This window comes from Phyllostomus hastatus, unplaced genomic scaffold (assembly GCF_019186645.2).
Source record: "Phyllostomus hastatus isolate PE091 unplaced genomic scaffold, TTU_PhHast_1.1 phas_scaffold_182, whole genome shotgun sequence".
In the NCBI taxonomy this organism is placed as follows: Eukaryota; Metazoa; Chordata; class Mammalia; order Chiroptera; family Phyllostomidae; genus Phyllostomus; species Phyllostomus hastatus.
Window position 1 is genome coordinate 23,515,461 of NW_025334013.1, and position 280,883 is coordinate 23,796,343.

The 280,883-nt window shown below is 49.5% G+C and overlaps 9 protein-coding genes, 1 non-coding gene and 1 pseudogene across 19 annotated transcripts; 4 read left to right on the forward strand and 7 right to left on the reverse strand.

Moving 5' to 3' along the window:
• Nucleotides 1–18,046: 18,046 nt before the first annotated feature.
• On the forward strand, nt 18,047–80,039 carry THRAP3 (thyroid hormone receptor associated protein 3). 3 transcript variants are annotated; one of them, XM_045858834.1, is made up of 12 exons: nt 18,047–18,152; nt 34,424–34,531; nt 59,686–59,857; nt 64,883–65,788; nt 67,230–67,940; nt 68,793–68,965; nt 70,152–70,263; nt 71,360–71,444; nt 73,328–73,515; nt 75,916–76,111; nt 76,568–76,711; nt 78,492–80,039. In XM_045858834.1, the coding sequence occupies exons 3-12, from the start codon at nt 59,721–59,723 to the stop codon at nt 78,711–78,713; spliced, it is 2,874 nt and encodes a 957-aa protein (XP_045714790.1). In that variant the 5' UTR covers nt 18,047–18,152; nt 34,424–34,531; nt 59,686–59,720; the 3' UTR covers nt 78,714–80,039. The 3 variants fall into 3 exon arrangements, with proteins under 3 accessions (XP_045714790.1, XP_045714792.1, XP_045714791.1); XM_045858836.1 differs by having other exon boundaries at nt 76,571–76,711; XM_045858835.1 differs by lacking the exon at nt 18,047–18,152 and adding an exon at nt 18,368–18,427.
• A 668-nt stretch (nt 80,040–80,707) lies between these two features.
• SH3D21 (SH3 domain containing 21) lies at nt 80,708–96,996 on the forward strand. The gene is made up of 17 exons (XM_045859875.1): nt 80,708–80,746; nt 81,084–81,176; nt 81,344–81,501; nt 81,718–81,781; nt 82,026–82,144; nt 82,384–82,474; nt 82,652–82,707; nt 82,816–82,861; nt 83,011–83,111; nt 83,230–83,316; nt 83,484–83,526; nt 94,625–94,718; nt 94,814–94,866; nt 94,975–95,069; nt 95,202–96,004; nt 96,103–96,166; nt 96,238–96,996. The coding sequence occupies exons 2-17, from the start codon at nt 81,173–81,175 to the stop codon at nt 96,301–96,303; spliced, it is 1,944 nt and encodes a 647-aa protein (XP_045715831.1). The 5' UTR covers nt 80,708–80,746; nt 81,084–81,172; the 3' UTR covers nt 96,304–96,996.
• A 136-nt stretch (nt 96,997–97,132) lies between these two features.
• Nucleotides 97,133–98,736, reverse strand: EVA1B (eva-1 homolog B). Of its 2 annotated transcripts, none has more exons than XM_045859876.1 (3): nt 98,592–98,736; nt 98,098–98,195; nt 97,133–97,813 (listed from the first exon to the last, which is right to left on the reverse strand). In XM_045859876.1, the coding sequence occupies exons 2-3, from the start codon at nt 98,162–98,164 to the stop codon at nt 97,386–97,388; spliced, it is 495 nt and encodes a 164-aa protein (XP_045715832.1). In that variant the 5' UTR covers nt 98,165–98,195; nt 98,592–98,736; the 3' UTR covers nt 97,133–97,385. The 2 variants fall into 2 exon arrangements, with proteins under 2 accessions (XP_045715832.1, XP_045715834.1); XM_045859878.1 differs by having other exon boundaries at nt 98,098–98,303.
• Nucleotides 98,737–101,321: 2,585 nt separating this feature from the next.
• LOC123832068 (60S acidic ribosomal protein P1-like) lies at nt 101,322–101,720 on the forward strand. Its single transcript, XM_045859582.1, has one exon. The coding sequence runs from the start codon at nt 101,322–101,324 to the stop codon at nt 101,718–101,720; it is 399 nt and encodes a 132-aa protein (XP_045715538.1).
• Nucleotides 101,721–106,047: 4,327 nt separating this feature from the next.
• Nucleotides 106,048–142,284, reverse strand: STK40 (serine/threonine kinase 40). Of its 3 annotated transcripts, XM_045859429.1 has the most exons (11): nt 142,101–142,284; nt 123,368–123,487; nt 121,659–121,744; nt 121,156–121,299; nt 118,926–119,153; nt 118,040–118,092; nt 112,810–112,925; nt 110,541–110,685; nt 110,272–110,391; nt 109,749–109,833; nt 106,048–108,368 (listed from the first exon to the last, which is right to left on the reverse strand). In XM_045859429.1, the coding sequence occupies exons 2-11, from the start codon at nt 123,477–123,479 to the stop codon at nt 108,150–108,152; spliced, it is 1,308 nt and encodes a 435-aa protein (XP_045715385.1). In that variant the 5' UTR covers nt 123,480–123,487; nt 142,101–142,284; the 3' UTR covers nt 106,048–108,149. The 3 variants fall into 3 exon arrangements, with proteins under 3 accessions (XP_045715385.1, XP_045715384.1, XP_045715386.1); XM_045859428.1 differs by lacking the exon at nt 142,101–142,284 and having other exon boundaries at nt 121,156–121,188; XM_045859430.1 differs by lacking the exons at nt 121,659–121,744; nt 123,368–123,487; nt 142,101–142,284 and adding an exon at nt 121,350–121,420 and having other exon boundaries at nt 121,156–121,188.
• A 7,083-nt stretch (nt 142,285–149,367) lies between these two features.
• On the reverse strand, nt 149,368–151,845 carry LSM10 (LSM10, U7 small nuclear RNA associated). Of its 2 annotated transcripts, none has more exons than XM_045859654.1 (2): nt 151,693–151,845; nt 149,368–150,163 (listed from the first exon to the last, which is right to left on the reverse strand). In XM_045859654.1, exon 2 carries the CDS (start codon nt 150,141–150,143, stop codon nt 149,772–149,774), a length of 372 nt encoding a protein of 123 aa, XP_045715610.1. In that variant the 5' UTR covers nt 150,144–150,163; nt 151,693–151,845; the 3' UTR covers nt 149,368–149,771. The 2 variants fall into 2 exon arrangements, with proteins under 2 accessions (XP_045715610.1, XP_045715611.1); XM_045859655.1 differs by having other exon boundaries at nt 151,568–151,697.
• Nucleotides 151,846–153,313: 1,468 nt separating this feature from the next.
• Nucleotides 153,314–154,093, forward strand: LOC123832069 (annotated as a pseudogene).
• A 6,923-nt stretch (nt 154,094–161,016) lies between these two features.
• On the reverse strand, nt 161,017–184,576 carry OSCP1 (organic solute carrier partner 1). 2 transcript variants are annotated; one of them, XM_045859651.1, is made up of 11 exons: nt 184,397–184,576; nt 179,619–179,648; nt 175,460–175,614; nt 171,525–171,692; nt 170,929–171,009; nt 167,135–167,238; nt 166,555–166,683; nt 165,948–166,017; nt 164,258–164,397; nt 163,245–163,308; nt 161,017–162,821 (listed from the first exon to the last, which is right to left on the reverse strand). In XM_045859651.1, exons 1-11 carry the CDS (start codon nt 184,506–184,508, stop codon nt 162,705–162,707), a joined length of 1,170 nt encoding a protein of 389 aa, XP_045715607.1. In that variant the 5' UTR covers nt 184,509–184,576; the 3' UTR covers nt 161,017–162,704. The 2 variants fall into 2 exon arrangements, with proteins under 2 accessions (XP_045715607.1, XP_045715608.1); XM_045859652.1 differs by lacking the exon at nt 179,619–179,648.
• On the reverse strand, nt 166,114–166,176 carry LOC123832414. Its single transcript, XR_006788066.1, has one exon. It is a non-coding gene; the product is annotated as a U7 small nuclear RNA (small nuclear RNA).
• Nucleotides 184,577–186,271: 1,695 nt separating the features above from the next.
• On the reverse strand, nt 186,272–192,166 carry MRPS15 (mitochondrial ribosomal protein S15). The gene is made up of 8 exons (XM_045859235.1): nt 191,963–192,166; nt 191,634–191,678; nt 190,475–190,550; nt 189,584–189,632; nt 189,049–189,133; nt 188,072–188,130; nt 186,671–186,862; nt 186,272–186,423 (listed from the first exon to the last, which is right to left on the reverse strand). The coding sequence occupies exons 1-8, from the start codon at nt 192,084–192,086 to the stop codon at nt 186,289–186,291; spliced, it is 765 nt and encodes a 254-aa protein (XP_045715191.1). The 5' UTR covers nt 192,087–192,166; the 3' UTR covers nt 186,272–186,288.
• Nucleotides 192,167–194,077: 1,911 nt separating this feature from the next.
• CSF3R (colony stimulating factor 3 receptor) lies at nt 194,078–211,141 on the reverse strand. Of its 3 annotated transcripts, none has more exons than XM_045859281.1 (17): nt 210,896–211,141; nt 209,565–209,612; nt 204,320–204,538; nt 201,720–202,016; nt 200,668–200,791; nt 200,326–200,513; nt 199,390–199,559; nt 199,129–199,282; nt 198,946–199,025; nt 198,329–198,539; nt 197,228–197,416; nt 196,738–196,839; nt 195,964–196,110; nt 195,719–195,859; nt 195,421–195,514; nt 195,100–195,181; nt 194,078–194,682 (listed from the first exon to the last, which is right to left on the reverse strand). In XM_045859281.1, exons 3-17 carry the CDS (start codon nt 204,381–204,383, stop codon nt 194,203–194,205), a joined length of 2,523 nt encoding a protein of 840 aa, XP_045715237.1. In that variant the 5' UTR covers nt 204,384–204,538; nt 209,565–209,612; nt 210,896–211,141; the 3' UTR covers nt 194,078–194,202. The 3 variants fall into 3 exon arrangements, with proteins under 3 accessions (XP_045715237.1, XP_045715236.1, XP_045715238.1); XM_045859280.1 differs by having other exon boundaries at nt 210,672–211,141; XM_045859282.1 differs by lacking the exon at nt 210,896–211,141 and adding an exon at nt 209,900–209,962.
• Nucleotides 211,142–280,883: the final 69,742 nt, after the last annotated feature.

Genomic DNA, 280,883 nt, shown 5'->3' on the forward strand with positions numbered 1-280,883 from the left:
GGCCGAGAGAACACAGCAGAGGCGGCGGTGGTGTCCCATCCAAGGTTCGGTCATCGAAAGACGCCGCAGCTTCTGCCTTGGTTGCTCTCATTCTCGGATCGCTCCCTCTGGAGGAGGGCGGCTGCTAGTCTCAGATGCCTTGGGGGGAGACCGGACCGAGGAGCCGAAGCCCCCTGTCAGCGGTCGTGGGAATAAGCTTGGAAGTGGATTCTCCGACCCAGTCAAGCCTCCGCTCGACTTCGGGCCCTTGGTCCACAGCTTGACAATAACCTCATGGGAGACCCTCTGCCAGAACCAGCCAGCTACGCCACACCTGGGTTTCTAACCCTCGTTAACTGTGAGGTAATAAAGGTTGTTTTAAACTGCCAAGTTTTGTGATAATTTCTTACACAGCGAGAGTTACCTAAGACGCGTAATGATGGAAAAGCCCTGCCCATGGGACCCAAGGTCCAACTGGTGCCTGGAGTTGCTACATCTATCCTGCTCACCGACCAGAGGACAGAGCCGACCTTGAGGGTGGCAGAGCAGCAAGAGGGGGAGAACCTAGATCCTCGAGAACATCACTGAAGTAACCAGCCTCAAAAGCCATCCTACCACTAGACAACTTTCCTTCTTCTTTAAGCCAGTGCAGTTGGATGTTGTTCTGTGGGGCTAAAAGCTTCTAACTCATCTAGGGGACACAGACGATGAATATATTTCCACTGTGAGCTACAATGAAGGTGTCCTCTAAAGGTGCGGAAATTAAACTTGACCTGAAGGATGTGCAGGAGCCAGCCATGTGAACGAGCAGGCAGGAGAGTGGCAGGTGGAGGGGGTGGGTATGTGGGAGGCCCTGGAGGAGTGGGGGCAGGACCAGTGTGGCTGGGGAATGGGAATGGGGCGAGCTGGGTGGGGAAGAGGTAAGTGGAGCCAATCACAGGTGTTGGGGACGAGGAGGGGCAGGTAAACAACTAACAGCAGCTTCTAGGCCTTCCTCAGTGAGAGGTCCCGTGTACACACCTCATTCGCAGCCAGGCAGAGGCACCGACATTTCCCTGAAGGCAGCACTCTCTGAATACTCCGCTGGGGAGTCATTTATTCAATAAATTGTGGGAGCGCCAGCTAAGCACCAGAGGGATATGATGGTAACAAAAACTAGACGTGGAAGCTCCTGGAGCTTGCTGGTGGGGGAAGAAGGGCATCAGCCAAATAACCACACAAACACTTAAAAATAAAAGTGTGGTCAGTGCTATGAAGGTGGCCTATTGGGAGCAATAAAGGCATCTACTCAGGGACCTAAGTTGGGGGTCAGATAGGCTATCCCTGAATAAAGGGTGTTTGAGCTGAGAGCTAATGGGGGAGTAGGCGTTGAGTGGGCAAAGTCAGGCATGTGGAGAAAGGAGAGAGAAGCACTTTCCAGACGAGGGGGAAGCATGTGCAAAGGCCCTGCGTGGGAAAGAGTTGTGCTCAAGTACCCGCAGGATTGTAAGCAGGTCTGAAGGAGTCTGTTTTTACTCACCTTTGATCCTCAGTGCTTGTTCAGCAGGCGCTCAGTTTTTGTTGAATTAAGAAAGGTCCGTTGAGGGGGTGGAGCTTGGCATGAGGTGAGCCAGACCATACAAAGCCTTGTAGGGCTGTGTCAGAAGTTTGGATTTTATTCCCAGAGCCATGGGAAGCCACAGAAGGCTATTAAAAAGGGGGTGGGGAGGGTGACATAGTGAGACTGGTGTTTTTATTAGACCATTCGGGCTGTTTGGTAGGAAACCGGTAGGGGCTTGATCGTAAACTGGGAGATCAGTGAAGAAGTGATTGCTGAGGTCCAGGACGGAGATGATGGAGGCTCGGGCTCAGGAAATAAAAGGGAAAATAGACGGAAGAGTGGAGAGAAGTGTGCAACAGGAATTCACTTATTTATTCAAGGACTACTGAGCGCTACTATGTGCCAGGCACATAGCTGCTGGAGATTTTGAAGTGAGCAAAAATTGATGTGGTCCTTGCCCTCATGAAGCTTACAATCTGGTGGAAGAAACAGGCATTAAGTAATATTACAAACAAGTGGACAATTACAATTAGAGCAGACCCCCTTATCTTCAGGGGATGCATTCCAAGACCCCAGTGGATGCCTGAAAGAAACCACTATGGTACTGAACTCTATATATACTATGGCTTTTTTCCTGTATCTATATACCTATGATGAAGTATAAATTAGGCACAGTAAGAGATTAACAACAATAACCAATAATAAAAGAATAATTATAACAATATACTGTAAGTTATGTGAATGCGGTCTCAGGAAACTAGCACAGTTTTTTTTTTAAGATTTTATTTGTACTTTTTGGAGAGAGGGGAAGGGAGGGAAAAAGAGAGGGAGAGAAACATCAAAGTGCAAGAGATACATCGATTGGTTGCTTCTCACACACCCCAACTGGGGAACTGGCCTGCAACCTAAACATGTGCCCTGACTGGGAATCGAACCACCGACCTTTTGGTTCACAGGCTGGCACTCAATCCACGGAACCACAGCAGCCAGGACACAAATTTCTTTTCCCTTCGTAAGTTCCCAGGCAGATTCATTCTTAATGTAGACCTTAGCAACCTCAGCATGATTTTTAAAAATCTATTAAGTCAAAAGCCTTTTCACTTAAAGGAGGCACTTTACGGCTTCTCTTTGGCGTATCCGAATTGCCAGTATCACGACTCTTGGGCTTTTGGGCCATTAAGTAAAATAAAGGTGACTTGAACACAAGCACTGAGATACTGTGACAGAAGGTCTAACCAAGACACCTACTGAGAGGCTAGTGAACAGGTGGCACACACAGCAAGGGTGTGCTGGGCAAAGGGAGGATTCATATCCCAGGCGGGACAGAGCAGGGCGGTGAGAGACGGCATCACGCTGCTAAGAATGGCATGCATTTAAAAACTTAAGAATTGTTTATTTCTGGAATTTTCCACTTAATATTCTTGGCCCATGGTTGACCACAGGTAACTGAAACTGTGGAAAGGAAAACTGTAGATGGTGGGGTGGGAGGGGTAACTGCATGACAAATATAGGAAGGAGAAGTATGGGGTGCTAGGAGAGTAAACAATAAGATCTGGCTTGGTTGGGAGGGGACAGGGCGGATGTTCCTGAGAAAGCAGTGCTAGAGCCAGGATCTGGGGGAGCAGGAGTTAGTCGACCAGGCAGAACAGTAACAGCATGTGCAAAGGCCCTGTGATCCACTGTAGTTGGAACATGAAGAGTGAGAAGGAGGATGGTGCCAGAAAGGCAGGAAGGACCGCATCATTCAGGACCCTGTGGACCATGCTAAGAGTTTGGTCTGGAAAGTTGTTGAAAGATGTCAGCAGGTGGATAACAACTGATGGTTTGAAAAGATCATCGGGCTGCCACCTGGAGAAGGGTTAGGAGGAGATGGGGAGAAGTGTGGCAGTAGGGAGTCCAGACAAGAGCATCAATTCTGGCAAGAGATGATGGACACATGGTCTGTGGTCCAGTGAGTTGTGGGTAGAGACCAACAGGCAGAAAGAAGAGGTGAAAAAAATGGACTGGATGTGGGAAATGAAAAAGAAACGTGTCAAGGATAATTCCCAGCTTTCAGAGTCAAATAACGATATGGATACTGAGAGAGGGAGCTCTGGAAGGCAGCCAGGTTTAGGGGGACAGATCATGACTTTGACTTAGACGTGAGTGGATAAAGGCCTACAGCTCAGGGTAGGGATCGATCCCCAAGGCTGGGAGCGAGGAGCCCGAGGAACGGGCACAGGGGAAGTTCTGGGAGGGAACACTGTTCAGGGGCCTGGGGCCTGAGGCTTCGGGCACTGCAGGGGTCTTCCGGGAAGTCCTGGGCAGGGCAGGCTTTGGAAGAACTGGCCCAGGCTGCAGGAGGCTGGCCTCGGGGTCTATTTCCAGGTTTTCCGCCGGAGACTTAGGAATGTCCGGTTTGTTCCTGAGCGAGACTGAGGAGAATGGAGGCGGAGGCAGAGCCCTGTGCTCTGGAGAGTCCTCCCTCGCTACATCTCTGCCCTTTCCCCAACAGGGCCAGACAAGGCAGGGCCAGAGGCGGCAACAACTGCCTTTCCCTCCCCAACCCCCATCCCGCCGCCAACGCTCCTCAGCTGCAGCTCTCTTACAACACTCCGCCTCCCGCCCCAGCACACACCCTTTCTTTACCAGGACACCCCAGCTCCACCAGCCGGAGCGAGTCTGGTGGGACTCGCTCAAAGGAGCAGTCACTAGGCACTCCACCCACCCTTAAGCATGGGCCCCGCTTCCCCAGGAACGAGCATCTGGCGGCCCCTGGCGGTTAAGTGAGCACATGGCATGATCGGCGACTTCGGAGGTACTGGGACCTGACGCGGGGCTACGCTTGGCCTGGCTGAGAGGTCAGGGAGAGCCTGTCCAGGTTTGACTCACTCTATGGCTATGGGCAATTCCCCTACCTCTCTGAGCTAGTGAAAACTAGAGCTAGTGATACGGGTGATCCATTTCTTAAGCTGACACATAGAATAAAAGAGTTTTGTTAGTTGCAAGGCCCTCTATCCACCTCAAGGGGCATTGACTTCCCGGCGCAGCTCAACTCCTATGTACTATCAGCCCCTTCCCCCAAACCACTTCACTTCCGGACAGCCGCCTTGGACATATCCTGATGAGGCCACAACAGTGAGCATTAATTGATCCATACGGCCAGGTCCTTACTTTGAGGGTGCTCAGCCTGGAAGTGAAAGGATACAATTACAATACAATGTAAGAGTTCACTGACAGAACCAGGCATGGGGAGCTATGGAGATATAAAGAAGTATTTGATCTAGATTCAAGGAGGAAGAGAATGTCAAGGGAGGCTTCCTAAAGGAGGCAACGCCTGAGAAGTTCCTTTAAATTAAGGGCTCAGAACTCATGACTGCAAAGGGCAGCCCCTGGCACTCAGCTCTGGTCCACAGGTGGAACTGGATTCGAGTACTGTGGGGAGTAGAGTAGTCTACAAGGTCAGATGGTGGTAGGGGTCTGCCCCAGGTGTGGGGCAGTACAGGTGCATTGTCTGTAGGGAATTAAAGCACCATAATAAAAATGACTACAAATTGGCTCTTTTTATTACCACCATCCATTGGTTGGCAATTTTAAACAATGTCAGTCAAAAAATACTTCACCTTGAAGAAATGTTTCATAGGTCTAAGTTCTAAATTGCTGCTACAGATTCTATTGGGTTTTAGCAATACGTATGTAAGTTTCAAATTAGCACAAACTTATTACTTAGCTTTTATTAAACACTGTGTGCCCCGTGAAAGTTAATAAGGAGAAGTCTTACTTGGTTGTCGCTTTACATGTACAGACTCAGATACATATATTCATTTTGAAAGTAAGTTCTTTTTTAAAAATTATTTATTTTTAGAGAGAGAGGAAGAGAGGGAGAAAGAGACAGATCGAAGTGTGGTTGCCTCTTGCATGCTCCCAACCAGGGACCTGGCCTGCAACCCAGCCATGTGCCCCAACTGGGAATCAAACCAGCAACCCCTTGGTTCTCAGGCTGACATTCAATCCATTGAGCCACACCGACCAGGGCTGAAAGTGAATTCTTAATAGTTTGGAATCGCTCCAGCTTGCATCAGGCTCAGCTGGTGACTCCAACTCTGTGACACTGCATATCCCTGAGTTTGAGCAGTAGTTTCAGAATAAACAACAATGACATGAGGACTGTAAAGGCTAAGAAACAGAACTTGAGTTACTTCAATTCCATCATTCTGTGATCACTTGTGCTAATTTAAAACTTACATACATTACCCTGACTGGTGTGGCTTACTTGGCTCAGTGTTGTCCCGCAGAGCGAAAAGTTGCTGGTGTGATTCCGGGTCAGGGCCCATGCCTAGGCTGTGGGTTTGGTCCCTGGTCGGGGTGTGTTCAAGAGGCAACTGATCAATGTTTCTGTCTCACACTGATATTTCTCTCCCTCTCGCTCTCTCCCTTGCTCCCCTTCTCTCTATATAAAATAAAACAAATAAAATCTTTAAAAAAAAACAAATACTATCAAAACTCAATAATCAAAATTTGTGTTTAAAATTAGAACAGTGGGAACTGTAAGGTATAATATTTTTGTCTCGAAAGTGCAAATTTAATTTGAACATAAAATGTTTTACCAAATTTAACAATCTTTAAAAGTTAAAGTTATCCAAAAATTTTAAATTAATTTTAAAAAGTAAAAGTTATCTTTTTCATTTTTGTCCATTTTTATTATGGTAAAATGTACAATTACAGCCCTGGCTGTTGTGGCTCAGTGGGTTGAATGCCGATCTGTGAACCAAAAGGTCACCAGTTTGATTTCCAGCACATGCCTGGGTTGTGGGCCAGATGCACAGTTGGGGGTGCACGAGAGACAACCACACAATGATGTTTCTCTACCCTCTCTTTCTCCCTCCCTTCCCTTCTCTCTAAAATTAAATAGAAATTTTTAAACATCTTAAAAAAAAAAAAGAGTCTCCAGTCCAGACCTCTTTCCTGAGATTGGCATCCTTCATATCTGTGTGATTAACACCCTGGCCTGGACATCTTGCAAGCACCACGAACTCTTCAAGTCCAAACTGGACTCAGAAACTCCATCCCAAAGAACATCATCAGGATCCACCAGTCTCCCACACCAGATAGATCCCTGGGAAGTCACTCCTCATGCTGCCTCACCTCTGAAATATCTCTGACCCTGTCTCCAGACCTCATACCAACCCAGGCTGCTGTCGTTTCTTCCATCCTAGGAAGAGCAGCAAGGTGCTCTCCCCCAACCTCATCTCTGCCCAGTAGCCACAAACCTGCCCCACACTCTCCTGCTAAGTGATGCCCCCACCCCCGCCAGGCCTTCCCATGGCCCTCAGGATTCATGCACACTCCGCAGAGTGGCTTCCCAGGCCTTCTCACATTTGTGACTCTTCTCCAGTCTCCAGGGCTCTGCATCCTCCACCTGGACACCCTCCCCTGCCTGCCCCCATACCCAGCCATGTGGTGGGGTGATGACTCTTCCCATCTTAAATACTACTTCTTCCAGAAGGCCTTTTTTGACCCAGAGCTCTGTGCCTACCCTAATACAACAAAGGCTTTATTGTAACCATTTGCCCATTAAATGTTCCTTGGCCGGAACCTGAGTCACGAGAGCAGGAACGTTTGGGTTTGTTCACTGTGTCCTTCCTAGCCCCCATTGCCTGGCACCCAGTAGATGCTGTCTGTGTGCAAGAAATGTCTGACAGAGAGAAACACGCGAGACAGCATGGAAGCCAGGACAGGTTGGCGGGGTGAGGGAGACTAATGGGCAGGTCGTGTTTCTGCGGTGCCATGCGAGACAGGCTGGGGCATCGCCAAGTGTCCTGGAAGCTGGACAGGAATCAGGCACTGAGCGCCTTGTATCCTGGTTAGCTGGGATGCTTGCTCTTTCTCCCAGGGCATGGAAAACCACAGATGCGTTTTCAGTCAGGAGGTAAAACACCAGCCGGAGGCAGGTGGGCGAGATCGGGGGGCCGGAAGACAGTTACGAGACCGTGGCAATAAAATGCCTCTGGAAGGAGACACAGAGAAGTGGGGAAGGGAGCTAGGTGGACGAGGGACAGGGGCAGGAGAGGGATTTCATGGCATGCTCACTTATACCTATGGCACGCTCACTTATACCTATGGAATTTTGAATCATGAGACTGGGCTACTTAGTCAAAAAATCATTTTTAAAAATCATTTTAAAGAGTGGACAAAGGGGATATGTTGCAATAATCTAGGCAAGATGTAGAGTCTGTGTTATTGGATTTTTAATGGCACACGAATGCTGACTCCTTGAAGAAAATGAGAAGATAGGAAAAAAAGTAGAAATAATAACCCCGGACGGGTAGCTCAGTTGGCTAGAGCATTGTCCTGCTACGCCAAGGTTGCGGGGGCTTGATTTCTGGTCAGGGCACATGCAAGAATCAACCAACAAATGCGTGGACAGGTAGAACAACAGATTCATCTCTCTCTCTCCTTTTCTTTCTCTTTCTCTAAAATCAGTAAATGTAAAAAAAAATTTAAAGTAGAAATAATGAAAAATAGAATTCCCTGAAGTTCCTTCTACCCCCAAGCGAACTGTGCTAGCAATACTGTCTCCTCGCCTGAGGCTATCGGAAGATAACCGGGGTGAAGGCTGGCGGGGAGGCTCATCTCCAGGTGGGGCTGCTAGATTTTATGCATCAAAATACAGGACCCATGTTAAAGCAGGTGGATATTTTTTTTAGTAGATGTATGTTTGAAATATGGCATGGTATTTCTAATACCCTATTGTGGTATGGTATGTTCAAAATATGTTATATTCAAAATACTTACATTTAAGAACCCTATAAATAAAAAATAATAAAAAGAAAAGTAAAAGCAAATCTTTGTTTTTCCCTGAAAATTCAGATGTGAGTGGGCAGCCTGTATTTTATCTGGCCACCCCATACCCTGGTCTTTCTACTCCCTCTGTGCATATTGCTGGCCCTTGCCCTAATTTTTATTTTAAATCCTCATTTAAAGATTTTTACTTTAAAAGTTCCTCAAATTTGTTTTAAGAATCCCGCCCTGGCTGGTGTAGTTCAGTGGATTGAGTTGTCGGTTCGATTCCCAGTCAGGGCACATGCCTGGGTTGTGACCTGGTCCCCAGTTGGGAATGCGTGAGAGCAACCACACATTGATGTTTCTCTACCTCTCTTTTTCCTTCCCTTCCCCTCTCTCTCTCTCTCAAAAAAAAAAAAAAAAGAATCCCCATCAGGCTTTTCTACAGGGTCCCTGGCCTCACACAGGGCCCACCGTGGGTGCTGCTGGCCTTGCACTCAGCAGCCCAGGCCCCCTGGGGCATCTGCCAGGTGAGGTGAGTGGGAGGGGCAGAGCGGGCAGCTCTGGCGGCAGGCACTGAGGGCTGGGTCCTGGGTCCGGGTGATGGGTGCCAGTAATTTGGCTTGATGCTGAGTATTGGGTTCCAAGCACAGGGGACCATGTCCTGGCTCTGAGCTCTGGGCTCTTGGTCTTGGAAACCAGGGCTGGGGCAGAGGCCACTGGTCACTAGGCAGAGGGTTCTGGGCTCACTGGCCATCATGAGCCTGGTGTCATTGACTGCCCGGGGCAGGGCTGGGGATGAGGAGCTGCCCAGCCCCCAGTTGTTGTGTAACAGCTGCTGGACTAGGCTGGAGAAGGAATTTAAGGAGGTGGCGTGGGGAGGAATGTGTCCCGTGGGCAGGGCAAGGCCACTTGGGCAGGCAGCCTTTGGTCCTGGGCCATGGGGGCAAGAGGAGAGCAGGCTGGAGCTCCAGGCCCCTAGGAGGCAGGCAGGAGGGCCCTAGGGTCAGGGCAGGATGGGTGGTGGGGAGAATGGGGACTTTTAGGCCATCCTGGCCTGTCTTCCTACCCTCCCCCTTCACCAACCTCCTGGCCCAGCTCCCAGGCCAAGGCAGCTGGAGCGATCAGTGTGGGCCGAGGGAGGACGGATGCCAAAGGCTTGTCTCATGTCTCGGAACACAGGGATCCAGCCAGAGTAGATGGCATGACTGAGAGTGAGGGAAAGAGACCGAGAGATAAACAGATAAACGGGGACACCAGAGACAGACTGGGAAGGCAGGACAAGACCCAGAAAAGGGGACTGAATGACCCACACAGAGAAATGGGTGTCCCAGGGGAGAAGAGGATCAGTGGCAACCAGGCAAACACACCTTTTTTTTATGTTTTCCAAGACCCCAGCCTGCCTGACTGTCTCCCCACTGTGTCTCTTATCCCAGGACTTCCCAGCCTCAGCGTTACTGATGTTTGGGACGGGATAATTTTTGATGTCGGGTCGGGGGTTGTCCTGGGCATTGATTGTAGGGTGTTTATTTAGCAGCGTCCCTAGCTTCTGCCCGCCAGATGCCACTACCACCTTCTCCCCAAGTCGTGACAACCAAAAATGTCCCTAGACATCGCCAACTGTTAGCTGGGGAGGAACTGCCGCCCACGGCCAACCTTCCCTGCTCCCAAGGAGAACCCTGTGCTTGAGAAGAGGCAGCTCCTGTTTCTCCCATTAGCCTTTGTGCATCCTCTTGCCCCCCATCATGGCTCAACTGCCCTGACTCAGAAGCCAGAGAAACTGGGAGAGCCACGGAGGCTGAGAAGGGGTCCGAGGGCCTGCTGGAGCGGCAGCGAGCAAAGCCCCTGCCCTCGCGGTGTTCCTGGCCTTATTCCACCCAGAAGGCACCACGGGTGTGTTTGGGGGCACACTAGGGGGTACTTGGCGAGTGAGCATGCACTCTTGTCTCTCATGGAGGGAAAGAGATGAGCTCCCAAGTATTTCTGGACTAGGTATTTGTAGCAACTGTGCATTTTATCCACAATACCCACATGTAAGATGCGTCACATGTATTTATTTTTCTTAGTCATATTATCTGCTCCAAACCACCCCCTCTAAATACAATCACAGTCATATTTTGGGAATCCTCTACCCAGTGGTGTAAATGTTTATAAACAGCTTAGGAGAGGGAGGTTGCTAGGGAGAGACTTGATTTGTAGCATTTGCCAATTTCCATGGTGTCAATGCTCCCGGGGCCACTTTCAAGCTGCCCACCTGACGTCACTGAGGATGTTGCTGGAAGCGGTGGGCAGCAGTGCACCATTGGGCAGTCCTTCCTTCCGCCACACAGATGTGATAACCCCAAGAGCACAGAGAACAGCCAAATATAGTAAAATAATTAGGAAGTGATGAACTAGGACTGCTATTACCTCTGAATGCACTTCATGTAATGTTAAGTTTACTTAATTTTTTATGATGCCCCACCCCTCTGAAGCTCTGTGTGTGATTCCTGAGGGTTTCTCCAGTCTATAAGGCTCAGGGGAAGGCTCTGATCATCAGTCAACTTTGACCTTTCCTCACGGTTCTGGGTGGCTGGCTTAGCCACAGGAGTTTTTTGCTGTGACTCTCAGACCACCACCCTTAGCACTCACACAGCCACCCCCTCCCCGCAAACAGCAGCTTCCCGTGTCCATCCGAAGCCCCGGGAGACCTGTGTGGGAGTGGCGAGAAGCTGCTACTACTCAAGCAGAGACAGCAGCAGCAGCAAAGATCCCCAGACCCCGCTCACTTTCTCAGGCTTGGGAAAGCTGACGGGCCTGCTTCCACCCCTCCCAAGCCTGGGAGCCCTGCGCTCTGGAATAACCCAGGCTCGTTGCCTAGAGCCCAGACCTTGGTAAACAAAAGCCCTGGCGAGGGGAGAGGGGATGTCTTTTGGTGCCTGGCAACCTCTGCTTTTGGCCTGGCAATCCCAAAGCCTTCAACAGCCTCAGTCCTCACCCCAGGCAAAAAAGAGGAGACATGTCCACAGCAAGGAGACCAAATTGCAAATTAAACCTCAATCTGTTTCTGCAGCACAGTCTCACCATTGTGGTGGCAACAACTTGCTGAGGCACTGAACTAAACAAGAGCAAAAGGAGAGATTCCAGCTAGACTTCAAGAAGGACTTTTGGACCTGCCTGGAGGGAATTAAACACAGACACTGAGGGTAAGCAGTCTCCCCTCCAGGCTGCCCCAGAAACCACTCAAAGCTGACACTCTTGGCGCTCTCTGGGGGCTCCCTAACTCTGGTGCCTAAGGATGAAGTCATATTAATAGCGCAGTGCCTAGTCCTGGGAAAGTAGGAGCTGCTTCTTTCACTGATAAGAAATAGGCTCAGACAGAGTAAGTCACTTGCCTGAAAGCACACAGCTAACCCCTAGTCAGGGCTGGAGTGTGAACTCAGATGTGACTCCAAAGCTTGTGATCTCACTGCGCGACCCCCATCTCTCATCCCCATCTGCCCCTAATCTACCTCCGCAGCGCCGGTCCACCACCACCGCCTGGATCTCCCCCGTCCCCACACAGGAGCTGGGGACAGGAGAACAAGGATGAATTTATTGATGAATTGCAAAACAACAACCTGGTGTTAGCTACTGCTGGCCACATGAAGCGTACTTTGAAGCTCAGTGTTATTGAACTTTTTCTCTTTAAGCAAGATAAAGAGTTTCTAAACCTCAGCACTATTCCTATTTTGGGCCAGATCCTTCTTTGCTGTGGGGGCCGTCCAGTGCATTGTGGGATATTTGGCAGCACCCCTGGCCTCTGGCCACCAGATGTCAGTAGCAACTCCTCACATACCCCCTACCCCCCTCTCCACTTGTGACAACCAAAGGTGTCTCCCGATATTGCCCAGTGTCCTCTGGGATATAAAATTGCGCCTAGTTGAGAACCACTGAGTTAAACCAGAGATTAAAAAAGCAGCTGTTTCAAAGAAGCAGGTTCGAGGAGTAAATACACTGTGCCAACGAGGAATAAGTCCCTTGTTCTGAAGTAGCTTGGGGGAGTAAGATCAGAGGGTTCCAGGCTCCTGCTTCTGACCAGAGAGGGGGCGGGGGAGACGGGGTCGGGGCCTGACTTCCAGCCTGGAGCAGGGCCTACGGTGATCCTCTGAGGCCGGACTCTGACTTTCCTGGGAATAACTGGCGTTGCAGGGACCCAGCACTATCAAATCAGAGTCCAAGAGGGGTCAGTGATGTTATACTTACTGACACCCCAAAGGGGGACACCCCAACTGCAAGAGGAACTTGCTCAGAGCAAGGGTGGGGAAGCATTGCGACTGGCAGTTAATGCTTTTCCACCAGACGTTTTCCGGGGCCTCTTTTCCTTCTGTGAGGGTCTGGCATTGAGTGCTCAGTCACAATCGCTCTGCCCACATGAGTGGATCAAAGCCCCACCCTCTGGTTTACTCAGAGACTGTGGAGATGTGGGGGTGTCACACAGAACAGTCCTTACCAGTGTCCTTGCACAAGCACAGCATTCCCTGGAATGACCCTGTCATATATCCGCACCTTTGCCCTTTTCCTACCGCGCCCCTCCCGTCCTTCCAGAACTAGCTCACGTGCTTCCTCTTTGGGAAGCCTTCCCTGCCCTCTGAGGCTGTTGGTCACCCGAGCTCTCTGAGAGCAAGGGTTAGACTGCATCTCATCTGTGTATCTTGTATCCCTTCCTATCTCATAAATGGTACAGGGATTCGATCAAACCTGAGTAATGTACATTATTTATGTTGAGAACTTTCTATTATTTATGTTGAGAACTGTGGTGGCCTCTGTGCCAGGGGAATACAAAGGACACAGGACACCATATACAGTCCAGTTCAGTGAGAAGAACCTATGAACAGAAGTTGGTACAAAGGCTAGTGTTAGGGTTTGAGAGTGATGTCTGCATCTCACCCCTACCCCACCAGCTCCTGCCTTGGACCAGCTGTTGCCCTGACCAGAATGTTTGGTTTGGTTCTCCTGCAAAGCAGAGATGGAAGTAAGGGCATTTTGGATGGTTGGAGCAATAGCAAAGGTTACTGCTCCTCTTTTCCACAGGTGGCCCTTCGAATTTACAGGGTCACACACGGTGCTGGTCTCAGTCTGTTCTGGTTCCCCATCTTCCTTCCTCCCCTGAAGGCGTCTTGTGTACAACAGATAGCTCCAACAACTTCTCTCTGTCAGTCGTGACTTTAGCTTAGAAGTAACAGAAACTCAACTCAAATTAATTCATTTATTGGCTCTTGCATGCCAAAGTCCAGAGGTACTGCTAATTTCAAGCATGGCTGAACCCAAGGGCTCAACGGTGTGTCTTTCTCAGTTGATGGCTCTGCTTTCCAACCATGTTAGGCTTCATTCCCCAGAGGGCTCTCTCCGATCGTGGCCAAGATGGCTATTGACAAGTCCAGGCTGCTACTCTTCTGGTTTAGCAATCCCAAAAGAAAGACAGGGTCCTTTTCTCAGTGTTTCAGCATAGGTCTAAGGCCAATGCTCAGCCCCTCTGCTTGCCTGCTTTGCCCATCACTGAGGTCAAAGGAATGAAATGTGCTGGTCAGCCAGAGTCACCCGTTCACCCTGGAGCCAGGGTGGGGAGGGAAGCCTTCTCAAAGGATTATCAGAGGGCTGTTACCAGAGGAGGAGGAATGGAAGGATGCTGAGTAGGCACAGCAACAGATGGCCGCTCTATTTGTTCCCATGTTAGTGGAGGAATGCATGTGCAGAAATCACAACAAAGGCAGAAGAGAGGCTGGGGTACTCCTCAGGGAGGGGGACCTTGAAATGATGAGATAAAGCGTTGTTAGGTGGGGCCACTGGGGAGGAAGGCATGTGCTGGCAGGAGGAGGCAGGAAGTCCGGAGTTTGGTCAAGAATAGCACACAGGATTGGACCATTGCGTACGAGGGAGCTGAGGTTGATGAGGTCATGGAGGCCAGAGGGTGGAAGGCCTTGAACTTACGCTTCATCCTGATGGCAATGGAGAACCTTTGAAGATAAAGGTAGAGCTGGAGAGTTAGTCAGAGGTTAGACCACGAGGAACTTGTAGGCCGCATTGGGGACTTAGGGTTTGGTCCTGAGGGCCCTGGAGTCAGGGAGCAACATGATCAGAGATGTACTTGAGTGACAGTGCTCTGTCTTTCGAAGACGGCCTGGCTGGAAAGAGCCATGAGGCAGGGAGGCCGGGGAAGAACTGTTAATCATAGCCACACTTGTATACCACTAACTGTGGCTCGGGCACTGTTCTGACCACTTTACGGTGCTAGGACATGACAGAGCCTGAAATAGGGTGGCAGGGGATTCAACAGATGCGCTGGGGGTAGAATACATTGGACTTTGTGACTGATGCCATATGGTAAGGTAGAAAGAGGAAGCCGAGATTCCTCTGAAATTTTGAACCTGGGCAACTGGAAGGATAGGGAAGCCTCTATAGGAAAAAGAGAAAGAAGAACTAAGAAAAGTCCATTTGCGTTTATTGGTGCCAATTCTGTGAAAGCCCACCACTGGGCCCTAGGAAGATGAGAACAAACTAGTTGCTACCATCTTGGACATGGCTCTCGCAGGAGACAAAGGCATGCAATGGATGATTTCAGGACATTGTGACGAGTGTGGGCAGACTTGTACAAGTACAGTGGTGTAGGGAGTCAGTAATAGTACTCCCATCCACATAGCTTCTCAAGCCAGAAATCTGGGCGTTGCCCTTACCCCTCCCCGCTTCATTCATCCAATCACCAAGTCCAGTAGATCTGATGTCCTAAATATCTTCTGAGCATCTTTTGAACCCTCCAACTTTTCTTCATCCCCATTGAGAACACACTAGGTCAAGTCACTGTGTTTTCTCATTTCAACTACTGTAATAAAATTTCCTGAGTGGTCTCCCCACTTTCATTCTGGTTTGCTCCAATCCATTCTCACACTGTGCTAGAATTATCCTTTAAAAAGGGAAATCTGAATCCCTTTCAATGGCTTCCCGTTGCTCTCCGAGTTAGAGCCAATATCCTCAACCTGCACTATCAGACCCAGCAGGATCTGGCTCCTGTGCTTTAGTTGCTATTACGCTCCAGAGTCGATGGCAGGCCTAACAATACCTAGAATGTGCCAGGTTCCGTCAGACCACAGCGCTTTCCCATGTGTTGTTCCTTCTGCCTGGAATGCTCTTCTCCGATTCTCTGCCTGAATAGCTACGTATTTATGGGTCACTTCCTCTGGGAAGCCTCCTCTGACCTTCTAGCCTAAGTTAAAACCTTCAGATTCTATGCCAAGAGTCAGTAAACTTTTCCTGTAAAATGCAGACAGTAAATATTTTAGGCTTTGCAGGTCATAGAGTATACATACTTTTATCATAGAAGCCACAGACAATGCTTAAACAAATTTATGAATGCTGAACCTGGAATTTCATATTACTCTTTACGTGTCATGAAATATTAGCTTTCTTTTGATCTGCTTTCAGCCATTTAAGAATGTAAAAGCAATTCCTAGCGTCTGGCCGTGTAAAAACAGGAGGTGGGTTGGAACTGGCTTGTAGACTGAAGTTTGCAATCCCTGTTCTATGTTGTCATAGTATATAAACCATATACTTTCCTGTGTTCCACCTATCACAGTGGTACTTAAGTATGCATGGAATAGACTTCTTTTTAAAAAGATTTTATTTGTTTTAGAGAGAGGGGAAGGCAGGGAGAAAAAGGAGAGAAACATCAATGTGTGAGAGAAACACCTTACATACGCTCCTCAATCAACCTGGGGCCTGGCCTGGAAACCAGGTGTGTGACCTGACCGGGAATTAAACTGGTGATCTTTCGGTCCATGGGATAATGGTCAACCCACTGAGCTACAACAGTCAGAGCGATGGCAGGTTTAGTTTGAGATGCCCGCAGGAAGTCAGGGTATGGTGATTCCCAAATATCTGGAACTAAGTTGATGCTAAGATGTAGACAGGAAGTAAAATGCACAGGAGAGATTTAAAAGCTACCTGAGTATGCCACATCACTCAAGGACAGGGGTCACTCAGAGAAAGGCTGAATGAGGAGAAAAGAGGGAGGAAGCTGGAACTGTGTGGGGTAAGTTTCTGGGCCAGGAAGGGGCAGAGGTGGGACAGAGGTAAGAAGAGACCAGTATAATTTTAGAAACCAAGCAGAATGACTTGCATTTTTGTAGCCATCTAGTTTACCTCCGTGTTCCTAGTTTTATATTTTGTACTGGGCACGACATATAGTAGACACTCAGAAAATCTGTGAATTGAAAATTAAATTGAATCAGAACGTTTCAAGAAGCACTACATAGCATGTAGCCCACAGGACAGCTCACAGGAAGGGCTCCAAGAAGGAAGAAAGAATAAACTGTGTGAAAGGAATGTTGCTGCCCTGGCTGGTGTGGTTCAGTGGATTGAGTGCTGGCCTGCAAATAAAAGGTCACTGGTTTGATTCCCAGTCAGGGCACATGCCTGGGTTGAAAGGCCAGGTCATCAGTTGGGGGCATGCCAGAGGCAGCCAATTACATATCTCTCACGCACTGATGTTTCTCTCCCTCTCTATGCCCCCCTTCCCCTCTCTAAAAATAAATAAATAAATACAATCTTTAAAAAAAAGGCAATATTGCTGAGGCCAGTGAGGATGAGGCTGGCTGTGGCAGAGTCTGAGACTTGAGACGAACCTGGTGAGCTTTTCCTTTCAGGAAAGAGCAGTAGAGTCCTTCAATGTACTTTGTTTACTTTGCCTAGGGGATGCAGAAATCTACCAAATAGATCTCAGTTCTTAAAGAGCTCACGTCTGGTGGGGAAAACAAACACAGGCCCTGATAACATAGAATAAAGTGTAAAGGTACTGTAGGAGTATAGAGATGGAAGGAGCTAGTCAACTTGGAAGGCTTCACAGAAGACGTGACATCTGAGCTCAGTCTTTACCGATTCGATTTCACTATGTCATGAATTCCAGTGGAAATCAGAATGTGCAAAACCCTGATAAATGCAGTGGCTCACAAACTTTTATGTACTTAAGAATCTCTGGAGAGGTTTGCTTGTAATGTAGAGTTCAAGGCTACACTCCCCAGGAAACTTCTGGTTCAATAGGTGAGTGACACTCATTTTAAGAAGCTTCACAGGCCCCACTTTCAGAAAACCTCTTTTGTCCTCCCATTGTTACTGAAGGTGGGGACGGGGAAGGGGGGGGGTGGCGGGAGTTGAGGCTGCAGAGAGCTTTTCGAGCTGAGGCTCCCGGATCTCCGGAGGTCATTATCACAACTCCATCTTGAGTCGCGCTTCCAGGGTACTAAAGGCTTTCACCCGCCTTACTTTATCGGAGCCTCGGAACAGTCTGTGGGGTAGAAATTACGAGTCTCATTTCATCGGGGAGGAAACTGAGGCTCAGAGAGCAGACCCGATTTGCTCAAGGTCACAAAGTGAGGGTCGACTGAACGCCGGGAGACCGGGTTCTCCGCTCAGAGACTTTTCAACAGCAAAAGCAGGCCGCAAGGGGGTGGGGCTCAGGCCCTCCCTCCAGTCTGGTTCCAACCTCCAGGCTGGCTCCAAAATGGTGGGGGCAGTGGCGTCAGCAACGCCTCCGCCCCTCGCCTCCAACTCCCTCCTTCTTCCCCAGGCCACCCAAGCTGGGGGAGGGGATGGAACGGAACAACCCACGTGACTGCCGACAACCTGGCGCGTGACGCAAAACGACGGGCCCAACGCTTGCTTTGCCTTGTGGGAAAGGTAGTTCAGTACACCGTCAAGTTGCAAGGAAAGACGGCTTTACGACTACATTTCCCAGGAGGGAGCGGGGCGACGCTGCCGCCGTGGGAGAGCGGGGACGCGGGGCGCGCTGTCGGGCGGGGGTGAGGTTTGGGCCGGTTGTGCCGTTGCGAGGCTGCAGCCGCGGTGGCTGTGGTGGGCCTAGGTGAGTGAGGGTCTCTGTTGGGAACTAGGGCCATTGAATCGAGTCTAGTCACTTCGTCTTTTATGTTTTCACCGCGGCAGCTGGGACAGGGTCCCCAGGCTCGCTTGGCGCGGAGCCGCTCCTCGGCGTCTATCTCGGGCCTTTTCTAAGCGGGCCCCGCTCTCTCCGGCTCCTCCCCCTCCCCGCCCTTCTGGGCTTCCCCTCGCCCCGGCCTAGTTCCCGAGGCTCGAGGCCGCCTTTCCTCCGAGCACCTTCTACCCTGCCTTCTTTTTCTTGTAAGTTGTCGGGGACTGGCCTCCACGTTCTCCCTTTCCCTCTTTAGTCCTGTGAGACCAATTGTTTGGATTTCTCCTTTTCCCGGAACTCTTGAGTGTCCTTTCCCCCCCGACATATCCTCCATTGGCCTGACTCTGTCTTCCCTTAGGGCGCATGTGGCTGGCACTCAGTTAATGTTAGTACCTCTTCCGTTCTTTTTGCCGTGTGGCCAGAGGAGGCATGGTCCAAATTTCTCTGCCACGGGAAAATTGGTGCGCCCACTTTTATTTCAGTCTCTTGGACTGGAGGGAGGCCGACTTGCATTCCAGTGATAATCGGCGGGTGTTCTGCGTATACGAGGCAATTTTCTTTGCCTTCCTTAGGACCTAACCAACTTTTACCAGCTGTTCTATTTGCTTTTCTAAATCTTAGGGGAGGAGCATGGCGGCAGAAGCTGGCGAGTAGCGCTGGGGCTCCGAAGGTGGAAACCTTCAATGGTAGTACAGTGTTTACGGGGTGATCGTTAGTTGGGTAGGAAGAAAATCTGAGAGTGTGATAGAACCTGGCCGGAGAGACCAATGAAGCTTCTGGTGGCAGCGTAACCGAGGGATCCTGGACCCCATCTGTCTGGTTTCAAAGTTTGGCCCTGCTAGCTTTGAATTTAGGTCAGGGGCCTTCACTTGAAAGTGCCTCAGTTTCCTTATTTCCAAAGTACTGGTGAGTAAGAAACAGTGGTCATGTTGTAGGATTGTGATAAAGATTAAGTGAAATTAAATTGAAAGCCATTTAACTCATTACCTGACAGGTATTAAACACTGTTACTATTATCACCATCGTTTGTAGGGTTTCTAGAGGGTAGGTCCAGACCAGAAAGACATGTCTCATGCCAGATGGTCCTCCGTTTTTTTGTGTGTGAAAATACTGTCTGTTGTAGCCTGTCCTTAATGTGTGTACCTGTTATATAGAAGTCTGTTAAAGACCCCAAAGACAACCTTATGTGTGTACCCGTTATATAGAAGTCTGTTAAAGACCCCAAAACCGCTGTTTCCGTGAAGAATTTGTGGAGCAAATTCCACAAATTTGTTTTTAACTGGGAAATGTGTTTTGTGAACTAGTGTACACACTTGAGCAATATGAAGAACATTTTTCTGCAGCTATTTAGGCTTGATTGTATTTTGTAGAAGAGGTGAGTTGGAGTTTTTATAAGAAACTGTTTAACAAAAAACCTCTATGTCCAGTACAGTTCCATTTTTAAAAAAAGATTTTATTTGATTTTAGAGGCAGAGAAGGAAAGGAGAAAGGGAGAAAAACATCAGTGTGTAGTTGCCTCTTGCACGCCCCCTACTGGGGAACCTGGCCCACAACCCAGGCGTGTGCCCTGACTGGGAATTGAACTGGAGACCCTTTGGTTCCCAGCCTGTGCTCAATCCACTGAGCTGCAGGAGCCAGGGCCATTTTTTTTGTTTTTTAACCTTTTATATGAGTGAAAGTTCTTCAGTTTTGGAGACATTTGTTTTTAGTGTGCAGACTGGGTACTGTCCAATTTTAGTGGTGGTGGTGGTGGCAGTAATGAAAACAGCAGCAGTAGTTCCTTAGCATATTTAACATCAAGTACAGATGTTTCTTGAATTTGGTTTCAGTGGTGAAATTACAGATTGCAAAAGGAGTGTCCTGTTTTGTACCAAGAAATTGGAAGGAGAAAGCTTGGAGTATTTCTAAGATTAGCACCGAGATGGGAAGAGGTGAGGCTGACTGAGAGAGCATAAAGATTATCCTGGCTGGTGTGGCTCAGGGGATGTAGCACTGGCCTGTGAACTAAAGTGTCTCTGGTTGGATTTGCAGTCAGGGCACATGCCTGGGTTGTGGGCCAGGTCCCCAGTAGAAGGCGCACAAGAGACAACCACACATTGATGTTTCTCTCCCTCTCTTTCTCCCTGTTTTTTCTCTCTAAAAATATGTAAATAAAAACTCTTAGAATAGACATAAGATTTATTTTTTAGAATTGGTGGTCTTTTTCTTTAAATTAATTTTAGAGAGAGACAATGATTTGTTGTTCCTCTTATTTATGCATTCATTAGTTGTTTCTTATAGGTCCCCTGACCAGGGATAGATCCTACAACCTTGGTGTATTGGGACAACGTTCTAATCAATTGAGCTACCTGACCAGGGCTATAATGAAGGGTTTAAACCATTAAAAATCTTAGGGTGCTAGCCTGTTTCTCTTGGGCACAGTGATATCTATGGAAGTGTGGTTAATTGAAAGAATTGTAGTTAATGCTCTTCTTTCAAATACTAGATTTTGATGGATTACTTCACACATTCATTCTGTGAACATCCAAGATTAATTCAGTATTTGACTGACTGAGTGATTGATTAAACAAATAGTGCCTGAGAACCTACCATCTACTGGGTCCTGTGCTAGGCTCTGGGAGTACATAGGGGTGTGAGACAGATGGGTTTTTCCTTTTGAGAATTTACAGTATAGTGGGAGAAGACACAGGAATAAGCAAATAAATTACAAGTTGAGAAAAGTGATGTAGAAGTATCAAGCAGGGGACTCCAGTAGCCAAAAAAGGAGTGACCTAAGAGTAGTCAGAGTTCTTTTTATCGGGAGTAAAGAGACAGTTTCAGTTTTATAGGGTGTCATGAAGAGAATGTTCCAGGTGGAGGGAACATATACCAAAACTTGAGAAGAATTGAGCTTTCTGAATTTTCTAAAAAGAGGCCGAGTGTGCGTGACACACAATAAAGAGAGTGGCTAATGATGAGAGGGAGAGGTAAGCTCAGGGAAGCCTTTGGAGGGGTGGGAGGGGTTGCCGTCTGATTCATATCCATTTATTTATTTATTTATTTATTTATTTTTAGAAAGAGGGGGAGGGAAGGAGAAAGAGAGGGAGAGAAACATCATGTGTGGTTGCCTCTCATGTGGCCCCCACTAGGGACCTGGCCTGCAACCCAGGCATGTGCCCTGACTGGGAATTGAACTGGTGACCCTTTGGTTTGCAGCCCACACTCAATTCTCAAATCAGCCATGGCTGATTTGTATTTTAAAGGCACTTTTGCAGAGGTGTGGAAAATGGATGGTAGGGGTTATTTAAGAGGCCATTGTGCTGGTCCAGGCCAGAGATCTAGTTTCCTGAAGTAGATTAGTGGAGTAGGGATGAATCCATTGGAGGACACTGAGGGTTTGGCAATTATGTGGGTTTAATATTTTTTGGAACAGGATGTCCTTCATCTGTGGTCTGTGGGCTGCACGGATTCCATGAACTCTAAAATTTTTGTGAGGGAGTCCATTTTCTCAAAAAAAAAAAAAAAGTTGTTACCTTCCATCATATTCATTAGCGTGACAAAGTATCAAGAACCAGTGCACTAGACTATCCAGTGTAGGGTTATAACTCATAAAAAAGTAGTTGCCCCCAGCTTACCAGGAGAGTAAAATCATGGGTACCCTTTCTAAAAGTTTTGTCTTTATTTGCTTTCAAGGGAACTCTTTTTCTTTTTTAAATCAAGATTAAGTGCCATGCCATAGAAATCATCTTGTAGTTTGCTTTTGTCTGGAAGTACAGGCTGGTGCACATACTGAGGAAGCTGAACCTTAGTGAACTCAGTTTCACAAAAATATCAGTTGCCTCATGTCTTCTTCATTGGGTTTTTTTTTTCACAGTTCCTAGTTTAGTGGAACAAATGGAGCACCTTAGTGTGTGAAGAATAAGATAATTTCTTCTTTCCTTCAACATGAGGGGTTTCAGATGAGTATTCATAGATATTTTTCATGTACTTTTATTTGGAGGGGTATGTTGATCAAATGTTGATCAGTTGCCTCTTGTACACCCCCAACTGGGGACCCCGCCAACAACCCAGGCTTGTGCCCTGATTTGGAATCAAACCAGGGGACCTTTTGGTTTGGGGTGGGGGGTGCCCAACCTACCCCACACTAGTCAGGGCTTTCGTATATTTTTAGATGATAGTGTGTTATTATTGGAAGCATAGGGTGTGCTTTCTGCCCCAAAGTTAGAGCTCTGCCACTGAGAGAACCTGGTATAATTTTTATAGCCGAGGTTGAAAACTGAAAGCTTGTGGACTGAATTCAGCCTGCAGATGTGTTTTGTTTGGCTCACACAGTGCTGGAAGTTTGAAATAGTTGTCAGCATTAAAAAATGGAGATTTTCATGTAAAAATTTGGATTTAGTCTGCTTTTGAAAAATCAGATCTGGCCCTGGCTCAGTTGGTTGGAGTATTGCCCACCCCCAATCCTCCACCCTGTGCCAAGGTTGTGGTTCAGTCCCTGGCCAGGGCACATACAGGGGGCAGCCTATGAATGCATGAGTAAGTGGAACAACAAATCTATGTTTCTCTTCCTTTTTTCCTTCCTTGTGTCTGTCCGTCCATCCTTCCATCCATCCATCCCTTTTTTATTTTTTTTTAAGATTATTTATTTATTTATTTTTAGAGGGAGAAAGAGAGGGAGAGAAGTATCAATGGTAGTTGCCTCTCACATGCCCCCCACTGGGGACCTGGTCTGCAACCCAGACATATGCCCTGACCAGGAATCGAACTGTGGCGACTCTGGTTCACAGCTTGCGCTCAATCCACTGAGCTATGCCAGCCAGGGCTTCCTTTTTTAAAAAAGATTTTATTTACTTATTTTTAGAGAAAGGGGAAGGGAAGGAGAAAGAGGGAGAGAAACATCAATATGTGGTTGCCTCTTGCATGCCCCCTGCTGGGGACCTGGCCCACAACCCAGGCCTGTGCCCTGACTGGGAGTCAAACTGGTGACCCTTTGGGTTTGCAGGCTGGCACTCAGTCCACTGAGCCACACCAGCCAGGGCTGTTCCTTCCTTTCTGTCTCTAAAATCAATAAAAAAAAAAAATCAGGACTGTCAGTTATGGCCCTCTTTTAGCTTTGCAGCAGCCATCTTTTCGGGGGGTATGTTCTCTGGTTTGTCACAGACCTGACCACAGCCTGACATGTATCCCTGACGTGGAGCAAAATGTTAGTTGATGCTTATCATTTTACATCTTTATATTACTTGTCTTTAGGCGTTTTAATTTGCTGTCCTTGTTCTAGATATATGATACAGGCTGCTAATGCACCCACTTAAAGTCATGTTGCTGTCTTAATAGTACATCACCATTAAACCTTTTTTTATTTTGGTGCCTTATTTCTTCCCTTTGTTTCTTTACCAAAAAAAAAAAAAAAAAGGAAATTTTAGTTAACTTCAGTAGGTGAAGCAGTGAGAGGGGGTGAACCCAAAATAATTGAATTATTTTGTTTCTAAACTGAAGAAACCCAAGGACTTTTAGAAAGCGTGAAGGCATTGATCTGACCCTTGCCCATACCTTTTAGCTGGCATATGTGCAGTGTCCTCATTTTTGTTTTGCCTGATTTGCTTTTTAGCATCTGGAATGTTGTAACTGCATAGCTTGGCATGTTTCGGAAGATGGGAGGCCAAGCAAAGAGAAGTTGCTGAATGTTTATTTAGAAGACTTTTGGTTCCGTCCTGAGGCATAAGGACCAGGTGTTTGTTGTTGTTGTTGTTGTTTTTGCTTTATCTTCACCCAGGACATGCACCCTCCCAACCTAGGTGGGACTGAGCCAGCAACCGAGGCACGTGCCCTGACTGGGAATGGAATCTGCATCTTTCGGGTTACGGGATGATGCTCCAACCTGCTGAGCCACACCAGCCAGGGCTTGTTGGTTTGTTTGAATGACGTGCCTCTGTGAAGTCCATTGCTTTTCTTCAATAATTCTGTGTGTTTTTTGAGGAGTTAATAACTCAATTTCGTTTTTCTTTATTTTAATCAAAACAGCAGTATAAATAAAAGATTGATAGAGGAAGTCATAGAGGTGAGGTTGCTTTCTTTTTTTTTTTTAAGATTTTATTTATTTATTTTTAGAGAGAGAAGGGAGAGAGAAAGAGAGAAACATCAATGTGTGGTTGCTGGGGGTCATGGCCCGCAACCCAGGCATGTACCCTGACTGGGAATTGAACCTGTGACACTTTGGTTCACAGTTCGCGCTCAATCCACTGAGCTACGCCAGCCAGGGCTGAGGTGAGGTTGCTTTCTACATTTACCCGAGAGATTTCTTCACTCCAGGGCTCTCTGTTACTTCACACTTCCCCAGACGATGGTCCCAGTGTATCTAAAGGATGTGTCCTGGAGTCCTGACTCGAATGCCTTTGGCTACCAGACTATGGGCTGTCAGGAAAAAAACTGTAAAAATAAAGGAAATTGAGGACTTTGGTCAGATGTCAGAGTGAGATTGCCCAAAAGAAAAAACGAATTGGGTAAAATTTTTAATATAAGAAATCCTTGCTCTAGATATAACAAAGTGATTCTTCTGATCCTTGCTTTGTATACTCTTCAGGTTCTTTCTGCTTAGCTGTCATGGAGGTGCTGTATCGCATTTTGGCTTTGGCAGTTCTGGTGTCCCTTCATAGGCATGTAGCACATTGGGAAGTGTTCGAGAGAGGCCTTCCTTGACTACCCTATCTATATAGTGCCTCTTTTATCAGCTGATAACTGCCCTACCCTGCGATGTTACTATGGGGTGTTATATTATTTATTTTTAATTTATTGTGTCTTCAACTATTTTAGAAAGTAAAGAGGGGATTTGTTTAATTCCCTGCTGAATCCCCATACCTAGGGTGATCTCTGTCCCACAGAAGAGGCTTAGTAAATACTGAAAGGATGAATTGATATGGGAATGAATAAGTTTCATTCCCAGGCTGTCTGGGCGGTAGTTTCAGAGTGCTCCCACTGTCAAGCCCTGGTTTACTGGGATTACGTTCTGCCAGTTGAAAATTGTATGGTGGTGGGTGAGGAGATTACAGGGGGGGCAACAGGGTACTTCTGGAGTGATGGCAATATTCTGTATTTTGTTGGGGTGGTGTTTACATACTATATTTTGTCAAAACTCACCAATCTCTATTTTTAAAATGTATATACCTATTTCCAGTGAATTATAAAGGTGCTTTTTAAAATTTTGTATTCAAAACCCACCCTCTAGAGTCTGTGCTATAAAACTGAAGTAACTCGATAAGTAGGTTGTGATAATGATTGTTTTCCTTGAATTTTCATTCACTTTAGCCAAGTATAGATTGGACAAGAGATTTTAAACTACTCTATTGGAGTGAAGAGGTGTCTTAGGAGCTATTGAGGGAAAGAGGCTGAGTTGGTAGGGTTCATTTTACAGCAGTTCTGCACTGATATTTTACTTATTTATTTATTTTGTAAAAAGATTTTACTTATATATTTTTAGAGAAAGGGGAAGGGACGGAGAAAGGGAGAGAAACATCAATGTGTGGTTGCCTCTCCTGTACCCCCTACTAGGGACCTGGCCTGTAACCCAGGCATGTACCCCGACTGGCACTCAAACCAGTGACCTTTTGGTTAGCAGGCCTGATGCTCAAGCTGCTAAGCCACACCAGCCAGGCCTGAAAGCTTAATACTCAATGTCTTGCTTCAGGAGGACTTAGTTGCAAAAGTGCATTGTTTGTGATAGTCCTCTTATTTTCCTGAAATATTTAGAAGGTGATAAGTTGATGATTGAGTTGATGGAGAATGCTTTGTCTTTGTTCCTAGCAAAGAACTTAGCTTGTCTATTCTCTTCCTTTATTTCTGTTTCATGCTTGTTTTTGCTGGACATTTTACTTTCAGCATGTATAAATTGTTTCACCATTCAACCAGCCAGGGGTGATTAAAGTGGCCTTGAATGTAGTGCCTTGTTAAATGACAGTACAGAATGAGGAAGAAAATATATTTAATCGATTGTTGGCTTACTGTATTCCATTTTAGCTGTGGAGGCTGCGTAGTGTTGGAGGAAACATATGATGAGAGTAAGTTGATAGGAAATTCTCTTCTAGGTAGGGAGTACTCTTTGTTCTATTTTCAGCAAAATATTTTCAGTTGCAGTTTCAGTTAGAGCATGCTCAAGGAGGTATGTGATCCTTGGTACCTAGAGGTCTTGATTTTCTCAGATGGATATGATGAAAAATGGAAATCTGCTTCCTCTTAAAAGCTTTTTTTTTTCTTTTTAATTGGAACTGTGGTGCAAGTTGTTCAACCTTTTGGAGTATCCAATTTCAAGTGGAGAGAGAAGTCACTGTTTACTGTTAGTGGGGTTATTGTGATGGTTAGATGATTAGCTCAGTGTCAAGGCACATAGTAGGGATTCATCAAATTAATTTTATTATTATATATGGTAGATGGCTGCTTGTTAACTATTTGGAAATGGAAAGTAGTCATGTGACATTGTCTGAAAGGATAATGTAAAACACCCAAGCCCTCAATTGATAGCAGGTAGAAAGTACAGAGTATGTGATAAAGGTGGTATTTCAAGATTGTGAGGGAAGGGTGGCTTAATTATCCACAAACAATTCTGGAACAATTGGCTAACCACTTCAAAAATTAGATTATCTTTTTTTTTTATTTTGCTTTTTTTAATGGTTCTTTTAGCCATTTTTATTTTTAAAGATTTTGTTTATTTTTACAGAGAGGGAAAGGGAGGAAGAAAGAGAGGGAGAGAAACAGCAATGTGTGGTTGCTTCTCATGCGTCCCTCACTGGGGACCTGGCTTGCAACCTAGGCATGTGCCTTGACTGGGAATTGAACCAGCGACCCTTTGGTTCGCAGGCCAGCACTCAATCCACTGGGCCAAAGCAGCCAGGGCCAAAAAAAAAAAATAGATTATCTTGACAAAATACATTTTGTTGAAATGAAAACCAGAGAGGTACAGAGTAAATCAACAATGAGGTAGCATTTTTTCTCTCAGATTTCCATCTAAAACATGACAATTACTGCTGGCAATGATGTGGAGAAATGGGCATTCTCAAATACTGCTGGGGGCAATATAAATTGTTGCAGACTTTCTGGAGAACAACAGTATATATCTTACTTTTAGAATAATTATACAGTGTTATTTATGTTAAGTGATAAATGGAAAGAACCCTAAATGTACAAACTCTAGGGGACTGCTTATATTATAGTACACTTTATACAGTAGGATGCCAGGTAGAAAAGAGATGTAGATTGAAGAATCATATGTATTGACATAACAGTAATGAGTGGAGAAAATGCCCAGAACTGATGGTTTTGTTCGGTTCAAAAATCTTTTTGACTCCATTTCCTCCTTTGTCAGTGTTTATTAAATATGTACTGAGCTTTAGATTTTTTGGAGGGGAGAAAAAGTTACCTGAGTACCTGGTCTAGGTCTGCTCAGGCTAATTCACTAGCCACCACGTGTGGCTAGTTAAATTTAAGTTAATTGAAATTCAATATAATTTTAATAGTTCTCATACACAGCCAATAGGAACACATGACTGGTAGCTACCACAAGAATGTTTACTGTATCTTGAAGTTCTCTTGGACAGCGCTGGCCTAGTTTGCCTTTTCATGTTTTTGTCAGCATCACTTCTGCCTATCGTAGATAGGGCCTTATAGTAGTTGCTGCTTTCTCCACTTAGATTTCACAGAGAAGGATTTATTAAGTTCTCACCCAAGGGGCATGTTTATTGATTTGAGGGAGGGTGGGGCAGAGAGTGAGAGAGAGACAGACATCTATCGATTGCCTCCTCCATGTGCCTGTATCCTGACAGGTGATTGAACCTGCACCTAGGTATGTGCCCTGATCAGGGATCAAACCTCCAACTTTTTGGTGTACATGATGATGCTCCAATCAAGTAAGCACCTGGTCAGGGCAGAGTCAAAATGTTTTGAATTAATTTTTTTTTTAAAGATTTTACTTACTCATTTTCAGAGAGATGGGAAGAAAAGGAGAAAGAGAGGGAGAGAAATACCAATGTGTGGTTTCCTCTCGCCCACCTCCTAGTGGGGACCTGGCTCACAACCCAGGCATGTACCCTGACTGGGAATCAAACTGGCCACCCTTTGGTTTGTAGCCTGCGTTCAGTCCCACTGAGCTACACCAGCCAGGGCTTAAATTCGTTTTTATGGGACTCCAGAGGTTGTAACATGCTTCTTGCCTTAACATGCTGCCTAGCAAAGACATTATTCATAGGGTGCACTCAGTGAATGTTATCTTAATGGAACATTTGTAAAAGTGCTTAAACTTTTTTAATGTACATTGTTTCAGCTCTTCATGTTAGTGTTCTTAGACGAGGAATAGCCAGTCCTGACAGGCCAACTGAATATCTTACTAAGGGGACATTTTCAAAGGCAGAGAACGAGTAGTTGGCAATTGTGTTTCAAAATAAAACATTAAACCAAGGAGAGGGACTGGAAATTAGGGAAAGATGGCAGAAATTAGGAAGGAGACCTCTTTTTTATGTACTCTTGTACAGCTTGAATTTTTCTGTATTACTAAAAAGAGAGAAAACTAGGTGAAAAGAAGAATTAAACATTTTCGTTCAAGTAAAAGTTTATGTTAATATCACAAGTTCTCTGATTCTGTATGCATTTTTTCCATTTTTAAAACTATGCAACAACAGTCTTGACTTTATGTTAAATGACATAAGCGAGATGTAAAAGGACAAATGTATGATTTCGCTTATATGAGGTACCTAGGGTACTCACAGCATGGTGGTTGTGGGGGTGTCACTGTTCAGTGGGTACCCAGTTTCAGTTTGGGAACATGAAAACGTTCTGGAGATAGATGGTGGTGATAGTTGTGTAAGTGTGAATGTCCTTAGTGTCACTGGACTGAACTGTGCACTTAAAAGTGATTTTAAACTTGTGTTACATATATTTTACCACGGTAAAAAGAAACTGTATAGTTAGTATTTGTCATTCAACAAACAGTCCTGGCTGGTGTGGCTCAGTGGCTGAGTGCTGGCCTCACCAGTTCGATTCCTAGTCCAGGGCACGTGCCTGGGTTGCCATCAGGTCCCCATTAGGGGGTGTGCCAAGAGGCAACCACACATCGATGTGTCTCTCCCTCTTTCTCCCTTTCCCCTCTCTAAAAAATAAAATCTTAAAAAAGTAAACAAAAACCCCAAACATGTACCTTAGACACTAGGAATACAAACAGGAATTTGATCTGGTACTTACTGCCAGTATTAGTGATATTGTAGGACTGTTAGTTTTCAAGGAAATAGAGGCTTATGTTATAGGGAAACAGCTTATAAAAAATTTTGTAATGGATAAAATGATAAATGAGAGAAAGTAGCTGTTATGGTTTCAGATAAGACAGTCTTATCCTGTGGATGAATAGGACTCCTCAGATGAGATGTCATTTTGCTCCGAGGCACCTCTGCATTGCATGCACACACGATTTTAAAAATCATCAGTCTAAGTAGAAACTATCATGTACAGATGGCATGTTGATCCCTCTCATGTAAGTTGAGAACCTGGGGCACAGAATGATGGTGTCATTTAGGAGGCATACTCGGATCAGCCTGGAATCAAGTACAGGCTTGGGTTTGTTACCAGAGTGCACTGCTTCTTAAAGAGGCTTTTGAAGATGTAATAAGCAACTTTTATTCTGAATCTGCCATAAAGCCAAATTCTGAATTCTCAAGAGAAAGAAAGTGATTGTTTAATGACCGCATAACTACCCATACTAGGTGGTTGAGGTCTTTTTCTTTTCACTGTCATTTTGGCCTTGACATGATGAAAAATATAATAATGTTTATTAAGTACTTACTACGTGCTAAGCCCTGATTTAAAAACATTACATACATAATAATTGATTCAGTTTTGATAGCAATCTCAGGTAGTAGGAACCAGCTTTACCGATGAGGAAACAAAGATAGATTTAAATAAGTAACCAGCGGGTGGAGGTGGGGATCACACTGAAGCAGTCTGACTTGAGAACATGAACTCTTTCTTATTTATTGGGCCAGTGGTTTGTAAACAGCTTTGGGATGATTGATTACTAATTTTATTTGTCCTATTGTGAGTTGCTGGATGTATTAAAAACATGATAGTTTGTCATTTGTGACTTACAGTTTTGAGAAATACTGCTCTTTAAGGGTTTATCCCTATTTGGTCACATGCACTACATGCCTCTGTTACAAATTATGTAGAACCAGAGTTGGCAAACTTTTTCTTTTGTAAAGGTCCAGGCAAAACTAGACTTTGGGTGCAGAGAGGCAAAACTGAGGCTATTATGTAGGTACATAACGAGAAAACTTCTAATTGGCATAATTAAAAAACAATAATTGGCCCTGGCTGGTGTAGCGTGGTGGATTGAGCATGGCCTGCGAACCAAAGGGTTGCTGGTGTCGCTGGTTCGATTCCCAGTCAGGGCACATGGCTGAGTTGCAGGCCAGGTCCCCAGTAGGGGCCATGTGAGAGGCAACCACACATTGATGTTTCTCTCTTTCTCCTTCCCCTCTTTCTAAAAATAAATAAATAAAATATTTTAAAAATAATCAAATACAACTTTTGTAATAGAGATCTGTTAGTAGAAAGGAATTCTTTGGGAGGTAATATTTAACATGGGTTCGGAGTTAACCTATCAAAATTGATGACAAATACTCACCTATGAATGTTGAAATCTAGTGACAGTTTACATGTGTTATCTTTGAAAATATCTTTTCACAAAGAGAGGTACTGCCAAAAACTAATACTAATTCATGACTGTATGATTTTAATTGAGTATATTCATCACTTGGAAGGCATTTATGGAATTGTTAGTCTTCTCTTGATACTTGCCTTTAGTATGCCATTACCCTGCAGATTAATCATCTCCAATTGAAGATTAGATGGAAGTTTCACAGTTACACAGTCAGATGGACTTTGCAATATGGAGATTTCCTTTGTTCTTGTATTGAGGTTGGAAATGTGCTGGAACTGTTTGAACTAAAAATGTGTTGGCTTAAAATTTGTGTGGAGATGGAGATCTCATTGCTTGTTTTAACATTTGCTAGCACGGGAGTGAATAAAGTAACCTGACTTTACTTGTGATTTAAGCAATGTTTAAACAGCATTCAAATTAATTTGTTGCAGTGTGTTTCCCAAAGAAGTGCTATTTTGCCTTGTAATTTTCTTTTTAAAAAATATTTTATTTATTTATTATTATTATTATTATTATTTTTAGAGGGGGGAGGGAGAAAGAGAGGGAGAGAAACATTAATGTGTGGTTGCCTCTTATGGCCCTGCAACACAGGCATGTGCCCTGGCTGGGAATTGAACCTGTGATCCTTTGGTTCACAGGCTGGCACTCAATCCACTGAGCCACACCAGCCAGGGCTATTTCCTCTTTTTTTGATGTGTATTTATTTTACTGTGTTTTTTCCATTACCATTTATCCTGCCATACCCTCTCCACCATCAATCACCCCCCCCCACGCAATCTGTAATTTTCTATAGAATTTGTTTACAAATGTTATCAACTCTGCAACAAAGCTAATTTCCAAAACCATTCAGTATTCAGTAATAATGTTTAAGGGTGATTCTTGTTCAGAAAATTTCCAGATTTGGCCCTGAGCTTTTTTTAAAAAAGTCAATAAAATTTTACCTCTGCTAAGCCATTGAACTGTTCTTTGGTAGGGCAGGGTAGAATTCACTTTCTATTTCTGATAAAAGTTCACAGAACTGACAGTAGTTAAGTCTACAAAAGTGAATTGAGAGCTAATAAAGGTCTCTCTTGACAATACTGGCTCCGCTTAAAATTTTGCAATAGCTTAAAAATTTTTTTGGAGAGTACCTGCTGACAAAAATAGTACAGAGAATAGCCATATACTTAAAAAAAAAAGATTTTATCTATTTATAGAGAGAAGGGGGGGAGAAAGGGAGAGAAGCATCAATGTGTGGTTGTCTCTCACGTGCAAGAGAGACTGGGAATTGAACCAGCGACTCTGGTTCACAGGCTGGCCCTCAGTCCACTGAGCCACACCAGCCAGGGCAGAATAACCATTTGCCTTAAGTAGTTTACATTTTCACAAGCTTTGTAAGTTTGTCCAACTAATCCCTTTTCCACACATTTTAACCATCACTTGTGACACATTTTAGCAGTTCAGGTTGTATGGAGTTAGTGTTCTCTCAACTTCTTTGAAAAAAAATCTTGCCTGTAATTCCACACAGACTATTCATAAAGGCTGACTCTTCACTCACCTTAAACTCAGCATTGACTACTCCAGTGAACAACTGAGCAGTATCAGTAATATCTGTCAAATGATCAAGAGCCAGGGAACACTACTCAAAGTCACTTGCCTTTTTTCTTTTTAAATGCCTAATTCTGGAACAGTTTCAGATTTACAGAACCAAGAAAATAGATGTATACTGCATATTGCACTTCCCCCATTAACAGCAGGTAGAAGCCGAAAAGTATACCTTTGCCTGTCTGGATAACACAGGCAGGGCAAATCGGGGTGGTGGTGCATAGAAAATGGTGGCAGGGATGACTCGGGGCTTCGGGTGTCTCCTTCCTTCCTCAGAGTAACCGAGGGCCAGAAGCTCTGATTTGCTTCTCCACCATTAGTACAATGGAAGATTGAAGACCTGTTGGGATGATACAATTCTTGCCAACATCTAAGACAAGGTTAATTAATAGGAAAGAAATGTGATGGGAGGGTAAAATGGAAGGTGTGTGTGTGTGTGTGTGCACGCGCGCGCACACACGTGCTCTCTCTGGTTAGAATTTTAAGGATGGAATAGTTTCTTTCCTTAATTCCGTGAGTTGTAGAGTAAGCAGTTCCCTGCCCTGTAGCAGTCGTCTGAATATCCCTCAAACCAATGTGTGCTTCTGCGATTAGAAGCAAAGAAAGAAATTTGGGGTGATACAACAAGGTAGGATGAATTCCAGGAATAACTTACAAGGATATACGCAAAAGTATTTTGAATGAGTTTTTGAAAATGCTATATTTTTACTGTTTGTCAACTAAGTAACTGTAGGCCAACATTATTGTTAATTTTGTTATAGGTCTGTCTGAATGTTAATTTTATCTAGATAAAAGTCTTACCCTGTTAGTTTTAAGGGTAGGTTTTTGTTGCCTGTTTGTAATGTTAATTGCCTAGTTACCTTTAGTATAGGTCAAGAGTTTATTGCTTGGGTAATCGGTTTACTCAGCAGACATATCAGTTAGGGAAATCGGCATGTTCACAGAATGAGATGATGAGTGTAAGGAGATACAGGTCTAGGTTAACACAGAGAAGCAGTACCTAACCCAGCCCAGGCAAGCCAGGGACAGCTCTCTGGGGGAGGAGACCATCATAGGGATGAGTTTGGTGAGGCAGAAGAGGCATTCTAGGCTGAGGATTCCCTGTGTACCAAGAGTTTAAAGAAATACATACCTTTTTTTCCTGGTCACATAGGCAAGGATTCAGCTGTGTGTAAGCCACCATTTTAGAAAAAGCTAAGGTGGATAATCCTTGACTGAGTGCGTGCTGAGTAAGTGAAAAAAAAAAAAAAGGAAAGATTAATGTTGAGCCTACATCTTTAGAGTATTTGAATTATGGTGCCTTCCTACTTTATAGCATTGCGAACGAACGATAAAGCTTTAATAAGCTAAGAGTGAGGACATTAACTACATTACATGAGCTTGTTGGTCTTGGGACTTTGTTTTCTTGTTTTGAATAACACCCTACATAGCGTTGTTGTATATGTCCATATTAGTAATGTTTAGGTCTAGGAATATTCAAACAGCTGGATCAGAAGGGTTTGTGTGTGTGCGCTTTGAGGATGAGGATGGGGAGTTACTTTAACTTGAAATGTATTTATTAAATTTAGTTCAGCATACCTCAGTAAAAAATTTTTATCTCATATCTAATTCTTCTGAAGTAATTTTTCAGGTTGGATTATAGAGTTTGTGAATTTGTCTTGCATAATGCAAACTGTAACACCTGAAATGTTGCCAGTGAAAGTATCAGGTTATAAGAGGAAGGTTTTGGCTTTCCATACTGTATCCTTACTGTAGGAAGTTGGATGGGTTAAAACGTGTGTGAGGGACAAGCAGACAGAGACACTCAGGCTAGTATACTGAGAGAAGCCTGTGTCCATTTGGAGTGAAATTGAGGGCTACAATATATTTTTCACTTACAGATTTCAAGCGTCTCTATTTCAGTTTGCAGTCTGCAAGCTATTTTAACACTGCTTATTTCCTCTCATTCCAGAATTGTATCCCGACTTTGTAAATTGAAGAAGCCAGCAGCATTGCCGGTGTTTCTTTGAGGTAGTGTCTGTTTAGGATCCAGTGCAAGTGGAATCATTGTTCAAATAAGGTAAATGCGTGGTGGTAAAAGGAGCTAATAATAACTTCACTGACTTCTAAACCCAGTCTTATATTTAGAGTTGTTTATTCATAAGATTACTTAATGGAAATTCTGGGTTCTTGAATAAGTGTTTGTCATTTTAACAAACTGAAATAAGATGGTAAGTAGCTTTGCTTTCCTCTTTGATTCCTTTCAAAGTTATAGAATCAGCAGCTACTTTTTCCATTTTAACTGACTTCTGAGTTTTTTAGTAACACATGTATTCACTTGGAAATGTTTAAAAAGGTTATTATGAACTTTACATGTAAGTATTAATATTTTGGTGAATAGTCTCTTCATGTATATGTTACTTGGATATGTGTGTGTTTAATCAAAATTGGGGTTGCACTGTCTTGCCCCTGGTTCTTGTTAACAAGAGCAAATTTGCATTTTTAAATGACTCACAGCATTTCTTCATGGATGTGCCATATAATTTAGTTCCTTTTAGGTAGACATTTAGGCTTTTCTCTCATTTTTCCCCAAGATAACTATGTGATAGACATGAATAACTTCATGTATACAGTGGTGGACAAAAGTAGGTTTATAGTTGTGAGCATGCAGAACACAGGGTTCATTCTTGTATTATTTATTAATTATCGTACTGTTTATTTTTAATACATGAAAGAACCCCTCTGCATGGATAATGTCAGACCCTCGTCAGCTCCACTAGGGTTTGTATGAAAAACACCAGTCTCATCTCACCCCCTTTCCAGGCCCCCAGCAATCATTTCCAACTCTTTGGCGTTTCTTTCCATGTTACCCTAAACAATAAGCTTATTTTGCTACTTACTGATTTTCCAGTTTTTGGTATTATCTGTTAACTTCCCACCTTGAATAGTAGCAGTTTTCTGGAAGAATATCCTGACCACTTTACACATCCACATTTATTGTCACTCTCATTATAACATAATTTTGGTTAGAGCAGCATTTAGTGTTGACAATATGATGGTTGTGTACACCTTATCACAACCAAATAATTCTGGATGCTGTAGTCTATTTTCTTTTTTTTTTTTTCTGTACAACTTTGTGTTTTCTTTGTTAATCTTTTTTGTCTCTCTTTCTTAATTTTCATGTTTTTATTGGTAATTTCTCTTCGAATTCTACCCAGAAGTGTAAATCTTGCTCCATACTGGAAGCATTTAGGATATATTACAAATATTATCTTCTTGGAGATGCCTTCTGATCTGCTCCATCCTGGACGTGTACTCTAGGTCGCTGCCCAGCGGTCACACGGGCCATCCCTTGCATCATTGTCCTGATGGTTTTTCCTACCTCATGCTGGATCCTCTTACCTTTTCCCAGACTGTTCTTGATTTAATCACTTGTTTTAGAGGAGTACCTTTATCCATTAGCTTCCTGAGAACAGGTATTGAAGATGCAAATTTTCAGATATGCATATCTAAGAATGCCTTTATTTTGCCCTTAAATTACTTAACCCCCCCCATGTTTCATGATGATGTTATTGTTGTGGCTCTTCTCATTCAGTGTGCCAGCAGGTCACAGTGAATTGAAACTCATGTCCCTCAGTTCTGGGAAATTTTCTAGAATTATGTTGTTGATTTTTCTCCCCTTTATTTTTTTTTCCCTCTTTTTCTGGAATTTTGTTTGGATGTTGGAGTTTTAGAACTGATCCTGCAGGTTTGTCTCTTTTTATCTTTGTTTTTCCCTTCTCTGTGTTTTTGTTCTACTTTCTGGGAGTTGTCCTTGGCTATGTTTTTTAACCTTTGTTGTAGTTTTTCACTTGGATATATTTATATATTCCACATTCAGCAAGAATTCTGTTTAATCAGTAACTCTTACTTCATGCAACTACTACTTCATGCAACTCTTAACAGCCTCAGTCCCTACAAGATACTCCCTTGATACGCTTACAGAAACTGGTGCTCCCACAGCTGCCAGGACAAAATGACAGTTGGTTCTTTGCGTTTTCCCAAGTGAGTCGGGGATTTCGACTGCAATAAATTACAAGCCATTTTCTCCCCATCTCTCTCAAAGGCTTTTCAATTTGCTACCATCATGGATGATGAGTTATTTATTGTGGTAAGAACCCTTAAGATGAGATCCACCTTTGTAGCAGATTTTTAGTGTACAAATACATTGTTCTCTATAGGTACGGTTTTGTATAAGACTTGTAAAGCTTAACAGCAGTTTGGTGCACATTGATTAGTAACTGCCCATTTTTCCCTCCCCCAGCCCCCTGACAACCAAGCTTCCACTCTTTGAATATGTGAGTTGTGCCTAGTATTTTATTTTATTTTTATTTAAAAAAAGATTTTATTTTTAGAGAAGGAGGGAGAAAGAGGGAATCATCAGTGTACGGTTACCTCTCATGTGCCCCCTACCGGGGACCTGGCCTGCAATCCGGGCAGGTGCCCTGACTGGCAGTCAAACTGGCGGCCCTTTAGTTCATAAGCCAGCACTCAGTCCACTGACCCATACCAGTCAGGGCAAATATTTTGTTTTTTAATGGCTTGCTTTTTTACGTTTCTTTAATGTAACTGGAATTTTATTTTTGTTTGTGTTAAGAAGATAAAATCTTACCTTTTTTTTTATCACATTGTTAATTACTTGCCCCAAACAGTGGTTTATTCTTTTTCTTAGTAATTTAAAAAGCCACCTCTGTAAGGGTATATTGTATTATATTATATGGTATATTTCTAAACTTTGTATTTTGTTCTGTTTAGCTGTCTAATCTTGCATTCATACTCAAATGTTTTTATTATTGTAGCCTTATTTACCTTTAAATATTTAGTGATGCAAGCCTTTCTTCCCTCTTTAGCCTCAGCAAACAAAATATAATTGATTATTTCCATACTTATTTTTATCCATATTGATATACGGCAGTTCAAGAGACTGAAATATGGGGGGGTGGACAAAGTGGGACGAAGTAGGGACATCTGTAACAGTGTCAACAAAATAAATAAATATTATGAATAAGTAAAGAGACTTAAGTATTAGAAATTTAAAAATAAAGACTAGAAGGACATGTATATAGGAAGTCAATTGGCATAATAAACATACTGGATTTTAACCTAAAGATTCTTATTTTTGTCTTTTAAGGCCGCTTTGACTTTTTGATTCAGTCATTAGACACTTGAGTGCTTGTTACTGTGCTTGTTCTCTGTGGTAGGGATACCGGTAGTGAGCAGGACAGACAGGACCCCTGTTCTTGGAAGCTCACTTTCTAGTTTGAGAGGGGGCAGATATGGTTAAGTTCAGATTTTCCTGAGTGCTAGGAGAAAAATAGGACCAAAAGATAACTTGGGGGTAGGGGAGCAGTGAGGTTTCACTAGATACTACACTAAAGGAAGACCTGGTGATGACCTAAGATCTGAAGGATGAGAAAGGAGCCAGCCGTGCTTGAGATTGTAGAAGAGTGTTTATGTGGAGACAATGGCCCATGTGAAGATGCTCACACTCTAAATGCCTGGCTTATTCAAGGAAAAGAAAGAAAGCAGCCATTGTGGCTCAGGGAGAGGGATTGGAAGGGGAAGACAGTGGCTTGAGATGATGTTGGAGACATAGGCAGGGGCCACATCATTTAGAATTTTCAAACTGTGGCAATCCAGAGCTTTCACATATAAATATGATGAATTCAGTTTTGTTCTTTTTTTAAAAAGCAACTGCAAACTGTATAAGATGTCCTAGGAAATAATTAGATTGTAGATAGTTAAGAGGGGGGCGGCACTGATCACATGTCAGAACTAAGTTCTGGCTGAGTGTTTGGATCCACTTGGTTTTGGGGTAGTTGCGTTGTCTCCAGATTTAGATAGCTTTGAGTAGTGCCTTAATTTATTTTAAATGGAAGCAGTGGGTTGGGTTCTTTTTATTCCCTTTGTAAACTCAGGTGACTGGTAAGATTCAAAGTGATAGATCTCGGAATCATTTTTGGTTTCTCATGTAGAGTTGTTTGTGTTTAAGACATCTCTCTTTTTTTCTTTATCTGGTGAAATACAGATGTAAAATGGAAAGATATAAGATAGTTACCTCAACAGGAGAGTCTTAGTGGATAGAGACAAGAAACTTCAAAAATAAATGAAGAATTTAAAAGTGACTAAGTAATTTTGAATTAAGTTCACAACTTGAGCATTTGAAAAGACATAATTATTGTTATCTTTTAGGACTGCATCGTCAAGAGGAGTCTAATGTGTGAGTCACATGTAATTAAGTTTTCTAGCAGCCTCATTTTTTAAAAAGCAGATGAAATTAATTTTTAATGATTTATATAATTTAATATATCAACACATTCTCCTTTCAACATGTAATTAATATAAAAATAGTTAAGGTATTTTACATTTCGATTTTTGTACTGAGTCTTTAAAATGCTGCAGTGTTTATTTTGTGTCTATAGTTCATCTTCAGACTAGCCACATTTCACGTGCTCCACGTGTATGTTGGACCATGCAACTTCAAGAGCTCATTCATACTCCTGAAGGAGCAAATAAATTCATGAGATTTAGTTACTGAATTATACCCTCCTACATTTCAAACATAATTCTGAGCAGTGATAGATGAACATAAAATGATAAACATGCAAATGTTTTTCCCCTCTCTAAATCTGTGTGATAGACTTGTTTGAATAAGATGATTTGATCCTATAAAAGACCAGTGTCTGTAAAACATGTCAAATTAATTTCTCTTAACAGAGTTGTAAACAATCTTTATGTAGAACTCCACATAAACAGTTATGTCTGTGTGTCAATGGTGGGATGATTACTTGGTGAAGAGAGACCATAATCCTGGTTCTTGGAATCTGCAAATAGTGGCCATCAGCCACTGGTTCTGAATCCCTTTCCAGGTGCTCTGGATAAGAAGCTTCATAGGTGGGCTTTTTTAAAAAAACCTCTGTAGGTGATTACAGTATGGACCACTGGTTCAGGCCAAGATGTTACTAATAATAATTTCATTAAAAAATAGATACTTGCCCTGGCTGGTGTGGCTCAGTGGATTGAGTGCTGGCCTGAGAACCAGGGGGTCACTGGTTCGATTCCCAGTCAGGGCACTTGCCTGGGTTGCAGGCCAGGTGCCCAGAAGGGGGGGCAAATGAGAGGGAACCACATATTGATGTTTCTCTCTCTCTAAAAATAAGTAAATAAAATCTTAAAAAAAAATAGATACTTGCTCTAGCTGGTGTAGCTCAGTGGATTGAGTGTCAGCCTGTGAACCAAAGGGTCGCCAGTTTGATTCCTAGTCAGCACAGGCCTGGCCAGGTCCCCAGTGGGGGCATGGGAGAGGCAACCATGCATTGATGTTTCTCTCCCTTTGTTTCTCTCTCCCTTCTCCTCTCTCTAAAAAATAAATAAAATATTTTTTTAAAAATGCATACTTAAGTGTCATGATTGGCAGTTTAATTTAGGTTTTTAAAAGGGTCACCATAATTAGAACTGGAAGGAAGCCATAGGCATTAGTGTCTTTATTAAGTTAGAAAAGCTGAGAGTTCCTTTTAAAAAAAAATGAGAAGAAAATGTTCCCCAATGATAACACACCTATTTAAAACAGGAACTAAAATTGCTGTTACCCTCCCCTGAGGATACAGGAGAGGAGCCTCTGGGATGAATTGAGATTATTTAACCTGCCGACTATGCAGTGCTGTTCATTGTTTCTCTGATGATAAGGTTTTAATTATGTAGATGGTCCTGAGCTTCATGGACGTCCATTGAGCAAATCCTCAGAAGATAAAGTTGCCCACATTGGGGATATTGTGATGAACAACTTCCAGATGAATGGCTCCTCAGGTTGCTGTTGTTTTTCCCTGCTAACATGCAGCAGCAAAGGGGTTTTTTTCTCTAAAGATCATGACCTTAGAATAGGAACTCTTGCTTTTATACACCTCCTCAGCATAGCATTCGCCAATTCAGCCAGTAAAATTATATAAAACTTTATTGTTCTGTGTAGGGAGATCTCATTGCTTATTACTAATAGCAAGAAAATGGAATCAGTGGTCAAATCTATTTGTTGTCAGAGAAGTTCTAGTCTCACTCTGGGGTTACAGCTTAAATGTATCTTATAAAGCTCACCTGCTGTGTTCCAGGCAGTTTACACACACACTTAATTTAATTTCCATGTGGATCTTGTGAGGTATAAGTCACTTTTGGAAGATTGAGAGAGTATCTTATTCATCTAATGAATGGAAGAGCCAAGATATGAACCCATTTCTTTTTGGAGGGTAAAGCTACTACTACTTGTAGAACTTGGTCCAGTATTATAAAATGAGTCTCAATGAGGGTTCTGTCCACCTGGGACAGTGCATTTTAGGTTGAGTATTTGTTTCCGCATATTCCCTCACACCCACTTTTGCGCTCATCTTGAAGTAACGTATTATGGAAAACACTGAATGAAACCAGAATTCTAGTCCTAACTTTGTTGCTTACTGTGTGTTGGTATTATGGGTTCCATTTTCATCGAGCAGGGATTTCCCAGTTATCTCCCTTGGTCTTCATAACTGTCAGTATTGACACCATTACTCCTGTCTTCCCCCCTGCCACCTCCCCCCCAATAAAAATTTTGTTTGAGAATAGTGTCAGGCTTACAGAAAATTGCAAGGGTAGTGTAGAATTCCCATATTAGTTTGCTAGGACTGCTGTAACACAGTACCAAAAATTGGGTGGCTATGTAACAGTAATTTATTACTCCATTGATCTGGAGGCTAGAAATAAACATATTAAAGCATTGGCAGGATTGGTTCCTTCTGAAACCTGTGAGTTCCAGGCTTCTCTTTGTGGCTTTCAGATAGTCATCTTCTCCCTATGTCTATTCACAGTGTCTTCCCTCTGTCTATCTCAGTGTGCAGACTTCCCCCTTTTGTCAAGGTACCAGTTCTGTGTCTGTAAAGATCCTGTCCCCTAATGACATCATACTCCAAGGTACTTGGGGTTAGGACTTCAACATACACATTTTGGGAGTTGGAGGCAACAGATTAACCCATAATAGTTTTTATATTCCCTATGCTGGGTTTCCCCTATTATTCACATCTTACATTTGTATGATACATAATGAGCCAGTATTCATAAATTATTATTGACTAAAGCCTTACCCTATTTTTATCATCACATAAGAAAACTTTAGTTCAAAGACTTGGAAAACTTCTCTCACCACTAGTGACTTCCTTTCTGATTTTACTCTGGTGCAAGCAAAAGAAAATTTCCAAAGTCACATTATGAGCCTGAAGAGATAATAAGAGGTTATTTTCTACCTGTAATTACAACAGGCCCGGGAGCTTGTCTTGCTTGCTGCGTACAGCGTAATGCGTGTCATGAATAAGTGTTCAGTAAATTTTGATAGAACTGCAGAATACTCTTGGTACTTGTTGGATTATGTTACTCTTTGGAGAATATACTCACACCACAATCTTACCAGAGTAACTATAAAGTACAGAGATTGTGAAACTTTTTTTAAAGAGAAAATATTATTTAAAAAATTGAGAAATAATTCTGTATTTACCTTTCCAGTAAGCACCTCTTAGTGCAGTGTCCTGTTTGTGTTTGCAAAGCTCAGCCTACTACCCATCCTGAAATCTTCGAAAGTAAGCTGTATGTCCAGTATTTACCTACATTTCACAAAAGAAGAAAACGGAAATCTACAGAGATTATTACTTAAAGTCCCCCAGAATCCCTCTGTTATTCCAAGTCACCTCCTTTTGCTGTGACATTACTAGATAAACCGTATATTTAACACAGGGTGCTGGCAAGTAAAGTTGAGTTTACCATCTACATACTTTTATTCTTTCAGAGTACCTTTAGGAGGCATATTTTTTAAAAATATATTTTATTTATTTTTAGAGAGAGGGGAAAGGAGGGAGAAAGAGGGAGAGAAATGTTGATTAGTTGCTTTTTGCATGCACCAGTTGGGGACCTGGCCTGCAACCCAGGCATGTGCCCTGATTGGGTATTGAACCGGCAACATTTTGGTCTTCAAGTTGGCACTCAGTCCACTGAGCCATACCAGCCAAGACTAGGAGGCATATTTAATAGTAAAAAAAAATTGGTGTGTGCCCTGGCTGGTGTGGTTCAGTGGATTGAGTGCCAGTCTGTGAACTAAAGGGTTACCAGTTCAATTCCCAGTCAGGGCATATGTCTGGGTTGCAGGCCAGGTCCCCAGTAGGGGACATGTGAGAGGCAACCACACATTAATGTTTCTCTCCCTCCCTTCTCCTTGCACTATAAATAAATAGGTAGATAAATAACTAAATGAATGTGTATAAAAATTTTAATGCATTTTACTAGCTTTTTTCAAGCTGGTGACTTCAGACTTTATTATTTGAATATTTTTAATTTTCAAGCACTGTTTGCTTTCTGTGAGTATTGTATAATATCCCAGATGTTTTAAGACTTCCGTATGCTCTCATTTCCAACTGGGGGAGAAACAGCAGTTCGATTGAAAGAATGAATAAAGGGATTTCCCAGCAAAGGTTGGTCTTCAGTATCTTTAATTTAATATTTTTTCTGGTGTTAAATAATAAATAAAAGTTTATGAAACTGATTCTGGAAATAAGGCCTGAAATAATTAGTTCCCCTCTGCATGCTGTATTCTGTGTCAAATTGAAAATACATATCTCATTGAATTTTTCCTACCTTTATGAGTTACTGAGAAGTAATATGGTCCTGTTCCTTTAAAAAGGGAAACATGGAAGGGGTGGAGTTTGCCATGTCACTGGGACAAGAAAGTAATTTAGTCTCTGAAGAGCAGGAAGGAGATGACACCTGCTGGGCCTGTGGGAAGGAAAGAAGCTAACAGCAGTGTCTGCACCCTGGCAGGAGTCTCTGTAGCAGAGCTCTGAGTTGTGCTGGGAACTCACCTATCCCAAGGGAGGCTGGTGCTGCCTGAGTTTGTTAGTGTAGGTGGATTGCTCCCAATGCAAGTAATTAAAATTTAAGTACAGTCAGAAGGTAAGTGGCCGAGCCCCTGATCAGCTAATATCTATCTACTTTCAGGTAGACTGGCTAGTTTTTGTTGAAGGGGGTAGACTATGATATGAATCATACATTATTTTTTCACAAGTAAATTTCACAGTTGATGGGATTGGGAGTGGAGGGGTAATTCTTTTTGAAAAGCAAAAGCTTAACCCTTATCATTTAATTCCTCTTTTAGGACATGGCTAAAGTAGGGATGAGGAATGTTCTGCTCAGTTTGTGCAAACTTTTTTTTTCAGTGATAGAGCTGTTCCAGATCCTCATTTTATTGATGAAACAATAGGTGCAGAGAGGTAAAAACTTGTTCCCAATAAGGATTTCTTGGTTTATTAGTAGTAGTACTTTGTTTTGGTAAATTTCTCTCATCTAAGCTGCTTGAACATTTGCTTAGTGCCAACTTAAAAAAGAAAACAAACTTTTTAAAAGTTTTCGTTGTTCACCGTTGGCAATGAAAAAGATCAGTTCTGCCCTCCCCCAGGAGTCTTGATTTGTTTGGGTAATGGTGGTGGGAGAGAAGAAGGCACTTTGCAGGAGCCAAACAGAATGCTAGAGAAGCATCTGTTGTTTCAGTTGATGCTTGGTGCTTGGGCTTGAAAGAAGGAAAGTCAAGAAGAGAGAAGGTGGGCTCCCTGCTAGATAGACAGGAGCCCATAGTCTACACCCACAGAATAACTGAGAATATTCAGAGGCAGGGTCTTGGGTGGCTTTTGGAGACGACCTCTGTCAGAACAGATCAGAACAGCCCAAAGCATTCAAAGTAAGTAGCAATAGTGTTAAAAAGGAATTACTCTTTTTCCTCAAGTTTGAAGTGACAGCTGAAAGTCATCATTGGTGTTTTTTGGGGTTTTTTTGCTGTGCAGTTTGGTGTGAATTTTCTAAGAGACAGATAACTCTGTTCCTGTTTCCCATCCAAAGAAATACTAAGGCTAGAAAAGGAAGAACAGAGGTGGACTTTTTGGAGGACTTGAAATTGAAACTTTGTGGATATGAACTGGCTCAGTATTTCCCATACTGGCAATATTGTTGACCTTGGGGAAAAAAACTCTTTATTATTATAAAGTAATCCATGTGGGCTTTTATGCCAGGCTTGCCATTCCTTAATTGCTGTACTTTTAAGTTTCCTCTTAAAGAAACTATTTCCTACTTCTTAAAGAAGGGAAACTGCTTTGTGCTCACTTAGAAAAATTATCCATGTGTCCATGAATAGCTAACGTAAGTTTTTTTTGTTTTTTTTTTTAATGTAGTGAAAACATACACATGGGTTGGGCCTTTTGTTTCTGCAGTTACCCTGACATAAGAATCAATTGCCAGATACTGTTCCTCTGGGGGTGTGGGTTTTATCATTGTCCTTTAACCTCCTGGTTCTGAACACAGAGGTGACCCAGTCAGTGCTGAATTGTTTTGGTGAAGTTTGTGGAGCTGGTTCCTCCTTTGAATTCACTTTCTAGCCTGACAACAACTATTAAGGACAGTTGAGAATTTGCTTGGTAAACAGGTCTATTGTTGACATAAATGAACCAAAATATGTCTTACTGATAAAAATCATTTTCAGGATGGTAAAAAAAATTACAATGTTAAGTACTTCTGTATATGTCAAATAAGCAGTTGGAAGTGAGCTCACAAATTTTAGAGTGGATTTTGAGTCTGTAGACTTAGAGGCTTCAGCTTTTTGGAGTTGTTAATCAAAAACTGTAGTTTAATAGTCCTGGCTGATGTGGCTTAGTGGATTGAGTGGCGGCCTGCAAACCAATGGTTCACCAGTTCATTTCCCAGTCAGGGCACCTGTCTAAGTTGTAGGCCAGGTCCCGGGTGGGGGGTGCGTGTGAGAGACAACCACGCATGGATGTTTCTGTCCCTTTCTTTTCACCCTCCTTTGCCCTCTCAATAAATAAATAAATAAATAAATAAATAAATAAATAAATAAATAAATAAATAAATATTAAAGAATTTCTAGAATCAAACATTTAAAAGATGTAGTTTATTAATGTGTGTTTTCTCCCCTCTCAATAATTTTCTCAGCTGTTATGAAATATTCACACTTCTAAAAACAAGTTGATGAAACAGCCCACGTTGGGACTGGTATTTTGGATTACTTATGTGTTGTAATTAGGAGATAGTTTAATGTTGTACTTGGAATTTACTTAAAATATGTTTGAATTTAAATTGGAGTGATTGTTATTTGCTGGTAAATGATTCTCCCTTCAGATTTAGTTGCAGAGCACAATGGAGAAGCATGTAGAGAGAGGGTGAGCTGTTTGGTCCCTTCATTATGTTTGGGTTTTTAATGTCAGGACTCTGATGTTTTTAGAGAAAAGAAATGAGAAAACAGCTGTGGAGACTGTCAGTATCCACACGAACTTACTAGGATTTTGGCCATAACTAGAGCCCACCTGCATAGAGTTGATGATTTTTGAAGCTGGATGATGGGCACACTTGGGTTTCTCACACTATGCCTTTCTACTGTTGTGTGTTCGAATCAACCCTTCCATAATAAAAGTCACTTTAAAAAAATAGAGCCCAGTTGTCTATAAGGCTAGCTTTTCTTAACCTTCTTTAAAGTTATAAAAGAACAAAACAAGTTCATTGTAGTGAGTTCCCCCAAAATGGACTTTTAGCGATTAAAGTGCAGTTTTATTTAGGGCCATGTGGGAATTACTATTTTAGATTTTTAAATATCTTACAAAAAAGTAGGTAGATGTTTTAATTCTCCATTACAGGTAAAAGAATCAACACCTTTAACTGTGAATGTCACCTACCTTTTTTAGCATAATGTAGGAAGCCACCTGTAATCACTAGCTAAACAATTACACATAAAGTAAGAAGTAAATGCTCTAACCTTTCTGTCCCCTTCCTTTCCATACCTTCCTTCATGCTCCACAGAGGTAACCATTGTTTATAGTTTGCTTTAGTGCTTATATAGATCGGACTTTTATTTACTGATTGATTTTAGAGAGGAGGAGGGATGGAGAAAGAGAGGGAGAGACAATTGTGTGAGAGAAACATCAATCAGTTGACTCTCGCAGAGTCTGGGGACCCTGCTGCAACCCAGGCAGATGCCCTGACTGGGAATTGAAACAGCGACCTTTCGTTTTCTGGGACAACGCCCAAACAACTGAGCCACACTAGTCAGGGAATAGATAGGTCTTATATGTACACCTGTACCTATGTATTACACATTCTTAAAGGAAGTTCTACCAAGTTCCATATAATTCACTAAAGTTTGAGAATTTTAGTAATGATTTTTTTACCCTAGAGATAACCACACCTGCTCTTGATTCTGTTTCTCTTTTCCCCTCCACTTTCCACAGGAGAGCATAATCTCCTGAGAAAAGTGTAAAATAGTAAACATGTCTAATATTTCATCTGAGCTCTGCTTTCCTACCCCTAAAACTACCCAGTGGCATACAGAGCACAAATCAGTCCCACAGCTTTGCCTACAATCCTTTGCAAATTGTGAATTCCTTTTCTTTTTTCTTTAATTTTATTTATTGATCTTAGAAACATCAATTTATTGTTCCACCCACGGATACGTTCATTGGTTGACTCTTTTATGTGCCCTAACCAGGGATTGGACCTGCAACCTTGGCGTATCAGGATGACGCTTTAGTCAACTGAGCTACCAGGCCAGGTTGCCTCTGTCGCGTGCGTGCGGGCGTGTGTGTGTGTGTGTGTGTGTGTTTGTGTCTATGAGGATGTGTTTATTACAGCTGGGGACAGTGAAACAAGAAAGGGCTTAGCATAGAAGAAGCCACAGCGGGGGAGCCTAGGCTAGGCTACCTGAGTGCCCTGGGAAGTCAGAGAAAAGGGAAGCTTTGGGATCAAGGTCAGGGGATCAGCCTGGGACAAACTGCCAGCTGCCCATTGCCTTAGAGTTTAGTAGGAAACATGTGCCTGTGAAGAAGGAAGTGGAGGAAGAAAGAAAAGGGAATGACGTGGGCTGTTCCCCAAAAGGAAAGTGTGCATGTATCTTTTCTTTATCTCCCATCATTTGTGTCTTTTTTACCAGCAGTTTTCTAAGGGAACTAGGATAGCTAAAATGGTTTTGAAAAAGGAAGAAATTGGAGAATGCTTGCTTGGTTGTCATCCCACAAAAGCAGAAGGTTGCCTGTTGGATTCCCAGTCAGGGCACATGTTTGCGTTGTAGGTTCAGTCCTCGGTCAGGGCACACAGAAGAGGCAACCAACCGATCCATGTTTCTCTCTCACGTTGATGTTTCTCTCCCTTTCTCTCTCCCTCCTGTCCCCTCTCTCTAAAAATAAATAAATAAATCTTTTTTAAAAAGTACTACAAAGCTATAGCAGTCAAGACTGTGGTGTTGGCATAAGTGTAAACATGACAGATCAGTGGAATAAAATTGAGAGTATAGAAATAAACCCTCACATATATGATCAGTTGATTTTTTTTTTTTCAAAGATGCCAAAATATTTCAGTAGGGAAAGAATAGTCTTTCAACAAATGGTACTGGGACATTTGGATGCCCACACAAAAGAATGAAGTGTAGACCCTTACCTTACACTGTAACACAAAATTTAAATCAAAATGGGTCATAGACCTAAATGTAAGAGTTAAAAGTATATAAAATTGATACAAGACAACTTAGGAGTAAATCTTTGTGACCTTGTGCAAACCCTTCTTCTTAGACATGAGAGACATCGAAAGCACAAACAGCAAGAGAAAAATAGATAAATTGAACTTCATTAAAAAAACAAATTTAAAAACCCTTGTGCTTCAAAGGTTAGCATTGAGAAAGTGAAAAGACAATCTACAAAAATGGGAGACTGCAAAACGTGCATCTGAAGGACTTGTATCCAGGATTTATGAAGAATTATACAACTAATTAAAAGAACAATCCAATTTGATTTTTAAAATGGACAAAGGATCTGAATAGACATTTCTCCAAAAGAAGGTGTACCAATAGCCAATACACGTATGAAAAGATGCTCAACATCACTAGTCATTAGAGAAATAAAGATCAAAACCTCAGTAAGGTAGCACTTGACACCAAGATGGCTATAATAAAAAAGACAAAATAACAAGTGTTGAAGATGTAGAGAAATGGGAACCCTCATACACATCTGGTGGGAATATAAAATTATATAGCTGCTTTGGAATATAGTCTGTCAGTTCCTCACCAAATTAAGCATAGAAGTATCATATGACTGAGCGATACCACTCCTACTTATGTATCCAAGAGATAAAAACATCTTCACACAAAAACATGTGCCTGAATGTTTATAGTACATTATGCATAATAGCTAAAAAGTGGAAACACCCTCAATGTTCATCAGCTGATGAATGGATAAAATATGATGTATCATGGTGGGAAAAAATGATTGATGTACTACTGGTAACATGCTACAACACTGGTGAGTCTTGAAAACATGCTAAGTGAAAGAAGCCAGTCACAAAACCCCACATGTTGTGGGATTCTGTGTATATGGAATGTACAGCACAGGCAAATATGTAGTGACAGAACATGGGTTAGTGATTGCCTAGGACTGTGAGGGTGGGGGGTGCATGGAAGGAAGTTTTCCGGTTTAAAATTTCACGCTATTTTTCTGCCATGTCCTGATTAATTTTGAGAACAGTGCTGCACTGAAAGGCCTGGTGTAACAGGTACATTTTAGAGCAGGGAATCCCCACAGAAAGAGGCTGGCGTTGAGCTGCCCCTCTGAAGGATGGATCCTTTTCCAAGCAAGGACCGTTTTTTTACCTTTGGTCTTTATGTTCAGGCTTTTTGGTATTAGTCTCTAGTTACACAGAGCTCTTTGTTCTCTATAGCTGGCTGTAGCTTTCCTAGTTTAGGCTCTCTGAAATTATCTGCAGCAGAAACATTCCTGCTGTCTTTGGCAAGGGACTTGTTTTTGCATTGGATGTTCTGAGTCAGGTTTCCGGCAGAGCCTATTTCCATTCTTTGCATATGTCATGAGTTAGAGATAGGGGTAGGGGAAGAGAGCTGTTAGCTGCTTTGGTTAAGCATCTGAGCTCTTGTGGTTCGAGGTAGTTACGCTTCTGAGATTGATTTTTATTTTTAACTGATCAAATTCACAAGAGATTGGTAGGTGAGGTATACCATGGGGATAGCCCATAAGGGTAATGGTGACTCTGTCATAATGTTACCATTTGAATTCTGAACTTAACGAGCTGTATAGAACTATGGGAGAGGGGGGAGCAAGTTGCCGTCTATGCAAGTCCTCACTTCTGCTTCTGTAAAACAGGTATAGAATGTACTTAATGAGGTTTGTGTGTATAAATGAGATAATGCTGACATTTCTAGCTTCTTGTCTGGCACATCTTAGTAAATGTTAGCAGTTGTTACTGATAAAGTGCCAGGGTCTCAATTTCCAGTGGATACAGATCTACCAGGAAAGCCATTATCTACCTAGGGCAGTCTTTTCTGGTAGGCAGGTTCATCCAGAGACTAAATTCAAGCTACAAGAGTATTTGATGAGCATATTCAAGATATAGAGCCGGAGAAGCTAGATGTTCTTACTAAGTCAGTCAAAGCAGAGTAGCTAAATTATCCTGCTGGAGGAAATGATGTCTTCCAGCCTTTCAGGAGAGTCCAATTTAAAGTCTTTTTCCCCTCTGTCAACATAAATATTCTGTTTATAAACTTTATATTGTTAGATACAAATGCACCGCCACCCCCCAGCTTGTCTCAGCCAGAAGCAGGGCAAAAGTCTTTTTGTTTGACTTGGTTAACTTTTAGGTTTATTGATTGTTTGCCTCCTCTATGCGCCCTGACTGGGGATTGAACCTGAAACCTAGGTAACATGCCTTGACCAGAAATTGAACCCACAACCTTTTGGTGTATGAGACAACACTCCAACCAACTGAGCTGCACTGGCAAGGGCTAGGTGGGTATTTTTCTTTAGATAATTATTATGGGTCATGAAACCATAGCCACCTTTTTCTCTGAACTTCTATTTTCTACCTTTAGTATTCAGTATTCCTAAAACTTGTGTGTTTATAAACTCATCATAGGTGATTCACATTTCAGTGTTTTAGTGTATCTTAATGATATTTACATCTTAAATTAGAGATTTTCCCAAAAGGATTCCGTCTCATGTTGAGATTTTTGCATTTCTCTTTGGAGGATTATTTCTTGGGAAGATTTCCATAGGTGATAGTTCTTAACCTTTGTTTTGACCATGAGTTTACTTTTAAAGGGTGATATTTATTAACTGTCCTGAAATTCTTTAGGGTTAGATCTTATTTGGGATCTTTAACACTTCTGCTTCCTTGAATTGATACTTGGCTTTTCTGTCATGGTACCTTGGAGTAAGAGTAATAAAGTTTGATGATAAAGGTACTTCTGTGCTTTTGCTGTAGGGAAGCAGGTGCTGCTAGCAGAAGAGGCTGGTGTTTATCAGAATACGTTGAACATGGTTTGGTCTTACATTGGTTGTAATGCGGACATTGAAGTGATAGTTAACTCCATGAGAATGCTCTGATATGCCCTTTGAGATACATGAGATGTTTTGAAATTGAATATATCCTGTGAGATAATAATTTTGATATTAATGGGAATGAGAAAAGGAAATAAAAACAGTGACTTGCCCAGCAGAGCCCTATATAGACATTAAATAAATTACAGTAGTGAAGCCATTCAAAACACTTAGATGTAGGGAGGTGGAAGAGGGTAGAGGGGGGATAAACAGTGATGGAAAGAGACTTGGGGTGATGAATACACAATACAATATACAAGTGATGTATTATAGAATTGTATACCTGAAACCTATATTTTATTACCCCATGTCACCCCAATAAATTCAATTTTAAAAAATGTGTAAATATCCAGAACTCAAACTGTTTGCCATAGGCATTAATTTGCTAGCCCAACTCAATTTCCATATCCTTCCATGGGTTAAGAGAGCTTTAATTAAGCCCTGGCTGATGTGGCTCAGTGGGTTGAGTGCTGGCTTGTGGCCAGAGGGTCGCTGGTGCAGTTCCCCATCAGGACACATGCCTGGGTTGCTCACGTGCAGAGTTCATGGTTAGAGGCACGCAGGAAGTGACCAATTGATGTGTCTCTGGCACATTGCTGTTTCTCTTCCTCTCTTTCTCCCTCCCCCCCCAAAAGTAAAAAAATAAAATCTTCAGAAAAAAAGCACTTTAAAGGACTTTTCAGGTTATAGTATATTTGCCTTAACATTTTTATTTGCTTTACTGGTAGTGAATCTTCTTTCTATAAAAATAAACAGTTAAGTATTTTCTGATGAGACCTTTTTGAATATAAGCCTAGTATTTACGGGTTGAAGGCTACTAGTGTGGTTTCTGTGTATTCTGGCCAAGTAGTTTGCCAAAGCTGGAACCCCAGGGTGGCCTGTTGAGAGGCTTTACTTGGCACTACTTAATTTTAGAGACCCAATCTCCTGCCAAATGTAACCTCTCAGTAGGCTACCTACAACATTCCAAACATGGGGCAAACTGTAGTCAGTATTCCCAAAGTGTGTGTTCTGGTGAATTCAGCAGATGTCTCTCATGTGCCAAGCACAATGCTGGCGTGGCGTAGCACTGGGGACACTAGGAAGAAATGTAGCCGATGTGAGAGGGCCAGAGGGGTAACTTAAGTCTTTCTTATCTTGCAGGGGTTTTGATTTAGAGAAGCTTGCTTTGGCCTTCTCTGCCAACATTATTCCCTTTTCTTGGAGTTGAAAAATAAGATCTGTGTTTTTAACGCTATAAAAGCCATGTAATTGTATATCTTAAGAACTTTGTTGTATTATGTTTTACGTAAAATGCATCTGTTCTTCGAGAGCTATGTTCTTTCAAGGACCATTGATCTGCTTGGTAATTAGACAAGTGGTTTGGGTGGGGAGGCTTGGGCTTTGAAAAGGGTGATGGGACTAGAAACTACATCCCAACGGGCTCTGCAGAACAGTTTGAAAATGAACCCTTGCTCTAAGTGACAAAATTGTATCTGAAATTATTTCAAAGGACTGTTTGAAGTTCTACATTTGGGTTTTAAATAAAAAGCGGGGGTGAGGGTGGGGGATTAAACAACAGTTGTATAAATATAGGATGGAGAAGGAGGACATCTTGCATCTGAAGAATTATGAAAAAGGACTTCAGTGCTTAGTGACTCAGAGCCAAAACATGAGGTGTGGCTACCAGAAAGAGAAATCTTAGAAACACATTAATAGAGTCTAAATAGTTTTCTATTAGGCCACATTTGGAGAATCACATTAAGTTCTGAGTAGAACAGTGAAGGAGAACAAACAGGAATTGATTCATTGGCAGAGAGGGTGATAATGTGGATAAGAAACCACGTCATCTGAAGAATTACAAAGTTGAGGATATTGGGTTCATACCAGGCTTTTAACTGGCACTTTAGGAACTAGGTCTTATTATTTCTGCATCCTAACATGCCAAACACATAATACTAGGAAGGACTAACCCTCACCCTCCCCACAATTCATTAAAAATTGTGTATTTTTACATGTTTAAACCTCAGTCACCTTCAAAGTACTCTCCATTTGATGCAGTACACCTATTGAGACATTTTTTTCTACTGCTCAAAACAGTTTTTGAAATAATCGATTTTGATACCTTAGTGCTTCTGCTGTTTTTTATTTCACTTCTTCCACGTGGCACAGTGTTTCCATTTGAGGACTTCTTTTCATCCAGGAAACAAACGTCCATGGGGGAAGATCTGGGTGTGTAGGGCGGGATATGTTTTGGGTCAAAAACTGCTCAGTGTGGTGTGGGCAGGTGCACTTGTAAATCACTCTTTGTGAAATGGGCAAATGCATTGAAAGAGTCTTAAAAAAAAAAATCCACTGAAGCCAAATGCAGCCTCTCACAATGCCAGCTGGGATACTGTTACGGATGGGTTCCTAGAACACTCACCTGGGGTGGGGGAAGCCTGTACTACAAGGGCTCTGCCTTCCAGAAGATAATTCTGGTTTTGATCCCTCCTATCAATAAATATTAAGTATTGATCATTGCTATCAAATAGATAGTATTGGTCACTAGGTGTGGATTCTTTTAAAATGCTGGTGTAGAAACCTGGCTACCTATCTTAATTGTAGGAATCTTTTTACCCAAAATAGTTGTTGAGAGGACATATTTTTACCTCATGTCACATGTCATAGCCATGAGCTATCATGCCCACAGTTTTGTAGGGACAGTACTTTTTCATAAAGTTCTTAATGAAATAGTATGTCCAGCCAGGAAGAGTAGTGTGAGGGGGCTTCGCCCGCAGGCCCTCCCCCCATGAGAATAAGTCTACCAAGATGCGATCTACTTGGGGAGGAAAGATGGCTGATCTCTCAAAGGAGAAGGGCCAGGAACCTGTTCCTCAATGGGCTTTTATTGGGTTCAATTTGCATAGGAACACAGTGCATATATGTAAAGCTCATCAGTCTTTGTCAGGCAGAAATGATTAAACAATAGATAACATTCAGAGAACTATGAGGGCTTATTCTGAGTCAGGGTCAGATAGTTAAAGGGCCATAAAACTTTGGGGAACAAACTCACCTCATGCTTAGACCCTTATTTAAATTGAGGGTATTAGCAAAGTAGGTTTCATAGGATTTTATGCATTCTTTCTTAAACCTGATTGCCTCAGGGAACCCACTGTTTCCAGCACAGGGCCGCATTGACCTCCAGCATTGTTTCAGACGTAAGGCATTGTTTCAGGCTTAAGTCAGGCAGGGGAAGTAAGGCAGCCAAGAGATTAGGAGACTTCTTGCAGATAGAATGAAGACTCAGGCTATATCAAAGCCAAGGGGTGAGGGTCCATCATCCCCTTTTTCTATAGCCCCCCAGGTTCTTCCCTGAGGGCCCCTTAGCCACCATGCCTGTCTTAGGTCATCCTTCCTATGAGGAATCTTACCCGTCATTGGCTAACCAGTCACCCTCCAGGGGCCAAGCAGGGTGAGGTGAAAGGGCAGAGGCAATGCCCCTGCAAAGAAGATAAGTTATATCTCTTAAGTGGCTTACGGTCCCAAGGTCTCTTACTCAGCCTTAGCTAGGAGGGGTTACAGTTTCTGAAACCAGGCAGGGCAGTTCCCAGCAGAGTAGGCATTGTTGAAGAAGCAGGACTTCCTTTTGGGGAAATTATAGTTTGAACAGAAACAAAACACTAGGTACTTGTAACATGTAAAAGGTGCTAAGTTGATTTCTGAGATAGTAGTTATCTGTCTCACTTCCTATTATGTTTTTTGAGCATGGACATGGAAGGAATGTCAGAAGTGGGAAAAGCTCTGTTTGTATGAAGTGTGAAGGCCTTCAAAATAGAATTGTGAGTGGTTTTGAGTGAATTTCGATAATTTGATCAGCTGGCTTTAGTTACGATTATCACTACCTTAAATTAAAATATATATTATATATTTGTGTATGCTAGGAGAAGAAACTTCACACCTTTGGGACACTTCCCTTTCTTTTTATGTGACTTGCTCTTTTGTTTCTTTTTTTAAATTAGAAAATTATTTAAATTATTATGAGTAAGGCTTATGGTCCAGAACAGATAAAGACTTCTGCACATATATGGTTAAGACTTGAGTTCTATTTGACAATTTTTCTAAAGATATGAAGATACTGTTTGCATATAAAGTATGACAGATAACATCTTTTATTGGTATTGTCTTTACAATTTATAATGTTGCCATATCACTATAGTGGATAGATTTGCTCTATCAAAGTATCTTTAAAAAAAAAATAGCAAACTGCTATGAAAATATGTTCAGCCTAAATAATAATTAAAGAAATACAGATGAGAACAGCTATGGAATGTCAACATTAAATTACTGAAGATAAATAAGATCAATGAAACCTCTTATATTAGTTTCTGCATGGAAAACCCACACACATGGCTGGCCACTGTGCAATTTGTTCCCATTTTTCTTTATTTTTTTCCAACTTATTCTTTCTTTATCTTCAGGTAGCAGCTTGAATGTCACCGCTTGACCATCCTATCTACATGACTTCCACACTGCATGTGTTTGCCAGCATGTGTTCTTTGTCTTCTTCCTAGTTCTTACTCAGAGTTTGTACCTGCAGTTTTGCTTGCTTGCTTGCTTATTTGTCTGTGTGTACGTAGATTAGAAGCTCCATGAAGGCAAGGATCAAGTCTACTTTTATTTAGCATTGTTTACCCACTGCCTAGATAGAGTCCTCTTGAATGAATTGTTTCACTTATTTGCAGCTGCGGTTTGTATCATCCAAAGTTATTCCACTTAATTCTCAAGGTATAATGACATTTTTAAAATTAGTTTTCAGCCCTGACCAGTATGGCTCATTTGTTTGGGCGTCATCATGCAAAGTGAAAGGTCATCGGTGTGATTCCCAGTCAGGGTAGATGCCAGCGCTGCTGGTTCTGTCACTGGTTGGGCGCATGTGAGAGGCAGCTGATTGATGTTTCTCTCTCACATCGATATTTCCCTCTTTCTCCCTCCCTTCCCTTCTCTCTAAAAGTAGACAAACATTTTTTTTACAGATTTTTATGTATGTATTTTTAGAGGGAGGAGAAGGGAAGGGAGGAAGAGAAACCTCATTGTGCAGTTGCCTCTTGTGTGCCCCCAAATGCGGACCTGGTCCGCACCCCAGGCATGTGCCCTAACTGGGAATTGAACCGGCGACCCTTTGGTTTACAGTCTGCCGCAATCCACTGAGCCATAACAGCCAGGGCTAAAAATAAGTCAGTTTTAATTCACATTAAAGAAGTTCCAGGAGTGTGAGTGGGGGTGGTGTTGCAGTATTGCTACTCTTGAGTGTATGTGTCAATTCTGGTAAGTTTAAAATACGTAGATGTGTTCAGTTCTGTGTCTGTCTAGGTGACAGCTTTTTCTCTTAATAAAAATTAACTTTTTTATTTTTCTAATTTGAGGGTTGGAATGAGTATTTACTTTCCCACTAACTGTTGCCTTTTTTCTTTTAAAGTTTGATATTCTCCACGTGTTGTGTAACTGATCTCAAAGATTTTTATTTCTGACCCAAGCTAAAATTGAAGATGGGACAGAGGTGTTGCTAGGCAAAGATATCCCTAAACTTGTGACAGAAAAAAGCGCTTATTCAGCAAGAATGAACCTGCAGAATCCCAAACTATGCTGAAGGTCAACCAGCAAAACAAAATGTATTTTCAGCATTCAGTTTCTGTAAATTGCTCATTACACTTCAAACTCCTATCTCTGAGTTAGGAGATATCCCCGTACCCTGGCTTTGTACAGTGACACTGCTGCCAAAAAATCTGTTACAAATTAGAGTATCTTTGACCTCAGTAGAGCATACAACACTCTGATCCTTTTGGCAGGATCTAGGCTATAGAGGTCTGTGGTGTCCTCATTATGTGGCCTCTTCCTCATCACCTGTTGTCTCTGGCTCACTAGCAGTTTCTCAGACCTCCCTCAATTGTGTCTCTGAGATTATGGTTATTTCCCCTACAAGCTGGAGTTACAGCAGCTTCCTGGACTTTCTGCCTTTCCAGAAGTTCTTAAAATTCAAACCTAATACTTGAATATAATAATTAGAAACAAATATCACCTTTCAGTTTGTCTCTTGCCTCCTTTACCATGTCCTAAACTTGGTAAGAGTGGGGAAGATTCATATTCATTAGTTCTACGGATCTGTGAATGACTTCTGTGTGGAATAATAGTGGTTAAGAACACTGGCTTGGAGCCAGGTTGGCTGGTTTTAAATCTGTAAAATGGGACATAATAATGCCCTATGTGCTGGCTGGTATGGCTCAGTGGATTGAGTGTCAGCCTACGAACTGAAAATAAGCTGGTTCAATTCCCAGTCAAGGCGCATACCTGGGTTGCCTGCCAGGTCCCCAGTTGGTGGTGTGCAGGAGGCAGCCAATTCGATGTTTTTCTCCCTCCCTCACTTTCTAAAAGTTTATCTTTCTAAAATTTTATCTTTCTAAAAATAGGTAAATAAAATATTTTTTTTTAAATGATGCTGTCTTTGAGGATAAAATTAAGTTCATAAAAATTTTAAAAAGTTCATAAATAACAGAAGTAAAACCAATTAAAGGCTGAAACAGTTATTAGTAGAAGTTTATTGTGCACACACCAAAAAGACAGTTTGCAAACCAGGAGCACTCAAACCAAAACAAGGAATGAGGCTTAGGGGTCTATTGTTACAAAGCAGCTTATATGGTGAGAAAACAGTGATGATTCTTCTCAGTGATTGATTATAACAGAATATTCAGTGGTTGGTTCATACAAACCTTGGGAAACAGTCCAAGTTTTGTTTGATTTTTTTTTCCCCCCTAAAGGCATAAGCAAGAAATGGCACAGGTCAGTGCAGCCTGGCGAAATGAGCTGGATTAAGCTTTAGTTGTATGCCTGACTGATTTTGTCTGCTTAGGGAAGTGTGAAGGCTGGTCTCTATTTGTTATTTATTTTAGTGCTTCTGGGTGTTAAATAAATAAGAAAGATGAGATTTCTGCTGGTAGAAAGCTTACCTTCTCTTCGTAGTTGGGCAAAGATGGAAAAACAAAAAAGTAAACAGGGTAGTTTCCAAGTACTGAATTGGTTTCTCTGAAGAGAAAAAACAAGGTACTGGATTAGACCCTAGAGAAAGACTGGGTAGTTCCTTTTCATTGGGTGGCCAGGGCAAACCTCTGAGCAGATAGCTTTTGAGCTGAGATCTGAATAACCCTCCCTAAAAAAAAAAAAAATCTGTGAGGTAGGAGAGGGTGAAATATTTGTTGGTTATTATTTTCCCTTCACAATCCCTAGAGTTTTGGCCTGGTCTGGCTAATTACTTAACTTTGTAATCCTCTGCTGATCCTTACTGTTCCTGGTCTTAGGTAGACACATGCTTTTAGCACTTTAAATTTTTGCTTCTTGGAGAAGCCCAAAGTCTAGTAGTAAATAAAAAAGGATAAATGAGTCACCTTGACAATGCACCTTGCTGACCAAACCCAGTGGTCACTTGGTAGGGCAACTCTGAGGCTCTGTTCATTCCTGTAGTGGGGGGAAAGCAAAAAAAAAATAACCCTAAAAGAAGGTTGATGCCAGAAGAAAGTAATGTGGTTCACTTTATAAATTACTTTAGTCCTATGTTTATGAATTAATATCCTGTATTTTATAGGATACAATATGTACATGTTGTGGTATTAAAATATTTGAGAATACTCTTACACTTTTAAAACTTTTTCCTTTTTTTTACTCTCAAATCTTTTTTTTAAAGATTTTATTATTTATTTTTAGAAAGGGAAGGGAGGGAGAAAGAGAGAAACATCAGTGTGCAGTTGCTGGGGGTCATGGCCTGCAACCCAGGCATGTACCCTGACTGGGAATCGAACCTGGGACACTTTGGTTCGCAGCCCGAGCTCCATCCACTGAGCTACGCCAGCCAGGGGCACTTTTTCCATTTAAAAAAAATTATTTTAGCCCTGGCTGGCGTAGCTCAGTGGATGGAGCGCGGGCTGGGAACCAAAGTGTCCCAGGTTCGATTCCCAGCCAGGGTACATTGCTGGGTTGCAGGCCATAACCCCCAGCAACCGCACATTGATCTCTCTCTCTCTCTCTCTCTCTCTCTCCCCCTCCCTTCCCTCTCTAAAAATAAATAAATAAAATCTTTTAAAAAAAAATAAATTATTTTATTTACTTTTAGAGAGGGGGGAATGAAGGGGAAAAGTGAGGGAAACACCAATGTAGGAGAGATACCTCCCATTGATTGAGGGGACCTGACCTGTGGGACCCAGGCATGTGTCCTCACTGGGGATCAAACCAGTGACCCTTTCAGTTTACAGGCTGGCTGGCGCTCAATCCACTGAGCCACACCAGCCAGGGCTTAAAACCTTCTCCTTGGAGGTAAGTATTAAGGATATGCCTTATGACTTTAAGGTGCAGGGATTAGAGAAATGATCAGATGTGTGCCATTTCCAAGATAGACCATAACCAAGATACCATTGCATATGGTTTCTTTTGTTAGAACTGGGACAGACTTGTCCCAGGTCATTTCAGGTTATCTAACTTAGTTCACAGAACCTGTTTGCATATTAAGAAAAGACCTTGCACTAAATGTTGCTAGCTCTCCTCATTTTTGCTGGTGTTTTATAGCATTCCCCAGTTTGAGTTACATGCCAAGTTTTCCATTTTACTGGCTTAGGAGTCAAATCCTCCTTGATGAAAGATCAGAGTGTTTTAATCAGTTATTTCATCTTTGTTTGTTTGTTTGTTTGTTTCTAAGTGTCCAGAGAAGTTCAAGTTTACAAAGGAACCCTCTCATTCGTATGAATCTATTTTCTTACATTAGGTGTAATTGAAAAGTGACTGACCCTTTCTTCAGAGATGTCAAAAACAAACAAATCAAAGTCTGGATCTCGTTCTTCTCGCTCAAGATCTGCATCAAGATCTCGTTCTCGTTCATTTTCGAAGTCTCGATCCCGAAGTCGATCTATCTCTCGTTCAAGGAAGCGCAGGCTGAGGTAAGTAGGTGTGATTGTATATTGAGGTTATCTTTTGTTAGACTCTTTCTGTGAATGTGATATGCTTGTGGGCGGGAGGATTGGCTTGAAGTGGAGGTTGGGTTGTAAGATATTCCAGGTTTCTTCAAATGCTACAAATCCAGATCAGCTTTCCTTGCTATACTGTTTGCCTAATTCCTTTTCTCCTCTGCCAGCACATACTATTTCTCATCTACTTCGGAAGAAAGAGCATTTTTTAAAAAAAATTTTATTTATTTATTTTTAGAGAGGGAAGGGAGGGAGAGAGAGAGAGAGAGAGAAACATCAGTGTGCAGTTGCTGGGGGTTATAGCCTGCAACCCAGGCATGTATCCTGGCTGGGAATCAAACCTGTGACACTTTGGTTCGCAGCCCGCGTTCAATCCACTGAGCTACGCCAGCCAGGAGAAAGAGCATTTTTTAAAAAACTTGAGCTGTTTGCTTCAAACCTCTACAGCTGATTATTTTTCAATGTAGGTTTATCTTTTTGAGGCTTGGACCAGTTTATTTTCATCAGGAAAGAGAAGATGGCTGATAGCTAAGAGGATTAATAATATGATCAACGTTACAGGGAAAGGAAGTCTTATCCCACTAAAATAAACCTTAAAACACTTAATCAGGAGTCATTTGTATACGCCTGATATGCCTGTTACTAACAGGCTGCATCTGTTCAGTAAACTCATCTTAAAACTGTAAAACATCTAAAATCACTATTGTAGACATCACTTTGTCTTCTTATTAAATGTGCAAATATGCAAATAATTCTTTTGAATCTTGCTAACATTCTTTAATTCTGTCAGTTTTCACACCTTTAGGTGGTATTTCCTCATTTCAGTTATGTCTTACAATAGGAGGCCGGACCTCCTGCATCTTTTCCTCTTGATATGTATTGAGTTGGGTCTTTCATTCTTTAAGATTTTTATTTTCTTTTGTGAGTAGATGAGAACCTTTCAGTAGATACAAGTTTCTGTATGTGCACTAGGGAAAGAAATACTGATGTGTTAAATACCAAAAGGGGATTCTGCACAATTTTGGTTTTTTTTTTTCAGAATTGCACTAAGCAGGAAGGTAATTTTTCACCTTCCTGCCAAGTTTTGCAACTTGGAATCCCCTCCTGTTTATTTCTGATGAGTTTCTAAAATTCTTTTTTTTTTTATCCTCACCTGAGGACACGCTTATTGATTTTAGAGAGAGGGACCATGTGGGGAGAGGGAGAGGGAGAGAAACATTGTTGTGAGAGAGAAACATCCATCAGCTGTTTCTTGTACATGCCCCCACCAGGGATGGAACCTGCAACCCAGGTATGTGCCCTGACCAGGAATCGAACCCATGATCTTTGAGTTTATGGGACAATCCTCCAACCGAATCACACTGGCCAGGGCCAGAATTCTTTACTTAAATGAATTGATTATGAAATTTCAAGTAAACCTCAGGAGAAGTTGTTATAAGTTTTATTTTTGATGGTTCACTAGTACCGTATTTTTAGGACTAGAGCACCTAGCACCTAGGTTTTATTTTATTTTTTAATTTATTTTTTAATTTTTTAAATTTATTTTTAGAGAGAGGGGAAGGGAAAGAGAAAGAAGAAAGGAAACATCATGTGTGGTTGCCTCTCACATGGCCCCCACTAGGGACCTGGCCTGCAACCCAGGCATGTGCCCTGACTAACCGGCGACCCTTTGGTTCGCATCCCGTGCCCAATCCACTGAGCTACACCAGCTAGGGCAAGATGCACCTAGGTTTGAGAGGAGGAAACTAGGAAAAGAAATTTTTGAAGCAAGAAATGTGGTAAAATATTTAATAACCTGTGACCCTGCTCCACCGCCCGCTGTCCACCTCCCTGCCCCCCGTGAGTCAGGCAAGCTACATTTGGCCTATAAGATGTACTCCTTTCCTCCTGAAATTTGAGGGGGAGTGTGTCTTATAGTCGGAAATTATGGTATTTCTAAATGAGTCTATTAAACAAATGGTGGGAATTTTTTTTGCCTCCTAATAAGAACAAATTAATTTCTTAAATGGGGTCTGTGAGAAGCCTTCCTGAAAATTAACTTCAGACCAGACAGTGAACAGAAAGTAGGTGTGCGTAAGTATTGATAACTCCAACATAATGTAGAATAGGAAGTTAGAAATCTTGAGTCTCTCCCTCAAAACAAAAGAAATAATAGACTTTTTTTTTTCCAAGATGACATTACAGCTGAGGGTAACTGTTCTTAGGTTTCTTTTCCCCCCATGTTTTTTTGGGCCATGCATTTTCCCAAACTTTGTTCAAGCCCTAGACTAGATAGTCTGTCAGTTACCCAATTGTGTCAGAGTCTATATAAATAAATTTATCCCATCTTTTCAGTCTCAACAAAAAAAGAAGAGGGGAGCCCTGGCTGGCATAGCTCAGTGGATTGAACTCGGGCTGCGAGCGAAAGTGTCGCAGGTTTGATTCCCAGTCAGGGTACATGCCTGGGTTGTGGGCCATGACCCCCAGCAACCACACATTGATGTTTCTCTCTCTCTCTTTCTCCCTCCCTTCCCTCTCTAAAAATAAATAAAATCTTTTTTTTTTTTTTTTTAAAGAAGAAGAGGGAAAACCCACTGAATAAATTTATACCTATGTCAGGAAATTACTATCAAGGCTTTGGGACTGAGCAAAGACTTGAGCAAAGAGTTACTCGTAGTAACTCTTCGCTTGCACCCGGAGTCTTTTGATTTGGCCAGATTAAACCTCAGTTTCGGTTCATTTGGTCCTGAAAGGTAACATTTTAAAGCTCTATGTAGTAAATGGAAACTAAGTAATTGGTTCAAAAACAAGAGGCTATACAACCAAGATGGATGACACAGATTGAGAAATGTTAACCACCTCTGAAGTATTTGTGATAATTGGAACTCGGGACATATCTGTCTGGACAGAACTCTTTCCTTTTTTCTACCAATCATTTGGCGTCATTGACTTGGCAAATGGAGAAATATCTTAGGCAGGCAATATGTGCTGTGGTAGGTCTAGAGCCATTTTATGTGCTATCCTATTCCTAGAAGATCATTATTGGAGGAATTTCTCCACGAGTAAACATGTTTTCATACTTGATTCTAGTCTGACTTCTCTGTTTTTTAGAAACAGATAAATTTGCCACTGGATGCTCAATTCTTATTTCTGGCTTATCTGTTTCATGATTTTTTTCCCTTTTGTTTTCCTTCTCCTACAAGGAAAGTGTACTATCCAGAGAGTTTGAGAAACCATGCCTTTAAATTAATTTAACTTCTGAGTTCTACAGAATTGGAGAAATTTGATTGTTTCCTTGTATTTCACAGACTGTATCCTTTCAAGTGACTTTTTGTAAATAACCTCATTTGCAATCTGCAGAGGCTCATGTTCCTGCATCTGTGCAGTGACTGCGGGTTTGGATGCAGTTTGCCACAGGGCCTTCACTAGTAATTGGTGACAGAAGCAGCGGTAGCCTCTGAGGATGGGCACATGAATTAAACCCTCCTTAGTGAGGATGGTACATCACCTCCCTCAAGTATAGCCATTTAATTGGGTCATACTCAGTTTCATAGCCTGCATCTGCCTCTTCCTCCTTCTTTTCTTACATTGTACTGTTTTCGAATGAGAAGTGTGGAAGGTAAGTTGTTTTTTTTTTATTGTACTTAAATAGCAATCATTAACCAGCAGCATAATGCATCGTCTTTGCCAGTTGCTTTTGTTCTTGGGGTAAAGGACCTGAGCATTGCAGGTAATAAAAGTAGTAGAAAACCAACCCCACTTTATCTTCTTTAGATTAAATTAATATAACTTTCTTTTTAAAAATACTATTTTGTTTTAGCTGTTAAAGCCTGTCACATTTGCTAAGTGGAGTTATTTACAAAACAAACAGTCTGTTTCCAGTCAGGCCTGTTGAGTAACTGAAGGTTTTATTGTATATGTAAAGAGAATACTTTTGGAAAGCATTTTCTAGTAGTTTTACATATTTCTAGCTAACTACTTAGGAGTAGTGATTAATCTTAATGATCCATATCATAGTTGACAAGACACGTGGTATCCAAGAGCCCCAGTGGGTTTCTACACCAACAAATCCAGTCTTTGACTTTTTGATGGAAACAAAGCTGCCCTGTCATTGACAAGCCTGACGTTCATGGACATGTAATTTTAACCAAGTTAGGTCACAGTTGAATACCCATGTTTTTGGAAATGTACCTTTGCCGAAGTTAAGAGTTCTATATTTTTAAACAATAAAGAACATGTTTAGGCTTTAGGTTGACTTAAAAGGTACGTATGGGAAGGGGTATTGTTTTGTAGTTTCTCTTTGCTAATCTCCTGTGTACTTGGGTGTCTACAGTCAGATGGTGCCCTCGTGTGGCACCTAGGTAATATCTTGTAGTTGAGCCACAGAAGCGGACCTAAATAGAACATTCTAGGTCCCCAGTAAAAAACTAAAACTAATATTTGTATGCTTTGCTGTACTGATTTCAATGAAAAATTCTGTAAGCTTTGAACAGATATGTTCTCCAAGTTCCTGTTTAAGTGGTCTTTGATTTAGACCTGTTACTGTGTTTTTTACAAACCCAGGTCTTAGTGGAATCTGAGAAATCAGCCCTGCAAGGACAGTGAGAGGTGAATAAAATGGGGAGTGGTGTGTTGTAACAGAATAGAGGCCGAAGGACCTGAACTGTTATTACCTGTCTGGGCACTGTGGGCTCTCAGCAATTAGTATCCTGTAGTAAAATGGCTGTTGTTCAGTTTACTGCACTAAGAAGATTTTTATATTTTTTCACTGTAAACATATCTTCATTTAAACTGCGCTATAAAATTAATGAAGCAATCTTGGTGTCTCATTTATTAAAGCAATTCTTATATCTGTTTCTGTATTTAATATGGCCCATAAGCAGTAGGATTTAATAAGTGTGTATCCTGTGAGCAGGAATTTCAAAATGTTACTTTTTTGTTGTCAGGTTTTTCATGAATGAAACTGCTTGTGTCAAAAATTTAAACATTCCCCCCCCCCCCACCCCTGTCCCCTTTCAGTTCTAGGTCTCGTTCCAGATCATATTCTCCAGCTCATAACAGAGAGAGGAATCACCCAAGAGTATATCAGAATCGGGATTTCCGAGGTCACAACAGAGGCTATAGAAGGCCCTATTACTTCCGTGGGCGCAACAGAGGCTTTTATCCATGGGGCCAGTATAACCGAGGAGGCTATGGAAACTACCGCTCAAATTGGCAGAATTATCGACAAGCATACAGTCCTCGTCGGGGCCGTTCCCGATCCCGGTCCCCAAAGAGAAGATCACCTTCGCCACGGTCCAGGAGCCATTCTAGAAACTCTGATAAGTCTTCCTCTGACAGGTCAAGGCGTTCCTCATCCTCTCGTTCTTCCTCCAACCACAGCCGAGTTGAATCTTCTAAGCGCAAGTCTGCAAAGGAGAAAAAGTCCTCTTCCAAGGATAGCCGGCCATCTCAGGCTGCTGGGGATAACCAGGGAGAAGAGGCCAAGGAGCAGACGTTCTCCGGAGGCTCCTCTCAAGATACAAAAGCATCTGAGAGCTCGAAACCCTGGGCAGATGCTACCACCTACAGCACTGGCTCTGCATCACGGGCATCGGCAGTGTCTGAGCTGAGTCCCCGGGAGCGGAGCCCTGCTCTGAAAAGCCCCCTCCAGTCTGTGGTGGTGAGACGGCGATCTCCCCGTCCTAGTCCTGTGCCAAAACCTAGCCCTCCACTTTCCAGCACATCCCAGATGGGCTCAGGTCTGCAGAGTGGTTCTGGGTACCAAGCTGGGACACATCAAGGTCAGTTTGACCACGGCTCTGGGTCCTTGAGTCCATCCAAGAAGAGCCCTGTGGGTAAGAGTCCACCGGCCTCTGGCTCCACATACGGCTCATCTCAGAAGGAGGAGGCTGCTGCATCAGGAGGAGCAGCCTATACAAAGAGGCAAGTGTCCGGTGTCCCCTGCCTGGTTGTGTTTTTGTCCTACCAGCTGGCAGTTTGGTTGTAACACAGTCTAAATTGGAGCTGTGATTAACGGTAAAAAGGTAATTCCTATTTCCTAAACTTTTCATTATAGCAAACTTTAAAAGCATCACCCAAGGAAATCTTAAGCTTAACTCTAGCTTTCCTACCTTCCTGAATTTGTATTGCAGCATAAAGTTTCTTTAGACTACTCTGCAGTGATGTTTTCACATTTAAAATATGCCTTGGATTCTACCAATGTAAGCCAGAGAACAGTAGAGAGTTGTGGGTCAGCTATCAAAAAAATACGGTCTTTGCCAAAATGAATGGCCGCTGGAGTTGTTAGACCCCCTAAGACCCACCACCTGCTATGATTGATCTACATCAGCCCATCAGGGTGAAGAGCTGCACCCTCAACCCTCCAGTTGAGGAGACTGGGCAGAATGGCAAAGTCCAAGGCTTAGTCCAGAAAGGCCTTGTTTTAAAAATCACAAGGTGGGTGTATGTCCCGGTAGGAGCCAGCTGCGCTGCGCGTTAGGAGAGGATGTAAGAGTGCTTCTATCTTTGTACCCTGGGTGGCACGGTGAGTTGGAACCCAAATCTTTGTGTGGTTGGTTGTATGGTTTGGGGTGGCAGAGTTGTCAAGAGGGAATTACTGGGCAAGGGTTTTTTGTTTTTTTTTTTCTTTTTCTTTTCTCTTGTTAGCATATTCTTTCATGTCCTTCTGTCCTTTGATTCTGTTGTGCCGTATTTCTTCGCTAATGGTACAGAGGAGATGTTCAGAATCTGTACTTTTCAGCTTTCAGTAAGTCTACTTGAAAATGTAAGTTTTGTTTCTTGCCAGAACTGTGGATGTCGTTAGAAGGCTTGGGCATGAGCTCTCCTTTTCCATAAGAAAGAGTAGGGTGACTTTTGCCCCTCCCCTCAATTAACATGTATTTTGTTTCTATTTGTGTTTGCAGTATATTTCATATCTAGATCTTCTAGGTGACTTGAAGCAAATTTGAAGTCTCTTTTGAGACTTGTATTTCCAAATGTGAGTTGTATAAAAGCAAAACAGTCCAAGGTTGAACATTCTATGTTAACTTTGCTGAAAGCAGATTGTAAGTGACTGAGTGAAGGTTGGATAAGACCTTAATTTTTTTTTTCCTAGACCACTTACAGGTAAGTAGGTTTTTTTTTTAGTATCCTAAAAGTTACCTTTATTATTTTCTTTATGGTTTTTTAAATAAGACAACTCTGTGGAGCAAATATTTTTCCCTAAATTAATAGAAAGTGACCAAGTAGAAAGTCCTTTTGGTAACACAGTAATCCACAGGGCATGTTTAGTTCAGAAATTCAAAAACTCAAGTCCACGTGGTGATGTTTAGATCAAGTTGCTTAAGAAATCTTTTGTGTGTCTCTCTCATGTTTTTGTAACTAGGTATCTAGATGAGCAGAAGACAGAGAATGGAAAAGATAAGGAACAGAAACAAACAAATACTGATAAAGAGAAAATGAAAGAGAAAGGGAGCTTCTCTGACACAGGCATGAGTGATTCGAAAATAAAATCTGATATGTTTGCTTCCAAAACTGATTCTGAGAAGCCTTTTCGGGGCAGCCAGTCTCCCAAAAGGTATAAGCTCCGAGATGACTTTGAGAAGAAGATGGCTGACTTCCACAAGGACGACCTGGATGATCAAGATAAGGACAAAGCTAAAGGAAGGAAAGAATCTGAGTTTGATGATGAACCCAAATTTATGTCGAAAGTCATAGGCACAAACAAAAACCAGGAGGAGGAGAAGTCAGGCAAATGGGAGGGCCTCGTGTATGCGCCTCCCGGCAAGGAAAAGCAGCGGAAAACCGAGGAGCTGGAGGAGGAGTCTTTCTCAGAGAGATCCAAAAAGGAGGATCGGGGAGGGCTCAAGAGAACCGAAAGTGGGCACAGGGGGTTTGTGCCTGAAAAGAACTTCCGAGTGACTGCTTACAAGGCAGTCCAGGAGAAAAGCTCATCACCTCCCCTAAGAAAGACCTCTGAGAGCCGAGAGAAGCTAGGAGCCAAAGGAGACTTTTCCTCGGGGAAGTCTTCCTTTTCCATTACTCGAGAGGCCCAAGTCAATGTCCGGATGGACTCTTTTGACGAAGACCTTGCAAGGTGAGATGTAGCCCTTGATGGGGACTTCAGTGGCCTAATTGGTGTCTCCTAACCCCTCTTCATAAGGACATTCCGAAAGCAAGACAGGCCCCTCCTGTGTTTCCCCTGCCATCCGAGGGTCAGTGCTGGTACCCTCGGGTGTGCCTGTGTTCAGTGGGGAGTGTGTGTCACTGAGCGATTTCTTAGGTGTTGGCATCAGGATCACGGGGTGGTGAAGGGTGTTTCTTTAGTGACTGGCTTTGGTGTTGGGTCCCCTGTGCTGCTGCCTCTGCTATCTAGTCAGCATACACACGCACCTGCCTCTAGTCTTCACTCTGTTCCTTCCTGACTTCGATTTAGGTGCCTTTTGTCTGTAGAGCCATCCAGGGTCCATTCCTCCAATCTTAGTAGGCTACCAGAGTCTACTACTAGAGGCCTTCACTGTGAAATGATGTAGCAGTTTTTAGAGCTGGGGCTGGGGGTGAGAGGAGAACTTCAGGAAAAAGTAGTGGTGTCCAGGTTGCTTTTTACCTGGGATAAAAACTATGCAGTCTCTTGGAAGTTGGTCTGAGCCACGTTCTAGCCACATCTCACTCCTGCTTCATTGTGTCACTTCACTGAATGGTCCCGGCTGGCCAAGCCAGTTGATTTTTTAAAATGCACTCCCATTTGTTGAGTATGTTAAAAAAAACAAACAACCCAGCAGTGACCCCCAAAACAGTCACTGAGATGTTTAACACTTCATCCAAAGAACTTTGTAGATAAATGTAAAAACTCTCTGAAAAAATGCATTGCGTTTTTGGGGTTTAAATGTTCTGACTTGACATATATCTTGTTATATTGGACCTTCTTGTGTTTTTTTTCCCCCCACAGACCCAGTGGCTTATTGGCCCAGGAACGTAAGCTTTGTCGGGATCTAGTTCATAGCAACAAAAAGGAACAGGAATTTCGTTCCATTTTCCAGCACATACAGTCAGCTCAGTCTCAGCGGAGCCCCTCGGAACTCTTTGCCCAGCACATAGTGACCATTGTTCACCACGTCAAAGGTGGGTCCGGGCTCTGGCCTGCTTAGGCTCTCTTGCCGCTACTAAGCTTCTTCTATTACAAGCAGGCTGATTGGGTGAATAAGGGAGCCTTTTAGGGTCCTTTACCTTTTTATTTTTTTTTTAAGGTTTCTAATTTATTTTTTAGAGATAGGAGAAGTGAGGGAGAAACACATTAATGTGGGAGAGAAACAGCGATTGGCTGCCTCTCAAACGCCCCCAACTGGGTACTTGGTGGGGAATCGAACCAGCAACCTTTCAATTCGTAGGCTGGCCTTCAACCCACTCAGGCCCACCAGCCAGGGCATGGGGCCCTTTATCTTACTGAAAGGGCCTTTGAAGCTACAGACTGGCTGGAAGGAAATCCCTTCCAGGGAGGAGTTTCTGTTTTTTAAATTATAGTACTAGGCTTTTTTTTTTTTTATAAGATTTTATTTATTTACTTTAGAGAGGAGTGAGGGAGGAAGAGAGGAGGAGAAACATTAATGTGAGAAAGAAGCATCATGTGGTTGCCTCTTGTACATATCCCAACTGGGGACTGAACCTGCAACCCAGGCATGTGCTGTGATTGGAAATCAACTGGTGTCCTTTCGATTTACAGCACAATACCCAACCAACTGAGCCACACTGGCCAGGTCAGAGCTGAACATTCTGAATTGCTAGTTGTAACATGTGATTGATAGGGTAGGTAAAATCTTTCACTTGAAAATCTAAAATGCTTGAAAAAGGTATTAAAAGTGGCTTTTCCTGCACCTCTTTCTTTTCATGTCTAGCAGGTAGAAGCCTCTAGAGGTCTTTTGTTAGCCTTATGGTGTGAATTTCTTCCCCACCATAAGGGCAAGTGAAGGTAGGCGGGCTGGGGAGTGGCAGAGAGGTCAGTGTAGAAGCTTGGTGGAGTCACTCACAGATCCCATCTTTTAAACTTAAGCAGGAGCTGACTGTGTCACTGAAAGGACAGTGGGCTCCAGGTTTCTCTCTTTGTGTCCACATCCTGAGATAAGGGAGCCACCGTGGTAATCCAGTGCCCAGCACTGGATTGTGTAAATCAGCCTTTTTGCTTCCTCTTTTCTGTGTTTGTTAGGGATTTGACTTCTTTAGTCACATCTCTGTGGCTGCAGATTCATACAAAAGAGTTGAATATTGTGTTTGCCTTTGATGGCATAATGTGTTTTTCTTTGACTCTCCACAGAGCATCACTTTGGGTCCTCAGGAATGACATTGCATGAACGCTTTACTAAATACCTAAAGAGAGGATCTGAGCAGGAGGCAGCTAAGAACAAGAAAAGCCCAGAGATACACAGGTGAGGACCCCAACCTTATACTGCACGTAGTCCTAAGAGACTGATCATTAGACACTAAACTTGTCTTTGCCACATTAGCTGCAGAAGTTGAGGTACCACCTTCAGATCCTAGGATAGAAGTGAGTGTTCATAGTCGTGAGTGGAAAGGACATGCTCTGGTGGCAATAAGTTTCTCATTTGGGGCCTGAGGAGAACAGCCTTTTGGTATAAATGAACCCCTCTGTTCTTGGGAGCCAGCAAGTGGTGACCTGAGATCACTGTGAGCATTTTGTAGGTACAGTAAAGGTTAAATTTCCTTCAGCAACCCATGTATTTCATATATCGATGTTTGTGGGAGTATTTATAGTGGGTAGGGGGTTGAGGAGCTTGTAGGGTTATGTTAAAGGTTTTTAAAGCCCAGCATGTTTAGAGAATACCACATTTAGTTGTGGGGAACTTTGTCTAGAAACCAAGTTGGCCTTGTCTTTATTTACTTATTTATAATTTATTTATTTAATTTTTTTAGAGAGAGGGGAAGGGAGGGAGAAAGAGAGAGAGAAACATCAATTGCCTCTCGCTCGCACCCCAACCAGGTTCCAGGCATGGAACCTGGCACAACCCAGGCATGTGCCCTGACTGGGAATCAAACCAGCCACCTTTCACTTTGTGCGACAGCACCCAACCTACTGAGCCTACTGCTCTGGTTAGGGCAGCCTTATCTTTAATTCCTTAATAGTCAACTCTTGAATCTGTCGCAGTAGGTATTGTAGAACCATGTTCATATAGTCATCTTGGATTTAGGGTCATGCCAGGCAATTGTTTCTCACCTAAACCTAATCCTATAGGTAAATAATGGGCCATTACATCCTGATTCCCTAGTTGAAAATGCCCTTTGGTATTAGCACGTGTTAGATAGTCTTGATATGGAGTTGAAACCCTAAGCTTGACTGTGAGTCTGTCTTCCCGAATGTAACATTACTGGGAGAGCATAAGAAATTGCTCATTTGAGAAGTTGGGATTTTGTGTGCATTTTTGTGCATGCCTATGGGAGAGTGTAAGTGCAGAGTATAAGTTATACAACTGTGGATACTAAAATTGTTTGTGTTTTCAATTTTAGGAGGATAGACATTTCCCCCAGTACTTTCAGAAAACATGGTTTGGCTCATGATGAAATGAAAAGTCCCCGGGAACCCGGCTACAAGGTGAACTGTTGCTTTGATCAGTAATTCCAACAAAATGAGTGCGTTGGGCATGAACTTGACAGAAATGTGTTTGTTTAAATTACTCTCTACTTAAGTTTGTGTTTTTCTTTTAAGGATGGGCATATTTCTAAAAATGAACTACAAAGGGTTAATTTTTATTAAATGTATCAACAACCTTTGTGAAGTGGTTAGAATATGGTAAATGACCCCAAAGTCTATTGAGGTGAGATTGAGAAAAAAAAGAGAGGAGTTTTGGAACAAGTGCCCATGATGAGAGAAGAAACTTTTTGTGATATTTTTCTGCTTGTAAGTATTATCAAATCAACTATATACATGCACTATTTCCAACCATGATTTCAGAAAGACATGCATGTCAGAGGAGAGTGAAATATTCATATCTTAACTGAGTAGACTGTTTGAAACAGCTAGTCCAGTTTTTTTTAACATTGTACCATATCTATCATCTGTTGGTTACTGTTGCTTTAAAGCTAAACATTACTTTGATAGCCCAGCTACATTTGCAATGATGTGCACTGTTATCAAGAGGTTAAATCTTGTATGCACTCTCTGTGAAATACTAGATTTTGGGTTTTAAGAAATCTCAGGATTTATTGACCTTCATTCACATATACAGTTGAAATTTTAAAATTAGAGATGGCTCTTCCGGTGCTTCTGAAACATTTTCTACAAATATTGATCTTTAAGTTTTTGAAACACATTTGTCTTGTTGGTTGAATATGATGAGAGGCACTCTGGCGCAGCCTCTTCTTACGGGAAAACCCACCCCCTTTTCTTTTTCTCCAAGTATGCGCAGATTGAAACTCACATGTGAAAGGCAAGGTTTTGAAACATCAGAAGATGTGTGTGCCTCACAAAGCTAACTCATGCGAGGGGTTGTCTGCACCACCTAAGGGAGCAGTGCCTGCATTTTTCTTGTTCTCCATAAAAGGCTTTGGAGGGTGCAGAGTCCCATTCCCTCCCTCTCAAAAACAGTGATGGTAAACTTACTTCCTACCACTCCTGTTAAAGTTAAACTTTGTTTCAACAAAAAGCAGAGTTTGTGTAAGTAAAATGTTAGTACAGAGTAAACTACTCACGCCTTGCTATTTTTACTGGAGGTCTTACTTCCATGAGACAAGCCCTAGTGTACAGTGCCCCTGAACTGACTCTGCATCGCTGCTGTCACTCAGTGTCCCGAGGACTGTTAGCCTTGCCGTGCTGGTGGTCCTCGCTGCTGCTGCTGCTGGGCTCGCACCATGTCTGTAGCTCACATGCCCTGGTGGTTGCACTTCCTAGAAAGTTAGCCAAACGATTTTTTCTTTTTTCTTAAACAAAGTTTGACCTGGTATTGCCACTTTATGAATTCTCCATTATAGTACTCCCTGCTTTATTGATACTTCCTCTTTAGAGAAATTCTCAATATAACAAATCATTTAGAAAAGCTGCTTTAGTCTGCCATTGTCTCTCATTGGACTCAGTACCCAGAGATGATTCCAAGGAGAGGATAAGCCTGGGGCGACTGCTGCAGTCTAGATAGGAAAAGGGTAGCTTGAGCATTTCCTCTCTTGGTGGTGAGTAAGCTGGAGACGGGCTAGCCAGATCATTACAGGGCCAGAGAGGAAACAAAGTAAGATCAATACACAGCATTTTCAGAAGGCTGTCTTCATTACTCTTGGAGAACTGGTTTGGGGTCTGTGAGGGATCCTCATGAAGTGACTTCTTGGGACATCTGTATCCCCTCCCCCGGCCCCCGTAAGCTTGGGTGACACATTCCCAATGCTTCCTCTGCACCACTCCATTGGAGTAGTGACCACAGTTTTAGGGGGTGGTTGAACTGGCAGCCCTGAATCCCAAAAACCTTCATTTGATTTCTCTTTTTGCAGGCTGAAGGAAAATACAAAGATGATCCTGTTGATCTCCGCCTTGATATTGAACGTCGTAAAAAACATAAGGAGAGAGATCTTAAACGAGGCAAATCAAGAGAATCAGTGGATTCCCGAGACTCGAGCCACTCAAGGGAAAGATCAGCTGAGAAAACTGAGAAAACCCATAAAGGATCAAAGAAGCAGAAGTACGTGAGCCCCCACTACCTCATTCAGACTCCTGAGTGGGGTGGGTCTCTCGTCTGCACCCTTTAGGCTGGTACACCAGACCTCCCAAGGCCGACAGCTTCGGGGTTAGGAGTGGTAGCAATTTAGGCATTTTTCTTCTTTTTTACCTTCTGTCTGTTAAGTAAGGCTGCTAGTTTGAAAACAGAACATTTGCACCAAAATTGGCATGAACCTTGTCCAAAGAAGGCCTCCTGGAAGATGAGCAGTTAATTTGGCTGTGAGGGCAATGCAGAATCATTTGGGAATTTGTTTTGTAGTTGTTTTAGACATGTTCGTTCTCATCACAACTTTTCATGGGGAGGTTATGTTTTGGAACTGTCTCAGAGTCATTGTCAGCTAATAACACTGGTCAAAGAAACAGTGTGGAACTAGATAGGACAAAATTGTTGATCCTAAATGCGTTTTAAACTAATTTGACTGATACTTTCAAGAGGGGTTATTCTTTAAACAAAGATAGCTTTGTTGAACTTCACAGGGCAGCATTCATGCCAAGGTCCTGGTGTTTCTGTTTACATTTTAGAAAGTTGCATGACTTTTCAATCATGTCTCGTTAAACGTAGCAGAGCTGAAGCCCTCACTTAAGCCCCACACCTCCCCTAAGAGGCAGCACTGCTGCTGTTGGGACCTTAATCTGACGAGCATGCGTGTGTTCATTGGATCATCAGATCCTTGGAGTTAAGTTGGATAGTTGGTGTGACACCCATTTTGCCCATTTCAACGATAAAGAAGTTAAGCTCAGGACAATTTGTCTCAGGTCACAGAAGAATCAGCTGACTTCAAAACTCAGACTTTCTGTTCTACTTTGTCCGTTCCAGTGTGTCACTTACGAATTAGGAGCCCTGGCAGCTTCAGGGCTGCCCACGGGTAAAGGACCTGATAGTCGTCAGCCAGGAGTGGAAGTGGAGGTAGACTCCACCTCAGTGCTGCACTGGTGGGAAGGGGGCAGAGCCCCTTGAGCTTTCAGGGTTGGCTTCAGATTACCGATCCGACACCTTTCCCTGGAACACAAGAAGAAGCAGTGCTAGGGTTCAAATCTGGAGCCTTTCAGAAACCTGTTGAAATAACACTGATTTCTAGGAGTTAGAGTTCTGTGTCTGAGTTATAGGAATACTATGACAATAATTTATATTTCCTTTATTAAGAATAAATGTTAGCCCTGACTGTTGTTGCTCAGTTGGGCATTGTGCCACCAAGTGAAAGGTCACCTGTTTTATTCCCAATCAGGGCATGTGCCTGCATTGCAGGTTCGGTCCCTGCTTGGGGCACATGGGAGAGGCAACTGATATTTCTCTCTCAAATCACTGTTTCTCTCCCTCTCTTTTTCGCTCCCCTAAGAATAAGTAGTCTTTTTTCTTCTTTAAAGAGTAAATTACTAGTAGGATACAGTTATTTAAGTTCTTGAGCATCTCTATGGGAGTGGATGGGAAGTGGGAGAGGGGTGAGGTACTTTTCATAATGGAGGAGGGGTGAGGGGAGGACAGTGAAAGGTCCCTGACACTTGGCTGGCTTCTCCCTGTAAGTCCCTTTCTACCCCTGGGAGCCTGGCCTTTCTGCCACCTTAGAGGCAGCCAGTGGCAACCTCCCTGGAGGCAGGGCTGGTACCCACCACTAAGACATGGGCCGTGACTCATCCTCATAGTCTAATTTGCTGTAGTCTGTAATTCCCCCAGATGAAGGGAAGGCAGGGAAGTAACTCTGGGAAGAGCTTCACCAGACCCTGTGCTTAATAACACAACCTGTTTGAGCTAAGTGGGAGGTGGTATGTGGAATGGTGGTATAATTAGAGCTGGGTTGCATCCAGTCTCTGCTCAGCTGTCACCTGCAAAATGGGGAAACAATACTGAATAATCAGAGTTGCCATTTACTGTGTGCCTGCTATATCAGTGTAAAGTGTTGAAGCAAATTGTTTTTAAAATCTTTAGAGCAACCCCAAGAGACAGGGGTTGGTCATCCTATGAGAAATAGAGTACTATAAAAGCACAGACGTGGTGATATATGAAGCCTCTGTCCTAGTACCATGTACACGGGGCTCTCACTACAGTGCTAGTCTCCTTCTGCCTTTCTAGTTCGTGTGTATGTGTTACACTGAGCGGCCAGAGCCCGTGGACTGTGTTTTGTTTTTCCATACATGTTTGTCTCATGTTCTTCATAGGCTCAGACATAAACATGTCACTGAACATGACTGACAGAATTGGGACCTCCCCAGGTACCTGGCTGGAACTTGGGGTGACTTGGGTGTTTTAGGTTACTGTACTTCAGTGTCCACATCATGGATGTGTTCCTCCTTGCCTTCTGCTTCTTATCCCGGAGGCCCCAGTCAAGGAGTTTATTGATTTTTCCTGGCTCTTCTGTTACCATAGGAAGCACCGTAGAGCACGAGACCGTTCCAGGTCGTCATCCTCTTCCTCCCATTCATCCCACTCCTACAAAGCAGAGGAGTACACTGAAGAGACAGAGGAAAGAGAGGAAAGCACCACCGGCTTTGACAAATCAAGACTGGGGACCAAAGACTTTGTGGGTCCAAGTGAACGAGGAGGCAGAGCTCGAGGGACCTTTGTAAGACCCTGCCCCCACCCCTTTCCTCTAAGCCCTTGCCTCCACCAATTCTGATTATTTGTTTATCAGAATACCAGTTTGGTTGCTCTTGATACAAGTAATCCAGTCTGTAGACCTCAAAATCTGTGGTTCCTATTGCCCGGGCGTCCCACTTGTAGTTGTTTTACTGATCGGAATCACTGAGCTATAAAGCCTCTTAGGGCTTCTGGTTCAGAACTTCCCAGCGTATCTTGGCTCCTGCTGTGTGTAGGGAGGCCATTGGGCCTTGCTGTCCTCTGTCTAGGCTGCGGGCCTGAGAGGAGCCGAAGGGGAATGGCTGGAAGCCAGCTGACTAGCACATTGACTGAGGACAGCTGTCCTGTGCCAGAAAAGTGTTTGAACAGAACATAGGGAGTTAAAAGTTTTCCTCTGTTTACGACCTGATCCTTTGTTCTTTTTCTCTGTTTATTACTACAGCAGTTTCGAGCCAGAGGGAGAGGCTGGGGCAGAGGCAGCTACTCTGGTAACAACAACAACAACAGCAACAACGATTTTCAAAAGAGAAGCCGGGAGGAGGAGTGGGACCCTGAGTACACACCCAAAAGCAAGAAGTACTACCTGGTATGTGTCTGGGGATAACCAAGGTGGGCCAGGGGGCCTTGGGCATGGGTAGTAGCTGATACCAAGGCTTTAGTTGGTCTGTTCAAAACTGATGAAATGTGTCTGCACACACCTTGCACTGGCGGGATGTGTACTCGTGGGACAGTATAGTGCTGGCAAGAGGAGCGTTCTCCACAGAGGTGGCCCTGGCCTCAGAAGGGTTTATCATCTGAGACATTTATGGATTCTAGGATAAGGAAGGAGGGCTGCTCTTCCCTTTTTAGTTTGTGAACTTGTCTACAGCTCACTCATGCCAAACCTCAGCCTCTAGCCTGTGCCCAGGGAAACTCTCCTCTTAAGCCACAGTTCCACTCTGTCACTTATGAGTGCAAGATTGGCAGGGAAGAGAGCTCAGGATCTCTCTGTCTCCGAGATGAACTGCAACTGGGGTTTCTCTCATTTTAGCTGTTGGGTCATTCCCAGGTAGGTGCCAGGCCCATTTCTGGGCCTCTCTCAGGCTGGGGCTCTTCTAGGCTGAATTACCTGGCTAGTGAGTGAAGTCTCAGCTCTGCTATGTAAATAGCAGGCTTAGATCCAAGCAGCTGTGACTCTGAGTATTGTGACCAAGGCCAACTTGGGGCTGAGTCTCTATCACCTACAAGAAAGGCTGGTATGGGTCTGAGTTGTTGGCACAACTAGGAAACAGGCTGTTGTGTAGGGGACTCTGCAAAGCCACCTCCACTTTTCTAGGGCTGCTGGGAGCTACTCTGAGACTTCCTCAAGTCTGCATTTAGGGAAAGGTAGGCTGGGCCCAGAACAGGTGCTGGAGTGGGACTGCTAGAGAGGGAAGAGTTAAAGGCCACACAGCCCTTTTCCTGCCCTTATTGGCCACCCGAAGAGCATCACTGACCTGATACATTTAGCCCGCCCTGGCCCTTTCACCCCAGCAGCCTAGGCCTACTTGTGTGGGTGGGTGGTTTGGACTTCGTGAAGCCATGGGGCTCATGAGGTAGCAGTGACTTCTAGATTTCAAAGTTTCTTCTCATTTATTCTTTCATCAAATTCCTCCTCCTCTCTCATGAGACCATCAGATCAGGCAGGGATTGTTTGAGATGTAGGTTGAGTTTCCCTCCACTCTGCCACTGCCTCCTTGCATGAAACCAAAGATGGGAGGTACAAGATGGGAGGCTCGGTTCTGGTCCTGCCTTTGCCACTAACTCGTCTGAAACCATAAGCAAGTCATCTGCTCTTGGTCTTGCTGTCCTTGTTTTTGGCTGGGGGTGGGGTGGGAAGAGCTGGAGTGGTAGTATTCTGAGTGTTGCTTCTTCTGTTAGCTGCCTGACAACGCAGATCAGACACAGTTTCATGTTTTGGTGTGATGGGCTTTCTCAAACCCATCCTTTGAGAGATGGTGTGCTAAATAATATGGAGTTACTTTAAAGTTCCTAAGCGTGTTTCCTCATGTGCGTAGTGGAGGGTGATAATGATAGGGTAGATGTGAGGATTGAATGAGATAACGCACGTATAGGTCTTTACTGCTCAGTGAAGATTTTATCATTGTCATCATTATTATAATGTCCAAGCTACAGCCTTAGCGTTCCTAAGGCGCCCGACTGAATATTCTCTTGGATCTGAATCAGTAGCGTCTTTGGAGTGGGGAACAGGGAAGAGGACAGAAAAGGAGCAAAAGGTGGGTGGGGACATAGGTTAGTTTGAAAAGGTCACCTTTGGGTAAGTCCAGAGAAGAGGGTTCTGGCTACTCATTCACTCTGGCACTGATGGCAGCTTTCTTTCCTTTCAGCACGATGACCGGGAAGGCGAAGGCAGTGAGAAGTGGGTGAGCCGGGGCCGGGGCAGAGGAGCCTTTCCCCGGGGTCGGGGCAGGTTCATGTTCCGGAAGTCCAGCACCAGCCCCAAATGGGCCCATGACAAGTTCAGTGGGGAAGAAGGCGAGATTGAAGACGACGAAAGTGGAACAGAGAACCGAGAAGAGAAGGACAATTTACAGCCCACCACCGAGTAGGGGCCGCTCTGACGAGAGCCCCTGGCCAGGGGAGAGAGGCACTGGGAAGATGGCTGGTGAAGAGCTAAACAGAAGAGCCCCAAGAAGATTCTGAAAATCCCACCCCACCCCCCACCAGCCATGCAGAATCCTACTATAGCCGAAAGCATTCCTGGTGCAGTGTCCCACTGGACAGAGGCCTCTGACCCTGGAACCGGGGTCAGGCCTAGCTCTTGAACAGAATACAACGCGTTGGGCTTTAGCTGTGTCTCATTTGTTGTTGGTGTATGGGGTGGGGGCTGGGGTAGGGAGGGGAGAACGATACTTGGATTTTGGTTTGTTCCCTATTAGAAACCAGTTTTGTTCTTAATTTCATTTCATTTGGAGCTAAGAGGACTAATTTGATGATTTTCAATCTCTTCTCCCTTTTCCTGGTTTTTAAAGCCCTTTTTTTTAGATATATGTAGTAATATTAGCAAAAAGATTTAATTTGGGCAATTTTGATTCTTAAAAGAGGAGACAAAGCATGTGAATAAACATTGAAATGTTCACCTCAGTTTGGGACCAAACTGCTTGGATCTTTGTAAAAACCGGTTTTGTATGTCGAGGAGGAGTTCAAGGCCTTTCTGACCACCTTGTGTCCCCTTTTCTGCACAGCCATGTGTCACATGGTATTGCTCCTAACCACACCCCATGTGCCCCTCCCCCCAGTGTTTTCTGATTTCTTCTGGGCCGAGCTTCCCATTCTCTACCAGCAGCACCAGTATCCCAACTTTCTAGTTCTGCTGATCTCTCAGCAACAGCGGTGGAAACTGGGTTGGCGGTTTCTGGTCTGTTTTCTAAGAAACTTATGAATTCTATTATCTTTACAAATATAAGATGAGAAAATAATTTTTTCAATATTTTTTATTAATCTTTTTATAAAATGAAAAGAAACTCCTATGATTGGTTAAGGAAGGTGGTTATGCCTGAGTGGTTTGTGGGGTTTTCTTTTTTTTTTTTCTTTTCATTCTTTTTAATCTTAAACTTTAAGTTGGAACATTCTCAGATGTTTGGGGGGAAAACATCCTCTTAAAATGGGTCCTTGTGCTTGCCTTCTGGGGAGGCGGTCCTGAGCAGGTGAATCATAGGCACTTATGCATATGGTATATGCGGACTGCACCCACCTCTTCCCCCCACCTTTGCCTCCTGGGTTGTTGTGCTTTTTCCTTACTTTGCTACATTTCTATAGTTAAGTTGGTTTTACTTGAATGACTCATGTTGAGGGAAAAAAATGCAAATACCCTTAAAGATTTGTTTCAACTCCTCCTGCAAATAAAAATAAATAAATGAAGTGGCAGATGTAAATGGACTCTGGTCATTGTCACCCTGAGAGTGTTGGGTGGGGGATGGATCTCTCTGGTAGCAGCTTCAGGAGACCTGGAAGATAAAATGCCTGCTGGGAGCTGGATCCAGACTTCTGCCCAGCCCCATCCTCACCAGCCCCCACACTCATTCTGGGAGGAGCCTCAGTTGTCCCCCTGGTGGTTTATGACTCCGCATTCCCATCCCAACGGTTTCACTCTATCCCGTACCTTGGACATGCCGGAACCAGATTTTTTTCACTACGGTGTGTCATGAACAAGGACTTTGGCTTCGAAGATGGTGGGGCAGGGGCCAAGGGGTGTGGTAACAAGGCTCAGCCTGCTTTCCTCAGAGCAGGAAGATGATCTGAAAGACTAGCCCTCATGGGCAGGGCACCAGGTGGGCCCTAACCTTCAGCACTTTCTAGCTCTGGGCTGGCTGTAGCCAGGAGCACCGAAAACCAAAGTTCCTTTCTTACCACCTTTTCCTTCCCCCCTTCCGCGGGAGAATCCGAAGGTGATTTCTGAAACCAAACTGAAGCATCTTTGCCCTCTTATTCCTCTTCCGTAAATGGGTGCCAGCAAGGATTGCACACCTCCCAGAGAAAGCAGAGTACACCAGAAGTAGGTTTGTGCGCAGTGGAGCAAACACCTCATTCCACCCAGCTCCTGACTTGGAGCGGTTCCTGCCTGCAGGGGGGCCCCACCCTGGTACGTGCCTCTTCCCACCTCTTCCCTGCAGCTAAAAGCTTACCAACAGGAAGAGGATAGGCCGGGGAGGCTCTGCGGAAGGTGGGTGGGAGCCTGAGGGCTAAGATTGGGAGGAGGGGTGGCAGCTGGACTGGAAATTTAGGTGACTAGGCTGGCGAGAGCCGGTGAGGGAGCTGTGACCTCAGCACTGTCTGGGGACCCTGGAGTTCTCACCCCTAGTTTGGGGGCCGAACCTGCTGAGCCGGGCCGCCCCCTCTCCCACACCCACTCTCAGCACCTGGAGCCAAGACTTGTCCTATCCGCTGGTGTCTCCGCCTCCTTTGCTTCAATCTCGCAGTTAGTCCCAGCCTACCCAGGCCCAGTACTCGGCTGCCCGCGTGTTCGCACTGTCCTCCCTACCCGGCTCTGGAGGGCGTCCCGGAAACTATGGGTATGTGCAGAGGGTTTAGGGTGGCTCCTCTACACACCGTGTGGAAATGGCAACCAAAGTCTACACTACCACCCCGCTCTCCCGCTGTCCTCAACATGGATTTCGGGACTTGCGCCACGGCCAGGCGGCCCTGGCTGGGCCCTTCTGAGCCGCGCTTCCGCCCGCAGAGGTGCTGGTCCTGGCAGGATACCGCGCGCAGAAGGAGGGCGAGCTGAGTCTGGCGCTGGGGGATGTGGTCCGACAGGTGTGCAAGGGACCTGCAAGGGGATGGCTGCGCGGAGAGCTGGGGGGCCATTGTGGCCTCTTCCCCGAGCGCCTGGTGCAGGTGAGGTCGGACGGGTGTTGTGGGGGATGTGGTCCGACAGGTGTGCAAGGGACCTGCAAGGGGATGGCTGCGCGGAGAGCTGGGGGGCCATTGTGGCCTCTTCCCCGAGCGCCTGGTGCAGGTGAGGTCGGACGGGTGTTGGCTTGGAGGCGCGGTCGGGTCTCAGCCCTCACCCTGGGGACCTGAGAGCCCCTTTCCCCTGGCCCTCATTTCCAGGAGATTCCGGAGACATTGCGTGGTGCGGGAGAGGCGCCTAGACCACGCTTTCCGCGCACTCACGGTGAGAGGCCGAAGGGTGGGCGGGAGTATGGAGCCAGCTACGTCCTGCCACCCCCAACTCTCGGGGACTGGCGCCTCTGTGGGCGGAGCTGCTCAGCTGCTCTGAGGTCTGTGACTGTTTCTCGAACACAATGCTCCGCCCTGGGCGGGGCCTGGAGGTACCGAGCCGGGCACTCTCAGCCCGGACCCCCCAGCTCAGCGGACTGGCGCCCGGCTTGAGTGGCCTCGTTCACGTCCCATTCAAGGTCGCCCTGCCAAATCTTGGAGCCCCCAGAGATGGTGCAAAGTGAACTTCAGCTACAGCCCGGAGCAGGCGGATGAGCTGAAGCTGCAAGCTGGGGAGATAGTGGAAGTGATAAAGGAGGTAGGGGAAGAGTTGATGAGAGGATTTGGGGGAGATAATGGGGCGCATCTCCGGGTGAGAGGAGATGGCTGAAGTGAGGGTGGGGGCTTTGGGAGTGGTGAGGGATGCAGACAAGGGACACAGAGGGAGCAAGGATGGAGGTGGTCATCGGGCAGAATCGGGGCAGAACCAAGAGTGTACGATTTCTAGAGAGACCTTTAGGTAGAATGAGATGTCCGTGCGTCCAACCCCCTCCGCAGATTGAGGACGGCTGGTGGCTGGGAAAGAAGAACGGGCAGCTGGGAGCCTTCCCATCCAACTTTGTGGAGTTGCTGGACAGTGGGCCCCCAAGTGAGACCTGGACCCTGTGACCCCGTGAGACCCTGTGACCAGACTCTGCAATCTCCAATGACCCTCCCAGTGGCGTGAGCCTGTGATCCACACATCCTGACCCTTTGTCCCCTTTGACCTCTTCTATGATCTAAGCTGTGAATTAGCAACCCTGCCAACCTCCCTTTCCCTCACCAGGCCTTGATAACCCAGACATGCCTTCAATCAGTCCTGATTCCCAGCGGCCTCCCAAGGTAAATTGGGTGGAGTGGGCACAGAGGTGGTGCATTCCTCGTGGGGCTTGGGGGGTGGGGCACGGTGTGGAGGCTCAGCTTGTTCCTCCCTCTCCTTGCCCTCACTAGCTGGGCAGCCTGACCTACGACAGCCCTCCAGACTACCTGCGGACAGGTGAGCACCCAGCCAAATTATCCCTTGGATAGCCCTTCCCAAAGCCACGTTGACCTCAGGGAGTGGGGACCCAGCTAGAATGATGGAGGAGGGAGCTGCAGACTGATTTGGGGAGGGGAGTTGGCTCCAGAGGACTGACCTCCCCTCAGTCTGCCACCCTGAGACCTACAGAGTCCTGTTTGACTACCAGCCGGAGGCCCCAGATGAGTTGGCACTGCGGAGGGGCGAAGAGGTGAAAGTGCTGAGGAAGGTACAGAAGGCACAGGCAGAGGAGGGTGCAGGGAAGGGCATGTTGAGAAGGGGTGGGACCTGGGGAGGAAGGAGCTTGGGGACCTGGCTCACCTCCCCACAGCATCTTTCTCTCTCAGACCACAGAGGATAAGGGCTGGTGGGAAGGAGAGTCCCAAGGCAGAAGAGGTGTTTTCCCAGACAACTTTGTGCTCCCACCACCCCCAGTGAGTATGAAGCCAGACACTCAGGTGGGGCGGGGGGACAGGCTACTCTGGACAGAGTTGGGAGCCATAGTGCTCACTGGACACAGCTGGAGGGCCACCCCTAAATGAGGGTGAACCTAGAAATGTGGGGGCTTCTGTTCATATCCTGATATTTCTTGTTTGCACAGACCAAGAAGCTGATCCCACGAAAAGTGGCATCCCGAGAATCAGGTGGGTGCCCAGGAAGCCCAGGATTGGGGTGAGGGGCTGTCCCAGAGGCCCATCAGTTGCCTGCAAACACCTACAGCTCCCCAGTGGTCCAATACACCCGCTGAGGAGCTATGTCCTGGTGGTCTGTTAGGAATGTATGTGGGTCAGTATTTGTGTGTGTCGATATGCTCATGTTTCTCTGTATGTCTTGAGAATGCAGCTGTCAGCATGCTTATATTTGTTTCATTTTTTCCTGAGAGAATGTATGGACTGATGTGTTTTTGTCTACGAGACTGCATGTATGTTCACGTATCTTTTAAGTGTGTATATGAATAACTTTGTATATGTGTCTATGGGGATGTGTCTTTTAATTTACCTTTTCTTTAAAAAGATTTTATTTATTTTTAGAGAGAGGGGAAGGGAGAGAGAAAGAGAGGGAGAGAAACATCAATGTGTGGTTGCCTCTCATGTGCCCCTGCTGGGGACCTGGCCCACAACCCTGGCATGTGCCCTGACTGGGAATCGAACTGGTGACCCTTTGGTCCTCAGGCCCATGCTGAATCCACTGAGCTATACCAGCCAGAGCTAATTTACCTTTTAATGTAATATTTCACACATATCAAGAATACATATGTGTGTATATATGTATGTGTGCAAATATATATATACATATTACATATACTATGTTTTAAAACTTCACGAAAACCTGTGATCTGTCACTCCAACCCAAGAAGTAGAACATGCCATGAGTTTGTGTGCATGTTCCTCCTCATTCCCACTCTGCACCTTCCCTCCATACCAAGGGTAACCACTGAATTTTGTGTTTATAGTTCTCATGAGCTTTTAAGTTTACTTACATATGTATGTGCCTAAACAGTGTATCACTTACACTGTTGCTTGTTTTTGAGCTTTATAAAAATGGTATGTTTATAGTGTCTGCGATTTACTGTTTCCAATCAGCATTATATTTCTAAGATTCATCCATGTTGTGCGTAGTCGCAGTTCATTTTTCTCTGCTGTATAATACTCCTAGGGAATCACTTCGGTTTATGTATCTGGTCTCCTCCTGACGTTGGACATTTTTAGTGTTTCTAGTTTTTACTATTGCAAATAGTGCTGCTGTGAATATTCATGTGCCTGTCTTCTGGTATGTAGGTATAATTGCTTCTCTAGGATATAATTCTAGGAGTAGCAATGCTAAATTATAGAGTATGTGAATGTTCAACTTTTATTAGACAAAGTCAGATTATTTTCCAAAGTGATTTTATACTTCAATGCTTCACCATCTGTGTATAAGAGATCTTTATAATCTAAACCCTCTTCAACACTTGGTATTATTAGATTTCATTATTTTTGTGAACCTATTAGGTACAAAATACCATTTCATTGTGGACTTAATTTGCAGTTCCCTAGTTAGTAATTCTTTGTTGGAGTTCTTTATATATTCTGAATATCATCCTTTTTTTTATAAAGTATTTTTTATTATTTTTTAAAAGATTTTATTTATTTTTAGAGAGAGGGAAAGGAAAGGAGAAAGAGAGGGAGAGAAACTTCAATGTGTGGTTGCCTCTTGTGCGCCCCCTACTGGGGACCTGGCCCGCAACCCAGGCCGGACTGGGAATCGAACCTGTGACCTTTTAGTTTCCAGGCTGGCGCTCAGTCCACTGAGCCACACTAGCCAGGGCTGAATATCAATCCTTCATGGGTTATACATGTTAAAGTGCTGCTTTTTATTTTTAAGTGCTTTTATCCATGTAGCATTGATTTTAAAGGGTGATCCAATTACTCCTTTTTTCAAATGGACAGTCAGATGTGCCAGCATCATGTATTGTATTCTGCATGTGGGTTTTATACAACTTTTTTATAAGATTTATTCCTAGATACCTCAGTTTTTATTCTGTCTCTTAAAAATTAGATATCCTTCTGTTTATTATAGGCATATAGAAGTGAATTGATTTTTGTATATTGATCTTAAAGCTGGCCATTGTGGTAACTGTTTATTTTAATTTATCTATAGATTTTTTTATCCTCCCCTGAGGACATGCTTATTAATTTTAGAGGGGAAGGAAGGGATAGAGAGAGGGAGAGACATCTGTGTGAGAGAGATACATCAATCAGTTGCCTCTGGACTGAACCTATAACCCGTGCATGTGCCCTGACTGGGAATCGAACCAGCAACCTTTCGATTCATAGGCCGCCACTAAATCCACTGAGCCACACCAGCCAGGGCTAAATTCTTAATAAGTTTTGAATGAAGACAATCATGTCATCTGTGAGTAATAATAATTTTGTTCTACCTTTTTTGTCCCTTATGCCTTTTTTTTTTCACTATAGGGGTAGGATCTCAGTATAATATTGAATAGAAGTGGCGATGCTGAACATCATTACCTTGTTTCTGATTTTAAATGAAATGCTTCTGTTGAAATATTTTTCTAGTTTTTCTTATAGGTTTCACATTTATTTTTACTGTCCTCATCTGATTATCAGTGTTGTACTGGCCCAGGAATGAGTTAAGGAGTATGGACTTTGTTTCTTAAATGTCTGGTAGATGTTGTATCAGATGGAAATCATCTTTCCTGGAAAGCTGGTAAAGCTTGCCTGTTTTCTTTTTCTCCACCATGGGAAAAAATATATTTAAATTTCTTTCATAGTTATAAACAAGTCTAGTTGAAATTCTGTCCTTTTCTTTTTCTTAAAACAACAGAAATTGAATCTCACACATTTTTGGAGGCTAGAAATTTGAAATCAAGATGTTGGCTGGGCCACGTTTTCTGTGAAGGCTCTGGGGAAGAATCGTTTCCCGGTCTCTGCTGGGCGTCTGGTACCTGGTGCTAGCAACCTGGCCTTGTAGATGCATCACTGCATTCTCTGTCTTTACACGGCCTTCTGCCCTGTGTGTGTGTCCAAACTTCTCTCTTCTAATGACATCAGTCATTGGTTTTGGGCCCACCCTACTCCATTGTGACCTCATCTCAACTTGATTACATCTGCTAAGACCCATGTACAAGTGCTCTCCAAATGGCCTCACTGTGGAATTAAGGAGGGAAGAAGTCTCACGCTTAAGAGACTTGCATGGACCACGTTCTGTCTCCTGGCCTCTAGTTAACAACGGCTGGCCAAAAATCTGGCTACAGTTCTTGAATAAGTTATCTGTGCAGAGTTGTTCATAATCTCATTATCTTTTAAGTCTCATCTGTATCTGCAGTTACAGGTTCTTTCATTTCTAAGAATGTTTTTTTCCCTGTTTTTTTTTGTTCAGTCTCACCAGAGTTGTTAACATAATCAAGTACTTAGATTTTTTTTCATATCATAACTTTTTTATTGTGCTTTAAAAATATAAGATTTACCTTCTTAATCGTTTTTAAACATATATATTTTTTAAGTTTACGTAATTTATTATTTATTTATTTATTTTTAGAGAGGGGGAAGGGAGAGAGGGAGAGAAACATCAATGTGTGGTTGCCTCTCACATGCCCCCTGCTGGGGACCTGGCCCACAACCCAGCCATGTGCCTGGACTGGGAATTGAACTGGCAACCCTCTGGTCCACAGGCTGGCACTCAAGCCACTGAGCAGCACCAGCCAGGCCTAAACATACTTTTAAAGATTTTATTTATTTAGCATATTTTTAAAAGATTTTTAAAATTTCTTTTTAGAGAGATGGGAAGGGAGGGAGAATGAGAGAGAAAAAATTGATTGGTTGCCTGTCCCACTGCCTGCAACCCAGGCCTATGCCTTGACCAGGAGTCAAACCAGTGACCTTGTGGCTCGCAGGCTGGCACTCAATCCACTGAGCCACACTAACTGGGGCCCGAATCATTTCTAAGTGTAAAGTTGTGTTAACTTTACGCACATCATTATTCAACAAACATCTCTAGAAAGTACCGTTATTCTTTTTACTCTAGTCTTTTACTATTTTCTTTAGTGATAAATTGGTGAGTTTGGACTACATTAATCATAGTTATATTTAACTTTACAATCTAAAGTCTTAAACTTCCTCCTGAATAAAATCTCCCAAATATTATTGTTGAATTGTTTATTCCTCGTTTCAGTTCTATCAGCATTTGCTTCATGCACTAATCTTTTTTAATCTATTTTATTGATTATGCTATTACAGTTGTCCCATTTTCCCCCCTTCACTCCCCTCCACCCTGCACACTCCCTCCCACCCACATTCCCCCCTTTTAGTTCATGTCCATGGGTCACACATATAAGTTCTTTGGCTTCTACATTTCCTATACTATTCTTAACCACCCCCTGTCTATTTTCTACCTACCATCTATGCTACTTATTCTCTGTACCTTTTCCCCCTCCCTCTTCCTCTCACTTCCCTGTTGCTAGCCCTCCATGTGATCTCCATTTCTGCGGTTCTGTTCCTGTTCTAGTTGTTTGCTTAGTTCATTTTTGTTTTTGTTTTAGGTTCAGTTGTTAAAAACTGAGTTTGCTGTCATTTTACTGTACAAGTTTTTTTTATCTTCTTTTTCTTAGATAAATCCCTTTAACATTTCATATAAAAAGGGCTTGGTGATGATGAACTCCTTTAATTTGACCTTATCTGGGAAGCACTCTGTCTGCCCTTCCATTCTAAATGATAGCTTTGCTGGATACAGTAATCTTGGATGTAGGTAATTGCCTTTCATGACTTGGAATACTTCTTTCCAGCCCCTTCTTGCCTGCAAGGTCTCTTTTGAGAAATCAGCTGACAGTCTTATGGGAACTCCTGTGTAGGTAACTGTCTCTTTATTTCTTGCTGCTTCTAGGATTTTCTCACTTTTAATTTTGGCTAATGTAATTATGTTGTGCCTTGGTGTGTACCTCCTTCAGTCCAACTTCTTTGGGACTCTCTGAGCTTCCTGGACTTCTTGGGAGTCTATTTCCTTTGCCAGATTGGACAAGTTCTCCTTTATTATTTGTTCACATAACTTTTCCACTTGTTGCTCTTCCTCTTTTCTTTCTGGTACCCCTATAATTTGGATGTTGGAACGTTTAAAGATGTCCTGGAGATTCCTAAGCCTCTCATCATTTTTTTGAATTCTTGTTTCTTCATTGTTTTCTGATTGGATGTTTCTTTCTTCCTTCTGGTCCACACTGCTGATTTGAATCCCAGTTTCCTTCCCATCACTGTTGGTTCCCTTTGCGTTTTCCTTTATTTCACTTAGTATAGTCTTCATTTTTTCATCTAATTTGCGACCAAATTCAACCAATTCTGTGAGCATCCTGGTCACCAGTGCTTTGAACTGTGTATCTGATAGGTTGGCCATCTCTTCATCACTTAGTTGTATTTGTTCTGGAGCTTTGACCTGTTTTTTCATTTGTGCCATTGGTTTGACATGCCTGTTAAGTAGTGAGGGGCGGAGCCTTAGGTATTCACCCAGGTGGGGCAACCCAGTAGCTGGGTTTTGACGCTGTAGGTGGGGTAGGGGTCTGAGAGGGAACAATAGCTCTTGCTCTGCTCTCTGTCAGATTTCAGTCACTCCCCCCGATTCCCACAAATCGGGCCCTTCTGGTGCTGATTCCTGGGTGGGTGGGTTTGTGTGCATCCTGAGACCCTGTGGGTCTCTCCAACAACTTCTCCTGTGAGGCTGGGAGTTTCTCCAACTGCCGCCTCAACCCCCACAGGTGTTTTCAATCAGTGTTTTGAAGCTTTATTTTCCTGCCCTGGGACCCTGGGTTGTGCGGTTGCCCTGCTCCCAGTTTCGCCTGGTTTATCTGCGCACGAATGGGGGACCAACTGGGACCACCCGGTCCGCCAGCTGCCGCCTTGCCATGAGTCCTCTCTGCCTGGCTGCCTGTCTCCGCCCCTCCTACTGGTCTGGATGGATATTTCTTCTTTAACTCGTTGGTTGTCAGACTTCCATGCAGTTCAGTTTTGTGTCAGTTCTATTTTTTTGTTTGTTTGTTTTTAAATTGTTGTTGTCCATCTTTTGGTTGTGTGAGGAGGCACAGTGTGTCTACCTACGCCTCCATCTTGGCCGGAAGTCCATGCACTAGTTTGAGGCTTTGTTGTTGGGTGCACACACATGTACATTTGCGGTTGTTATCTCTACCTGTTTGTCATCGTGACTTCTTCCTCTTTGTCTCTAGTAATTTTTCTTAAAGTTTGTTTCTTCTGATAGTAATATATGGTTGCTGTTCTGGTTACTATTTGTGTGGTATCTTTTTCCAACTTTTTTTTAAACAGATTATTTATAGAGAGAGAGGAGAAGGGAGGGAGAAAGGGAGAGAAACATCGATGTGAGAGAGAAACATCAATCAGTCTGTTGCCTCTTGTACTTACCTGACTGGTGACCGAATTTGTAACCCTGATATGCGCCCTGACCAGAAATCAAACCAGCGACCTTTCGGTCTGTGCGCTCTGCCCAGCGGCTGCGCCCCACCAGTCAGGGCTCTTTTCCCAACTCCCCGCTGTCCACCTGTTCGTGTTTTGGAATCTCTCATGCAGAGTGTGCAGTTGGATCTTGCTTCTTTTATTTAGTCTGACAACTTCTGCCTTTTAATTGGGGTGTTTAGACCAGAGATTAGCAAATTGTGGTTCGTAAGCCAAATCTGCCCTGCTACCCTTTCTTTAAAAACAAAAACAAACAAAACCCCGCCCCCCAGCTTTGTGGAGTTAAAATTCACAAACCACACAATTCACTCACTTAAAATATACAACTGAGGGGTGGTTAGTATATTTATAAAGCTGCCCGACACCACCACAATTTTAGAACATGTTCGCCATTCCCAAAAGAAACCTTGCACTGTTTAGCTGTCACTCCACTGGCCTCCTCCTCCCTCTGACCAGCCTGAGACAACCACTGATCTGCTTTGTCTCTTACATCTAATATGCTTGATATCTTACGGTGTAGCTTTGCCTCTGCCTGTCTTTTTAAATGGGTTTCTTTCACCTCACATATTTTTAAAGTTCATTAATTTTGCCTATATGTTATATTTTATTCCTTTTTATTGCCCGGTAACATTCCATTGTGTAAATGAGTGTATCATTTTATCCATTCATGAGCTGACGGACATGTGAGTTTTTTCTACTTCTGGCCATGAGCATTCCCATGCAAGTTTTTATACGGATGTTTCCATTTTTCTGGGGTATATGGCTAGGAAAGGAACTGCTGGGTGACATGATAGCTTTCTGCTTACCTTTGGGAGGAACTGCCAGACTGTTTTCCAAAGTGGTTGTACCGTGTTGTATTTCCACTAGCAGTGAATGAGGGTTCGTTTCTCTGTATTTACACCAGTACTTGTTATTCTTTCTTTTGTATTATAATTGTCCGAGTGGATATGAAATGGCATCTCACTATGATTTTGCTTTGGATTTTTCTGATGGCCAATGGTGTTCGGCAGTTTTTATATGTTTACTGCTATTTGTATATCCTTTGGAGATATAGTTATTTGGGTCCCTTGCCCATTTTTTAATTGGATTATTTGTTTTTATTGTTCAGTTGTAGGCATTCTTTATATATTCTAGATATAAGTCCTTTATCAGATATACGTTTTGTAAATAATTCTTTTCCATTCTTTTTTTTTTATTTACTTATTTTTAGAGATAGGGGAAGGGAGGGAGAAAGACAGGGAGAGAAACATCCATCTATAAGAGATATATCGATCAGTCACCTCTTGCACGCCACCAGCTGGGGGGGACCCGGCTGCAACCCAGGCATGTGACCTGACTGGGAATTGAACTGGCAACCTTTTGCTTCTCGGGCTGGCACTTAGTCAGTCCACTGAGCCACACCAGCCAGGGCATTGTTTTTCATTCTTTGCATTGTCTTTTTACCACTTTTTTATTAGTTTACTTTCTGTGGATTCCACATCTAAATGAAATCATGGTATTTGTCCTTTTTTTAAAGATTTTATTTATTTATTTTTAGAGAGGGAAGGAAGGGAGAAAGAGAGAGAAACATCAATGTGCGGTTGCTGGGGGTCATGGCCTGCAACCCAGGCATGTACCCTGAGTGGGAATCGAACCTGTGACACCTTGGTTTGCAACCCGTGAGCTATGGATTTTCAATCCACTGAGCTATGCCAGCCAGGGGTGGTATTTGTCTTTATGACTGACTCATTTCAACGTTTTACCTTTTTGATGGTGTCCGTTGATGTACAAAAGTTTTGAATTTTGATGAAGTCCCATTTATCTAATTTTTCTTTGGTTGCTTGTGCTTTTGGTATCAGACCTATGAAATTAAGGCCAAATCTAAGGTTGCACCCCAAAGTGATTGAGTTCCCTTCAACCACAAGGGTGAATCGCTGATCCTCGACCTGCCCCACGCTCAGAAAGTCGGTGGGGGGAGGAGTCAGTGGGGGAGGCAGGTAGGCAGGAACACCACCGAGCATACATGCTTCTCAGGTGATTTCGTGCCCTTGGTCAGTTTCCGGAGCACTGAAGCAGTTGCTTTGTCGTTTTTGTCCAGCTTTAAAGTTACCGTGTGGGGTGCAAACCTGTCTACCACCTCACTCAGCCGTAGTCAGAGCCCTGCTTGTTACCCATTCCTTTAAACATTGCTTTCAATTTTTCACGCCTTGTTTCACTATACTTTATTTTATTTTTTAAAAGATTTTATTTATTTATTTTTGAAGAGAAGGGAAAGGAGGCAGAGAAACATGATGTGTGAAAGAAACAGCAATTGGTTGCCTCTTTCACACCCCCATCTGGGGACTTGGCGTGTGAACCAGGTCTGTGCCCTGACTGGGAATCGAACCAATGACCTCTTGGTCCACAAGCCAGTGCTCAACCACTGAGCCACACCAGCCAGGGCTACTATACTTTTAGATTACTAATTCTCTCTCACACTTTTTGGCTACATTTAATCTGCTGTTTAACCTATACGTTGCATTTTATTTCAAGAGTGCTACTTTCCAATAGTTTGGCTTTCTTCCTTTTTTTTGTTTTTCTTCTTCACATCTGCCTGTTTACTCCTGATGGCCACTGTGTTGCAGGCTCATCCTTTATTTCTTCAAATGGTTTATCCAGAGCGGCGCTGTCTTCTCTCCCTGACAGTTTCAGTGTCTCTGTGAGCTGTGTCTGCTGACTGCTGCTCTCAGGGGCCTGTCTCTCGTGTGTTTTATGGTCTTTGTGTGTGAGCCCATGGCTTGATCTCTGTCTGTGGGGGTTGTGCATGCCTTAGCAGGGGAAGACTTCTTCCAGAGAGGGCCGACTTCTACTTCCGGCCGCTGGCCCCAGGCTTGGGAGTCCTGGTGGTGCTGCCTTCTCACTGCCATTCTGGCCCCAGTTTCCCCCTTTCTGTGGCCCTTCACCACCTCTTTTACTTCCCACAGCCCCCCAGATTGTATCCTAAGCAGGACACAATTGCTCTCCAGTGTGAGAGCCCCACCGGTCACCTCATCAGTCATACTACCAGAAGCAGAAGCGAAAGTTAACATTTTAACAGAAGGAGACTTGACTTGGGGTGGTGAAGACACAGTACAATATATAGATGTTGTATTATAGAATTGTACACCTGAAACCTATATAAGTTTGTTAACCAATGTCACCCAATAAGTTCAACTAAAAAACATTTGAACGCACTTGGACTACATACCAAACACTCTGTTAAGCCCCTCATGTGGGTTAAGCCCCTCGAACTTCACAGCAGCCCTGTAAGGCGTGTACTGTTGTCACCCATGTGTCATGGGTGAGGACACCAGGCCACAGAGAGGTCGAGCTACCTACCCAAGTTTTCACACGACTGCTCTGTCACTGAGCAAGAACGCAAAGCCTGGTGTCCGTCAGAGGACCCGTGCACGTTCTGGCCCACTGCGGCGTGGCGTCGGGGCTCTGTGCGCGCACCTGTGTGATGATGCGCGTGAGTAAACTTCAGCGTGTGTGCATGTGCCAGAGCGGCTGTTCGTGTGTCCACGGACCTGAATATCCCTGTTTGTGACTGTCTTCAGGGGTTCACTCTGATGTCATCTCAGTGTGGCCTCTACTAGCCACCCCATTTAAAATTATACTTATTCTGCCCTGGCTGGTGTGGCTCAGTTGGTTGAAGCATTGTTCCGTGCACAGAAAGGTTGCCGGTTCGATTCCGGGTCAGGGCACATGCCTGGGTTGCCGGTTTGGTCCCTGGTTGGGGTGTATGTACAAGGGGCAACTGATGTTTCTCTCCCACTCTCCCTCCCTTCCCCTCTTTCTAAAGCCAGTAAGCATGTCCTTAGGTGAGGTTATAAAAAGTTGTATTTTGTTCTCCTTCAATAATACTTCATAACTCTCTGATACATCACACATTTTACTTCTTTTTTTTATGTCCGCTCCCCCAACAGAACACGCGTTCACTCGGGCTGTGGGGGGAGGGACACCCCCTAGGCAGGGTGAGTGCAGCCCAAGCCCGGGCTGGAGGCTGTTGCGATAGTGCAGGAGCAGACGGTGGTGCCTTGATCTGGAGTGCGTAGTGGCGGAGGTGGTGACGAGGTGGATTAGGATGTGTTATAAAGACAGCAGACGGGGCTCACTGGGTCGGACGTGTGCAGCATAGGGATAAAGAGGCCAAGGTCGCGTGAGCAAGTAGGTGAATGCGAGAGATGGGGAGCACTGGGAAAGGGACAGATGCGGGGGGAAGGAGGTTGGGAAGCAAGGGGGGATGTTTTGGATATGCTGAGTGTGGGAGGCCAGTTAGCTCTCCGAGTGCAAATAATGAGAGGACAGTCCAGTATGAGTCTGGGGTTCAGGGAAGAGGAAGGAGCTCGAAATGGAAGCACTGACATCGTTGGCTTGTGGGTGATGACTGGACCTGTGAGGCTGGGCGACATCTCTTAGGGAGTGGGTGAGATGGAGAGTCAAAGAAGTTTCGGGGGGGGGGGGGACTGGAAGGTGTTGCCGTAGTCCGGGTCGGAGATGACGTCTGAACCCGTCAGGCACTGAGCAGGGGCAGGTCTCAGAAGAGCATGGAGGGAAAACCTGGTGATTTTGGCGCCATCCCCCCACAAAGACTGCCCTGATCACTTTTTGGGGTGCTCCCACAGTTCCCTGTGCCCCTGCGGCCTGAGGGAGGTCAGCTTCTGCAGAGCGCCCAAGACCCAGTGCTAATATGATTCCTCTCCAGTCCCTCATCCCCAGGCACAGCACCGGGCAGGGCCAAGGGCTCTTGGGTGGGTGAGAACAAATGCTGCGATCCCCTCTTCCTTCCCAGCTGCTCTTAAAGAACCAAAAAAGATGGTGCCCAAAACATCCCTCCCCACGGTCAAGAAGCTGATGACAGCCCACACTGGGCCCAGCAAAGCCAAGTAAGGAGCAGGGTGGGCTTGGGGGGAGGACGAGGGTGCAAAGGAAATGCCATTTCCTGTCCCACCCCGCCTGGGTCTGATGGGATGTGCTGCAGGCCGTCTGGGATACCTGGTGGAGATGGACAGAAGCGCCCCTCCCGGGACTCCGGTGGGTCTGGCTTGCCTCCCTCGGTGGGGTGAGGGCTGGGGGACAAAGACAGGGGGAGGAGGCTCAGCGTCCTGCTAGGCCTGGGCCCCTGATGGTCTGCTCTCACAGGCTCCAGTGGCAGCCTCCTCAGTGGGGGTTCCGGCCACCCTGGCAGAAAGCGGTCCAGAACCCAGGCTTCCCGGCAACAACCCACGGCCAGTCAGGTGAGAGGCCCGCGACGTGGAGGAGTGGGAGACCGCCCAGCAGAGGCTACTTCCCGGGGATGTGGGGTGTGAGGGTGAAGGATCCCAGGCCAAGGGGAGCCCTCAGCTGAGACCTTACCCCCGCCGCCACAGGAGGAAGAACGGAGGAATCGAGCAAAGGCCCCTTCTGCGAATAAAGCCCCTACTCTGGGCAAGACTCCCACCCCACGAAAGACCCCGTCTCTGGAGGAGGCCCCCAACCCAGAGGAAACGCTGACTCCAGATAAGACCCCCATCCCGGAGGAGACCCTGGCTCTAGAGGACAAGGCCCCCAGCCCAGATGGGGACGTTTCTGTGGGTGAGGCCCCTGCTCTAGGTGTCCTACCTGAAGATGAAGCCTCGGGCCCAAAGATGGCCCCTTCCGGGGAAGAGGCCTCCACCTTAGAGAAGGCCTTGACCCCAGATCAGATGCTCTCAGGAGAGGCCCCCCCTGGGGACAGCGCTCAGCTCCATCCCTTCCCTCTGGAGCCAGCCCTGACCAAGAGAGACTCGCTCTTGGTCAGTGAGGCTCAGTCCCAAGAGGAGGTCCACATGGCGGAGGAACACCCTCTGAATAGGAGGGACAGCTCTGCACTCCAGTCGGAGGCCGAGCCAGGGTCCCTGTCTGCCCTGGAGGAGGCTCACCCCCCAGAAGAGGCCGCCACCCTCCTGGAGGAGGTACCTGCGAAGGATGAGACTACAGCCAGAGAGGAGGCACCCCCTAAGGAGGCAGACCCAGCTCAAGAGAACCCACATCCTATCAAGCCGACTCCAGACCCTCAAGAGACTCTCAGCCTCCATTCATTCGTCCCGCAAAATCCCCCAAACAGCGAAAGTGACAGAAATGACGTAATAAGGCTACAGAACGAGGTGGAGTCTTTAAGGAGTGCCCTGGAGCTGATGGGGGTGCAGCTGGAGTAAGTGGGGGAGCGCAAGGAGGAGGTTGGAAAGAAAAGGGCGGGAGCCGCTCAAAGCGAGCCCTGCCCACCCCTCCCCCTCGCTGTCTTGTCCACAGACGAAAGCTGACCAACCTCTGGGAGGAGCTGAAGAGTGAGAGGGAGAAGCGCCAGTTGCTAGAGGTGCGTGTGGTGCGAACCCCTGCCTGGGAGGGCTGGTGGCCGGCTCTCCCCTGACGCCTTCTTCTCACTAGGTTCAGATGAAGCAGAGGACCCAGGAATCCGGGACCCCGAGCTCCAGCCATGCGCAGATGCACTGAGGGGGGTCCCGGGGAAAGACGACAGTGGGGGCCTGGAGGGGAGTCTGCTCCGGCCACCCACATCCTTGCGCAGGACTTTGGGAAACTCAAGAAAGTAAACTTTGCTGTCCACGCACACCCTGCCTGCCTGGTCTGTGCGGGGGCGGGGCCTTTGCGGCAGGGGCGGGGCCAGGCTGGCGCTCAGCATTCCCGGAGGTCTCTCCCTGGCACATCTGGCCAACATGTGGCTTTCATTACCATTCCCAAGGTCTGTGCGCGGCTATTTTTACCCACCGGATGGAGGGGGGGGGTGGAGGGGGCGTCTCCTTCGGACGCCAGCGGGCAGGAGGGGCCCAAGCTCAGGCAGGGTCAGGCCCTGCCTGCGGCCGGATTCCGGAATCCAGCTGTGCGCCAGAGGAACTGGTGGCCGGGCTTTCGAATCCCTGGATCCCTCCCAGTTGGCCCCACGGTCGTCAGCTCAGGACTCACAGAAACGCACCTCCACTCAGTCAGGCACACGTGGTTACGCTGGGGCTAAGAGCACCTTAGCGTCAAGGTCAGCCTGGCGCACGCGAGTGTGTGCGCGTGCGCGCGAGATTGCAATGATGCATGAACCCTGGGCCTCTGTAGGGATGGGTGACGTGCGTTCAGGCGCGTGCTGGTAAGGAATGCGTTTGTGAGTAAGGAATTCGAGTGATACTTGTTCTGAGGGAGACTGGTGAAGTGCTGGAGCGTGCCATCTGTGAAGTGAACGCAAGCATGTGCTGAGGACCGGGTGATGGAGGTGGGGTAGCCTGCATGGCAGGAGCCTGTGGAACGTTGGAGGCAGGGGTAACAGAGGGAGACTGAGTCACTAAGAATGCAGCTTTCATTGGTCACTTCACCTCTTAACCGTGCCCTGAAGCAGGGGTAGGGACCTGTGTCCTGCCCTCCCCCCAGGGCCTTGGGGCAGGACTGGGGAAGGGCGCCTCCCGGAGAGTGGGGATGCACGCCCGGTAGCACCGTGGGAGCTGTGGGGGCAGGGCCCACTTAGCACCGCAGTAGCTATGAGCTCAGGTGCACGTCCAGTACCTAGAGAGCCTTGCAGTGGGAACGAGGCCCACTTAGTAATAGTGCATGCGGCCCAGGGTGCCCGTGGCCGTGGGGCTGGGTCCCAGCGTGCCGGTGCCCAGCAGGTCCGGCTGCCCGGTGCGCCAGATCTCCCGCAAAATCCGTTCGCGTTCCTCCAGGCGCTGCGCCCGCTCCAGCTCCTCCGCTGAGGTGAAGACGTTAACGCTCAGGGGCCCATCGGGTTCCGCGGACAGCTCTGGACCAGGAAGCGTGTCGTCTTGGCCCAGTCGCGTCACCGTGTCCTCCTCGTCCTCGTCTTCGTCCTCCGCCTCTAGGGTGCTATGGCGGTCCCGGCGCAGCGCAGGGACCCGGGGCCGCGGGCGGGGCGCGCAGGAGATGCTGATGACTACCAGGCACAGGGTTAGCAGCAGGCCAAAGCAGACACCCAGCACGAAGTAGAGACCAAAGCTCTCAGGGTTAGCTGGAGGTCAGAGGGCAGAAGTCATGGAGGGGCCCTGGCTGGCGGGAGTCATTCCATTGAAAAGACTCCAGGTTTTAAGTTTGGGGGACAAGGACAGTACCTCCTATTTGAAGGACAGTAGGTAGCCGCCATCGGGCAGTGGGGGTCAGTGAGGGATGGGGGTAATTAGTTGTAGGTGACTAGCGGTGGGGGAGGGGTTACTATAGCAGCAGGGGTGAGGAGGGAAGGGGTGTAGTGGGGCCTGAGAAAGGGGCAGGGAAGGGTGCATTCCCGGCCGCCCTCACCGCGGATGTGCGCGTAGGCCGCCAGGCTGTTGCTGAGCAACTCCATGTCTCTTCTGGGGGCATCCATGCTGCTCTGGGGGGGCAACTCGCCTGTCGGCCTGCGGGGTCAGCACGATCAGATCCTAATCCCCAGCCTGAAGCTGACCCCGACCCCGCTTCCTTCTGGGGGCAGCTCCTCTCCCTGGAAGAGCAGCCGGAGGTCCACCCTGGAAAGAGCGCGCCCCGACTTCATTGCAGACTTGGGCCCTGCCTGGGGACCCCTGGGGGCGGACGCCCCTCCAACCTGGGGGTCAGGGAGTGGGCCGCAGGAGGCTCCGCCTCCTCGTGAGGTCCCCAAAAGAGGTCCGGTTTCGCTGTCCCGGGAGCGAGATGTTGGAGAACCACGGGTGCCTTCCGCTCTCTCCGGGCGAGCTCCGGCAAGGGGAGGCGGCCTCCCTCTCCCATCCTGCCTGCCCCCCGGGGACTCACCGGCTCCCAGGCCCCGACTCACTCACCGTCAGCGCCCTGTTTCTCCACAGACCCGTCCCAGCGCCTCCGGCGGTCGCACACAGCTGGGTCCGGCCACCCCGCCCGCTCGGCTCAGCTCCCAGGCCGCGGCAGCGCGGGCCGGACACGGGCCGATGGACCAGCCGGCGGAAAGTTTCCTCCGAGGAAAGAGGAGGGACGGGGCGGGGCGGGGCGGGGCGGGGCGGGGGAGGCGGGGAGGGAAAGGGCCGGCAGAGGACAGGCAGGGAGAGGAGGGGGAACGAGGCCTGCTGGGGCGTCTTATCCCCCCCCCCACAGGAAACCGCAGGGGAGGCGGGTTCCAGGGGCCCGCCCCCAGGCTACGAATAACAATAATAATAATGATGAGGATGGAGTTCTGCCTAGGTGCCAGTCAATGCGCTAAACCTTTTACAATATTATTTAATTTTTTTTAATAATCCTATATTTGGTGTCATTATTGCCACTTGACGGATACATAAACTGAGTCACGGAGAGATTGAAAAACTTGACGAAACAGGCAGGATTTGAACCCGCTGCTCTCTGAGCCTAGAGCCTGGCGGAGCCCTTAACCCTGTCCCTATACATTGCTCTCCCCCCTGGAAGCCTTCTCCCAGGGAAACTGCCTGCTTTTCCCCGGCCCAGATGTCAGTGCTCAGCCAGACCCTCAACCCAGGACCCAAGGGAAGGGGCTGTCATCCTCTCCTCCCAGGGCCCGGGCGTGAGTGTGTCCAGCTGGTGGAGCTCTGGTCAGCAGGGTTAATGAATGCTGGACTCAGGCTTCAAGCCAGGCCCAAGCCAGCCTTGCAGAACCCAGCCTGGGGCCTCCGAGGGCCTCTGTGTTCTGCACCAGAGTGCATGGCAAAAGTGCCTTTCCCTTCTGGCTACACTTGCCTGTGCACATGCATTTCTGCACGGGCTCAGGGCTTGTGTGTGAGACAAGTCGTGTGATCAGTGTGTGGGCCGGGGTCTTCCTGCGCAGATCCCAGCCCGGCCTCGTGGGCCCCCCTTCCTGTGCTGGGGCTGGGGTGAGGGGGAGGCTTTCTTGGCGGGAGCCTCAGGGAGGAGGAGGGAAGGAAGGGGGGAGAGGAAATTGCAGACATAGCTGAAGGCGCTGCCTGAGGCCTGTGGGCCAGTGACCCCCCTCTCTGCCCAGGCTGGAGACCCCCGCTCCAAGTCCGGAGTCGGGGTTCAAGCAGAGGGCAGATCTAGGTGGGAAAAGGACTAGGACTGGCTCTCCCACGGGTGGGAAAGAGGCTCCTGGGTGTCTTTGTGGCTGTTTGGTCTGTTTGGTGAGCATGTGGCACAGTTTCTGCCCACACTAGTATATTTCGTGTTGTATCTACTGGAGCCTTTTTGTGGGGATGGTCATGTCTGTCTGACTGACTGGCACTGCCTAGTAATGAGGGTTCAGCAGAGAGCAGCAAAACAGTCACAAATCTTTGCCTTAATGGAGCTAGCACTGAGGTGAACAGACAGACAGCACACGAAGAAGAGAATCTTGGCTGCTGCTGAACGTTCAGGATGACGGAATGCGGGAATCCATGATGGAGAACACCTGGGCGGCTCTGAGGGGCCCGCCGAGGTGAGAGGCAGCTGTGCCAGCATCTGGGCGGGGCCCAGTGTTGGGCAGGAAGGAGGGCCAGGGCCCTGAAGTAGTGTCCTGGGGTCCCTGTCCCAGGGCAGAGAGGCATGAGGGGGTGATGAGGGGTGAGGACAGGAAGAGGCGGTGGACCCTGTGGAGGAGCTTAGATGTTGCGTTATGTGGGGGGGAGCCCCTGGAGTTTTAATCAGGACAGTGTTGTGGTTCAGTGACACCCTTGGAGAGACCCCTCAGGGGCTCGGTGTGGGACGGGCCATGCGGGGTGAGAAGGGAAGCAGAGCTGTGAGCAGGCTGGCAGCCATCCTGGCCAGCAGCGGCAGAGGGCTTGGACCGGACGGGCTGTGGAGGAGGTGAGCGGAGGGAGTGTCAGTGGGACTTCCTGCTCGGAACGTGGGCGTGAGGGAGAGAGGAGTAGGGACAGCGACTCGGTGTTGGGCCCAGACACCTGAGGAAAGCCTAGGTAGGGAGCAGGTTCTGGGCAATCCGAGTTTCATTTGAGGTAGATTTGAGATGTCCAGGTGGGGTGTCTGACAGGCCGGCGGAGCCCCGAGGAGTCCGGGCTGGAAAAGTGTTTGTGAGTCCTTGACACCCAAGATGGATCGAACACCCTGGGAGTGGGTGAGATCACCCAGGGGGCAGGGAGAGAAGAGAAGGGGCCTGCAGCCTGAGGCCTGGGTGCTCCGACAGTGAGGGGTCGGCCAGGAGAGATGAGTGACGGGGCCGGAGGGAGACCTGGCCAGGACCAGGGCGCCATCAACCATGTTAAATCGGGCACAGAGGTGGAGGTGAGGCTGGAAGCTGACCACCAGCTGGGATATCAGTGGGTTTCCATGGTTGCATCAACAGCTGAATGCTGACCAACCGTGTGAAGATCAGTGCATGTCTCAGCTGTGCTCATGGGAGCGACCCTGGGTATTGGGGATGTGTGCCTCTGTGTGGCACACGCCTGTGTCTATCTGTGGGTGCTTGCCACTCTGGGGCGGGGGGCTGTGGGATTTTGGATATGGCCCCTATTCCCCAGCTGCCGCTAGGGTGCTCAGTCCTTCCGAGGGAGCTGAGGCCACACTGGGGTGAGGCCCTCACTTATCTGGCAACTAGCGCCAGTCCAGGCAGCACTGGCCCAGCCTTCGCCCACAGCATGGCCTCCGTCTTGGAGCTCGTCTGCATCCACTCGGCCCTTATGCTGCATTATGATGAGGTGACAGTGACGGAGGATAAGATCAATGCCCTCATTAAAGCAGCTGGTGCAAATGTTGAACCTTTCTGGCCAGGCTTGTTTGCAAAGGCCCTGGCCAATGTCAACATTGGGAGCCTCGTCTGCAGTGTAGGGGCTGGTGGACCTGTCCCAGCAGCCAGTGCGGCACCAGCAGGAGGTCCTGCCCCCTCCACTGCTATGGCCCCAGCTGAGGAGAAGAAAATGGAAGCAAAGAAAGAAGCACCTGAGGAGTCTGATGATGACCCTGAGGAGTCTGATGATGACATGGGCTTTGGTTTTCTTGACCAAATCTCTTTTGTAACACAGTCAATAAAAAGCTGAACTTAAAAAAGAAGATTTTGGATATGTTTGTGTTAAGCTATTTCATGTACCCCTGTGCTATGCACGTCTCTGGGTATCATTACCTACAGATAAAGGTGTGTCTGGGTTGGTGTGTGACATGTGTGTTTGGAGTGGGTCGGGTGTGACTCCACCCTGGGGAGCAGGTGGCCAGGCTGGAGCAGAGTGGGGGTTGAGATGGCTGCTGGTCCCTTCAGAGAGAGACACATGGGAGGGCGATACATGCAGCCAGGCCAGGCCGGGTGGAAGTGACTGCCTTTCCCTGGAGGGTTGGAAGAAGCTGTGGGCTGTTCCTGCAGGCCCTGGGGGAGATGCCCAGAGCCTCTGGCCCCTGTGGCCATCTGCACAGCCCTTGTGAGCTCCTGGCCACCTGCCTATCTGCTTTTCTGCTTGCCTCTCCCTGCCGGCCGGCCCGTCTGTAGGTCTGCCCAGCCACCTGTTTTCCCTGTGTGCTGGGTGTGCTGACCGGACCTCTCTGCGTATCTATCACCTGCCTGCTTGGCTCCCATTCCCTCTGCCCACCTGCTGATCTTCCTCCCTCTGGTGGCCTAGGACTGACCTGCCCACCTGCCCACTTGTCGGTGGCCTCTCTGCCTGCCCTCTTGTCTGTTTGTGAGACTAGAGATTAGCCACCTTGGGAGGCACAAAGAGTGATCTTAAGATGAAACTCGGGAAAGGCAGGTGTTGATGGGAGGTCAGAGGGCAGAGAGATTCAGAGACTTTTGGTGGGGCTGGGTGCGTGGCTGGTGTATTCAGGGCCTAATGCGAACCCTTCCCCAGCCGCTCTGTTCGCCTGGCTGCTCTGTTCCTCACACTGGGACCTCACCCCACAGTGGGGTAAGAGGCTGCCTAGATCTTGGATGGAGGGAAGAAGGAGACTCAAGGACTCCCAAGACGGGCCTGGTCCTCTGAATGCCTCCTCAGCAGCTGGGACAGCTGTTGGGAAGAAGGCAATGTGAGAGTTTGCAAAATGAATAATAGCAATTGCTATTGCGTACCGTCCTGTACCTGGTGTAACAGTGAGAAAGTGTAACCCACCCCACCATCCTTTTGACATTGTTTCTGTAAGTGCTGACTTGAATATGCAGCTTGTTTGTATAAGAATCCTAGGAACTAACTTCAGAAGATACAGAATCTGGCCTTCAGGCATCCCAGCTCTGGGAGATTCGCTGACCTTCAGCTGTGGTGGCAGGATGACGTGAAGCCAGGGTGACATGAAGCCAGGATGACTAAACCAGGATGACCCGCACCGGGCCATCCCTCTCCTTATCAAAATGGACTGTGCTTGTCTGCACGTAGAGAACTTCCCATCCCCCTCTCTTGATCTTTGTTCTGTTCCCATCTCCCTCCTTATAAAAACCTTTGCCTCCACTGAGAGGTGGAGGTGGGCTTTGTGACCTAAGTCCCCCATCTTCCACATGGCCTGCATCTGAACAAACCACTTTCCTTTCCATCAGCACCTGCCTCTCGAGTACTGGCTTGCGTGGCGGCAGGCAGCCGGCCCCGCTTTCGGTTACGCGGGCTCTCTGCTAGCTGCTGTGCTGCCTCACCCCCTCAAGTCCCCTCAGTAACCGTGTAATTTGTAGGGTGACCCCTATTTCAGAGGCGAGGCAGTGAGGCTCAGAGAGGTTGCGTAACAAAGGTGCAGCCCCATGGATGTAAGGGGCGGGACCTGACTTTGAACTTCAGAGCCCAGGCTCCCCGCCAGTCTTCCACAGGCCATGGCCCTCCACCCCATCAGACCCAGAGTCACGATTCTTTGCATTGCTCCTTTTATGCTCCTGAAAGAAATTTATGGTTAATATGCCCTGCTCCATATCTAATTTAAAATGCATATATACACACACATACATACATATATGTGTGTCTTAGAAATGAATGGTAGGTATTCGTGAGGTGACCGGTTGCGGGGACTGTGAGAGGCCTGAGCGCAGATCTGCACCGGGAGGCTGGCAGGTGTTCGCGTCTGAAACAGCGACGAGCTCTCGGTGAGATTCCGAACAGGACAGAGCGCAGGCTCCCTCCGCACCACACAGTAGCTGCATCCCCGACACTTTCATCTGCACTCTGTGCACTCAAGTCCTTTCTGTTTACGTTTACAGCGGGGTTAGATTCTTGGCTCTGGTTACTATAAACAAGTTTTCGCTCATGTCCTGCAGGCTGTGGAATCTGCCTTCCTTGTGGGGTTGTCTGGGGTCCCTGGCCCCCACCCCCACACAGGCACAGAGCAGATTCCCGCCCATGGGGACCTCCACAGTCGACTGGGGGAACAGGTGTCATCAATGGTCACGCAGGTGATCTGAGGGGCCATGATAAGCACGATGGAGCAGAGAGCGGGGTGAGGAGTTAAAGGAGACCAGGTGTACATGGTCAGGGAAGGTAGGTAGTACCTGCTCTGATGAGGTAGTGTTTTGAGCAGAGGGAAATGAGGGAGGGAGCCATGCAAATATGTGGGGAAGAACCTTCTAGAGAGAATAGCCAATGAAAAGGCCCCGTGGTGGAAGCTGCGCCTGGCCTGGTCAGAGTCAGCAAGGAGGCACGTGAGGCTGGGGCCGAGGGGAAAGGGGGGGCTGAGAGGGAGGCGAGGAGGCCAGGTTGGTGCCTCGTGGTGCGGAGCTTTCTAAGCTCAGACAGGCCTCTGGGTGTTGTCCTGAGCAAGGCAGAAGCTACCAGGGGGCTGTCAGCAGGAGAGAGAAAACGTCCGATTTTTGAAAGGCTCACTCACTCTGGCTGCCGTGTGGCTGGGCTGTCCCAGGGAACAGGGACACCAGGAAGCGAGAGTGGGGCTCAGATCTCCGACGGGGTTCTGGCGGGGCGCTGTGAGCAGTGGCAGAGGGGACATGGGGCGTGAGAGAGAGGGACAGACGTGAGATCACGGCTGACTTGGCTTGGGGGCCTGAGCGACTCAGCCTAGGAGGGAGACGCCATTTCCTCACTTCCTTTCCCATTTCGGGTAGCTGGGCGGCCCTGCCGGCCGCTCTCTGAAACCTCTCTGTGAGCACAATGGAGACCAGGCAGTGGCTACAACGGCCCGAATTCCTGGGTTCTTTTTTGACTTCTCAGGAGCCCAGGAGGCTGTCAAACCCACCCACACTGCCGGCCCTCCCCGCTTCCTTTGCTTCAGGGGCTCACAATAAAAACTGGTGGAGAGCGATGCGGCGTGCGAGCTGCGAGCCAGGCTGGCTCTAGGTACAAAACAGCCCCTCCCCGCTCGCAGCTTGCTGCCCCGGGCATTGCTGAGTGCAGGCCTGACACATGCGGGTGCTGAGGCGGCCCCAGCACAGAACAGAGGCTGCTCAGGGGGAGCTCAGGAGGGAGGCTGAGAGTGGAGGCGGGCCCAGGGTGGCCGTGGGAAGAGCCCGAGGTTGGCAGTGCTGGGAGGGCTGTGAGGGCCCCTTCTGGCGGTGCATCCAGGACAGCTAGCTCCACAGATGCGATATGGCTGAGATGGAACTGGCGAAATTCCTATAGATTTGGGAGTGGCCAGGAAGGTGGGGAGCCGTGTGGATGCTGGGGTGGGTGTGGGGCTGTGGGGTGAAAGTGGGGACTCGGGGCCTGGCGGTCAGATCTGAACCAGAAACTTCCCACCTCCTGGGGCTCCTCCTGCATGGGTCTCCGTTCCTTTTGTGACCAGGGCCTGAGTGGGGCTCCTGAGCACAAAGGTAAGTCTGCCAGACCCTGTGCTGTGCCTGGGGAGGGGCCAGCCTACCTTCAGTTTCATTGCTCCAGTGCTCGCTCTGCAGTCTAAATTTAAGCAAAGGAAGGAAGGAAAGAAAGGAAGGAAGTCCCTTGGCTTCCTATTGAGGGGAGGTAAGGAGCGGGCAATTCAGGAAAGCCTGGCTTGGCCCTTATTACCCCAGCTGCCCTGAGTGGGCCTGTGGGCACCGGGATGGGCTCTGTTTGGTTAAGTTCTCCCCACCTCGGGGGCTTGGCAAGGGGGAGGATCAATACTCTGCAAGCAGCCGCCGCTCTGAAACACCTCCTTCCTGCACAGGTCCCTGCTGAGCCAAGCCAAGACAATCCAAGCAGGGAGTTCCCTCTTGGTTACTTGGTGGGGCTGGACCAGCCGGTCCAGGAAAATACTGGAGATTTCTGGTGCCCTCCCCCATGCAAGACAGTGATGGCATGTAGCTGGCTGGCTGCCTGCCCAGGTGGGGGGGCGGTGGCTATCCTGCGCACCTGGTGGTTGGTAGAGCCCAGCGCAGCAGGGACCCTGCCCTGCTGGGCTGGGACGGCAGGAAAACCAGCTGGTGGGAGACTCGGAGGCGCAGGTGACAGGGGCAAGAAGAGCAGACAGCACAGGCCACGGTGGCTCCAGAACAGGAAATTTTATTGCTGACATGCAGGAAGAGTCCCCATGTAGTACAAAAATATGTCTTTATACAAATTTTTTTGTGGCTTTTTCTGTTTTGTTTCTTTACAACTGGACTTCTCTCAGCATGTGACGCCCAGTGTGAGCAGACCCAACCTCCTCTCGTTTGCTTTGCTCGAAATGCGATCAGACACATGGGTTGGCCTCGGAAGGGACCTCTGTCTGATAGGGTTTGCAGACTCGGAGGGTATTGCTTTTTTCAGGAGGAGAAAGACCACATGTGGCCAGCAGGCGCAGAGGGCCTGGGCAGGCTGCTGGGCAAGGGGCACAGCTGAGCGCCTCACAGGGACAGTCACAGGGGCCGGAGCCCTAGGCCAGACTGCATTTCTACTCCATTAGGAGACTTCTTCTTGAAATAAATATAGAAAAGAGGACATCCCTCGACCCCATAGCATGAGACCCTGGCTCTCAGCAGCCAGACAGCTGGCGGAGGCAGGGCTTGCTGCTCCAGGCGAGTAAGTGCTGGGCTCAGGCGGGCTCCCTCAGCCCCACTGAGGCAGAGGCACAAGGCGCCCAAGTGCTGGGAAGGGGTGTGGGAAGGAAGGGGCGTGGGTGGCCCTGCTACTGCTGGCAAGAGGTGGCCCCATTTTTTCCAGATGGGGAAACTGAGGCACAAGGAGGTTTGGGAACTTGCCCCAAGTCACTCACAGTGAGTCAGCTTTTGGGGAGGGGGCAGCTCACACTGGGAAACAAGGTCACACAGACCTTGGTCGCCTTCCCACTGGGGAGCGGGGACAGGCAGGAAGGGCTGAAGGGCCCAGGGCGGCCTGGAAGGGAACTCTTGGCCTTTCCAAGGGGGTCTGTGGGGGGCCAAGGGGAGGTCTTTGCTTGGCACTGGGCAGGGCCAAGTCCAGCGAGGGAGTGGGGAGGGCAGGGAGGGGAGGAGAGGGGAGGGCATTCTGGCGAGAACAGCATTTCTGGCAAGACGGGCATCCACTTCAAAATCTCGGCTCAAAGAGGGCAGCAGGGCTGTTCTCAGACCAGACAAGGCCCCTGGTGTCTGCAGTTCTTCCCACAGGCCCTGCAGCCCAGTGAAGGGCCCCGGCCGGGGTGTGCCAGGAGAGACACCGCATCTACTAGGGGGCAAGGGTGGGAGGGGCGGCGCCCCCACCACTCTCCACAGAGTGGGGTGGGAGGCGCGGGGCAGAGCCCGCCTGTCCGAGGCCAGCCCCACACACCCCAGCCCGACCCCAGGCCCTCTTTCACATCTGTGTCAGCGTGACCTCGGCACGCAGCGAGGGCGGGGAAGGACCCCAGGGTTAATGCATGTGTGCAGCACCTCAGAGACGCTACTGAGATGGGAGAAAGAGAACCAAGTCGAGAAAGGCCCCCCATCACCAGAGACAAGAGGACTGGTGGGCTGGAGGTGGAGAGGGGCTGGCAAGAAGGGGCTTTCAGAGCCTGGGGGTGGGGAGGGGGCCATCGGTGGGCTGTGGACTCCCTGCTGTCTGGCCAGGCTGGGGCAGGGAGTGGCCATGGGCCGAGCCACCTGGTCATGGGAGAGAAGTTGGTTTCAGTATAAAAATAAATATATTTGAATTCCACTTAAGATGAGGTGAAGGTTTTCCAAAGCTTGGATGGAAGAGCCTGGGGTCAGAAGGGGAGGGAGGGGCCTGGGGGGGCGTGGGGGGTGGGCGTTCGTTCTGGGAGCCAGCAGCGAGCTGCACGTTCAGCTTATTTGGACTGTGGGGAGCAGCTGCCTGGCCAGGCGGCTGGATGGGCTCCTCCTCCTCCTCCTCCCTCTCACTCAGTCCAGAGACAGCATGGTTAAAGAGACAGAGGTAGATTAAAACGTCATGATTAAAAGCAGATTAGTTATCTAGGCTTCTCAGATTAAAAAACCAAACAATCAAGCAATCATTCCAAAAGGTAGCTTCGTGGTACCTCTGCTGACCCCATGTGTGACCTGGGCTGTCCCTGCCTGTCCCTGTGGCAGCCTGGGAGAGAGTCCAGCGTGCCAGGGCCCAGCCCCGCAGCCAGGTGTTGGCCGGGGGCCGGGAAGAGGTGGTGGGTGGAGCTGGTACCCCGGCCCGAGGCTGCTATTTCCGCAGGCAGCGCTGCGCCAGGATGGCTGCGTCCAAGGGGTTCATGGGCTGCGCGTCGTGGCCCAGCCGGCGCACCAGTGGCGCGCCGCCGAACTGCCGCTTGGGCACCCAGCTCCGGGCCTCGTGTATGGAGCTCTTCTCCTCGGCCAGCAGCAGCTGCTGCCGCATGTAGTTCTCAAACTCGTACTGGGAGCACTCCTCCGTCACCTTCGCCTTCGCGGCACAGGGGGGAGACAGAGACAAATGAGAGAGAGAGAGAGAGAGAGAGAGAGAGAGAGAGAGAGAGAGTCGGAGACGGAGAGAGGAGAGCACAGCAGTGTTAGATCGACTGGCTCCAGAGGCTCCCTGCCCAGGTACCACACCTTCGGACCCCTGTCTACCTGGGTGGCAGAGAGCCTGGGTCCCTGAAGCTCTCCAGCCAACCTGGACCTCGCCTCACGGGCCACCCCCTTCCTAATTCACTGACCTTGGGGGAGGTTGAGTTACTTTCGAAGACTTAGCTTCCTCGCCTGTGAAGTGGGGCAGTCATCTCCCCTCAGAGAGGCTGTCGAAGGCCCTGGGGGCCCAGTGCAGGGCAGGTGTTAAAAGACAGGCCTGGGGCTGGGGTGCTCTGCACCTGGGCAGCCGTGTTTCCCTATCTTGCTCCATGCTAAGCCCCCCGGAGTGGCCCAGGCAGACGGCAGCGAACTAAGTGGTCGGTCCCTGTGTTACCCAGCAGAGGGCAAAAGCAGGGCTGTGGAATCAGAACTGGGTTCAAGGTTCAACTCTAGTTCCCAGCTGTGTGACTCTGGGTAACTTATTTTACTTCTCTGAGCCTCAGGTCCCCTTGCAAAGTGAGGGTAAGGTCACAGGCCCCACAGGATGGAATGAGACGTGCCGGGGTGGGCACTCCCGTGTGCTGTGCGTGTGCAGGTCGTTCTAGCTGCTGGGCGGGCCGGGGACGGTGGGAGCCAGGGACTCCCCAGGGCTGGGAGGCTTTGCTGTGGCACTCCAGGCTGGGCCAGGGAGGGACGGGACAGCGTCCCTGCCAAGGGCCGGGCCGAGCTCTGCCCTCCAGGGGGCACCCTAAGATCACCCAGTAGCTGCGCCTAGTGCTCAGGTCTCTGTTCCCACCCGGGGCCCAGCACTTTCTCCAGTGCAGGGCACAGAAGAGAGAAAACTGGGAGAAAATGAATCATCTGAGAAATGAAAAGCAGGAAGGTTGAGAGAGAACCCCATGAGTCAGAGGGGCAGAGAATGTGACTGTTTAAAGGGCCAACACGTGGCAGAGCACTTGGGCAGGAAGAGGAAGCTGAGAGAGGGCCAGGCCGGGCCACTGTGAGGCCTCCGGCTGCTGCGGGGCCCCCACCTCATCTGGCCCAGGCCCTCTCCTCTCTCCGGCCACAGAAGCGCCAGCTGAGCCAGGCCCCGGCAGGCCCCAGGGAGCGCAGGACCCGCACTTCGGGCTCCCTCCCTACTCTGAGAGCGGGAATGAAGCCGAGAAGGCCCTGCAGCCCGCTGGGAGCTGCCACCTCTGCCCCTGCCCCAGCTGCCCTCCCTGGAGGCTGGTCCCTCAGGACTTGGGTGACAGCCTGTCTGCCCCTCCCAACTCACCTCCTGGGAGCTGTCTGCACTGCTCATTTGGTCGTCGATGTCCGGCACCACTTGCAAAGGCCCGCTCAGGGATGACAGGGACTGCCTGCAGGGGGGCAGTGGCGTCAGGTGGGCCCCAGGCTGCCCGCAGCCCCTGCTCCCCAGAAAGGCCAGGCCCCCAGTGCTCTAAGCCTTGGCTGGAGTCAGCAGACCTGGGGTGGGTCCCAGCTCAGCCCCTTCCCGACACGATCAACTCTGCTTCTCCAAAACTCAGTGTTCTCATCTAATAACGGGGGACAACTTCCACTTCAGAGGCTGTTGTGGGAACTCAATGAGATACGGCCCGTCCGCCCTGGGCACTGACGGGCAGGCAGGAGGTGCCAGGTGCTCAGTTTTGCTGGCACCTCCTGATCTGGCCCACAGGGAAAGTCTGGAAATTTGACTCTGCCGGGCAGAGCAACAGGCCCACCCTCACACTTCTTCTCAGGGTAGGACGGGCAGTGCTGGAGGAGGGGCAGGCCCCACCCTGCGCCAGCCCACTCACCACGACGCGATGATGGCACTGAGGGCCTCCAGGACGTCAGCGGCGGCCAGGCGCTGCTGGGGGTCGAGGACCAGCAGTTTCCGGATGAGACACACGGTGCTCTCAGAAACCCGCCCGTCCCTGATAAAGCAGCCGGAGAGGGCAGGGCTCAGGTGGGGTGGGCTGGTGCTGGGTCTCAGACCCGGGACTCCAAGCCTCACTGTGCAGTTTCTGCTCCCTGCGCCTGCCCGGCTGGGCTTCCCTCCCCTCCCCAGGGAGGCAGGACTCACTCAGGGATGGTGTACTCGGCGGCCTTGATCTTGCGGAAGAGCTCCTGCGGGATGCTGTCGTAGAAGGGGAACTGGCCGTAGAGCATGGTGAAGAGCACCACGCCCAGGGCCCACATGTCGCTCGGCTTGCCCCGGTACGGCCGGCCTGTGGGACACGATGCACGCACACTTAGCGCAGGGCCGGGAAAGAGGACGGCCCTGGGACCCTATCAGCTTACCAGCTAGCTACCTGCCTGAGATCCTATCCAGCGGCTCCCTCCACCTTGCCACCCTCACTTCTGGTCTCCTGCCCGCCTTCCCCCGGAGCAAACCGCACAGGCTTAGTCCAGGGAGCTTTTCCCATGCTGGTCCCTCCCCTGCTCTGCAGGCTGGTCCTGCTCATGCTCTTGAGACCTGGCCCCGCAGGGCAACACCCCACCTCGGGCGTGCCTCCTGCCCCGTCCTCTGCCAGACTGCGCGGTCCGGCTGCTGGGCCTGCTCTCTGGCCCCAGCTCCCAGCAGAGCGCCTCACAGAGCAGGTGGCCAATGTGTGTGTGGAACAGAGGGCTAACGGGCTCTGGGCGAGTCAGCCACAATCCCGTCACTCTTCCCTCCTAGCACTTGCACAACCTGTAAGGATCCTTTTCTTTGTCTGGGAGAAGGATTCCCCATCTCCCCCACTGGAAGCTGAGTCCTCACACACAGAAGCCTCTCTGCTTTGCTCACTGTTGAGCCCAGTGCCTGCCTAGCATGGACTCTCGTTTGCTAAGTGAAGGACTCTCCAGTTAAGTAAACTCTGTCCTAGCACTGGAAGAAACACTTTTATCTCATGAAATCTCTACCACAACTCTATGAATGAGATGTTTTCTGTTTTTCTGAAGAGGAAGATGAGGCCCAGGAGTGTAATCTGTCCAGGTCACACAGCTGACTGTAAAAGCCTTCCCTTCCTATGTCCAGGGCAGCCCTCCGGCAGGCTAGCCACCGCCTAGCCCGCTCCACCGCAGGACAGGAGAACCGCCCTCCGAAAGCCCCTGCCCAGCCCCTGGGATGGCACCCTGCCCGGCACACCAGCAGGCCCTGAACACGGCCCAGCCCTCCAGTGTGGAGGAGGCCCCCGGCACCAGGCAGTGCCCGGACAACTGCCACCTCTCCTCTGGGTCCCAAAGCCTCCTGGGTGGCTGATGGTGCCTTGGGGTGCGGGACACTGGTTCCCAAGGGCTCAGCAGCCCCACTGAAGGTCAAGCAGTGTAGGGGGCGGGAGTGTGCACAGAGGCCCCGTCTCCTGCATGTGGGAGGGGCGGGAGCTGACAGAGGCCCGTGGTCCCCTAAGGGATCAGGGCAGAGGGACCCGATCTGGTAAAGGATGAGCTGGGGAAGGAAGGAAAGCCTATGGTGAAACAGGATAAAATAAAAACCAGGAGCCTGGGTGTGGGCGGAGACAGCCCTGGAGCCCAGCCTCTGGGTTCATTATTAGCTGTGACTTTGGACAGGAGACACACACTCTCTGAGCCTTGGCTTTCTCGTCTGTAAAAAAGGAACTTCGAGTGTTTACCTCACAAGGCAGCTGTGTGTTTTTAAACAGATAATGCGTGTCGTGCTCAAGCACAGTGCCTGGTACTTAGACATACAATTGGCAGTTAATAATAACTGTGTAACCGCCTTATTTATCTTGTGTATTACCTGTCTCAGCCCCCATCCACAGCTCACCATCCACAGAGGCAGGGGTGTTAGTCTGCCTGATAGATACCGCTGTATCCAAAGTGTCTAGAACAGAACCTTGCACACGGAAGGCCCCTGGTAGGTACATTCTAGCAGAATGAATGAGTGAATGAATGAATGTCTTCAAAATGCATATTTCCTCATGGCACACTCAGTGAGGACCTGCTCCATGGCTTCCTTTAGCCCTTGAAATACAAGGTGACGCTTCTCAATAAGGCCTCCATCAGGCCTTTCGTGGCCTGGCCCGTGCCCACCTCTCTGGCCTTGCACCAGGCTCACTTTCTGAGTAGCAGCCACCGGGGGGTCCGGCTGGTTCTCCCCAAGTGCACTGTGCCGCCTGCACCTTGTCACACTCCCCGCTGATTCCCTCTTATCCTCACCAATCCAGCTCGGACGCCACTTCCTCGGGGAAGTCCTTCAAGTGCCCCACGTTTACACTCTCAGAATTCTCTCCCGCCAAGCACTAACCCCAGAGAGCAACCAGACAGACAGAGTTTGCCGAGTGAACAGGCTGCTGCGGTGCCGGGCTGTGTCGTGGCCAGCGGCCCGCTGCCGGGCCCAGTGCACATACCGCTGAGCACGTCTGGGCTGATGTAGGCGGGGCTCCCCCTCTGGTCCTTCAGCAGGTCCCCCTCGCTCACGAGGTGCTTCCCGAGGCAGAAGTTGGTGATGGTTATCCGATGCGTCCTGGGAACGGGAGGCAGAGAGTGAACACGTCTTGGTGTCTGTCCCCACGGGCACCCTGTTGCCCTCACCTCTTGTCCAGGGTGCAAAGAAATCACACCCACATCCTCTCTGCTCCCCTGACCCCGACTGCTTTCCCCATGGCTACGTGGGGAGTGCCTGGGTCTGCCTCTGGCTGGTCACTCTCGCTTGCCACCTGCTGAGCTGCCCAGGTGGGGATCTGAGTCACTCTGAGCCAGTGAGTGCTTCCAGGGCGCCCCCCCCTGGACCTGCCACCCTGGCTGCGTCTCAGGTGGGAGAGCTCAGGGCTTGGAACACCTTGCAGAGAGTCCCCAGACAAACTCACATAATGTCCGGACTGGGAGTGACCAGGGATTTCATTCCATTCCCTCATTTACACATGAGGAAAAGGTCCAGCAGAGTTTGGAGCCCACCCTTGGGTGCCACTTTTGTTTCCTTTGCTCATCGCTTTGGCCGTCACCCACATCGTTATCAGTCGGCATCACTGACAGCCCTGGAAGCTAACGTGTGTCCTGAGCACAGGCCCTGGCCACAGTGCCTGGTGTGGGCCATTCCCATCCACCCTCACAACAGCCCAGGAGGGATTTCACAGGTGACGCAACGAAGGCACAGAGAAGTGCAGGTGTGTCTAGGGTCACACAGCTACTGAGTGCCGGGGCAGCAGCCACACCTGGTCTGTCTGACCCCAGGGCCTGCCATCTGGACTGACACCGCCCGGGTGCCCACTGTGTCCCTGGATAGTGCCCAGCCCCTGACTTTCCCTTCCTTTCCATCCAAGCTGACTCACTCGTCTTGTACTTTAGATTCTGCCCTGACCTAGAAAACCATGGAGTCCCCCATCTGAGAGTTATGGTGGAGGGCAGCTTTGGGCTCTGATCCTTTCTAGGACACTCACAAGGTGAGCAAAAGGAAGTGGCCCAGAGGACGCCTTACATTACACTCGGGGGGTGGGAGGGACGGGCAGGCCCCCTACAAGAGGCCCAGGAAAGGCTTCTTTGCCCCGCAGGGGACAGCCAGTGAGGAAGGGCGCTTCTCTATCCACAGAGGACCAGGAGTCACTGCCCAGTCCTGTCTGCTGGCTGGCAGAGAAGCCAGGGAGGATGGCAGGAAGGGAAGCCACACAAGGGGTCCCAGGACCACCTCTCAAGGGTGGAGAGGAGGGTGGGCTCAGAGGTGCAGGTTACGTGGGGCTGAGGGTGGAATTCCCCAGCAGCAGCGTCCAAGTGACTCCCAGGGCCCTTCGGCTATCTCGGGGAATTCTGCTGGCACGGGGCTCGGTGCAAAACAAAAGCCAGTCTGTCCTCCGCATTCCCAGTGAAATGTCGGCTCTCCTCTCCACGCTGGCCCGCCCGGCCAGATGCCACAGGAGTCAGACTGGTGGCCTCCAGGGTGCTAGAGCCCGAAGGGGCAGGCCAAGGATCATGGCACGCACGTTGAGAGGCGGACTGCCAGCTCTGAACTGCCCACTCTCGGTCCTGACTGTGGGACAGCTCAGCCTCTCAAGTGCAAGATCCCCACAGAGCAGAAGCACTGCGTGTCCTCCCCTTGCTCAGAGACGGCCACGGCGACTGGCTACGCATCCTGCTGGCATTCTCTGGGGCTCACAACACGGGGAAGAGGACCACTTGGGGGGAGTCTGGTGGGCTTGGGAGTCAGATTCCTGGGTTGCAATCCTGGCTTTGCCACTTCCTGGCTGTGTGGTCCTGGGCATGTAATTTAATATCTCGCTAAACCTCAATTTCCTCATATGTAAAACAGGGATAATATTAGCACCTAACTCCCAGGACCGCGTTAGGATCTAACGAGGAAAAATTTAATCTCAGGGAAAGCACTGAGCCCAGGGCCAGGTGAACGGTCACTGATTAGTACCTGCTAACTCGGACGAGCGTGTCATCCTCCAACATGGGCAGAGGCTACCAACGGGACACCCTGGGAAAGACACCATGTCTGAGGCATCAGAGGTGCCACATGGTGACCACAGGCCCTGGAGCCCACATGCTAGCGTGGCTGAGCCTTCCACTCAACGCTGCAGCAGGACCTGCCAGCCCTGTGTGCACGGGGCAGGGCGGGGGCTGGAGGAAAACGCGTCGAGACTCTGCCGGGCTGGGCCCAGGGTCCACTTGGCCTGCACTGCTCTGCCCATCGAGGACCCTGGAGTCTCTCCTACAGGAAACCACATGGCCAGCTCCGAGACCTCCTGAAGCTTGGCGACACTCCCTGCCCAGCCACCACCTCCCAAGTTGGCTGGTGGCACACAGATCCTGGGAGTCCAGACCCCCCAGGCTCGTGCTGGCAGGAGGCGGTGAGGGAGGTGAGAGACGGAGGGAGGGAGCTCTGTGTCAGCAGGACCCGCTCTGAGTGAGTCACCCTTCAGCTATGGCCCTTTGGGCTACCACAGTGTTTTTCTCCTTTTCTAGGAACTTGATGTGCAACTTGCCTGCCCAAAAAGAAAGGAGGAAGAGGAACCCAAAGCAAACCTCACATAACCCCAAAAGGGGATTTCAGATTTCAGCCCTGGCCTTCCATCCAAAGCACAGTGAACTTGTCCCTGCAGCTGCCTGGCAAACACTCCTCCTGGTTTCCTCCCCTGGGAGCTCTGTTCCGCTGTGAGGACCAGACAAGGCCTCCATCTGGAGTGAGGGCCTGGCCTGAGGGGCAGGAGGGGCTGGGGCTCCTCCAGGCCGACTGAGAGAGGATGACCTTGAGCGGAGTGGGGTGGGCCCCGACACCCAGTCAGGTCTGGCTGCACCACATCACCCTGCCCCTTTCCAGAACAGCCATGACTCAAGTGAGAGGTGGCCAGAACCTCTGTCCACTCCAACACAAAAAGGGGACTATCAGAGCAAAGGAGCGCAGCCAAGACGCAGGGTCTGAATGAGGCGCTGGTGCTCCACAATCTGAGAAGAACGCACGCACGCACCCACAAGCTGCTGCAGCCACACTGGGGTTACTCAAGAGGGCTGTGACTTTCCCAGACCTGAGGGGGCCTAGAGAAGTGAGAGGCAGAAGCAAACCCATCACGGAGACAAGGAGGCCGGGGCACTGGGGTGCAAGTTCCCCTAACAGCCTCGGGGTGTCACTGGAGCCAACGAGTGGCTCTGTGGAAGGCTGCACAGGACATGGGCTCTGCAGCCACGTGGACCTCAGCAGTCAAAAAATGTGCCCTCTCTTTGTGAATAGTGAGCCTGAAGTCCACAGCAGGACGGTGCTGACCCAGCGTCCCACAGAGGGCCAGCGCTGAGTTTCCCACGCTAAAACACTCCACCCTTCGGGCCGGATGACTGGTGTTCTCTGACACCTGCTCTCTTCACGCGGTTCAGAACTGGGCCCCTGCCACAGCATCCTTGGCCACTCAACACAAGCGGGCCTCATCCCCAGAGGGGAGCAAGGGTGTGGGCCCTGGTTGGTCTGGCACGGGGGGTGCGCCGACAAGGGCCAAGTCCGGTAGGGCAGTTTCCGGTCATGGCCAGTATCAGCGGAAAGGTATAATCTCCTCCGCTCTCCCGGATGAGGACACGAAAGTCAGAAGTGCTGGCTACTTTAGCAGCTTTGCTGTGCATGAATGAATTGATCAGTGAATAGATAATCTAACAAACAAACTCAGGTCTCAAGGGCACCTAGAAGGCAGTGCCAGGCTGGGAGCCAGGTCTGAGCCCCAAGTCCTGCTCCTCTGGGCTTCCTTAACTCTCTCAGGAGTCTCTGTCTCCTTCTCTCCTCCCTCGGAGCACAACGGGGTCAGGCCGGCAAACCTTGACTTGCCCTTCATGAATTGACCTGGGTGGCTGAATCACCTCCCCACCCCGCGGGCTCCAGGCATCTGCACAAGAGTCCTCAGTACAGTCCTGTGTGCTTGCTGGCTGGTGTCCCCTCACGCGGCGAGCTCTGGGAGGCGGGCTGAGCTGCTGGGTGCAGCCGCATCCTCCCGGGGCGGCCCCGGGCTGGCACTGCAGGGTCTAGTACCCCATGCCCTCCCCAGAGGCCCCCTATCCCTGAAGCTGCTTTTCTTATGGCTGCTGTGGCTTTGGCCACTCCATCGGGACAATGCCCTTCCTGGGTGGGTGACCACATCATGGAACAAATTACCCGCCGTACTACTTCTGCTGTGAGGTCTGTGCTGCCTGCCACTGGCAGGCCCTCCGATGCACTTCCACACCGGGGGTGAGCGGGAGAGAGGCTCACGGGAGGGGGCTGGAGGCGAGCCCTGCATTTGTCGGACCTCGGTGTACAGAACAGGCCCTCGTCCCATCAGTCTTGGGCCCTGCATGGTTCGTCCCTCCACTGCTGCCCCAGATCACTCGGAATGATGGCCCGTCGTTCTGCTGGCCCAGACCCTCTGCCTGAGTGGGGTGACAGCTTGAGGCTGGACCTCTCATGATTTCTCTCTGCCACTGGTCCCCTGGGGCAGCCACCCAGATCCCCTCTAAGATCGAGGCACTCTCCCCTCGCTGCTGGGAGTGTGAGCTTCTGACCACCTGTAGCCATGTCCTTCTCTGGGAAGTCCCCTTAGCCAAAGGAAACTGCCTAAGGCTACACCCACCCCTGGCACAGCCCACATCCAGTGGCTGGCCGGCTGCAGTGGCCGTACTGGGCCCTGTGCCCCCTCCTGTAATCTGGGACATCTGAAGGGCCCAATGGAGAGCCAGCTTCCAGGCCGAGACCCTGTTAGGACTGCACCAGAGTTCAGCTCCTCCCTCTGCCCAGCCCCGCCCCTTCCTCCTGGAGAGCTCAACCCAGTTAACCTCCTGCATGCACATCTGAGTCTGTTTCCTGGGAACCTGACCTATTTTGCTCATCTGTCATTCCTTCACCCAAATTTGTCCATTTTTATAGTCATTTACTAAGCACTCACTAGGCATGACCAATAAATGGACCAGGTAGGATCTCTGAAATTCTTCCCAGAGCTCTGTCTGTGGCCTTTAAGACTCCCCTCCCTAGCGACCATCATAGTCCACGAGGCGAAAGACAGAAGCAGGCATCCCGCCCCCACCACGGGGATTCCTGGGAGAGAGTGGGCTGCTCTGAGTCAGAACCCCCACGGGCATACTGCTGGGCGCGGGGTGGCTGCGGCTGCCTCCCGAGAGGAGAGTGGCCCTCACCTCTTGTTGAGCACCATGTTCCCGAGCTTCAGGTCCCTGTGCACGATGTTCTTCTGCAAGACAACAGACTCGTGGTTTGCGCCGTGAAGGTGAACAAGGGCTGGAGTTGGGCCCAGCCTGCAAGGCGGGAAAAGGCTCCGGGACCGTTGTTTTAGGCTACTGCCTTGATTCGTAAGCCACAGACAGGCCAGGGCCATTCTAAGGCTGCATCAGCCACGTGCTGGAACAGGGCGAGACTTGGGCCCCGGCGATCTCCGCCCCACCCGGGGTGGCTTCCCAGCTCTTTCTCCCCCCAGGGCAGCATCCAGGGGGGAAACCCAGTCCTCTCCCCACCTCTGTCAGACATCTTGTTGAAAAACAGAACAAAACGAAAACAAATAACCACGCATCTGCGTGGATCCAGAGTCAGAGACGAACGCTCATGACTCTGGTGACCGCGTCTGAAGGCCCGGCCCGTGGAAGTGTGCCTGTAAGGGGCTCTCCTGACCTGGATTTTGGGGTACCTGACATCCCCAATCCTAGGAGAAGCTCAGAGATAGGCTGTGGCCGCCCCCAGGGGGTACCTCACAGTCACTACCCGAGGCGGGGGACTCATTTTCAGCTTCTCGGCCGACGGAAAACCCCTGCTCTGGGTTCCGCCCGGCTGCCCGTCCGGGTCCCCCTCCCCAGGAGGGTGGGGGAGGCCTGCAGCACTGTGCCTCACCAGGCGCACACGTCATCCGGGCACTTCCCTTCTGCACACGCCCAGCTGTGAGGCACAGCTAGGCGAGGGCGGGACGGTGCTGCTTTCGCTCGCTAGCCACAAGAAGGGCGGCTTTCTGTGGCTCGTGGGGCCCAGGACGCTCTCAGGCCAGGGGAGAAGGACCCACCGAGGGCAGAGCCTCACCTGGTGCAGGGCTTCCACCACGCGCACCACGTCGTAGAAGATGACCACGGTCTCGCGCTCGCTGAGCCTCTTCTCCTTGATGACGTAGTGCTGCAGGTTGATCAGGTCAGCGGTCTTGTCGCTGAAGTCGTGTGCACAGAGGCAGTCCAGGACGAGGCAGATGCGCTTCTTCATCTTCTTAACCATTCGGCTGGATTCTGTGTCCTCAACGATTTCACAGGTGCGGTCCTGGGAGGCAAGGGGGCAGATGAGGCCAGGGCGTCAGAACACGCCTCTGGAGCTGGACACCCACGGCGATGAGGCAGCCTGGAAGAAGCCTGCATGCGTGTGGATGGTGGAGGTCTGAGGCCTGGGCAGCACGGAGCACGGGCCGCTCACCAGTGCCTGGCTTCCCATGGACCAGTGCCGGGCCCCGCAGGGGATGAGGTTACAGCAGCTCAGGTCAAGTCTTCAGGCTTTGATCCCAACGCAAAGGGTTTGGATCAGGGCTGGACGTTGAAAGCCGAAGAGCCCCTGAGCCCAGTGCACAGGCTGTCCGTGGCTCTCCAGATTTCCAGCAGTGACCGCTACACACGTGCTTCCAATGTCCGCGATGGTGGCTGAGGAGTGCTTTGTGTGTCCAAGACCACTGCTTTCGCGTGGAAGCGCAACTCCTAGGCAGCCACGTAACGGGGGTTAAGAGTGCGGCTCTGGCCCCTGGCGGCTGGGTTCAGGTCCCAGCTCCTCCTAATCTAAGATGTGGAGCCTGATCTCTGGCTTCTCAGCTACATGTGGGAGCCGGTAACCCCCACCTCACAGGTCACTGGGAATAAGATGGACCAGGCTGAGCGCTTGTCCCACCCCAGCCAGGGCTCGCTAGGTGGACGCTGCTACCAACACTGCGGTTGCAAGTTCTGGACCTGTTTCCTTGCGGAAAAGGTATTATTTCAAGTAAGACAAAAAAAAAAAATAGGTGCAACATGGGGACTTGTATCCCGCCAGCTTGAGGTCCTCAGTGTCACTCCCAGCTTCTGGGGAGCTCCTGGGGGCTGCCTATCCACACCTCTTATTCTCTCTTCCCCAGGGGGCCAACACGGAGTCCACCATGCAGATGACTCTAGAAATACGAGTCACCCAGCTTCTCTCATCCAAAATGACCTAGGCCAAGGCCAGATCTGAAAGCTGGCAGAAATGAAGTACCGAGAAATCACAATCCCTCTCAGCTGGACTTCCCGTGTAAGGGCAACACTGGCTGCCAGCGTTGCTTAACAATGCTGAGCGGCCTGTGACTGCACACCTCGGAATAAAGAGCTCGGGGGTGTACGTGGGGGTTAGGAGGCATTCGGGTTTCTTTTACTCCAGGAAATCAAGCTTACAGGGATTTTTACTGCCTGAAATAACCACCACGATGAGAGCACAAAAGGGGCAGTGCGGTGCACTGTATACTCTCATTCGTCTTCCCACGCACCGAGCAAGAGGAATCTGAGGCCTGGGGACCTGAGTGACTTGCAGGAGGCCGCACCACTTGAGTCCAGGACTGCTGGCTCCAAAACCCGTGTGCACTTCCTGACACTGCGCGGCCTTTCGTGCACCAGGTCCGTCCAAGCAAGGGGGCCCTGGCCAGAGCATCGGCTGAGGGCGCTGCAGAGGCTCTGCTGGGTCCTGAGCTGGAGACCTCCTGGGCATGTGAGCCCGCTTTTTTATTTCTGGAGACACAATTTCAGTTCTGCCCCAAGGAAGACTCTTTTTAGGGTACAAGTTGCTAATTAGTACCTTTCCTTGGGGACCTGGAATGTCAGAGCACGGGGCTCAGGGACACTTGTTGAACCAACCGGAATGCCCGGGCAGGCAGAAGGGCTGTTGGCACCAAAACAGCCGAGGTGGCTCCAAGTGCCTGTCCTCCCCCTCTGCCCTCTCTGCCGTCCTGGCCTGGCCAGTTCCTGACAACACAGTAGAAAGAGCCCGAGGTCTTCAAATGACTTCCTGCTTTCCTCCCTTCTCAGAACAGTGGCTTCACAAAGAAAGGCTGTAAGAGGCGAATTGAGTGCCTTGCTGCTGTGCTGTGATCGCCAGAGCAGGAGAACTGCAGGGCTGGCCCGGCCTAACCTCCCACCCACCGGGCCCAAGAAGTTCTGATGTGCCCAGCACACAGGGGTTGCAAGGGTGAGCTGCCCAAAGTACAGATGTGGCCCCAGCAAGTGCCAGCCCGGGGTGGGAGGACAGGGAGAAGAGGGGACAGGCAGCCACTCACCTGGAAGAGCCCGTGGTGGTGAACCACGCCATCCTGCGTGTGGAGGAGGGAAAGCAGAGAGTATTCGGTGTGTAACAGCATCTTGCCTTGCCTCTCCTCTTGGCTTTCTATTCCTTGGTCCCCCCTCTCCTCAAGGGTAAGGATCTTTAGGAAGGCACACATAAAAAAAAAAAAACAACCCCCCAAAACCTTACTTTTACAGAGCAGAATGGCCAGAACAGGAAAAGCAGGAGATCACGTACTACCATGCGACACTTGCTCACACACTCACACACGCACCTAAGAAGTGAACAGTTTTTCTTAATGTGACGGCAGTGTAATTTATGGACAGATAAAGCTCATTAAATCAAGAGTTGTTCAGAGAGAGGCTGTGAACTTGACTGCTTCTCAGGAAGAAATGGTGCCACTCTTGCTCGCAAGTGTAGGTGCGAAGGTGGAGAAAAGGGAGCCAGGCTGGCAGGATGGCCCGATCCCTGTACGCCAACCCCTCACGCCTCGCTTACCTTCAGCTGATAGAAGTCATCTGTGCCATCTTTCCTGGCCAAACACTGCACAATGCTCGGCACCGGGGAGTTGCCCAGACGGGGACCTGTGGCAGAGGAAGCAGCTGGCTCACTGTGCAGAAGCTCTGTCTATTGTGGCCCATGTCACCACATGGTCTTTGGCTAGTCCTTCTCTGCAGGCGGGTGCCACAGTTCACACCCACTGAGCTCACCCCACAAAGTCCTTCTCACAGCCTCCCCACCAAAACTGGAGGGTATGTGCGCACATCTGCCTGAGGCGCACCTGGCTCTTATGGGCACATTTCTCAAACAGAGTTTTTCAACAGTGGGAGCCAGCTGGACCCTGAGGAGCCGGTGTTAAAGAGAGCTAGCTGCAACCTGCCCCTCTGAACCAGCAACTCCAGGTGAGAGTCTGGGAAAGCAGAGCTCTAACAGGATCCCCTGGTAGTCCAATATAGCCACCTGACCCCGGTCCAAGTACCAGCTTTTGGGAACTTCTATATTTCCGGAGATGCAGACTACTCGTTGTCTTGTGACAGCACCCTGTCTGAGCTTTCAGAGAACATAAATCAGATAATGTCTTCATGTCACTGTCCTGCTAAAAATCCTTAACAGTGCTCAACTGCTTTTAGTATGCAATCGAAACCCCTTTTTTGACCTCCCCAGTCTTGTATAACTTGATTCCTATCCATCTTTCTAACTGGTTATTTCCCCACCCCAACTCACCATACTCCAGCTTCACTGGCTTCTTAATTCCTAAGAAATTAAACCCTTTCCTGCTCTGGGCTTTTGAGTTAGCTGTTCCTTCTGTCTGGAATGCTTTTCCCCTGCTTTCCACAAGGCTGGCTCCTTCCCATCCTCGGACGTCAGCTCAAATGTCACCTGCTCGTACACAACCTCCCTCGTCTGCACCATCTCCAGGCCCTTGTTCCCCTCACGTCACCTCGTTCACTTGCTTCCACGCACTCACTGCCCCCGGTGGGGATCTGTGTGTTGTTTACTCTGTTTCTTTTCGCAACTAGAATGTTAGGATCTGTGAGGCAGGAACGTGACTGTCTCACTCGCTGCTGGGTCCCTGGCAAACAGCACAGGTCTGGCATGGAGGGGGCACCATTAACTCCTTGCTGGACGACTGGAGCTGGAACAACCCTGCGCCTGTAAGTCCAGATGCTGTTCCCCCAGCAAAACTCACACCTGGTCTCCGGCTGCTAGGGGAGTCGGGGTCTTAGAGCCCACCTAATCCTCAACCCTGAGTATAAGCAACTCGGACTTGCTCGGGCCTCTGACATCACGCAGAAAGGCCCTGCCGCTCCTCTGGACCACTGGGAACACCTGGTTCTACAGGACTTCTGCGCCAACTTCACAAGAAGTTTCAGGGGCCATAACAAATGCTTTGTGAAATTAATTGTGCCCTCCAAGAATGGTCCAAAAAAAATGCCTTGGATGATGGCCCCCTGGAATCTAACGCAGCTTCCCGTGGGTGGCATCCAGGGGGAGGAGACAGTCTAGCTCTCAGCTGAGACTGACCTAAGGCTGGTGTAGCTACAGCAAAAGTGAGACTCTTGGTACAGGGTGACCTAAGGCCCCGGATCTCCCACTGGCATACAGAGGCTGGAGTGAAGGTGGTGAAGCTGGGCCAGATCGAGGATGCCCCTGCGCCTGGCCCCCGCCCCCAGCACTCCCACTCGCCCGGTGGGGGAGAGGCTTACCCAGGATGAAAGGTCCAGCTCTCTTCGCATTACTTCCAGAAATCCCGCTTCCTAGAGCCTTGGCCTTGGCCGACGTTTCCCCAGCTCCTCTGTCTGATGCTCTCCGCTTCATTCTTAGCTCTAGACAAGACAGAAAAGAGCCCCTCTCACTGAGCAAGTCAGCGAGTTTCCTTATGCTAACCCAGCCTCCGAGCCTCTGACTTGGCGATGCGTCACACAGCTGCTGCTGCTGCTGCTGCTGCTGCTGCTGCCGCCACCACCTCCTCCCCCTCCCAGAGGAGCACTGAAGGATCCTGGTGACAAAGAACCTGGGCTCCTTTGCTTGGGATTAATTAGGGACTCAAGGTGAGTGTAGTTCAAGGTAGCATATACAGGCTACTGAGCAGGCAGCCAGCTTGCCTCAAAGGGGCTGGTCAAATGCAGAGAACCCTGGGCTTTGTGCAGATATAAACTGGGGTCCCCACGAGACCACCACAGAGAGGAGAGCTGGCCTGGAATTCACTATTCCTAAAGTGAGGCTTTCCCCCCAAATACTGATGGCCAAGTGGCCTGACGTGCCGATTCCTGGGTCCCACTCCACCCCTGATGCTCTGATTCCTGGGGTGCAGGCCCCAGGAAATGGCATGATGGATGTGAGGACTGAGGGATTCTTATCCCCACGACATGAGTGGGTTACTGCCCTGATGGTCCCCTCTTCTCTCCAAGTCTCCTTGACTCTGAGATCCTCTCAGTTGGAAGAGCACCCCAAAGTTGTCAATGGGGGGGGGTTTGCTTTCTCTTCCCTTTCTCCAATTTTCAACACTTTCTTTTAAAACAAAAACATACTATGCATTTAGGAGCCAATTAAAGAACAAAAATGGAAGTTGTGACCACTTTGACCTCTTCCAGGGTTAAAATGAAAGGTTGAGCCCTGGCTGGTGTGGTTCAGTGGACTGAGTGCCAGCCTGTGAACCAAAGTCACCAGTTCATTTCCCAGCCAGGGCACATGCCTGGGTTGCGGGCTAGGTCCCCAGCAGGGGTGCATGAGAGGCAACCACACATTGATGTTTCCCTCCCTCTCTTTCTCCCTTCCTTACCCCCTAAAAAGTAAAATAAATAAAATCTTTTTTTTTTCTAATGAAAGGTTGACACAGGAGCCAGATTCTAGGAGATATTAACCTAGGGACATGAATTTTAAAAAAAGGAAGAGTCCCTCCTTCCAGCTCTCCACAGTCAGCACCTCAGGTGGGGCGAGGAACAGATGCACACAGACGAGTCCCACAGAGAGGGCGGAGGGCCCCAGGGGTGCCCAGGGCAGGCCAGCTGCCCAGCCCCGAGGAGAGGTCCTGGCCCAGTGTGGGTGCGAGTGCTCAGGGGAAACTTCCCAGGGGAGGTGCTATGGAGTGGGCCAGGTGAGGGGCCAGGGCATCCCAGGCAGAGGGACCTGGTGAGCAAACACACAAAGGTAAGACATGGCACACAAACAGCCAACTCCAAGCAGTTTGTGTTGCTGGAACATACAATATGAAGCAGGGAGTGGACAGAGGTAACCCAGAGAAGGGGCAAAGGCCGTATCTAGGGGACCTGATGGCTGAGTCGGGAGTGGAACCTTTAGGGGCCGAACACTCAGCCCTAAACTTCTATGATTTTCTTCTTCACCTAAAAGTAACTGGCACTCCCCGCAGAAACATTAGAAGATACAGATAAGCAGCTCTGGCCGGGCAGCTTAGTTCGTTAGAGCATCATCCTAATACTCGAAGGTTGTAGGTTCCATCCTCTACCAGGGCACCTTCAAGAAGCTGCCAGTGAATGCATAAATAAGTGGAACAACAAATCATCCCTCTCCCTCCCTTACCCTCTTTCTCTCTCAAATCAATTTTAAAAAACTAAGAATACAAAGATACGCAAAAATAAGAAAAGAAGAACCTGTGAGCTCACTGCCCAGATGTAACTGCTGTTAACATTCAAGCAAACTTTCCTGTGTATACTGTGTACTTACTGTCTTTTTTCTTTTCTTTTCTTTTTTTTTAAGATTTTATTTATTTACTTTTCAACAGAGGGGAAGGGAGGGAGAGAAACATCAACATGTGGTTGCTTCTCGTGCACTCCCTACTGGGGACCTGGCCCACAACCCAGGCATGTGCCCTGACTGGGAATTGAACTGGTGACCCTTTGGTTCACAGGCTGGCATTCAGTCCACTGGCCCATACCAGCCAGGGCTGCCTGGCTAACTTCTCTGGGGCCCTTTCAGTTTAATATCACTTCCTCAGAGAAGCCTTCTTTGATATCCCCACCACCAGTGGGTCCCACTTAGTCTCACTTGGTATACTGCAATTTTTATATTTTCACTCATAGCACTTTCTGCGATTATGTATTTATTTCTATGCTTATATGCTTAATGTCTTTCTCGCACCACTAGACTAAAAATTCCATGAGGAGAAAAAAGAACATTGCTCCCTAAGTGCCAGGCCCAGCAGATGCTGTGAATGGCGGGATGCCGTCTCTCCAGTTGGTGATGGTTCCTACCAGGTCAGCAGCCCTGTGCAGAAGCTGCCCCTGCCCTAGTGGAGAAGCCGCTTTCATGCTGCTCTGGCCCTAGCCTCCTTCTTCCCTGGAGCACTATGCCTCCCCCTTCTCCTGGCTCCCTGGAGCACACCGCGGGGGCCTCACCATATCTGTGTAGATGCTGCCTAGGCGCCTACGCACAGGCTTGGTCTAGACAACAGTTTGCTGGGAGCAGCTGCGACACAGACAATGAGTGGGCTCAGCCTGACCCCACCCACCCCACTCAAGATTCAACTCAAGCAAACGGTACGGGAACTGCTTCAAAATGTAGGCAGACAGAAGGATGGGAGCAGACGGGCAGAGAGAGGGAGAAGATGCTACTGGCAGGGGAGAGGCGGCGAGGCTGCTTCCCTTCCTGAGCATCCCTTCTCGCCACCCGAGCTGGTGGAGCACAGACAGCAGCGTGAGGCGGCAGGCCTGGGAAAGCGGAAGCTGCTGCAGGCTCACTAGGGAGGTGAGCAAAGACTCCTGAGGATAGACCCTCCGGGACTCCCCCCCCACCCCAACTGACGCACAGCGAGGGTGTGCCCACTTTCAAATCCTCCTCAAGGGTTCCCCTCCAGGGGCACACCTGCAAATGTTCCCACGGGGCAGGCCACTCAGAGGGATCCTGGCTTCCCAGTGAGATCTGCGATGTGGCAGCTCTGGCTACCTGGTCTCAGAAGGACTTGGGGCCGGGCTCCTCCAGAGACACTGGCCCTCAGGCCCAGCCTGGCTAAGGGGAGGCTGTCAGCTGGTGTTTCCCGGGCCCACTGCTCTGCTCCCCAGGCACTTATGGTTCCTGGCGTGGAAGTCACTGGAGCTTTAAATCTGTCAAGTATCCTGTGTGCTGTCCTCCCACGTCATGGCTGGTTCCCTCAGAACCTGGATGCAACAGGAAGCTCAGTGAGGCAACAGTGGGGGTGAGGGATGGAGGCTGAAAGAGCCCAGCCTGGCAGCCCTGCCTCCTGCAGGCTGCGCTCCTCACTCTGGAGAGCAGGGGGTTCTGTTTGCTTGCCCCAGCTGAGGGAGCACATCGTGGTCCTCAGCACGAGAGAGCCTTAGCTCCGTGACAGCCACCAGAGGAGAGGAGGCCTGCCCTACCCTGTCATCTTGGGGTTAAGGTCATGTCACCCTAAAGCTGCGGGGCCACGTGAGCCCAGCTTTCCCAGAAGGCAATGAAGGCCAGGCCATTGGCAACACACAGAGCTCTAAGGCCCACGAAGCCGAGTCCAGGGGTGCAGTGTGACAGTACAGCAGAGCTGGGTGAGGTCGAGCAGGGCAGGACACCACGGCAGCACACAGTTCTACATGTGCTCTGTCCCCCTCCCCAAGTCCTGCTCCAGGACTCTTGGACTAGAGGTACTAGTTCTTAATTCCATCAACTGGATCATAATGAAGGACCCATTTGGAGTGGCCTCATCCTGCTAGACTGTGCCCCGAGTTGATAACTGGTGGACGTACCACCAACCCTAAAAGCAGGCGGGCTGCAAAGAAAGGTGGTACTGAGGCCTCCTGAGCTCAGTCTTTCCTCAGCACCACCCAACTAGAAAGCAGCTAGAGCCTGGCCAGGGCAAGGAGGGGCCCCTTGCTCACACCAGCCGCATCCCCACAGGTCTCCACCTGGACACTTTCATGCGCACAGAGCCAGAGCAAACCCCTACTCCCCACAAACACGGGGGCACCTGCTCACATACGCAAGTTCTGCATTCAACCTCATCCTAGGCTTTTTGCTCTGGGTTCTTGGAGAGATGGGTGATCTTGCAAACCAGATGGCTGAAGACAGAGTGCAAGGGCAGTCCCCTCGAGGAGCAAATGGCAGACCACGGCATAGTTCAGCGCTTACTGTGTGCGTGAGTGTGACAACAGCAGCTTCTCTTTTGCGCTCCTGCTAGGAGCCGAAGGGCTGTGTCTACACTGTAGGACCAGACTGACTTGAAGCCATCCATGTTCACACTGTGCCTGTCAGCAGCCCCCATCCTACCCCCATGTTCCCTGGCTGTCAAAACAAAACAAAACAAAACAGATAAAAGGTTCCTGAGCTGTGCAGGTTTCTGTCTTCTGGACTTGACCTCTGGTGGTGCCCACTGAAAGCAGGGCCCTGCACCCCTGTCCAGCCCACCCGGCACCTGGAAGTGTGCACAGAGCTCCCACCCATCCCCGGCCTCGATCCTACTTGCCACGTGTTAAGGGACTATGTGTCCAGACCCACGGCAGATCCCAGAAGAGGGCAGAGAGTCTCTGCCCACAGGACTCGAAGGCAGCAGAACCAAGTGGTTAGAATGACGTACCCTGGTTTTTTTCTTGTCACAACAAAGAAAATGTGTACAGCACTCAGGGGTGAAAGGACTGGGGGCTCCAGGGGTCCTATGCGTGGCCCCATTCTGTGCCTCAGGATGAAGGGATCACCCTTTACCCTACATAACCCACACTGGGTGGGAACCTCTGAGTCAGAGCAAGGGTTTGGAGTGAGCCAAACCTGGGTGCAAAGCCCAGCACCATCACTTAGTAGTGATGAGATCTTGGACAAGTTACTTATTCTGATCTACAAAATGGTGCACAATATCTACCTTCCAAGTTGGTCTAAGGATAAGAATGAGATAACCCACACAGAGCACCTCATTGGCATTGTAAACATTTGATGAATTGTATGTATACTGTTAGCTTAAACACAGTAGCTCTGACTTTCTCCTGCCCAAAAAGAAGGGGTTAGGTGCCAAGTTAGGGAGGTGGGGAGCAGAAGAAACCAGATTAAAGGTTTAAGAGACCTTGAACCTGCTGTCTGCTGGCCTGAGATTACAGGAGCGGGGTCTGGTGGCCAGCTTGAATGACGTGTTCAGCTCAGCGTGGGGCAGAGAAGAGGCCTGGGGTTAGCTGAGCTGCGGAGGAGCAGGGGGCTGTGGGCAGTGCCAGGCACACCTGCCGTAGCAGAGGGCGGAGAACAGCTGTCTCGAGGACCGAGGGGAGCGCCTGCTGTTCGGGCAGAGGCACACAGCGTCTCATCGTCTGGTTTTCTTCATTGGTCTCTGAGGGAAGCAGAGGCTGGAGCACCAGTGGGCAATGATCAACTCGGGGCACAGTCTAGCAGGACGAGGCCACTCCAAAGGGGTCCTTCGTTATGATCCAGTTGATGGAATTAAAACCTAGTACCTCTAGTCCTGGAGCAGGACAGAGGGAGGGGGACAGAGCACATACACTAGGCTATAAAACTCTCTCTACCTAAGGACATAACTTTGGGTACGTACATTTGTCAAAACAACTGAATGGTACAGTTAAGATATCTGTGAAATTCACTGTATGTAAATATACCTTAATTACTAAAAAAAGCAAGCTGCCACGTAACCAAATGGTCAAAGTTAATACCGTACCACCAATAGCAGAACTGACATGTTCCTCCTGATATGATACACTTAGAAGGACACAACATAATTTACATTTTTTTTTACCGAAAAGGCATAAATTAGTCTTGATCATGAATCAAATCCAAACTGAGCCACATTCAACAAAACAGGCATGTACACTTCAAAAACATCCATGTCAGAGAGTTTCTGTAAAGGCTAAAGAACTGCCCCAGCCTGTGCCGCTCAGTGGGCAGGAGTGTCGTCCCGTGAACCAAAAGGTCGCAGGTTTAGTTACTGGTCAGGGCACACGCCGGGGTCAAACGTAGGTTCCATCCCAGCTGGGGTGCATGCGTGGGGAAACTGATCAATGTCTCCCCCCCATCCCCCCCTCTCTAAAATCAGTGAGTATGTCCTTGGTTGAGGATTAAAGAAAAAAGAAAAAGGAAACAAGGCTGAAGAACTGTTCTAGAGTGAAGGAGACTGGAGACCTGTGACAAGTACATGTGACGGGTTGTCCTCAGAGTGGGGGTCAGAAAGAATACTCCTGGGCATCTGGCAAAATCTGAACATGACCTGTATACTAGATAACAGAATTATATCGATGTTAAATTTCCTGAATTTGGAACCTGCATTCTGGAATAACATAGGACACAGGAGAACGTCCCTGTTTTTAGGTGACAGATGCTAGCCTTTGGCATGGAAGGGTCATGATGTCTGCAATTTACTCTCAGGTGCCTGGAGACAGAGAAAGTGCAACCTTCCGAAAACGCTCCCAAGGCCTGGGAGGAATATGCTGTCCAGACTCACAGGTTCGGAGGGATTTCTGGTGGGTACACGGCCCGCAGAGCAGAACCTGGAATCTCCCGCATGTTGGGCAGAGCCAGCCTGGTACTAACAGTTCAGTCTTGACTGTCCCCCTCCCTTCCTCACTCCGAACACGGTGCAAAAGGAAGGGGGGGCGGCAGGTGGAAGGGGAGGGTGTTGGGCGTGTAGGAAAAAGGCCTTTGTGCAATCTCCAGGCCTGCCACCTGGTGGCGTCTTTCTGCAGCATGACTTCAAAGGGTTTCTCCCGGCACCAGGTTCCAGGTAACCAGGCACACTGTTCCCCATGTGGCTGATCAGGAAGGATGCAGGAACAACTGCATTAGAAGACCCCACCTCAGCTACCCAGTGTAACTGGGGCTGGACAAACAGACTCCACCAGGCTGCACTTGCTCCCCTGCTGGGGGCCTGGGGCTGCAGTGTCTGTCTGCCTCTGCTGTGGGGGGTCCTCCAGTGTTCCCCTGGTGTTCGGGAAGAAACAAACTCCTCAGCGAGCCTGGCTAGACCCAGGCTACCTCTCCAGAGTCACTGCCCTTATATGCCTCCTAAATCCAGCCACACCAAATGACTCACAGTTCCCTGACTGTGCCATGCACACCCTTGCCCTGCCCTCCTCTCGGGCTGGTTTGTCCTTCTCCCTCGGTCCTCACTTGTCACCTTCTGCAGCAAGTCCTCTCCTCCTCCAGCTCCCGCAGCACCTGAGCATACCTCCGGCCCCTCCAGCTGTGCTGTGACCATCGGTTTACTCGTCTGATGACCTCCTACCCCAGTCTGTGGGAGCTCCTTTGGGAGCAACCCCAACTCACCTCTGCCTCCCTGTACCCCACCCAGTGCCTGGCAAACTGCTGAGTGGGAAATCACAGAGTGCAGAACTGTTTGTGGTGCGCCCAGAAGGCACTACAGCCCATACTGGGGCAGGGGGCAGAGCTGGAGATCACCCAACTACAGGCCAGGGGTTAGAGTGGGACCCAGGAGAAAGTATGGATGGTCTACCAGCTAATGGCAGCAGAGTGCTGGGAAGACTTTGTCCAGGAAAAGTCTCTTGTCAGAAACGTCTGGATGCCTGAGGCAAGGTGTTCTGGGCTGGCTGGTTGCCAGGGGTGGTGCTTAGACAGTGCTGGCTGCTGGTGACAGCCTCCCCGGAGGAATGGGCCAGCATGCGCAGCTTGGGCCCACCCCTCACTGGCACCGGGAAGACCAGCCCCCTTTTTGCTGAATTCAGCTAAAAGACATGCTTTCCTGGAGCAAGATGTGGGAGCTTGGGAGTATCAGCCTAGCCAGCCCCCTCCACCAGCGACACGTCCTAGTGAGAAGGTTCTTCTGCTGGTCAGAAACATTCCGACCACTCTCACTTCCCCCAGAAAAGAGAACTTCTGGCCCAGCATGTCTTTAGCTGGCCACACTCGAAATGACTCGACAGAACCGAGGTGAGCGGGGTGAGATCTGAAGACACACTCCAACCAAGATGACCGGTGGGCCCGTGCTTTACAGACAGACCCCCACACCAGAGCGCTGCCGGACCCGCCACGCTCCCCGAGCCCCATTCTGGATGGTGAATCTCGGGCTCAGAACCCACTGCGAGGCCCACACCCTCACACGGAGGCACTTTTGTACAAGGCTTTACAGCTTACCAAGCACTTTCAAATGCGCTATTATAGCTGATTGCTCCCCCACTTCCAGAACACATTTTCTAGAAGAAACTGAGGCTCAGAAGTACTCCGAGAACTGCGTAAAGCCTTCTGGCTAGTTGTTGAAAGAGGTCACCTATGTGAACACAGGGTTTCCAAGTCTGAACCCCACGCATTGCTAACTGACCACACGGCTCCCCTAGGGGCTCTTTCTCCACCTGACGTCGGCTGTGGTTCAGGAGTGCCGACCACAGAATGGACAGTACCCTCTGGACTTCCTCAGAAGCAATCCTTCTCCTGGAATCAGGGAGTGGCCAAGCCAGAAAGCTGCAGGTGAGCAGGGAGAGAGGGGCCATGCTTGTCCCTGGAAAAGGAGGTGTTTCAGGCGCCCTGAGCAGGGTCCTCGGGAGAAAAGAGCCGTGTCCAGGGTCACTGACACACCCTCCCACCAGCCAACAAGGCAGAGTGTCCCCCACGCCTCCCCGACCCAAGCACCCTGGGAGCCACTGCACTGCACCTCAACACTCACAGGCAGGTGCTTCCACCAGCGCCAGCCTCCCTCCAGGCCTGTTTCCGTCTATGAGGGCAACCCACGGAGCCAGGAGGAATGCAAGGAACAGAGTGTTTAAGACCATGCACCAGCTACTCGAATGTCAGCTGGGAGAGCCAGGTGGATTCGGGGGTCAGGAGCCCGGTTTCAAATTTCAGCTCCCCTCACTCACTTGCTTTGTGACCCTGAAGTAGTCAACAACCCTCTGTGAGAGTCACCTCCACTCTGTGGGCCTCAGTTTCCTCATCTTTAAAAGTGGGGTGACCGAGGGACCAGAGAGGAGGATGTGGCTGGTGGTGGCGGGGCTGTGCTGGGTGAAAGGTGAGTGTTCCCTGCTGCGGGGACCTTCCTGGTGACAAGTCTCTCCAGGCAAACATCTTTTTAACTGTCATTTGCCAGGAGCTGTTCTTACTGTTTCCTAGATTTCTTTTAATTCTCACAACTTTATGAAGGAAACGATTTCTCTCTTGTGTTGCTGACAAGCCAAAGCCTAGAGATCCCAGCCCTGCTCACCCTCGGGGCGGAGGCTGCCTACGGCCTGTGCTCTTCTGCTCTGTCTGAGGGCTCCTCCTTTCAGCTGAGTGACAGGCAGGAACCTTCTCCCTGGCAGCTGCAGGCTACAAGCAACCTCCCCAGGAAGCCCCTGGAAGCCATTTGCTTCTGAGCTCAGATGGATGCTGAGGAGATGGGGAGGAGGATTAGTAATCCCCGCTACAGCCTGCCCGGGCTCCCTGAAGACAAAGATCTATGCCTGCACTGTCGTCTTCGGTGTTCCAGACCAGCACGCTGGTTCTGTTCCTCTTTAAAACGCAGGATATGTATAGCTCCAGTGTGTCAAGAACACATAACATCACACCGTGCTCTAAACGTGTGCTTCGCTGCCTTGGGGGTACCGAGGGAACGGCTGCTTCTACCCTGAGCTCCCTCTTGCTGCTCAGCGTGAACCCCACCCCCTGCAGCCCTCTTCTTGGCCATGTGGGAGAGTACCTGCAGCAGCCAGGGAGGAAGTGACTCAGCCCAGTGGGAAGTGGGAGGGGCAGCAGAAAGAGGGCCCTGTGCCCAGCTGCTCCCCCTCAGCCCTCTGTCACTGCCTTCCCTCACAGGACTACAGTGGGCTGAGGGCAGCAGTCCCAGGGGCCTGTGGGGCCCGAAGACCCCGCTGCTCACAGGAAGCCAGGTGTCTGCAGCTCCTGGTCCAGCTCTAGTCTCCTCCAGGAGGCAAGGTCTCTCCCTCTCTCTCTCTCAAGCCACACACACACACACACACACACACACACACACACACACACGAGATTACGTAATCAGCGATGTCCCTCCTCACCCTCTGCCCTGAGAAGTAGGAGGAAGTCCCCACCGGGCATCTCTGTGGCCTCTGTGAAGACTGGGGGGCCAGACTGGAGGCTGATGGCCCCTGACCAGGGGGTGTTCCTTTGCGTGATTCTGGGAGAAAGGCTCCGGGGCTGGGCGCACGGAGGAGGGCCAGCAGACCCTTCTGGGGCAGACAAATGGCGTAAGAAACCAGTTCCTGTGGATGGGTCACAGGACTTCACCAGCAGCCACTGTAAAAGCCACCAGAGCAGAATCCAGGGCAGCTCTGCCAGCCCTGCCACCAGCTCGCTCCTCCCAAGGGCCTCCGGAAGCAGCTGATGTGACAACAAATAATCCGTCACTGTGTGTGGGTGTTGGAGGAGGAAGGGACAGACTGAATAGCTCTTTCTCAAGTGGTGCTGCCCTGGCACCTCCCACCCAGAGAAGCAGCCTGGGAAGCGGCGCAGCACACTGGCTTGGCAGACATTCCTGGTGGACTCCTGGCTCGTGTGGGGTGGGGGGCTTCTGCCATGCGCAGTGACGGCAGACTGAGGCACTGACAGCCCTCCCGTCACGCCAGCCTCCCTACTACTAGGGGGGACCCTAGCATGAACACGCGGTAGGGGGTCCCTCAGCGCAAGTCATCAGTCACTGCTTTGTGCAGTGACTCAGCCCGAGAACGAGGCCTGCCGCGGTGTCCCACTGGACCTCAGGTTCTCGCCGCCGCTCACCACGGCCCCCATCAGGCAAGGAGAGTGCCGCAGGCAGGTAAAGAAGGGCTGACCGAGTCTCAGGGCCATCTTTGTGCCCACAGTGTGCCCCGGACACGTGTCTCCCTGCTTTCGGTCTCCCATCTCGAGGAGAGGGACGGCCATGCCCCACCCAGGGTTCCCTGGGGCCTGCCGGAGCCCCAGTGCGGGAGGCACCAGACAAATGCTGTTTCCTCCGACCCCAGACTTCCAGAGCAACGGACGGGAAAGCCCAGTCAGGCCCAGGTGCCTGGGGTTCTCTCTCTTTACACTGTTTCTAACAGCAAAAATCATTATGATCATCCTGTGAGAAAGGCAATTTGGACTGGGGCCAGCAAACTGCCTTTCCTTAACTGCCTCTATCAAAAATTCAATTAAATTTCACAACTTTGACAATGAACAATATGGCTCACTTTCTGCAGTTGTGCTGAATGCTGCTGACTGTGGCTGCTCGGAGGGACAAGGTTGCAGAGGCAGGCTTGGCCGTCAGAGTGCCCCTGCGTGGGCCGTTCAGAGGGGTGGGCCATTCGGAGGGCTGGTCCGGCACGAGGGCCTCAGCTGCTCTGAGCCTGACAGGCCAGCCACAGCCCGCCCTGGGGCCACGGGCCACCGTGGCCGGACACTCTCCATGAGCTGGCAAGCACAAGCTCACTGCACATGTGCTCGCCTGTGTCTCTCGAGACGGTGAGCTCCCCGGACAGTGCCTGGGGTGTCGTCCACCTGAGAACCCCTGCACGGGCCCAGCAGGTGCGCAGAAGACATGCATAAACCTACAGCCAGCAAACCGAGTAAAAGGAAGTGCACACATCTCAGGCATGGCGATTCCAGTTCTAGGCATTTATCCTACAATACACTCACCCAGATTCACAAAGATTAATCGCAGAAAAAAAAATCACAAAACCACAAAAATCAAAACACGTTCCCCCCCTCCACAACAGGAAACAATCTAAATGTCTACCGAGAGCGGATGGCTCACTGAGTCACGTTCCATCCAAACAGAATCCTGTGCAGCCTTAAGACTAAAGCCACACTGGCTGACAGATAAAGATGTCTGCGATACACCACATTTTAAAAAGGCAAAATGCAGTGCTATTTGTATAATATGATCCCACTTGGGGGGGGTTGGGGAGACTATACACACCTTTGAATATGCACAGGAAATTTCCAGAAACTTAACAATGGATACCTCTAGGCAGTAGAACTAGGGGCCCAAGCAGAGGAGGGAGAGTTTTGTTTTATATTCTTCCACATTGTTCAACTATTTCATCATAGACTACTATAATAATTTGCAAAAATCTAAAAATGTCCTGACCCCGTTCAAACTGTGAAGGGCACAATGGCGTCAGGGGAAGGCGGGTCTTAGGGAAGGCTCTCGGAAGGAGGGAGCCTGGCACCGGGACACGTGTGTGAGTGGCAGTGCCCTGAATGGGGGGGGGGGGGCCTGTGTGCTGACCCCAGGCTACATCGGGAGAGCAGGGGCAGGAGGGACACCATCACCACTCCCGGTACACTTCCGTTCTCCCAGGTGACTTGTAAACATAGGGAACCCCCTGCTTGTCACCTGGCATCCATACGGGCTGGGAGGACCACCAAACCGTTCAAACGGGAGACCTGGAGGCTGGCTCATGATGCCGTTTTGGGGATGTGAACAGGCCTGCCAGCAAAGAGCTCCCTGCCTGAGCCCCCGAGTCCTGACGGCAGGCCCGGCACCAGGCTGAACCTGCTCTAGACGGGAGCATCTCATGTCTAATCCTCATTCCAACCTCTGCAGCAAGAAGCATACGTCCATTTTACATTTGATAGAGGAAACTGGGGTTCGGGATAGGAAGGGACTTGTTCAAGGTCACTCATCTAGGAAGTGGCAGAACTGGGTTCTGAAGCCAGGTGTGATCTGAGCCTGAGCCCTTAACTGCGGGCTGACGTGGCTGCAGGTCTCCTAACCCACTACTCCCGGGGTAGCGGGGAGGGACTTGTCTCCAGGCAGTGGCAGTTGCCACTCTTCCGGCAAAGCGGATTGCTTCAGCTGTGTCAGGTCCCTTCCAGCTCTGCAGCTCTAGGAGTCCAAGACTCCATGTGGCTGGGCTCCCTGGGCCAGAGTCTGGCCAGGATGGAGGAAGGGGATGGTAGCAGCTCCAGAGTCATGCAAGTGCGGGGCGGAAACCCAGCTCTGCCCTTGCTGGCTGTGTAACAGTGGACAGATTGCTTACACTCTCTGAGACTGGGGGTTCTCCTCTGTAAGTGAAATAACCTTTTCTTCCCTAAACGTGAAGGATTCAATAGGTACTACAGAGTGCTTAGCTGAGGACCTGGAAGATAGCAGGGATCCTTGTGTTTTGGCTGTTTTCCTTCTGCTCCTCCAGGAGAGGCCACCTTGGGAGAGCAGTCAGAAAAGAACACACCCTGTAGAACTCGCCCCAAACACCGTAATGCAGAAGCTCCTCACCTACAGCAAAAAGGAGCAGGACTCTCGCTCTCCAGAGTTGCAGATGCCGGCACTGGGGTTCCAATAGCCCCACAATTTTGGGCTACGCCAATCTCTCCCAAGAGGATGAACTGAGTCTCTCCCTAAAAGCACCTGCTGTCCCCTTATCACATCTTGAACAACCTCTGCCCTAAACCCAAAGACAAATGACAGACACACCAGTCCTGCTCTTGACAACGCCCACGGCAATGTTCAGGCCACTTTCTCTTCCGTCTGGTCCCTCGGGTCATAGATTCCCTAAAGGCTAAAGATCCTCTATCTCTTTTGTCAGGTAGATGGTGTGTATGAATACATTTACAGGGGACAGCTCAAGAGTCCCTCTCAGTTTTGCTACCTCATGCTTTCTAACAACTGGAGTTTCTTTGACTCACCAGGCCTGTATACTGCTATACCGCCATGCTAGGTGGTCTAAATCACACCCAAGACAGGTTGCCATTTACCAGAAGAGGATGACCACCCCTGGGCTGTAGCCCCCTCAGGAAGGCGGACCTCAGCCCCAAAACATTACTTTTGCTTGCTGGGCGAAAAGCAGGCTGCTTCAGTTTATTAGAAGGGGGCTTGGAAATTCTTTAAATAATAATAATAAAAGATACTTTTTGAAAGAGCAACCCCTCTTCTAGAATTTATTCTGCAGATACTTAAGCTCACATGTGTACAGATAGTCACTTCAGCTTTGTTTGAAGAGCAAAAGACAGAACATCACCTAAGTACATCAGAAGAGAACTTGTTGGATAAATGACACCCAAGATGAAGACACAGCGCAGCCCCAAGTGATCCAGACACGCACGCACTGAAGTGGAGCCATCTCTAGGATAGCAAGTAAACCACGGCAAGCAATAGCATACCTTTCCCTTTGGGGGTCTTTTGATTGCCGACCTGAGAGGATATACAGGGCTGCTGTGGGGCCAAGAGACCTTCAAAGCCATAGCCTCCTCTGAGCAGGTAGAGGAGAAAGAAATGCTCCTAATTCAGGCCCCGTTCTTTTCCACACCACAAGTACAAGGATAAGCCCTGCGGAGAGCTCTGCACTTTCAAGGGGCCTGTCTGAAGCCTTGCCAACAGCACCTCCCTCTCCCCGGGCCAACCCCATTCAGGCCTAGCTCTGCACTCCACTTGAGCTCCGGAGGACAGAGGCACTTCCCCTGTGGTTCTGAGTGGGTCCTAGGTAGCCTCTGGCCGACACCTCCCCTTCCAGAGAAGAGGGACTGAGCCTGCTGACCCAGCCTCTGGAGTAACTGCAACCTCAGGGCTTCTTTCTAGATAAGATCTCGGGGCGGGGGCGGGGCGGGGGGCAGGGGGCGGAGCCATCTCTCCCGAGGGCAGCTGCTGTGCAAGATCCCATCAGTGTGTCACTTGCTGCATGACTGTGGACCGCCTCAGACTGGAGGGCTGTTCTTTATGGCCATTTGAAGGCTGAAGAAATCAGGGGAGTTTCTGAAACACTGAAGCAGTTCACCCCCTGGGCAAACCTGGCCCGAGGAAAGGTGAACAAAGGGGAGCTGTCCTTCTCTCAGGCACCGACTCAGGCAAAACCAGAGGGAAGCCTGTCCCGGGGCCAGACAGGGTGCCACAGACTTCACAACTGCTCCGGTCCCGTGAGTGCGTGCAGGGCACACTGAGTGGAGCTGGCCTATGTCACTGGTCACTGTCTTCTCCCAAGCCGTCCTATCTCTGCACTATCATTCACTCTGTCACTCAAACCAGGAGACTCAAGGTCACCTGCTGCCACTGCCCCTCCCTTAGCCATCACTTCCAAACACTACCAGAATCCAGTTAGTTGATTCCCCTCAGCACAGCCCGTTCTCTGCCCCGATCCAGGTCCCCAGTAGCCCTTGCTTTGATTATTGCAACAGCTTCCTGCGGGGACTCCAGACTTGTTCTCTCCCCCATCCACCCTCCACCCACAGTCAGAGTGCTCTTGAAAGAGGCAGGTCTAATATTCCCTCCTCTTAAATCATCCCATCACCAAGAGAATCATTAGGTCAAGCATTGTAGCACTGGTGCCTACTTCTCCAGCACGCCCCACAGCCAGGTGCCTTCACGCCCTGTGCTAGAACCTCCGTGGCTCCTAAAGCGCACACTCACCAGCACACAGCCAGGCCTGTGGCATGCACTCCCCTGCCTGCAGTGCTTCATGAGCCCTCAGAAAACTCTACTCAGCCTCCAAGATCCAGTTTAAACTCTCCAGCTCTCCCCAATCTTCTCCTCGTCCCCTGGGGAGTCCTCTGGGTTCCCACTGCATGCTGCACAGACTTCTGTGAGAGACTTCCAAACTCTATGCTCGTGTTTATTGGTTAGGAGCTCAACCTGTCCCTCCTACCAGCCTCTCTACTCTCCTGCTGTCCCCCTCTGCCCCCTCCTAACCCTACCCACCTCTCCCCACCCAGCAGCACACAGGAGCTCGTCTGTGTGTGGAACTTGGGTTCTGGATCTTGAGCCGCCCGACACACCAGTGTGTGAGACATTTCTTGTTAATGCTAATTCAGACGTTGGACTAGGGTCAGTAACAGGGACACACATGGAAGAAATGCTGCCTTTTCTCATACTTTAAAATACATGTTTTTCCTCAGTGTTTCTACTTCTATTTTTAAAAATGCTGCTTTTAAAGAGCCAGGCTGAACCATCTGAATGGCTCCTACACAGACTGGGTAAACTGCCCCCAGATTTCCTTTTCAGAAAGAACACGATAAATTCTATGATTCTGTGATCCCTTAGGACACTTCTGACCACTCCATGGGACACAGTTCTAGTTGCCACTAACTGCATCAACTAGTTCTTGGAAGTTCTTTCCTGCGGCCTATAATAATAGCTAATACTCAGTGTGTGTTAGATGCTCAACATGCCACATTACTTAACCCTCACGACTGCCATACTAGGGAGCGGGGTCTGACTGTCCCCATTTCACAGATGAGAAAGCTGAGCATGGAGAGAATAAGTAACCTCTAGAGCTCTATAGACCGGCCAGGGAGGGATTAGAACCCAGATCTGATGGCAGAGCCCAGATGGCCCTTAACCACTTAAAGCTGTTGCCTTCCCAAAAGGTCAAATTAAAGGCACAAGGGAACCAATGTAGAACCCCCTGCAACTGGCCTTCTGAGAGGGCAGCCTCACCTCTCCAGCCACTCAAGCAACCTGCAATCCCAACAGGATGGGGCACATGTGCCAGGCACTTCCGTGCTAAGCAGAGCTGCCCGGTGAAACGCAGGGAGCTTGTCACCTGCCGACTGCATACAGTGCTTTCTCAGCAAAGACCCACCACCCCAGCACCAATTCTCCTGACTTAGAGGCCTGCACAGGCCTCTAACAGGTCTCCAGTACTTCTTTAGTCTCTCTTCTTCCTTCCCTCTTCTGCAAGGGAGACACTTCTATAACTAGATCCAATCATGACACTCTTCTGCTGAAAACCTTTTCACTGGCCCCCCAACTGCCCTTGGCATAAAGTCCCAAATTGTTAAGGTGGCGTTCCCTTGTCAACCTACACTGCCTTACCTTGCAGCATGTTGACTTTTGTACCACCATATGGAACAATCTGAAGTTCCTGGAACAAACTATGAGTTTACTTGTCTCTCTCCACATAGAACACCTTGCTCCTTCACTCTCATCTAGCTAAGCCTTCCCATCCTTCTAGATGCAGCTCCCATGTCATCACTTAGGCCAAACCTTCCCAGGACCCTTCCCCTACAGATTGAGCCAGCAGCTTCCTCCGCTGGGCTCCCACAGTCCTCTGTTCTTGCTGCTACTAGCTTTTTAAGACCACACTTCAACTATTTGTTTACAGGTCAGTTTCCCTTTACCAGACCATGAGCTTCTTGAAAGAAGAATAACAGTTAGCATTTACTGGACTCTTCTTATGTGGTAGACATAGTCCTATGTGTTTTACATGTATTAACTTTTAAAATCTTCACTATGTCTCTACCTTACCACTTCTGTTTTAGAGATGAAAACAGTGAAAGAGAGGTTCAACAATGTGCCCAAGGTCACACAGCTAGAAAGCTACAGAGCCAGAATCTGAATTTAGGAAATCTGACTCCAAAGCCCACTTTTTTTTTTAAAGTATGTTTATTGATTTTAGAGAGAGAGGAAGGAAGGGAGAAACATGGATATGAGAGGGAAACATCAACTGGCTGCCTCCCATGAGCCTCAAACAGGGATTGAACTCACAATCCAGGTATGTGCCCTGACTAGAAATTGAACCCCTAACCTTTTGTTATATGGGATGATGCTCCAACAGACTAAGCCAACCAGCCAGAGTCAAAACCCTCTCTTAACCACTCTAATATAGGTACTTGTCTCTCCAGGCAAAGATGCTGTTGTTGTCATGTGGGGAATGAATGAATGAATGAATGAATGAGGGCTATCTCTAGACTGTCTAGGTCTAAACCATAAACATCTGGCACAGCTGGGCCATTAGAGCACTGGAGCAGCTCACAAACACTGTTTTAGTTTGGCCTTACAGTTACATACTCTGTTCTTCCTTATCTCATGAGCACTAAGGCAAGAAGGAAAGGCACCCAGCCCAGAGTGACTACCCTCTTCCCCACTGCTCTCAAAACCAAGCAAAGCCAACCGGTTTCCTCCCGTGACTTAAGACAGAGCAAAGTCTATCCTGCCACATAAGGCGGCTGTCATCTCTTCCTTCCGCCAACAAACGGCATCAAACCTAGGGAGTGGGGGTAATCCCAACACCCCTGCCTACTGGCTGGAAGGTAAGGCCAAGTGACGTAGGAATGGGCGGGCCCTACCCGGCAAGACAGGTGAAACAGTGACCACAGCAGCAGGCTTTCTCCTTGGAAAAGGCCGACAGAAACGCAGCACTGGCAAGCAGGTAGCTCTTCCCACACCAGAACGCCGCCCGGGAAGCGAAATTCCCCAGCAGCGATGATGCCCGTGCCAATGGCGAGGGCTCCTGTTGGAAGCACTGGCTGGCCCTCCCTGGGGATTCTTCCTAACTTTCAAGTCACTCTCGGATCAGGAGGGAAGCAAGGAGAGGCAGAGGGTGTCTCTTGGGAAAAATCTAGCTGGCTCAAACGCCAGTGCCTTCACTTGCTGGTGCAATGACTCCAGGCAAGGCTGGCAGTCAGTGCCCACCTCCTAGGGCTTCCGCGGGACTGAGGCTCCCCATGGCCCCCCATCTCCGGCGCGCAGCAGCTCCCGCCCCCGCCGCCCGGGAACAGCAGACACCAATAGAAGAGGGGGCATTTGCTGTTGCCATTTCTATCACAGACGGACGGCCTTGGACTGTCACCACGGTCCCATTCCCTCCGCCGCTGAGGCCCGCCCAGAACCCGCACCCCCGCCCGGTTCCCTGCTCCCGGACCCCCCGCCCTCACCTTCCCCCGGTGTTCAGCGCTGCTCGCCCATAGTCTGTAGCCCGGAGCCGGGACTGCTCGGAGCTCCGTCCCGGGGGGCCGGGGCCAGGCCGGGGGCGTGAGAGCCGCTCACCGCCGCCTCCCAGCGCAGCCACCCGAGCCGCAGCCGCCGCCGCTGCCTCCCTCCATGGCTGCGGCACCGCCACCTGACAACGGAAGTGACGCACCGCCCCCGCCTCCTGGATTGAGCCTCCGCCCCGCCCCTCCCAGGACCCCGCCCCTCGGCCGTGTCTACGGCCTCTCGGCATTGGGATTGGGCACCATCTTGACGATGGGCGGAAGCCTTCAGGCAAGAGGCCAGATTTCGATTGCGGATTGGTTCAGGGTGGGGTCCTGTGAAACGATTGGAGGCTGAGACTCTAAAGGAGCGGTACTTACCTTTTTTTTTTCCCCCCCCCAAGCCTGCGGAGAGCCTGGGCTGGAGGCAGCACCTCCGCTCCAACTCCACAGCACCTCGGTCCCTACAGTTTCTCCTTGCCGAGTTTGGTGAAGTCTCCAGCAATTGTAAGATCGGCCAGTTGTAGAGCATTTATCAGAAAAATGGTTCTTCTTTGATCCCCATTTATCGGTTTCTGGAGTTCTGTGTGGAGAACGCTGCCGCTAGACTCAATAAATTACAGGAATTCCTGTCGTAGCCCTCACAATGCATTTCCCTCTGGGCCCCTCGCTTTTATTGAAAACCCGCTTCAACCCGAAGATCCCCGGAGTCTTGACGAGGGAAGTTCACAGTGAAGAGTTCTATTAACGATTCTAGCCACCTAACCTCAGTCCCTCCTGTTGCAGTTTCGGTCCCTTTCTCCTCCTCCTCCAGCAACCACGCCCTCCATGAATCAGCTTCTTGCACCATCAGATGAGCCCTTTAAAGGGATTGATTGCATCAGGCTGTTGACTCACTGGGGCCCTGCGAGAGCCTGGCTTTCCTCCCCTGGCATGCAGAAGCAGCTAAAAGGGCTCAGTGGCAGCAGCACCAGCGACCGTGGCCGTCACTTCTTTGTCTCAGAGGTGTGAGCTGCGGTGCTTGCTGCAGATGACTGCCTGAATCCCGGTGTCTTGCCAGCTGTCCCCTGAGTCACTCTGTACCCATGCGGGCACTCGTGTCTAAGCCTGTGTGCACTGCTGGGTTTTACTAGGGCGTGTGGCCAGGCACTTACAAGTATGTGCGTTTGTCATCTCCACACAGGCAGTGCCAGGGCATGAGAGTTGGTGTGTGTGTCTTAGCTGCCTTCTCCTTTGTCATCTCTTTGTCTATCTGAATGCCTGGTGGCCACTTAGCTGATGGGGCTGAATAACAATAGCAATCAAAACAGCTCCTACTGATGTATCACACCCTGTGTTAAGCACTTTAGAGACGTTGGGTTAGAAGTCTGTTTACAGATGAAAAAATCTAGATTTCTGAAATGGGAAGTAACCTTTCCAAAGACACATAGCTTATAATGGCAGGACTATGATCTGGACCAACTTCAGCAGATTCTGAAAAGTTTCGATTTGAATCCTTACTGTGTTCCTTACAAGCTGAGTGACAAGTGTAAGTTCCTTAGCCTGCCCCATGTGTCAAAATTGGGATAACACTTCGTGGGATCACTGGGAGGATTCAGTGAGTGTGCAAAAGCTTCACACAGGACCTGGCAAGTAAGAGAGCTCACGTCAACCTCAGTTACAGAGCTCTGATGAAGCGGATGACAGAAAGTCAGGCACAAAGAAGTCAGGGCCCTGCCCCCACAGCCCTCCTCTCTGACAAAGGGAAAAGCCTAGGGATTCCGGAAGCCCTGACTCTGACAGGAATGAGTTTTGGGTTTTCCAGAGCTCTAATTATCAACTAGATGAGTCACTAGAAGCTGACACCACCATCCCCACCCCCAGGAGACACTCAACTGATTCAAAATATAGGATTTTAACAAAGGAGAGGAGGAGGAAGAGAAAGAGGGGAGGAGAAGAGGTAATGAATGGAAACTAAAGGTGCCAGCCAGAGGAAATGAAAAACTGTCATCAGGACACCAACATGAGACATACGCACACACCCGGTGACATACTTTCCTGCTGGCTCTCCAGCTCTGGGCATACTGGCAGACATCGCTGCCAAAACAAAGTGACGCCTGTCACAATAGCATGAAATGGTAGTTCGATGAGGTATAGGTAGGTCTGCCTATCACAGGAGAGGAAGAGACCTTCCACCCTGATAAGCTTACTCAGACCCCTCTCACTGGCTGGCTTCTGGCTCCTCTTTGTGGCCAAGCCCTCAGGCCTGGGTGGGTATGGCAAGTTTTGAGTGCCAGGCCCATACTTGGTAGCTGGGTACCACCACTAAGATGAGCAGGGCACTACTCATCTTGCTCTGTCTTCAGTGTGATGTTGGAAGTGCTAGGAAGCAGAATAGTGTAGTGTGGTGTCATGGAGTTTGAGTCATAGAAACCTGAGTTCAAATCCCCACTCTACTGTTCACTGGCTCTTCGACCTTGAGCAGGTCACTTAACCTCTGTGGATCTGCTCCCACATCTGTAAAGTGGGGCTATTAATACATACCTTCCGAGTTGTCATAAGGATGGAATGAGATGATTCTGCCATTCCACAAAGATCTGTGGAGGGCCTGCTAGGTGCAGGGCACTGAGCTAAATACTGGATCCAGTGGGACCAAAGAGATTACGTCTCTGCCCTCCTGAGCACGTGGGGCCCTGGCACAAGGCCTGGCACACAGTGAGACTCAATAGGCGGTAGCTACTGAGGATGACCATCTTGCCATTCAGCCATTAACTTAATCATGGAACCCGAGGAGTCCCTTCCCCTTCCCACTGAGAAAGCTGGACTTGTTTCCTCCACTTCAAAGTGACAGTTCGGCAGGACCAGTTGTTCCCAACCTTCTCACCATCAAAGCTCATTAGTATTTTTCCCTCCGCAGGAGCCTCCCCTTTGGTAAGATTTTGTCTCCTGTACAACCTGCGTCAAGTCATTTCTCCCTTTCTATTGGTTAAAGCCTCGTATCATAGGCATTAGACCTTGTGATCAGGAGAAGCAAGCCAGGGTGACCACCATACTGTTGGTATAATTCCAGCCCACAGCAGAGACCAGGCTAGCTTGGTTACTTTTCACACACTCTGTGCCATTTCTCTGGGTCCTTCTGGAACTTTGATAAGAACACGAGAGACCCCTACTGCCCTCAGGGACCCTTCAGCCAGGGGTGCCAGACTGGCAACCACTGAACTGGATGTTCCCCTTCAAGTCCCTTCGAGTCCCATGCAGCTGAGAGGGGGAGATGTTGGATCAAGGAGATGTAAAGTTCAAGCTGCCTGCCCATCTGCGTCTCCTCAGGGCCCTTCCAGTGGTCCCCTCACGCAAATGAGAGAGAGACCCCTGCACTCTTCTCTCCAGGAACAGGAGGGGAGGGAGGGGACGTGCCATACTACCTGAGCACTCAGAATTCCTGAGGACTCGGTCATCAGTTAGGACCCCCACACCGATGTACGTGACGGCTTGAACGAAGTCCACCATGTGAGTAGCACAGAACCCAAACTTTGATGAGGCGATGACATTTGAAATGGTTTTTTATCTTTTCCCTGATGTTCCCCGGGCCTTTCCTGTATGCAGATAGTTAGGTTAATCTGCCTTCCTTACGTCAGGAAACAAGTGATACAGCAGAAGGCAGAGTTCATTTTTAGCTTCTGAATTCTACAGGCCTAAGCCTTCAGGGAGGAATGGAAAGAATTTCCAAGCAGATACAAATTTAGAAAGCTGCGTAACAGGGGGATCTGGGAGACTGACTCGGGGGTGGTGGTCCCTGAGAATAGAGAAGGTCCTCCTCAGCCTTGTAGCTGGCGGGGATCGGCTGGGTCTCGGGGACAGAAAAGCAGGGAAAGTTGTGCTCTTTTTCCTGGTGGAGCGCCAACAAGTAACAAAACCCTACGAAGAAACAGCTGTGTGCTGCTTTGGTCAAACAGGGCCCAGCTAGCCTGAGACCTAAGAATTGGGGCCTGACTTGCTTGGGAAAAGTAGGATAAAAATCTGAACGTCGAGGGTGGGGTATGGGTCTCACTGAAGGGAGAGGTCAGGAGGTCTTTTGGTCTGGTAGGGGCAGTGCAACAGCAACCTGAGTGGGCTGAAGGCAGAACACCGGAATGAAGCCCTCACGGATCTATGCAACCTGAGTGGATCGGAAACAAAAGGCCAGAACAAAACAGGGACATCTCGGTGTGTGCTCGTGGGACTGGATGACCACCAGATCGGACTACACTCCCCACGCTTTGGCATCATGAAAGGAAGTGTTCGAGAATTCAGCCAATTCCAAGGAAAGTTGGGTGGGGAAGGGGACTTTGAAGTTACCACAAATAATTTTCTGCTATTCTAGCTCAGTGAGGAGAAATAGGAATTCAGTTGTTAGAGAAAGTTCAAGTTATGTTTCTTACACACCAGAAATTGGAACCAGCTACATTCCTTACCCAGAGGACTTTGCATCCCTTGCCCCACACCTCCCCCATTTCTGCTGCCTCAGTGGTACTCTGAGCTGTCCCACCTCAGGACCCTTGTACGAGCAGTGTCCTCTACTTTCCTTTGGCTACCCCCTACCCCATTTGGCTCTTTAATGTTTTTAATATTGGGCTTTAGAGGGAAAGAGGAAGCAGGGAGAGAGGGGAGGAAGAAAGAGAGAAACATCGACTTGTTCTGCTTACTTGTGAGCTCATTGGTTGATTTGCGCATGTGCCCTGACTGGGGATCACACCTGCAACCTTGGCATATTGGGATGATGCTCTAACCGACTGAGCTACCTGGCCAGGGCTCCTTTGGCTCTTTAAATGCCAAGTTCCTTCTCAGTTTAAATTTCACTTCTTCAGGTCACATTTTCCAAAATAAAGCCACCTCTCTACTCTCTCTCTCAAAGTGCTGTTTATTTCCTTCATGACACCTAGTAGTTTTAGGTTGCTTATTGTTAGTCTCCCCCTCTAGGATGTCGGTTCCCTGAGAGCAGGCCCCTTGCCATCTCGATGTTCCTTGATGAATGATCAGTGGCAGCCAGGGAATTCCTGGCTTCCAATAGGCTGGTGGACACTGAGCTCCCTCATCCCCTACCTGGACCCCTGACTGCCTTTCCCAGCAATCCAGGACCAGATACCAAAAGACCCATAACCTTGGGGCTGGAAGACTTAGCTGTGCTCTATCCAGGGATTCAGCATGAGTGTGTCTCAGTGGGGCCTGCTTCCTCTTCTGCCCACCTGTCCTCCCTGTGCCTTGCCTAGAACGACAGCGGCTCTGCTGGGGTCTGGCGCACAATGCTTATGGAATACATCCTGAGTCTTTCTTCCCGGCAATCTGCACTGGCCCTTCTCTCCACCCTGGCCTGGGGGCTCTCCATTGCTCTGCTGAGGATCTTAAAGCCTCTGGCACACCACTTAAAAGCCTCAGAGCTAGACCTTTCTTCCACCCCTAGGCCAAACTCGTAGCATAAGCCACAGGTGGCAAACACAAGGCCCACGGGCCAAATCCAGCCCTCCACCTTGTTTCTACCCGGCAGCAGCAGTGAGCTCCTTGCCCCTAGTTAAGGAGTAGTTACATTTATACAGTCCTGAAATCACCTTCAGCCCTTTGAGGGCAACCACGAGGCTGATGTGGTCCTGGGCGACAATGAGTCTGACGCCCCAGATAAGCCCTCTTGAAGTTGGAAACATCTTGAAGTTGGAAGCAGAAATGCAGGAAACCTGTGCAGGGAGGCTGCTGTGGGGGCTCCCACCCGTTCTTCGTCCCAGACCGGGTGGTTTTCTCCCCACTGGCTGTATGTGAACATTTTCAGTGAGGACCTCCCTTCTGTGCCTGCCCTCTGCTTTCCGTTACCAGCAGTCACCTTGTGGTGCCACTTCCCTTAACTCTGTCAGAGGTGCCTGGAAACTCAAGAGAAGTGGTTTTCTCCCTGCTGGAATCCACTGTCGTCTCCTGAAGGCTAAGGGCAGTCTAACCAGCTTCCAGGACCTCTAGGCTACAATGAAGTACAGTATCAGAAGCTTCATGGTGAGTACTTGGCTCTTATTTATATTTTCTAAAAAGACTTTTATTTATTTTTAGAGAGAGCATGAGGGAAGGAGAGAGGGGAAGGGGTGTGCAAGAGAAACATCAAAGGGTTGCTTCTGGCACACCCCCAGCTGGAGACCAGACCCACAACCCAGGCATGTGCCCTGATGGGGAATCGAACCCCCCATCTTTCACTTTGCGGGATAACACCCAATCCACTGAGCCATGCCTGTCAGGGGTACCTGGTTCTTTAGATGGCAGGCTCTCAGTTTAAATTTAAATTAATAATGCAGAGTCCCAGGTTTGATTCTGGCTCACATCTGGGGAAAGTAGGAGCCCGAAGTTGGCTCCTCTAGACACATCCCAGTTGGTTCTGATGAGGCAGTTCAAGGACAACGCTTTGACAGACTATGCTGGAATGTGAATGCAACGACCTTGAGCTGCTAGTGCCCAAATGAACACTCCTCTCACATCTCCCTCAATGCATGACAGCAGTTTAAGGTGGAAGACCCTGCCTTATTCAAAACTCTCTTGAAGCAGTTCTTGGGCTGGATTTCGTTTCTGTGGTTCCTCATCACCTCTCCCACTAGATTAAAAGCCCCCCTCCTAACGAGACCAAATCTTACTGTCAATGTGTGCTCAGTAGAAGACCTGGCACAGCAGCTGCTCTGTGGATGTTTGTCTGATGAAGACAAACCCTTTAGTTTCCCAGCACAGAGCTGCTTTTACTGAGATGGCTGTTTGCCTGTGGGAGGACTGGTATGGCTGCAAGGCAGTGATAACAAAGACTTGGGTTCCAACTTCCAGAACCCCCTGTCCCTTGAGGACCCAAGGACTCTCAGAATGGGAGCCTAATTTCTAGCTGTTGGATGAGTTCCCACACTTGAGGGAGGCGGGCCCAGGATTTCTCCAACCTCTCCACCTCAGGACATAGCAATGAGACCAACAGCCCCTCAACAGGGACTCTGAACAGAAAAGCCACTTTCTACCTAACCAGACTGACTGAACGACTCTCCTATCTCAAGTCCCAAACTTTGCTGCATATCAGTGCCACGTGAGAAACTTAACAAAAATCCAATGCCCAGGCCATACCCCATACCAATTAAATCCGAACTAGGTGAGGGTGGGACAGGTGATTCCAATGTACAGCCATGTTTGAGACCCAGCACCCTAGGACAATGGGCCAGGAGGGAGAGTGCACTCATCAGGGGAAGCATGAAGCACACACTTGTTTGTGTCCAAGTTTACGTTTATGAGAAAACACACACAATTGCAAGACAAATAGGGGCACTTAGGGATGGCTGAGGCTGAGCACATTGAATAATCCTCACTGGGAGAGGGTTGAAAAATGATTTGACAGATTTCCTGAATCAGTAAATCAGAGATTCAAATACAAATGATCAGAAGAGAGGGGGTTGTCACCTCCCCCAAGGCCACAGATACACAGGATTCTGGGCCCCAGGGTGAGTCTGGGAGGTAGAACCCTGTGAAAGGCAGCTGTGATAGGTGTTGTCGGTCAGATCCCAGTTTCTGGGCTGGCCCTGCTCCCTGCCCAGGTTCTTGGCAGGGGGGGCTGGCGGGCAGTTGGCTCCGTAGAACCCCGGAGGAACCTGAGTGGTGATTGGGCTTGCTGAAGGGACAGGCTCATTTATACTTTTTGGTGGGAAATTCCCGTCGGCCCTGCCCCAGGCTGCGAAAGTTGCGCACGCGATGGATCATCTGCAGCTGCTGCTCAATGGTCTCCGTGATGTTCACGTCATCTGGGATGTGGACGTAACGGACGTTACGGCCCGTTACGAAGAGGTCATCCAGCTCAGCCTGATGCCCCCACCGGTCCGTGTAGGTGACCTTGGCCAGGCGGATGTTCATGAAAGCATCGACATTGTCTATGCGTCCATGGGCCACGCTCTCATCCCGCAGGTCCACAGTGGTTACCTGGCCCTGGAGGCCCTGCAGCAGGATGATCAGGCTGTTCTCAGAGATGGTCCGCTCCTTCCTTGAGTGGCTCACCGCCATGTTCCCACACTGCTGGATGCCTGCGGGAAGAGCACACAGATGGCAGCTACTGCAGGCTAGAGGGTGCAGTGGGCTACTCGCCTCCACCACGTTATCGTGCAAAATCCCCAGCACGGACTTCCCCAGGTTTGCCCACCTCCCCAGTTTTTGAGTCTGGAGCACCATTATGAGCCAAGTGCTTCATGTACACACTTCATAGCATCCTCTCACCACTTAGCAAGCCAAGTATGACTTATACTCATTTTATAAATGAAAAAACATGGCCAGGAGAGGTTAAGTCACTTGCCCAAGGTCAAACAATTGACAAATGGAGGTGCACGGATTCAAACCGATGGCTGCCCTACTGCAAACCCCACACCAGGGGTTCTGAGCCCTCACTGTGTGTTAGAATCACCCAGTGGGTTTTTGCTGGCTGCCACACCCCAGAGGTTCTGATTCATTTGGTCAGGGGTGGGGCCCAGGTGTCCTATTTGTTTAAAAGCTCCCCATGTGATTCTAATGTGCATCTAAGTTTGAGACCCACTACTCAAAGTAGGGTCCATGGACCAGCGGTGTCAGCATTACCAGACATTTGTTGGAAAGGCGGAATCTCTGGTCTCTCCCAAGACTTTCTTAAAGAAGCTGCATTTAAACCTGATCCCTAGGTTAATCTAGGTGAATCATTGGTAGTTCTCAAACATTAGTGCGCATCAGACTAACCTGGAGGACTTGTTAAAACGCATTGCTAGGCCCCACTCTCAATTTCTAACTCAGTGGGCCTGAGTTGGGGCCCAAGAATGTGCATTTCTAACAGGTTCTTAGTTGCTGAATGCTGGTCTGGGGCCCACTGAGAATAACCGGTCTACACAATGCAGCTGCCATATAAGCAGAAATTTAGGTCATTAATTAAAAAAAGGGTGGCATAAAAACACATAGGTTTTGAAGGCAGAGAAAACTAGGTTGGAATCTCCGCTCCACCCACAAACTCTGTAGACCAAGGGCAGTTACTTAATGTCTGAACCTGTTCCCACGTCTATGAAACCACAGGTTAAATGAGGCTAACAGAATCTCACTACATTGAATGTATTTTTCTTTGCTTTCAACATGGCCTGATATTTTATTAATGTAACTTTGTCTTATCTATCCGTATTTTCAGGTTCTGGGTGGGAGGGGTGTAACTTGAAGACCTCACTCGGAATCCCGACGGGACTGAACAGGGTGGCATTAAGTGCAGCGGGTCAGCCCACGCCACTGATGAGGGAGGCTTCATCCGGAGTGTGAGCCCAAGCACATACTGCTGGGGCTGCAGTGACTGGAAGAGGCAGGTCTGTGCTCCAAGGCTGGCTCTGCCACTTTCCGGGAGGGAGACCTCGAGCAAGCCACTTAACTTAATCAATTCAGTTAGCCCACGGATAAAATGGGGATTGTGAAGAGCCTTTACTCACAGAGCCGTGGGAGTAGACTATACTCAGCAAATCGGAAAGAAAACACTTTCACGGCTCCCCACCGGCTTCTGGAGTTCCGGGTCCCCCGCGCCGCCCCGCCCTGCTCCCGGGTTCCCCAGACGCACCGCGCAGGATTCTTTCCGCTGCCGGGTCTCTGTCGCTGCGGAAGTTAGCGGGCGCCTAGCTAGGCGGCCTTCCTCCCGCGGCGGGCCTCAGACGCCATAGCAACAACAGCGTTTCTCAGTCGGCCGGAACTTAGTGTGCAGTGCGCAGGTCCGCGCCACATTTGTGGAGTTCGAACTACAGTCCCCAGAATGCCTCGCGAGCGCCGCGACTCGCGATCTTGCAGTCGCCCGACTACCTCTGTGGGTTGTCTCCTTTATTGAAGAGTCATTCATTCATTCAACAAATATTCGTTGAGTCTTCACCGTGTGTCAGGCTCCTTCCAAGGCTCCGCACATAGCAGTGACCGAAGAGACAAGCTCCCTGATCTGAAAACCCTTATATCTCTTCGGGGGTGGGGGGGGGCATATCTATAAGAGAAGAAACAAGAAAATTATGATACAAGTTCTTCAGAGCATTAATACAGGGTAATGTGATAGAAACTAGGTGGACCTTTAGTGGTCAGGGATGTCCTAATGTGACATCTGAGCTGAGATGAATGACAAAGTTAACCTTGTGAAAACTGGGAAGGAGCATTTCAGTCTGTGTGAAGGATCTGGTGGAAATGAGCTTGCCACTTTGGGCAAATGGAGAGGCCAGTGAGACTGGGGAGAGTGGTGTGATGAGAGATCATAGAGGAAGGCAAGAGACAGAGCATTTAGGATTCTGTAGGCTAAGGTGAGGAGTTTGGATTTCTTGGTTAGGCATGTAGGTTTTGGAGGTAGTGCCTGGATTCAAATCTGCTCTTTGCAAACTCTATGACTTCAGACAAGTTAATTATCCCCTCTGTGGCTCGGTTTTCTCACCTGCTACTACAAGTGCAATGATAGGCTATCAAAGGGGAATGGCATGATCTGATTTATATTTTTAAAGGTAACTCTGTATGGCCTTGGAAAAATTGCTTATCTTCTCTCAGCTCCAAATTCCTCATTAGAAAAAAAAAAGTGTCAGTCTCAGAGACTTGTAAGATTTGAGTGACCTTCATTAATGTGTGACAGTGCCTGGCACATAGGAGAAACTCAGTAAGAGTTAGGCTCATTTGATTCCTTCACTCATTCATTTACTTCCACCATCCCCAGGAGCCTTCTCTTTTTACCACTGATCACAGTTGATCTCCTCCTATCCTTAGAATAAAAACTTTCTTCTCCATGCTTGTTACTCTTGTTCTCCTACTTGCTCTCCACAGTCAAACTTCTCGAGAGAGTCCTCTGTACCAGTGGTTCTCCAAGTGTAATCTCTTTTCCACCCTCACGTCCGTGTGGGACTGGATTTTCTTCACATACTTTACCCAGAACAACAGATTAAATGCCAAAGCAGCTGTGAATTGACTTGCCTGGAGGGCTCGCAGCAGTCGGAGGAGCTGTCGCTGGGGGTGTGTGTGGCCCTGCTGCAGGTGCATTTCCCTCTCCAGCTGCTTCCATCCGCCAAAATCAGTCCAGAGACCCGCAGGTGGGGTATATCCTACGAAGGCCTGGAGTTCAGCCTGCAAGTCAGGCCACTTTCTGCAGCTGCTGCCGGTGTAAGCACCTGTGGCCACTTCCAGCTCTGCCCGCCAGATGCACTCCAGGTGCCACAAGATGAGGAATGGCCACCCCACCTGAGAGGGGCTGCCCATCTCCTGTGACTAGCTCTGAGGGAACCTCGCCTCAAGAAAATTTCCTTCCAAGGGAACATCACTGCAGGGAAGTCAACATTTGTGAATATCCTTAAACAAGTCTGCCAGGGTTGGGAAGTGGTTCCAGGACCTGTTCCAGATGGTACAATGTTGAAAGTACTCAAGATGCATTTCAGGAACTGACAACATCGCAGAAAAGTGATAGGAATATTCTTCAGATGGTGGACATTGAGAAACTCGAAGGATGGTCTTTTACCTTCCAGTCCTATGCCTGCCTCAGTGAATAGGAGCTCAGCTCGCCTCTCAATGGCAAGCTCAAAGACGCAGAGACACATTTACTTTTTGAATGCTTGTGTACAGTATAGTATAGTGAGTGACAGGTATATTTTTGCATCAAATTTGTATGAATCTGACTGCATGAATGAAACAGAGTGGACAAGTTATCAAGATTGGCATGACCAGATGAATAACCAGTTTGGCCAAAGCCTTGAACTAGGTGGAATCATTTATCTTGGAGTCACTCCAGAGAAATGCTTGATTTATGGGGAAGAAATGAAGAATAAGGTATTCCTCTGGAGTATTTAGAGAAGTTTTACTATACCCATGGAAGCTGGCTGCTGCAGAGAACACTGAAAACCAATTTGGATCTACAAGAAGTGCCTGTCTTAACAGTGGATGTTAATGAAGACTTCAAAGACAAACATGACAGTCTAGTTGAAAAGGTCAAAGAATTTTTGAGCACTTCATGATCTTGTTGATGATGACAGGCAGCAAGATGATTCCAGATACTACATCTTTGTGTATCTTTGCAGCTCCCCATTCATATAAGTCTCTTTAGAAAATCCATGTTTTTAGCCATTTTGTTCCAAGAAAAAAAGTTTTTTTGATGAATCCTATACAAAAGTTTATGACAAGTTTCTTTCCTTCTGGTCTTTCTTTTCTTTTTGATTAAAAAAAACAAAACAAAACAAAAAAACAGCCCTGGCTGGTGTAGCTCAGTGGATTGAGTGCGGGCTGCGAACCAAAGTGTCACAGGTTCGATTCCCAGTCAGGGCACATGCCTGGGTTGCAGGCCATGACCCCCAGCAACTGCACATTGATGTTTCTCTCTCTCTCTCTTTCTCCCTCCCTTCCCTCTCTAAAAAATAAATAAATAAAATCTTTAAAAAAAAAACAAACAAACCCTAGCTGGTGTGGCTCAGTGGGTTGAGTGCTGGCCTGCCAACTGAAAGGTCACCAGTTCAATTCCCAGTCAGGGCACATGCCTGGGTTGCTGGCCTGATCCCCAGTAGGGGGCACACTAGAGGCAACCACACATCAATGTTTCTGTCTCTCTCCCTCCCTTCCCCCTCTCTAAAAATAAATAGATACAATCTTAAAAAACAAAACCAAAGATGTTTAGTTATTTCTCATGGCAAGAAGTCAGAGGGTAGATGGTTCCAGAGTCAGTACAATGGCTAAACTGTATCATAAAGGACCCACCGTCCTGTCTTTTCCCTTAGTAGGCTGGCTTTTCTTCCTGGTGCTTCTCATCACATTGGTGACCCATTTTTTAACTGGAAACTTGAATGTCATGTAGTAAATGGTACTGTGTCCTGTGTAAATTAGTGCAAAAAGTTGAAAGTGGACTTTAAGGAATCTCTAAAAAAAGAATTAAGAAGTTTTATTTTAAGTACTTCAGTGCCTCCCCTTCCACCCTAATTTATGTGGAAGATGAGACCAAGTTTAGTATTTCATCATTTCATTGGTGTGTATTAGTGTGCCTGTAACACATTTAATGAGGTTAGACTTCATTCCCAGTTTGTAATGGCAGAACCTATATATCATTTACTCTTTCTCCTGCTTTTGTTTCTCCATTTATGCCACGGGTTAGATTTCATCTTTTTGCATGGGGGTTTGAATGAATAAAGAGGACATGTTTATGCACTTAAAAGATAAATGGGGGTTATTACATTCGTAAAAGATTTAATTTATATGGAGCTTAAAATAGCTGCCTGCTCTCTCCCTTCTTAGGCCGTTCTTCCAAATGGAATGTCACCGTTCTAGTTAAAAGATTGGTTTAAACTAAGGTTGCTTTGAACTATTCAATTAAACTATTGGTTTAAAAGATTGTCTTTAAATCATTTGAGGTGGATGTACAGTTTTCCCTACATTTCTTCTCATTTTTATAGGTAAAAAGCGTTCCTGAAACATAGGAAGGGGTCTGTCTTTCCATTTCATTCTTTATTGATTCTGCACTGGGAATGAGTAGTCTTTCATTACCTTTATGTGTCCATACACTTATATTGTAGGAAGTCAAAGAGAAACTGAAGACAAGACAGATTATCTTCTTAGCAGACCCTGCATAAAACAATGGCACTCATTTTTTTCTTTTGGAGAATATACTTTTAATATAAAATGTGTCAATCAGTTTCTTATTGTTATTTTAAATGGAATTACCATATTTTTGGACCATAAGACGCACCCAGGTTTTAGAGGAGGAAAATAGGGAAAAAAAATCTGAAGCAAAAAATGTAAACTATTTAATAACATAAATGACATAATATTTCAGCAATGTAAATGCAAACAGAACTCAACAACAGCATTAACAACCATTATTCTTCCCAAATTTGGTGGGGGGCAGGGAAGGAGGCATCTTATAGTCTGAAAAATAAGTAAGCTTTTTGTGGTTTCCAATAATTTTAAAGAGTATGAAGGGGTTCTGAGGCCAAAAAGTTTGAGGACTGCTGCTCTAGCCTGCGAACTTTCATGTACCTACTCAACTTACTGTAATCTGGCTTCTCCTCCCAAGAGTCCCCTAACTTCCCTGGCAAAGATAACTAATGATCTTTTTTTTTCTTTCTTTTAAAGAGAGGGAAACATCAATGTGTAGTGGCCTCTCGCTCACTCCCTACTGGGGACCTGGCCTGCAATCCAGGCATGTGCCCTGGCTGGGAATCGAACTGGCGACCCCTTGGTTCGTGGGCCCACACTCAATCCACTGAGCCACACCAGTTCAGGGTGCTACCACCATTTGTAACTACCTAAGTTGGGCACCTTGAATAAACTTGACAACTTTTATCCCACCCCCACACCTGTTGTCACCTGAGCCCTACAGATTCTTCAAAGCCTGTCTCCAACCCTTCACTTGCCTTTTTATTCTGACTGCCACCATCCTAGCTGAGAACCTTTTTTTCTCACTTGATCATTATAAAAAGTGTCTTACTGGCCTTTGTGTCTCATGATCCTTTGCCAACAGATTCTATGTACCTAAGCGTGATCTAATCATTTACCTGCTGATAAAACTTTCAATTAGCCACCAGAATAAAGGTTCCAGTGCTGACATTTATCACTCTCCATGACTGATTCCAGCCTACCTTGCAGCTGGATCTCCTTCAGGTTCTTTACTCAAACTCTCCAAGCAGTGTTTCTTGAAGTGTGGTATGGGAACCACTTGCCTCATTGTTATCTGGAAAGCTGGTTAAACCCAACTCCAGACCTATGGAATCAGAAGTGGAGTCCAGGGCACCTGCACACCTAACAAGGCAATGCTAAAATTTGAGACCCGCTGCCCTACCCTCCAGTCTGACTCAGCCTCTCAGCAACCCCCAAACAAACCCTCCACTCTGGTCTCTGCCTTTGCCATCCTGCCTCGTCCATATGCCTCTCTCAGCTATCTTTGCTCATGAAGTTCAATCCCTTCTTCAAAGCCTGCCCCACCCAACTGCTGTACCTTTCTGAAGTCTTCAGTGATTACTCCAGCTGGAAGTGCTGTCTCCCCTCTGACCCCTAGAGTATATTGCTTGCTACCTGTTTGCTTGTCACATGCAGATTCTCGATAGTTATTTACAGAGATCTTACCTCCCCTACTAGTGTCCTGGGTGTTGGGACAGAGAGAAGCCTTAGGAGGCCTGCATGCTTGACCCTGCAAACCACAGTTGCATGAGGAACACTGGTTTCATGAATGTGGAGAGAGGACAGGGATCTCAATGAAGATGGCAGTGGGAATGGGGAAGAGAGGGTGAGTGTTGAAGACCCTGGAAACAACTCATCGGAATGCTTGGAGGCTGATTAAATTTTCAGTGTGGGTGGTAGGAGGAAGAACCAGTGATTTAAATTTTAACACTGGGTATCCAAGGAGATGGTGGCCCATTGATAGGAATAAGAGGGTTGGGGAGACTATGGGGGTTTTGTCTGTGGAGGTAATCTCATTTTTTGGCCACTCAGCCACTGAACTCCTTTCCCCATGTTTGGGGGAATCTGACATTCCATGAATTTTGGTGGCAGGTGAGACTCTGCTTCCCACTACAGATGACTTAAAGGTCAGATGTTGTCTCTGATTGTTGTGAACTGTGCAGTGTGACCTAAACGCAGGCATTATCAGGCTTTAAATCTGGAGCAAGTGACAAGAACCAGCAGGGACTGTTTAGGCTCTGTCCTCACGTCTGCGTCATCCAGTGTCTCCTCCCAGGGGTGCTGCCAGCGCGGGAGTCCCTTCCTGGGCTGCCCGCCTGTCCCTGGCTCCTGGCCATTTCCTCATGGTTCTCTGGTCTTCCCAGCAACTCTGTGGGTTGCCTGATTTCCGTGCAGTAAATTCCTTCTCTACTTAAGTAGCCAGAATTGGTTTCAGATTCTCGTAACTGACAACCCAGGCCAGTATGAGGCCCACCTGAACTGAGTTCACTTCAGGAGGTTGAATTTGTCCGCTCCCTTTGATTGAGCTTGGTTGTGCTCCTGTTTCCAGTTGCCAGAATCCTGAGGGAGGGAGATTCCCAGGTCACCTGCTCCCACCCAGGCCCCAGGCCCCAGGCCCCCACAGCACCCGCAGGTACCACTGCCCGGTCAGCTCCAGGGACCAGCAGCTCATTTCTTTACTGGGCGATGGACTTTGTTGTTAGGAAGTTTTTGGTATTCCTCACTTCTGCTCTTCTCAATGAGAAACTGTCCTATTTTGTCTCATATTTAAGTTTTTTCATGCCTTTTGAAAGTGAAGGTACTAAGTAAATAAAAACGACACTGACGTGTGAGGTGATGTGGGCATCTCAGGGAGAGTGAGCCTGTGGCCCGGGAGAGGGAGGATACACAGGTTCTTGAGGCAATAATGATGGCTGAAGGCAATGGCCTCTCTGGAAAAAGAAAAACAAAACAAAACAATGCAAAACAGTTTGCAGAAAAATGCAAAGTAAGCACTGAGGGGCACATAAAGCGTTTGGTCAGCAGTGGGGTCAGGGCGAGGGCGAGGGCGAGGAACAGGGAAGAGCCACCGATGACATAAAGGTCATCTGGCTGATGATGACCAGGCCTTTGTGACAGGCTTTTCCAAATGGCTGCATTAACGTCTGTGTCATACAGGGCGATCCTCAGTCAGAAGCCACCGAGGAAGGGAGGGGAAGTGCAGTCAGAGAGTAACATGATCAGAGCCGCCAGGGCCGGAGGGTGAGGGTGAGCGGGTTTCAGAAAGACAAGGGTGTTTGGCAGGGCCAAGGGTCTGCAAAAAGCCAGGAGAATGGGAGGAGAAAAGGCTGTCGGATGTAGTAAGGTCGGGGCCCGGGCACAGGAGATCTGGGACCTGTGCAGTCATAGGAGCTACAGGGACCTGGGAAGGAGGGGTGGGGGTGAGGCAGCAAGGAAGCCTGGAGCGCTGGTGAGTGAGTGAGTGCAGAGGACACTGGACAGCCCGCTGGATTAAGATGGAGAGGAAGGAGCTCCTGGAGAAGCAGAGGCTGAAGATGTGGGCGAGAGCGGTTTGGAGGGGACAGGATAGCCTCAGTGGCCATTCGGATACATGTCTGAGATGCAGAAAGGCGGCAGGGCGAGGCTGAGGGGAGGAAGAGCATGGATAAAAGATCCGCTGCGGCGGAGAGGAGAGGGAGAGCACACAAAGCAAGTGTTATTTTCTCAACGTCGAGTGCACCTGGGAGGTCTTCGGGATATCCAGGACACACGAGTAACGTGTTCTTGGCTGGCACTGGGACTTCCCCTGGAAAACCTGAAGAAACGTTGGCCCCCGTGTTTCAGAAGGAAGTTTGGGAATTTTATAAAGAGAAGGGAGTGACCTGACACGAATGTGCACATCTAGGATTTAGGAGTCCTGGGTCCTGCCCCCGCTTCTCCCCGGGTTGTGCTGGTGGTGTGGCCTCACAAGGCTAACGCGATTGGGGTTTTGTGTGGTTTGGGGAACTAACAGAGAAGGTAATGTTATTTTTGTCAGCCGAGGCACCACTGGCCAGAAATGAAGAGAATGTAGACTGTTTGTGTGGCGGGGGCAGTTCAAGTAATCAGATAATCCACAGTGATTACCATTGGCCCTTGGAATGCATCTTGACATTCTCTTTTGAAAAGGGGTGAGTTATGATTTGAGAATTTACTTCTCACCAAATCACCAAACTGTGCAGGGAAGATTCAGTTGTGAAGGGGTTTCCTGGCCCGATTCCTATGACAAGCTGTCCAGGAATCAAGCAGCTGAAGAGTAGCTATCCAGGGCATTTTTTTACAGGGAGTTAGGGGTGGCTCTGGCTGGTGTGGCTCAGCGGATTGAGTGCCAGCCTGTGAACCATAGGGTTGCTGGTCTGATTCCCAGTCAGCGCACATGCCTGGGTTGCCAGCTGGGTCCCCAGTAGGGGGCGCATGAGAGGCAACCACATACTCTCCTCTCCTCTTCCCCTCTCTAAAAAATAAATAAAATCTTTAAAAAAATAAAGGGAGTTAGGGGTGGATGAATGTTAGGGTTAGTTTTTGAATTTTAATTTGGGTCTTTATGATTAGTTATTGTGACACATACATATATTTTCTAAAGTTTGCATTTCTCCCTCTACGGTTTCCTGTGGCTCGAGTTGGTCTCTACACTGGATGCACACCAGAGCGATAAAGCAGATAAAGACAATGAGGGAACCTGATCCTGTTTGGACTTGGGGACTCCGGGATCCGGTTACCATGCTAAAGTTTCTTGCCTCCTAGGATCTGGATCAAAGGCAAAACATGAATTTACTTTAAAAATTTTTAGATACCTATGTGGACTACTCAGGGTGACTTGCCTCTTAGAACTGAGGGCTACACGGAATCCCTCGACTTTTTCTTCCCTTTTCACTCTCGGATTTTTGCCGCATCTTTCCTCTGGGAGTCATTAGAGAACGTGCATTCAGAAGGCTTTTCTGGAGCCCTGCCCTGCGTGGTCTGTCTGTGGGGCATTCCGACCCTGGTGAGGACCAGAGTGGGGTACTCTGAGACTTAGTGGAGAAGAACACTAGTCACAGAAGAGCTGAAAGAGAGAAGATAAACCCCCAGAGCAGAAAGCTGGGGCCTGCATGGGTGAAACTTCCAATTCTCAGGTCCCACTTGAGCTGTAAATTCAACCCCTTGTGTGGGCAGGCCGGCTTGAGGCGGTGAACGAGTTCTTTCTCGTTCTCACAGATGAGGGAACCGAGGCCCAGCAAGGGTACCTACGACACCCGGGGAACCTGGGACGGGCATGGGGCCAGAACCCAGCGTCCTGGCTCTGCCCGTGGCTCGCCTCCCCTGAAGCACACAGGGCACCGTGTGCGATGCCCTCGTCCCCTGAGGCCCGCTTTCACACGGACCTGATGTGTTGTTCGTACTCAGTCCACACACTCGCCAGAGTTAGTTCCTATCTTCTCTTTGCCTCCTCCCGACTCCCCTGCTTTCTCTGGATGCCCTGAACCACTATGCAAATAAACTTGTTTTTCTCAATATTTGTGCAAGTCTAGAGACATGAAACTCAAAGATTGCCTCATCACAAGGCTGCCTTAGCAGAGATCCGTATCTTGTTTGTTTACCGAGAGGACAGATACACTGGAAATCCTCGGTGTCGCTCTGGAGTAGGTGGAGGGAGGAGGCTGCTACTTCTCAGCAGCTGGTGGCCAACATCCAAGGTCCCAGGACATGCTCAGAGCAGACAGTGAAGTTCAGGTTTGTGGCAGTGTGGTGGGGGCCAGACTCAGAACAGGACAGAACTTTCACCTTCATCTGTCACCTGGCTGTCAGGCTACCCCAAGTGGTGGCCAGATTGCTTAAAAGAGACTAAAACAGAAGGCACTTTGCAAGCCTGTCACAGGCGTTTCACAGCAAGACATGACTCTCCCCGCCAACGGGACTTCTGGGGCGTCTTTATGGCAAGGAAGCGTAACTTTCATAGGCAGGGAGCGCATTAAGTTCATCTGGGGTTTACCTTTCTGTGACCAAACACTGTGCCTCGGCAAGCCGAAGCACAGCTTCCCTCGCCCTCACACTGCGGAACTGTGTCTGCCTCTGCTCTCGCCGGGTGTGAGGGGCCCCGGTGTTCCCTGCGGTTGGACCAACTCAGCTCAGTTTCCCTCCTAGCCTCTGCCATTCTGGATATTCCTTCCACAGGGCTGAATGGCCCCTGGCCCCTGGACATTGGTTGGCCCTGAGCTCACCAGTTTTCTCAGTCCCAGGCCTTCCCGAAACAATGAAGGCAGCCCCAGCCTGACATTTCACAGGGACCCCAGTCAGACCTGGCACCGTGCCCAGAGAAGCAACTCATCTGGTGCACGGGAGGGAAAATGACTCACTATGTGCGCCTCCCACGTATCCAACTTAAGGCCTTGCTTGGCCACCACTGGCGAAGCAGAGGGGACAGATGTCCTGGCGTGCCGTGCTGGGCGTCTGTAGAAGAATGCAAGAACCCGAAGTGGCAGAGGAAGCCTCACGGGCTGAGGAACATGTCTCATGCTGAAAAGCAAAGCATTTCCTTGGTGCTCACCTCCACATGGGAGAAGCCCACAGCACGTGTGGACGGAGGGACGTGCAGAGAACTCCAGATCCCCACGTGCTCTGCGCGGGACCCAGCTGAGTGTTCCTGTCACACGGCCTTGCTTCCCCTGCCTCTGAGGCCACAGTCCCCGGTGTGCCAGGGACAGGAGGGCTGTCTAAACTGGGCCCCCACTGTTGGAGGCAATTGCCTTTTCCACTTACTTCCAACTCACAAGGCAGAACACACCCCAGAAAGCTCTGAAGTTTTGTGACGATTCTCAGGCATCTGGGAGCTGTCGGCCCCCATGGCTGTCCTTGAAAGCGGCAATGGGAACTCCCCTTTCCAACTCCGAGGCTTGAACCTGTGGCCCAGGATGCTTTGGCTGGTTGTCATAAAGTCAGGAGGAAATGGGAAGGGTCCAATTTAAAAGCTCGAATATATTTTGCTGAAAACATGTGTATGTGTGTGCCTTCCAGAGAGTGTACTCCCTGAGAGAGACCTGCACAGTTCATTCCAACATAAACAGGAACCAGAGGTAATGGCTTCACTCAGTGGAAAACTAGCAGCATCCTTTTGCTCCCTGGGCATCCCCCAGGGTCCTCATCAGGCAGCCGCTCCCAAAGCGGGAGGGGTGTGCCTGGTCAGCACGGCTATAACTCGTCCATCATGGCCAGCAAATCGTCTCCCTTGCTGGCACTCCATTTCGGCTGGTCTGTGACCTCAAACTCTCCCATGATCCGGGCCAGCTCTTGGTTTCTTTGCTGGTCCTGTTAGAGAAATGAGAGATGCTGTTGATATTTGATTTTTTTAAAAAAAATCCTCACCTGAGGATACTATGTTTTATTGATTTTTTGAGAGAGAGAGAGAGGGAGAGAGAGAGAGAGAGAGAGAGAGAGAGAGAGAGAGAGAGAGAGAGAGACCCCCCTCAATCCCTTCATGTGACAGAGAAACACTGATTGGCCTCCTCCTGGGGACTGAACCCGCAATGTTTTGGTGTACGGGACACTGCTCCAACCGAGTGGTATTTGATTTTCATCCCACCAGCGTGATGCATGTCAGTTCCTCACCTGTTTGTCAGAATGGGGACTATGTACATACTGATTAGAGAGGAGAAGGTAGGGCCTTTGAAGTTCGAAGTTATTAAAGATGAGGAAGGGAAACAACTTGACCATGGAATCCCCTGCACACACCTGAATAGCTTGTATGTTGACAACCTCGTGGGGTAACTCTTCTGGCCTGGTCAGCGCCGCCTGTCTGCATGGGAGGGGGAGGGCAGAGAAACGGGTCAGAGGTCAGAGGTTTCTCCCTGCCCGTGGGGCAAACCAGCGCTTGATAATTTGGCAACCGATTTTTTTCTGCCTCATCTTCTGCCATTTCCCTTCAGCTTTGTACTCCATATTTCCAACCAATGTCCCCTACACTCCAGAAAGGCACATTCTTTTATGTCTCTGTGCCTTTGCACATACTAAGCACTGCCAAGACTGTGTTTCCCCTTCCCTGATTGGCAAACTCCAAGACCCAGTTCAGATGCCAGATCTTTCAATCTGCCAGTGCAAGTCATCGCTGCGCCCTCCATGAGTGCATTTATGACGCAGCACTTCTGTGCACGTTCACTGTCCTACCACGCAGGGAGCTCCCGAGAACAGGCCCTAGGTCACAGGCTCCATCTCGGTGTCCCCAGCACTCACCATAGAATCCATCGCACAGAAGTAGTTAGTTCAACGGGTGGGGAAATAGAAGGCAACCCCCCCACACCCAAATAACTGGTTGTGAGGAGGACCACAGGAGGTAAGGGGCACAGACCTGCTCTGTGAGCTGTGACGCACCGGGCAGTACAAATCCCAGTGAGTGCCTGCCGCCGCCGCTGCCGCTTTGGGGGAGGCTGTCTCATCTCCGAGATACACTTGACCTCTCTCTGGTTTCTTAACAGACTTTTCTTAATTTGACTATCTTGACTTCTAATACTTCTCGTTCAGCTGTGCTAAGGAAACTTTAGAACTGTTTTTTGAATGAACCCAGAAAGTTCGGGCTATTTTAATACCGGTGGACTCTTCTTTAACTAGGTTATTGAACTTTCAGGTGTGTCGCTCGTGACCTTTACATCTGTATTTATAGGTGTCACTGGTTTATAATGGCTGGTTGTCTGGTTTAACCCACTTAAGATTTTTACATATGTTTTTAAGGAAACAGGTTTAAAACATACTCCTCCTCTTCGTCGGTGGTGAAGAGATTCAGCCGGAACCCGGGCTCAGGGCCACTGGGTTTCTTAATCTCCATTCCTCCCATCAGCTTGGCCAAGAAGTTCAGCTCTTCTTTAGCAAGAGGGTTTGGGGTAATGCTTTGCTGTGGGAAAAAAAACTCATGATTTTTAGCCACATGAAGGTGATCATGTTTCCTGCTGAGACCCAGAGACCCAGGGCAGTATTATAAAACCAGGCAAAATAATAACATTAAATTATTTCTGGGAAGAACTAGGTCCAAATGAAACATAGAAAACAGGCTTAGCCAAAACAGAAACAATCCGCGTCAGAAGCAGAGGGACTCTAGCAAGGGGGCAAACCAGAGATTTTCGCACTTTCAAGATGAGTGGAAGGCCCCAAGGGTCCCCACCGTCCTCAGCCTACCTTCCTCCTTGAGGGAGAAGAACACTGCTTCCTCTTCCTTCAGACTGCTTCCCCAAAACTGAAGGCTCCGGGTCCAAGGGCACTGGGGCCATAGGAGCTACCACACTGCCCTCAGGTGGTGATCATGGAGAACACACCCCGACTCCATTCCCTCCTCTCCCTATCTCGTCCACTTAACCTTCTCCCCTTCAAACCGGCTCTCTCACGCAGCCTTGCCCGGCTCTGCCCCTGCCCTCACTCTGCCGCCAGAGTTGCCTAAAATACAGCTCCCATCCCACTTCTCCTTTGCTTGAAATAAACCTCTCTGCCTTCTGCTTAAAGGACAAAGTCCAAACTGTTTGAGCCCCTTCCCGATCAGGCCTCAGGGTCCCTGGGCAGTGCGCTCTCTGGCCACCTGCCTCAGCTGGGCCGTGATGGAGTCACGTGGGAGAGACGCTGGCTCCTCCTGTGCTCTCCTGCCCCCCTGCCTTTGCCCAAACTGCCACCTCAGCCTGCAGGCCGATTTCTCCTTCACGGCTGTCTCTCGTCCATTCTAGAACTGCACCTGAACGTCACCTCCTCTGAAAAGCCTTCCTGACCTCTGTGCCCTGTTTCTACTGGATATAATGTGTGTTCTTCTGGCCCAGCACCTCGTTCAGAATGCCCAGTGTGCTCTGCGTCCACCGTGTCAAAGTGCTTTGCTTCTGTCGCTGTCTTTCCCAGAGTTCCATAGGTCCCTTCAGGATGAGACCACGTCTAAGCCAGCTTTGCGTCCCTGGGCACCCAGCCCGTAGAAGTAGTTCGACGAACGTCTGCTGAGTAACTGACTGTTCCACGATCTGTCCTGTAGCTAGCTGATAGCCAGTTCATCGAACATTTGTAAGGATGGAATTCAGAGAACCTCAACCCCCTTCTGAACTCAGGCATCATAGGGGGAAGCACTGAAAAGGGATGTTTTAATGATCGGGACACCCACAGGTGTGGAGTCGGCAACCAGGGACCTAATGGCACTGGGAGAGTGCTTATTTCACATGTCCTGGTGTGCGGTTCCCATTTAATTATGGTGATCGAGCCAAGTCTAAAATTACCTAATTAGTCAGATCACTGGAGGTCTCCATGGGAAACTACAATTAAAAACCTGTGTACTTTATAAGGCTGAATGGAGAAGATTGCAGACAATGAGGGAAATGTTGGCCAACTTTGAAATCTAAAGTTCCCACCCTTCTCCCCATCCAGATTTTTGTGTCTGGACATGAGCTCAGGCGATAGATAAGGGAGGCAGAGGCTCACCTGTGACTGTGAAGCTAAGTTCTTTGACGCTCCGGATGTGTGGGTTTCCACGGGCCGGTTCACACTGTACCTGGTTGCCAACGGAAAACTGAAAACATTGTCCAGCCCTTACGGACTCCCTTCTAACCCTACACATAGCTCACAGCTTTTTTTTTTTTTTTTTTTTGTGGGTCTTCTGGTAAAGACAGGAAGACCTACTGGACAAATTCAAGAAGCACTGTAAGCGCTACTACAGCTCATGGCTTTTGTTTGGAGAGTTTAAAAGCATCTAGAAAAGAGCTAGGAATACAGAACACAGCGAAGTGCTCGTCAGCTGCTCAAATTTCACTTCTTCCCGGAGAAAGGTACCTGGGAAGCTGTGGAAGGGGCCTCTTTGAATCTCCATGGCCGCTTCAAATGATTTACCTTTTACACCTGTTGAGTGCCTTGTGTTTGGAAATCTTAGGCGCCTGTTGGAAACGGCAGGGCGCCGCATGCCACATGCATTGCGTCTGAGGGAAACCACTCCAACTCTCAGCAGGACTTTCACAGCAGAAGTCAGGCTGGTGTTTTCAAACGGAGCGACCCCCCGGACTGGAATGCCCTCGGGGAGGTAGAACTGGCTTACATGTTAGTTCCCAGCTTCAGCACTCGGTCTCCGTACAGCTCAAAGGAGCCTTCCTTCAGCGCGGCGACATAGTTCCCGCCGTGCCGGAATTCTGCCCTCTTCACTTCTTCGCCTTTGTGGTTGAACATTCTACAACACAAAGTGTGACAGGAAGGGAAGTTCTCCAAGCGTGGGCAGTCCTGGAGGCATCTGTACTCTGTGTACCATGGGACAGAAAGAATTCGCGTGCTCTCTCGAGACAAAGATGCCAAGTGTGCTCATAATAACGATACAATGGTATGTACTGAGTACATGTTAGGTGCCAGGTGCTGTGTGAGGACTTGAGAGCATTATTATTCACCCTCAGGTTTGGGAAAACAGATGATGAGCCCTTTTAATAGACGAGGAAATGCATGCTGGAGACCTGGGTGGTCTGCTGTGCGGGCCTCCTCAGCGGTAGGGCTGGGATTAGAGCCTGACCTTCTAACTGCTGAGCTCACCAAGGAGAGCAAGGCCCACTGGGCGGCATCTGGGCGGCGGCCCACGTGTTGGTTTCCCAGAGCCCCTCCCACGGGTCTGACGATTATTGCTGAGAACTCACCTGATGAGCCCGGGAACTTCGGTCTCCCAGGGAACAGGCCCAGACACCGGCAGCACAAAGCGGCCGTTAGAATTCTGAACCTTGTCCTTTAGGAATATGGACACCTGGAAAAAAACACACTTATTGTGATTTTTCTTGGTGTGTTTTCATAGACATAAGCATTGTGAGGATGGGAAGTGTGTAATAGGCTGGGAATGTTACCTAGTGAGCTTATAACAATAAGAAAAACTCACCACAACTAACACCTGGAGAGTTACAGTGTTTTGACAAATAGAACTCCTTCTGAGTCTAAGAGCAGACCTTCTAGGTGAGGTATAATGCCCCCGTTTGAAAGGTGAGAAAGCTGAGGGTCACAGAGTAAAGTGGCTTGCCCTGAGAGAACGATGGGAGACAGGGCCAGGATTCAACAGCAAGGCTGACTCCACATTGCACACCCACTCCTGGGCTCCCTGCTGACTTTCCAAGAACCTCAGCATCTCCGCTTTCACAGATAAGGAACGGGCAGCTGGGAGGTTGACACTCCCTCAAGGTCAGTCAGCTCATAAAGGGCAGAGCTGAGGGTTCAGAGCGACCCCTGTGTTTCTGACTCTGGAGCACACACTCGGGGCCACGCGCTGGACTGGTGAGAAGGGGCTGGAGCAGGCGAGCCCGGCTGGCAATTGTTTGAAGGTCTGTTGTGTGACCGAGGACACCGTACAGGCTTCATTCTGCTCCTGGGTCTGTGCACTCTGTGCTGAGGTCGTGGTCAGATTAAATCCCGTAACTACTGGAGCAGTTAGCTAGTTCTGTGGGGTCTTAGCTTCCTCACCTGTCAAATGAGATTCACTCAAAAGTCCCTTCAAACTCTAATATTCTACAAGAGTATATTTGTAATACCATCAAGGATATTGTGTGCCAGGCAGTGAAAATGCATGCAAAGTGATAAGAATTTGCAAGGTGCCAGTTTTAGCATTCTGACGGTGGACTGTCTCGGCTACATTTCCGCTGGGCCGTGCCTCAGCACTGGGCTTTTCTGGTAAGTCATACAACCTTTCTGTGTATCAAACAGAAAGGTAAGGTTTTCTTTCTGGTAAACTGGGGATAGTCATAGTACCTATTCAATGGATTAACGTGCCAACTAAATCAGATAATGAACAAAAAGCACTTATCACAGAGTCTGACACATAGTAAGTGTTCAGTAAATTATAGCGAATACTCTTAGTATTATAATCCAATTGGACACAGGACATAAGCATGCGGTAGGAGAGAAACACCACAATGGAGCCTTTAGGAGGCGACTCTGGGAGCCAGTCTGGAGGGCTGAAAGGGGTTGGAGACAGAGAGGGTTTTAAGGAACTGCCCAGGATTCCAAGTGGAACTGGTTCGGGGCAGTCTCTGGCTGGGCCTCGGCCACATCAGAGCACTTCGGGTGTTTCGTGATTTCACAGAAACTTGTGGACATCAGAGGAGGAGTTTTGGTTAAACAATGAGCAAGGCAATGTTAGAGCAGAGCTTTTATTCATTTAGTTAGTTGGTTTTGTTAACAAGTCTAAAAACTATCAACACTGTTGAAACAGAGAAAATCTGTAGAGGCAATCATGAATTGCAGCCGAGCAGAAATGCCATTAAAGACCAGACTCGGAAAACCGGCCAAATGTTGCAAATCAGGGGCTGAACCCTGCCAGGGTGTGGAAATCCTATTTCTCCTGATGAGCATTCTGATGTTTCACTGCGTGCCCATTTAGCAATTAAAGCTTAATAGATTTTGTAGTTTAATATATTCTAATGGTTTTGTTATAGACTTATTATAGGACTGTATTTTCATTATAATCCATTTTATCTTGTCAGACTTGAGAAATCAATCTGGCTACTTATGGTACTACAGCTCATAAAATAATGTCCAAACGTGCAGTCTCGATAACGTGATGTAGAGTTTGTCCCTACTTCAAAGCAATGCAAAACTTAATCTTATTTATGCTTTCATATTTTTTGTTTTAATCAATGACTATTAGAGACCTTAATTTATGTTCATGTTATTTTTGCCCCATCCGTAGCAGATATAATTATTCATGAGGATTAAAAATAAAATTGGCCTCAGAGTTAAAATCTTTTTGTCTTCTCCAATCCATGGAAAGCTAATAACAACCAGGGGCTAGACACAGTCTATTTCTTCTATTTTTTGAATTTTATTTTGTGATAGGTACAAAATTCAAAGGGCTCAAAGGGTACACAATGGAACGTGAGTCTCTCCTGTACCATGGTCCTCCCTGTACCTGCTCCTGCTCCTGCTCCTGGGGCAACCACTGTGATCAGCTTCTGGTCTGTGCTTCCAGAGGCACCCCATGCTATACATATACTGGCAAATATATACATATACATATATATATATGTGTGTATACACACACACACACACACACACACACACACACACACATATATATATATATATATATATATATATATATAGCATGTGCTGCATCAGTCTACCCTTCCAACAAGCTCTAAATGCTTATGATCATCACTTTGAAGACACTGCAGCTCAAGAGAAGTAACTTGCCCAAGGCCATGGAGCTGTGCTGACTCAAACACAAGAGTGCCTGGCTCCAGAGCCTGGGCTCATTTTGCCGTATCATCCATCTTTCCCACATCAGTGTGTTCAATTATGGGAAGGAGCAAAGTCCTGTCCAAGAGAGATAGGCCCCACATTCAGAAGCTCAGAAATATGCTTACAGCCAATGACAGGTGTGAAGGTCTGAGCTGGGCTGGTGGCGGCGGGAATGGGAAGAGGGTGTGGACATTGCAAAGGCAGACTCTGGGGGCCTGAGGAGCAAGTGAATGAAGATCAGGGAAGGGAACTCATAGGCGATGCTCTGGTCTGAGCCAAGTGAATGAAAGTGCCCTTGAAAGAAATCAAAGTTGAGGCAGAACTTGAATTTTGGAGATTAGCTTAGGTGCTGACATTACACTGTAGGCACTGGGTTTCAGGTGGGGATGTTGGTCTAGATGGCAGGGCTGAGGCAGGGGGAGGGTAGGGGTTAGACTCGGGAGGGCCAGGTGAGAGAGCTGGACAGCACGAGGGAAGCGATTCCTGAGGGAGGTGGGTAGGTGGAGGCAGGAGGAGGTTCGGAGACAGGCAGAGGGAGAGGAAGGAGTGAGGGGCATGGGAATGGACGAGGTGAGGGCAGGCCAGGACACACGGTGCCACGAAAGTCCAGGGAAGGTGAGAGCTTCACGGAGCAGGAGGGCAGCCTCCTAAAGGTGTAGATACTGGAGAGGTCAACGACACGAAAGGTCTGGGAAACGGCTTTGCAACCGAGATCAGGCTGGTGACCTCGAGAGCATGTTTCCTCTGGAGAAGGGAGGAAACCATATTTTAAAGAAACACGTAAGGTAACTGAGAAGGAGTGACGGTATCATTGTCTTCCTCGCTCCATTTAAAAACTGTGGAGAGTTGTTATCAGACAGGTTTCTTTTTCTTTTCTTTTTTTTTTTTTAAAGATTTTATTTATTTAGTTTTAGAGAGGGTAGGGAGAGAGAAAGAGAGGGAGAGAAACATCAATGTGTGGTTGCCTCTCATGTGCCCCCTGCTGGGGACCTGGCCCGCAACCCAGGCATGTGCCCTGACTGGGAATCGAACTGGTGACCCTTTGATTTGCAGGCCCTTGCTCAATCCACTCAGCTATGCCAGCCAGGGCTGTTGTCAGAAAGTTTATCATCATGGAGCCAAACACTGAGCATATCACTCACTGGGCAATCTCAGCTGTTTCCCTTGGGCAGCCTCGGCAGGGTGCTCCTGGGGCTGCCCACGCACTCACCCGGATGTGCAGGTCCTGGAAGAAGGTGAGGAGCGTCTGCCGGATCAGCTGGAACTCCCCTGCAGAGAGACCGCCGTAGGCCTGCCAGAGGCAAAGCAGCAAGAAGCATTTCACTGTCAGAAGTGAGGCAGAAGTGCAGACAAGCAGGGGCAGCTGGGGGTTCAGGGATGGGAGCCACAAGCAAGGCACAGACTCAGCTGCTGGGGCAAGAGGGGCAGCAGGAGAGCCCACGCGGCTCTCTCACCAGCCCCGTCATGCCACACAGAGAAGGGGTGCACCACCTGTCCTGTTGCCCACAGGCCTACAGAGGCTCTTCCCCAAGATTTAGCAGAGCCTCCACACCAACTCCCTTTCCTAAAAAGGGAGGAGAAAATGGCTGGGCTCTGTATCACTGCTTTCCGGCAATGGGAAGAGGTCAAAAGACGACGATGCCTCTTGTGACACCAACATGGAAACTTGGAGATCTTTAGGGTTTCTGGGAGACCGGCAGGCTTTGCCAGCCCTCATCCTGTGCTCTGCCACAGCATCCTCCTGCTCTCCCCGAGGACTGAGAACGAGTGCTGGGGCCGGGAGGGGACACACGGACGGTATCTTACTTCAATCAGCTGCCGGGAGGTCTCATCCACGAGGTGCACGAGGGCTGGGTTGTCTCGGATGAATCCCTTGATGGCATCTAAATGATTGAAAGTGACCAGCAACACATCCTTGGGACGGGGACACAGCAATACTTGGTATTTCAAAGCCATAGTCATCAGGTCATAGAGCTGCCGACCCGCACATGAACAGAATAAATGGGATCACAGAAGCAGATGTCAGGACCTCCACACAATGAAGCCGTCAAGCATTTACTGAAAACCAGTACTGCGCATGTCCTAGACCTCGGGTGACCCTAACAGGTATCCCCCAGACCAAGACACTTTTGAGAGCAAAGTTGGGGAGGTGATATTAATAATTCAGCCAGGACAACATGGAGAGACTAGGACATTCCTGGGCAAACCGGGATTTCTGGTCAGCTTTTTGTGGATGGAACATGTGAGAAACACTACTGGCAGCTGTGGGGCCCTGGGCCGGGTGCTGGGGTTGAGGAGCCGACACCCACAGTCACACCCTCCATCACCCCTGACAAGCTGAATGCCCCGGCCAAGTCCTTGCTCCATTCTCTGAGCCTGAGCTGCTCGTCTGTAAAAACGGTCTTGAATGCAGTTGAAGAAGTGCTCGGAGGGAACTTTACGGTGGCAGATGCCCGCATTTCTCGGATCAATAACCTAACCTTTCACCTTAAGAAGCTAGGAAAAGAAGGTCAAACTAAAGTGAAACCAAGGAGAAGAAAGAAAATGAAGTTTGGAACAGAAATCAATGAACTAGGGAGTTGAAAAATAGATAAAAATCAATGAAACCAAAAGCTGGTTCTTTGAAAAGATCAGCAAGCCTTTATAGCTAGATAACGGACAATTATTTGATTAGATTGACCAAGCAAAATAAGAGAGAAAAATAAAATGGCTCAAATCAGAAATCAAAACAGAGGACGTTGCTATTGACTAATGGAAATGTTCTCTAATTATATAGTGGTGATGGTTACGCACATTATGAGTGTACTAAAAACCACTGAATTGTACCCTACAAAATGGTGAAATTTATGTTATGTGAATTATATCTTAATTGAAAAATTGCAAAAGGATATCATAAAACTAGCTGTGGAAAAGACATTAAAGAATAAAGGGATTTTTTTAGAGGACAAAAACAAAAAAATTAGTTCCGAATTTCCTATTATTGCAGAGCTGCTTGAGAGGGGTAAATGAGATAGGTGTAAGAGTGGCAAGTATAAAGTTCTACAAACTGTATAAGAACAATTTTAAATGATAAAAATATGTCCTGGCTGGGGTGGCTCAGTGGGTTGGGTGTCATCCTACAAACCAAAAAGTGGCAGGTTCGATTCCTGATCAGGGCACATGCCTGGGTTTCGGACCAGGTCTCCAGTTGGGGGTGTGTGAGAGCTGATCAGCTGATGTTTCGCTCCCTTTCTTTCTCTCTCCCTTTCCCTCTCTCTAAAAATAAGTCAATAAAATCTTTAGAAAATGATAAAAATACTTAGTAAGGTATCAATAAGCCCCATGTATGGTATGACCAGCTATAAAGACCGGGGACTAGAAATTGGTGGGGCCCAAAGTGGTCGAGATAGGCTTTATGGAAGAAGGAGGCAGTCAGAGGCTTCCTGCTGGCACTGGGAGAGGAAGTCATTCCGCTGAGGGGAACGGTAAGTGTGAGGGCCTGCAGGCAGCCACACATGGGGCTTTTCCTGGCGGGACGAGGGGAACAGGCCACGGGGAGATGCGAGAGGAGGGAGACACCGGCGTTAGGGAGGTCAGCCAGGACCTGGCTCCTCGGGGGTCTGCAGTCATGCCTACTGACTGTGTGAATGAAAGAAATTCTGGCCCTGGCTGGCATAGCTCAGTGGATTGAGCTCGGGCTGCAAACCAGGAATTGCAGGTTCGATTCCCAGTCAGGGCACATATGTGCCTGGGTTGCAGGCTATGGCCCCCAGCAACTGCGCATTGATGTTTCTCTCTCTCTTTCTCCCTCCCTTCCCTCTCTAAAAATAAATAAATAAAATCTTTTAAAAAATGCCTTAAAAAAGAAAGAAATTCTGAGGGGTAATCCAGGTGTAGGGCCTGGGATGGAGATGGTGGAAAGGGAAAAGGCAGAGAAGAGCACGTGGTACTTGGGAGGAAAAGCTGTCTGCATGTGGTGACTGCCTGACCACACTCGACGGGGGAACAGGGGGCTGTCCAAAGTGACTACGGCATTTTCAGCTCAGTGCCTGGGTGAAGCACGAAGCTGCTGCTGGAGGCAGGGGCACGGGGCACAGAGGGCCAGACTGGGAGAGCAGTTATGGGCTCATCTGCGGCAGGACAGAGAATATAAACCGCTCCCACCTGAGTGCTGTGCTGAGTGCTGAGCACAGTTATACCTCATTGCTCCCATTTAACCTTCACAAGAACTCTACAAGGTCGTTATTGTCCCAAGTTTAAAAACAAAATGCCTAATTTCAGATAGCTGGTCGTAAGTGGCAGGTTGAGATCTGAACTCAGGATGACCAGATGCTAAGGCATTTGCTAGACCTTTCTGTATAATCCCATTTCTCCAACATGCAGCTAAACATTTCACCTAGTAAGCGGCATCCGACAGAAGCCGCCTGGTGTGTGTGGGGGGATGGGTGGGGTGCTACTGGAGGCATCGGTTTGAGACCCTCTGCCGTCATATCGAACATAAAGTCCCCGTTGCAGACAGGACACCATGCTAGGAAGAAAGAGGTATAAGATGGAGAAGTAAAAGTTCAGAGTTGTTCAGTAAATGGAGTCTCACAGCTAGTATTTGGTAAAGCTAAGATTCCTGTCCAGGTTTGCTTTTTTTTTTTTAAATTCTAAATTCTATGTACCTTCTCTATGACACCTAAACCTTCTTAAAGGCAGAGGGAGCAGAGCAAGCAGAGCAGAAAAGCGGATTAACATTTTATTGAACACTTACTATGTGCCAAGCCTAGGTTTGTCATGACGTATGTTTCTCACTCAGTCTCCCAGCACTGATGAATTAGCTCTCGTTATCTCCATTTTATAGGTGAGAAAACAGAGGCTTGGAGACAGAAAATAGCTTCCAAAGGGAAGTGGCGGGGGATAAGAGGTTTCCCGGTACCAGCAATAAGTGAATGCTGGTTTTGCTTGGCTAGCACCCACTGTCAGTCCTCATGATTTTCTGTATTTATCTATCCATTTACTTATTATCCTCACCCGAGGACATTTTTTCATTGCTTTTAGAGGGGGGGGAGAGAGAGAGAGAGAGAGAGAGACAGACAGACATCAATTTGAGAGAGAGACCTTGACTGGCTGCCTCCTGTAGGCTCCGTAAATGGGGATTGAACCCACAACCTAGGCATGCGCCCTGACCGGGAATCAAACCCACGACCTTCTGGTGTACAGGATGATGCTCCAATTAGCTGGGCCACACCCACTGGGCATGTTGTCCTTTCTTGAGAACAGAGTATCTATATAAATTGTTTGGAATTTTTCTGAATAAGAGATCTGTCTATTCTTTGCAATTTATTTATTTGGAATTATTATTTTAAAAACCAGAGTGCCCTAATAGTTTGTTTCCCAAAGAGATAGATATGCTCATGTCAGAAGTAAAGACTGAGAAGTTTTGAATTTGCTTAAAAAAATGCGTGGTTGTCAGGTCTGAGATTTGTCAAGCATTAGGCAGAATTAAAGCTTCTAGGGTTGGGGTAAGGCATCCCTGAACATGGACATGAAGACCAGCACTGTCTTCGGGTGGGTAGAATGACCTAAACAGCAGAGGGATCGGTGCGGATGACCACTAAGGTCTTCTCCAACTCTGCAACTGGACAACTAATGTTTACGAGGCTATTTCCTTTGCAAGGCAGTGTTCCATATGTCCTCTCATTTGACTCCAGTCCACCGTCATCCACAGAAGACATGAGAAGTGCAATCAAGGGGGGGGCGGCCCACTGTCTGCTCACCTTGTCCATGCTGGCCTGGTTCAGTCTCATAATGGAGGCGTGCGCCAGGCGGTCGTAGATAGTCCTCAGAGCCTTCTTGGAGTAGAGCTCTTGGGGCTTGAACAGTTCCTCTATAAAGTTTTTATTGAACATGGTTGAGATGATGTCGTGAAGAACTGCAGAGACAAGAGAGAATGCAGCTAAGCCAGGCACGGGAGGAAGCTTTGCTCAGGAAACGCTGTGTGTGCGCGAATGGGGTGGGGGAGCTAGGCCCGGGCAGAGGGCGGCATGCTGATGAGCTTGGTGAGGGCTGCTCCCTGCGGAGAAGCCGCGCCGTGCTCCGGTAGACGGCAGGGTCCAGTGTGCTTTATGAGGCCACCTCAGAGCAAATGTGAATGTGACAATGTGCGATGTGTTGTGCTTCAGAGGTCACAAACTACTGCTATGTGCACTGTCTCACTTGATGATGGGGGGGTATTTCTTCTTTTAAAAAATATTCCTAGAGACATTTTAGATTAGATCGCTTCCTTAACACAAGAAATAACATCGCTCTTGTTTGTTTAGCAAATTCATAATATTTTTTACTTAAAATTAAATTTTATGAAAATGGGACCGGTAATAGTAACTGACTTGTTTTTTGGCAAAACATTTTATGAAAATAGACAAGTCTACTCAGTGGTTAGAGATTAAAACATTTCTACTGTTCCTACGAGATTCAGGTTAGTACCATTATAGGATGATTTAATTTTTAGATTTGATTTATAATATTGATATCTTACTGTAGTGCTATGTCTTGTATTGTTGTTCAAATGGAAAACTTTCATCCAGTGAGGATAAAGGCCCAAAGGCACAGGAGGCGAACATGAGGCTGAATCCGGCCCCGCACCTTGTTTCCACCTGGCGGCAGCACTGAGCTCCTTGCCCCTAGTTAAGTAGTTACATTTACACAGTCCTAAAGTTACATTCAGCCCTTTGAAGGCAACCAGGAGGCTAAGGTGGCCCCCGATGAAAATGAGTTTGACACCCCTGTCCTAAGGTGTGTACAGACAGGTGTGTCTGTAATTCTAGTTCTTCATTCACTCATTCATTTGGATATTTTTTTGCTACTCAAATATCATTAGTTGAGGGCTAGAAAATCCCTCTGGTACAAGAAACAGAAACAAGTATGGCTGAACACAGATTATTCTTAATTAAACCACATCTATTCTTGCCTAAAGGTGAGAGCTTATGGATACTGAGAATATGCATTCATAGCAATTAAAATGTGAAAGAAAGCTGGTTCCTTAAGTTACACACAATGAATTATTAAACACGAAAGATACAAACACCTCTTTCCTTTGCCACACAAGGGACACAGCAGGCGTGGCTGGGGCCACATACCTTAGGGAGGGAAGGCAAGGCGGTGCGCCGAGGCCTCGATTCCGGGCGCTCTCTCCGCCTTTGAGCAGCTGACAGAAGCGCCTGGCAGGCCCAGGTCAGCACTTTAAAGCAGTTCGAAGGGTATTCTGGGGGGAGGCGGCAGGGGAGCTCAGGGCTGGTTATATTTAAATCTTTATTTTTTATTTTTGAATTTACTGGGGTGATATTGGTTAATAAAATTATATAGGTTTCAGGTGTACAATTCTTAAGTATTTAAATCTTAAATGGAAGGGCTATAGGGAGAAGAGAGGAGGGGAAGAACCCCACCCCCCCAGCTTGACTCTAAAGAACTAACGGACACCCCTTAACGGAAGTGATGAACTCACACCTGACCTTTGGATTTCATTCTAGACCCCTTCCTATTAGTGGGGAAGAACCCATTCCATCACCAGTGCAGGGCATCCCTCACATCTGACCTCAACTCCTCGCAGCTCGCCCTTGGTGCACACTAACACGTCCCAGTGCGGACAGCTTGGAGACACGCCTCCTCGGGCTGGCCTCACGCATGGCCTTTTGCCTTCGATCTAAACCATCAAGGACCTGCGGTAAACTGGGTTCTTTAGCGTTTTTCTTACTGCAGTCAATATGAAACGCAGAATTTGCAAGGAAATAGGCACAACTGAAAAGCCACATGTAAGGCTTCAAAAGAGAGAATTTGAATTTTGCACAGGTTTATTATGTAGCCAGGGGGGAGGAATTCAGGTTAAAGAATCACATCAGGTCTGATTACGTGAATGCTTGCAAATATCTGCCATTAACCCAGGTGCTGAGTGCTTTTCCTTGGGTCTTTCAGCCCTTTGCAGAATGAAGGAAAGTAGCTTAGACCCCAACAAATCAGTTCTAAAAGACAGAAAGTCACAGAGAGATTATTAGCCACTCTGGCAAAGGAAAAAGCAAATGGAACCTCTCCCTCTGGGGAGTGAACAAGCCACGTGTCTCTGGCTCTTTGCATGCGAACACCCAGAAAGTTCCCCGGGTGGATAGAGGGTAGGGCAGGCCCCGACCCTGTGGGCCGAGCAGTGACCACGAACGCCCCCAGGAGAAAGCGGCAGTTCTACGGTTGGGCCCCAGTACCCAGGGTCCCTCCTCTCACATAATCCTTTGGAAGGAGTCTGGGGCACAAATGAGCATGCCTGCGCCTCATAGCATGTTCCACCTTGCACTTGGATGTGGTGGGCCCACTATGCGCCAGGCACTGAGATAAACACCAGGGCACAAAGAGGAAGGACATGCCCTTACCCCTGAGAAGCAGCCCAGGTCATAGTTAAATTAAACCTGAGAGAGAGGTCTAACCACGCCTGTCAGTCTACCTCAGTGAGTGGTCGGCACTCACGTGAGCTCCGTGGAACTGCACGAGGCAGGAATGTGCAAGGAGCCCGCTTTCGTCAGGAGGGGACGAAGGGCGGGGAGTGATTTTCCACAGGTGCATCCTGAGTCCAGATTCTGAAGTTAGTTTCTGTTCACTGTTTTTGAATGCTTAAGTTAAAATAAATTCAAGTGATTCAATTAGGTACCCAAAAAGCTTTCAAAATCCACACTTCTCACCTGAAAGTCTGCCACACATCCAGAGGTGGGCCCAAAATTGCTTAAGAGAAGTGGCCGAAGGTGGTTGTAAAGTATAATCAGAGCGATCAAGCGCTTCAGTTGGGCTTTGTTTTGAGCCTGGCCTGATGAAATGATGCTCTTGATGAAAGCAGCTGAGTATTGACTAAACCACTGTTGTAAATCTGGTTATGGGAACATGCAATTTGGAACTAAGGGTAAAAGAGAGAAGCTGCTACTTCTGGATGGTTACCATGTTTCACATCCTTACTATGTACCCGGCACCGGGCTTAGAGCCCTCCATGCATGATCCCATTTAGCTTTCCCCCTCACAAGACAATTTGGAATTATTCTCCTTATTCTATCAAGGAGGAAAACGGACTCTTTGAGAGGTTCAAGTCTAAGGTCACACGGCTAGGGGTAGTGTTGAAATTAGAAGGAGGCTGTTTGATTCTACTGCCTGTGCTCTTCAATATTATACCTGTTCCCTTCTCAGCACGCTTGGTGTGGTGAGACATTCCAAATGCTCAGGACGATGGCTGATGACATGCATAAACGGCACTCAAATGTCACATAATGGAAAGTACTGGTGACACAAAGTACTGGTGAGAAAGGCTAAGGTTTTCCTCTGAGGAACTGGCAGCTTTTCCAGGCTTGCTGCTGGCGGTAGGTGAAGGGGAAGCTGGAGATCGGACATGAGAGGGCTGCACGACGTACATGCGTGACACCATGCCTCCTGCCCTCCGCGCTGGCAGCCATGCAGCCACATGCTTCCATTTTTCTCAGCTGCTCCACGGCCATCTCTGTGTGCTAAGGAAAATGGCTCAAGGAAGGTCCCTCGTGTGGAGCCACAGTTCTTTGGTTACATGGTACTCTCAGAGAATTGCTTTAGGGACTACAACATAGGACGACCTACCCAGAAGTGTAGCTTCTGCCCCAGCCATCCCCTCAAAGCTTAGAACTGACAGAGACAGGGAAAAAAGTCCCTCAGGTGCAATATGGTCGTTGTGCCTAAGTTTGCTCAGTTTTCGTCTCACATGCTGTATATTTACATGAAAGATTCAAATACACAACCGATGTCTTGGCTAGAGAAAACTCATGCCTATACACATTTTTTGCTGTAAAACATTTAGCGTGGCCCCACTTCACACCCCCGTGGGAAAGGCCTACGTGGACCTGTGGATGCAGACTGAACACATGCAGCCCGGAGATAGCGTACCTCGTTTTCTGTCCACCTCTGTCCATTCATCTACACGAAGCATACAAAGAGAAAACACCAGTTCATGAAGCACAAACGTCATTTTCAAGGAGGCTTTAACAATACCAATTCCAATGACCTGGTCTACGAAACTTTTATTTCTCACATCTGTATTAATGTCTAACACGAATACCCTGCTTTCCAGGTGAAACTTTTAAAAGGGTGGTGGATAAACAAGTGCCCAAAAAGCCCCAGAGCGGTTCTATCTTATAGCATGGGCAGCCTAGGAGGAGAGGAAGCTCAGGAGGGCCAGCTGCCCCGGGGCTTGCCTTGAAAGGCTCCAGAAGTCCTCCTGTCTAACGCTATGGGAATACATATTATTCAAAACAAGGCTTTTAAAAAACACTTCTACGAGGAACAATAATTTCAAGGAAGGTAGACAAGGGAGTTTCTTTGCGTGTAACCTAGTTTCTTAAAAAAACTGATGTAAGATTTCGAAAAGTGCCCGTGCACTTCTGATTTCCTTTTTAGACGCCGATGTGTGACTGGCAGGCAGAAGAGGAGACTCCTGACGGAGCCGCTGTGAAGAAAACCCCCGAGGACAAAAGCAGCCGGGGATTTCACGAGGAAACCAGAGCAGGCGCAGTGTGCTCGGCTAGAGAAACCTGTAGGAATTAAGAGCCTTAATGGGTTGAGACCTGACTCTACCACTTACTAGCCATATAACTGCAAGCAGCCTGTTTACCCTCAGCCTCTTCATCTGTAAAACGGGGTTCATCTTCGAACCGAACTCGTAGGGCTGTTGTGGGGATGGAACATGAAACATCAGCACTTAGCTGGCGGCTCTCCTAGTTCTGCTTCCTCTACCGAAGGACACTCGATAACCACCCACAAAGGATGAAAGATGACTTTTTTTCCTTTCCTTATTTTTTCCGGGAGACTTCAATGTAGAAAAACCATTCGCAGACAAACACAGTTCTACACACATCCAAATTTAAAAAAACATGTTGTCATTAATGGTGTCCCTTGGAAAACTTGCCACTAGATTGTTTCAAAGGCGATTTTTGCAGTTATAACCAAAACATATGTCTCCGAGCACAATACCAAGGGCTCCTAAGAGACCAATCTAGAAGCACAGCCAGTGCTGAGCCCCAACTGGCTGCAAAGGGTTCCCATTGCATGGTCAGACTCCTCTGGGAAAATTCACTGTCTTTCTCCCACAAGAGTCACAGGGGTTTGGAGAGAAAACAGTAAGGGGGCAGCACCAAGAGTCAGACTTTCTAAAGCAGATCCTGGTTTCTGTAGCATAATGTCCACATCTTCTGTCTTGTGGCATTTATTTATAGGCGGGCTTGCCTAATAGGCTTGTGGGAATTCAGAAAGGTGCAGTTTCCGCCCTCTTGAAGGCATGTGTGGGAGCAGTGGTGCTGCAAGCAGGGGTCCAACCTTCCCTAAGGGACAGTGACTACCGACTGCTGAGAAAATAGAGCTGGCAGATGCACGCCCCGGGGTAGGAGGCGTTTCGGCAGGCAATGAAGCAGAGGTCTCTGCAGTGCTGAGTGCTCCTGGGCCCTTTCCATGTGAGGATTCAGGGGAGGGTAAATGATGCACCAGTTTTCTATTATTTCTCCAGATGACTTGTTGGTGACAATTCCACTTCAGTTATATTTTGCATGGGAGGCATGCCCAAGGCTACCCGGAGCTGCCTGTTCCATTGAAATTAGGAAAATAAAAACAGAACCTCACCACCACTTGGTTGGTCAGAACTACACTGTGATCTTCACGTATTGGGGAAAAAATCCATGAATGGCTCTATGCCTGTTTCCCCTCCTGGAAAATGAGGCATGCAAACAAAATGTAACAGTCTTATTTATGAGCATTTTTAAGAGGACAGGAGTGAGGCGAAGGCAGGTTTTATTATTCTCACTATTGCTTAAAACGCGGGACAGCATTCAATGTGCAACACTCAAAAGTTGCTCCATTGAGAGGGCGCTTCCTTTCGGTTGAAGGCCAGACCCGGGGCTGCGTTGCGGGGGAAACTGCGCTACCTGCCCCGGCCTCGTGGGGGCAGGACGGCCTCCAGGAGAGCAATGAGTTGTGTAAGATAATGAAAACATCTGGAAGTCATGCGCTTTTCATTCAAAGCTTCAATGGAGACTAGCTTATTCCGGCGTTTTCTAGGTCTGTGTGCCCAGGCATTTGTCACAGTGGCTCCTGCTTCCTGCGGCTACCGTGACTCCAGATGGGGGCGTGGCGTTTCTCCGCTTTGAATCCTGCACTCGCAACCCTGCCTTTTCACTCTATCTCCTCTAAGTCCCCATCCGCCAACCATGGTACTTTCTGTCATTTCTTTACAAAAACTCATTGGGTATACTGGATATTTTTCTCAAACCTCTCCCTCTCCTCCCAACCTTCCAACTGCCACACAGGTTCTGGTGCAGCAACCCTCGGGTATGGCAGTGTAGTGGCTAAGGACATATAGCTGAAGAGCATGAGCTCTGGAGTCCAATGATCCTGGTTCAAATATGTAATCCTGGGAAAACCGGCCTTAGTTTCCCCATCTGTGAAATGGGGACAGTAGTATCTATCACCTATGTGATAGGACAGTTGTGGGGTAAAGGTGTTCAGGGAAGTCCTTGGTTCCTGGTAAGTGCTTAACAAATGCTGTCGTTGTCGTCATTAGGAAAGAGACATGTCCTCCAATTTCAGAATCAGTTACTGGACCAGACTGACCAAAAGCCCTGCTTCCAGGGAATGTGCAGAAGGGCTGGATGACGTTCCGCCCGGCATCTCATACGTCTCCTGCCACTCATCCTAGCTGCGGGGGGAATGAGCGTGTGAGTGTGGTTACCGAAGGCGGTTGGGTCTAGCAAACCTGGAAGGACCACAGCTGCGGGAGGCAAAGGAAGCCAGTCCCTTAGTGTTACTCACAGGGTCTTGCCCAGACCTCCTCTTGAAAGACAACATTTACTACTTATTGTGCTAAATATGTTAAATACACACATTATCTCATTCATTCCTTACAACTTCGCTATACGGTATGTATTATTCCCATTTTATGGAAAAAGAAGCAGGCTTATAGACCTTATACTCTATGAAGTGGTAAAGCTGAAATTGGGACCCATGTTTGTATGACTCTGGAGGGCATGCTATTAATTGCTGGTTTACACTGCCTTCCAAGATGCAGACTATCCATCCAAGAACTACCTGTCAGCTCACTAACGCCATTAGCACAAATGCAATCACACAACAGAGGCACCAAGGAAAATATAATCCTGTTGAAGAAGAAATGGCAATGTTACAGAAAACAGCGAATTTAGATCTTCAGGTCAACATTTACTGAGCACCACTTTGTTCTGGTCTAGGTATTATGCTAGGTGCTGGACTACAAAGATGAATAAGACAGTTACGTGGGAGAGACACACACAGACCATTACAGGATAATGCGGTTAGTGAGAGGGTAGAGAGGCATGCATGGGTGCTATGAGAGTACGTGCGGGCCTTTTTCCCATGTGGGATGCTTCCTGAGGGAAAGGAACCTTAAGCTGAATTATGCAATATCAAAGGGGAGTTATTAGCACGGAAATGGGAGGTTTGGGGTGGGGTAGGTATGGAAACAGGAATGAACATGCTTTAAATGGAGACCCACAAACAGTTTGGTATTAAGATGCAAAGTAGGAGGCAGGCAGTGGTAGAAGGCAGGAGTGCCGAGGTGGACACAGATCAGATCAGAGGGCCCTGAAATGTCCTGCCAGGGACTTGGCCTCCATCCAGATGGTAGTGGAAAGCTGAAAAAGGGTCTTAAGTAACAGAGGGTATGGACAGATTTGCATTTTAGAGTGCTCAATGGTAGCAGTGCACCGAATGAATGGAGGGGAGGGTGTATGCTAAGGGGAGTTCTCTGTATCCTTTTATGAATGGACTTGGAGTCAGTTACACAGACACAATGGTGAATATCTGAATGTATATGCTTCACGTCAATTGAGTATACAGACTGCTGGGGAGAGCCCATGGTTTAATCAGTGGCCATGTCAGCTACGTTTGTATCACCTTTCTTCCTCTACCCTGAAGTACAATACTTAATCCCAGGAAAGCTGGTGAAAGCAGTCGCTGATTGAGGAGGGAATAAAAGCAGGAGAAAAAGAGGATGGCAGAGAGTTCTGGGTGGTCATTTCTCTGGAGATTAGGTGGGGTTTGTAGGAGGACAGATTTTACATTTTAGAAACTCTCATATAATTATTTCCACAATTGTACTCTCTTCCGACAATTGTGAAGGGGAAGAATTATAGTTATTTATTTATTTATTTATTTATCTATGATATCTCAGGACCTCACCTTTCTAGAAATACCTTCTGAAATTAGTGAGACTGGCTTCCAATTTATGACGGAGGATGCCGCACAGAGGACTGGGGATTCGGAACCTGGTCCATGGGGTGGGGGAGGGACCGAGCACGCTTGGACTAGCAAAGAGTGTGTTGCCAGGTGGTGGGCAGCTGAGCTCCCTACATTTGGGAGGAACCGGTTGTCAAGAAAGATTCGGAAATCACCTCGTCAATTTGAGGGGGATGAGGAAATTGGGGGAGAGGACCTGACGTACTGTAATAATATTCGACAAGGGTATTAAATACCTCTGCTGCGAAAAAATATTTTGGGGAATCTGACTCCTGAGGGGCTCTGAATGGTTGTGAGAAAGATCTCGGGCTATAGAGAGCGCAGTGTGCAGGGGTGTTGTAAGGTCAGTTTGTACCGGGGCGGACTGTGGGGCATGGGGCTGGCTGTGAAGGCCGGGCATCTCTCACCTCTGCGGGCCTTGTCTCCCGGGATGTTCTGGGCCCGCAGCCGCTGGTCCAGGATGTAAAGCATCTCTCCGCCCAAGTTCAAGAAGAGCAGCGGTAGCGTCCGCATCGACATGACGACGACGAAAGATAGCAGAGCTGACCAAGTGACCCGAGACAGGGGAGCCAGAGACCTGGAGGCCCTACCACCGCGTCTCCGTGGCCTGGTTGCTAGGGCAACACAGCGGCCAGCAAAAGGAGCCAATGAGCACGCTCTTTGTTGTGAGGCGCCCGGCAGAGGAAGCTTATTGGGCTGGATGCCCGAGACTTTTGAGGTGGATGAATCCCGAGGTAGACGCAGGTCTTGCGGACCCCAGGGTGGAGCGCTAATTCTGACTTTCCAAGGCTGTTCGGAAGGGGAAGGCCAGCGAGGGTGGTGGGCTGCAAGGGCTGGCGCTGAGGGAGCAGCAGACACCGGGCCCAGCTGTGTTCACGACCCCTCATCCAGCCGTGCTGCGTGCGTAGGTGCCCCAGAATGAGAAACACCTAAGTGAAACTTTGCAGGGGTATCTAACCCGTGGCCTGTGGGCTGCATGCCACCCAGGATGGCTATGAATGCACCCCCACAAAAAATCATAAATTTACTTAAACCTATGAGCTTTTTGTGATTATTTGTTGCAATGTATTATGTGGCCCAGAGATGCCAAAAGGTTGGACACCCTTTGTAGGGCGTCACTCAGCCCAGCAGACCTGCCGCAGCCACGTGTCCTACAGTTTAGAGCAGCCTCTGAGCAGATGGACCTGGGTTTGTCTCCGCTGTTGTTTCCCAGCAGTGACTCTGCGCAGCTGTTTGGAGGCTGAGCTTCCTCATAAATTGGAGGGCACACCCACCTCACAGGGTTGCTGAGAAATCAATGAGATCATGCAAAGTGCCATGAAATCACTAATAAAGTGGTAACCGACTTTCTTTTTAGATGGGGGGAGGAACAGAAGTCCTTGAATTATTTGCATTCCCTCTCAAAAAGCTACTTGGAGTGAAGGCCCACCAGGTTCCCTATTCCCTGAAGCAAACCAGGCCCGTTCTTGTCTGTCCCGCTCCTGAAGGACATGTGCTGGAGGCTCTGGAGCCCCCTCCTCCCACTGTTAGGCAGGCCTCCCACCCACTTCTCTGCTTTGAGGGCAGGAAACCCACATTCCACCGCCATCTTGAGTCCAGGATCACCTTCCAGCAGTCTGCGGTACGTTTTTATACTGATGAGCAACCATTTCTGTAAATTTCAAATTGTAAAGTGTACTGATCATCTTTCATTCCAGCCACTCTGACTTGAAACCTGAGCCTTGGTTTCCAGCTCTATTGCCCTGGATCCTATTATCAGTCACCAAACAAACACTGCTTTTTCTGCCAAAATCTCATATTTTTCTCTTCGTTTGTTTGCAACATTACATTCATCCATATTACTGGCTCTCTCCTCCACCTGCACTGGCTGCTAGACTCTTTTTTCAGAAGACACCACTTCCAACATGACATATTCCTTCAGTGGCTTCCTACTGACGGGCAGATAGCCTTGGCATGGCATTCAGGGCCTCCACTCTATCTCCAACAGCCTTTCAGAGTCACCTCCTCTACTCCCCTGGCCTTCTCACCCAGCAGCCAGCCAGCCAGCCAGCCAGCCCCGGTACCTCTGTGCTGCTGTGCTGTTTCACCTCCCCTGACACACCACCGGGAGGACACCTGTTGTGTGTATGCGAGGTGTGCTACGAGTGTGTCCACTGATGGGTGAGGGACTCTGCCTCAGATGACCCTGGGATCCCAGAGCTGAATGAAAGAACGAATGAAATCCTCCTCAGGCCACAAAGAGCCCCAACTTCTCTCCTATTATTCTTCAAGGCAGAAAGATATACAACTTGAACAGAATTTATTGGTTTTCCTTGATTGCCTCTGGTCCGACTTTGGAAGAGCTTTCTGGGTTTATCTGGCCTTGTTTCTGGGCTGCGGCTGCGGCTTTTAAGGCCCTTTTTTGCTTCTTCAGCTTTTGAGCCTCCTGGTAAACCTGGAGATGGAAGGGAGCAGGAAAACACTTTGTAATCCCATGTAAAACCTCTGACTGGGAGCAGATGGGCTGGAAACTGACACCCCAGCTGGTAACCCCAGCCTTTCTCCAGGGGGCTGGTGGCCTGTGAGCCACTGCAAGACCTTGGAGCCAGTTCTATGCCTTGATCAGAAAGAGACGCCCCTCCCCTCTTTCTCTGCCACAGTCCCAGAACGGGCCCAACTGGAACAGCAGTTTGGATTCATACCCGAATGCACAGGGCCTTCTTGGTCACCCAGCGGCGGTGGGCTTTTCGGTAGTACAGAGGGGGAAAGGTGTACTCAATCCCCAGCTCCTTGCACGTCTTCTCAAAGACTTTATAGTTGGTCTTGCGGAGGTTTTTGAGCATCTTTTTCCTCTGGTCAATGCTCATCAGTAGATAGCGCTTGTGGGTTTTGTCCTGCAAGAGTTGGTATTCCTTTCCTTATTATACACATAAGCGGCATGCCACTTCACGGTAAACTAAGGATAGTCACTTTATCATCTCACTGAAACCTCCCAACAGTCGCATGCAAATATTAATATCTGAGGTAGGTATTATCCCCATTTTACAGATGAGAAACTAAAGGCTCAACAATGTTATCAGGTCTTGAATATGGGCCTACTGGTCTCACTCTAAATCTCATGCTCTCTCCCTACACTATCCACTGTCTCTCACAGCTCAGCAAACTGTGAGCTGGAGTGGAGAAGAGGGAAGAACATTCGCTCTTCTGGGAGACCCCCACCCACAGCTAGGTGCTGCTCCATGAGAAAATTCTGCAGTGAGGCTAGTGATCCATGCTCCAGAACAAAACTCGGACTTCCAAGGAACAGGCTCAACCGGCTCCAGGAACACTGAGGTGCCAGCCTGGAGCTGGACTGGTCTGTATCCACAACTGTGTGTTTATTAAAAATACCAGCAGCTGCGGGCCCAGCACTGTTGAGACATGGCATAATGGTTAAGAGCATGGGCCCTGGAGTGAGATGACCTAGTTTCGTGTCCCAGCCCATCATTTCCCAGGGCTGTGCCTTGAGGAATAATTTAACCACTGCCTGGATGATTCCTCCGTAAAATGGGATGAAAAGATGGGTGTCAAGGTTAAATGAGCTAGTGTGTGTAAAGTATTTAGGAAGAGGCCTAAATACTTTATTTGTATCATGTTGGCTGCTTGTATTATTTCATATAGTCTCTGCAACCCTGCCCATAGGTACTATTGTGACCCCTATTTTACAGACAGAACTGAGGCTCAGACATGTAAAGTAACTTTCCTGGAATCACATAACGAATTAAGTGGAAGTGGCGAGCTGGGATTTGAACCCCGAATAGCCTGACCCCATTCATGCATTCAACAAATATTTACTGAACATCTATTATGCGCCAGACACTGTGACCATGCTCTAAAGTTTGTGTTCTTGACCACTGGTGACACTCAGCACAGCACTGGAAGGCTTCCATTTCTCTACTGGAGGTGGGAGGGAAATGTTTTTCTCACTGCAGCTGAGGGGTGGGCACCACGGTGTTGTAGCTTCCTGGCATCTCAAGCTGCCTCGTTGGACCCACAGCCCTTCACCTGCAGATTCCTCTGCCCCTGCTGCTGGTGGTTAGCTGTGAACAATGCTCAAGGCTTACCTTTCGGTGTTTCTGCATGTGTTCTTCATAATTGCGGATCTTCACCGTCAAGGCAACAACTGAAACCACAAACCACAGAGGATGAGAGCCGGGCACAGAGGAAGGAAGGGCCCGGATCTGGGTTATGTATTAAGACCTCAAGGAATAACAATCACCAAGGCTTTTGTACAGCTCTCTGTAATTCCCGAAGCACTCTGAATTTCAAGATCCCCAAAGACTTTGGATTATCTTTCCTTTAGAAAACAAAGACTAAGGAAGGGAAGCTCCTTAATATTATAAAAGTATCATTCCCAAACCACAGCAAATAGCATTCTTAACAGTACCATAAGTTAGAGTATTCCTACTAACAGTTCAACATTGCACTAGAGGTCCTAGCCGATGCAATAAGATCAAATTCCCAAACAGCCAAGGGTCTGCTCCTTGCCTTTCCCCTTCCAGCTGCCACCCTTATCTCTGTGATTTTACTAATGAGTTTTCAGATTTATCAACACCCGCTCATCTCCTAAAGCCCCAGAAAATCCTTCCTTCAAGTATTCTCATTTGATTCCCTCCTGTGTTGCAAAAATGGGGGCAAAGGCAAAAGCAGAAGGTGGCCCCAAAGAGAGGTTGCAACTATGGCAGGCCCTTTCTGTACACAAAGGGTTCTGGGACCACTCAGACAGGGCGGTGGGAACCTTGGCTCTGACCATAGGGCCCCTTCACACCACCCTAGCTGCAGAGTGGAGAGAGACAGAGATGAATTTGGGTTCCTGAGGAACCCTGCTGAGCTCACAGAGGTACAAAGCAGGGCCTGGGTGCTGACTCCAGCATCACGCCGCTCAGGATACACAGTCAATTTTCATTACCCTTGGTCCTTCCTGTCTTTCCCTTTAATAAGCCACGTCTAATTCCTACTGTACTTGTAGGTGAGGGCTCTGGACCAAGTGCCAGCTAGCAGACTTCCCTGTGCCCCCACTCCCCAAGGGCCCCCGACCAACTTCGAGCCTCCAGGGAACGGGTGTCCTCAGGGTTTGCCACAACCTTGTTCATCAATTGCTCTTGCTTGATTTTTAGCTTCTCCTTCTGTTGAAGATAGAGACAGAAAATCTGTGAAGTCTGCCACACCATTAAGAACTAGCCCTCACACTTCCAATGTCATGGCTGTAGACATAGCCACGAGGCCCTATCATACGGCTCAGGGCCTGGCCTCTGGCCAACCACATGGCTTTTCACATCTAGGTGAGCCCAAGGCCATTGCTGCTGATAGGAGAAATGGCTTGATGGATGAATGTCCCTAAAGCTTGCTCATTCATTCAAGCATCAGATCTTTACTGAGCACCTACTGCTTGTCAGGTGCTGGGGGCATATAGGGGAAATAAGACTATCCCTGCCCTTGAGCTGCTTGGTCTTGAGATACTAACAAGTAGACAGAGAATGCTACTGGTTAAGTGCTGTGACTTGCGATGCATGGGATGGGAGGTGTTACCAGAGGAGAGGACCGAGGGAGGCCAAGGTTTGGCACAGTCCACTTACCTGGTTTGCCATTTCCAAAGATAAGAGTCTTTTCACGACATCATCGACCCTGTGGAAAAATCACCGAAATGAGAGAAAGACGTTGGGGCAGAGGGGAAAGGGGAAGCAATGCTGTTTTAATTTTAGTTTGAAAAGCAGGGATGACTAAAAATTTCTTTTACAACAGATGAGTCTCTCTGGGCATGGGGGGCCCCTTCCCAGGGATTAAAAGTCAGCAGGAATCTGACTTGCAGGGTTGAGAACGTGGAACGACGTGGTAACCATGGAAAATCACGGCTGTCAGCCTGAGTGTTCCAGGCTCATCCCAGGGAGGACAAGGGAGGATTTCTATTTAAGCTAGAATAAGGTTCAATCTGTCTTCAGACACTTCAATTCTGCAATTGTTTCTTTCTCAAGTCACACTGCACAGTGGGAGGGACGAGAGGCTGCCCAGCCACCACCGCTCAGGACAGGGGCTGAGCAGAAGGATCCTGGCGTTGGTGTCATTTGGCCGTGGATTCAAACCCCAGCTCTGTCCCTTAGAAGCTGTATGACATTGGGCAGCTTGATAACCTATCAAATGGGGATAATATTTCTTCCCTCACAGAGCTTTTGAGGGCATCTAGACATGAGAAATTTCTACCAAGACCTACGAGGCATGTTGCCTCCTTGGTATCTAATGGTATAGGGTCTTCACTCAGAGCACACGAAAAGCAAGCAGCTGAGCCCCATCAGCCCCATCTGTCTCTGCTGCCTCTTACCCTCACCAGGCTTGGGCTTCCACAGTTCTCTGCCCCATTCTAAACCAAGCTTCAGATATAGCAGGCCAGGCCTCGAGGCCACTGTCTTCCCCTCTCCCTGGTGATCCTCCCAGAGCCCCATGCTTCATCAAAGAGATTTCTTCCTGCTTACTTCTCAATTCCAGGGATGTTCTGGTAATCTTTGAGCAGTGTGGAAGGGGGTGGATCATCTTCTTGGCTGGGCCGGACTGTCAAATGGAGGGATGGAAAACACCCAGAGTCAACTCCCACTGCCCATCCTTCCAGACTGAACCGACTCTTCTTACCAACTCTATCAGAGATGAACAAGGTCTCAAGCAAGGGCACTGGATATCTCTGGGCTCAGTTTTCCTCTGCAAACTCCCCAGACACCTGTCTTGATATTTCATGCTGGGAGTAGATGGCCTTTCCTAAGACCCTGGACTGTGCCTTCCTCTCTCGCACCTGTCTGGCTCTACCGTTATCAGATCCCCAATAGGATGGGTCCTCTTGTGGGTGGACTGAATCTGACTTCCTTTGAATCCTCCTCCCCAGTCTGATCCATAGCCCAGTACAGAACAGGCACTCAACAAACACTTGCCAGCTGACTGAATGAGTGAAATAAGGGGGTTGAGGAGGAACTCCTAGCTCCTGTGTTTAAATGTAAGCACAAAACACAGACCACAGGAAATTCTCAGCCCTGGAATGTGCATCCCAATCCTCCCTTAGGGGTGAGGGAGAGAGATGGGGGAAGAACAACCTGTCCTCTCCAGGCAGACCCAACTCTGCTGCTATGCAAATAATAGTAATAAATACTAATTTACACTACAGGTTACTGCACATAGTGCTAAGGGTGCTTTTCATGTGTTATCATTAAGTACTAACGACGATCCTCTCAAGCAGATACTCTTACACTCATTTTAGAATTAGAGTCAGCAGCATTAACTTGGCCAGCATCTTTACCAATATGCAGGCTGCCTTGGAAGGGGAAACCATACCCTCCACCAAAGAAAAGCAGGCTCAAAGTGCTATATACTGGGTAGGCTTGGGTAGGTTCCCTCGGGCTAGCTCATTTCCTCATATCCACTTGGAAGGTTCTCCTGTTCCCGCGCTCCACCTCCCTTGCCCCGCAGGGCGGTTTTAGGGTGTTGCTTTGTGACAAGGTGGACGTTTGGGGGGTCTTCTGCTTTGGACCTCTGGCCCACCCCATCTAGTGGCCAAACTAGCCGCCTTGGTCCTCTCGGCCACCCCAAGTCTTCTAGGCAATCTCTTCCATCCCAAGCTCCGCCCAAGTCCCACCCAGGAGCTCCTACCTGGTTTCTGGATGGCATATCCGCGGGTGGCCCGGAGGATGAAACCTATGCATAAAAGAGAGGGCTGAGGCCATCCCCTTAAATAGTCCAGCTTCTCTTCCTTTCTATGACACTCCTTCCACGGCCTTTGCACCTCTGCGCCTAACCGCCCTTCCATTTCTTCTGCACCACGCTGCCCCATGTCTCGCCCACCTCGCCTAACTTCTTCCCCACCTACCACCCTTTCTCTCTTATCCTGCCGCGGCACTTCTCCCCTATCCTCGTCCTCCCTTGTCTCCATCCCCGCCGAACCCTTTTCCTACTCCTGCTATCGTTTTTCATCTCCTTACCGAGAGGAGGTGAGGGAAGGCCCCAGCGGTCGGATGGAATTTGGGCGCACCCTCTACCCGGCGGCCCTAGGACTGGAGCTTGAGTGCGAATGGAACTCAGCACCCTCCACGCCGCCCTTAGCATGGTGACTTCTGACCCCAGCAGGCGGTGCCGCGGTCGCTTTCGCGGTACAGACCTGGTCACACGGGCGCAGCCATATTGGCTCAGGCTCGACCAATCGAGTGCAGCGGCGAGACCGGAGCAGAGGAGGGCCGAGAGGGTGGATTGGAAGCGGAAGTGGGTTGAGCGAAGTCTGGTCTGGTTAGTCGTAGCTCGAGGTGGGGGGCGTGGTGGTTGCTTGGCCGCGTTAGTGGGGTGCGGTGCTGTATACATTTTAAGATGCCACTTTTTCTTGCACGTAACGTCCCACCCTTAACCCACTCTGCGTTCGTAATGCTGGCTCCGATTTTTTGGGGGGGCCTTCTTGGGGTCTGTCGTAGCCTTCTCCCCTGAATCTAGTGTTTCAACATCCCTTCCACCCCCAAACCCAGGATGAGGCCCAGTAAGAACGACTGGATTTCAGCCTCCGCTCTGGCTGCCTTGTAGCCTGATGGTGAAGGTCGCTGGCCGTGGAATCAGACAGCTCTGGTTTGGAATCCTAACACCATTTACTCACCGTGATTGTGTGGGCAACTCACTCAGCCTTTCTGGGTCACAGTGAACTCATCCCTCAGATAAGGATGATGATAGTAACAATATGTCCTTTTCAGGTTGTTAGAGGATGGACTGAGGAACTTGTGTACGAAGCACCCCTTATATAGTGAGCATTCAATAAGTATTAGCTGTGATAATATTTGTGAAATGTGTAGTGTAAGAACAAATACAAACCGAAAGTAGGAAAAATAAACTTTAATTCTTGGTGCAAAAAAGGGAAAAAGAATACTTGTAATTGTGAATGCTTTTGCCCTTTTGAAATGCATGTAAATCTTTTTAATAGCTAAGTAAGCCTCTTGCCAGTTTTACAACCCAGAAATGTCTTTCTCAAGGACTTCAGAGCCATTTCTTTGAAATGCAGTCATTAAGGAAGATAGTGTGTCTATCTCCCATCTTCTGAGGGAGGGTGGGAGCCTAACTTCACCTGGTGCCTAGTTCCAACTTGCAAACTACCTCCTTTCATAAAGATATGAGAGATTTATTTTTCTTTTGGACAAATGCAATTAGCAAACATAGGCGAGTACCCCATCTGCCAGGTGGATTGAGGATGATTCCTGTGTGACAGATGGTTCTGTCAAGTCCTCTTGCTTGAGAACTAGATATTGTTTATTTTTGAGAAAATGTGTGCAAGAAGTCGTATCCACTTGGCTATGTAAAAGTACCATTTCTTTCTGTCTCTGCAAGCCCTTTAACTAACTGCCTGTGATGTGCATCATGTTTTTGGTTTAATGCTCATTCAATAATAAAACCGTTTTCTTCTTTTTCTGTCCTTCTAGAGAGGTTTTCTAGGTTGGTGGGAGATTTTGTTTTTAATTATATTTCCCCAACAGGGATTACTATTTTCTGAGGTCTGTATCCCGCTCTGTGACTAATTCCAGGTACCCTGGCCACTGTGTCCCAGTCATCCGTCTTCTAGTCTCCACTTTGAGGATGGACTAAGCTATGTCATTTTTGAGTCCCTGCTGCCAGATGGGGTTCTGGTTGACTGAATGAATGGAGGAAAAATAAACCAACCAGCAATTTTGAAAGGTACATCTCCCCGCCCCTCTGAAAAAAAGAACAGAGACTCAGGCACACACAAAGTGTTCCCCAAAGGAACACCCAAACTAAACTGAACCATAAAGCAGTTTAAGAGACTGAAATTAGAGGAAATAAGCACAAAAGACCAGTAAGCAGGCTGGATGAAACAGTCTCTGACTTTTCAAGTGGGAGAGCCCTGGCTTGTGTGGCTCAATGGATTAAGCTCTGCCAGTGATCCAAAGGGTCACTGGTTCAATTCCCAGTCAGGAACATGATTCCCAGTCAGGGACATGCCTAGGCTGCCAGCCAGGTCCCCAGTAGGGGACACACGAGAGGCAACCACACATGAATGTTTCCCTCTATTTCTCCCTCCTTTCCCTTTTTTCTGAAAAAGAAAAAAAAAAAAAAAAGGAGGCCCAGCCCATGGGCACTGGGAGCATAGCAGAGGCATGCCGGGGGCCTCAAGGGAACTAGGAGTGTTTTTGCCTTTCCTGGGGCAGACAGAGCTGGGACATCCCAGGAAGTCCTAGAAGCCCCCCAGCCCTTCCACCCCATGGACCTGGAGTCCCTGCAGAAGGGGGAAGTCAAGCAGTGGCCCAAAGACACAGTCATCCTCCTGGTTTGGGACTAGAGGCTCTGGGGTCCTTAGTGGGCTGGCCTGGAACCAGAGGTTCTCATAGGGCTTGGGGCTTGGGGTGAGGCCTCCCAGGAGAGGCTGAGTGGAGTCACAACGGATGTAGTGCCCTTGTCCTGGGCTGGTGGGGCTGCCCAGCACCTGTCCATAAAGGACTTGGTCGCTGCTGCCAGGTTGCGACTGGGGCTGCATAGAAGGTGCTCTTAGGTCCCCCTGGAGCACATAGGCCTGGACCAGGGTGGGAAGACTACAGGTTGCTGAGCTGTCATTGGACTCCCAGGGCGCTGGCTTCTTCTCTTCCTCCTCCAGAACTGTGATCTTGGTGAGGGCTGGCAAGCTGGGGTCCCAAAGGCTGGGCAGCTGGAAGATCTCCTGGACACAAGGACAGGTGGTAAGGGCATGATTCATTTCAGAGGTCTGCCCCAGCCACTGCCCCTTCCTGAGTTGGGGCAGTGTGGGGACCCTCCGGCTGCCCTCTGCTGGAACTCAAAGTTGCACCTGCAAAGTACCTCCTGTGTTCATGATACATGTTAGGTGCTGTTCAGACTTAGCTTGGTTCATCTTCCCAATGATTCTGTGTGGGATTAGTCCCATTTCACAGTGAGATGTCTGGGCCTTTGAAATGGGTAGGACTGGGTGTAAAATCAGGTCTGCTTTACTTCAAAGGGAGGGCATCTTGCTAGGAGGTGAAGGGAAGATCTGAGTATTCATCCTCAGAGGGGCATCCCTCCGCTTTGAGCCTGGGCCAACACCCCCAGCCCCACGTCCCTCTTCCTCCAGAGTTCTCACCTCTGCCGTGACGGTAGGCACCCAGGAGCCCAGGCTGCTGCGGGCTGGGTCTGGGATACTTGGCCAGAGGGGATTCTTCCTGCTGCAGAAGGGGCAGGTGCAGGCAGGGTCAGGCGTGCCCTCACATCTTCCCATCCTTTCTCCCACCCATTCTCAGTAGCGGAAAGGTAGCCACTAAGGGCAGAGAGGAGAAGGTGGAGGGCCTGACTCCTGGACATGGGCCGTGAGGCCTGGGAAGGCTGGGACGGACTTAGACTGGCCCACTCGGGCCTGTACTTTCTGGTGGGGAGGGGTATCGGGATGTCCGATCTCTTGATTCACCTGGGTCTGCAGCAGAGCCGGGCAGCCCCACAGAGGCAGGCGAGCAAGAGCAGGAGGCCGAACAGGCTCAGGATGACGTGCAGCTTGGACTCCCCTGGGATGAGGGGGAAGCCAAAGGGGTGAGTGTTTGTACTAGCAAGGCTGGATCTCCTCCCTCAGACGGGGATCCGAGGGAAGGGCTGGGTCTCCTCCTCGGACCAGGAGATCCAGACAAGCCTGGTCTGCTCCAAAATGGAGATCCTTTCCACGAGACACCCCCTCTGTTGACCTTGTCTGTCCAGCCCCCTTCTCCCCTTACCTGGAGATAAGGTCATCAGGGTGAGGCTTGTACTGTTGGTGGCCCCCGCCTGGCTGGCAGCCATGAGGTGAACATGGTACAAGGTGGCGGGCTCCAGGTCAGGGAGGACGAAGTCGTGGGAGGAGGCGTTAAGGACGGTGGCTGGGAGTAGGAGAGAATGGTTAGTCTGGGCCTGGATGCTGAGGCTCTCTCCATGGCTGCTGAGCACCCCCTCCCGGGCATTTTGGGGTTGAGGATAGACTCACAGAAGGACTGGTGCTGAGCATTGGTCCAGAAGATGGTGTAGTGGGTAAGGGGGCTTTTTCCCAGCTCAGGGGCCTGGGGCACCCACTCCAGCTGGGCCCATGTCTTGTCAATGTGCTTCAGATGTAGCTCGGGGGCATGGGAGGGGGCTGCCAGAGGAGAAAGAGAGGCGCAGGGTCGATAGGGGGCAGAGTGGGGGGCCCAGCTGGACTTCTTGTGGCTCCCCAGACCCTAGAACTGGGACATGGTGCTGGGTGCGTGACATAAGAGAGTCCGAGGGGACTCGTGTCCAAGCCTCATTTTCTCAGGAACTTGGACTGCATCCCACCAGCTAAAAAGTGGCTGAGCCAGCATCTGCACCTGCTTCTCTTAGACTCCAAAGCCCCACTCCCTGACTACCGCCAGACCTTTCTGTCCGGGTCAGTTTTCGCTCTCTGCCACCCACTCTCTGAATTTATGCCAGGCCCTCTCTCTGTTTCTATCCCATGTGACACCTCATTTCTGTCGGGACAACTAATCGATTTTTGCCAGACTTGCTCCCAGAATTCTGCCAAACTCACTGCCTAATTTCTGTCACCCCACCGCCTGACTTCTTTCTAGCTGCCTACACCAGGGTCCAGCGTAAGCCTGGGGCAATCTTAGGATTGGAAGGAACCCTCTCTGGGCCAGGCAGAGGGGAGGAAGGAGGTGTTCCCCCGTGGTCCTGATGGTTAGGGCCCAGGCGGGGCTAGAGAGAGAGGAGAGGGCTCTGAGAGGGGGCCTGGTGGCTGACACACCCGTCTCTTGGGAGTAGGCGTAGATGTGCTGGGGGGATCCCATGGTGTCTTGGTTCAAGGGGGTCACGGTGATCTCGTAGAGCTGAAAGGGCCTGATGTTCTCTGCAGAGAGAAGATGGGGCAGGCACTCTGATTAGGGGGTAAGCTCTGCTGACCCTCACAGGCTGACCTCAGACCTCTCGTGAGGGATAACCCGGGCCTCACACTGCAGGGGTGGCCTTTGCAGCCTCTTCTGCAGGTCATTTGGTAGGGGTGAGGGGAAAAAATTGGGAAGGAGAACTGGAAAGGTAGCAGAGTCAGGGCTGTAGCAAGAGAGGATCCAGTTAGACTGTAAGAAGAACTTCCTGATTGTGTGTATATGAGGTGAGACCAGGGAAGGATCATGAAAGACTCGGGAGTCTGCTTGTCGGGGTGGTTCAGGTTGCCCCTGGCCCTCTGCCTCCCCACCTCCCAGCCCTGACCCCCTGCCCCCCACCCGGGGCCGCCTCACCCTGCAGCAGGGTCCCTGAAATGCTGCCGTTACGCTCCATTTTCCAGGTCTTACGGCTGTCGCTGGGGCTGGGGGGACTCGGGCCCCACTCAATCACATAGCCCCGAGGCCGAGGGCTGGGGGGCTCCCAGCCCACCCAGAGGCTGTGGGTGTCTGGGGCCATGGTATGGAGTCCACCCAGAGGTGGGCCTGTAGACATTAGAAGAAGATGGAACGGCGGTGAAAAGAAAGCAGGCCCTAGAGCCAGAAACCTGGGTTCAAATCCTGACTTTGCTACTTACAACCTGGGTGACCTTGAGCAAGTCAACATCTGAGCCTCAGTTTCCTCATCTGTTAAATGGGAATGATGATAAAAGGCCTTCCCTCCCAGGGTTTTGGTGCAATTTAGACGAGATGATGCGCGGGACAAGCCTAGTGTGTGGGCACCCGGTGCAGAGTGCTGCTTGACAGTCACAGAAGCTAACTGTCACTGTGTGGTTCTCGGTATGTGCCCCGTAGAGTCCTTGGTGCGTGCTAACAGCCCCGTGGTCGGTTGTGGGGGCACTACTGCTGTTCCCATTTTGTCAATGAGAAAACAGACACAGAGAGATTAGTTAACAGTGAAGGTCATGTGGCTAGTCAGTGGGAATATTAGCTCTTGTTATTGTCAGTCTCACCTTGTGAGGATCCACGTTCAGGGGAACCTGGGGGTGGCGGCCACTCTGGAGAAGGAGCAGCTAGCTAAGGGACCGTGCTGCAGCTGGAAAAGCACAGACCGCAGACGGGTTTTCTCTCCCATCTTCCCCGGCAGAATGGACTGCGTGCAGGCACCACCGCCAGCTTAACCTGGGGCTGGCTCGTGATAGTCATAGCTCTCTCGTATCGAGCAGCTGCTTGGTGCCAGGCACGTGTCTTAGCTCATGTAATCTTCACACCAACCCTTTGAGGTGAGTGCTGTTATCATCCCCATTTGCTAGATGAGTAAACAGAGGCCAGGGAGGTTAAGTAACTTGCCTAGGCCACACTATTAGCAAGTGACAGGACTAGATTTAAACCCAGGCAATTGAGACTTCAAATGTACACGCTTAAGCACTGTGCTCTCCTAGCTGCCGCCCCTCTCACCTTTCCTCAAGAAGACCACAGGGGTGGGACGAGAGGTCCCAGCGGTGTTATAGGCCACAAGGGCCACCTCCTGGACTTCTGAAGGCAAGCGGAAGGTGCAGTTTAGCTCTGTGGTGTTGCAGAGGGGTAGGACTGCTCCAGCCTGGCCTGAGGGTCTCCAGGAGACCAGGTACCCTTGGATCTTCTCGCCGCCTTCCTCCAGGGGCATTGGCTGTGGTGGGCATAGGAGGAAAAAGGTAAGGGGGATGCCCATCTCACCCTGAGTCGGGGAGAGCTTCTAGATGGGGTGGATGGACAACAGGAGCTGAGCCCTCCAGGCTGGGAGCCTCCCTCCCTCCCTCCCTCCCTCCCTCCCTCCTTCAGTTGCCCTGTGCCAAGTCCTAGGAGGGAAGAAGCGAGTCGGTGTGTAGCAGGCACTCAACTATTCACTGAGCCAACCCTTTGCCATAGGCGAGTCCGGAAGGGCACTACCCCGCTTCCTAGGCATGTGCAGAGTGCATGCAAATCACATACGAATGCGTCCAAGCCTCCCAGACCCGGTAGACTCCTGAGCCCCAGCCCACAGGGGTCTGTGTGGGTTGAAGGAGGTCTCAGGGGTGGCTTTCAGAGGGGGTCACCTTCCAGAACAGCTGCACATCCATGGTCCTGGGGTCCAGCTTCTTCTGCCACCACCATGTGTCCAGTCTGACGCTGGGGGCTGTGGATGGAGTGAGAGGACGGGGTGCTGGGCAGGGAGGGCCCCGAAGGCAGGCCTGGGTCCTGATGGCTGTTCCCAGCCCTGCCCCGCCCCGCCCACTTACCCCGTAGTGCACTGGTCAGCTGCAGGCCGGGGCTCCAATCACTCCAGTAGCCAGGCAGGGGCCAGCGGATACAGCGCATCTGCAGGGTGTAGACTGTGGACGGGAGGAGCCCGCAGAGCTTGTGCTGGAGGCTGCTGGAGGGCAGGGGGCCCACCTGGTGGGGCAGGATGAGCCTGGATTCCTGTGCCCTTCAGGGCCAGCTCAACTGACTCTCCCCTCAGCCACCCCACCCCAGGCTCTTGAGGCGGCCCTCCACCTCACCACGGTCCAGCCGACTCCTCTGAGCTGCGGCTGGTAGCGCAGCTCACACTTCTGTTCTATGTACAGGCTTGCCTTCCGTGACTCCCAGCGCAAATACAGGCAGCCTGGCTGGAGTGCGGCCAGTTCAGGGCCGGGGTCCAGGGCCCACAGTGTTGGGGGCTCCAGTTTTACTGCAAGGAGAGGGCTGGTCAGGCCCTTTCTCTGCCCCATCGTATGGGGCTCTGCCTTACCTCCCACTTCTCCCTGCCTGCGGCTCCGTTTTTCTCCCTGGCTCTCCATCCGTGTGGTCCCTGTGTCCTTCCTCCTTGCCCTCTCTGTGTCTCTCCATCTCTGTGTCGTCACGGTTCTGTGGTCTGTCTCTGAATACATGTCTTTCTCTCTAGGTCTGTTCCATTGTCTTGCCTCAGGGCCTTTGCCCTGATTGTTCCCTGCACATTTCCAGTGCCTCACTCCCTCCTTTCCCTCAAGGATCTTGTCAAATGTCACCTTCTCAGTGAGGCCTTCCCTGACCACCTACTGAAATAGCAACTGCTCCCCACCCCCAGCTCTCCCCGCCCCTTCCCTGCTTCAGTTTCCCCATCACACTTAGCGTCAGCCGACATTCTGTTTTACTTATTTTGCCCCCTAGAATGTAACGTTCCAAGGACAGGATTTTTGCCCTTTTGTTCACTGTTCACTCGCATCCAGAATGGTGCCTAGCGCATAGTAGGCACTTCAAGAAATTTGCCGAAAGAATTAATGTGTGTCCCTGCGTCTGCATTTTCTCCATGTCTCCGTCTGTAGCTTCACCCCATTTTGTCTCTGTCTCTCTTCTCTATCTCTAGGCCTTCCAGTGTCCGTTGGTCCATTGCTGGGTCTGTGTTTCCCTCTCTGTGCCTCTCTGGGTCTGTCCTTTGTGGGGCCTCTTCCCTCCCCCACACCCAGTGCGTCACTCACCAGCATCCATGGGATCAAGGCACAGCTGTGGGGACACCCGGGTCCCCAGCACGTTCTCTGCCTGCACCCAGATGCCCATGCTCTGGTACAGCTGCAGGTGTTTGCGGGGGATGGAGCAGTGGTTCTGCCCGCCCTCAGGCACGCAGTCGGGGATGGCTTCCTCTTCTACCTGGCAGTGGCCCCGGCTCCTGCCAACAGGCCAGGTGTGGGTGTCAAGCAGAGGGAACACCAAGGCTCCCTTCTCCCTGCCGTCTTTGCCCCATCTCCTCCATCCCCACAGTCCTCCCTGTGCCCCACCCCAGGACCCCAAGGAATGGAGCTGGAGTGGAGACCCCTACTCACTTGAAGCTTTTTAGGGTGAAGTTGGTAGACAGGTGGGTGTCACGTCCTGGCTCCCACTGGCAGGTGAGGCTGTCAGTGGTGAGGTTCATGATGCAGGACAGGTTGTGGGGTGTGGCGGGAGGGTCTGTGTACAGGACGGGGAGCATGAGGCTCTGGGTAGGACCACTCAGAAACCTGCCACTGGGACCAGCTGGCTTTGTTTCCCTGCTCGGGGCCATTCCCTCTGGGGTCACTCTGTTTATTCCCCTGTCTCTGTGCAGCCTTTGGGGAAACCGAGTTACAGGCATGCACAGGGACCAGCATCAGCGAACCTCAACCCCCTCAACTGCAACCCTTCAACAGTGACAGGGTAGAGTCTGGGTTTTCATCCTGGTTCTGCCATTCATTAGCTGTATGATCTTGACATCACTTAACTGCTCCGTTTCCTGCTCTGTAAAATGGGCTAAATGGTAATATACCTACCCCCTACGGTTCTTGTAAGGGACAAGTGACTTACTAATGTGGACTGCTCAGAGCAGTGCCTGGCTCACAGTAAGTGCTATGTAAGCATTAGCTCTACTATTACTGATCTTATATAAGAACCTTGTCTGTCTTTGTTTTTTCTTAGGCGTTGGCTTGGCGCAAACTCCATTCTTCACAGTTTGTGCAGAAGGCTGCGGCTGGGGTGGGGGAGAAGCTGGGAGCAAGCCCCACTGGGAGGGAACGTCCTCCCGGGACACACCCTCCCGTGGCTGGGGGTTGGGCATACTCGGCAGCCACGTAGAATAGCAGTCACCACACTGGCTGGCTCCCAAACCACACTGCCTGTTACCAATCTTCACTCCATCCTTATTAGTATGTGACCTTCATTTAGCTCATCACTCACCCTCTCTGAACCTTAGTGTCCTCATCTGAGAAATGGGGCTAAACAGCACTATCCACTAGTAAGGAAGGTGACCTAATATTGAGCCCATAAAATGCTTATTGAGCAAGAGCTCAAGGAAGAATAGCTCTTATTAGTATTGGCAGGCGGGCACTGGAGGCAGAGCAGGTGGACGGCTGCAGGGACTTACACCCTGCCTGCAGCTCAGCCTGGTCCAGGATCTGCAGGCTGTGGCCCCAGCGCAGATAGCAGGACAGAAGGGCCCAAGGGTCGTCGAGGTGGGGCAAGTTGATGGTGGATTCTTCGGTCCCATCCGGCAAGCGCTGCTGCCTCCCCCCGGGTTGAAGCTCTGTTCCTAGTTTCCACACAATCTGTGACTCTGGGCCCAGGTGGCTGCAGTTCGGGCTGATGCTGCAGGAGGCCGTGACGGCATCTCCCAGGTGGACGATGCGGGTCGGGAGGCTGATGTGCCCGCACTCCTCCAGGCCTGGGATGGAAGACAATGGGCCACACGTGACTCCTCTGCCTGGCAGAGCCGAGCTAGAAGCTAGGCCTTTGTACTCCTCAACTCAGGGCCCTCACCTTCTTGCCTCACCCCCCAGGATGCAGGAGCTGGAATGGGGAGCTGTGTTTGGGATTGTGGGAGGCTTTTGGGGAGGAGACAGAAGTAGTGATGTGTAGGTAAAAGTTCATCCCGATTTGTAGTATGGGCTGCTTTCCCTGGTGAAATATTCCCACCCCAGTGGATCGCAAGAAATATTCCCACCCCGGCGGATTGCAAGCTACCAGCGTGACCTCACTGAACGTGAACTTGGGAAGAAGAGGTGTGCACAATTAGCTCTTGCAAGTCTGCTCCAGCACAGCACCAGATAGAGTCTACAGCCCTCCCTGGAGCCCTCCCCGAGGATGGCGAAAGCAGTGATTAGGATGATAAGAACCCTGAAGCCACAGCAATCTTTTCAGAACTCAGATCTGATTGTGTTTCCACACCTCGACCACAGCACTTGAGTGGCACGTTACTGCTCCAAAAGGCAGCATTGTGGGATGGGTAAGAGCAAGGGCGTCGGAACTGGACTGCCTAGGTTTAGAGCCGGATCCTATTGCTTACTAACTCTGTGACCCTGGTATGTCACTGAGACTTTCTGTGCTTCAGGTTTCTCATCTGTAAAGTGGGGACACAAATAGTCTCTACCTTAGTGTTGCTGGAAGCTCTCGATGCGATATCGTGTGTAAGGCACTGGAAACAGTATCTGACAGGTGGATATTTGCTGCCGTGATTAGGATAAAGACCCAGCACCTTCTCACGGCCCTGGTGGCCTGGCGGCCACCACCTGACCTTCCCACTTCCAGCTCGGACCATCCTCTCTCAGCTCCAGTCACCCTGGCTTCTTGCTGCTCCTTGCAAACACCATGCTCTTTTCAGTCTCCGAATCTTTGCATCTGCTGTTGCTTTTTGAGGTGCTCTTCTCCTCCCACCCCTCTTTCACCTGGTTAACATTTGGGCATCTTGAGGGGAACTAGACCAGGCACTGACCAACCAGACCAGGACAAGCCCCCTGAACTTTCCCAAAGCTCTTACTATCCTCCATGCGTACAGAGTCATGGGATTACTTGCTTGTCTGTGTCCCCAGCTAGACATAGGTTCCCTGGGGCCAGAGATGTTGCCTGTTTTGCTCACTTTTGTATTCCCAGTGCCTAGCACAGAGCAGCCCAAGGTGCATATGTATTGAATGAAGCACTGCCCTTTCCCCACCATGCCTTCTCTCCCCTCTCACGTGTCCTTCGGACCATTTTCCTGTTGGGGAAGCTGAGGCCTAAAAGGAGGAACAATTTGTCTGGGGTCACAGAGCAAGTTCATGGGGTCTCACCACTTCTCAGACTCAGAATTTCAGACTGGACGCAGCCTTGCAAAACTGTTTACTTCAAAACTCTACCTGATGCTATATCCTCTACAACAGGGCAAGGATTGCCTGTTTGTGTAGGGTCTGCCAGCTAAGAAGATCTTTTGCATTAAAAAAAAAGATTTTATTTATTTATTTTTAGAGAGGGGAAGGGAGGGAGAGAGAGGAACATCAATGTGTGGCTGTCTCTCGCACGTCCCCTACTGGGGACCTGGCCCACAACCCAGGCATGTGCCCTGACTGGGAATTGAACTGGTGACCCTTTGGTTCACAGGCCAGTGCTCAATCCACTGAGCCACACCAGCCAGGGTGGTCTTTTACATTTTTAAATAGGATAAAACAAAACCAAATTAGAATATGCATCAGAGGCTTCCTGTTCCTGCAAAGCCTGAATATTACTATCAGACAAAGTTTGCTGACCCCTGTCATGCAAGATCCCTGTCAATCCTAGCCTTAACTTGCACACCCCCAGAGACGGGAGGCTCTCCACCTTTTGAGACAGAGTTTCGATAGTAGGAGAACTCTGCCTGGGCTTTGTATTTCAGGAAGAAATCTACCTCCTTATGGCTCCTGCCCTGATCCCTTTGCTGCCCATGAAGGCTGCACAGAAGTCAGAGGTTCCTTCTGACAGGCTGGCAGAGATTGGCAGACAGGATCTGGGGCCCCCGGCCTTTTCCAGGCTCACCTGCTCAGCTTCTCGCCTTCCTCAAAGTCTGCGGATGGGAGCCTGGCTATCCCATATCTACGACCTGGTCTCAATTCTCTTGGGATTCTCTAGGAACCTCAGGGGCAGTGTGTCGGTGCAGGGACTTGATTCTGTCCTCCGCCCCCGATATCTCTCCCTGTAACTCCCCTCTCACTCCAGCACCCCAGCCCCGGCCCCACTCACTTCTGGGGAGCAGCAGAAGGATCAGGGCAGCTGTGGGCAGGCTCCAGGCTCTGAGCCCCACCATGGCGCTGGCTCCTCATTCACATGCAGGCAGGTGGGGTGGGGTGGGGGGATGGTTAAGGTCTTGGACTTTGGAGTCAGAGCCGAGCTCAATCCTTGTTCTGCCACGGTGTGGCTTCAGCCAGGTTACTTGACCTCCGTGAGCCTCAGTTTCTTTGTCTGCAAAATGGGGGTAACAGCCTTTACTACATAGGGCTTTGGGAAGAAGACCTGGCACACAGGAAACGGCTACGAGTGACAGCCACTGTTATTGTTATAGTTGCTTTCCAGGAGAGAGCAGGGAAAGGAGCAGCAAGGAATAGCATTGTCTCCCCTTCCTTTCTGCCTTAGCTGCCCCTCCCCCCCATAAGAGGAGCCTGAGATGAGGGCTTGCATGCAGGTAGTTTGTTTTAGGAAGATCCCAGGAACACAGTGAAGGAGTAGAGAGAATGAAAAACTAAAGGAGTAGAGAGGGCAAAAACTAAAACCTTTTCCACTAAGATCAGGAACCAGACAAGGCTGTCTACTCTCACCATTTCTATTCAATATAGTACTGGAAGTTTTAGCCACAGTGATCAGACAAGAAAAGGAAATAAAAGGCATCCAAATCAGAAAGGACAAAACAGAACTGTCACTGTTTGCAGATGACATGTTAGTGTACATAGGAAATCCTATAGACTCTGCTAAAAAACTGCTTGACCTAATAAATGAATTTGGAAAAACAGCAGGATACAAAATCAATATCCAGAAATCAAAGGCATTTCTGTACACCAACAATGAAACAACAGAAGCAGAAATCAAGAAAAAAAATCCCATTCAATATAGCAAAAAGGAAAATAAAATACCTAGGAATAAACCTAACCAAAGAGGTAAAAGACCTGTATTCAGAAAACTACATAACACTGAAGAAAGAAATCAAGGAAGACACAAACAAATGGAAACATATACCGTGTTCATGGATTGGAAGAATTAACATCATTAAAATGTCCATACTACCCAAAGCAATTTACACATTCCATACAATACCTATTAAAGTACCAATGGCATATTTCATAGACATAGAACAAACACTTCAAAAATTTATATGGAACCATAAATGACCCCGAATAGCTGCTGCAATTTTGAGAAAAAAGAGTAAAGTAGGAGGGATCACAATACCTGATACCAAACTGTATTACAAGGCCACTGTAATCAAAACAGCCTGGTACTGGCATAAAAACAGGCACATGGACCAATGGAACAGAACAGAGAGCCCAGAAATAAGCCCAAGTCTTTATGGTCAATTAATATTTGACAAAGGAGGCAGCAACATAAAATGGAGTAACAATAGCCTCTTCAACAAATGGTGCTGGGAGAACTGGACACCTATGTGCCAAAAAATGAAACTCAAGCACCAACTTACACCATACACAAAAATAAATTCAAGGTGGATAAAAGATTTAAATATAAACTGTGACACCATTAAAGTCCTAGAGGAGAACATAGGCAGGAAAATCTCAAATATTTCACGCAGCAACATTTTTACTGATATGTCCCCTAGAGCAAGAGACATAAAGGAAAGAACAAACAAATGGGATCTCATCAAAATAAAAAGCTTCTGCATGGCTAAAGAAAACTGTATTAAAATAAAAAGAGAACCAACTGTATGGGAAAACATATTTGCCAATGATACCTCAGACAAGGGTTTAACCTCCAAAATATATATAAAGAATTTACATGACTCCACCCTAAGAAGACAAGCAACCCAATTAAAAAATAGGCAAAGGACTTGAACAGACACTTCTCCAAGAAGGACATACAGAGGATCCAGAGACACATGAGAAGATGCTCAATATCGCTAGCTATCAGATGTTGGGAACCGCCCTGACTGGTATCAGAGGCTGAAACCCCCGCCTAGCTAAGGCTAAGGGAACGCCCTTGGAACCGTAAGCCGGCAAGGAGACAAAAGCTTGTCTTCCTGGCAGGAATGCTGCTTCTGCTGCTTTATTCATAACTGAACCCCAAAAGCTTGGTCGGTTAGCCAAAGACGGGTAAGATTCCCCACGGGGGGAACGACCTAAGCCAGGCACGATCACTTTGGGAGGCCCCCAAAAGAAGGACTTGGGGGGGCTGCAGCAAAAGGGGGGTGATGGACCCTCGCTCCTCGGCTTTGACAAAGTCTGAGTTCTCATCGTCTGGGAGAAAATCTCCTTATCTCTTGGTTACCTAGTTCCCTTGCTCCACCTAAGCCTGAAACAATGACAGGGTGGTGCAGCTCGGTACTGAGAAGTGCGGATTCCCCAGGGTGATCAGGCCTAAGAAAGAATATGTAAATTACTGTGAAACCTTCTTTGTTTAGAATGCTCTCAGTTGAATGAGAAGGGTCTTAGGAGGAAGTTAGTTTGTTCCTCAGTCTTACAGCTCTTTGACCCCCAACTCAATAGACCGGCAGAGTTCTTTGTTTTCTATAGTTCCTTACTTCCCCGAATGAGTACTGTACTTTACCTGAATTACTATGCAAAATGAGCCTAATAAAAGCAGGTATGGACGGTAAATCAGCGCGCTCCCCACTAGGGGGGGTGGCCATTCCGTCCCTACTTCCCCACAGAAACTAGTCTGTCTCTGTGCATGTGTCGTTTTTTCTCGCGTGTGTTTCGGCGAGCCATCCACAGTGTTCCGTGGTCACTGCTGGCCGGTGACCCACGCGCAACAATCAGAGAGATGCAAATTAAAACCACAATGAGATACTACTTCACACCAGTCAGAATGGCCATCATAAACAAAGCAACAAACAACAAATGTTAGAGAGGTTGTGGAGAAAAGGGAACCCTAGTGCACTGTTGGTGGGACTGCAGACTGGTACAACCACTATGAAAAGCAGTATGGAACTTCCTCAGAAAACTAAAAATGGATCTGCCTTTTGACCAAGCAATTCCACTGCTGGGATTATATCCTAAGAACCTCAAAACATCAATCCAAAAGAACCTATGCACCCCAATGTTCATAGCAGCACAATTTACAATAGCCAAGTGCTGGAAGCAACCTAGGTGCCCATCAGTAAATGAATGGATCAAAAAACTATGGTACATTTACACAATGGAATTCTACACAGCAGGAAGAAAGAAGGCGCTCCTACCCTTCACAACAGCATGGATGGAGCTGGAAAGCATTATGCTAAGCAAAATAAGCTAGGCAGTGAAAGACAAATACCATATGATCTCACCTTTCACATGAACCTAAGCAACAAAACAAACAAATAAGCAAAATATAGCCAAAGACATTGAAATAGAGAACAGACTGACAATGACCAGAGGAGAGAGGGGAGGAAATTTCAGGGGAGAATGGGAAGGGTTTACGGGAACAAATATAAAGGACACATGGACAAAAACTGGGGGGGGGGGGTGGAAATGGGAGGGAGGTGGGGAGGGAGGGGTGGGTGGGCTGGGATGGGAGTAAAGGACAGAAAACTGTACTTGAACAATGATTAAAATAAAATTAGGAAAAAAAAAAGAAGGGAAAGCCAGTGCAAGGGCAGGTCATCCATCGAGCTGGTCACCTCTATGGACAGTTGGGACTCAATCCTACTGGAACTCTCCAAGGAGCTGTGTACACACCTCAGAGGTGTCTACCCAAGGGACAGTTTATCCCTTGAATGGGAGGGAAGATGGAAACATTTATCTACCCACGCCTGTCCCCATTGGTCTAGGATGTCCCTTGGGGTATTAACCGCCTGGCACATCCGGGTTGCTCATGCATGAGTATGAGGCAGGTTCTCCAGGGTGAGCCATGCCAGAAGTGTCAGATACACTCCCTGGCGAAAAGGGACAACTCCACGGAGCAGCTGAAGCAAGGGGCTGTCAGCTTACACCTGTAAGGAAGCCTGTGGGAAGCCTTGGCAATGGCTGAAGGGAAAGGTGTGTATGGGGGGGAGGGACACACAAGGGGTCTAATACACCCCGCCCCCCCATTCTGGGCACAGACTTCTGGAGGCCTTCTGGGGCCAGGTGTCCTGTAGTCATGGTGACAGTTCCCCGGGTGGAGAGAGCATTAGTTCCAAGCTCAGGAGGTATGCTGGGGGTGGGCTTCCAGCCTAACCCTCTGCTCTGATTCCGTTGGGGTCTTGCGGCCAGACACTTGACCCTCTAGCACTGACTGACACTCTTGGTGGCAGGCCAGTGGGAGTCACTGACCAGCCAGCATGTAGTACATCCACGAAAACACAGGCAGTGTCCCAGGAGATCCCCTGTGCTCCTGAGGGAGAAAGCTTCCCTCCCTTTTTTCTCCAGCCCAGAGGTGTGAACAAGAACTGGTTAGATACCTGAGGCTGTTTCTGCTTGTAGGGGCCTTAACCAAACCTCTAGTCCACAGGTGGCAAACACAAGGCTGGCAGGCTGAATCCAGCCCTCCACCTTGTTTTATCTGGCAGCAGTGCTGAGCCCTAGTTAAGGAGTAGTTACATTTATACAGCCCTAAAGTTACATTTGGCCCTTTGAAGGCAACTGGGAGGCTGATGTGGCCCCCGGTGAAAATGAGTCTGACACCCCTGCCTAGTCTATCTGCGCATATTGCAGGATCAGGATCCCAGGCGGCTAGCCCATAAGTCACTTTTTTTGCTAATCAGGGGAAAAGTGCCTCTCCCTCTGGCCAGATGCAGCCCCACACCAGGGCCTGGCCACTGGAGAAGAAGCTGGGTTTCAGCCTCCACTTGCTGCTCGGCCAGGTAGCTTTGTGGGGGCCCCATTGTTCACAGGTCCCCAGTCTACCAATCAGTGGTTGGCAACCATCTCACTATAGAGTGCCCATTTGATTATCCCCGCCCCCTCACCCCCATACACACTTGCTGGGGAAGATTTAGTCCCTTTGGCCCAGATCTTGGGATGCTGGTTTCTACCTCCATGTGCTTTTGAGCCTCCCCAGCCCTGCTGCATGGGCTTGGGTCAGCTCCAGGCCCAGCCACACCCAGTGAGGGAGCATTTGCCGCTGGCTCCCGTCCAGAGTGGGCCACCAAACCCCAAACCTCGAAGGCCAGCATTCCTCCCCCTGGGATGCTGAGTGTCAGCACCCTTGGCATCAGTCCCTGGTCCCCCATGGCTGCCGGGGGTGCCCCCCAGCCCAGCTGAGTGAGATCTGGGGCCTGTTGGAGCGTGGTCTCCTCTCTTGGGGCAGAGGGGCTGGGACCCAGCGGCGAGTCACATCAGCTGGTCTGAATCACAGCGCTGCCACTTACCAGCTTGGTGACCTGGACAAGTTACTTTCGGAGCTTCAGTTTCCCCATCTGTGAAAGAGGGATAATAATAGCACCCACTCTCAGGGCTGTGGTGAGGATGAAACCGGATGATCCGCGACAAAAGCTCTCAGCACGGAGCCCCCAAGGAGACAGCACTCAGTAACTCTGTTATGTTCACGTGCTGTGAAGCCGGGCACCACCTCATGGAACCCAGCATGGCTGAGTGCCCCCTGCCCCGCCTGAGGGCTGTGTGGCCACAGCCTCCGGGGACTGCCCCTCGCTTTTGTTTATGTCATGCTGTGTGGCGGCAAGACCCCCGTTTCTGGGCCCCCTACTTGCAGCTCCTTGACCCTCCAGTCTTCCGTTGGCTCCAGCCATCTCCTCTGGGCACTTTTGACTCTTCCTGGGCCCCAGCCACCTGCGCCGCCTCTGGAGTCCTATAGCACACCCCTGCTTTCTGCTTCCCTCTGCTTTCCCTCCACTCCGCCTTCTCCCCCTGCCCTCCCTTCTGCAGTTCACACCCCTCTCTCCCTGTTCTTTCTCCTCTAGCTCACCTGGACATTGTTTCTATGGGAGGAGGTGGGGAGGGAGGAGGGAGCTGGGAACGAACAGGGGAAGGGACCTTCCCAGATGCGGTTCAGAGAAACAGAGAGACAGAAGGCAGAAAGAGTAGGAAAGTGAAGTCACTCACACAGACCGGAGTGACGGAGAGAGACCCGTGGAGATGAAGACAGGCAGGAGAGGCGCGGAGTCAGACAGGGAGAGGAAAGAGCCCAAGGGACCAGGATGCTGACAGCAGAGAGACTGAGGCACTTGGAGGCTGATAAACAGCCTGATACCCAAGAGAGTTTAAGATTCAAAAGACAGAGGGAAACGTGAGAGGCACACGGAGACTCTGAGACAGACAGAAACTCAGAGCACTGGCAAGCCAGAGAGGGACTGAAAAAGAAAGAGAAATGGAGCGCAAATTAGATGGACATAGAGACAGGGAGGGGTGGAGACACAGAGGTTCCGAGAGACAGCAGCGGCGGTGGGGAGAGGGAAAACAATTAGGCCCTTCCCTGGGCCCACCTCGGTGTCCTCAGATACCGGCTGTTGGTGACTTACCTGATGCAACGTCCCCCTACCTCCCCGAGTGGGGACATCTCTAGGAAAAGAGACTCCGTGTCCAGGGCTCCTGGTTCCAAGGGACGAGCTCTAAAGGCAGGAGCTCTCGTCCCAGGCCTGGGCCCCCTGCGTGCTGGCACTTGGCAGAGCTGGGGGCGGGGAGTGGCCACAGGACTACTGAGCCCTCATCAAGACTCAGCTCTCCCCGGGGCTCCCCTACTCACGTTGGAGCCTGCAGCCCCGCAGCCGCCTCCCTGGTCTCTGCTCTCTTCAGGCAAGTTCCTGAAAACAGCTGCAGCCTGGCTTCTCTCCCCAGCCCTGTCGTTAATGGCTTGCCTTCTGACAGGCCTGGGGACTGTGGATTGCAACACCTGCCAGCCTCCTTCCCTCCCTTGCCCTGTTGCTGCGGCACAGGCAGCCCCTTCCTCCCAGGAAGGAGCCTGGGAGGGAAGCTGGTGAGGCCTGGGCAGCCTTCCTGCCTTGGGGGTCTTCAAGGGGCTAGGGGATGTGGCAACGATGTTCCCTCCTCTGCTCCCCTGTCTCCGGATTTCCTGACCTCAGAGCTTTGAGGCCCAGTCGGGCCCAGGCTCCAACCCAGCGTGCGGGGGGGACATTCCCATGCCCCTTGCCTTGGGGAAGCATCGCTCAGAGACAGGCCCTGGCTGGAAGGTTTGCTCAGCTCTAAGCCTCTTTTTGGCACCGGCCTTGGGGCCCTGATCACAACACTCAGGGGGGCAGCCTCCAGGTTGCAGGGAGCTTTGTGAGACAAAGTACCTTGCTCACTGCCCCCCTCTGCATTGTGTATTTTCTGTCACTGAAGCAGGAGTCAGCATAGGAAGAACTGAGACTGCAATACTGTCACTGGCCAGCATTTAGCACCCTCGTTGCCAGGAAACGCCTTTTACCAATTAGGTGGAATAAATAGTAAACCGAGGCAGGGAAGAGGAAGGAGACAAGGCTCACATGCTAACTCAGCAGTCCTAAGCCTGTTCTGATAATATTGCCAGGTGTTTCAATATCACAAGAAACACTATATTAGCAAGAAAGAAGAAAAGTCCTTGAAATTCTATGTAACATTTCCACTATCTGGGAAAGAAAGCCTTGAAACTGTGCTTTCATCCCAAGGCCTGAATGCGGGAGAGGGTCCCGGGACCCAAAGAAAGAGCCCATAAAACAACTTTGGTTAATTGCCTACCTCTGGTCACTATTTGTTTTAGGAGGCAGTCCCTGACGCTTACAGAAAAAGCCAATAAATAACTTTGGAAAGTGCCCCAATTTTAATTAACTGCCTCCTGTCATGTATTTGTTTTATAACAGGATGACCAAAGCGAGTCTGGAGCAAGATAAGGATTCGAGTGGACAGACCCCCATTCATCCCTAAATTTGGGTAGTCACATTCCCCCAGGAAAGCTGGCGCCACATTTACCCATTAATCAATATGTAACTTTTCCCCCTCCTATCCCACCAACTATATAAGTCTGGAGAACAAAGGACTCACTCTCTCTCTCTTGGGGGCTCAGGATGCTCTCTCTCTCTCCGGGGCTCAGGGAGTTCTTGGCTCTCGGGCCATAGGGCCTCTGGCCACCCGGCCTTAGGCCGCCCAGCCTTAGGCCACCCAGGGGCTTGCCACCCTGGTCTCCAGCCTCTCTTGCTTTTCTCACCCTGCTTTGCACTGAAACTTCCCCTTTACCCCCTACTGTACCCAGTCCTGTTCTCTTCCATGGAAGCGAGCTACTAAGCGAGCCACTAGTAGTACGTAAACTGATTACGTACTACTAGATTTGCTGATATGTAATTCTTTACATGTGTCAGCAAGAAGAACCAGGTCTCTCCCATCAACATCACTGCCTGGAGGCCGAGCAGATGGAGAAATGGGGACCCTGGGACCACAGAGGGGAGACCTATGAGGCTCAGGTCTTCTTCATACGCTCCCTGGAAACTAGTAATGTTGACTGACAAGGATTCTGCTAGCTGAACTGAACATTTAAAAATAATTTTTATTTTTGATGTTAGAGAGAAGGAAAGGAGAAAGAGAGGGAGAGTAATATCAAAGCGAGAGAGAAACATCTGTCGGTTGCCTTCTGTCTGTGCTCCGACCTGGGCCTGAACCCACAACCCAGGCATGCACCCTGACTGGGAATCAAACCAGTGACCTTGTGGTTTGCGGGATGATGTCCAGCCAACTGAGCCCCGCCAGCTGGGGCGTGACCATTATTTGATTGAGTGAGCTTGACTACATTTTATATCTTTCAGTGTCTACATATATGATTCCCTTGTAATTGTTTATAATTTTCTGTGCATTTTTCTGAAGAAGTGTCAGACTATTCATAGTTTATTGGATTTACTACATTTTAGTAAAGGTTAGGTCCCAGCTGACCGGCAGAGTGTCCATAACATATGATCCTTTTAGAAACAATGGGCTTTCTGAGTCTGGTGTGATGGGGTAGACCTGGCCTGCGGTTTTGGCTCCAGGTTGAGATACCCGAGCGTCTGCGGCAACTCCCTGGAGTTGCCCCATAAGCCCTGCGGGCTCAGCGAATCCCATGGCCTCTCTCACCAGAATAACCCGAGTCCTGGGTAGACGGATATTCACTGTACAGTTCAATTTGGCTCTACGTTTGCATGTTTTTATGATAAAAAGTTGGAAAATATCACTTAAACTTGGGTCATTGTGATGGCCTCCTCCCTGATCTACTTTCTAGTAGAAAGTAGATCCCTCCGCCTGTTTGCTGTCCCGCCGGCAGCCAGTGCCACGCTGACCAAGCAGAAGTCGGCTCAAGTCACCCCTGCTCAGACCCCCCAGTGGCTTCCACCTCCCTCACTCAGCGTCAAAGTCAAGTCCGTCTCAGTGATCGACAAGGTTCTCTTAGACTCGGCGCATCTCCATTCGCTCCCTGATCCTGCTCCTACAATTCTCTCCCTGCTCTGCTCCCTCTCTCTGTCTTCCTTGTTGTTGCTTGAACTTGGTAGGTTTCCTGCAGCCTCAGGACCTTTGCACTTTGGGTTTCTCTGCCTGGACTCTTCCCCCACCCCCACCCTCCTTCCCCCAAATAATGCTATGGGTCACTCCCTCCCCTTCTTCAGGTCTTTGCTGCAATATCACCTCATCGAGGCCTTCTCTGACCACGCTTTAAAAAAACGTTGCAGCCTCCTACTCATTACTTCTTTTTTTCCCCTGCATCCCTTTTCCCCATCTGCCTTGGGCTGCCCCTGTTCCTCCTCTCCCAGTAGAATGGAAGCTCCATGAAGGCAAGGATTTTAGTCTGTTTTATTTAAAACATTATCTGGAGTGTGTACAACACTACCTGTCCCATAGTGAGCCCTCATCACAGGTTTGTTGAATGAACGGATTGAGTGGATCGATCTTCCTCCACTTCACCAAACCTATTCCCAACCCCCACGTGCCTCATCTTGGTAAGTCAGTCACCATCCCTACTCCCCCAAATCACGGGACCAGGGACCCAGGAGTCCTTCCTCACACCCCTCTCCACATTCCCACACCAAGCAGTTCAGAATAAAGGAGAATGGGCCTCTGTTCGTCATTCAGAAAACATGGTTCTAGAGCAGGTGCCGGGGTACGGTGGTGTGCACCAACAGCTTTAGTTCCTGCCTTTATGGAGCCCTGTCCTGTCCACGATGCTGACGCCCCCTCCTCTCCTTGCCCTTGTCAGGTCTCCGCATCCTTCACAGGGATGCACCAACCTGCCTGCTGGGCTCCCCCGTTCTCTGCCAGTGCCCTGTGGAGTGAGTTTCCTACACACACATCTGACCGCGCTGGGCCCCCTTCTTCCGGGTACCTTCATCCCATCCTAACTCCTTAACTGGACGATCGAGATCCCCAGAGATTCGGCACCTCCTCCCTCTGCCTATCTGTCTCTGGTTCCCCAGGCCACCACTTCACGCATTAGTCACACCTGTAATGCAGAATTTGCTTATGTTTTCCTGCCTGCTCTGGAACACCTCCGTGGGTTCTCGCTGATTCCCCTTACCTCCAAGCAGTCCTGGCTGCGATGCAGCTCAGAGGAGCAGCCTGCTCTGAGTGCCTTTCCTGGTGATCCCGTAATACTGCGGTGGCCTGTGGGCTGTCTCTTCCTCTGTTAGGCTGTGAACTCCTTGAGGGTGGGGACCGTCTCTGCCTCCAGGCTCAGCACAGCACAGGCCCTGCAGGGGATTCTCAGAGCATTTTACTGGGCTGTGGAGTCTTGGAGAAGTTGTTTACCCTCTTCAAGCACCATTTTCTTATCTGCCTCAGGGATAAGGACTCCTCCCAGGGGTTTTGTGAGGTTTAAATGAGCATGGGAGCCTTGCATGTAATGGGTGTTCGACAAAATTCCGTTCCTTTCACTCCCTGTATAGTTCAGTATTTCAGAACAAGGTTTTACTGATCTCCTCTGCGCTGCATTCTCCACTTTGGACCTGCACCAGGAAATGGAGGTGTAGCCGCTGAGACGAACGTTAGACTTCAGGCCGAGATACGAGAGTGTAGCGAAGTCAGGAGCAGGGGCTGAAGAGTCAGACTTCTTGGGTTTGCCACCTACTAGCTATATAACCTGGGCAAGTTGTTTAACCTCTTGGAGTCTCAGTTTCATCATCTTTAAAATGAAGATTATAATAGATTCTGCTTTATGGGATTCTTGAGAGAAATCAGTGAAATAATGCATGTGATGCTTGTGGAATGGAGTCAGACACATAGTAAATGCTCAAGAAATGTTTACTCTGGTGAGGTGACAAGCACGAGACAGATGTGGAGTCATCCCCTCCACACACCCCCAGTGCCTGCTTTGTGGACACTTCCTCCTCCGGCCCTTCTGGCCCCACCCTCTCCCCCATTGGACAGCGTGTCCTCCGTGGGCTGGAAAATCCCAGTCAGGGAGCCCCGAGGAAGGTCGGAGGGTTTCAGTTTCTGTTATTGCACATGACGTGAGGGGCTGTCGGGTGGGTCAAGGGGCCACCTGTTCTGGAGGGGCCCAGGCAGGAGCGGGTGGGCCAGCCAGGGTGAGTACCCGGAAGTGGTGGCTGTGCTCGTCCACCAGGGCTTGGCTTGGCTGGAATACAGCAGTCGGCTGAGATTGTGCAAACAGGTCATTGTGCAAACACCTCCCTGTGTGTGACCTCGATTGTGCAAACAGGTGTTTACTGGAGGCTGCCTGGCTGGGGTTGCTAGCTTACAAAAAGCCCGAGCTGTTGACTCAGAAAGAAACCAGAATCTCAATACTCATCCTTCCTTGAACACACCCTGAACTCTCTGCCTGCCATCACAGGTCGCTCTCTCTCTCTGCGGTGCTCTCCTCTGCCTCTATCGCTACTTGTTGAATTTTCGTCTACTCTTCAAGGCTCAGAGAAAACACCACTCAGTCTTTCTCCAGAAACTTCTTCCCATGTGCATAATTTAGGTGTTTGATATACCTATAAAGTCACCAATCATGTTTTGCCTTATGGCCCTTTCTAGACTGGGAGCTCCCTGGTGCCAAGGCCCTTTCCTAATTCTCCTTTGAAGGGGTAGGAAAATGAGGCCCAGAGAGGGATAGTGACCTACCCCATGTCACACAGCCAGCTTGCAGCAGAGTTGGGCTCTAAATCAGGTCTCTGCACTTGCTGTCACAATCTCCCGCCCCCCGCCCCCCCACCTCTGAGCCTGGATCTTTACTCCAGCCCCTGGGTTGAGGTGGGACCCCCGCTGGAACTTGAGGGATGGGTAGGATTTGTATAGAGGAAGGAAGGAAGGAAGGGTATTCTAGGCAGAAGAACAGCAAGAGCAAAGGCATGGAGGCTGGGAGGGGAAGAGAGTGTATGGAGGCCATAAAAGAAGTAGAAGGAGGAAGCCCAGGCCTGGGAATGTCGGGGTGGGGGTAGGTAGGGACAGTCCTGTGTTCTAGACCCAGAGATGATACTGACCCTGCACGACCTTGGGTAGCACCTCCCAGCCCTGCCTCTCAGATTCTCATCTGCCCCTCGGTACTCCACAGATATCCCAAACTAAACAGGCCTCCAGCTGAACTCCTCCACGTTTTCTCCTGAAAACCTGCTTTTCTGTCCTGGTGAGTGGCATCTGGAAACCTGGACTTGACCTGGACTTCTCCGTGCCCCCTATGCCCCACATCCTGCCTGTCAACCCTCCCTGTGGATTTTGCCCCTTTTCTCCCACCCCACTGCCATCTCAGGAGTCAGGCCGCCACTGGTGCTCCTTGGGATGGCCCCAGGGTCCTCCTCCTGGCCCCCTGACTTTGTCCCTGGGATACCGCTCTTGCTGAATTCAGCTGAAGAGCTCCTTCTGAAACACAAGCCCCAGCGGGTTATTGTCCAACTGAAAACCCTCCACTGTTTCCTTGCTGCCCATGTGTAGGAGGATGCAGCCAGAGGGTCCCCAAAAGAAGGATTTGTAATGGGGTTCAGAACTCAAGGTGTCCAGGAAATATTAGAAAGATATATAGGATGTCCTCACCCTCCACCACAGGTGTGAGTTGGGGGAAGGGACACATGGAGCAGGGCCATTCAGAGCTGTTTTGCATAGCAACTAACCTTTGCAGCTAACCTCTGGCATGGTCATTTAACATCTCTATAACCTTTAACTGGTTGCATGGACATGTTAAATAGCTGTGGCCATGCTCTGAGCCAGGGGGATGGAAGGAACTTTCCCCCAAGATGTAACTGGGAGGCAACTCCCCCTGGTTACAGAACTTGCGTGAGAGCTTGGAGATGATTGGCTCCACGACATGGGGCCACCCCTGCACAGACTCATGATGGAGCCCAGTAAAGCTGGAAGGATATTTAAACCCAGGCTTGGCAGCCACTGAGGAGAGAACCATGCGGTTTTGGCTGAGTGGAGACTCCTGCAGCCATGTAAGGAGAGGGACCATGTGGCTGTGGCAGTGAGGAGAACCACGTGGCTTTGGCCAGAGTGGGGGGACCCCCTCCCCGGTAGCCATGAGAAGAATCACCATACGGCTTTAGCAGAGAACCACCAGGTGGCTTTAGCAACGAATCACCATGCAGCTTTAGCTGGAGATCCTGGTGACCCAGCTGATGGTGCTGGGAACCGAGGAAGGCCTACCAGCCGAGCATGGATTATTGGGAAGAACCGGGAGCTGCCTGAGCCATGGACTTCTATTTCTTTCCCTGAGATACGGTACCCCAGACTGGGCAAAGAGGGGAAGGAAGGACTGTGTGTGTTTGTGGGTGTTTTAAGGAACTTTGGGATTTTGACGAAGACATTAAGTCATTACTTTTAGTCTGTATAACTTGAGTAAATAATTCCTTTCCTTTTCACCGATCTCTAACATAGAGAGCTATAATTCTCTGGTGAAGGGAAAGGTGAACCTAGTACAGGGAGACCCCAGGAGAAGGAGTGGTAGCTTTAAAGTAATACAACTACTTGTACATACTCAGTAAAAGCCCACCAAAACTAGCCAGGAAGGATCCGCCCTATAAGAATAAAGTCCCTCCAGCCCATGAGGTCAATCTCTGGTTGGAGTTGGCCTGCTCCCATGTTCTCTGCTATAAACTCTGGGTGTTCGGTTCAATTCTTTGTCCCGATCACTAAGAACCTGGTTACCTGTGCCCAACTGTGTTACATGGGGTGGAGCTCCAAGTCTTCCTCATGGCCTCGAGGCCTTCAAAACCAGCCCCCAATCCTCCTCGACGCTGGGGCCTCATCTATCCCTGCCCCCTTTCCCAACCTCGTCTTCCCCTTCGTTCCAGCCATTCCTTTTACCGTCACTGTCCAGTCCTGTACGTGCTCTTTCTCCATGGCTCTAGCCCTTTCCCACACCGTTCCTGCTGCTTGGAGTTCCCTTCTCCTCATTTCTGTGTCTGGGGAAATCCCTTTCACCCTTTAAAACCCAGCTGCATGTCACCTCCTCTGTGAAGCTCCCCTGGATTTCCCAGGGTGGGTTGGGGGCGGCTCGCTTGGGCTGCCAGGTTCTCTGTGAAGGCAGGGACTGGATCTGTGGTCAGAGCACCCAGGATGGGGCCTGGCATCGAGGAGGTATCTGTGAAAGGGTGCTGAACAGTTGGGGTATTGGACTTGGGTCTTCCGGTCTGAGGGGTCCCCAGTGGCCATCAGGTTACCTGTCTGGAGGTCTGGAGGGGTTTCTTCCTACCACTGGCAGGCAACACTGAACTCTTCTGGTTCCCTGGTGCACAGACTGGCAAGGTTGCCTTTCTTTGATCGGTGCCACCCACGAGAGATGAATCAATTAGGACGTAACCAATGCCGAATGCTGGAGGGTGAAAGGCAGGTCCCAAACTGCCAAAAGGCTGGGATGGTTGCCCAGATACTCTCTTGGGGCCTTTACCTCTAGGGAAGGAAGCAGAGTGCTAGCTTTGCTGGGTGAGAGGGAAGACCTCCCACCCTGTGCTTGTGGTTGGCTCGCCAAGGGGGACCTTATCTCTGCTCTCCGGGCCTGGCCTGCCGTGGTGTGGCTGGGGAGGGGGTATGGTCCTGGTGGTGGGAGTGGGGGTGGGATCAGAGGCTGAGGTGAGATAAAGCTCAGATGCTTATCTTGGCTTGGAGGAAGTCTCTCTCCTCCACAAACCCCGCAACCCCGTGGCAGATGGGTTGGGGGCAGCCGATAAAGCGCGAGTCCGCAGGCCAGGCCAGCCTCTGCCCTGCTCACGGGCTTCCTTCGGCGAGGGAGCTGGATCCATGCAGCTGGTTCAGGTCCCCACTGCACTGAGGTGGGCAGGTGGGAGGGAGAAGACAGGGGCAATTTTCTCTAAAACTCTTTCAAGGAAAAGTGGCCGGAAGTCAAATGACCTGTTTAAAGCAGGAGGGAGGTGAAAGCAGGCCCATAACTTCTGTGATGACTGGGGTTTGCATTCTCCCCTGCTTCCTGAGTGCCTGGCCTGGATCCGGAGAGGGAAGGGCGTCCCCAGAGGTAACCAGTGATCCCTCAGTCCCATGTCCTCTGCCCTCCGGTCTAGACCCAGGGACGACAGATGGGGGGCTTCTGCCCACAGAGAAGCCTTGGGCTCAGGGGTGCCAGGGAGCGGAGGGATGGTGGTTTTTGCAGTCTCCTTGTGGATATGGCTGGGTTTTTTGGGTGATTTAGACTTCTGTGGCAGGCCTGATATATTGTCTCTATCACCTCTCTGACTCCCAGGCTGGTCTCCTAGAATGTTCTCTCAGGTTCTTCCTGGAATGTCCAGTCTATTAAATTTATTCATTTATGTATGCACCCACTCTCGGTCCACTTTCTTACTCTTCTTTCCATTCATCATCTCGCTCACCCATTCATCCACCCATCCATCCATCTACCCACTCACTCATCCAGCCACCTACTCATCCATCATCCATCCATGCATCTACCTACTCATCACACCCATTCATTCACCTGCCTGCCACCCACGCACTCATCTGTCCACCCACCGACTCATTAACCCAGCAAATGATTTTGAGCACCTACTATCAACCAGACCCTGCACTTGGGTGTGAGGATAGCACATGAATAAAAAGCCAGGTTGTTATGGTCTTTGACAAGCAAACTTTTCATACCCTCAAGCTCTTCGCAGCACCTCTGTCCCCTCATCCCTGAGGACACCACACCACTTTCCAGCAGCCCTTTATGAATGGAGACAGCTCCTTCTTCCAATTTCCAGGTAAACAAGAGCCAGGGACGTGGGTGAATTTCCTCTTAATCATTCCAGGCTTGTCTCCAGACGTGGCTCCTCTGTCCTCATATGACTTGCCTGCAAAGCTGTGCTCACCCTCTACTTCCCCATCACTCTCTTCAACTAGCCTCTAGTCACTTGGTCTCATTCTCTTGACTTGGATGCCTGCCCCATAGTCTTCTTGTCCACTACCATCCTGACACCTCTGGGGGCCTTACCAGCTATGTGGATAAGGCCCCCAGGCTGGGGCTTTATCCATGCTATCTGGTTGCCCAACCATGCTATCTGGTTGCCCAGTCATCTCTAGGGGTTTCTTCACTTCAGCCACCAATGCCATAGCAACAACATGGACCTCACCATCACCTCCCGTTTCCCTAGTGATCTTTACCATCATTTCTCCCTTTTGTGCTGATGATAACTACCATAACTTCCTCTACTGAGTGCTTCCTGGGTGGTAGGCACAGCTTTAAGTACTTTACATTCATTAGCTTAATGTTCATGGCTGATCTATGGGGCAGGGTCTGTTGTCACCATTACCCCATATCAAAGATGGGAAAACCAAGAGAGGGGCAAAGTAGCAGAACCAAATCTGGTTCTGAGCCCTGGCAGCTTGGTGCCCGCTCCGTATGCATAACCACTAGGTCTATGCCATGCTGCTTCCGGGCTGCCTGCTTCCTGGTTCTGCCAGCAGCATTTCGCCATGATCCAGTTCTTTCCATTCCTCCAGCATAATCTTTTTGGTACTTCCCTCTCTTTCCCCTCCCACTCCCAGCCGCATTACTGTAAAGAGTTGTCAGCGTTTGCCATTTCCACTCTGTTACCACCCAAGCTAATCTGGCTTCCCTCACATCATTCCACAGGAATGTTTCCCTCCAGATTACCCACAGCCTCCCGAAGGCCACATTCCTCCCCTTGCGCAGCTGGACGCTGCAGTTGCCAGTGTCAACCTCCTGTTCTTCTTGACTTAATGGGTTTTAAAACAAACTTTTTATTGAAGTATGTCGTTAGAAAATTGTAATTGTAATGTAAGTATGTGTAGCTATATATGTATGTGTTTTTGAGCTCTTAATTTTGAGATCTGGTCTGTAGAAAAGCTACAAGAATAATTCAGAAAAGTTCTGTCTACACTTCACCCAAGTCCTTAACATTTTACCAAATTTGCTTATATATATTTATTTAATATATAATAATTTATTATATATAACAATATATTATTATATGTAATACACTTATTATACTTAATATCCAATATATTATACAATGTATTATATTTATTATATTTGATATGTACTACTTTATTTAATATCTAATAACTTAATATATGATTTATATATTATTTATAATATATGTGTATATATTTATATATATAACATCTATCTACCTTCCTATCTATCTGTTATTGGCTAAATTATGTGCCTCCCAACTTCATATGTTGAAGTCCCAACTCAACAAATAGAGCAAACTCTGACTATATTTGGAGATAAGATCTTTAGAGAGGTGATTAAGTTAATTTGAAACCATTTACTGGCCCTAATCCAATATGACTGGTGTTCTTATAAAAAGAGGAAGAGACACCAAGAGATACGCCATGCGGGGAAACAGGGAGAAGGTGGCCGTCTGCCAGCCAAGGAGAGAGGCCTCAGAAGAAGCCAACCCTGCCAACACCTTGAACCTAGACTCTTAGCCTCCAGAACTATGAGAAAATAAATTTCTGTTGTTTAAGCCACCCAGTCCATGATGTATTATGGCAGCCCTAGCAGACTAATATGTGCATGTGTGTGCTTGTGTGTGTACATATACATACATTTATGTATTTTTATGTTTTTCTGAGACATTTGAGAGTAAGTTGTATGTATGATTCTCCATTACCCCTAAGTACTTCCTTTGTGTATTTCCTAAAAACAAGGATGTTTTTTGCATTCTTGCATCCTTTTTTGCATCATCATGATATAATGATAAAAATCAGGAAATTAATGTTGTCAAAATATTATCTAATCTGCAGGTGCTATTCAGATTTCAATTAAAAAATATATTTAAACATGTATTATGTACTATTTGATAGGTAAGAATGCTTGAAAATTATGAAGCATAATAATGATATGATCATCTGTTAACCAATCGCTCAACTTGAGTTTCAGAACAATGGTCAACAAACTGGGTTATAGGCTAAATCTGGCCCACTGACTGTATGGTAAATAAGAATATAATAGAACAGAGTCACATTCATTCATTTATATATTGTCTATGGCTGCTTTTAAGGTACAGCAACAGAATGGAATGGTCGTGACAGACCCTTATGTTCACACACAAAAAATACACATTCTTTTCAAATGCACGTGGAACATTTTCAAAGATAGACCACATGATAGGGCACAAAACAAACCTCAACAAATTCAAGAAAATTGAAATTAAGCATTTTCTTGGACCACAAGGACTTGAAACTAGAAACCAACCTCAAGGAAAAAACTCAAAAACATTCAAATTCATGGAGACTGAATAGCATGCTATTAAATAATGAATAGGTTAATAATGAGGAAGAAATCAAAAAGTTTCTGGAAACAAATGAAAATGAACAGAAAACAGCCAATAACCTATGGGATACAGCAAAGGCAGTCTTGAGAGGGAAGTTCACAGCAATACAGGCCTACCTAAAAAAGACACATTTCATAAAGGAGAACTTCCCCAATCTGGCAAAGGAAAAAGACTTCCAGGAAGTCCAGGATGCTCAGAGAGTCCCAAAGAAGTTGGACCCAAGGAGGAACACACCAAGGCACATCATAATTATATTACCCAAGATTAAAATGAAGGAGAGAATCCTAGAAGCAGCAAGAGATAAGGGAACAGTAACCTACAAAGGAGTTCCTGCCAGATTGTCAGCTGATTTCTCAAAAGAGACCTTGCAGGCAAGAAGGGGCTGGAAAGAAGTATTCCAAGTTATGAAGGGCAAGGACCTACATCCAAGATTGCTCTATCCAGCAAAGCTATCATTTAGAATGGAAGGGCAGATAAAGTGCTTCTCAGATAAGGTCAAGTTAAAGGAGTTCTTCATCACCAAGCCCTTATTATATGAAATGTTAAAGGGGTTTATCTAAGAAAAAGAAGATAAAAAACATGTACAGTAAAATGACAGCAAACTCACAGTTTTTAACAACCACACCTCAAACAAAAACAAAAATAAAATAAGCAAACAACTAGAACAGAAACAGAACCACAGAAATGGAGATCACATGGAGGGTTAGCAACCGGGAAGTGGGAGGAGGAGAGAGGGGGGAAAGGTACAGAGAATAAGTAGCATAGATGGTAGGTAGAAAATAGACAGAGGGAGGGTAAGAATAGTATGGGAAATGTAGAAGCTAAAGAACATTTAATTATGACACATGGACATGAACTAAAGGGGGGAATGTGGGTAGGAGGGGGTGTGCAGGGTGGAGGAGAGTGAAGGGGGGAAATGGGACAACTGCAATAGCATAATCAATAAAATATATTTAAAAAAAGGGACACATTTCAAATAAACAACATAGCCTTACATTTACAAGAACTGGAGGAAGAAAAACAAAGTCTAGAGTGAATAGAAGGAAGGAAATAATCAGGATGAGAGCAGAATTAAATGTCATAGAGACTAAAAGAACAATTCAAAAGATCAATAAATCCAGGACCTGGTTCTTTGAAAAGATAAACAAAACTGTCAAGGCTTTAACCAGACTCATCAAGAAAAAAGAGAGGACCCAAATAAATACAATCAGAAATGAAAGAGGAGAAATTACAACTGATACTAGAGAAATACAAAAGATTGTAAGAAATTACTATGAACAACTGTAAGCCAAGAAATTTGAAAACCTGTGTGAAACGGATAGATTTCTAGAAATATATCATCTTCCAAAACTGAATCAAGAAGAAGCAAAAAGCCTGAAGAGACCAGTAACAGCTGGTGAAGTTGAAGCAGTAATCAAAAAACTCCAGGCACACAGATGCCCTGGACCAAACATTTTCACAGGAGAATTTTACAAAACATTTAAGGAAGAGCTAACCCCTATCCTTCTCAAACTATTCCAAAAAATTTAGGAAGAGGGAAGACTCCCAAACTCTTTTTATGAGACCAGCATCACCCTAATCCCAAAAGCAGATAAAGACACAACAAAGAAAGAAAACTACAGGGCAATATCACTGATGAACATAGATGCTAAAATCCTCAATAAAATATTGGCAAACTGCATCTAGCAATACATTAAAAAGATCACACACCATGATGAAGTGGGATTCATCCCAGGGACGTAAGGATGTTTCAATATTCACAAATCAATAAATGTAATACATCACATAAATAAAAGAAAAGACAAAAATTACATGATCATATTGATAGATGCTGAAAAAGCATTTGACAAGGTACAGCACCCATTTATGATAAAAACACTCAGCAGAGTGGAAGTAGAGGGAGCATACCTCAACATAATAAAGGCCATATATGAGAGACCTACAGCCAACATCATACTCAACGGGCAAACACTAAAAGCTTTCCCACTAAGATCAGGAACAAGACAAGGCTGTCCACTTTCACCACTTCTATTCAACATAGTATTGGAAGTTCTAATCACAGTCATCAGACAAGAAGAAGAAATAAAAGGCATCCAAATTGGAAAGGAGGAAGTAAAACTCATTGTTTGCAGATTACCTGATAGTGTACATAGAAAACCCTACAGACTCCACCAAAAAACTATTTAACCTAATAAGTGAATTTGTTAAAAGAGTGGGATACAAAGTCAATATTCAGAAATTGACAGCATTTTTGTATACTAACAATGAAATATCAGAAACAGAAATTAGGAAAAAATTGTATTGAACAACAATGAATAGAAAAAGAAAATGTACTGTAAATCTGTGCTGTCTGGTAGAGTAGTCACTGACACATGTGGCTATTTAGCACATGAAATTTGGCTAGGGTGAATGAGGACCTGAATTTTAAATTTGATTTAATTTTAATTAATTTAAATATCAACCCAAATAGCCACATGTGGCTAATGGTCACCATACTGGAAAGCACAGATCTGGAACATCACCCATATCTTTTCATCCACTTGTGAATTCTACCTCCCTCTCTGCTCAGCCCTCAGTTTGAGTTTTACTCTTATTAATTCTTTTCTATTAAAAATATAATGATCACAAATGTATGTTTCTATAAACAATATATTGTTTGCTTTGCTTGTTTTTCAACTTTATTAAAATGTTATTATACTGAATGCAGTCTTGCAACTTTTTTTTCCCTGTTCAACATTATATTTTTGCCATATTGCCATGAGTGATTCATGGGCTTATTCATTTTTTCTTTGTATCTTTCATTGTGTAATAAAAAATTAGTTTTATTCATTTCTTATTAATGGGTGCTGTGAGAGTTTCCATTGTTTTTGTTACTAGGAACATTCTTGTACATTTTTCTTTCTTTTTTTAAATCCAAGGATATGTTTATTGATATTAGAGAAAGAAGAAAGGGGAAGAGAGAGAAAGAGAGGGAGAGGGAACAAAGAAAATTTACCTTTTAGTTACCTGAATGTACGTCCCACACTACCCTTTGTTTGTGTAACTCGCACTGGCTTCCCCACGTGGTTGATATTCCTCAGTCTTACAGTGGGATTGAACCTGCAACCTACCTGTGTGCCCTGACTGGAAATCGAACCGGGAACTTTTTCGTTGCAGGAATGATGTTCCAAACAACTGAGCCATGTGGCCAGGGCTCTTGTACATCTTTCTTGATGCATAAATTCACGAGTTTCTTTAGAAAAAATGCTAGGCAAGCATGATACATGAGTGTTCAGTCTTACAAGTGGCACCATCTTGTTTTCCAAAATGCTTGCACTAATTTACATCTCACCAGCTAAGTGTAAAAATTTGTGTTGATGCAGATCCTCACCAACTCTCAATGTGTCTGACTTCACTTTTGCCAACATGGTGTAAATTTGTAGCTCGTGTCCTAATTTGCATTTTACTGATTATTAATGAGTTTGATCTTCTTTTCTTAAGTTGATTGGTCTTTCATGTTCTATTTCTGAGAAATGGCTGTTCATGTCCTTACCTCATGTTTTCAACTGGCTGTCAGTGGTGTATGTTGCAAATAGCTTCCCCCAGTTGGTGGCCTGTCTTTTCATTTTCTTTGTGAAGTCTTTACGGAGAAAAGTTTAGTTTTAATGTAATTGAATTTATGAATATTTTCTTTTATGGTTGATGCCTTTTATCTTGTTGAAGAAAGACTTTCCTGTTTTGAGGTCATAAAGATATTCTCTTATATTTTCGTCTATGAGTTTAAAAGATTTGCCTTTCATATTTAAGGCTTTTATCTGTCTGGGACTGATGTCATTTACGATTCGGGTAAAGGATCCTATTTCAGTTTTTTCTAAGTGAATATGCAATTTCTCACTTATTGAGTAACTCTCCCTTTCCCCAGGGATCTGCAACGCCGCTTCTATCTGTGTCGCATATAAAATTTCCATATACATTTGTGGTTTGTTTTGAGGCTTTCCATTTTTGTCATTGGTCCTTTTGACCATCTGTGTGTCATTGCCGCCCTGTCTCAATTACCTTTGCAAATCTTGATATTTGGTAAAGTAAATCCTCTCACTTTATTAATATTATTATTACTATTATTTGCCAGCAGTTTCTATTCTTGGGCTTTTGCTCTTCTAATAAATTTTAGAATTAGCTTGTCTAGATGCACAAAAATCCTGTTGTGATTTTGATTGGCGTTGTATTGATTTTTTTAAAAGATATGTAATATATTCTTTTTTTAAAAGATTTTATTTATTTATTTTTAGAGAGGGAAGGGAGAGAGATAGAGAGGGAGAGAAATATCAATGTGTGGTTGCTGGGGGTCATGGCCTGTAACCCAGGCATGTACTCTGACTGGGAATCGAACCAGCGACACTTTGGTTCGCAGCCTGTGCTCAATCCACTGAGCTACGCCAGCCAGGGCTGTGTTGTGTTGATTTTATAGAAGGAATTGACATCTTTACTTATCGAGTGTTCCTATTCGTGAAAGTGTTTTAGTCCTGGTTACCTTATGCATTTGTTGCAAGTTTAAAGGATATCTATTTTAAAATTAATCTCCTAAATATAATTTATTTTTCCCCTACAAGAAAAGATTATTTCCCCTTCCCTCTTATATATTGTTTTAAAAACCTAGCAACTTTGTTAAATCTCTTATTCTATCACTTTGTTTATAGATTTTGGGGGTTTCTGTGTGAATAAACATATAATCTGTGGATGCTGCACATTTCTTGCCTTCTAATCCTAATGTGTTTCATTCTGTTTTCTTGTCTTACGCATTGGCTGTGACTGCCACTCTGGCTTTGAAGAGGAGCAGAGGTGGTGAGCATCTTTGTCTTACTCATTATTTTAAAGGAAATGCTAAAGTTTCCCATTAAGAATAAGGTTTTCTGAAGGCTTAGGGTAGATAACCTTTACTATGTAAGAAATTTCCCTTCTATTTCTAGTTTGCCAACAGTTAAAAAAATCAGATGTTATATCAAATACTTCTGCATCTATTGAAAAGATAATGTGTTTTCTCTAAATAAATTTTTAAATGTAATGAATAACACTTATAGATGAATAATATTAAAACCCCCTTATAATTCTAGGATAAACCCGACTCGGTCATAGTAAATTATTATTTTTATGCACTTTGGCCTCAGGTTGGTACCACTTGGTTTAGGATTTTTTGCATCTATGCTCTTGAGTAAAATTGGCCTATAATTTTCCTTTCTCGTGCTCTCTTTGTAAGATACTGGCAACAAGGTTTTAGGTCCTCATGGAGTGGGCTGCAGAGTGCGCTGTTTCTGTTCTCTGTGAGGGTTTGTGTCAGCTGCAGTGGCCTGTTGTGTTAACACAGAGATGTCCGTAGTACTCACTTTCTGTCTTTCTAATTATTTCTGGACCATAAATATGTTCCTTTAAAACTTTTTTAATACAAAATTTTGGCGATTTGTCTTTTTATTCTCTTGTTCAATCTTACTAGAGATTTTTTATTAGTCTTTTTGAGAAACCAATTTTTGACTTCATTGAGGTTTTTTTTTTACTGCCTCTGTTTCGATTTAATGAATTTCTCTTCTTAGCTTTATTATTACAGTTTTGGGGTTTCATTGGGTTTATTCTATGGTTCTTTTTATAACTCCTTAAGTTGGGTGCTTGGTTCGTTAATTTTTTGTTTTTTAAAAATCTTTTCTAACAGAAACTTTCGAGGCTCTCCCTCTTACTGAAAGCACTACTTTGGCTCTATCCATAGTTCCGATAGGCAGTGTCTTCATTATTCTGTCCTAAGTGCTTTTACATTTCTACTATGATTGCTTCTTTGACTTACAAATTAGAAGAAAACTTTAAAATTTCCAAAAGTATGGGAATTTAAATTTATCATTTTTTTTTACTGAGTTCTAATTTAAATGCACTGTAGTTAGAGAACACAATTTTTGCGACAATGATTCTTGGTAATCGAGACTTGCTTCAGAACCTAGTCCATGACCAGTGGAAATAATTTAGTAAAATGTGTGCTTGAGAAGTTGGATCTCTGTTGTTGGATGCAGATTTCCATAAGCTTCCATTAAACCTCGCATGTTATCTTGTTCAAATCCTCTTCAGCTAATTTCTATCTACTTGGCCTCACGGAGAGGCAAGTATTCAAATCTCCTCCCATGAGTGTGGGTTTTTCTATTTTCACGTGCAGTTCTACCAATGTATGCTTTCTAATTTTTTAAAGCTATTTCATTAGGTACATGCAGATTTAAAATTGTTGCATCTTCTAGTAAAAGTGAACTTTTGATCTTTATGTACTGGCCTTTCTTATACCGAATCATGCTTTTTGTCTTCTTTCCTTTTTATTTTAGTGTAGCTGTCCAGTTTTTTATTAGTGTTTGCATGGTCTTTCCACCTACCTCCTTGTGTATTAGATTTGCCACCGCAAACAGGAAAGAGCTGGACTTAAAAAATCTCATTCGACACTGTTTTTTTAAATGGCACATTTTAAGTTCATTGTGATTACTGATATTTTTGACTTTTGTTTTCTTACTTATCTTATTTCCCCCCTATGACTTCTCCCCTTCCTTTCTTGCTTCTCTCCACTTTGGATTTACTGAGTCTGTTTCCTTCCTTATTCATTCCTTTCCTATCCTTTTGTTATTTGGAATGTATGTACTTTACTTCTGTATTTCTAGTGTCTGCTTTTCAAATTCTGTCCTGCATACCTAATGAACTCTAAGAATATGGGTATGTTAAAACCCCTTCCCAAATTATTCACCAACTTTTGAAGCCTTTAAATTTGATCTTCTACAGATTTGCATACTATTTTTGTGCAGTATTTTAGTTCTTTCTGTTCTGACACGTTGTAATTACATCATGCAATGTCTGTGTAGATTTATCTGCTTGTTTACCAGTTCCTGAGCTCTCCGTTCTTTCTCGCATACCAGACCTTCATTCTGGGATGCCCCATTTCATTTTTTTCTTATAGCACATCCTCCAGAGGTTTCTTTAGTGAGCACTTGTTGATGGCTGCAGGGAAAACCGCCCAGTTTTCCCTCCTATGTAAGGAAAAACCCAATTCTGTCCCACTCCCATATCTTTCTTTCCTCCTCACACAAAATGCTTCACTCTGACAACTTCCGGTGACCAAATGTGTAGCCGTCCCCCCCCCGCCCCCCCCCCCACTGCCCTGCCCCCACCAAGCAATTCTCCACAACACCAGCTACAATTTAATTCAATTCTGACACTATCTATTTGGCCATAGTGTCAGGTCCCACAGCTTAAGGGCTCAGTTCTACAGGTCTGCCCCCACCACTTCACATGCCAATCACAGGTAGTAGGTGCCCAGGTTAACCCGAAACTTCTGTCCAACTTGGCTACAAATCGGGGGTTCCTATGACCCCTCTCCTTGGGTTTGATAAATTTGCTAGAGCAGCTCCCAGAACCCAGGCAAACACACACTTAGCGTTTCCCAGTCTGTGAGAGGATGTGATAACTGAACCGATGAACAGCCCGGTGAAGAGGTGCACGGGGCTAGGTCTGGGGCAGTCTGGGGTGCAGGAGCTTCTGTCCCCATGGAACTGGGGCCTGTCACGCTCTGGTACACGGATGTGTCCGCAGACCTGGAAGCCCTCCGGACACTGGACTTTTGAGATTCCGTGGAGGCACGATCGATCATTAACTCCATTTTCAGCCCGTTTCCCTTCTCAGGAAAATGGGGACTCGGCTGGAAATTCCCAGCTTCCAGTCGCGGTCTTTCTGGTGACCAGTCTGTGTCCAGGAGCTCACCTGGAGACCCTCACTGGAGCAGAGGGTGCTCCCGGTGCTTTTATTATTTAGGAATGTATGGCACACACACATATTCTATTTTTGAACATTTAATCTTTATTGTGTATTTTCCCATTACCATTTAGTCCCCTTATACCCTCCTACCCCCCACAATCACCACACTGCTGTCCATGTCCACGCGCCCTTTTGCCTTTCTGCTCAATCCCTCCGCCCACTGATGTCCCCTACTAGCGGTCATACTTGTATATTTTATTATCTAACAATGGCAAACTCTCTTTGTTCTGCTGCATACAAATCTTCATTTCACCCTCAACCTTGAAAGACAGTTTTTCTAAGTTCACAGTTCTAGGTTGAGAGTTATTTTCTCTTAGGTCTTTGGAGGTATTCTCTGTATTCTGGCTTTCACAGATGCTTTTGAGAGATGTGTTGATGACTAATTATCTTTTCTTTGTCTTTTTTATGCAGCTGCTTTTAAGATCTTTGCCTTTGGTGTCAGCTCAGTTTCATCACACTCTAACCGGATGTGGATTTCTTTTTATTTATCTTGTCAGATATATATTATGTTCCCGGTATCTGCAGAGTCGTGCCTTTCATCAGTTCTGGAACATTCTCAGCTGTTATCTCTTCAGATATTGTCTCTTTTCTGTTCCCTCCCTACTCTCATTCTGAGATCATTCTGTCCACAGTAGCTTTTCACTTCTCTCAGATTTTCCATTTGCTTATTTCTGTGTGGCAATCTGTGTAATTTCTTCAGCTCTGTGTTCCAACTCACTCTTTGACTGTGTGTAATATGTGATTTAACCCATTCATTGAGTTTCAGTTCAACAGTTCTCATTTTCATTTCTGAAAGTTCTATTTTGTACTATTCCAAATCCAACTTTTTAAAAAAGATTTTATTTATTCATTTTTAGACGGAGGGGAAGGGAAGGAGAAAGAGAGGGAGAGAAACAGCAATGTGTGGTTGCCTCTCAAGTGCCCCCCCCCACCCCCACACCTGGGACCTGGCCTGCAACCCAGGCATGTGCCTTGACTGGGATTCGAACCGGTGACCCTTTGGTTCACAGGCTAGTGCTCAATACACTGAGCCATACCAGCCAGGACCTCGATTTTTCTTTTTTTAATTGTTTCATGTTACTTGATCACTCTTATAATTTTATCTTTAAAAGAAATTCAATTAGTTATTTTATATACTGTAACAATCCTAATGTCTGACATTCTTAGGGATCTAAATCTACTGTTTGTTTCTACTCACTCTCGCCTCTTTGTATACTTGATTTAAAAAATGTGGGTTTACATGTGTATTCTTTGGGAATCCTGAGTGCCTAATTTGGGGATTCTGCCCTCCAGAGAAGACACCAATGACCTGGGATCACTGTAGTCTCTGTTGAGGGTGCTGGGTAATGTTAAGGCGACAGCCCTTACCTTGCTTCCAGTCCATCCTCGGTCTCCTGATGGTAGAATTTGCTCTCAGACAATATTCCCTTGTTTTCTCACAGCTCCCTTCTCATTCACTGTCAACTCTCAGTTTTTTCTGTCTGTTGATGGCGCCAGTGGGCTCGCAACAGTCCATTAACTTCTTTGTGCCTATGGATGCTTTAAAAGGTAGTTTCTCTCATGGATCTGGTTGATTTGTAGTGTGAGGGCCCAACAGCCACAGTGTTGCTAGAGGAGAATTTCCCCTTTCCTCCCAACACCCTGTGCTCTCCCTGTGACTTGTGTGTTCTTCCTGTCTCCAGACCACTAAACCGTCCTCCCTACTGATGCCAGACAGATGTTCCCAAAGTGTAAATATGATCCAGTCACTACCCTGGTTAAGACCTTCCAGCAGTTCCCATTGTTCTCCTGGCCAAGTCCGTGCTCCTCGAGGTCTGGCTCCTGCTAGTCTTTCCAGTCTCCTCCCCTGGCCCCTAGCTTCAGACCGCACTCGCCAGTGGTTTCTAGCTGCTCTGGGTTCCTACTCTCTGCCGAGTCTCATTCCCTGTTATTTATTTATTTCCTTGCCTTTGCCCAAGCTCTTTCTGCTGCCTGAAATTCCTTTTCAACTGCCTCCTCCAAACCCATTTTTCTCGCCTGGATCAATCTTTTTCTAAAAAGATTTTATTTATTTATAGAGAGAGGGGAAGGGAGGAAGAAAGAGAGGGCGGGAGAGAAACATTGATGTGAGAGAGAAACATTCGTCAGCTGCCTCTTGTACACACTTTGAATGGAGAATGAACCTACAGCCTAGGCATGTGTCCTGACTGGGACTCGAACTGGTGAGATTTTGCTTTGCGGGATGATGCCCACCCAACTGGGCCACGCTGGTCAGGGCTCCCCTGGATAAATCTGCTTCATCTTATTAGACTCATTTTTTTTTGTGCCACCTTCTCCAGGAAGTCTTCTCTGATCCTCCTCCAGGTTGGAGAACTCCTCTGCCCTCCAGGGAAGGTTCCTCTGTCTTCCAAAGTCCCCTGGGCTTATCTCACTCTTAGCAGTCACCACATGATTTGAAAGTTACCATTTATGCATTCGCTTTTCCATAGAGTGGGGGCCTTTTTGAGGTCAGGGATGGTGTCTCACTGGGTATCCACATTCCCTGGCACAAGTCCTGCTCCACAGACATTTGTCAAATTGAACAGAGGTCCCTTTTCCCATCTTGAAATTTCTCTCGTCTGAAATTATTTGTTGATTAGGAGCTTTTTAATATACAAGGCCATCATTTGACATTTTTGATGTGGGGTTCCTGCTGGGACTCTGGACACAAAAGCCTCTCCCGCCAGAGGAGTCTATTGGCACACAGAGGCTGACGGGCTGCTGGCCTTCTTGTTGAGTGTGTGTGGTTGTGGGGTTCAGGTTCCCTCTAGTCCTGTGCCATGGTTAGCGACAGTGATACTTATTGTATCGGTTTATTAGAAACCATAAGAGATGCTACATGCAAAGCCCCTGCTTGTGCTTGACACATAGTAGGTGCTCAGAAAAGGTAAGCTGGGTTTTTTTTTTTTTTTCTGTTAAAGATTGAATTCCTTGAGGTTAAGGACCCTGAATTATTTGTTTCATTGGTTTCCACTCCACCTAGGACACAACTTGGCACAAAAAAAGACAATAAATATCTGATAAATGAAGGCGTGTGGGAGCTCAACTTTTAGAACAGAACAACACTTCTTGGGGCACCTCCAAGTTTCCATAGCCTGGGGCTCTGCCCCACCCTACCCCCACTTTACAGTTCTTTGGGACCTGTCAGAAAACCCAGTAAAAGCTGAGACACTTGTAGAAAATTCTAGCTTTCCTGAGCTCTGATTTACAGGCAGTCCACATCCTGGGCCCCCCTGAGGCTGTTGTGTCCAAGACTGCATGGCATTCCTCCCCCCTTTTTTTTTTACTGAGAGTCCTTTGTCTACTCTTACCATCAAATCATTACAGAAGATTGCCTTTTATTATGTCACACCCTGTCTGTGACTTGAGGCCCTATATGAGAAGCCTATTGCAAAATTAGTTCCTGGAAATATTTGTCCCTGTGGAGGAAATTATCTGCTTCCTCCTTTCTGATAGTAAGAGTGTCAGAACTTAGTGTTTCGGGTTTTTTTTTTTTCCCTGGCTGCCAGGAAGCTCAATGCCAAATTTTAGGACCAATCACAGCAACTGTGGCAACTTTTAAAAATGGCTATATTTTTTCTTGAGCAGTATGAATCTGTTGAATGAATTAATCTTTCCTGTTGTAAAGCCTTCTGATGTCCTTTTGGGAAAAAGATGGAGCACACTGGGGTTTTAAAAGTATGACAGCAGCAGCAGCAGTGACAACAAGAGGACATAGGGGGAACAAGAAAAGAATTAACACATTGGTATTCCTGCGGCTGGGCAGGTGAGCCATGTGGGGTGCTTGGGGAGAGCTGGGGCTTTGGGGTCAGACTTCCTCTCCGCAAGTCCCAGCTCTGCCTATCACTTGCCCAGGGCTCTTGTGCAAAATACGTAACTCCCGAGTTTCCTCAGCTATAACTAGGGGTCTTCACTGTATCTATTTTAAAAGGTCACCATGAGGATTGAGGAACGTAATTCCTGTAAACCACTTCGCACGGGGTCTGCCACAGAGTAAGTGTCCAAAGCACGTGTACTGTTCCGAGGATGCACTGAGCCTTTGAGCCTGGGTGGCTGGACAACGGGACGGAGCCTCCTTGAAGGCAGGATGCGGTTCTAAGGGAAGCGTGATGTCAGCCGAGGCCGGGCGCCAAGGCCCCAGCAGCCTGGGAAAGTGCCAGTGAGGTCACACTGGCAGTCACGACCTGTCCTTGGCTGGCCTCTATCCCCATCTGTTCACCAGGATTTCCAGAAGCCTGCAGGTCTCGTCCAGTTATTTCTGGAAGCCTCCAGGGAGTTTTGCACGGTGTTTATGAGAAAGAGCCTACCAGCTCGTGGCATCCATTCTGTTCTCTGGCTCCAGCCTCCCTGATGCCCACTGTCTGTGAGGTTGCCTGAGGCTGCCTGAGGCTGCTTCCCCACATCACAGCTGCCAGGACCCTCCAGGTGGCCCCTGGGCCCATCTCACCATTGTTACTTCCCCTGGACACTCCCAAGGGCCGGAGTGGAATCAGGGTTCCTGCAGACTCCAGGGCCTCGAAGTGGTACAGAGTTCCCTGGAGAAGTGGGGAGCCCGGTCCTTCCTTCCGGTCTGGGATGTGCTTTGTTGCCCGGGCACCGAAGCTGGCCTGTTTCCGTCCCGGTGTGTTGTGTTGTAGAAGTCCCTGTGCAAGTCGCTCTGTGAGTAACCCTGTGGCCCCTCTCAGCCCTGACGGGAGTCCCCAGGGTGGACCCGGGGCTGGCGGCCTCAGCATGGCCCTCTTGAGGGCCCCTCTCTCCTGCAGCACAGATTCCTCCTGCTCTGTCCAGGTCTCTCATGGGGCCGCCCGCCTGCCCTGCCCCCTCAGGTACCTCCAGATGGGCCTGAGCCCCAGCGGGGGACTGAGCTCAAGCTGGAGTTGGTCACTACTAACAACCCCAAGGTCTGGAAGAGCTGACCTTGGGAAAGACCCAAGGTCAGAGAGAGAAAAGGACTGGAGACAGGTTTTGGGGATGCTTTGCCCAGAGGTGGGGGCTGAAGGGGAGAAAGTGGATGAAATCTTTAAGAGAGAAGAGTGGACGGTGAATCCATGATCCTTGGTGAGACCCTTAATTAGAGAGGGGAGGAGAAGGAGAGGTTGTGAAAAAGACAGAGGATCACAACTGGGGAGGTAGGGGGACCTGATGGTGTGCGGAGCAAGCAGGGAGAGGACTTGGAGGAGGGGGTGGTGGTCGTCCTATTGGGCGGATGAAGCCCTTGCTGCGGCTGGGCAGGTGTCCTCTGGAGCCCCAGCTCTTCCACTGATGAACCAGGGGACCCGGGACTGGTTGGGCTCAGTTACCACAGTTGCAAAGTAAGTGCACAGACTTCCCAAGAGAAGCTGGGAGGATCGGGGCTGAGAAACAGCCTTCTGTGAGGGGCGGGCGGCCTAGGCAAGGGCTGTTCCTGGGAAGGTACGAGGAGGGAATCTGCAGCCTGGGTGCTGATCTCTGGGGTGGAGGACGGAGGGGAGAGGAGAGGGAAGAGAGCGGTGCTGAGCTCCTGTTAGACAGAGTGGGGGGAGGATGGGCGCTTGGGGTGAGCTGCCCTGACCCCTTCAGCCTGCCCAAGACTCAGCCCAGTTGGGCCTCTCTCTCTGCAGGGCTCCTACTGATGGAGGCGCCTCCCAGAGTCACGCCTCACATCTTGTCCTTGGTTTGGTCTTGGCATTCCTGCGGCTGCATCAGCTGCCCACTCCATCGTGTGGCTGAGATACAGGGAAGTGAGGGTGGAAGGCTGGTCTCGGGGAAGCAGGTATGGAAGATGATGGAAGACGATGGAATACGGTAGAAGACGGTCGCTGCCCTTGAGGGCAGCTGCTGGGTGATCTCACTGGGTGCAGGCATGTGAGTGCAGACACGCTGTCACAGGGGGAGCGCACTACGGGGGCCACAGGCAAATCCCTAAGTGTCCAGGGCATTTGGGGGAGAGGAGGCCGCTGAGCAGAGATGCCTTTCTCGAGGGAGACTTCTGGGGGAGGCGACTTTGGAGGTGAGAAAGGACGGGGGCGGGGGGCGGAGGGTGTTGTGCTGAGGGGAGTGGTCTGGGTCAGGCCCAGGGGCAGGGGAATGGCGAGGCTGTGGGCAATGTGCACTGCGGACTTGTTTCCAGGGCGGGGTGGGGTGTGGCCTCAGCACAGCCTGCCCTCCCCTATGTGTGTGGACCACATAGCTCCCTGCAAACCTGGCTGAGTGCTGCGACGAAGGATGGGGAAGCCCAGGAACTGGCTTGTTTGGAAGGATTGTTGGCCCTTGGCGGGGAGAGTTGAGGGCTGTCAGAGGGTCGGGCCCCCACCTTTCTGCCTCTGTTCTGACAGCCCCCCGCCCCATGGTATTGCCAGCGTCCCAGCGGCACAGGGACAGCAGGTGCTTACTAGCACACCTCCGACCGTCAGTGGCTCTCCATGGCTGCAAAGCTCTTCATGGTCTGGTGGCTAGATGGGGTCCAGGAAAACCAGCACCAGCACAGCAGCACCGGCACTTTGAGGAATCCAGCACAGTGTCAGGAGTCCCTCTGAGCTCAACCCTGGTGCTCCAGAGGCAGATTTTTCCAGCAGGCGACATGTGGGGGACAAAGCAATCACAGAGGTCCTTAATGGACCAGAGGTCGGGCACTCCAGGGCCAGACACAAGGGGAGAAGAAAAAGCTGGGTGTCAGAGTGGACCCAAGCAGGAAGGCCAGTGTGAACCACTGTGCCACAGAAAGGGCATGAAGGTGGCTGTGGGGTAGGCGTGGGGAAGGGTGTGACTGTAGCAGAGGGTATCTTCAGCTCCAGCAAACGCCCAGAGAAATGTGGGAGCAGGCATTAGGGCTCAGAGCCCTCTGCTACCCTTCTGTTTGGAATTTTTCATGAGAAAAAGCCTTTTGAAAAGAAGTGCACATTCACTTTGCTGCAATCACTGCAGCATCATTGCTGTGGGCCCCCGAGACCTCCCCTCAGGTCCCCCGGGGCAGCCCCCCTGCAGTACGAACGTGTCTTGTGCTAGTCGCCTGTCTTCCTCAAACAGTGTTCAAGTGCCTCTTTTGGACCTGGGGTGACACGTCTTGAAAAACATCTTCCTGGGATGGCAAAAGCCTTTCTGAGTAAGGCACATGACTCAGAAGCAGTAAAGGAAAACACGGGCAGGTCTGATGTGGTAAAAATAAGGATCTCCTGTAAGACAAGTGACACCATAAACCAGGGTGAAAGAGGAGCCACAGACTCAGCTTTAAAGGGGAAACAGAAAGTCAGCTCGACTCCCCCCACGTGTCTCAGCGTCAGAAGGGCAGGCAGGAGGGATGCGTCTGAGGGCGGGTCTCGGGGTGGGGTCCTCCCACCGGGCCGGCTCTGAGTCAGTCTGGCAGCGCCCCCTCTGGCAGGCAGAGATGAGACCCCCGCTTAAGGGCACCGCAGAGCCAGGGGAGCTGCGGTTCGCTTTTCACGGCTTCCCGAGAGAAACAGGTTCCTGGGGGGCCAAGGGCCCGCGCATCTCACCTGGGGCCCCAGGTCACAAGCTGCCCGCTCCCCTGGCTCTAGTTGAGGTTTCAAATAGTTGCTACCTTTCCCCGAGCTGATCCTATCCAGTCGGTTCCCTGCCACCGACGGGGCGTGAAGAACGCAGGCTCTGTCCTTGGCCCCAGGCTTCCAGCATGCAGGGGCTGTGGGGGGTGGGGGTTGTGGTTCCGGGGGCAGGTGGGAGAGCAGTGCCTGGGTCTCTGTTGGGGGTGCCCATGGACAGGAAAAGGGGTCGCAGCAAGATTGCATGTTCATGGTAGTTTGTATGGGTCCAGGTAACAGAGGCATCCAGCCTCTCACCTGGCTCAGGTGCGTTAGTAGCCCATGTCTGGGATCTCGGGGAATTTCCCCCATAACCACCCTGCCAAGTGGCTACTGATATTCTTAGGGCCATGGGCAGGGAGGACCACAGGGGGTGTCCCCTAGGGAGGTCAAACAGCTAAGAAGCAGGGATGTGACAAACGAAGGGAGTGTGGATTCTACTCAGGTGAGGGCTAGAACGGCAGGTGAGTGAGGTCTCAAAACACGGAACAGTGATGGGCCCACTCACGTGCTGGGCAGTCTGAGACTGGGGTCAATTCTGAGTCTAGTAACTTCTGGGCTTTCAAACACATCAAAACAGGCTCAGGAATGAACCTTCTGCCCACTCTCCAGTCTCCTGCCAATGCCTCTTACTGTCCCAGGGGTCTGGGACACCCAGCCTCCAGGGGCCAGCCCCCGGGTGCAAGGAGCAGGGGAGGGCTCTGAGGGCCAACAGGTGTGGGACTGACGCAGGGAGAAGCTGGAGGAGAAGCGGTGGGGAGAGTGGGTCGGGGGCTGGGTCCTGGGGCTGGGACCCTGCCCGACTCCTGACCATGGTTTGGTGGCCGTGTGTTGCTCCGGGGCCACTGGGGTGTCCTGCCAATGCCCGAGACCTTAGGACTGACACCAGCACCGTGTCTGGGGTTCCTTGTTGGGTGCTCCACTCCCAGGTAAGGGGATGATTAACTTGCTACTCCCGTGTCCTCCAGGTTGGCCTGGCTCCAGGGGGTACAGGTGCTCCTGCAGCTGTCCTTTGTGGTGAAGAAGGGCACATGGGTCAGAAGGCACTGTTTGCTGTAGGCTCGATGACCAGGCAGGGGACACCAGGCAGAGGCTGTTACAGGTGGCCCCGGCTGGGCTGGGTGGCAGGTGAGTGGGTAAAAGAAAAAAAGCTTGTACTTGAGAAATTTCAACGAGGGACAATCAGGAAGACTTGGCCCTGGCTGGTGTGGCTCAGTAGATTGAGTGCTGGCCTGGGAACCAAAGAGTTGTTGGTTCGATTCCCAGTCAGGGCACATGCTTGGGTTGTAGGCCAGGACCCCAGTTGGGGGTATGCGAGAGGCAACCACACATGGATGTTTCTCTACCTCTCTTCCTCCTTCCCTTCCCTTCTCTTTAAAAATAAGCAAATAAAATCTTAAAAATAAAAAAGAGGACTTGGATACTGATTAGATATGACCAGGGGCACAAGAAACAACACATTTTCTCTTCAATGGGAAGAGGAAATAATGATGATCCCAAGTGTTATGTGGGTGGCCACGTATTATGGGGGCTTCTGAGGGCAAGTCCCTGCATTACCATCCACGCCCCGGTTCAGAGAAGGCTTCCGGGAGAGGCAAGAAGTGAGCTGGCTCTCTGGGGGCTGTGGAGGCTGCCTCCTGTCTTCGTCCAGCTGCCAGAGCCCTGCAGTCAGGGAGCGGGTGGGGGGCCCAAAGGAGCCCTACTACGGGGTGTTCTTGGTGCTCTGGGAAGGGCAAGACCTTTCCTTAAGTCTGAGCCTGAGGACAAAGGCCTCAGCTGGCCACAAGCTTGTCTTTCAGGTTGATCCTGAAAACTCTCCTGGGTCTTGGACACCCTGACCTGTGCTCCTTGGTCACAGAGCCTGGAGCTTTTGCTTCCCGGCTGGAGGACGTGCTGGTGGTCAGTTCCTCCCGTCCCTGCTCTAACTCTGACCTATCAGTGCCTCCTCTTCCTGCTCAGGTTCTGAGCTCACCCGCAGAGCTTGGGGCTATTCCTGGGAAAGAGGAATTACTAGCAGGTCTCAGAGCAGTAGGGCTTCCTCCTGGACGTGAGAAAGCAAAAATCAGAGGGGGCACTGCTGGCTGCAAGGCTGGGCCCGGGACACAGACCCAGGTCCCTCTTCCAAGGCCCAGTTCACCGATGGGGAAACACAAGAGGCCCAGAGAGGGGACAAGATTTACTGTCACTGGACAGAGCTGGGAATAACCTCATCCGTGGGCCTGACCCGTGCTTCCACAGTCTCACTCAATGACGGTCATGATGGGGTTGACCCAGAACCCCCAGCTGCAGCTGTGCTCCCCCAGAGCTCAGGCTCTTTCTCATGGGCAGACCACTGCGTGTGCATCTCTGGCTGGCTCGCTGCTGACCCCCACCCCACTGCACCGCAGGGTCTGCTTTCAGCCCCCTCATCCCACCAGACTGTGGCTCCCCCAGGTCAGGAAGTGGGTTTCCTCTTCTCCCCCAGTCCTCAGCGAAGTCTTGCAGACTTGAGTTGAAGATTTTCTTTTCAGGGGGAGGAACAGACCCTGGGGCTTGGAAGGAAACAAGCTGTTTAGAAGGTGGAGCTGCCTTTGCTGTAACCCTCATCTTGGAGAGCTGTGACCTGCCCAACAGCCTGGTCACCACCTTCCCCTGGGTCATCCGAGGAGGTATGAGTGGGCTCTGAGGGAGGGAGAAGGACCCAGTGACCCAGTCTGCTTCTTTCCTGGGCGGGGCCCCCAAAGCTGGTCCTTTTGGGGGCTGAGAAACACCTCATCCCTTCCTGCCTCCCTTCTCGGGCAGCTCTCCCATATGTCCCCCCACAAATGGCCAGCAGGTGGCGCCACGTCCCCAGCTTTGCCCACCATAGACAAGGCTGTGCTAAGTGTCCCTGCTTTTGCTGGGGGCTGCCACCTTGGAGGGCCCTGTGAACCCTATCAAGGCTCCTTTGTAGCTTTTTTTCTTGCACTGCTGGTGGTTTCTGGTGGGCTAGGATGTCTCCTTAGGGCTGGCAGAGTCAGGCCTTGGGAAGTCTGAACTTAAGTTCGTGGCATGCCCCTTGCCCCAGCTCCTTGGCATCCTGGGAATCCTCCCTGCTGCCCTGGCTATTTTCTGGGGCCTGGGTGTTTCATTTTCCACCTCTTTCTATCTGCCATATGCTGCATCACACGTGGCACACACATCAGCTCATGTATTCATCACACACACACACACACACACTGATGTGAAGTAGGTACCCATTGTGTAGATGGGAACACTGAGGCCTGAAAGGCCAGCGGAGCCACTCAGCTAGCATGTGGCAGAGTCGGGCCTGCAGCCTGGCGTCTGACTGACTCATGCCTGTGATCTTACCCACGGCACTGGACTGTAGCCGCATCCCGGAGGAACGACTGCTCTGAGGCAAAGGGCCCCACACCCGGACCCTCCTTTTGTCCTCCTCCACCCCAGTCCTGGGCACTTTGACACAGGGCCCCAAGCTGAGCAGAAGGAGCAGCCCAGAGAACAGCCTGGGCCTGCCTGGTGGTGGTGGGGGGGTCTTATCCCGACCACTGCAAGGGGTGGGGGTCAGGACGGGGGAGCAACAGTGGGAACCGCAGGGCAGAAAAATCTGTTCCATTCTGCTCCGCCCTCTCCCTCTCCCCAACCGCATTTCCCGTTCCCGTTCCCTCGATGCCTCTCCTTCCCGGCTCTCCATCCCTCCTTCTCCCTTTCACTCTGTCTCTGCCACTCTGTCAGCTTGTCTTTCTCTCTTTTCTTGTCTCTGTCTCTCTCCAACAGACTCGGAGTTAAGTGACAAAAGAAAAATGATCCCCTCCTGCCAGGGTTATTAAAATCATGTTCTACAATTGAGCCGAGAGATGAGCCCGGTTAATGACGGATGATGAGGCCACAGCTTCACCACAGCTGGGAGTGAGGCGATAGGCTCGGCTGTGGGATTACCACCAATTACTTCGGGCAGAGAGCGAGCAGCTCCTCTCCTCCCCTTTGAATCACTCGCCTTCTGCTCTGGGGAGATAAAGTCTCGCCCTTGGCAGGGAGGCTGGAGCTGGGAGGGTGCATATAAGAGGCGGGCCAGCTCCCTGAGCCAGGGAGCCAGCACCCTTCAAATCTGCAGGGATCATCTGAGTTTACTCAGGCCTTCCAGTGGCCTTGGAGGCAGGCAAGGTATGATTCTGAGCCCTGTGGAGCCCTATGGAGATTGGGGCTCAGAGAAGTTAAGTAACTTGTCCAAGGTCACACAGCCATAAGTGGCAGAGCTGGTACTTGAACTCCAAACTTTGATGTCTTTTTTTTTATGAAAAAGTTTTTAAAGTGGTGAGTTTTGCACCAATTCTTTTTCTTTTTTTCTTTTAGATTTTACTTATTCAGTGTTAGACAGAGGGAAGGGAGGGAGAAAAAGAGGGAGAGAAACATCAGTGTGTGGTTGCTTCTCATGCACCCCCTACTGGAGACCTGGCCCACAACCCAGGCATGTGCCCTGACTAGGAATAGAACCAGCGACCCTTTGGTTCTCACACTGACACTCAATCCACTGAGCCAGACCAGCCAGGGCTTTTTGTCTTTTTTTATTCATTAGTCAGCCTTGTCTTCATGAAAGGAGCATTGGAAAAGAAAGATTTTTTTTTTGGCAGAAAAGGACAGACCTTGGTGAACCAGGCTTTGATTCTGCTGGGACCACGATAAGAGTAGGCAAGTTCATTGCTTAGCAGATTCGAGTTAGATGCTGAGAAGGGCTTCCCAAAGACATGGGCACTAACACAGTTGAATTGCCTTTTCTGATGATCTTTCAGAACAAAAGGGACCATTCTGGCAGTCTTTCTAGGCTAGACAGACAGGGTGCTGAAGCTTTGGAAAGCCATCCGATAGCATTTGAGGGCCTGGGGCTAGGGCGTGCCCGAGTCAGGGAGACTGGACGGGGTGGACTGCAGAGGACAGAAGGAGGCCCACTCATTAGACCTACCCCTGAGGCCCAGAGCCGGGAGTGTGGGTGCGGGAAGTCAGGGCCTTCCAGGACACAGATGCTGCCTGTGTGGGGGCCGGTCACATCTCACAAAGCCCACCCATGAGCCGCTCATGTAAATCTCCCATCCTCTCTTTGGGCAGACAGCCGAAGAATTATTACCCCCATTTTGCAGGTGAGGAAAGTGAGTCTGCAACAGAGGAGAGTTAATTGAAGTCACTCAATGAGACAAGGTGTGTCTCAGCTCCAAACTCCAGCTCTTTCCCTGCCACCAGGCTGTGAGGAGGCCAGCGAGTGCCCCCTCCTGCTCAGGCCTGGCCGCTCGCTCCCAGCAACCCCCCCGCCCATGAGTTGGAGGGGGGCCTGTGCCAACACTGCAATCTATGCAGAACAAACGACTATCTCTTTCCCATCTGGATTCTATTATTTTTCAGTTTATCCTGGTCAAAAGGCACAAGGTGAATGTCTGGAGAAAAAAATATATAATTTTTGAGAAAATTGAAAATATATATCATTGTTTGGGACGAGGGGCTTGGGGGGCCCTGGAGGCTGGTTCTTCCTGGCTGATTGCTTGGGGCCTGGCTTAGCCCATATGTGCACATACGGCTTCTCTGCCCCACGGGGCCCCCAGGGGTCTCACTCACGCCCCTGGGCCTCTGCCTGGGACCCCGTGTCTCCAGGGTGTGCCTGTTAAGGGGCTGGAGCGGAGGAGGAGCCAGAGGCCCTCGCCTTCCTTCCTCTGGGACGTGGGCCTGTCCTGGGTACTGCTGAGACGTCCGATTGTTCCCTGTAGAGAAACACCTGTCTCGGCAATAACAGTGGGGGGCATCGAGCCTTTGCTCTGTACCCGGCACTCTCCCAAGCACTTCTCCCGTGTTCTAGGGGCTCGCCTTCTTCGCTTCCCACACCAGCCCTGTTTGCGGGGTATCACTGTCTCCATCCTACGGAGGAGGAAACGTGGGCGCAGGCAGCTTACGGAACTTGCCCAGGTCCACGCAGCTAGAAACTGGCAGAAGCATTCAAATCTGTGGAGCTGAACCCCAGAGCTCACGTCTCAACCACTAAGCTCTAAATCCTCCGTTCTCCGGAAGAGAAAGGGGAGAGGGAGGGGAGGGAGAGAACAAGCACCGAAGTGAGTGTGCGAGTGATGGCAACGTGTGCCCGCGAGTACGGGGTGTGCAGTGCACAGCTGTGTGGGCTCCTCGTGTGCGCGACTGTGTGCGGCTGTGTTTGTGCCTCTGTCTGCCTGCCTACCGTTTACCTGCCAACTCACATCTCTCTCTCCACCACCCGTCCATCTCCGTTCACCCACTTGTGAACTATACATCCGCTCATCCAGTTACTATCTCTTCAGCTGTCTATGCATCCATCCATCCATCCATCCATCCTCCATTGTTCATCTCTTAGTTATCTACCCATTAGCTATCTTACCATCCACCATGATCTCTATCTATTCGTCCATCTCTTCTAAAGTTTGGGGCCACGTGTTTGTGGGGATGCTTCCGTGTGTGTCCATGCACACGTGTGCATACATCTGACTGTGTCAGAAAGGTGTCAGTACATATCTGGGGGTCCCCACATGTGAACTCCTCACTGGAGACTCTTCCCCAACACCCGAATGGCCACGTGACCGAGGAGAGAAAGGCCCAGCCTCAGTGAGCTCGCCCTGGGCCCTGGCTCCCCGTGAGCCCCAGAGGAGAGCTTGTTAAACCCTTTCCCATAAAGCACGCTAATTACTGCCAATGGCTGGGTTTCAGCTCTTCTGGCTGAAGGGGCTCCTCCTGTGTGTGTGTGTGTGTGTGTGTGTGTGTGTGTGTGTGTTTGGGGGTTGGTGTAGCAGGGTCTTCTGAGCTTGAGAAACTCATAGACTCAGGAGACAGAAGCTCCAGAGAGCTCCCTGCTCCCTTCCCCCGTATCTGGAGATCTTAGGGGTGCTGGAAGTCCTTGGCCCAAGGACTCTGGCTCTCTGGGCGTCTGTATGTGGCTGAGGGTGTGCTTCTGTGTGTGTGCGACTGTGCATGCACGCGACACTCCGTGCCTTGCCGTGTGCACGGAATGGCCATACACGGGAACGACAGCGATATGAATGGTGCTCCCCGGGGCTGCACAACATGGCAGCCCTGATTCGTGGACCCTGGGTTTGTGTGTCCACGACACGTGAGTGGTTGTGTGTTTCTGAGAGTCCTCCGTGTGTCTCAAGGTGCCCCTGAACGCGGGTTTCGGCAAGGCTGCACCTGTGTGTGTGTGTGTGTGTGTGTGTGTGTGTGTGTGTGTAACAAAGAGCAAGGAGCGGCGGGGCAGCCGGCTTCCCAGGCCTGACTGACACCCCTTGCAAATAAATGTGACAATGAAATATAGTCCTGGAATTGCTTTGGATGCTCCGTCAAGCAGGCGATGCAGAATAGGTGAAGTTGTAAAATGTCCCCCGGGGAGCCGCGGCGGCTGAGTGACAGCCTGTGCCCCACCGCTGCCTGCCCGCCTGGCTCTCCGCCTGCGAGGCCCCGGGGCTGACGCCACGCAGGTGGGAGGGTTGGGAACTCCCTTTCCACGGCCTCCTGGAGGGTGAAGGGCGGCGCTGGCCTGCCCGGGCTCCTTCGCCTCACGTTTGTCTCATTGCTCCCCTCAGAGCGGAGAACCCCAGGATAGGGCTGTGTCCGGTCCCCTGTGTCACGCTCTCAGACTGGGCTCCCTGCAGACAAGGCCAGCTCCCTGGAGGGTGAGGATGTTTTCTCTGAGGCTGGGAGACCCCTCAAGGGAGTGTCAGTGTCCTCGGACACACCCAGGCACCCTGCAGCTGGCACGGTGTGAATGCCCGCCTGGTGGTACGTGCGGGCACATGTGCCCTTTTGGAAGCTGAAGACTCCAGTGTGCATGAACCTTGGCTTTGGAGACCTGAGTTCAAATCCCACTTCTGGTAGTTCTTCAGCTGTGCCCTGGTGAGGTTCCCCTTCCACATCATCCCTCAGGGAAAGACTGGCGAGGGTGACAGCTTCCACAGAGCCAGGGTGCTGCCTCAGGCTCCAGCAGAAGGGCTGGAGGAGGTGCCTTTTTAATGGCACCCACCCCTCACCTTTGGCTTCTGCTCACTGGGCCGTGTGCCCCCTCAGGCAGCACTGGCTCCAATCCATTGGCCGAGGGGGTGCCTCGTTATAGCTCACCCCAAACAGCAGCACAGGCTGCAGTGTGCTCGCCTCGAGGGCGTGGCGAGGACAACTGAGACAGGCTGTAGGAGGCCCTGCCCAGTGCCTGGCCCCTGGTGGGCGCCACCAGGGCCAAACCCCTCCTCTGGTGGGGTCGTCTGTCACTTGGTTGGCAATGAGGGTCAGGGCCGTCTCAGGGTCTGAAAGCAGTGTGGGGGACCCTTTGGTTTCTTTGTTTCACCTATTTATTTTGGGGGTGGCTACCTGTCATTCGAGGCAGAGGCTGTGTGTGTGCGTGTGAGAGGGAGAGAGGGAGAGAGGGAAGGAGGGAGAGAGGGAAAGAGGGAGATGCTGAAGGAGCAGGGGCAGGGAAGGAAGGGGGCACGACAGGCGACTCTTCCTTTTCCCTCAGGCTGTGTCCGTCTTCTCATCCTCTGTTGGGGGCACATTTGGGGTGTCTCTTGCCCTTTCCGGGGATGTTCCTGCATCTCTCTCTGCACAAGGGATTCCAGGCTGTGTGTTGAGGCCACAGTCACAGGGAAAGCTCTTGCCGCCTGCCCTGCCTCTTCCACAGCAAGTCCTAGGAGGCCTGTGGCCTGGCCAGGAATCCCGTGAGGCCGGGGCCATGGTTTCTTCACAGTGGCATTCTTAGCCCCTAGCACATAATAGCTGCTCAATAAATATCTGTTTCAGAAGTGTTTTTTGAGACTGAAATCTATCCCCGCATAGCTGTGGCTTTCAGGATTGTGAACGGCATGGAAAAGATTAAGACGGAGATTGCTTCGCTGTCAGAATGTCCTGGAGGTTTTACCAACAGGTGGCCCGTTCCACAGGATAAACTGAAGTCTTGGGTCCTGCTTGACTCAGAGAGAAAGGTGTCCACACAGGTTTTCTAAGCCTTGAAGGGACGGTAACTTCCATATCTCCTACCAATTTCATTCCATCCCATTCAAAATTCTGGCCTCCGCAGGAGAGACCATTTGTGCGTGTGACTTTTGCTTTGGTCCTGGAGGCTCTTAGCCCAACCTTAAATCTTCTAAATAGGCCGTGAGTTGCCCTCCTTGGGCGCCCTCAGCCAGATTTCAACATTCCCGAATTCGAGGCTGTGTACCAGACAGACACAAGGGAAAGGGGCCCTCTCACCTTTCACCCAGACGCTGGACACAGGCGGCCGTGGCTGGACCTCAGTCTGAAAGCCTCTGGGATTAACAGAGGTGTGTATTCTGGCCAGTGTAGCCTGGAGGAAAAGAACAAAAGGAAGCCACTATGTAGATGTGTGATCGTTTAAAGCCACTCCTCTGCCGGAAGAGAATGAGGGAGGGAGCCTAGGTCGCCGCTAATTTCGTTTAACATCAGGCCATTGTGTGATGAATGATTAGACACCCCCACAGAGGGATGAAAGGGGAAGGCGTGCAGGGAGCCGTGGTGCAGGGGTTGAAAACGCCGGGTTTCGTTCTCCTGCTTCACAGTGGGGAGACTCTGTGGAGTGAGTGAGCCCTCTGTGCCTTGGCTTCCTTGTCATGAGGCAAGAATGGCACTGTACAGCGGTTTTGTGAGTATGAAAGGGGATTTTGCATGCAGGGTCCTAGTTTATTGCTGAGCAAAACGTTAGTTATTATTATGATGCATTCAGGTACCTGCATGTGTGTATGTGACAGATACCCATGTGTGCGTGTGCATGTGATGGACACCATGTGTCTGTGTTGTGGTAGACACCTGTGCGTGTGTGTGTGTGTGTGTGTGACACCCGTGCATGTTGAGGCCTGTGTGTGCAAGAGCAGAATGTGAGAAGAAAACACACGCGGCTCGGAACTGGGTTCTGCGGGTCTGGTTTCCGTCTCCACTGTGTCCTCCTCGCGAGTCCATGGAGTGGGCTGTCCGACCTGTCTCCTCACATGTACACCTGCTATTCGAGCGCCAGTACAGACCCCAGCCAGGCGCAGCGAGTGCTCACCATGTGCCGGGACAGCGAGCGCGGGCCTGAGGCCCCCGCAGGGTCAGCACGGAGGGCGGTGCAGACATGCTTTGCCGACTGAAAGTCCTGAGCGGGCCCTCAGGGGCGGAGGGCGCTGGGACGCACACACTGGCTGTGTGCACAGCACGGGGTTTCTCTCTGGATCTGTTTCCAGGCTGAATGAACACATACCCATGTTCAAACACTTCTACCCAGCGGGGTGTACAAGCACACTCACCCACGTGGCCACACCTGTGGCCTCACACGTACACTCACGCCTGCACCCCGAGTCAGTGCACGCTCACTACACACCCCACAAAGGTGAATGCACACACTCGCACCCACGTCCTGGCACTGGCCCCTCTCCACCCGCACCCTCACTCACAGCTGCTCACGAGCATCCCTGCTACTGACAGACGCCAAGGAACATGAGCCCCCCACCCCGTGCCCCTTCACCACTAACCAGCGTGTCCATCTGCTGGGCTGCTGGGCTTCATCGCAAACTTATTTTCTCACGGCTCTGGAAGCTGCAGGTCTGAGATTGGCAGGGTTGGTTCCCTCTGAGGCCTCTCTCCTTGGCTGGCAGCTGGCCATCTCCTCCCTGTGTCCTCACACCACCTTCCCTCCGAGTGCGTCTGTGCCCTAATCTCCTCCTCTGATAAGGACACCGGTCATGTTGGATTGGGGTCTGCACCTGTTTAAAGACCCTGTCTCCAAATGTAGCTGCATTCTTAAGTATTGGATTGGGGTTAGGACTTACGCATGCAAACAATGGGGGATGCAGTTCAGCCCATGACACTGGGTTCTCTGTAGACCCAGCCCTGCTGCGCTTTCCTCACCCGTGAAGTGGGGGTAGTAACTGCACCTGCCTCATCAAGTTGTTCTGAAAACCAATCAGTTAACCTGTGGAGGAGCTCAGGGCGGTACCTGGCACACAGTGAATGCCCAGCAAACCTCAGGTGTTTTTGTGATCGTTTACTGTTACACATTGTTTTACGTTTGCTCCACTGCAGGTGATGCTGCGCCTGTAATGAATGGTAGGTTCAGGCAGCCAGGACCATGAGCAAGGCCCAAACCTCTGACCTGGGCTTCCTGCTTAGAACCTATGGACTCAGAAGACTATACTTACATCTGTCCCCAAGGAGATGACCTTGACCTCGTAGCTTCTAGACTATCCAACTCCTTTGCTGAGCAGGAATTTTCTCTGTAACTCCCTGACAAACATTTCAGGTTTTGTTTGCATACCTCCAGTGATGGGGAGCTCATTTCCTCTTGGAGCAACCTTGACAGAGACTTCTTTCTGGCTGCTGCCTTGAGTAGCAGCATGTTGTCCTGCCCGCGCCTCCCCCTTCGGCCCCCCCGCGGCCACACAGCAAGCCTGCTCCCGCTTCTAAATGGTTTCTCTTGAACTGTAAGCCGCCAGTATTTCTCTTGTCACATGAATTATGGCCCAGCTAGGTCCTCAGCCTATCCAAGTGAGGCAGACTTTTAAAGAAAATGTTAATGGCTCTATTATTTTTCTTGATTTAAAAATGTAATACATGGCCATTAAAAAACTCAGACTAGTACAGGAAAATGTGAAGAAGAAAGTAAAACCACCCATCACCCCAGCAACCAGAGATAACCAGTGTTAACATACTTTAATTTAATTTTTGAAGAGGCAATACATTCACAGGGTCCAAAATTAAAAATTATGAAAGGGTATTATTCAGGGAAAAATCTCCCTCCTACAGCCTGTTCTGTAGTGTTACTTTTTCTCCCCACAGACTAAGAAAAAAATTATTAATTTCTTATGTCTCTTTCCAGAGATATTTTAAGATTTTAAGATCTTTTACAGCTGTTTTAAAGGATTTTAAAGGATGTTTTAGGGTGTATAAGGATCCCTGGCTGGTGTGGCTCAGTGGATTGAGTGCCAGCCTGCGAAGCAAGGGGTCGCTGGTTCGATTCCCAGTCGGGGCACATGCTTGGGTTGTGGGCCAGGTCCCCAGCAGGGGGCTTGTGAGAGGCCACCGCACATTGATGTTTCTCTCCCTCTCTTTCTTCCACCCTTCCTCTCTCTCTAAAATAAATAAATAAAACCTTTAAAATAGAAAGATGTATAAAGATATACACAAAACACATACTTTTTTCTTCCCACCCACCATTTTATTTGCCGCTAAACAGCACACAGTGGAATTCCTTTCCTATCAGCTAGCTTTCAAAGAAAAGATCTTTTACCCTCTCTTGTTACACTTTGTCTTCTTGGCCGGAATGTGCTATGTTGGAGTTTAGGGGTCGTTTGACATTTTTCTGTGGGCCCTTCCAGCTTTGTGACTCCTTGTCGTCTTCAGATGTGTTTGTGATGACCCTCCCCAATGACGTGGCCCCAACGAGCCCCTTCGTGAGCCACTGGCACGTGGTGGGGTGTCGCCCAGCCCGCACTCCGCAGGCATCTGTGCGGCCCTCCCAGGAGAGCACCCGATGTGTCCCTGAAACGTCTTGCGTGCCCTTCAGCTCCTCCTCTCAGAAACGCTGCTCGACGTGCGGGTTAGGAGGGCGCAACTCTCTACAGCGAAGCATCGTTGGCTCCTGGGGGCTTCTTCGTTTTTCCTGAAACGCTAACCAGTGACCGTGACCATGAAGCCGCTGTCACAGTGCGAGCGTTGTCCATCTGCCAGCCACGGTTATGAACTCTTTACATCTGTTAGATCGCCTGCTCTAACCCCCCAGATAACCTTATAGAAAGGCACCATGGCCACCTCCAAGTCACGAGTGAGGAAACCGTCTCGGAGAGCTGAAGTGACTCGCTGGTGGGCACACAGCGGTGGGAAGGGAGCAGCGCGGGGAGCCTGGGTCTGGGAGCCTGCAGAGCTCCCCCTCGGCTGTGGCTGTCATCACGTCAGCTCAGTCACGTGCTACAATAGAGTTCCCAGGGGTTGGCACCCGGCGTCTGCCCCTGTGTTGTCACCATTGCGCTGGGCCTGCTCGGCAGAATGGCCCAGCTTCTTCGTGGGGTCTCCTCTGCATCAGGTGTCAGAGGAGGCGTCCCTCCTCCAGCGACCCATGGTCTGCCCTTCTGAATTTCCATAATGCAGTGGTGTGGGGAGAGTTTGTGTTCACAGTGACAACAGCAGCAGGGGTGAGCCAGACGTCCCACGGGCCACCGGGCTGAACCGGGCTTGGGTGCGGCATAGTAAAGGGTAACGGTTAAGACCACTTGAATTTCCTCGAGGTTTTACCCTTAGTGCTGGGTAATCTCGGATAAGTTACTTGACCTCTCTGGACCTCAGTTTCCACATCTGGAATGTGGGAGAATAACTAAGAACACGTGTGGAAAATGCTCGATGTCACGGAGGTGCTCAGTAAATCCACTGTCATCATTATTGTGGCCGCCCCACCCTCATCTGCCAGCTTTCAGTTCCTGGGGCCCTCCTCTCGCCTCTCTGTGTCCTCAGTGAGTCCTCCTCCACGGGCTCAGGCCCTCGGCCGGGCAGGGTGGAGCTGGGGCTGTAGGGATCAACAGTCCTGGTCCCTTCCCTTACGGCTCCCAGAGTGTGGGGGGCGGCCGGGCCTGGGGAGAGGGATCCTGGGCCCGGCTGTCTCCGTCCTCTCTCCCCCTGTGCCTGTCCCTTCCCCTTCAACCTCAGTGGTTCCCTGGTCCCTCCTGTAGCTGCTCTTTCTGGGTCTTTCCTGTGGAGACACTGGCCTTGGTCCCGTCTCACTTCTTGGATGGCAAACTCTTCTGGGAAGGGACCATGTAACCTCCTTCGGGCGAGACTGCCCTTGACCTTGGCCACATCTCCCCATTCTGATTGGGGCCTCCAGTAATGGGGCTGCCCTGCCCTGGCTGCTGTCCTGTCCCTCTCTGAGTGGGGGCACCCACAGAGAGAAACTGTACCTCCCCAGACAAGGGCTCTCCAGGGCCATGACCCGGGTCTTCCCGTTCAGGTAGCTCCTGGGGGGTCAGAAGTGTGTCTTCCTCTCACACTTGGAGATGCTCAGAGACAGAGTCCATGCCTTCCTTTTAGTCTGGGGCTCTTGGGGACAGGGGTTGTGACTTCCTGCTCAGACCTGGCAACCCTGGGGTCAAGTTATATCTCCTTCCTCAGGCTGGGGCTCTCTGGCTGGGCATTTGTCACCCCTGCCACTGCCCCCCTCCCCTGCCCTGGCCAGAAGTTCAGTGGCAGGTGAGTAACTGAAGTCTGTACAAGTCAGTTGTGGAGTCTTAATGAACCCTGAGTAATCTCAGACATGTGTGGTAATTAAAGAGCTGTTCTGGTTCTAATCCACCAGAAGTTAATCATCGAGAAATTAGGAGGTGTCAGCCAGAAACTTCATTAAGGCAGTGAGGGTGGGGACCGGCCAGGAGAGAGAGGGAGCCAGCATGTGCCCTGGACAGGACTCAGGACGTGGTGGTTTACCAGAGGGGCAGGGGCAGGGCACATGCCTATAGGGGTCCCAGTCCCCTCTGGGCATCAGGGTCAGGGGCCACCCCACCTTCAGTCCTTGCCAACCCCCTCTGAACCCCTTTGCTCCTTCACCTCCGTGCCCCCATCCTGGTCCAGCCCTGCCTCAGCTTCCAGTCCAGAAAAGCTCAGAAGGAGGCAACAAGGTACAGGAAGTACGGGGCACACAGTGGGGCAAACACAGGAGTGCGCTGCACACGTAGGTTCTCTCGATCCTTCTGGCATCTGTCCACTGCCCCACCCTGGCTCCTACCCCTTCCGCCCTCCTCTGTGCCTTGGGAGAGAGCCCTCCATGGGGGCAACTGCCGCTTGCTCCCTCGGGCTTCCGGTTGGGTCTGGCTGGCGAGGCTTCTGTCAGGCGAGGTCTACCTGGGACTTGATGAGTGCAGCCAACAGTGATTCTCAGACCGCTGCTGACCTGCGTTGTTGTCCTTGGCGTCTTTCTTCTCTCCCTGGAGGTAGAATCAGGCCACCTCCTCTGGCTACATCCAGGCCACACAGCCTGACCCAAGCATGGGGCACTTCACTACACAGACGGTCCTCAGAGGTCCCCCCTGGTATCCAGTTCCCATAGGAGAGCATGGGGTTTGAGTAAAAAGTTCTCTGCCATCCGTGTACCCAGAGACTAGAGCCTTCCCCCATGGTTGGGTCGTTCCAAAATAGCCCTTGGGGGTCGCTGGGTAAGATGCGATCACAACTCCGCGAGTCCTCGAGGTCTGTCTCTCTGATAGTCCGCCCTGGAGGCTGCTAGAGCTTTGCGGGATTAACTTCTCTCTCTTCCGGGCTCCCTCGGGGCTCCACGGGAACACTTCCTACTGCCTCTTTTATTCTCTGCTCTCCCCCATCAACTCTGGAGTCCCATCCCTGGCCCAGAGCTGCGAGAACGAGGTGACAGCTGGCTTACTTCATCGGAGATTCTCAGCTGAGCTCTGGTACCTGGATGCCAGGAGGGACCCTCCCTGCTCCCAGCCAGATGGTGGAAGTGGGCATGTTGCCGGGCCAGCGCACCGTCTCCAAACCTTCTAAAGCTGAGCCCTCGTTCTGCGGGTTTTCCCTCCGGCCCTAATCTACAAGCTTGACTGTTTCTTGTTTGGATTTTTGTCCTGGTTGATAGCCTCCAGGGCCCTTAGCACTGCCTGTAGGTCCCTGTCGCACCCCATGGCCTCTCCTCTCCCAAAGCCCCCAGCAGTCTCAGACCAAACAAGGTCTGAGTCTGTGCCAGACCTTGGTGATGCCGATGGAACCGAGGGCCGTGAGCGCCTGGCCTATGGTCCCTAGAATCCTGCACCCGCTGCCCCACGTGTGGGTGTCGCCACCCGTTTCGGCCTCAAGTTCTCCCAAGGCTGACAGCACACTTGAGCCACACGTGCCTGGGGCTGCATTCATCTGGCCTGGGGACAGCAGCTCATTTCCAGCCGAACCTCCTCTCTGTGCTCCCGCCCCCTCCTGGCCGTGTCATTTCTCCCCAGTCCGCCCTCTTGCAGATCCACCAGCATGGCGGCTGTGGGCCAGATAGAGGTGTGTTGACTTTCCTGCGTCGTAGCAAATGGACACAGCAGCCAGAGCATAGCTGGCTTCTGGGGCCTAGGGGCTAACAGCCCCTCAGTCACCCCTGCCTCCTGGCCCCTCACTCCCCAATCCCCGGTGGGGCATCCCTCTGGGAGACCAGCTCAGTCCAGAGTGGCTTCCCCAGGAAACTGACCTCTGCCCCAGGGGAGTGGATGAGCTCAGTTTTGTAACTTAAAAAAATTTTTTTAAAGTATTTATGTATTTATTTTTAGAGAGGGGAGGGAAGGAGAAAGAGAGAGAGAGAATCAATGTGTGGTTGCCTCTCACATGGCCCCCACTAGGGACCTGGCCTCCAACCCAGGCATGTACTCTGACTGGGAATCGAACCTGCGATGCTTTGGTTCGCAGTCCATGCTCAATCCACTGAGCTATGCCAGCCAGGGCACTTTAAAATTTTTTTTTAAAAAATGTATGTTTATTGATGAGAGAGAGAGAGAGCGAAACACCAATGTGAGAGAGAAACACTGATTAGTTCCCTCCTGTGTGCACCCTGAATGGGGACTAAACCCGCAACCTGGGTATGTGCCCTGACCGGGAATTGAACCCTCAACCTTTTGGTGTACAGATGATGTTCCAACCAGCTGAGCCACACTGGCCAGGACAGTTTTCTAACTTTTAAACAGAAATCTGCCTTTCACGAGGCAGTCAAGAGTGACGATGAAGGCGCAGACTCTCATCCAATTTCCTGAGTCTGAGTCCTGTCTCTGTCTCTCCCAAGTGAGGGGATCTCAGACAAGTCAACCTGTCGGTGCTTCCGTTTCTTCCTCTGTGTAACCGCACCCACTGCGTAGGGCTGGCAGTTGGAACAATGCCTGGCAGGTAAGTTCTCAATGCATGTCCGTTGTTATTCTTGAAGGCCATGGCACAGGTCTGACTGTCCAGAACTGTCTCCTTCCCCCCGTTTCTCTCCCTCTTCCCTCCTTCTCTCTCTCACTATGTAATGATGATGGTTCTGTACTTTGCCCTGCTGCCAGCTGGGCCTCCTGGGGGAAGAGAACCAGTCCCTGTCCTCTCAGATGCACAGGCCCACGACAGGCGGCGGACTGACCGCGGCGGCGTAGGGGATGCACCATGGCAGGTGGAGCACAGAGGCCGCATCCGAGGGCTGTAGCGGTGAGAACCTGAAGGTGACTTCTGATCTGCGTTTAGGGAAAGCTCCACGGAATGAGTAGTTGTCGAAGCTGACCTTCAGGGACCAATTAGGTCACAGTGGAGGGAACGTGGCTGGCGACTCCAGGCAGAGAGGACAGGAGGCGGGGAACTATGGCGGGTGTTGGGGCTGCACTGGCCCGGATGGTGTGTGCGCACCAGACCCCAGTGCGGGTGAGGCAGGTCGGGGTCAGAGCCGAAGGTGACAGGGCTGCAGTGGGGGTCCGAGAAACCAAGCCTGGGAGGGATGGAGGTGGGCTGGAGGGAGGTTTCATTGAGGGGCTCTGTTAGCGGCAGAAAAATGTCACCAGGAGTTAACCTCTGTTCAGCAACCTCAGTTCTTGATTCTAGCTAAGAGAAGAATTCAGACCCAAGACTCCAGTTATAAAAGAATGTTTATTTAGGAAGTCACAGAGGTGCCCTGGCTGGTGTGGCTAAGTGGATGGAGCCCTGGCCTGTGGTTCGTTTCCCAGTCAGGGCACATGCCTGGGTTGCGGGCTGGATTGCTCCTGCTCTGCTCCTGCCTGTCAAACTGCCTACGACAGCCCCCTTGCAGCAACAGAGGCCCAAGGGCTTGGCCGACAGGACCCCACTGTTACCACTGTGCAGGTGGGCTGTACTGGAGCCATTCTGCCTGTGGAGGGGAAGTGATGGGCAAGCCCTGGGGAGGGGTGGGGGATTTGGGCGATGGTGTGGGTGTGGTGGCCAGTGGGAGTTTGCCCTGTGGGCTGGGTCTCCCCCGGCTGACAGGGACAGCCCTGGCAGGGCCCAGGAGGACTGTCACTGCTGGCCTTCTTGCTTGGGGGTGAGCAGCTGCACAGGGTTTTAATGGCCCCCGTGTCTGTGTGTACTTACCTGTTCCGGTCTGCACACCCGTGAGAGTACACACGGCACTGAAGGGCGTGGGTCTGCGCTCCTCTGCGAGAGCCTGTGCGACTACACCAGCAGCTCCCACTCCCTGTCACATGCTGGGCACTGCTCCAGGTGCTGCTATACAGATGGACTCATTGAATCCTCACGGCAAACTTCAGCTCAGAGAGGAGCAGTCACTAGCCCAAGATTGCACAGCAGTGAGTGGCAGAGTTGGGATTTAAACCCTGGCAGTCTGGCTTCAGAACAGACTCTACTGTCTCTAAGGGGTAAGTGTGTTTGTGTGAACTTCCGGTGTGTGTGCCAAGGGGAGGGGAGGAGAAGGAACCCTTATTAGGAAAAGATGCCCCTTCCCCCACCGCAGGACCCAAGGGAACACTCCCAGGTCCTCCCCATCTAGGTGCTGAGGAGCATCGTACATCAGGAAGTGCCCCTCTCGTGCCCAGTACAAACCACAGCTGGGGTAGGAAGTGGGGAGGAGACTGTTCATACCACTCGGATGACCCCGAGGAAGGTCACACAGCCTTGGCCCCCACTGGACCTGGTACTCTCTAAGTGTCTAGAGAATGCCAGCCTGCTGGGCACTTGGGCTCCCTCCCTCGGGCCATTGCTGTCCTCCTCTCTGCTCCCTCCTCTCCTTTCTTCCCCACCCCCGAACTGCTAATAAGGCAAAGGGAGGCTGGCACCTGGAGGTGCTGGCACCTTCGGTCTTGCCCGCTGTCTGGGTTGGCTGAGCCTGCCTCCAACCGCAACACTGCTCGATCCCCGTTGCAAGCAGCGTTCAGCGCCTCAGAGAGAACTCTTCGTTTTGCTTCTGTCCTGGGGTTTACTTTAGGGGAGTGAGGTTAGGAGGGACAGTACGGGGATGGGGGTGATTGTGTTACTCCTGAGCCAGGGCAGTTGAGAGCCTGAGTCTTGACTTCTCCGGTTCTAGGCAGCGGCGGAGGTCCCGTGCTCCACGTGGGGCAGCTCCATCAGCCCGGGTCCCTGAGTTTCGCCGTGCGAGGCACAGGCCCTCCCGCTGACCCAGGCAGGCTGAGCCTGTGATGCGGGCCCCAAACGAGTCTTTGCTGTGTCACACCGCAGAGATTTTGGGGTTAATTCGTTCCTGCAGCTTGGCCTAGCCTTTGCTGACTAATGCACCACTTCTGACCTATCTTGTATATCTTCAAGAGTAGAGGCCCCTCACTTACTCACCACCAGTGGGAGCATAAATTGGCACAACCTTTGTGGGAGACAATTTGGCAGTATGTATATATGAGAAGCCTTAAATAAATGTATTGTCTTTGACTCAGAAATTTCACTTCTAGGAATTTATCCTGAGGAAATAATTGGACAAGTTCAGAAAGCTGCGCGGATAAGGAGGATATTCATCATATAAAATGTGAGAAATTGGATTAGCCTAAATATCCCACAACAGCAAATTGGCTAAATAAATTGTGACTTGGCTCTCCGCGAGCTCGCTAGCTGCTGCCGCGGCACGGATTTATCGGCGCATAAGGAGAGCCACGCCCCCGGTGCGGTGCAGTGCGTGCATAATGCGAGCCCGTTTTTGTTAAAAAAATATATATGTATATATATTTGCATGAAAAAATCTACACGATAGTGTGCAGACACTTAGCAATGGAAATTTCTGGGCATGGGATCTCAGCTGGTTTTATTTTTAATGTTATGTCGCCTGCCTCTAAAATTTTTTTTCTGCAGTGCTTTTGTATCACGGGCAATTAAAAATTAAAGGGGGTGAAAAAACCCGGCTGTGTGATCTTGGGCACATTATCCTCTGAAGAGGCAGGATCTCCTTATCTGTGAAACAGGCACACAGTCCGCGGCCCTGGATGGCTGTGAGGATGCAGCGCGAGCTCGCGTCAGGAAGCACCTGGCGCCTGCTAGACGCGCAGACCGAGAGGCGTTGTTATCAGCGTTCAGTGCGCTGAGGAACCGTAGAGGTTGGTTGGTTCGTTAATTAATCCACCCTTCTATCCAGTCACTCAGTAAGCCTGCCCTGAAATTGACGGTGCCCCTGTCTGTATGCCGGATAAAAATGACGACGACAACAGTAACAGCGCATCCTGAAATGGCACTTAGAGGTGCCAGGGGCCGTGGTAAGCACCTTACGTTCCACTAATTGACTCTGCAGAGCAACCCCACGAAGGGATCCCATTCTTAGCCCCATTTTGGAAATTATGAAATTGAAGCACAGAGCGGTCAAGTGACCTTTCTAAAGGCACAGAGCTGGGAGGAAGCAGAGCCGGGCAGTCAGGCTCCCGTCGCTCTACGCTCAGCTCAGCGGCGAGATTGCACCTCACAAGGGAGACCGTCAGACAGTGTCTGGGAGATGCAGGGCCCCGGTGGGAGGGGTCCGGCGGGGAGAGGAGCGGCAGCTAAACTGGAGATGTGAGAGCTAATCCAGACACTAGAGAGCTGATTAGCAGGATTGGGGGATTTCTATTATTATAAAGCCCCTGGCGGAGCCGAGGAATGGGCTTGTGATTATGTTTGGGGAGGGAGCATCGTGGGACCTTGCCCTTCCCTGGCTTTCTGAACCCTGGCTCACAGGAAACCTGGCTAATGGTGGGTGGGGGGCACCTGCCTGCCGGTGAGCTGGGTGGGAGAAAATAACCTCATCGACAGCCCATAGGTACAGTGCGCACCACGGGCCAGGCGCTGGGTGCAGCACATTTGTGCGTTACCTCATTTAGTCCTCGCCACAGCCCTGACGTGGGTGCCAGAAGAGGAGACTGAGAGCCTCAGGAGGGGAGGTGACTTGCCCAGGGTCTCCCAGCCAGGAAGTGGGACGCCTAGACCCAAACTAGGGTCCTCAGCCAGAGCCTTAGCCACTCTGCTAAACGGTCACTGGGGTGGGGCTCCCCCATGTCCCACCCACCCTCACAGGGGCCCTGGAGACTTCGGGGAGCTGGGAGACGACCTCTATGAGGCACTCCCTTGCCAGCTATTGCTGCCCCTGTGTGGTGGCTGGAGGTTTGCTGGGCCCAGCTGTGCGACACTGTCACCTCAGGGCAGAGGCAGGGGAGGATGTAGAGCCCCCTGGGGCCAAACAGGGGCCCAAGAAGGAAGTGAGCTAGGGGAGAAGGAGAGCCCCCCCCCCCCCCAGGAACCACAGGGAGCAGGAGGGACAGGGCAAAAGGAGGCCGTCCCTTGGGCCACCCTCTGCACCTGGAGCAGCGTCTGTGTTTTCTCCCGCCAGCCTCAGCACCACGCTGGGAGGATGGGATTACTCCCCCATTTACAGAAGAGAAAATGGAGGCTGAGGGTGGCCGATGGGACTTGCCCAGGGTCCGACAGTGAGAACAGAGCTGACACTGAGTTCAGGCTGGAGACCTGGGGACCTGAAGACCTGCGTGGGGGACAGGCAGCTCTCATCCTCCTGAAGCTGGAGTTTCTTCTTTCTCTCCTTTTATTTTTGATTTATTTTCTCAGTTACAGTTGACATACAATGTTATATTAGTTTCAGGTGTACAACGTAGTGATTAAACATTTACATTGTCTTAGGAGGTGATCTGCCCCAGCTGCCTCCCCTGGGATTTCGTTGCCTCTGGAGGGCGAGTTCCTGCAGGAGAGTCCACTGCTCCACCAGAGGGCGGGGCCTGAGGCGGGGCTGGGGGGTGGGAGTGGGGGACAGTGGCCCCTGAGCAGTGGCTGGGAACTAAGACTCTCCTGGGGCAGGGAAACACGCCACACTGCCAGCCCTTCTGGCAGTTTCGGTTCCTGAGTGCGGCCCCGGCCCCAGCCCCAGCCCCAGCCCCAGCCCCAGCGATCACTCTGGCCCCTAGAACAGGGCCCTTAGAAGTGCAGGCCCTGCTGCTGTTTTCTGGAGCCTGCTGGTCTGGCCTTCTGCCCGGGTTTCCCTGGGGCGCGGGGCTCCCCTCAGAGCTGCTTTACTGAGGCTCCTGCCCCTCCTCAGACAGACACGTGGTGATCAACAGTGTTGTGAAGGAAGGTCCCTGGGCAGACACTTCCACGTGTACTTGTGAACTTTGGTTTGGTAATTTTTTCTTCTATAGATTGTGCTTTGGTGTTGTGACTAAGAAACCTTTGCCTAACCCAAGGTCACAAAGATTTCTTCCTGCCTTATTCTCTAGCAATTTTATCGTTTTAGGTTTTACATTTAGGCCTACGATACATTTTGAGTCAATTTTTGTATATAGCGGGAGGTATAGATCAAAGTACATTTTATTCTGCATTTAGATATGCAAAAGACTAGACTTTTTTTGTTGTTGAAAAGACTAGGCTTTTTCCACTGAACTGACTTTGGACATTTCTTGACAATTATATATATAACTGAAATACATGCACATATATTCACCTACGTCCATGAGGGGTATTGGTGTATAGATATTTTTATAGTCTAGTCTGTTCTCCTGGTCTCTACATATTTATCTTTACTCCTATAATTTCTTAATTATGATAGCTTTATAATCAATCTTGAAATCAATATTTGTCCTCTAACTGTTCTGTTTACTTGTTCTAGGTCTTTTGTATTTCCATATAAATTTTAGAACCAGTTTTTCAAGTTCTACAAAAAATCCTGCAGGGATTTCATTGCGACTATGTTGAATCTATACATCAATTTGCGGAGAACTGCTGTCTTAACCGTCCTGAGTTTTCCGGCCCGTGAACAAGGCGTGTCTGTCTCCTGAAGCGCTCCTCGCCCTCTCCCCGCACTACTGTGTGCGTCACGGTGCAGGTTTCATGCAGCTCCTGTCGGGCTCACCCCGAGGTACTCGATAACTTAAAAATGTCATTGGAAGTGGTATTGATATTTGAACTTCAGTTTCCAATAGTTAATTGATAGTCTATAAAAATTTAATTGATTTTTGCCCTGGCTGGCGTAGCTCAGTGGATTGAGCGTGGGCTGCGAACCAAAGTGTTGCAGGTTCGATTCCCAGTCAGGGCACATGCCTGGGTTGCAGGCCACGGCCCCCAGCAACCGCACATTGATGTTTCTTTCTCGCTCTCTTTCTCCCTCCCTTCCCTCTCTAAAAATAAATAAATAAAATCTTTAAGAAAATTTAATTGATTTTCATATATATATTTATTCTGCAAACTTGCTAAACTCAGTTGTTCTGGTAGCCTTTTTTTGGTAGATTCTATTGATCTTTTCATGTAGATAATCATGTCATTTGTGAATAAAGACAACTTTATCTCTTTCTTCTCAATACAAATACTTTATTTCTGTTCCTTCCGTTATTGCACTGGCTGGAACCTCTAGCACAATGCAGATTTGAAGGGGTGAGAGTGGACATTCTTACTTTGTTCCCGGTTTTAGGGAGAAAGTAGTTCGACCTTGAAGACCACTATTTTGTATATTTGTGTGATTTATTTTTGCTGCTTTAAGTGGAAGTCTCAGTTTGTTCTCCGTTTCTTCATCTGGGATGGAAGTAGAAGTCCCCCCATGCCTTTGAATGTCATAGCCTCGTATGCTAATGACCCCACCTTCCCCTCTGAATTTTAGATTCTTACATCCCGGTGGAAACACTTGTGGTGAGCACCTCCAACTCGCCGTGTCCCAAATGGAGCTCTGGATGCCCTCTGCCCCACCACGCCCCTCCGTCTGTCTTACCCGTCCCGGGATAGTCACCAGATGCTCAGGCAAAATCTTGGTTTTTCCTCTTCCTCTCTCTCTTCCTCACATCCTACATCAGCACCTCACACCCCCTTTTGACTTGACCTCCAAAATGTATATCAAACCTGAGACCCTGTCACTCCCCCACTACTGATTAAAGCCGCCATCACCACTCATCTGTACCTCCAGTAGCTTCCTGGCTCCAAACTAACTGTTTTCATCGCGGCTCCCCTACTGTCTCTTTTCCCTTTAGCAGCCAGTGAGCCCTCCTAGGTGTTAGCCCTCCAGGGACTTCCTAACACAACCTAGAATGAAGTCCAAGGTTCTGAGAAGGGGAACAGGACCCTGTGGAATATGGGCTCCACCACCTCTCTCACCTCATCTTCTCCCTTCTCATCCCCTCCCAGCTGGCCCCCCAGGCCTTCTCGCTGTTCCTGGAATGTGGTGAGGACCCCCTTGCTTCAGGGAAGGTTTCCTCTTTCCATCGTCCAGATCCTTTCCACTAGGTATTTCCCAGTCTCTTCACTGGTTCTCAGCTCAGATGTCACCTCCTCACAGAGCCCTGCCATGATGTCAGATCTAAGACAGCCCACAGGAGCTTCTCGTCTTACTTCACTTTATTTTCCATTACATAAGTTGTCCCCACCTGACACCCTGAATGTTTATTTGTTCATATGCTTATCATCCCTCTTCTAAGGAAGAATGCGGGCTTCATCTGGGCAGGGACCTCATCTTGGTCACTCTTGAGTTATCTATGCCTAGGACAGTACCTGGCACACTATAGATGCTAAAGAAGGCAGAATGAATGAATGAATGAATGAATGCTCTTCATGGCCACCAGGTACAATATAATCTGCCGTGTGACTGTGGACATATCCTGTGTCATCACAGGGCATGTCCTTTTCTAGTGAGAGCCGGCTGAAAGTCAGAGCATCCTCCTGCTCTGAACAGTGCACTGTGCCAGGTGAGGCCCGGGCTTTGCTCTTCACTTCCTCACCACACTGGAGGGGGCTGGGCCAGGTGTTCTCCATCCAGTTTGATGGTCCAGGCTTTGGATTGTCATGGTGACCACCAGGGGGCGCCTGATGCTTAGATTCTGGACCACAGGCTCCGAGCCCTAGATTCCCTGGGTGGGTAGAAGTCCATGTGCGAGACTGCTGTTTGGACTCCTGTGTGCAGGTGGTTTAAAGACGTTCGGGGAGTGCAAAGGCATTTCCTGAGGTCCATGCAGAGATGGACCCCAGGAAATGATTCACCTGTGCCTACCTGGGGAAGGGAAGAAGTGAGCCCACTAAGACGTAAAGTGTGCTCCGTGGCTTCTCACATGTCCTAGACCCCACATCACCTTATGTCTTTGGACAAGAGAACCTTTTGGTATCACTGAGCGGGATGACCCTATTATCCTTGGGGTCCCTCCAAGCAGCTGGACATCTGGCCAGCCTTGTCTTTCTTCAGCGCTGGGCACTTCACTGCTCCCCCTGTCCAGAGAAGGCTCCCACCCTGGACTGCAGCTTGTCCCTCAGACTCCCGAGGCCCTAGCAGGGCAACCTCAGGAGTGGGGTGACACACACATGCATGCTCATCTCATTCTCCCAAGAAGTGTGAATGCTATTGCTATTGACCCATATACAGATGGGAAACTGAGGCCCAGAGAGGTCACATGTGAGCATTTGACTGCTTGGCTGTGCTGCACCCTTTGTGTCGTGTGAGCCCGGTGCCCCCTCAGGCCATTCCCTTTCTCAAGAGTCGTCTCCTTCAGGCCAAACAGCCTCGGAGCCTCTGCCTGGAGCATCCTTCCCTCAGGTCTTCCCGTGGCTGGTTCTCCTTGTCATTTGGGTGTCAGGGCAGGTGTCACCTCCTCAGAGATGGCTTCCCTGACTACACCTGGTCTCTCTCTTTCTCACTAGCTTGTATAATTTCTTCTAGAGCACTGACCATCATCTGAAATCAGCCAGTTTCCTGGTTTATGGTTTACACTCCATCCCCCTCGTCAGAATAAAAGTGTGACTAAAGCAGGGACCTTGCCTGAATTGTTCCCCAGGGGCCACATCTCCCACATGGCACACAGTAGGGGGCTCCCCATGGGTATTGCTGAGAGAGTGAATGAGGGGATGGAGAGTCACCTGTCACCTACACAGGTCTCCAGACATTGGTGAAGAGTCATGCTGACCCTCCGTGCAGGCCCCGGGCCCTGGGACACTCCGGGGCAGACGTGCCCTCTTCTCTCTGGGCTCCTGACTCCCTCCCCTACTCCCCATGAGTGGACACGCACCTCAGACAGGAAGCTGTGGAGTGTTTGGCTTAAGAACCCAAGCCAAGACATGGGAGGAGGAAGGAGGGGAGCAGTGGGCCCTGCGGGTGTGGTTCAGCCCCTGGTGGTCTGGGGAGGGGCCCAGGGATGGCAGAGGTGTTGCATGCCTTTGCTGTTGCAAACCCAGGCCATGTGTGTGGACGGGGTCTGACCCCGCCGACCACCCTGTGTGAGAGTGTGAGCCCCCGGCCAGTGGCCAGTCTGGTCAGGAGGCTGCAGAGTACACCGGCCCCTCACTGCGTGGCGTGCAAAGTGCTCCTGAGGTCCTCCCGGTGCCACGACAGCCAACTTGCAGGACGGCCTGGTGACCGAGTGGAGAGCGGACAGTGCAGCAGGACAGTCAGCCTTGCTTTGGGCCGAGAAGCTCTGAACTGGAATCCTGGCTCCGTCATGTCCATGCTGTGTGACCCTGGCAGGTGACCTCCCTGCTCTGCGCTAAGAAGAAATGAACTCTGCCCTCTGGGACTGGCTCTGGTGCTCTATCCTCCGGGCCCACTCCTTTCCGTCTGGGGTTTCTGGACACCTTTCAATGCCCAGCGTAAAGGGTGTCTCCTCTGGGTGACTGCCACCCACCCCTACCTGGGGAGTCAGGTTCTCCTCCTGGAGTCACCTGCTCTGCCTGTGTCGACAGCACGATGACAGTGTCTGTGGGCGTGTGCAGGCAGGCCTGCGCTTTGTCCGTTTCTGCATCCCTCATTCCCTGAACGGGGACAGGTGTGCCACAGATGGGGTGGTGACAGTGATGAGTTGGGTCCCAAACTGGGTTGACCTCTATCCTCAAAGATCCCTCAGGACAAAGTTGCCATCCACATCACTCTCACCTGATTCGCACCCAGCGTCCCCTGCCCTCCTCCGCCTCCTCCTAGGGCTGCCCAGGGTGAGGTCACGTCGTCACTGACAGCAGCACTAATTGGCCGTGTGTCAGGCCTGCTGCCAAAGACTCACGTGCATTATAGCGCAGTTAGTCCTCACCGCCACACTGCTGCCCTCTGTCATATACCCATTTTTACATTTATTTATATTCATACTTATACCCATTTGAGACATGAACAAATCGAGGCTTGGGGAGGTCAAGTGACTTGCCTGATGTCACACAGCTCCCAAATGGCAAAGCTGGTGATGAGTTGCTCGGTGTTTGACACCCAGCTCCCCACACAAACAAAAAGCCTTGATTTGTGGTGTCTGCCAATTTCTGTGGTGTAAATACTTCCATGGAACTTCAAGCTACCAGCATGACGACACTGAACTTGAAGTTGGGAGGAGATGCTCATAGTCGGCTCCTGCGAGCGGGTCTGAGCCAGCTTCCCCCCTCATGGGGCAGAGCTGAGGCTCGCACCCAGGCCTGTTTGGTGCTGACCAGTCGGCAACGTAATCTGGGTCCCTGAGACCTGCTGTTAAGTGAACAAGACAAGGTACAGAAGGGCAAGTGTCCAAGGGGAGAAAGAATATTCACGTATGCAAAAGAACGTACAGGCATATTTGCTGTGTGTGTGAATCTTGAAGGATTTGCCAGTAACTGGTAGCATCACTGTTTTTTCTTCCAGAAAGGGGAGCCAGGTGGCTGAGACATAGGGTAGGGGAGAGATTTACTCTGGGTGTCCTTTGTGCTCTTTACATTTTGAAACATGTGGTGTATTAGCTCTAAGAAAAAAAAAAGAGCAAACAAACGGCAAATCCAGGCAACCAACCAGATGTAAGCGTATGCTGAGCCTGCAGCTCTTCGCCAGGCTGGGCCTGGAGCAGCGGGGTGTGCTCAGGGGCTTGGCTGGGGCAGCTCCCGGACTGTGCTGCCTTTGGGCAGCCCTGGGCCTGTGCAGCCCTCGGGCGGGGGCGGCGGGGAGGGGTGGGCGGGCCACCGTGAGGGATGGGTGCACTTGTTTTAATTCTCATCCATGTGGCTTGGCCACTGAGACCGTGGCACTGCACTCTAAACTCAATTAGAAATTTAACAAACCTTATAAATCCTCCCCAGCCTGAGCCTTGTAAATCTCCGGAGTGGGACCGGTTTAGCACTTATCCATCTCTGGCTTAATGACCTCCCCAGCCCGGCCTGGGAATGATTCAGGGCCAGTGACAGGTCTAATTAGTAAGCACAAGTGCAGCCCCGGCAAGGTGAGGAGAAAGATCGAGGCTGGCCCCTGCTCCAGGGGAGGTTGGGAGGGGAGTCCTGGCCCCCAGTCCCATCTGGGGCTCTGGCACGTGGGAGGAGGGGCATGGAGGGCGTGGCAGGAGCCTGACTGACAGCTGCTGTGAAGGCAGCCCTGTTCGTGTCTGCCTCACCCAGGTCATCGCTTGGGCACGGCTGTTGTGCGGTGTGCCCTTTCAACATTGCTGCGCCACAGCCCACGTGGGACCCAAGCAGCCTCCTAGCAAGGCAGCAAGTTTGTGGGCAGATCTGAGGCTGTGTTGCCAGGCTGTGTGGTGGGTATTGGAGAGTTTTGAGGGCAGGCTCTGATCGCCCAGGGCCTGAGGTGATTGTGTTTCAGAGCAACACACATGAAATCAGAGGGGGTCCGGTCCAGACAGGCCTCTTTGTAAGGGTATAGGGTCAGGTTTGATGAAAATATGGATTTTCACCCAAGCTGACTATCCCTGTTAGGTGGTGAGCTCCCCGTCAGGATCCTCCATCATTAATGGAGCCCCAACTGTGTGCCAGGCCCTTTACACATCACCTGACGTGAACTTCAGCCCCCTGTTTTAGGGATGAGGAAACTGACATTCAGAGACTTTCCAGGACGTGTCCCAGGCTACCCAGAGCCAGGATTTGGACAGCGGCCTCAGAACCTGTGGCTGCCCTTCCACGCCCCTTCCCTCTCCGCTGAAGATGTGCTCCTCGGACCGCCCCTCACCGAACGGGACGCTCACGATGATTCCGGGCACAAGCGATCGGAGGCTCTAGGGCCAACAGCCACGGTCTCCTTGGCAACACCCACTGCCTTTGACAGGCTGCTCCACCATGTTCCACGCTGGGGTGGGAGGCTGTGGCCCTCTCTGCTCTGTCTCCGTTCTCTCTTTGGCTCATCCTCTGGTCTCATTTTCCCGTCCTCTTCCAGCCTCCTCTGGCCTCCCTTTCTGGCCCTGATTCCCAAATCCCATGGCGTTATTTGCCAGGTAGTTGGGGGTAGGGTGGGTCTGAGCCCTCCCCTCTTCCTACCACCCCCACTGCTCAGATACGGGAGGCAGAGCTGTCACGGTGGCCTGGGGTGAGAGGTGCCAGTCACGCCCCCACGAGCCCCTCTGGCCTCCTCTCCGCCCCCGACCTTCTCCCAGGAGAAGGCCTGGGAAATTGGTTTTGTCCGAGGCTCATCCTCAGTAGCACAAAAGGGAAAGTTATAAATATTTTTATCTATAACTCTCGACGAATGAAAATTTAATTACCCTGAAAAATTTAAATTTCATAAGAAATAAATATTAATCCTGGAGAATGACTTTTGTGGGAAGTTAACTTTCAAATGTCGTTAATCTCAGAGGTGCCCGGGGTCTGGGAGGGAAAAGGGAGCCTCCAGTTCCGGCTTCTGGTCTGGGGGTGAGGGTGGGGGTGGGGGTTAGGGTGGGGGAAGGGGGGATCTGCGCTCTTGAGGCTGAGGGTCTGAGGCTCCATCACCACCCAGGGGAGAGCCCGCCCTCAGGCCCCTCCCTCTCTTTAGTGATGACTGGTGACCCTCCGTGTCCAGGTACTGCTGGGGCTACTCGGGCAGGAGGCGGACGTTATTTCCACGTAAGGCCCCGGAGGCAGACACAAACTAATAACCATCGGTACCACCGCCCAGTTAGTGCCCTGCTCCTGGGTACAAGCCCCCCTCTCCCTACTTGGTTTTATTTTACTATTGTTATTTACTTCTGAAAAATTCAAAAACAGCACACACAGACCACGAGGCCCAAAGCACAGCGTGCAGCTCTGTGGATGATGACCGCGGGCAGGGTGGGGAGCTGCCCAGGTCCAGGAGTCAGATGCGGTCCCCACGCTGGCAGTCGGGGTGGGAAGGCCCTGCCTGGGGGACCTTGGAAGATTCTTGATGGATGACCTGCTGCCTGGCCAGAGAGAGAATGATTTGAGGGGCGGGTGGGCTAATATTAGCAACAACATTTCAATATATACTGATCATTTATCATGTGCCAGGCCGGATTCTACGTGCTTTATGGCTATTAGCTCATTTAACCCTAACAAAACCCCACTAGTAAGTGCTGTTATTACCTCATTGCATTGACGAAGGAACAGAAATGCAGAAAGGTTAAGCAATGAGTGCAAAGTCACAGAGCAGGTGGGAGGCATAGCCAGGTTATACCCAGGTCCCCTGGCCTAGAGTCCCAGGCTTCTCTGAGCTGGGACAGCCCAGGGCTTGGCCCCAGGAGGCCTGGGCTGCAGCGCCCTCTGGGACCTCTGCAGAACTTCTGGTGTTTCGTGCCTGCTGTGTGGCAAATCTCTCAACCTTTCTGAGCTTCGGGTTCCTCTTTTGAGAAGTGGGGATGAAAATCACCACCCTGTCCTCCCAGGATTGGCATGGCACTGGGAAGACGTGGCAGAGGTGGCTGTTGTACCCCTGGTCACAGTGATGAAGCTGGTCCTAATGGCAAGCTGCTCTGGCCCTCGTGCTGAGGGGGCCGCACTGAAGGTCCCGTGTGCAGGTCTCATCCATCCCTCGCTGCCAGCCACCTGCCTGGAGGGTGGGCCCTGCTGTGAGTCCCAGCTGATGGGTGAGCACTCTGACCTCTGGGGGGGAGCCTGAGGTCAGATGAGCTGCCCGTGGGAGTGGTGGGCATAGTGGGGGTCTGCTCCGGTTATGGAAGTGAGTGCAGCATTGGGACCTGCAATCCAGGAGGGGTCCCACATAAGCAGAGGTGGAAAAGTTGATGTGTGCATGTGGTGTTGGGGCGCTGGGAGGGCAGGCTGGGTTCTGAGCTGCCCGCCTCAGCTGCTCCCCCATCCCACAGATGCTAAAGCTGAGGCCACTCTGGGCTCGGGCTGCAGAGCCTGGGTCTGGGACTGAGCTGTGCCTGGGAGCAGGAGGGTAGAAGCAGGGGTGGGAACTTGGACTTGAGGCTGGCAAGCAAAGTCCTGAAGGGGGAGGCTGGGCCTAAGGGCCAACCTGGGGCAGTGGGGTGGTGTCTGGAGGGCCTCGTCCTGCATCTGTCAGTGACGTGGCTGGCTGGGACAACCGTGGCCTGCGTGTGGAAAGAAGAGCCCAGGAAAGGCTGGGCCCCAGGGGTCTAAGTTCCCTCTTTATGACCCTCCATGGAGGTGGGTGACAGAAACCTACAGTTCTCTAGGGACCAAATGGACCAGGTGCTCCTTAGTTTGCTGACCCAGAATGCTGAATGGGGGTAGTTTAGGCAGCAGATGGGAAATCCAGCTTCTGTAGCAAAAACAAAGGACTGCTCCCCCCTCCCCCCAGATGCAGACACACATGTACACATTCTCACGTATTCAGTCATGGACATGCATATGAGCATGCATGTGCACATGGACATGCATGCCCACACACAGATGTTCATGCACAGAGGCACCCACAAACCATACGCAGATTCCTGGGTGTGCGTGTGTCCCCGGCACCCGCCCTCCCTCTGGCGTTCTGCTGATGGAATGCTGTAATTTTTTTCTATTAAATGTTGCATTTGTTGTGTCTTTTATTAGCTCCCCTCATTAAAAATGATATTATCCCCATAAATAAGCTGGTGCCCGAGAAGAGTGCCTGACTCCATTTCTCTTCCTAATTGAGACACTTAGCTCTGATTTGTACATCAGCACGCACTGAGCGGATTAATTTTCAATTAATGCTGCTGCGCAGGCAGCTATAGGCAGTGTGGGCTCACAGCCCAGTGGCCTGGGAGCAGGGACAGGTGGAGGCCAGGAGGACCCAGCCAGGGTGTCTTTGTGTTTCCTGGCTGCATGACACAGAACACCAGGGACTGTCTGGGGCTTCGTGGTTTGTTCTTGGTGGGAACGTGGACCCTGAGGGCCTCTGCCGTGGGAAGCACCCTGCTCCCGTACCATGTGCTATGGGCTGAATATTTGCACCCCTCCCCAAATGCATGTGTTGAAACCCTAACCTGCTATGTGATAGTATTTGGAGACGGGGCTTTGGGAGGTAATTAGGTCACGAGGATGACGCTGTCATGCTGGGACTTGTAAGAAGAGACACGAGAGAGTGCGCCCTCTCTTTCTGCCCTCCACCCTGCCGGGACACTGGCTGCCTTCAGCAAACCAGGAAATGAGTCCTCACTAGACACTGGATCTGTCAGCACTTTGACCTTCACCTTCCCAGACTCCAGAACAGTGAGAAATGAATGCCTGGTTGAGCCATCTCGTCCATGGTAATCTGCTATAGCAGCCTGAGTTGGCTAAGACAGCAGGGAAGGGCCCCAAACGCTGGTACGAGCCTGGGTTCTGCAACCAGACAGGCCTGGACCCCCAGTCCTGCTGAAGCACTTCCTGGCAGGGTACCCTGGGACCCTTCATGTTTATCTTTCCAAGACTTGGTGTCCCGTCTGCAGAGTGGGTGTAATAAGGTGAAGGGCCCAAAAGGGTTGGGGGTTAAATGAGTTGATGCAAGCAGTGCTGGTGCTCAGCGTCAGCTTCTTCCTCTCTCTTGTCCTCTTCTTCCTCCACATCTGTCCGTAAGGCCGGTTTTGCACCTGCACCGTGATGCTTTGTCTGCTCAGCCCCTTTGCCTTAGACCTGCCCCTTGGCACAGGAGCCTCCCTGTCCCACTGGCAGCAGCTGTCCTGTGGTATTTCCAGTGGCCACTAGTATTTGGTGGCTCAGAGTACAGGACGTAGTGGTTGGTACCCCGGGAAACCTTCACCTCTAAGTGGAATGGGCAGGACACGGCCTCCCCTGCTCCGCCCAGGATGTCTGCTCGACGCATCGGGCAGCCACTGCCCGGTCCTGGCCCTTGGCTGACAGTTCCCTGGGCATCAGCCTCCCATAGGTGTGGCCTTCCCTGTGAGACCTACATCAAACCCAGCAGCTGCAAGCTCATTCCTGCCTGTTGTCACGGTCAAAGACAAAACATTCTGAGAGTCAAAAAATGGAAAAACCACTTACATCTTTTGGGGAACACTAAGGAAAATTCTGTTCACAACAAACAGCATTGCATCTTAAAACCCTCATTTCATCTATCTATCCATCCATCTATCCAACAGACATGGCTGCTGCCCTTGAACCTTTCTCAGGACTCCCCACAACTCGCCCCTAAACCCAGCCTGTGCTGGCTCTGGTGCACAGGCTATAATATAGTGACTCAGGGGCATAGCCTGCTAATAGACTTACCTAATTAGGTCTCCACAACATTTTATACATATATATAAATATATATATATATATATTATATGTTTAAATATAAATTTATATGTATATTTGCAATAGTGGGTAGCATTAAAAAAGTGGGAATTTACCTGGCTGGCATAGCTCAGTGGATTGAGCGTGGGCTGCGAACCAAAGTGTCGCAGGTTCAATTCCCAGTCAGGGCATATGCCTGGGTTGCAGGCCACGGACCCCAGCAACCGCACATTGATGTTTCTCTCTCTCTCTTTCTCCCTCCCTTCCCTCTCTAAAAATAAAATAAAATCTTTTAAAAAAGTGGAAATTTCATCTAAAAATCTGCATTTCCAGCTTCACCTGGAAAACCAGCTCTGGCAGCACTGTGCCCTGATGGAGCCGTGTGCTTTCTCGCTACCTGCACGGCTCACCTTGCTCCCTCCTCACACCCACCTGGCCCCTGTGTCCTGCGCATGGCTCTTGCTCTTGTCTCTCCCACCCGCCCCTTCTGGGGCCTGCTCTCTCTGACAGTGCCTTGCCCTTCGGCCTGCCAGCTCCCAGGACCTCTCAGTTCCCCCTCACTGTTGCCACTGATGCTGAGGAACCCAGGCAGGCAAAGGCCCCTCCTGGGCTGCGGAGCAGGAGGAAAGGGTGTGTGCATTCTCATTTGTATTTTTCCTCTTGTGCCACTTGCAAGCCACCCCCCAAGCCCAAGGTGGGACACAGGGGCCATGCAGGTAGCGGGAAAGCTGGGCGAGTCCTCCCAGCTGCTGGTCCCGAGGGCTGGGCCCTTCCTTCTTACCCGGGCTCCAGGGCTTCTTCCCAGGTCAGTGAAAACTTTTTCTCTTTGCAGCAAACCAACCCCAGCCTGGAGCTCTCCCACTGACTCAGGAGAGCTTTCCAGAAGAAACACCTCTGTCTTTCAGACACAGCAGCATCTTCTTTCTGGATGAACTGCAGCTTCCTCCTCTGCTGAGGCTGGTTTCTCTGGGGATCTCAGCCCCTCCCTAACTCTGCCCACTGCTGCGTCACCACGGCTGTCCTGCTCGCCCTCAGCGCCTCACCCCTGGCATGCCTCATGTGACTCCAGGCCACTGACTTTCCAGGCAAATGCTGGGGCATCGGTGGAGCCCAGGGCTAAGCAGGCAGACTCAGGGGAGTGGGTGGCGTGACTCCAAATCCTGCTTTTCCTGCTCAGCTCCATAACCTGATTCTGTCTCTCTAGGCCTCAATGCTCTCTACAAAACAAGGATGGTAAATAGCAGTACCCATTTCATAGGGGCGTTGTGCCAATTAACTGTGAAGATGCATTCAGCACCTTCATACACAAAGTATGGCAGCATTGCTACCTCCTGGGTGCTCACGAGAAATGCGGAATCTCAGGCCCCAGATTTGCTGAACATGAATCTACATTTCGGTAAGGTGCCCAGCGGTTCCTTGTGCACAGTCCAGTTGGAGAAGCTCTCTGCTCGCAGACCTCTTGGCACAAGGTCAGCACTCAAAAGTGGGAGCTGTTGTGATAATTGATTTAAAAGAATCCCTTAAGCCCTGGCTGGTGTGGCTCAGTGGACTGAGTGCCGGCGTGTGAACCAAAGGCCAGGTCCTCAGTAGAGAGCACGAGAGAGGCAACCACACATGGATGTTTCTCTCCCTCTCTTTCTCCCTCCCTTCCCCTCTTTCTAAAAATAAATAAATAAAATCTTTAAAAAATAAATAAAAGAATCCCTTAAAGTCAGGCAGCTTCTGGAGCAATCCTCTCTCTCTGCAAACGAGCACTGTGCGCCCACTTCGGCCCGGCTCCCGCCTTGTGGTTCCCGTCCGGAGAAACGGAGGTCATGACGTGGTGTCCTGGAGCTGACTGGAGAGCTCAATAAGATTAAGCCAAAGGGCTTCGGAGTTGTGAAATGTGCTGCCTGCTATTGTTCCCATTGGAAACGTGAAATCGAAGCGTTTCAAAACCAAGTCATTAGTCCAAGCTCATTTAGCGAAATCAGCAACCGAACTGGGTCTAGTCCTGGGACCTGGGACCTGGGGCCTGAGGCCGGGGGGAGCAGGTCCCTGGGGGGCCCAGATCGGCCAGACCACGCCACAGCGACCCCCTGGACCCTCTCACCTGCCCCTCTTACAGCAGAAACCCTCTGGGACGGAGCTGTTGACTGGCTGCTTCCGTTTTGTGTGTTAGGGTGGAGGTGGCTGCAGATCAGAGAGGGGTGGGGACGGGAAGGATGGGGCAGCTCCGAGATCTGACGGGTAATTAAAGCGCCCTCCTAGGTGATCAGTCCCCAGCCAGTGGACTGACCAGTGGACTGACCGGATCCTCTATGGCTGAGCAGAAGGCTGGGCTGTCTTCCTCCTGGTCTCTGAGCGCCCAGCATGGGGCCTTGATGTTGATGCTGCCTCCACAGCAGTCCTATCTTGTTTCCATAAAAGCTTCTGTCACTGTTCTTGACAGGTCAGCCATTAAGTCTTTGGCAAAATTGTAAGAATTATTAACATACAAGGTTTTATATTATCTGACAGCTGTCGGCTCCTTTGGAATCCATATCACCCAGTCTCCTCCCTTCCCTCCCTCCCTCCCTCCCTCCCTCCCTCCCTCTGCCTGCCCCAGGAGGGTGGGAGGGGCCTCCCTGTCACTGGGAACCAGTGGGAGACAGGCTCCTGTCAGGCTTCACTCACTGCCCCTCCTGCACATCTGTGGGATGTTCCCCGAGGCCCAGCGCTCCCCTTCCCTTGTCCTCGCCCGGAGCATTTTCCGTGTGGACTTAACCTCCTGCACACCCTGGCTCCAGCGGCTTTGGTGACAACTCCCAGCTCTGCCCAGACCCACACGCGCATCTGCCTCCAGGACGGCACCTCTGTAATGCTCCAAAGAGCCCATTGTGGCTCTTCCTCTAGAGTTTCCCAGCAGTCCCCTGGCCCCATCGTCCATCCTGTCTCCCAGGCCGGAAATCCCAGGGCGGCCCAATCTCCGCTCCCTCCCACACCCTCTCACAGTCTTTGTTTCCCAAGCTCTACCCATTCTGCTTCCTAAAATCCTCCGGATGCTCCCCTTCCCCCATCGCTTGTAACTTTGCCTGCATCTGGGGCTTGTCCTCTCCTTCTGGGCCACCACATCTCCGTCGTCACTAGCCGGTGCACTGCCCAGGTCCTCTGGGGTCCCACTTCCAAATGCCTGCAGAGTTTCTCTGGGGCAGCAGCCTGCTCCCTGGAGTTGGCGTGTAAGTGCCCTGGCCCCTTCCCCTGTGGGTAGGATAACCGAAGTGTGTGGTCTCCCCAAGTGCCCGAGGCCCCTGGTGGAACATAGCTCTGTTTCCCCATTGTGGTTTGATAAGGCTGCATTTTTCTCCTTCCTCCCTTCCCTGCCTCGCTCCCCACTCCCCTGATGGGGTGTCCAGCCATCTCCTCCCTAGGAAAGGGCTTGCACTCAAATCCTCGTCTCAGAGTTGGCTTCTAGGGGAACCCAACCCAGGACAGGACTGCTGTCTGTCCGTCCTGAGCACCCAAGGGTGAGCCTGGGGACCCGCACGTCTGATTCCTGCACCCCCCTCTCGGGATGCGAGGGGGTGCTTGTTTCCGCTCTGGTTCCATCGGGCTGCGGCGGCAAAAGGAACGCGTCTGGATGCCCGTGGATCTGGATCCAGAAAACCCGAATACACGGTATGAGGAGGCGGTCGCTTGCATTTTAAATGCAGTCGCCGCCACAGGCTTCAAATAGGATGCTTTTCTGGCGCCTTCATTAAGTAAAGTTTTGCGTTTACGCAGCTATTAAAAAACACAGGTGTAAGGCCTTCAGTGCTAAAGAGAAACATTCCCAACTATCAAAATATATCACAAAGCTTTCCTACATTAAGCTTGTGTTGGTTAGTAGAAGAACGAACAAATTAGCAGAAATGTCCAAAATAGGACCCTAATAAATGACCAAAGTGGCGTTTCAAATTAATGTAGAAAGGATAGGTCAGGCACGGACCTGAGATGGATGCTTAGTTAACCCTCGGGAAGAAAGAAGGACATCAATTCCATGGAAGTTCCGGATGGATAAAAATGTGAGTATAAAGAATGAAACCACAAAGAACCAGAAGAAATGAGGCAATTGTCTCAGGAGGAGGTGGGTCTTCCCAAGGAAACAGAGGAAAAGGGAAACACTACAGACAAGACTGTGAGAAGTGACACGATAAAAATAAAGAATCTCGAAGCTAAAAGGCATACCAGCTGGGAAAATACATTGGTGGTATGTACTGCAGAAAGAAAAAAATAAATCGAGTAGGGTTTAATGGGTTCAATCTTCACTTTAGTTTCCACCTGACTTCTAGTATTAAAAGCTCAGCAAAGGCTGGTACAAATCCCAAAAAGGTGTTCTGTTTGTGAAAGTGCTCACCCTCATGGTTGGGAAGTTCTCCATGGTGTCCAACCTACATCCTTCTTGCTGCCGCGGGAGCTTTTCTATGCTTCAGTCCTTGGGGAATGGGGGGGTCTTTTCTTGAGGTGACTTCACACACTGTATGTGACTCCTGGGTGTCATTTTCGGCCCCATACAAAGTCTGGGAGAGTTTGGGAGAGTTCAGGCTTCTTAGATGGTTCATGTGGTCTTTAGCCGGATGCATGACCCACAGCTGGCCCTCATCTCGTGCTGTCCTCCTCCTGTCCCCATCTCCACCCTGAGCTCACCCTGATCTGACATGGACCTCGTCCTGAGCCCCATTCTGAGCCCCATCTGTATCCCAGTCTTGTGCCCCCTCTGACCACCGCCCCCCCCCCCCCCCCGCCAGGCCTGGGCTGGGGCCGCCCAGCCAGGTCCTGCCCTCGCACTGCCACTCTCAGCCTGGCCAGCTGTGCGGGGAACAGATGGGCTTCCCTCGGCCACGGCCGCGGCGCAAAAGCTAATCCACTTTTATCTCGTTATGGTGACAGCCACCCTGTTAAATGGAATGGACTATTGATTTGGGGCTCACTTCCAGCCTGAGGATTTTCCATCACAGGCCTGAGTAGAATAGGAGAAAAGCAGCACATTAACTCGGGTGCCAGTCAGGAGAGCCTGGGGTGGGGGCAGGCGCTGGGGGAATGCCGGCGCCAGGACTGGCAGCCAGGCCCCAGGGGCGCTGGGGGTCTGGCCCAGACACAGGGTCCGAGAGCACCCTCCTGACCTCCTGACCTCCTGCCACAAGGGGGGCAGGATTGGGAGGGGGCAGGGGAGCAGAGATGCATGTGCACACACTATGTGCATATGAGCTCAGTGCTGATACACACATGCTCCCAACATTGACACACATGCCTACAGCCCTGACACACATGCCCACAACATCAACACATGTGCACACAACCCTGACACACATATGCTCACAACATAGACACAGACACACACAGCCCTGGCACACAATATTGGCACACACACAGCCCTGGCACACAATATTGGCACACATGCACACACACGGACACATACGTACACCCAAGGCTGACATGCATCCACACATAGACAGAACACTGAAACACACATCCACACTGTCCTGGGCAGTGACACATGCACACATGCCTTGGATACGAACCCACTGCTGACTCACACCCTCACAAATACTCAGCACTGAAATACACACACATTACAGACACATGGAAGTGCACAATCCTGACTGACATATTACCCAACACTAACACACACTCACGCACACCGCTGGCACACACTCATGCGATATTGACACATACACATACACTGACATCATATATGCACATGCTGACACATCCCTGCTCACGGTGCTAACACACTCACAACACTGGTACACACACAAACACACACTCACTGACCCAGTCTGTAGACGCACCTAGTACCTGCAGCACCTGCACCCGAGCGGCACCCACCTGCCTCACCGAGAGCCGAGTTCTGCCAGGTGCACACCCGGCGGTGTGGCCGGTGTGTGTGCTTGCCACCTCACACTGGCACAAGGGTAATGATGCTTGTGTGTAGGGCATGCACACACCCATACACAATACACACACACACTTACGATCCCACTGAGGGTTGCCTTTGCTCAGTCCCCCCGTCATCACAGGACACCCTTTCTGCTGGGACTGGGGCAGGAGCTGAGCCGGATGGAGAGATGTCTCAGTGCCACCCTCGAGGAGCTTCCCCTCTAGTGGGCAGGGACACACAGACAGACCACACGTCCCTCGGGGTGGTCACAGGCAACTCGTACACAGCGCCTATCACACGCCCTTCACTGTTTCAGCACTTTCAATGTAGAAACTTCTAAAATCTTCGCAACAATCTTTGGAAGTAGTTACTATTGTTAGTCTTAGTTTGTAGATGAAGGACCTGGGCACAGAGATGCTAAGCAACTTGCCCAAGGTCACACAGCTCTGAGTGGTAGAGCTGGGATTTGAACCCAGGCTGTCAGGCCTCCAAATATGTGTAACCTCGACGTACACAGTTTCTTCACATCAAACACCCATGTGCCCCACAGTCACAGACCCAGACCCGCCTGCACTTGCAGACAAACACCCGTGGTCTGAGCACAGCCCGTTTGCGATGACCCACCTGGGCGAGTCCACCTACTTTCTGGGAGGCTGTGTGCAAGGAGGGCCCGTCTGAGGACTTCACGGCGGCCTGCCTCTGAGGAGAGGGGCAGTGCCCCTGGAAAAGGCCCTGGAGAGGAGCCCCGGGGGCCGGTGCGGGTGGCGGGTGCTTTCCCAGGGGTCTTGTTTGACCAGGGCAGCTTTCCCATCCGTCTCTTGCCCTTCCAGGCCCCGAGCCTCTCCCCGACTTGTGCCCTTGATCCCTTTGCAGGTCACCGGCTCAGGCCGCTTCGTGCAGCTGGGACCCCAGGGCCAGGGCCTGGGGGCGGCACACTGGCAGGCAGTGAGCAGCCGTCGGGGAGCTGGTCCCTCACCCAGGGACTGGGAAGCTGAGTGGGGAAGTGGGGCGGCAGTGAGCTGGCTCCGGAGGTGTTGCTCTTTGGGACCAGCTCTGGAAGGGCACTTCGGGCTGCCGCCTAGTGACGAAGAGTCTGGAGCCGGACTGACCACACTCAGCCCCTGTGGAGACCCTGACTGCCCCTGTCTGAGGCGTCCCCGCGGGCAGGTCACTTATCCCAGTCCTCAGTTTCCCTGTCTGAAAAGCGGAGCTCACAGATGCCCTGCCGTGCAGGACTGCGGGGAAGGTGAGAGGGCGTGACACACGGGAGATGCCTGGCACCGTGTGTATGGGGGGCATCTTGGGTCCCCTGCCCCTCAGAAGTTGAGTTCTTGGGACCCTTGCCAAGGACAACTTCTGTACACCCATCATTCTACACCCATGGTTACATAGCCATGTTTACACACTCACGGCCACACACCCACGATGGCATGCTGTGGTCACACACCCACGGCCACACACCCACGACTGCATGCCGTGGTTAGGTCGGGAGCCTGGAGAGGGCTAGGCTCTCGTTCTGGGAGGCAGTCTCAGACCCAGGGAGGGCCCCAGCGCCTGGCCTGGGGTCCAGTGGGTTGGGGACTTGCTATGGACTGAATTGTGTTCCCACACCCATACGCCGAAGCCCTAACACCCAACGTGATGGTGTTTGGAGGTGGGGCCTTTGGAGCAGTTAGTTGGATGAGGTCAGGGGGATGGGGTCCCGTGATGCGACCGGCGCCCTTATGAGAAGAGACACCTGTGAGCTCGCTCTCACAGCTGCACCCTGCCAGTGTGTAGAAGATGCCATGTGAGCGCACAGCGAGTGGCGGCTGCCCACCAGCCGGGGAGAGGGGCCTCACCAGGGCCCACCCGTGCCGGTGTGGGCGGGTGTGCGGCTGGCTCTGTGACCTGGCGCTCCCTGACCGCACCACAGCCCAGGACGCATCCTACGCCTCTTTCCTCACCTGCAAAACGGGGCCTGTGTTAGACCCTCTCCAAAGACCTGCTCTGCTCTGACCCCGTGGTACTGCAGAATCGGGGCCTTCCCCAGCTGCTGGGGGAGTCCTGACAGGGAGAGGAGGGCGGAGCGCCAGGTGCCCCAGCTGCCTGCCCTCCCGCCCCGAGTCCCGGAGCTGTGGCTTTGTGGTGGGACGGGTGGGGGAGGATGCTCCCACTGGTGACCTCCCGCCTCTGGTCTGGAGCACCAGCGTGACACTCCGGCTGGGCCTTCCCAGGGCATTTCTGGAAAGAGGGAGGTGGGCCAGACCACCGAACACAACGGTTTGTATCCAAAGTCTCCAAGCCCTGGGGACTCACTGACACTGCCTGGTGGCTCTCTTCCGCCCCCCGCCCACCCCCCCCGCCGCCATTAGCCAAGGTGTCCTTCTCCTCGCCTCCGCCCGGCTGTCCCCCCACCTCAGCCCAACTATCTCTTGCCTCAGCCCAGTGGTCCCTTCACCTCAGCCCAGATGTCCCCCCGCTTAGCCCAGCTGTCTCCTCACATCAGCCCAGATGTTCCCCACTTCAGCCAACCGCTTTCCCAGCATGAGCCCACCCGTTTCCGTCATTAGTCAAGATGGCCTTCCCTGTCTGCCCAGCTGCTCCCCAGTACCAGCTGAGTTCTCCCACACCTCCCTGCTCCCCGGTACTGTTCCAGGTGTTTCCTATGGCACCCCGCTTTTCCACCGTATTAGACCCACGGTGGCCTGGCCTCACGGGCCAGGTGTCCCGCCCCCTGCTCAGATGTCCTCCCCCCACATCAGCGCAGCTATCCTTCCCCAAGCCAACCCAGCTGTTCCTCTCCACATCTGCCCAGCATCTGTCCCCCATCCCGTCAGCCCAGCTGCCGCCCCTGTCAGCTGGCTCTTATCTCCTTGCATTAGTTCAGTGGTTCTCTTTTCTGGGGCCCTTCTCGGGGACTGGAAGGGGTATGTCGGGTCCCCCCAGGCAGCTCCTCTGGCATCGCTAGAGGACCCACACCCTTGCTCTGCTCCAGCTGCCCTCCTCCACGTGGGAAGCAGGGGCACAGCCTGTGGCCTCTAGTCCTGGGGTCGTACCACACTCCTCCCTGAGAGGGACAGGCCCGGGAGGCTGGAAGGGGATGGGGAGCATTCAGGCACCCCCAGCCCCTATCGACAGCGGGGACCTCGGCATCACTGCCCACCCCTTCCGGGCCCAGCGGGACCACCCAGCATGACCCCATCGCCAGAGAGGCCTGCTGCAGCCACCTCAGCCACCTCAGCCCGGAGAGGAGAGACAGCCCATCGTCGCCCCCTTCCCCACCCAGGCAGGAACAGCCCCCGAAATCATCCTCCCCACCCTAGTCTGAACCCCCGGCGGAGAAAAGACAGATTCTGATTAAATATGCAAATTCAAGCAGATGGCAGAGCATGGTGATGGACGGGCTGTCAGAGGAGCACATCGCCACGTGAGGTGTGTGCCTGGGTGTGTGTGTCTGTGTGATTAGTGCGGGGACGCTGCACGGGGTGGGGGCACGCAGGGGGACACTGCCTCTGGCAGGTGGGGCTGGTGGGCTGTGTGGGCTGGAGGGAGGGGGATGAGGGGAGGGGAGGGGATGGCCGTCTACCATGGGTCAGCCCGGGACCTCCCTGTGCC

Excerpts from the sequence above, each read along its gene's own strand:
- THRAP3 (XM_045858834.1), top strand. The coding sequence starts at position 59,721 with ATGTCAAAAACAAACAAATCAAAGTCTGGATCTCGTTCTTCTCGCTCA. Across the intron at positions 59,858-64,882 it reads TCAAGGAAGCGCAGGCTGAG|TTCTAGGTCTCGTTCCAGAT; the intron begins GTAAGTAGGTGT and ends GTCCCCTTTCAG. Across the intron at positions 67,941-68,792 it reads TTTGACGAAGACCTTGCAAG|ACCCAGTGGCTTATTGGCCC; the intron begins GTGAGATGTAGC and ends TTCCCCCCACAG.
- SH3D21 (XM_045859875.1), top strand. Across the intron at positions 83,527-94,624 it reads AGTGGCATCCCGAGAATCAG|CTGCTCTTAAAGAACCAAAA; the intron begins GTGGGTGCCCAG and ends CTTCCTTCCCAG. Across the intron at positions 96,167-96,237 it reads AGAAGCGCCAGTTGCTAGAG|GTTCAGATGAAGCAGAGGAC; the intron begins GTGCGTGTGGTG and ends TCTTCTCACTAG.
- EVA1B (XM_045859876.1), bottom strand. The coding sequence starts at position 98,164 with ATGGATGCCCCCAGAAGAGACATGGAGTTGCTCAGCAACAGCCTGGCG. Across the intron at positions 97,814-98,097 it reads GGCCTACGCGCACATCCGCG|CTAACCCTGAGAGCTTTGGT; the intron begins GTGAGGGCGGCC and ends TCTGACCTCCAG.
- LOC123832068 (XM_045859582.1), top strand. The coding sequence starts at position 101,322 with ATGGCCTCCGTCTTGGAGCTCGTCTGCATCCACTCGGCCCTTATGCTG.
- STK40 (XM_045859429.1), bottom strand. The coding sequence starts at position 123,479 with ATGAAGCGGAGAGCATCAGACAGAGGAGCTGGGGAAACGTCGGCCAAG. Across the intron at positions 110,392-110,540 it reads GCCGAGTACACCATCCCTGA|GGACGGGCGGGTTTCTGAGA; the intron begins GTGAGTCCTGCC and ends CTGCTTTATCAG. Across the intron at positions 109,834-110,271 it reads AGTGCCATCATCGCGTCGTG|GCAGTCCCTGTCATCCCTGA; the intron begins GTGAGTGGGCTG and ends GCCCCCCTGCAG.
- LSM10 (XM_045859654.1), bottom strand. The coding sequence starts at position 150,143 with ATGGCGGTGAGCCACTCAAGGAAGGAGCGGACCATCTCTGAGAACAGC.
- OSCP1 (XM_045859651.1), bottom strand. The coding sequence starts at position 184,508 with ATGTCGATGCGGACGCTACCGCTGCTCTTCTTGAACTTGGGCGGAGAG. Across the intron at positions 179,649-184,396 it reads GGGAGACAAGGCCCGCAGAG|ATGAATGGACAGAGGTGGAC; the intron begins GTGAGAGATGCC and ends TGCTTCGTGTAG. Across the intron at positions 163,309-164,257 it reads ACCACCGACGAAGAGGAGGA|ACAGGCGGCGCTGACCAGGC; the intron begins GTATGTTTTAAA and ends CCTCCCATGCAG.
- MRPS15 (XM_045859235.1), bottom strand. The coding sequence starts at position 192,086 with ATGCTAAGGGCGGCGTGGAGGGTGCTGAGTTCCATTCGCACTCAAGCT. Across the intron at positions 190,551-191,633 it reads ATATGCCATCCAGAAACCAG|TCCGGCCCAGCCAAGAAGAT; the intron begins GTAGGAGCTCCT and ends TCCATTTGACAG. Across the intron at positions 188,131-189,048 it reads CCGTTCCCTGGAGGCTCGAA|TTGTTGCCTTGACGGTGAAG; the intron begins GTTGGTCGGGGG and ends TTGTGGTTTCAG.
- CSF3R (XM_045859281.1), bottom strand. The coding sequence starts at position 204,383 with ATGGTGGGGCTCAGAGCCTGGAGCCTGCCCACAGCTGCCCTGATCCTT. Across the intron at positions 196,840-197,227 it reads TTCAGGGACCCTGCTGCAGG|AGAACATCAGGCCCTTTCAG; the intron begins GTGAGGCGGCCC and ends TTCTCTCTGCAG. Across the intron at positions 195,860-195,963 it reads TGCTCAGCACCAGTCCTTCT|CCACCGTCCTTAACGCCTCC; the intron begins GTGAGTCTATCC and ends TCCTACTCCCAG.